General features: G+C 39.7%; 1 protein-coding gene and 1 non-coding gene across 13 annotated transcripts; both read left to right on the top strand.

The window, feature by feature from the left end:
- Positions 1 to 32,563: 32,563 nt before the first annotated feature.
- OSBPL6 (oxysterol binding protein like 6) lies at positions 32,564 to 239,635 on the top strand. Of its 12 annotated transcripts, none has more exons than XM_067741421.1 (26): positions 32,564 to 32,627; positions 150,039 to 150,296; positions 174,792 to 174,878; positions 181,286 to 181,408; positions 183,932 to 183,985; positions 185,039 to 185,152; positions 185,269 to 185,439; positions 188,000 to 188,132; positions 194,557 to 194,660; positions 195,224 to 195,316; positions 199,743 to 199,817; positions 205,236 to 205,401; positions 209,146 to 209,279; positions 210,086 to 210,109; positions 217,360 to 217,467; positions 219,144 to 219,281; positions 225,357 to 225,444; positions 226,253 to 226,506; positions 227,264 to 227,401; positions 227,745 to 227,808; positions 229,330 to 229,408; positions 231,129 to 231,273; positions 233,245 to 233,389; positions 235,444 to 235,570; positions 237,184 to 237,306; positions 238,682 to 239,635. In XM_067741421.1, the coding sequence occupies exons 2-26, from the start codon at positions 150,195 to 150,197 to the stop codon at positions 238,788 to 238,790; spliced, it is 2,898 nt and encodes a 965-aa protein (XP_067597522.1). In that variant the 5' UTR covers positions 32,564 to 32,627; positions 150,039 to 150,194; the 3' UTR covers positions 238,791 to 239,635. The 12 variants fall into 12 exon arrangements, with proteins under 12 accessions (XP_067597522.1, XP_067597525.1, XP_067597521.1 ...); XM_067741420.1 differs by lacking the exon at positions 32,564 to 32,627 and adding an exon at positions 120,533 to 120,675; XM_067741424.1 differs by lacking the exons at positions 32,564 to 32,627; positions 174,792 to 174,878 and adding an exon at positions 120,532 to 120,675.
- LOC137226868 (small nucleolar RNA SNORA79) lies at positions 205,673 to 205,816 on the top strand. The gene has a single exon (XR_010944565.1). It is a non-coding gene; the product is annotated as a small nucleolar RNA SNORA79 (small nucleolar RNA).
- Positions 239,636 to 240,214: the final 579 nt, after the last annotated feature.

The raw sequence follows: 240,214 nt of genomic DNA, 5'->3' as shown, positions 1-240,214 counted from the left end.
TTGGAGCAGCATGTTCCCACATGCCACTTTCCAATCAGTCTCACAAGAGGTGATCCTCTTTCTGATTGTTACCACAATAGATAGTTTTGCCTTTTCTGGAGCATCACGTTCATGGAATCATAATATATCTGCTTTTGTGTTTATCTGCTTCACTCAGCATAACATCTGTGAGATTCATCCATGCTTTTGTGTATATCAGTGATTCATTCCTTTTCATGGCCAAGTAGCTTTCCATTATAAGACTAGCCCTCAATTTATCCATTCTCCTGTCGATGGGTATTTGGGTTGTTTTCAGTTTGGAGAATAAATTTGTTGTAAACATTCACATATTTAGGAACATTTTCTTGTATACAGGACATTAAGAATAAGTCATTGTAGAGACTCTGAATTCTACTATCTTCTTCTGAAGAGTGTTTGTTTTTGTTATAACAGGCACTGAATTTGTCTAGGCTCAAATTTCCAGCTCTTTTGCAGTGGACAGCAGCTGATGTTTCTGTCACAGCTTTCAGCCTTCCAGCTGTTGTTTCCCACCAGGCACGTTATGGTCTCCCCTGCACAAGCATAGCCAAAGGAGTCAGCCAAAAATTTGGGTGAGGTTTATCACGGATTTTGAGACTCTCTGTTTTGTAGCTGTTTCCTTTCTTGGGTGTCTTCCCTCACTTCAAAGTTGCTTGGTCATCCTTAAACTCTGCCCATTGATGCTTCAAGCCAGTAGGACTGCCCTTTTCTGAGTACTAGCATCCCTGCACTCAGGAGGACATGAGAGTACCCTCAGGCAAAAAGCTTTATAAACAAATCTATGGGGCTTCCCTGGTGGCGCAGTGGTTGAGAGTCCGCCTGCCAATGCAGGGGACACGGGTTCGTGCCCCGGTCCAGGAAGATCCCACATGCTGCAGAGCGGCTGGGCCCGTGAGCCATGGCCACTGGGCCTGCGTGTCCAGAGCCTGTGCTTCGCAATGGGAGAGGCCACAACAGTGAGAGGCCCACGTACCGCAAAAAAACAAAACAAAACAAATCTATGGTTTCCTCCCTTCAAAATGTTTACTCCCCTCAGTTTCTGCCTGCTTTTGGTCATTCTCCAGTGCCTTCAAATAGTTGTTTTTTTAATATGTTGCCCAGAGTTTATAATTATTACAGGACACTTAGTCTGATAAGAGCTTCCCTACCATTTCTAGGAGAACTCTGCCTAGTCTATCTTTATCCCTCTATTTCAAAACTTCTGTGTCATTTTACTTTGGATGTGTCACTTATAAGCAACATGTAGCTAGATTTTTTTTTTTAGGGAATCTGATTCTGTTTGCTATGCAGTATGTCAGTTTAATCCAATTACATTTATTGTGATTAATGACATTTGGACTTAATTTTTACCATTTTGCATTCTGTTTACCACTATTTCCATAAGCATCTTTAGTTCTGGTCTTCTGCTAGATTGAGAAGATTTTCTCTATTTCCCTACCCCTTTATGTTTTCCTTATTTGGAAGTTATATTTCTCTACCTTAGTGGCCACCCTTAAGTTTTCTACATATACATCTATAAAATTTTAACCAAAGTTTAAAGTTATTCAGTATTTCTATCTTTTTTCCAAACAGGAAACATTAGTTCATTTTATTTACCCATTAGCAGATTTTTGTCTTCACTTTTATTGTTGTCTAAGAACTTAGCATCAACTTTCTTATCCTAAATTAAAAAAAAATATATTCAAATATGCCAAAGTATTTTGTGCTCACCATTTTTTTGTAACAATTTTATTGAGCTATAATTCACATACTATAAAGTCACCATTGTTTCGTGCCTCTAACTTCTTTCCCTTGGATTTACTTTTCTTGCAACCTTTAGTGGTTATTCCATGAGATGTGATAAGGGGTTTGGTTTTGTTTTTGTCTGCAAATGTCTTTATTTTTGCTTTTACTCTTTGGATAATAGCTTTTGGTTGAGTGTAGAATTATTTTTTTCCTCTTTACTAACTACTTTTAAGATTTTTCTCTATATTTTCCCAGTTTTATTGAGAAAAAATTGGCATACATCACCGTGTAAGTTTAATATGTCCTGCATGATGGTTTGATTTGCTTTATTTTTGATATCCTGAAATTTACCATGATGTGTCTAGGTAGGAATTTATATTTATCCTGCTTGGTACAGAGTGTACCTTTAATCTAAGGGGTTATTCTTCAATTTTGGAAATTGAATCTCTTCAAATATTGCTTCTTTGTAATTTCTCTATTTCCTTCTTTTGGAAGTTCCACTAGATAGTTAGAGTCTCTCAATCTGTGTCACTAATTTTCTCATTCTTTTTTTTTTTTTTTTTGCGGTACGCGGGCCTCTCACTGTTGTGGCCTCTCCCGTTGCGGAGCACAGGCTCCGGACGCGCAGGCTCAGCGGCCATGGCTCACGGGCCCAGCCGCTCCACGGAATGTGGGATCTTCCCGGACCGGGGCACGAACCCGTGTGCCCTGCATCGGCAGGCGGACTCTCAACCACTGCGCCACCAGGGAAGCCCTCAGCAGCAGCTTTTTAAAGATTCCTCTTGAGGGGGTCGGGGTAAGTGAGGGTCACCAGCCCAGCACCTAGATTTAGGCAGTGAACCTGTCGCTAATCTCCATTCTCATCTAGGGCACTTTTATTCTCTATTCCCCAATAGGATATGGACTCTCAACTGTTTCTACCTACTTCACCACCCAGGGGCCAGCAAGCCCATGACAATACCTCCTACTTTCTTTCTTTTCTTTTTTTTTTTTTTGGTGGTACGCGGGCCTCTCCCTGCCGTGGCCTCTCCCGCTGTGGAGCACTGGCTCCGGAAACGCAGGCCCAGCGGCCATGGCTCACGGGCCCAGCCGCTCCGCGGCATGTGGGATCTTCCCGGACCGGGGCACGAACCCGTGTTCCCTGCATCAGCAGGCGGACTCTCAACCACTGCGCCACCAGGGAAGCCCCCCTCCTACTTTCTTAATTGCATTTCTTTTCTTTTCTTGGTTCACAGAAATGTTTGTCTTACTGAACAAAGTTGTGTCTTTTTCTTTTCTAAGCTTGTGTTTGTTTGTTTGTTTTTCTTTCATATGTATCATAGCCATGGATTTAGAGCAGGGGGATATCTTGAACCTTGAACTTTAAACAGCATTGCTACCCAAAGCCCTAGATCATATATGAAGGTTCTCTTTTATTTTCTGTGGTGGTCTTTAAACGTAAAATCTGTTTTAACACCTCTTGGAACTTAAGTATGCCTAAATTTAGTACATTACAAAAAAATAACCAGTTTCTTGAAAGATAGACATAAATATTCAAATTCAGTACATTTAAAAAAATGATCAGGCAAATTATACAAAACAAAGATAGAAAATAGTCCTCTATTCTTGCCAATAACTCTGATTATTAAAACAAACTACTTTCAAATGTATATATTAAGTATTAATATATTTTATCACAACCTGGTAATCCCATTCTCCTCTTATCCAAACTTTCATCTCTTGTTTTTTGACTTTTTATTATGTAGAACATTATGGAAAATTTCAAATATATAATATATAAAGAATAGTATAATAATCTCTATGTACCCGTAACTGAGCTTCATAATTATTAATCATGGTAAATCTTGTTTCATTTATAGCAGGGGTTGGGAAACTATGACCTACATATTAAATCCAGCTTACCAGCTATTCTTATGAGTAAAGTTTTATTAGAACACAGCCATGCTCTTTTGTGTACATGTTGTCTATGCCTGCTTTCATGCTACAATAGCAGAGATGAGTAGTTACAGCAGAGGTTGTATGGCCTGCAAAGCCTAAAATATTTATTATCTAGCAATTTACAAAAAAAAAAAAAAAAAAGTTTGCTGACCCCTGAACTGTACTCTCATCCACTTCCCTCAGCAAAAATATCTTTCACATTTCATTTTAAAATATGTCAGGGCTTCCCTTGTGGCGCAGTGGTTGAGAGTCCACCTGCCGATGCAGGGGACACGGGTTCATGCCCCGGTCTGGGAAGATCCCACGTGCCGCGGAGCGGTTAGGCCCATGAGCCATGGCCGCTGAGCCTGCGCGTCCGGAGCCTGTGCTCCACAACGGGAGAGGTCACAACAGTGAGAGGACTGCAAAATATATATATATATATATATATATATATGTCAGTATGTGTTATAAAAGATAAGGACTCTAACAAACAATACCACTCTTACACTAAAAAATTAGTAATTCATTAGTTTTATCTCTTCCACAAAACTCTCACTGAATAACAAGTGGTAATTCTTTAATATTTCTTTTTCTTCCTAACTCATTATTCAGGTCCACCCACAGTTTAACAAGCCATTTTCTTACCTTTGAAAGAGCTACAGACTTTAAACGTCCTATGTAAAAATATGGCATATAAAGACGATCTCACATTTTTAAAAGGCTAAGAGTGTTAGTTTTTTTGCCACACTGGTTTTTCTTTTCTTGAGACCAAGGAGTTCACTTTTAAAAGGTTTAATAATAGGTAAGTGATTATTAGCATTTACATAGAAATCTATGTAACATTTTATATTAGAATAGCTTTTTACAATTTATATGGCAATTTTACAGGAGCTATCTCATTTAATATTTACAGCAACCTAGTGGGGTAGAGATTATTTTCATACTAAATGATTCCACTGAGACGCAAACCCATGTGGTCTGCTTAAAGTCTACCAACAATGCTGCTGAAGTGGCAGTCACAAATCTTACCATGGAGCAGTTTTAAATAGGTTTTATCACCTTTCACAGACCTGGGTTATATAAATGCACTATGCTATGCAAAGTATTATTAACTATATTACTTCATAGATATGCTAAAGATACATATCTGTACAGTGAAGATATTACAATAAACTCTTATGAAAACTTGTACGTTTGGAGCTTAGGATTTCAAGCACAGAGCATGTATATTTCAAATTCAAAGAGCAAGAAGTAATCCATTACATAGTTTCCATAAATTCCTCTTTAGCATTTCTTGCACATGCTTGTGATGGGTCCAGAGCACTAATGGAGAGGTGGTCTTAAGTAGAGGCTCAGAAAAATGGCTGATTACAGGGTTAGGACACAGGAAATACAAAGTAAACCCAGAACATCTTTTTGTGCTTGAAAATAGGAAATGCCCTTCAAAATGATGAAGGGGACCATGTCAAAAGGACACAGAAATCAGCTTGAAGTGAATGCCGCTAGATAAATCTGGAACAATTTGAGCATCAAAATAACTAATAATAGTAATAAGTTATAACTCATTGAGTGAAATATGAATCCACGAGTCCATACTGATATAAATAAATAAATGAAGAAGTTGTAAGTTCGATGAGAAGGAGATATTTACATAGCCTCAAAGCACCCACCTACAAAATACTTATGGATTAAAAGGGAAAATTGGGTTACTTTATAATAAAGGAGCCTGGAAGACATCATTTTAATCAAATGATCAAAGTCAATACACCAGTAATTGGACAAATTGAAAATGTGGAACATCCCTTCCCCCAGTAGAAGGTAATAACACTTTATCATTTCTATGAGATTCCTGAGAAAGGGGCATAACCTTCTAAGGTGACATTAGAGCTAAAATGGGAACACTCTAAAAATTAATTACCTATAATCTTCAAAAGTGTCAAAGTCATGAAAATCAAGGGAAGACTGAGGAACTGTTCCAGACTGAAGATTTCTAAAGGGACATGGAAGTTACCACAACACTTAATTCTCGACTAGATCCTTTCGGTATAAATGGCATTGGAACATTTGGCAAAACTTGAACAGGGTCTAAGGATTAGATGGTAGTAATGTATCAATGCTAGTTTCCTGATCTTGACTGGTTGTATTATGGTGAGATAGGAGAATGTCCTTATACATAGGAAATACACACAAAAGTATTTAGGGGTAATGGGAAGTTAGGTCACGAACTTACTCCCAAATTGTTCAAATAACAAAAGTTCTTACTACTCTCTTTGCAAGCATTCTGTATGTTTCACATTGATTCAAAATGAAAAGTTTTTTTACAAAAATGCACATTAAGTTACAGCACATACTCACAGATATCTGTCACATTCTTTATTACAAAGATTTCTTGCCAAGCTTTCTACATTAGGGGTCCCCAACCCCCGGGCCGTGGAGCTGTATCAGCCCGCAGCCTATTAGGAACCGGGCCGCACAGCAGGAGGTGAGCAGCGGGCAAGTGAGGGAAACTCCATCTGCCGCTTCCCGTCGCTCGCATTACCGCCTGAAACGTCACATCCCCACCCACCCCCCATCCGTGGAAAAACTGTCTTCCACGAAACCTGTCCCTGGTGCCAAAAAGAGGACCCCTGTTATGCATGACAAAAACTAGTATCTGAAGGCAATTTTTTGTCTGTAAAAGCTTTGATAACGTCACATTTGTTTTTCTGTTGGGAAGGGGTGAGCAACTGAAAGACAAAACAAGAATATTCATCTATTCAACAAATGTTTGTTGAGTGACTACACATATCAAGCTCCGTGATAGGTACTAATTTCCTCTTTGGTGGACACTGTGATACACTACCAAAATCCCCCTTCAGGACTGAAGGCCTTATTCCCCCACCTGCTAGGAGTGGTGTGGACAAGACAGCCCTCAGCTGTTAGCCCCCGTGCAGGGATTGCTCTAACTGAAGAGAGTTTCCTTACCTAAGGTCACATGCCCTTCCCAGGGTGCTTTGCATCCAATCACTGGCCAATGGAGTGGTATAAAGGCCTGGCCCTCTCACCCCAATTCAAGCATCTCCAAAGGGTCATCTCATCTAAGGAGGGTCCCAAAGGGCTAAGGTTTTCATTGAGAACCCATCACAGCCCAGCTTCCCCCTCTGCCAGTCCTTTTCCCTTCCCTTGCCTTCCCTTACATAGGTGACGATCCCTAGAATGCTCTTCATGAACCTCCTGCCTGCTAATCTCCTGCTCAGAGTCTGCTTCTCAGGGAAGCTAACCTGTGACATCCTCTCTCAATGATTTCTCTCTGGAGCCAAGAAGAATCATTACTTTTCAATTTTTTAACTATTAAACAAGGCTATATTTTTTAACATTAAAATCTTATGACTTGCCCTCTTGCCTTATCCACTCTCTGTTTCTTGATCAGCTGGCATAAAATGAGATACAGGGACTAAGGATGTGAACAGAAAGAACATACACAGAAGCCACAATCTGTCTTGGGAAGGCAAGATTGAGATGTAGGACAAGTTTGTTTTTGCCTCTACCTCCCTTTTCTTTGCTGTTTCTTTCCCTTTCAACCCTGGCCTCCCAGGGATCTGTGTCCAGTATATTCCTATCACATGGCTCCTCCTTTCTCAAAACACTAACTCATTCTCACTGACGTGTTAGGACTTAATGTGTCATGCTCCTTAAAGAGTTTGAAAGAACCTATTGTTTCTTGAGGCTTACTATGGCTCAGAGCACTTCCCACAGAATGGCAGCAGGAAGGTAACTGATCTGTTGGCATTAGTAAGATGGATGTTTTTGGTACCGTACTGAATCATTCACAGAGGCAATCCTCTTCTCCATTTACACATCAACTGAAGTCCTCATATAACAAGTCCTTGGGGAAATATCTTGGGAAAAATAGTATTTGGAGCCACTCCTATTTGAAAAATTGCTATAAATTCTTTACCACAAGCATTAGCAGATTAAACCATTTTTTGCAGAAACAGAATGAGGTTTAATTCTTAGAGACATAAATTAGCTCTATTTCATTTGTTAACATCTATTTTTAGTAGACCATGAGAAATACAAGTCAATGTTTAGGTTAAGAAAACAATCGATGTTTAGAGCTGTGAGATTTAACATTCTGCCAAATTAGGTAGTTTGAGATATCTCTAAATATTTTTTAAACCATTCAAGTTAAATAAATGTGGCATGCTATCTGTTTTACCAAATACCCTTGTTTCCATTTTTTCTTTACTAAGATAAAATATTATTTGAATGTCGCTACTTAATTCTTCAAGGTACTGTCTAAACAGAGACATTAAACTTGTTGATTTGTGATTGTCCAATTATGTCTTTTCTAATTTTTAAATTGGCCCTTTATTGGTCATTTTTCAGTTTTTCCATTAGTGCCCTTATTTATTTATTTATTTTTTTAATTTTTTTTTTTGCGGTACGCGGGCCTCTCACTGCTGTGGCCTCTCCCGTTGCTGAGCACAGGCTCCGGACGCGCAGGCACAGCGGCCATGGCTCACGGGCCTAGCCGCTCCGCGGCATGTGGGATCTTCCCGGACCGGAGCACGAACCCGTGTCCCCTGCATCGGCAGGCGGACTCTCAACCACTGCGCCACCAGGGAAGCCCTCTTGTTTGTTTTTTATGGTAGCAATCCTGATGGGTGTGAGGTGATAAATTTTTTTTCTCTGTCTCCCTCTTCCTCTCTTCCTCACTCCACATCTTGAATCTGCTTCTCTTTGATCATTAGCTTTATGATTTGGGGCCTGCTATCCACATAAGACTAGAAACATGATCTCTGATGGATCCAAGCTCAGCCTCATAGCTTAACCAAACAGAAATAGTGCTTCCTTTTAACCTCAACTTGGAAAATCTCAGGGAAGGACACTGACTGGCATAGACTAAATCATACACTCATCCCTTGGACCAATCACAATGGCCAAAGGGGTGTAGTATGATTAACTCTTCTTGAGCCATATGCATAACATTTTGGGAGGTGCGGGTTACTCTGTAACTAGATGGCACCTCCCATTCAGAGCATAGAGAGGATGAACAACTTCCCCAGATGAGGGATGGCATGACTGGGGCAATTATGGCCATTTCGAGAATCATTGTGAGCTGGGTAGCCAACCCAATATGTGTCTATTACACAAAGAAGCCTTGACTACTAGAGTTTGAATTCTTCATTCCCTGCTATCTTATGTTTCTCCTCTTTAGCAAAAGAGATATGAAAGAGAAGCAGACTACTCTGATGAATGATTTCCTTCATTCCAAGCTACCTATCTTCTTTCAGTTTCATTGTCTAAAGACAAAGCCTAGTATTTGATGAGAGGTGTATTCTATATTGAGAGTTTTTAACTAGGAATTATATATTCACCTGCAGCATTTCAAAACTCATGTTTATACTCTTGTTCATGTACTTTTCAATTCTATCATCTCTGAGAAGTTCAGCTATTACATACCATCTGTTTCTGTGAACAAAAAGTGTGTTTTCTGATGAACAGAGCTTTTTTGTAACTAAGAAAATGAAACTATGTTTTTTAAGTATCATGATATTAAACCACTATGGTAAGAAACCAAGTTATATAATTTACTGTTAAATGAAATGGAGGTTCATCTATTGCTATTGCTCTATAAAAGTTATATCTAAGTTTAACGCATTAATATATTTTACTTCCTTAAGAAATGAAACCAAATTTAATTTTATGTCAAGGAAATTTCTATTATCTTGTTAACCACTATCGTAATTTATTTATTTATTTTTTTGCGGTACGCGGGCCTCTCACTGTTGTGGCCTCTCCGGTTGCAGAGCACAGGCTCCGGACGCACAGGCTCAGCGGCCATGGCTCACGGGCCTAGCCGCTCCGCGGCATGTGGGATCTTCCCAGACTGGGGCACGAACTCGTGTCCCCTGCATCGGCAGGCGGACTCTCAACCACTGTGCCACCAGGGGAGCCCCCACTATCGTAATTTAAAAAATAATTTGATGTTAATACTTTTCTATATATCAGAAATAAACTTTTTAAAATTCTTTTTTTGAAATACATAAAATTATTTAACTCCTGATTCTGAGGCCCTAGACCTTCAAAGCCATGAAACAGTGATAATGATTCATCCAAATTAACTTGTGGGAAAAGAGGTACCGGAAAAAAATCTACTCCAGTGTCTCACAGAGTACCAATAATGGAACAGGAGAATAAAGTCAGATTTTCTTGATGTCTCCATTCTGCTCTGGATCAGTTTGGTTATAGTATTGTTAGAAATTGTACTTCCTCTAAATATTAAGCAAAATTAACATGAGATTTTAAATGAGCAATATATTAAACTATAGGACAGCATAATAATATAACAATGCTTTCCCAGATAAAGGAAAGATAACTAATTTAGGATGATAAACAATCAGTATAGTAATCAACATTTATTATTTAATTATAAATACATTACGAATGATCATTGAAATAATAAATTTCGTAACTGTCATATGCTTTGCTTAAGATACTGTATTAATAACAAACCAGACCTCTGGTGAAATTGGGTTGAAATGTCTAAAATAATATGTAATAAAATAATTGATTAGTGGTAGGGCCAGCTTTGAGCATTTGTGGTTGTTGTTATTGCAACTATGTTAATTGTGTTTATGATTTATACTTCTATATTTCAAAAACAAATTTAGACTACTAAAATAAAATATTTCAGCAGCTATAACAAAGCACGTAATGAAAGTGAAAGGAGTTGAGAAATGATCAATTTACACTTTGTTTTGGAAACTCTCAGTTCCTCAAAGAACTGTGACTTTTGTATCTTATTCATCTCAGTATGGTCAGGACTTGGCTTATGAAGGCCCTCAGTAAATGTGTGTTGAATGAAGGGAAGAATGAAAATAACAATAAGAAAAAGAAAAAAGGAGTGAAAAAGATGGGAAGAGAGGACAGAAAGACAAGTGGGGAGGGAAAGGTTGGAGGGGAGAAGATTTTAAACTTTTTGTTTTCACTTTCATTGTGGGTCTAATGTCATTGATTAAAGATGAGCATCAGAGTCCCTTAAGGCAGAGGCAGGGGAAAGGGGAGCTCTAGAGCACTGGACACCAGAAAGCACCGTGATTCTGCTACTGGGACCTCCTAGTCTCTGCATCTCCACTGAAGACAACAGTGTAAGTAACTACTGACAGGACAGTCTGAGGAGTCTAAATCTGTCCACAACTTGGTCTTTCTTTGAAATGACTCCTTCATATATTGGATTCTCACAGATCTTCAAAGCCAGAAACATGAGAGAATGGAGGGCACCGTTCTCAATTCCTACCCCCATCACCTCCAGATCTGATCATTCACTATTGAATTTACTTTCCAAATGCCTATCAAACCTCTTTCAATTTTTCTTTCTTCTTTTTTTTTTTTTTTTGGTACGCGGGCCTCTCACTGCCGTGGCCTGTCCCGTTGCGGAGCACAGGCTCCGGACGCGCAGGCTCAGCGGCCATGGCTCACGGGCCCAGCTGCTCCGCGGCATGTGGGATCTTCCCGGACCGGGGCACGAACTCGTGTCCCCTGCATCGGCAGGCGGACTCTCAACCACTGCGCCACCAGGGAAGCCCACCTCTTTCAATTTTAATCTTGAATCTTTGATGTTAAAACAGGACATAATATTCTGAGAACTTTACTGAATCTCCAAATTTATAAGTACTCCTCGAGTAGGTAAATTCCCCTGTAACGTATAACTGAAATTTTTAAGTGCCCCATCAGAGTCTTAATAATAAATGCAGGATTAAGGTTCATTTCTAACCTCAGCATTAATTCTAGTACTCAGATAAATTGTATTCTACGTTCCATTCTATCATTATTGTGATAACACTACCATGTCCATCCTGAATCTGTGTACGTGATGGGGAATGCTGTTCTCACTAACATGCATGCAATACCTTCTCATTAGTTATCTGACTCATATCGCATCCATCCAAATAGCAAAAATCAAAAAGTTTCCTAACACATTGTGTTGTAAAGTGTTGGGGAAACAAACACTTTCATCCTTTGTAAATACAAATTGGTACAAATACTTTGGAAGACAATTTGGTAATATTTATCAAAATTTTAAAAGCATGCACCCATAGGGACTTCCCTGGTGGTCCAGTGGTAAAGAATCCGCCTTCCAATGTGGGGGATGCGGGTTTGATCCCTGGTCAGAGAACAAAGATCCCACACGCCGAGGGGCAACTAAGCCCGCGCACCACAACTACTGAGTTCGCGTGCCTCAACTAGAGAGAGAAAACCCCCACGCCACAACTAGAGAGAAGCCCGTGCGCCACAACGAAAAATCCCACGTGCCTCAATGAAGACCCCTCATGCTGCAACTAAGACCTGACCCAGCCAAATAAATAAATAAATGAAATAAATTTAAAAACTATATCATGCACCCATAGACAGCAATTCCACTATGGGAATTTATTTTATAGATATACTTGCATGTCTATGAAATGATTTATATATTAGGACACATATTATATTAGCCAAGAATTATAAACAAACTAAATAGCCATCATTAAGGAACTGGGATAGTTCATTTTATATGTCAGTTTGCCTGGACCATAGTGCCCAGGTATTTGGTTAAACATTATTCTGGATGTTTCTTTGATCGTGTCTTTGGATAAGATTAACATTAAATCAGTGGACTTAGAAAAAGCAGATTGTCCTCCCTAATGTGGGTGAACCTCATCCAATCACTCAAGACCTGAATGGAACAAAAGACTGCTCTCCCTCATATAAGAAGGAATTTTACCAGTAGATGGCTTTTGGACTTGAAATGCAGCTTAGCAGCCCTAGTCTTCAGCCTGATGGCCTTTGGACTAAAACTACAGCATTAGCTCTTACCTGGGTCTCCAGCTATTTAATCTGAGTTTGAGTCATATCAGTATGTGTTATGGTATGCAAGATTTCTTATATTCTGCATTTGAAATAGTATTATAATAATTTTAATTATTAAATTGGTATGTGCATTAGCTACATTATAAATATATGATACAAATGCATTTTTCTATGAAACTTACATATTTGTAGTTTACAGTTTGAGTCATTAAAATGCAAGCAACAGTTATATGCTTTCACAAATTCTTAATGTGTTTATTTCATTTCCCTAATTATTATAAATGCAAGATTTCTTTTAGCCCTTTTATCTTTAAAAAATGCTTAATAGAACATCTAAATAGTAACCGTAGTCAACAATACTGTATCATATAGTTGAAAACTACCAAGAGAGTAGATCTTAAAAGTGAGCATACACACACAAATTGTAACTGTGTGAGGTGATAGATGTGTTAACTAACCTTATTGTGGTAATCATTTACATATATATACGAAATTGTAACATCAGACACCTTAAACTTACACAATATTATATGTCCAGTATATCTCAATAAAGCTAAATTAGGGGGTGGGCAGGGGAGAACTTTAAGATTCTCATCCCAACTCTAGTAATACTTGCTAAAGACAAATGTCACAATAAAATCCATCAAAACATGCTGCCATGCTCTTCCCACACACAAACGATACCTGTCATCTTTCCACTGCTGTATTACTGTAATTCAGTCAAGTTGGTTGTGGATCATGAATGTTCTATTTTTTATCTAACTTAAACAGTTATTGAAATTTAGTCTAGTGAAGAATAATCCATTCTGAAAAAGAAATCCCCAATCATCTCTTAGATACCCAAAGTAACTTTTTTTTTAAGTCTTCTCCAAAGTATACTTCTAAAGGCAATAGTGACATTTTTATATTTAAAAGTCATGAATATATACCCAATTCAATATAATTATCGTTATTGTGCAAGCCATCTGGGATGAAAAGACAAGAGGTAGCTTAGGCATAAAAAAATTCTTTTAAACTATCCAAGGAAAATGAGAGTAATTGAAATATATGAGTATTCCGTTAATGAGTAAGGCATTTGGGACCCAATAATCTACAATAAACCAAGTGATGTATATTTAAAAACTTGTTGAACTCATACATAGATTACAGTATACAGATATCCAGCATTCTTTATATAACAGCATGTGCCAGAAGCCCTTAATACACATATGACCAGATGAATTAATGTCCCCTTCTTAGACAACTCATCTGGATAATTTTATGTGCCAAAAAAGAAAATAAAGAACAGGAGAGGGAAAGCAAGAAGATGTAAGTGGTAACACAGCATTTTATGATTTATCAAGATTTGAGACACCACTACCTCATTTTAAATATTGCTGGAGAAAATAAAATACCCAGTACTATTACCATTTTTGCTAGGTTCTCATTAAACATCTTTGTTTAGTAACCACGATATTATTTGTTATTGTCCCATCTTATGAGAGGAGATTATCAGCAGCTACTAATGTTAAGAACTAAAATATCTAATCCTTCTTTGGTTGGGTAAACATTTGTTTATTGGTTACCCAACATCCATTCCTCCTTCTCCGTTCAAACAGCATTTAGATTTTCTTTGGGGGAAAACTACTCCTTGCTGTTTGAATGTGATTTATCTCACCCCTAACCCCAGGTCTTTGGACCTGATTGGCCCATGACAATCAGTGTAACTCCATCCCTTTGCCACTCTGATTGGTGTAGGGAGAGTGATTTATATATTCATTGCTGTATACTAATTTTGTAACTAACAACTTTATTGTATTCTCTTACTGTTTTTGTAAGATTTTCTTGGAGCTTCCAAATATACAATCACATCATCTTTTCCAGTTTCCTTCGATTTTTCAAATATACAATCATCTGCAAATTATAATAATTGTACCCCGTTTTATCTCCTTTTTTTCAATGTATTAGCTAGGACCTCAAAAATAGTGTTAAATATTATGTTTAGTTTTAACTTCTAGAACATCCTTGACTTGTTCCTGACTTTAACAAGGATGTTTCTAGTATTTATCTATTCAGCATAAGGCTAGATTTTAGGGTTTAGGTAACAACATCTTATCACGTCAAGGAGGTTTCCTCCTATTCCTGTTTTGTTGGGGGTTTATTTTCTTAAACCAATAATAGATATTGAACATTATCAAATAACTTAATGGCATATATACAAATTATTTTATTATTTTCTCATTAGATCTACTGATACAATCAATTATTCTATATTAGAATTCCTAATACTGAATTATTCTTGTATTTTTAAAATAAACTTTACTTGGTCTGGTATACTGTAATCTTAGTGTGCTACTGAATTCTACTTACAATTTTTTTTAAGGAATTTTACACCCATAGTCATAAGTGAATTTGGTTTGCACATTTTTTTTAATGCTGTCATTGGGTTTCATTAAAATAATTTAAGGGGTTTTCTTCTTTTAATATGCTCTGAAGCACTTTAAATAGCATTAGAATTATCTGTTCCCCTATGGATTTTCTGTGAAACCTCTGGGCCTGATGTTTTTTATCAAGAGAAGGGAAAAGGGATTAGGTTTTTCATGGCATTGTTTCTTCTGTGGCAGTAGATCTATTCAGATTTTCTGTCTCTTCTGCAGTCAATTTTGGGCAAATTATATTTACCTCCTTATAGTACACCTAAATGGTATCATAAATAAGGTATTGTTAAAACAAGGACTATAGCTATTTTCAAGTGTCCATTCATCTCTGCATCCCTGTTTCCAACTTCATTTTCATAGATATAATTATCTATGAGAGAGTTAAGCAGAGTCTCATGATTCCTTTGATTTCTTTGGCATAAGTGATTATTTCTCCCTTTTTGTTTCTTATTCTGTGCATTTGTGCTTTATCTCTTTGCTGTTGTGATCACTTAAGTTTATATTATATTATTACTGTGTTTTTCTTAAAAAGTAGTTTTTACATATATTTATTAGTTTCACTATTTTTAAATTTTCTAAATTATTTATTTCTGATTTATCTCTATTAACTCTTTCCTTCTCTTTCCTTAAGAGTAATTTGTGATTTATTTTATAACTTATTAACTCACATATTTTTATTCTTTTTATTAGTAGAAGTGCTACAAGTTACCTCTGTGCAGTACTTTACCTGTATCTCATTAGTTCTGATATAGTTTTTCATTGTTCTTATTTCCTATTATAGTCTCCAATTTTAGTTGAATCTCATGCATCACCCAAGAGTTAAGAGAGTGCCTACTTTTCAAATTTCTAGGTAATAATGGTAGAAGCTTGGTGTAATCTGGTTTTGCTACTAATTTCTACTCTTACTGCATTGTGATCGGAGAATATTGCCTACCTTTTTCCTTTCTTCAATTTGCTGATATTTTCTTTATGGCTTAATCCATGGTCAATTTTTTTTTAACATCTTTATTGGGGTATAATTGCTTTACAATGGTGTGTTAGTTTCTGCTTTATAACAAAGTGAATCAGTTATACATATACATATGTTCCCATATCTCTTCCCTCTTGCGTCTCCCTCTCCATGGTCAATTTTTATAAATTTCCTTTGGACACTTGAAGATACATTCTCTGTTTTAACAATAAGGACTATCTTATTCACTATATTATTTATTATAATTTTACTTATTTTTTGTCATCATGATCTATTGTGGGCTGAAGTGATTAATCTCCCACCATTGATGTCTTTCTATTTCTTATTGCACCACCTTGTATTTTTGCTTTATGAATGTTAATGCTATTTTATTTAATAATAGATATAAATTATTCATATTTTCTAGTGAATTGTACTCTTGAATGCTATAAAGGGCCCTACTCTTTTCATTTAATAGTTTTTGGCTTGGAAATAGAATCCAACCTTGCCTGGTATAAGATTACAATCTCTGCTTTTTCTTTGCATTTGCCCAACTTACTTTGGCTCATCTTTTTATTTTTACCCCTACTGAATTACTTTGTTTTAGGTATATCTCTCGAATTCAGCACTGAATTCACTTTGTGATACAAGCAAAATATACTTTTTAAAAAATAGGAGAGTTTAGCCCCCTTCTATTCATTGATTGGACAGACATATTTGGTTTCAATTTTTTCATGTTATTTTATACTTGTTTTATATTTTATAAATGATATCACTAGTAGTTTCCTTTGATTTGCTTCCTTGTGTATTCCTTATGCTAAATAGGAAGTCTTATATTATTCTAGTTGGTCTCTTTGCAATTACAACTTTATAGAATGCCCCAATCCTCTATTTTTCAGACATTTCTATTTTCCTACCATAAGCATTGATTAAATTAATATTTTGTCTTTTACCTCCTACCTCTTTTCTACCACATACTTTTAAAATTATATTTATTCATTGACTTTTAGCTATTAAAAATAAGGAAATTAACATATTTATGTACAATTTACTGTCTTGCCCCTTGCCCCTGGTAACCCTTGTTAGTTTTTCATTTTTGCATTGCCAAGCATATGAGATTTACATTTTGTTCTGTCACCCTGATTCCTGTAACTGTTTTATTATTCCATAAATGTATTCATTGTTCCCTGCCAGTCTTCTGTAGCAGTTTCTCAGGTCATCTCTTGTTTAGCCTGTTTGTCATCTGAATGAATCATTAAGTAGGCTCAAGGGAATGATATGCATGCTCAAAACATTGTTTTATGCATTTACACTTGAGCAATAATTAGATAGCATCTTTGGTTTACATCTTTTTTTTTCTTAAAGATTTTCTAGTGTTGAATATTGCTATGGAGAAGTCTGTAGCTAGCTCTGTTTTTTCCTTATCTTTGAAATTCAGCAACTTTAGTAGGCTACATCTGGGTGACTTTCTCCTTGGACATATTGGGCCCTTTCAAGATGTAGGTTCAAGTATTCTTCCATTTGAGGAAAAAATTCTGTAATGATATTGTTAAGTATTATTTCATTATTTTTGTTTGTTTTCCTCACACTTCAATGATGCATTTGGCTCTCCTTTGCTTGCCTTTTATATCTATCATTACTTTCTAATCCTTTAAAATTTTTCTTCATTTCCATTTCATGTTGCTCACTTCCTCATTTCCATCCAATATGTCTCTTTTTGCATTTTCAGCAGGACCTATTGGCCCACATATTCTTCCCATTTTGCTTTCCCAGTGGTTACTTCTTTCTTCCACTCTTCCATGTGCTCTATCAGTTCACATCTTGTTTCTTCCTGTTGTGTTAACATCTGTTACATGAGCTCTTCTATCTCTGCTTTATGGTTTTTCCTCATAAAGGAGATTCATTCATTCTGTTCTTAAGATTCATGGTAAAATGTTTGATCATAATTTTCAGCAGCTCTATGGAAACATTTTTCTGGTAAGTGTGCTTTATTAATCCTTTGGGTTTTTTTTCTTTTCTTTGTGTAGCACCTATGTATGGATACTGTGCATATTCCTTTTCGATTACTTATCTCTGAAGTAGCTGAGTTTTTCCTATACCACTATTTGCAAGAGGTTCGTGTAGTAGAAAGAGTAGGGCCAGTCATAGGCTAGCTTAAATGTTTTTATAACCTCGATTTTGTGTAATTGGTTTAGCTTTTACTTCTCCTCAGCCAGTGGTCTCAGGCAGTGGATTTTCACAATGCATTTTCCTGCTGTGCCATAGAGACAGACTGCTTCCTGTAGATGTAGCTTGTCGCTATATTTCCTCGTTCAGATCCTCTTTCCCTACTACTCAGAACCAAACAGGTCCTGGTTACTCCCGTGGCCAGCATGTGTACCTTGTCCCTACTGTTATAAACAAGGGATTTCAATTTGGGAAATATAGGTGTACTTGTCTCCTTTAAGAGATTTTCTTTTTTTTTCAAATTGACATACAGGTTTAATGCATTTCCAATCAAAATTTTTGAAGATGCAAACAAGATTTTTCTAAAATGAATATGGAAAGGCAAAAGAAATAGAAGAGCTGATATATCTGAACAATACTGAAGTGGTTGGAATCACTCCACATGATAACAAGATTTATAATACAGTGACAGTAATCAAGACTGTATGGGATTAGTCGAGTGACAGACACACAGACCAACAGAACAGAATGAGGAAACCAGAAACAGCCCTAAAGGAATACAGTTAACCCTTGAACAACACGGGTTTAAGCTGTGTGGATTCACTTATATGTGCATGTTTTCCAAAAAACACTACCACAGTACTACGAGGTCAGAAATTGGTTGAATCCAAGCATGTAGATCCATGGATATGGAAGGCCAACATTAAGTTATATGTGGATTTTTGACTACTCAGGAGTCAACATCCCTAACTCCCTGTACTGTTCAAGGGTCACTGTACATCCAACAGATTTTTGATTAAGGTACCAAGGCAATTCAATGAACGAAGGATTTTCAAAAACTGGTAGTAATTAATAACATGTTCACAATGGGGGAAAAAATTCCATTTAAACTTCATACCTGTACAAATATTAGCTCAAAGTTAATCACAAGTGTAAAGGTAAAATTATAAAACTGAACAATAAGGCATTTAGTAAAAACGCTGCGGAATAAAATGTTGATACCCTGTGGTAAGAGGCGTTCTTTGCTGCCTCTAAGATTTACATCCATGAACCCTCTCTCTGTTTTCTATAAGTGCACCCCTGCATGATCTCCCATGCTTTGGGGGAACTATTCCACTTTTCTTGTGGTTTGGGATTTCAGCTGTTTCCTTAGTATAATGGAAAATATGGCTTGTGAGTTTTTTCTGGCCTTCCGTTTTTCTTCTTCTTCCTTTTCCCTTCTTTCCCCTCTCTCTCTCCCTTCTTTCTTTCTTCCTTTTTTCTTTCTTTCTTTCTTTTTCTTTCTCTTCCTTCCTTCCTCCCTCCCTCCCTTTCTTCCTTCCTTTCTTTCTTTCTTTCTTTTTTCTATCTTTCTTTTTCTTCCTTCCTTCCTTTCTTTCTTTCTTTCTTCCTTTCCTTTTCTTTCTTCTTGTTGCTTTTGTATGATTTCCAGTGAGAGAAGAGAGAAATGGCATCTTCACACTGACATCTTACATGTATTTCAAAGCTAAAACAAACAGGACTTGATGATTGATTAGATATGAGAAGTGAGGTTTCTGACTTGAGCAATTAAGTGAAATGTGGTATCATTCACCAAGATGGGAAACCCTAGAGGTTTGGTAGGACCAAAATCATTGACTTCAATCTTATACATGTTAAGCTTGAAATGCCTGTGAACCATTAAATGGAAATGTTTAGTAGCAAGCTGGAAAACAATGTCCATAACTCAGAGCATAGGTTTGGACTGGAGGAATTACCTAGAGAAGAGAAGCATTTGAGGCCCGGATGACAGCTCCAAAAACCCCAGCATTTAGAAGTTGGTAGAAGGGGATCCATGAAGAAACTGATAGAGATGCAGCTAAAAGGTCCAGTAAAATGTGGATAGAAAGGTGTGCATTGGATTTCACCACATGGAGGTCACTAAGAACAACCTATGGTACTTAATAAGAGCAGTTTTAGTGGACTGTAGGGCTGAAGCCAGATTGAAGAGTCCTGTGGAGGGAAGAGGAAGTGAGGAGTTGGAGAAATTTTGCTAGAAAAGGGAACAGAGAAATATACAGTAGCTGGAGAGATGACGATAAGATCAAGGGAGGCGTTTTAGAATGGACAACACTAGGGCATGTTTTTATATTGTTGGAAATGATTCCAGGGAGAAGGAGTGGAGGGACTAACTCAGGAGAGGGAGGGGATAACTCAAGGAGCAAAGTCCTTGAGGTCACTAGAGCAGCTGGGATCCAGAGCACATGTTGGGGCATTGGCTCTGATAGGAGGGGGAATCAACATTTGTAGATGGGTAATAATGGAAAGCACAGGTTCCTGTTTGATGGTGTCTATTTTCTCAGCAAAGACTCTTGCAAGATTTTCAGCTGAGAGTTTCGAAGTGGCATAAGGTAGCAGATTTGAGGATGGAGAAGAAAGCATGAAATAGTATTTTCGAGAGCTGAAAAAAGAAAGCTATTGGGAAAGTAGTGTGATGGCTGTGTTGTTGAAAGGGCACTTTTGAGGATTAAGATTCCAAAGGTAGAGTTTAAGCCAATGTGTCATATTCTCCATCAATGTTCAGCTGCTCAGATGTAGGACAAGGGAAGGTGGGGTAACTGGGTTTCTACAGGTTTGGAATTTAGCCGATCAGAGAAAGCAGTGCAGAAATGAAAGTTATTTTATTGGAGAATTATAGTGGTGGACCCTGGAATCAAAACTGGACAAAAAGGGTTATGAAGAACAGTAGAGCACTAATGGATAGTGAGAAAGTTGTGGGATGGATGGAACTGGTAGCTTGTGTTGGCTTTGTTGGCGAGGATCCTTCGCCAGCAGTTGGGCACACATTTATTTTTTTTCTTCTCTTAAACTCTGCTTATCTCCCTTTGGCAGCTAGGCCACTGTAAACTGAACTTTGTAATTTCACTTCACCATAGGCCTAAAATGATTTTGCTGAATTCTACTTATAATTGAGGGTGGAGGAGTGGAAGTCACATGAACATTCGAAATATGTTATAAAACTTGCTAAGTCGGGCTTCCCTGGTGGCGCAGTGGTTGAGAGTCCGCCTGCCGATGCAGGGGACACGGGTTTGTGCCCCGGTCCGGGAAGATCCCACATGCCACGGAGCGGCTAGGCCCGTGAGCGCGTCCAGAGCCGCGTCCCGAGCCTGTGCTCTGCAACGGGAGAGGCCACAACAGTGAGAGGGCCGCGTACCGCAAAAACAAAAAAAAAACTTGCTAAGTCATGGGGTGGGAGTAGGTGAGTCTTCAAAATTAATTGTGTTTGTGTATGTCTCTGTATAATTCGTGATTTCATTATTTAAGAAAAGAAAATATATACTCTCCTGCTTCTTACACTGAATCAAATTCTGGGTGCTTCATCAAGAGCAGTCTAGTTCTGGAGCATACTTGTACCTGTTCATCATCCTGCAGCAACAGGCTTATCAAATACACAGGAGGTAAATGGTTAACAGCAACCAAAATATGACTAGTGATAGCCAGTCCTCAAAAGAATCAATTTCCCAGACAGAAACCTTTAGAAAGATGACTGAATTAACCAAATCCTATATATCTGAACAATACAACATAGGGAATATATATTTAAAGGTAATGTAAATTAAAATAGAGGCAGGTAGCGTCAAATATAGGTCTATCTGCTTTCTAATATGTCTTTATATTTTCTATTTGCTTTTTCATACCTTTAGTTTTCATAAAGAAAAATTCTTCATCTGTTTTTTTACCATCCTAGAATGCTCTCTGATATCACATGTCATTTTTTTTACTATATTCAATCTTACTGAGTAATTAAGCTAAATCACATGTAGCCAAAAAGACATGTACTGGAGTTCTGATATTAATTTAGAATTCTTTCTCGCTAATGAACTGGCCAGATCTCTTAGTCAGATATGGCTACTGAGACAATAATATCTTTTTTGGTCTAGTCTCAGTCTCTTTTTCCTGGTTCTGCCAGTTCTCTCTTCTCTGTTCCACATAAATTGGTCTGCTTTGGGACTCCACTTCAGACTCAGGATATTTATTCTTACTCCTTGTCTATGCACCTTAAAATTCACTTTCAGCATAGATATTTTTCCTATCCATCGATTGTGGTGCCTCCTTCCAAAATGTTCCAAAATGTCCTAAAACTTGGCACGTAGGAAACAAAAAAATCTTCCTTTTCTATCTGTGAGGCCTGTAGTTTAATCTTACTCCTGAGTGTTTCATGTTCTGCCCAAGACTGTGGTCACAGGAAAAACATTTTAAATTCTATTCCTTTTTAGTGGTAGGAACACCTTGTGAATCACCATTGTCCTATAGAACTTGCTGTGATGGTGGAAATGTTCCATTCTGTGCTGGCCAATAGAGTAACCACAAGCCACATGTGGCTATTGAACCTTTGAAATGTGGCTGGTGCAACTGTTGAATTCAATTTTAAAATTTTATTTAATTTTAATTAATATCGATAAAAATTTAAATAGCTGCGTGTGACTCATGGCTACTATATTGATTAGTGCAGTTCTAAATTGTATTCCATTTTAAAAGGTGATCCTGATTGGTCAAAAAAGAGAGGGTTATTACATTTTCTTCATAATATTATTGAATGGCTACAGCGATTGAGAGAATTTCCTTTTCTACTATTTTAAGCCAACGCTCATTTGGGCTACATTATGGTTACGCTGATGCTTGTACATGGTTCTGTGGTCAATATATCCCCATGGGGGCTGATAATGGATGAGTTCATCGCCCTGTTATTGCGGAAGGGAGAAAGGTCTCTTCTGAGTTCTTCAGCTGTGGAGAGAGCTGAACACTGAAGTTTATTTATAAATCAACAGAATCCTCAGTTTTTCAAGAAACTTTTCTTTCCAACTGAAAACAGGGCCTCTGGGAGGGGATAAAAAGGAATCTGTGAATATGCATCTGGGTATGTGTTGCTCATCCGCAGGACAGAGCCAAATGGATGATTAAATTATTCCTGGTGAGCTGGGAAGATGAGATGGTAGGCAGAACCTCCACCCACAACCCCACCCCCGCCGCTAGCCAAGAGAGAGGCAGGAAGCCCTTGGGGAAAGCTACCTGGAAAATTAGAACCCATGGTGTTAAAATGTAGTTAATTAATTCAGAACCAGATACCTCATCTTAGAAATAAAGCCATAAAGTTACTTGTATTTTTGTCTAGTTATTTACTTTGCCTTTACTCTTTAGTGAACATATTTTGGAAATGTCAGTGGATATCAGCTCTGCTAAATGGAACCAAAGAAAAGAACTTTGTGTTTGGGCCAGAATTCCTGGGAGTCAGGTGTGGATAGGTTAGGAGAATCCAAATGAGGACACCTAAAGAAGTGTCTCAGTGAGACAGATCCAGTGCCCTCCCCTATCTTGACACTTAATTCTGGACCTACCCTTTAATAAAAGCTCGGAGGGTAGGATATATTTTTTCATTCATCTATATACATTTAGCCTTCCTCTGTCAAGGCTCACATCCCTTTAGGGACATTGGTCTCCATCTTTTTAGTTTGTGAATTAGGTTTTGAAAAAAGAAAAAAGAAATCTAGATCTTATGAATTACTTTTGGCAATTTCCTCTCTGTATATTATGTTGATGAATTTGACTACCACTGTTTATTAACATCTCCAAAGTAATTTAAAACAACAGCTTTTGTTTGTTTGTTTTGGAAGTTGAGACATATACAGTGACTTGAATATTTCTACAGTTCTGTGATTATGGAATGGAGCTTAATAATAAAGACGATTGCGAGGTTTCATATCTATGAGGCAACTGGTTTGACAGATTGTTTTCACCAGGAAATGCTGATGTTAAAAAGGTAAATATATGTAAAGATCAGAACTGTCCTTGTGTTAGATGAGGGAGCCATAGCTCTGGACCTTGTGCTTCAGAGGTCCTTTGTGGTCCTCCTCCAGCCATGCACTCTTCTTCAGGCATAGATGTGCAGGACCCAGCTGGCCTGCCCACCAGAGCCTTTGCTCCTCTTCTACACCAAGGACCCTGGTGCCAAGGGGCAGCTGTTTGAGAAAAGTATGGATGGAGCTTAGATGTGGGGGCTGGATTGTCCTCCTGTGTGAGCACGAAGACCCTCCTGGGATGGGTGAGAGCTGGAAGCGGGGAGAGAAGAGATGTAGGACACAGGCATGAGCCTGGGCGTATCTTCCTGCACTGCCAAGTCATCCGGTTAGACTATAAGGAATTTGAATATTCTGAATACATTCCAGGTCATTACAAAGAAACAATTGTCAAGGTAGACTAGAAAATATTTCATTAAACTGTTTGTTTGATTTACAACTTTTGATTATTTATACATATGATGTGTGGGCCTCCATCTGTATACCTGCCCTGGTCTCCAGGGCAATGTACCTTGTCCAGGGAATGGGAAGGTGCTTGAGGCCGAGAACAGAGTTCTAGAGCTTCCATGAATCTATGTGACGGTGGGCAAGTCACAATCAGTGCCTCAGTTTCCTCTTATGTCAAATGAAAATCTTACCTGTGTATTTCACAAAGTGGCCACGTGATAAAATGAGAAAATGAACTTGAAATGTTATATCTAAATAATGTCATGTAATTTGTGTAGCAATACATACTGCTGCTGCTTTTGGTATTGCCCATACACCTAACACTAGTACCTAGCTCTTCTTTTCTATATTGTATATCACATTAAGACATACTTACATCTCATGAGCTAGTTTGATATTATGGTACAATCTTAAGAATCTTACCAACCTAAACCTATCCTGACACCAGCTTTGAGAGCATAAGCCAAGAGCAATAGAATGCTTTTTTATTTATTTATTTATTTATTTATAATGCTTTTGAGGACCATTTCATCTAGTGTTTCCTAGCCACTTTCAGTGTAAAGACTCATAATATTAAAAGCAAACAAACAAATAAATAGTGGGCTAACTCATAAGAGAATTCCCTGAGAAGAAAATCATAACTAAAACCTACTATGATCTTAGTCATACTTTTAAATGAATTGTACTTTATTAATCACAAGAGCATCCATGTACATTTGCAAAAGCGTAGGTCGTATTACGTGTGAGGTGGTGATTCTGTTTAGGGCGGTACCTTCAGTGTGTACAGATTCTCAGACCATGTGTTGATGAGTCCAAGGCCTCCTAGTGGTTGTCAGCAGATTGAAGCTTATAATCAAACAGGGAACAAGGCAAGTCCAACAGGATCTAGGAAAAATACAGGAAGCAGTCTGTGGGAGTTACAGTCATATTCAAATCTGGAACAGATCAGCAAAAGTTTCATGAAAATCATGACATTCGTGTTTCATCTCCAAGGAAGATTTTTGGAAAGCAGAGGTAACCCAAGTAATATTTGTCTCGAGGCGTCTACATAGGAGACTCTTGTAACATGTTACTGTAATAATCCTTACAACAACCTTACTAGGTTTGGGAAATTAAAAAAAAAAAAAAAAAAAGAGCCTGGGGCTCAGACAGAGGTTCAGAAACACATTCAAAGTCAAACAGCTAGGAAAGGTTGAGCTTATAAGCTGTCTTTCTGACTTTTCTCTTTCCAATTTACTGGTTTTTTCTCAATTTTCAGTTGTTTTCTTACTACTTTTCTGACTTTTGGGAGGGGGATATCTATGTACCATCTACAGTATTTTTTACCTTGTATGTTTTTAAATAGACCCTCTTTTTTAAAAAATATTCTTAAATGAATGCATTTTATAAACAAATTTATACCACAAGCTAGAAACAAAAGAAAACTAAGTGTAGTGAAAACCAACAAACATAGAATGTCGTTAAATTCTGGAACCATCCTACTAGGATCAAAGGCTCTGAGCCTGGGGTCTGCTTGCTCTTTGTTAAAATGAGACATTTTCAAGTGTTAAAGGGAGATATTAAAAACATATAAGCACCAAATTGAGCCTTGCTTCTTGAGGTAAATCAAAACCAAAAAAAAAAAAAAAAAAAGGAAAAGAAAGAAAGAAAAATCTGAAAAGACTAACTCTGTAATTCAATGGCTTTAAAATACATGTCTGGGCACCACCTAAATCATCTCACCACACTTTTGTTACATGCCCTATTCTTTGTAGTAGAAGAAAGTCTAGAGATAAACAGAGAGAAATGACCCTTTCAGAGAATTGGAAGAAAGATATCAAGTGCCCCAGTTCAGCAGCATCCATCATTATGCTAATTATCCTTGAAGAGCTTTCAACTCCCTTAGCATCTTTGTCCATCAGGAAAGTTGAGTTTGTTCCCTCCGCCCCTCTGGAGGGAGGCCTGTACACGGAGGACTCAAGTAATAACAAGGGCACTTTAAGGATCTAGTCCTCCCAAAGGGCCTGTGGGCTGAGAAGGTATGTTCTGGGTCTGAGTTCACTTACAGGAAAGTTGTTTTTCAAATTAGGCCCTAGGCTATGAAGCACAGAGTGCATTCCGTTTTGCTGATTTTATTCAACAATTTTGGGGGGAGACTTCATTTTCAATTTTTGTGGAACTAAGGGGCTGGTCGTGTTTGTGCCCAAAGAGTCTGTTTTTCCATGTGGGCTAATCCTGTGTTTGAGTGTGTGTGTTTGTGTGTGTTTTATAAAAACCCAGAGAATGGAGCACGGTTGAGTTGCTGGTCAGCAAATGGTATGAGCATGGTGACGGTCACCCTCAGGCCTTAGGATCCGAAACCCTAATGCCTGGATGTCCGGAGGCAGCAAGGCCCATGTCCCCTCCCACAACCTTAGCAGCAAGTGAGTGTACAATGGAAATAAGTCTCAATCATAACTCAAGCAAACACTTATTGCTGAGTACATCAAAAATCCAGTTGGCTCTACCTTTCAAACACAGATTAAATTCAACAGCTGCTTACCTTCTGGCCTGTTCCAACTTTATCACACACCTGAACGATGGCCCAGCCTCTTACCTGCTTCCACCCTTGACCCTCTATAGCCTATTCTTGACACAGCAGCCAGAGTAGCTCTTTTAAAACAGGTCAGATCATTTCACTCCACTGCATAGACCTGTGATTGATGCCCATCTCACTCAGAATAAAACCAAAGTCCTCACAATGGCCTACAGGCCGTACATGATTTGGGCCCCATTCCCTCTCTCTCCTCATACTCCCTTCCAAGCTCATTCTGTTCCAGGCACTCTGGCCTCCTTTGCCCTTCCTGGAATACACCAGTCATGCTCACTCCCAAGGTTTTGCAGTGACTGGTCTCTCTGACTGGGATGGGAATCTCCCATCCCCATACATCTGCTTGACTAACTTCCTCATCCCCTTCAAGTCTTTCCTCAAATGTCATCTGCTCAATGAGGCCCAGCTTGACCGCTTTATTTAATACAGTAAGTCCCCTACACACAAACAAGTTTCATTCTGAGAGCGTGTTCGTAAGCCCAATTTGTTCATAAGTCCAACAAAGTTAGCCTAGGTACCCAAATAATACAGTTGGCTATATAGTACTGTACTGTAATAGGTTTGTAATACATTTCACACAAATAATACATAAAAAACAAACACAAAAAATAAAGAGAACATTTTTAATCTTACAGTACAGTACCTTGAAAAGTGCAGTAGTACAGTACAACAGCTGGCATACAGGGGCTGGCATCGAGTGAACAGGCAAGAAGACCTACTGACTGGAGGAGGGAGAGGAGGTGGGAGATGGTAGAGCTGAAGGATCGTTAGCAACAGGAGACGGAGGGCAAGCTGCAATTTCACTCACACCTGACACTGATGGAAAGCACCTTTGCATCTTGGAAAGTTCGCACTTGAAGGTTCGTATGTAGAGGACTAACTGTATTGCAGCTTGGCTACCCACTTCCATTTATCTTAATGTGCTCAACTTAATGTGCTCATATCACTTACGACTTTCTAATACACCGTGTAATATACTTACCTGTTAGGTTTATTGTGGATTGTCTGTCTCCCCCTGCTGGAATGTAAGCTTTACGAGGGCAGACTCTATGTTTTGCTCACTCCTATTTCAATCACCCAGAATAATGCCTAACACAATAATGCCTAAGGCTCAATAAATATTTATTGAATCAAATGAACGAAGCAGGTACCCAAACCACCTCAACTTCCACAATTTATAACCTCAACAAAATCCTAATTCTCAATCCTTGTAGGCACTCTGATAAGCATTCTGAATGAAAGGTTCACTCTGAAATGGAGATAATATTCTGTGGGCTGGATCAGCAAGTCATCTGAGCAGATCATGACAATGTGGGGAATAAGCGTATGGGACTAAATGGAGTTTGGGACATGGAGGTTAGGCTTCTGAATTTGTCAGGTGTTTACACATTTTTTTTTTTAATTGAAGTACAGCTGATGTACAATAATACATAAGTTACAGATGTACAATAGAGTGATTCACAATTTTTAAATGTTATTGTCCATTTGTAGTTATTATAAAATATTGACTATTTTCCACACAGGAGTTCTTTTTTATTTTTTTCCCACACAGGAGTTCTTGATGGCAATATTCTTGGTAAGAAAAGATTCAAAAATATGTGTGATTTTTATGAAACATTGTAGGAATTATGGGGGGGATGTATGCACACATTCAAAAACAGCACCAAGTCTGACAGACAAACAAGCTGCAGATAAGGATAGATCAAGACCCCTCACCCTAGAAGCACTAGGTAATATTGTACCCTTCCTGCAAGGACTCATTGTTTCAAAGAGTTTGCCTTTTGATTTTCTCCCTGTGTTCCTTTGGTATTGTGAAAATGGTAAATTTGTAAAAAACAAAAACAAAGAAACAAACAAACAAAAACCCCTTACTCTACAAAAAGTAAATTACAAAGGGAATGCTCATCTTTATACTCAACTTTACAACAAAATGAGAAACGCGGATAGGATGTTTCCGTAGCTAGGGAAAGATACTAGTTATAATTTTCCAGCTGAGATTTGATTTATTGTTTTCCACGCAAGGAGCCAAAATGATGTTTCAACAAAGGTAAAATGAGCCATTGTTCATTTTGATAATATGGGAGTGATTCACTAAAGTAGATTAATTTAGTAATAAAGTAGTGAATAATTAAGTAATAATAAAAATATTTTCAAGCCTGAAGACTCTTAATGAAAAAATACTAAGCAAATTATGAATATTTTTCTTGCTTGTATAGGACACAGCTACAGTACCTCCTCCGCTTCTCTTGGCCTCACGTTTCTCTTGGTCTCTGAGCTGCTTACCCTGCCTCAATTGCTCTACAGGTGACTGACCCAGTGCAGGCCTCCTGGAGCAGATCAGCCGCAAGCTTATGCCCCTGGCCAGTGAGGTTCAGTCAGGGAAGGAGAAGCATTCTGAGTATGTTAAACAAGGAACTTATTAAAGGAATTAGACTTCCACATTTGCTGGAGGAGCTGGGGAATTGAGTCTAAAAAGTGGTTGTTGAAAGATCAGAGGCCAGTCCTGACATAAGCGAAGGAGTCCAAGTTTGCAGGGAAATCTGGAAGCTAGGCGCATCCAGCTGCTGTTGTGGCACCACAAGGAGGGCTGGTGGAGATGCCTATGGAAGGTGGTGGGCTCTTTGTGACTACTACCTCTGAGACTCTGTGAAGAGTCTGTTAGCCTGACTGTGGTCACAGTTATTCAACCGGGGGAACGCAGGGCAGAGAAGAGTGAGAACAAGAACTCTCTTACATCCAGACATTTGTCTCTTGCCACATCTAACCAATGATGACCTTCAGAGTTTAATGGCTGCTGCTTCATTTTTGTTGAAATGAAACTCAAATCTCAGGTAACCTCAGTTTTATCCACCGAGACAAATACAGACCTTTAAGCATATAAGAAAGGGGATTCTGGAAAACATAGTTTCCAACATAACCAAGTTGCCTATAGAACAATACCATGTCTGCAGGGTATGGGGTTTGTTTCTCTTTGCCAGAGGGATCAGATGACTGAACCTGGAAGTTGGGGGAGTTAACCACCAGTGCGGTAAATTTTGACCAGTGGGAGATACGAGATGGGAGTGAGCTTGCAGGTAAATTTCTTCTTTGGTCCTCGCTTTAATAGACTGTTGCTGGGCATGTTTTCTATAGAGCCTGTCCATAGACACGGCACATGGCCAAGCAATTGGCTGCGTCTCCTCAGGGTCATGAAGCAAAGACCAGGTTGGTAATATATTGCCATGCATTTGCTTCCCATTCTTCCCTGTTGCACGTCTTTTTTCCTCACTCTTGATGCCCTGAGACTGCATCATTCAACGAAGCATTAGCATTTCAGCCTTCCTAAGAAATCCCAGCTAAAATTGTACCCATAGAAAAATTGCAATGAAAATGAAGTGTGAGAGTTATATGAAAAGAATTGATGGTGAGAGCTATGATTCCTGTGAGGCTCAGTTTATTTCCATATGATAAAATTATAGCATTAGTAGTAGTATTTAAGAATATCATTATCTTCCTTCACTGAAAAGGCCTATGAACAAGTATTTCTGAGACAAACTGAAGGACTGAATCAGGAAGCAGAGATCCTTTTAGCCAACATATGACTTGTGACCTAAACTCTCAGCAAGAATACGCTTAATGAAAACATTGCTTTCTGGCAACCTCTGAGCAATAACCCTGCCATAGCTCAAAAAGCAGTGAAAAGCCTGTTATTCATTTTACATATGTACGCCAGTCTGTTTTCAAAATATTGTGATATACAGAGTAGAAAAACTGCCTTGATGTTCCATGTCAGCTCACTTTATTCCACCCATTTCCTCAAATGGATGGGTGTAGTGCCATCACATCTTCTATGATCATTAATCAATGAGACATGTAGGAGACTTCCCCCTGATCTTTAGAACCTATTTTTAAAATAATAAAACAGGGAATTCCCTGGTAGTCTTGTGATTAGGACTCGGCGCTTTCACTGCTGAGGGCCCAGGTTCAATCCCTGGTCGGGGAACTAAGATCCCGCAAGCCATGCAGCGTGCCACACCCCGCCCCCCCAAATTAGTTAATTAATTACAAAAATAAAATAATAAAACAGACAGAGATACTATGGAATAGAGGGAAAGCATACAAGCATTCTTAAGGTAAAGCATGAGATTTAGGTTGTGATAGTTCCTTTCCTCTCTCTACTAATTTATGGTTCTCTGCTATTAGAGGTTTAGTGAAAAATTTTGAGAAACAATTCTTTAGGTTAAAGACTCTGTGTGTGCTCTCTCATCTCCTTTCACACTCGTATTTTCTTGTATATGGGATTTGGATTTTTTTCCTTTCTTTTTGGACAGAGAGAGCAGTTTCAGTAGAGTTTCTCTCAGTGGAACCCAGATGGAAGGGGTGAAAAGATGGTGATAGTCAAGTGAAGGTCAGAGCCCCAGTCGTTCCCTTGAGGAGACTTTCTCCACAGGGAAGGAGTTAAGGTGAAACTGTGACATGTCACAGGGTTCAGCATCTATTATTTTATGACAGGACGATATGAGAACGTTGTTAGTGAGGGTGGAAGTAGCTAATCCAAAAAGTGAGACTGGAGATTCAAGAGAAATTGTGTGTGGGAATGACTATGTTTCATAGCGAAGCAGGGTTTTTATCAGTACAGAGAACAGTGAAATGCCATCACAGTTGCCTCTGTGGGTACCAATATCTTCAAATTTTGAGGGCACCTACCCCCCGACTCATCCAACCTGGACCCCTAGAGAGCCCACAAAGCACTCCAGCGCTGTTTCTCTAGTAGTTCCTGTTACTATCCGTGCTCTCTGGATTTTTTTCTCCTGAAGGTGGTGATGACAGAAATGTCTTGAGATACTTCCGACATTTCCCCAATCATCCCTTTACAGAAGAAACGTCTGTGCAAAATTACCCCGTCTTTCCCAGCAAATTTGCCTTTAGATTAATCTGCCCTTGGGTATAGGCTGGGAACGGTTTAAGGGTAGAAGAGTTTAAGAGGCTGGGAAGGGTCGTAGTGAGGTGTGTCTCTGGGCCGGGGAAGTTTTTGCTGGGGAGCGTCAGGGCCGGCGGGGAGCAGGCACACACAGTCCCGTTTGTTTATTGATCAGCCTGAGCGACGGCCTGAGACAGGGGCCGGGCGGCGCCTCCAGGGAGGTGGCCGGGCTGCTGTTCCCTTCTGAATCTGCTCTCCAACGGTGCTGGGAGCGGCTGCGCTCCAGGGCCCGACCGCTGAGACCATCTGGGGCCACCCCGTGCGAACCAGGGCTGGCCCACCTCCGACGGCTGGAGCTAGGGCGAACTGGGTCGTTTCTACGACGCTCAGGCCCAGGGATGTCCGGTCAGGGGCTCCACAGCTGTGATCTCTGGGCACCAGGGGTGTTCCCACGGGGGCCGGGCCGGGAGTGAGCCCAGGCAGTGAGACCCCGCGCCTCGGAGGCTCGGCGCGCCCAGTCCGTGGCTCTCCGGGCAGCGCGGCGAGGGTGTCCAGCAGGTCCCGCACGCAGCTGGAGCTCCGACCGCCGCCGTTCTACTCTAGCCCAGCCAGCCAGCCAGCCAGCGGCAGCCGGGGGCGGGGAGTCCGGAGCACCGCCCCTCCAGCGCGCCCCGCCCGTGGGAGAGGAGGGGCTGCGGCGCCGCGGACCACTGGAGGCGCAGCACCGCCGTCACCGCAGCTGTGGGCGCCGGAGACCGCGGATCCACGCAGGCGGCGCCCACGCCTCAGCTCCCCGGCCGGCCCTCGCGCCCTCCCGACCGCCGGGGCCGTCTGCAGCCTCCCGGCGCTGCCGCCGCTCGTCTTCCAGGTAGGTGTCCTAGCTGCGGAGGGGACCTCTGGAGCGGCGCGACGGTGCCCGCACCCCGGCCCGCGGGCATTGTGCGCGGCCGGAGGGCCGAGGACCCTGAGGGACGCACGGCCGGGCAGCCCGGCTTGGGCCTCTGAGGCATCGAGCCCTCCGGGGGTTCCCCTGGCCAGAGAGCCCGGGGCGGCGGTGCCAGTCCCTCCCCGCGGCCGAGGTGGGAGGGGGCGTCTGGGTCCCGGTCCGCGCTCGCCGCCCTCCCCTCCCCCTCGTAGTGGGGAATTCCGGCCGCCCGGCTCTAGTTCCTGCATCCCCCCCGCCCAGCCCCGCGCCCCGGCTGCTGGGATGGAAGCTGGGGCAGGGACAGGGACAGGGACTGATATAATTGTCTGCGGAGAACCCGACCGGCGCACCCGCGCCCTCTCCAGCTAACGCCTACGCCTCACCTTTCAGGGAAGCTGGGGAGCGGAGAGGAGCGGCTGGGGAAGTTGTGCATTGGGTTTTATTGTGCGCGTGCACTGCGGACTGCCCTCTCGGGGCACCCCTGCCCACAAGCTGCTGGCGCCCCTGCAGCCTTTCCTGCAGCCTTCGTCCACACCCCCGGCCAGGGCCGAGCCTGCCTTCTCCGGTTCAGACCGGGACAGGGTTTTCATTGCAGTCAAGACGTGCTTCCCCTGCATCCAGCGGGAGCTGCCTGCAAAATGTGGGGCCGGGGATGCTGGGCGAGGAGGGGATGGGAGACCTAGGGAGGAAGCCGGGAAGAAGTAATGACACCAGCACATTTTTTAAAAAAGCCTCTGCTGTATACAGACACATGTGCATGACATCTTTAAAGCTGTTTTTGAAAGTTATGACCAGATACTGATTTTGTGGCAATCTGTTATATACCTGAAGGTAGCTTAAACAGAGACCTAAAGCTGGGGAAAGCATTACATAATGGACGTGAAGCAATTGACACGAAACTAAGTGAACCCATTGGGTTGCCAGATTATTTCTTCCTCCTGGATGCAAAGTCCTATAGGCTTTTTCTCTATAAGAATTTCCATTTTTAAATCGCTGGATTAGTTTTAGCAAACTGTGCTTTTTTTCCCCAAATAACAAAATAATTTTTCTTGACTATCTTTTCTTAAATTTAAAAATTGCATGCTAATGGATAGTTGTATATCATAGAGCTGATTAGTATATGTGGTCTTTCTCCAGAGGTAAAAATTTTTAATATTCCTGCTCAATATCATTAACTTTGTTTTCCTCTTGGTTGTATTTTTTCTCCCTCCCTCCTCCCCTTTTTGTTTTTTGGAAGCATTTCTACAGTTTTAGGTACTGCGAGCTCACAAAGTTGATATTCCTATCCAATGCTACAGCATTGCAGATACAAAGACTAATAATAAATGAAACAGAAGACCTCACAGTAACTCAGAGTGATCAGGGTTCCCAAGGTCGAAGGGAAGCTGCAGTGTAACCGGGCTATAATCACCTACAGAGAATATACCCCTGGATTTCGTGTGTTTCCCCCTAAAACTAATTTTTTTTCTCCAAGTAGAAACACAATATTTTGAAATTAAAATCTTTGCTTTTAGAAAGCCTAAAAATCCAGGGTTTGCTCATATTTTCAGTTTTCATGTTGATAAAGCCATTTTACATTCAGCGGATGGATTCCTTTTGGGATATCTCAGTTTCAAATTGTGATGGTTTATCAGATGTCTCTTGGTTATAATATAATGTGATTCTGTTAGACTTTTACAGGATCACTTAATATATTTAAGTTTTCTTGTCCTTAGCTGGCTTTAACTTTACATTAGTTAACTTTATTCCAAGAAAAAAGGTAAAGTCCTTTCAAGAAGAAATATTTATTTTTGGAGATCTGTAGCATCACTGCAGAAGTAGAATTAGGTTAATGCCTAAGTAGATAAAATTGTTTTTAAAAATTATTTTTGGCTGCGTTGGGTCTTCGTTGCTGCGCGCGGGCTTTCTCTGGTTGCAGCGAGCGGGGGCTACTCTTCATTGCGATGTGCGGGCTTCTCATCGCGGTGGCTTCTCTCGATGCAGAGCACGGGCTCTAGGCACGCGGGCTTCAGTAGTTGTGGCACGTGGGCTCAGTAGTTGTGGCTCGCGGGCTCTAGAGCGCAGGCTCAGTAGTTGTGGTGCATGGGCTTAGTTGCTCCGCGGCATGTGGGATCCTCCCGGACCAGGGATCCAACCCGTGTCCCCTGCATTGGCAGGCAGATGGATTCTTAACCACCATGCCACCAGGGAAGTCCTAGATAAAAGTTTTATGTGACTTTACTCATAAAACTGTTGGACTAGGGAGAAGGTATAATTTTTATTAAAATGTCTTGGTTAAGTAACATGCAGTAATCATTCAGTGGATACTTAACTTATTGAGCACCTGTCTGTTTAGGACATTGGTCTAGGCATGTGGGAGATACAAATAAGAGTGAAAAGATGCCCCTCTGTCCTCAAGAGTTTGTTGTCTTGTTTGGAAGGATAAGACATGAATTCTCAAAATAGGGACTTTTTTTTCTTTTTTTACTTCAAAGGTTAAGTAATAATTCTAATACTTTTTAAAGTTTGTTTTTAATTTTGAAAAAAAGGTCTCATACTATCTGTTGATGTCTGAGACTTTTTTTTTCCCACTCAACGTTATGTCACTCGTCCGTATTGTATGCAGCTGTAGTTCACTGACTTACACTGCTGTACAATATTCCATCATTTGTCTGTAACACAATATGTTTCCCTGCTCTCTTACCAATGGCCTTTTTTTTTTTTCCTCATTTTTAAGAAGATTGCAAAGAGTGATGCTTTGATCATTCATGTTTCCTGGGGCACATGGGCAAGTGTTTCTCTTGGGTAAATACCAAGGTATAGAATTGTTGATTGTGTAGGATGTGTGAATATGCAACTGATAGATATTGCCAAATTATTTTCTAAAATTGTACTAATTTACACAAGCCAGGGAAACAAGCAAACATGAATAATCAAATACAAACAAGCATAAGTGTGTGCGTGTGTGCGTGTGTGTCGGATTGCCTTCCCTTGGCGTAGTGATTTGGAGAACACATTGCTGGTAATTCCAAAAGCAGTTGAATGACAATGTGGCAGCATCTTTAATACAAAAAAAAAAAAAAGACCTCCCCAGGAAAAAAGCTTGTTGCTTACCAATAAAGTCAGAATTTATCAAAAAAGCTCATAAGAAAGTAAAGGACTCTCTTTTTTATTATTATTATTAATAATAAAGCCTCTGTTATTCAAGGATGATTATCTACATCCCTTGCTTCAGCTATACATTCCTTACATCCCCTGCAGAGATGTGTGTTTATATGATTTGAAATCCAGAGTGAACTTAGTAGTTTTGATCAAGAAAATGAACTAAAATTAATTTTAGGGGTAACTGACATGATGTCCATCTCAGTTACTGAACTTAGTAGTCTGCCTTTCTAGTGGTCCTGAGTTTCCATGAACTTTGGAGGCAGTTCTACGTCCATCCATTCGATCACCAACCCCTTGTCCGGTCACTTCTGTGGGTCTCATGTGGCAGTGACATGGGCACATTGAGTGTCATTCTTCTTCATTCAGCCGGCGTTTATTGAACACCTGGTATGTGTCAAACACCATATTAGGTGCTGGGTCATAAACATGTCTGCCCTCAAGGATCTACCCAAAACAGACTCTACCAAAAACAAATCACTGTTGAATATGTATACGTGTGTGTGGGGTGGATCTGGCTTTGGTTTTAGAATTTGCATGAAGTATCTATTTTTTCTTTTGTTCCCTAAACTTTTTCCAGATTTATGTTTAGACCTCCTTGAGTTGGGAGTGCTTAAATATAGTTTTATTTTATTGGATTTTTAAAAGCAGAAGCTTTAGAAGGACTTACTCATGGTAAGTCCTTTTGTCATGTTATCAAATAGGAGAAAGACAGAGGTCAGGGAAGAGATATCTGGATAGGTGAATTCAGATTTGCTGGGAATGGACCATGACTTAGTATCGAATTGATTTTTAAAGGGAAAAATAGAAAATAGACAAAGATGAATGGTTATTAAGAGATCCAACTTGGGTATTACAGGGAACTGAGTATATTGAGTCACGATGGTCTCAAGACGAATTTCCTGGTGGGTTATATGAACCCATTTTCTTGAAAGTTTGTATTCACTTACTTTGTGTATGTATGAATGTAGTTTTTATATTAAAATACATCATAATGCAAATGTTAAATATTTGTAAAAGGATTATGTTAATAGAGTGGTGAATTATGGGAAGCAGAAACGTCCAAGGACTCTTTCTTACAGTGGTTTGGCAGGTTACTTGAAAGTAAAAACTACCCCGTGTGAGGGAATTCCATCTGCTGGGGCCAGTGTCTCAGAAAATCTATATAGTAAGCTGACAAAAGGCAGAGCTTGAAAGGAGGTCACTCCAAGTAGTCTGATAGCCAGGACTATCTAAGGGATAACTGGGTTAGAGGGAGCATTAAGTATGTAACTTCACTCTGAAAATAAGCTTAAGTAAGTAAATAAATAAATAAGCTTAAGTACATAACAATAAGTTTAAATAGGTAAAAAACATTTAAGTAAAATATTGCCAGAGTATCATTTAATATGTTTCACCAGTGTTATGAGACTGAGTACAAAGAATTCATGATTAATACACAAAAGTTACCTTCTCCTTAGAGATGATGGATTATATATTTTTCTGTTCAAGAAAGGCTAGATGTCAGTTTGTAAAATATATGAAGAAAGGACCCAGACACTGGAGATACTTATATTTGCTTGATGTGCTGATGCTTGAATGACCTTTATATTAGATTCATGAGGTGTTAGAGGTGAAAGGACTTTAAAAAATCTTTTATTCCAATTCCAACCTCTCCCATTTCCCAGGTGGAAAAACTGAGGCCCAGAGACTTGCCCAGTGAGGTGCTAGCACCATTAGCAGATAATGTGTCAAATAATTTACTTCTTCTGGTGGTAACAGGAAATAAAGCTCTTTCCTAAATTATGAGTATATGAATAAGAAGATGAACCAATAGCAACCTCTGCAGTGGATTTTAAGCTTCCTTTCTGTCATTCTCTTTGAGTGGTTGGTGTAGGAAGTGAAGTCAAGCATATCTTTTAAAATTTTCTTAGATTTTTAGAGAGAAGGCTTTGTTTTTGAGGGTATGATGAGAGGAATAAATGCTACAAATATGATTATTTAAAATTTTTTCATGTTTGCTATTTTGATACCCATAGCTTTGTCTTTTAACTCAATGGACGGGAAAGGATAGAGAAAATTAAATTATCCTGTGCTTCTTTTCCTTTGTCATTCTCTTTCCATAAGCTAATATGAGACAAAATCAAAGTGTAGAGGGAATTGAGTCAGGAATAGAACATCAACTTTTATTTTTTTATCTTGCATCTTATTGAGGCAATTCTCACTGTAGCTCTTGAGACAGACCTATCCACCTTTTGAAAAGAGTGTGGAAGTAGAAGGGAGAACACAGCAGTATATTTTCAGAATCTTTTTTTCAAAAGTCAAATCTAAAATAAACCTGGCCTCAATTTCCAGCAACAGCTTTATTTCACAGCTCCTAAACCAGTGCTTAAGTTTTACCATAAATTTGAAGAAGTTACCTTAATGTTTTTTATACATAATACAATGTTGCTACAAGTAACATACTGTGATCAACTACTAAAGTTTAAAAAATAAAGTATCTAAAAGAACCTTACAATTAAAAAATTTTTTTGTTACATGTCATTTCTATAGATAAAGTGGAAAGTCTGATTCTATTTTAAATTAAGATAACATTTTTGCTTTCTGTTTGACTGTAGCAGCTAGACAAGCTTTTGCATATTCGCACCCCATCAGGCAACAATCTGAACAGTTTTTGTTGTATAATTTCCCTAGAATAGAAAAAGTAGCACAATTTGAATGGCATGTTGATTATGAAAAGACATCAATGAAATTCTTTTTGATCTCAGTAAACCTCCAGTTGAAGCAAGAACTATAAAAAGAGTGTGATCTCCAAGGTAGGCCAAGCGAATGTAGGATCCATGTGAAACTTCAGGAAGATAGCAAGGGAAAGGAAGAGATCAAAATCCACAGGAACTCAGAATGATGGAACAGGAAGGTCAGGGAAGGAAGTAGATGGATATATCCCAGCTTGTTTTCCAGTTTTATTTCAAAAAGGGCCAACAGAGGAAATAAAAGTGTGAATCTAAAGGCTTTTGGAGATCAGATATTATAGAAGATGTCTATTTCTACACTTAAAAAAACCTTTTAAACATCTTAAAGAATACAGAAGGCATAAGATAAAAGATTGATAAATTAAACTTCATTTAAGAAAAGATAGTATGTGTAACAGACAGGAGATAAACATCACACCAGGAAGAAACTGTTTATAACACGTTGTAGACTACTGGTAACTTCTTAATATCCAAAGTACTCCTATGTATCAATGAGAAAAAATGACTGTTAATCTAACAGAAAAAGGGGCAGAGGAAATGAACAAACAGTTCACAGAAAAGGAATTACTAGTGGCACTTACAAATATGAAATTATGCTCAACTTATAAGAGAAATGCAGTTTTAAACTATTTTAACCTGTTAAATTGGCAAAGATCTTAACGTTTGTTAATTCCTTGGGGTGGCAAGGCTTTGGGGAAACTGACAGGCTCATGCATTGTTGGTGGAGCACAGCATCTATGGATAGCAATTTGGCAATATGGCCAAAATGAAAAATCCACCTGCCTTTTCATGCCAGGAAATCTAAGAAATTTTGCCACAGATATATATTTGTACATCGCAAAATGAGTTTGCATCAAGACATCCACCATGGCATTGTCTGTAATGACAAAGATTTAGAGCGAGCTAAAGATCCATCAATATGGGACTGGTTAAATAAGGAGCAGAAACGAAACTAGGCAGCTGTTAAAAAGAATGAGATCATTCTATATTTGCTGTTGTGGCATGATCTTTCAGATGTAAGAAGGGAACAGATCAAGGTGCAGAGAAGTAGGTGGCCATTGATGTTAAATATGAGTTTATAAATATGTTTATGCTTGTGACTGTGGAGACTGTCTCTTGAAGGTGACCAAATAAACTGGTAACAGTGACTGGCTCTGGGGAAGAGAGCTGGGTTTGGGATGAGAATGGGAAGGACACTTATTTAGCACACTAATCTAGTGCACCTTTTACTACTATTTGAATTCTTAAATACCTGAACATATTATGTATTCAAACCAATATAATTTTAAAATTTCTTGAGGATCACTTGTATTGATCAAGAATGTTGAGTAGTTGTAACCAGTAGCATTCCTTTGCAACTTTCGGTCCCATTCTGTGTTGATAAAAGAATGTGGTAGTTGCCATAAAGACTCACCCTCACTACTACCCTGACAGGCTAAAGTTCAAAGAGGAGGGAAGCTGGAAGCGGTTGCCCTTTGGGACAGTGTTGGCGCACATTGCTTCTCTGCAGTTGCCCTGCCTTTGCCAGTGTGCCCCCAGCTAACTGGTTTTACTGGAAAGGAGACTCAAGGGAGTTGATTAGGACCAGGGTACAGATGACAGTTCAGGGAGAACAGACATCGAAGAAGGTGGTGGCAGAAGCCTGAGGCTGGGAGAGCACAGAGAGCGAGATGGTAGTAATTGCTACCCCGACTCCAACAGAGGCAGCTTACAGTGCTAAAATAGAGAGAAATGTTATTTTATGGGCCACGGTCTTGAGGTCCTCTGCTGCCCCTGAGGTTTGGTATGGTGTCTAGGAATCTGCCCGTTCTGGGAATCACACTATCTCTTTCACCCTCCTTGTTTTGTAGCTAAGATGATCCCCTTCATCCCTTGAAATATCCATTCCATGGAGTATTTTTCTAATTAGTTCTGAAACCATTTATATATTCTGCTCTTAAATGCATACACTCATAGAGTGATAGTTTCATCATGCCTTTGCCCTCCTAGAGCCCACAAAAGGATATCTAATACTAAGCTACAGAATAGTAAGAAGGAGAAAGCTGAGGAAACAACTGAATGGTTAGTGGGTCATAGCTTTGGGAAGTATGTGCTGATATGAATTTTAAAAGCAATAATATGAATAGTTATGAGTTATACTGAAGAAAAGGAAAAACTTGGTAACAATGAAAGGTATTGTACTGCAAAATAATTTTCCTAAAAAGAAATAAAAATAGTTTAATTATCATCATTAATATATATTTATGCAAAGTTAATAGACATGGCCTTCATTTGGAATTGGTCACTTTAAATCAGGAAGGACACTCACCAGTTACACAGTGGGGAAATGTTACATCAGTCTCTTTCTTTTAACCTCTAGACATGAAGTTAGGATTAAGTATGTATCCTAATAAATGAATCAAGTAAATAATATATTCCTTTTCTCTGTGGAAGCTCTGATATTATAGTAGGTATGTTCTTTTTTTTCTTGATGAAATTTTTAATTTTAATTTAAAATGATACAGAAAGTGAAATATATTATGTGGGTGCCTGATAGCCCTGTTAATTACCAGTAAAGCCATTTCTTCAAAGTGTCCTGACAAGGCATTTGCCCGATTTTCCACTGATGATTTCTCAGCATCCCAGCTTCAGGCAAGTCCGATGGGCAGTCAGTAGGTGAAAGGCACAGACCGACAAGGTGACCTGGATTTTGATTTCCGAAGATCTCCATTCTCTAAACTTAAGCATTGTCAGGATACCCACACTACCTGTAATACTAAAATGTGCCCATTTTACATATTTAGCTTTTATAAAGACGCAAACTATTCATCATAAGCCAAAATGAGTAAACTTCTCGGAAACAAAGTGCTTACATAAACATGATAAAAGTAAATAATTCTTCCATTACTTTAGGATTTTTAGGTCCCATTTGGTCAATTACCTCTTCAGGGACATCAAGCTATATGTGGTGCCCTGACAGAGTGCCTCAGCCTCACTCACAGAAGCAAGGGGTCTGAGAATTGTCTTGTTCTGACTCATACTTGAGAGAGAATATAGGAGGAGTGAAACACTAGAGCAGTATTTGGCTGCCCAGGGATGGCCTGCAACCCAGTCCCTGGGGTGCTTGTGGATAAACCACAGGAGTAGCTATGTTCTTTTTAAGTTTGTTTAGAAACTAGGAGGAATAAGCAGCAGCCTCATAGTGGCATACCATGGGAAGCTTTGGGTGTGAAAGTGGGATGATTTGAAGAGCAAAGAATGATAGAGGTGGATGGGGAGAGGTCAGAGAAGCTCTTTATCACAGAAGAGGAAGCACTGGCAGGCCCTGTGGGTCATGTGTGCCAGTATCTAGGAGACCCTTTCCATAACTTACCAGGGCTGTTGAAATTTCAGGATGCATTTGATCCTTAATCGGTGTATCTAATGTGTCTTAATTCCTAATGGAATTTTAGGGGTAGGTTTAATCTGACATGAATGAACATGTATATTTCTTTAAGAGATTCGGTAGCATATGTTAAATACATGTGAACATGGTATTGTGCTAAACTGCTTCTTCTTGCCAGGCATTAGCTTCTTTTTTTTCACTATATCCCTCTTTGAAAATAGCCTGCTATCTTGTGGTGCTTTTTATCACAATACGCACTTTGGAGAAGCAGTATGTTTTTGACAGGAAGAGCTCTGGAGCAGGTATCACGGCTACCCAGGTTCTGTTCCCAGCTTCTCCTCTCGTTACGCACCTGACCCTGGGCCAGTAACCTCCGGGAGCCTCATCTGAGGGTAAATCTGTGGTTGTTGGAGTGACCACATTTCCAATTAGCATGTGAAAACACTTAGAGAACTATTAAGTCCTATGAAAGTGCAGTTATTAATCAGTACCTTAAATTCCCATTTACCTAGAATCCAGATAACCAGAAAACCAAAATAACTACATTTTTTCTGTAGACTTGTCCAGTGACAACTGATTTAATGCTAAACTGCCCAGTGGCACTATAAACTCAGAAGTTACTTGGAAATCAAATACCAATTACAATTACATTCAGTAGTTTTGTTTGTTTTTTAAGTGGTCAGCAGTCTGGTTCTTTGAAAATTAGTTGATTATATGTGGGAAATCAAAGTAGAAAATCCCAATTTCTGACCAATTTTGGGGAAAGCAGGCATCAGTCACAAAGGTCAGTCCACCTCTGGCTCCTTCCAAGGGTGCTGCCCTTCCCCCACTCCACCAGCAGCTTTTTGTCCCCTCGCAGCCTCAGTTCCCTTTCCACGCCCGGGGCTCTCTTTCCCCTTACGTCATGCCAGCCACCCCTTAACTCATTTTTCCTGAAACCCCTGGGCAGTCACTATTCCCTGCAGCCCTGCGACTTCTCCATTCCCCCTGTTCCACTGTGCGACTTCCTTTGGTTGCCTCCTTGTATGTTTTGCTTTCCCAAGCAGAAGGAGGCTCCTTTTTTTTAGGACCAGGTCTCGTTACCATTCCTTTCTGTCTTTCAAGCTCCTTAGATGTCCACTCTCTGGGACATTTGGTTGCTTCCCTCTGAGCACGCTTCCCTGCTCTGCGACTCTTCATTTTTCTGACATCATCAGTAAAAGAAGTGTTTCCCAAAAATGACACCTCCATTAAACATGAACATCCCCCTCCCCTTAATTTTAAACCTTTAAAAAAAAATAGAAGTCTCTCTAGAATGTTTTATATGCTTCAGATAAAAAAAATTGCACATAGAGAATGCAACAACAGAGCCCGTTAAAGTGACGCTAGTAACTCTAGACTAAGAGTGTCCATTTTTGTTCACGCCTGTAATACAGAGGGCTTTGGTTGTGGGGCAGCACGAATTGCTCCTTTACCAAATAACCCTAGAATTCTTTGACTTTCAACTGACTTTTTTTTTCCCCCGGAAGATTTTTTTGCTTTCTCCTTCCATTAGCAGTCAGCCTTCTGACACCTGTGCATGCTGCCCTTCCACAAGATGACATACAGGAAGTACTGAAGTAATTCTTCTTCAGCCACATCTTTGAAGTAGTAAGTAAGGAATACTTCTTACCCCTCATTTTTCTGAAGCTGTTTTTCTTTAGCTCAGAGGTTCATTTTCCAGATAGTACATGATAGTTAAGATGGTATGAAGTCTCTCTCAGTGCTAGATAGATCTGGTATTAGACTTTGTTATTAGATTATGGGAGGGTTTATAGTTTCTCTGAATATTGGCAATGAATTATCATTCTGACATTCTCTAATCCTATCATGTTTCTAACAGGATCATTAATTTATTTGACAAAATATTTGTGCTTAGAAGTCAGAAAAGGCCCCTGCTCTCCTGGAACTGACATGATAATGAAGGGAGACAGTCAGTAAAAGTACATTGCTCTTTTAAATTCTATTGAGAACTATAAGGACAATAAAAGTGACTGATGGGGCAACAGCAGTTGGTGGTGGTGGTGGGAGTATTACTTTCCTAGGGCTGCCATAACACAGTACCACGAACTGGGTGGCTTAAAACAATAGAGACACATTCTCAGAGCGCTGGAGGCTAGAAGTCCAAAATCAAGATGGATCCTTCCTTGTCTCCCTTCTGGCAGCCCCAGGAATTTCTTCGCTTGTGTTTATACTTAAAGCTTTTAAGCCTCCTTCTTCACATGGCCTTCTTCCCTGTGTCTCTGTCTCTGTCTCTCCTTTATATAAGGACACCAGTCATAATGGATTAAGGGCCACCCCTACACCAGTATGACCTCATCTTAACTAACTACATTGCAACAACCCTATTTCCATCTAAGGTCACAGTCTTAGGTATTGGGGGGTTAGGATTTCAACATATCTTTTTTGGGAACATGATTCAGCCCATTGCAGTGGGCTTCTTTGGGTGGACTGACCAGGCAAGGCCTTGCTAGGTAAAGACATTTGAGCTGAGCCTGAATGATGGGAAGGGGCAGGTTGTGAAAAAAGTCTGGGAGCAGATCCTTTCCCGGCAGAGGGAACAGCAAGTTCAAGGACCTGGAGAGTGAGCCTGTTGGAGTGGAACGTATGCACCTTAGGTTTTACACTCTTAAAAGGGGCAAAAATATGTCTGGTTCAGGCAGGTTACTTTTAAGACAAAGGAATTTTACTTTTGAGCGCTCTTGAACACTTTTTGCTTTTGGTCAGGCAAAGACCGAAAAAATTTTTCTTTAAAACATTAAATGCTGAGAAATCAGGCCTTCCAGCGGTAGCTAATCACATATTAAGAATTTTGTTGATTAGAAGTTCAGTTTGCATTTTAATAGTAGAATTCTCCATCACTGTATTTGGGTTTATTTACCTAAAAGCTTTAAATATAACAACAACCGAGAATTAAGCAGACTTTGTAATAGTGAAGGTTATTTTCTAGTGGTAGGAAATTAATTAAGGCTAAGTATACTCTTTAAAAACCTGACGTCATATATTAAAGTGTCATTTTTCAACAAGATTGTAACTTTATTGTTGTTGTCCTATGTGACACCTATGCAAAGTAGCATTAGTGTGATTTGTGTTACATATTTATGAAAAAATCTTAGTTTTTTTTAATTTAAAAATAGATACAGAATCTAGAAAAATCTATATGGAAATAAAAATTTCCTAAGATAGTCAAGAAGATGCCACATTAGACTGGCAATACCGTTAAGCATTCAGAAGTAGGATAAAGTAACTTAAAACATTGTAATATTTAATGCAAAGTTGACATTATGAAATATGCAGTAGTACGTTGTATACGTGTACATTTAGCCAGAAGCTTGGTGTCATTAATACAGATATATTTGTTTATATTACAGAGAAAATATATTACTTATGAATAACAAGTTTCTATAAAAAGTTGTGAGTTAAAAAATGCTTATGTAAAACTAGATTTTTATGGTGAATGACTATTTAGGTAGGGTTTAGGATTACAAGACCAGACTGGAGCCAAGGCTGTCTGGGTTCAAATCCTGACTTTGCTTCCTGCAGATGTGTGACCTTGAATAAGTCATTCTGCCCTAGTTAACTCGTTTGTAAAAAGGGAAATATACAATTAATACCTAACTCAAAGCATTGTTGGGAGGATACAGTGAGTTGATGCGTATATATTTCCTGGAAAGGGCAGATAGTAAGTGCTAGCTGTTATTATTTTTAGCATGTTAATTGAAAATTAGACATATTAATATTCATTAGTTGGAAAACTTATTATGTAAAATGTAAATATAGTCAATGTCTCTTATGCCTTCTTACAAATCAAAAGCTAATTTGAGATAAGAAACGTGTCAACAGAATTTGCAAGGCTCTGTTTTAATGTTAATAATCTGTTAAAAGTATTTTATACGCTTACTCATTTACTTATAGCAATGACTATGTTCAAGAGACTTTGTTAGGTCGTAAGGGAGAAGGAAAGATGATTAAGCTGTTGATCGTGCTTTTAAGAACCTGCCTACCCAATAGGGCAGATAAGACATAATTTAGTATAACACGAAGTGTAATGAGGTAAGTGTCATGCCAAGAAATGTGATTTCGTGGTGCAAGTATCTCTGGAGGTTGGGAAGCATCTGAGAAGGTTTTGTGGGTAAGAGGGGCATGGGTAAAAATGTAGGAACTGATGACATTTTTGAGGAATAGGAAGAATAGGAGAGATCTGAGGTAGAGAAGGAACAGTTAGATAAATAGGCAAAAGACTGAGCGTCTTGTCCCCAAGTCAAGAGAGGAAGGAATTTCTAGGAAGAGAAATGGGCTATCACAAAGACTGTAGAAAATGTAAGGGAAGTAAGGATCGAAAAAAGACCATGAAAAACATTCCCTCCTCATCTTCTTTTGGGCCAGAGAGACTTTGTTGGGGATTCATTGGCTTTTCTTGACAAAATAGCATGTAGTAGCAGAATTTCTGGGACATGACATATAACTGAAAAAGCATCAGGTCAGTTAAGGTAGAGTCTGTTTATACTGATGTGATTCAAACACAGTGAAATTTCTAGGATGTTTCTGTTTGGTTTTGTTTTTAAATTCCTCACAGAGCACTTTTAAGACTACCTACCATTCGTTTAGCATTTTTTTGTTTTTGTCTGCCATACATTGTCCTAAACATTTGCGATGATCATCCTCTCACGTAAAGCCTTGCAGCTGCTTTTGCAGTAGATATTGTTACTTCCATTTTACAGATATGGAGGCCATGGTCCAGAGGGGAGGTGACCAGCTCTCAATCCTTGCATCTATAATAAGTGAACAAGCTGGAATCGAACCCAGCCTGTCTGTTAGATAATAATTGTTTAGTAACCTCAGGCATTTTAGAGGGAGAGCTGTTAAGACCAACATTTACTGATGACCAGCCACACTGGCCTCCTTGCTGTTCTTTAAATAAACCTGGATTATTCCCACTTCAGGGCCTTGGCACTTGTTCTTTTCTTTCTTTAGGACTCTTTCCCCCCAGCTTTGCCTGATGGGCTCCTCCTCAGCTTTCATGTGTCAGCTTGAATGGCAGAGGGGCTTCCCCAGCACCCCACTGAAGTCCGTCCATCACAACTGGTACATCCCAACCTGAGAACAGCTCCCTCCTTAGGTGTTTTTTTTTTTTAAACATCTTTATTGGAGTATAATTGCTTTACATTGTTGTGTTAGTTTCTGCCATATAACAAAGTGGATCAGCTATACTTATACATATATCCCCGTATCCCCTCCCTCTTGCATCTTCCTCCCCCACTCCCTACCCCACCCCTCTAGGTGGTCACAAAGCACCGAGCTGATCTCCCTGTGCTATGCTGCTGCTTCCCACTAGCTATCTATTTCACATTTGGTAGTGTATATATGTCCATGCCACTCTCTCACTTCTCCCCAGCTTACCCTTCCCCCTCCCAGTGTCCTCAGGTCCATTCTCTACATCTGCATCTTTATTCCTGTCCTGCCCCTAGGTTCTTCAGAACCTTTTTTTTTTTTTAGATTCCATATATATGTGTTAGCATATGGTATTTGTTTTTCTCTTTCTGACTTACTTCACTCTGTGTGGCAGACTCTAGGTTCATCCACCTCATTACAAATAACTCAATTTAGTTTCTTTGTAGGGCTGAGTAATATTCCATTGTATATATATGTGCCACATCTTCTTTATCCGTTCGTGTGTCGATGGACATTTAGGTTGCTTCCATGTCCTGGCTATTGTAAATAGTGCTGCAATGAACATTGTGGTACATGACTCTTTTTGAATTATGGTTTTCTCAGGGTACATGCCCAGTAGTGGGGTTGCTGGGTCATATGGTAGTTCTATTTTTAGTTTTGTAAGCAGTCTCCATACTGTTCTCCATAGTGGCTGTATCAATTTACATTCCTACCAACAGTGCAAGAGGGTTCCCTTTTCATCACACCCTCACCTCCTTAGGTGTTTATTTGTTGTTGTTTGCCTCCCAATATTCAATGTCTAGCTTAGGTGCTGCTTTATTCCCAGGACCTAGTTCGTATTTCAGTAAATATTTGTGGAATGAATGCATAATATCTCAGAGCTATTGGATTTTAAGAACTTGGTGAGATTTTTTGGTTGAAGGAAATGTTAGAAGTATCAGTTCATCTCTGATTATTTCTTTCTTATTTAACCGTACATGCCTTTTTTCAATAACTTTGAATTGAAAACTGCATGATATTTTAAAGGAAAGTCCTAAAAATTCCTTATGTATTGAAAGTGATACAAGTTCATTGTAGTAAAATTTGCAAACTGAGAGAAGTATATTTTATTTATTTATTTTTAAAATTTATTTATTTATATATGGCTGCATTGGGTCTTTGTTGCTGTGCCTGGGCTTTTCTCCAGTTGCAGTGAGCAGGGCCTACTCTTTGTTGTGGTGCGCGGGCTTCTCATTGTGGTGGCTTTTCTTGTTGCGGAGCATGGGTTCTAGGTGCGTGGGCTTCAGTGGTTGTGGCACACGGGCACAGTAGTTGTGGCGCACGGGCTTAGTTGCTCTGCGGCACGTGGGATCTTCCCGGACCAGGGCTCGAACCCGTGTCCCCTGTATTGGCAGGTGGATTCTTAACCTCTGCGCCACCAGGGAAATCCAGAAAAGTATATTTTAAAATCAGCTATAATATTGTTTCTAGAAGCTGAATTGTAATATTTGGGTATGTTCCTTTAATTCTTTACAAATTGCTTTCTGTTACTCAACAATGTATCATGAGTATTTCTTGTGTCATTCATTATTCTCCTAAACTTCATTTTTAAAATAGAATTTCTTTTTTAGAGCAATTTTAGCTTCACAGCAAAACTGAGCAGAAAGTACAGAGATTTCCCAAATGCCCACTTCCCCCAAACAAGCCCAGCCTCCCCTATCAATACCCCACTCCAGAGCGGTACATTTGTCACAATCGGCAAACCTACATTGCCACATCATTATTACCCAAAGTCCATAATTTACATTATGGTTTGCCCATGGTGTACATTCCATGGGTTTTGACAAATATATAATGACATGTATCCACCATTATAGTATCATACAAAGTAGTTTCACTGCCTTAAAAATCATCTGTGCTCTGCCTGTTCATCCCTCCCTCCCCACAGCCCCTGGCAACCACTCATCTTTTTACTATCTCCATAGCTAAATTTAATTTTTAATACATGCAGAATATTGCATTTTATGCACATACCATACTTAATTCTAGTTAGGCAGTTAGGTAGCTTTTTGGCATTATAAGTAACCTGATAAATGGCCTTGTGTAAAGATCTTTGTGTACAACTCTGGTTATTCCTTAGAATGGCTAGATTAAGGATTAAGGGATGTGAACATTTTAAGGCCTTCGTTACATATCCTCTAGCAGTCTAGGCCTCCAGATTTTTTAAAAAAAACATTTTTTGCTAAGAATGTATGAGAGGGCTTAGTAAAAAAAATTGTTCAAGCATGGTGAAAACGTAGACACACTAATAATAGCTGATATATATGCAGTTTACTATGTGTCAGACATTGTTTTAAGCACTTTATTTGAATTAACTCATTTAATAGTCACAGTAATGCTATTGATTACTGCTGTTATCAGCTCCATTTTAGAGATGAGAAAACTGAGGCACAAAAGGTTAAGTAATTTGGCCAAGTAATTTCCTTAACTGTAATCATGGGATTACTATTGGGACCTAAGTCTTGAGTCGTTATGTTGTGTTGAGTGTTCTGTGCTCTTCTGGCCCATTATCACCAGTAAAAACTAACCAGTTATCACCAGTAGTGTTAGGGAATCATCACTGTTATAGAAGTGGTAGCATCAAAGACATGACAACTAAAATGACCATAGAGAATTTATTAGCTCTTAGTTTTTCAGTTAATGAATAAATATTCAAACAGAAAGTTTCCCTCAAATTCAACTTTATCTAACTCACTCAACATTTAGTACGTCATTGGTGTTTAGTGACTATTATTTAATGAGAGCTTACGAATTTTTTTCTTTTCTGAGAGGAAATTGGCTGTATCATATATGTATTGGACACTTTGTATTCTTAACTCTGGTTTTGCTGACTTCAGTGTATAAATACTATCTGGCACATAGTAAAATAGGACTAAAATTATTAATCCCAATTGGTGATTAAAAGAAATATAAACTTAAAATCCAGTTTTCTAAATTCAAATGAGAGCTTCCACGTGTCAGTATGTAAAGGCAGCATTTCAGTTTTTGACTTTACTGTGGAAATTCTGCTTTAAGCAAATACAAATCAACATTCTTTTCCCTTCTCTCTGCTATTTCCCCCAAGCCCCAACCATTACCCCTTCCACACACTTAATATTTCTGTTAATTTGCTCCTGAGGATGCTTGCATATTTGCTGCTAAGTTTTCTGGGTCTTTTTAGAGGACGGACTGATTTTACTGCCTAGGTTTGGGGCTCCATCCTATGGTTCCCTGGGTTGCAGAGCTATCGAGTCTTCAACCTTTAGCTGCCTTTGAGTGACTGTTCAGATGTCATGGGAACCTCAGTGGGACTGATAACTGTCAAGGGTTGTTTTTTATTTTCACTTGTTAAATCCCCCAAACTAATGCTATTAAAGGGCTTTCAATAGAACTAGAAGGCGCTTTCTGTTTATCTTTTTAACTCCCACGTCATATAGCCTTATACGTAGTGGGCATTCAGTAAGTTGTTGAATATGTAATTTTTGTTAATTGATTCATATAAAATTACACTGTACATTGTTTGCTATTATAAATGCTAATTATAGGTTTGTTTAGTTTGTATTTACACTCTAATCTTCCGGAGAACTGAAGAAAAAACCTGTAGTTTTTCCTTTAAACTTTAAAAGGAAACACAACACGTATTTGGATAAAGCACTGCTGTACTTCTATTCTTAAATGTCCATTATAGGGTAGCTAACCGACAATTATTTGTTTCCCTGTAGAAGAAATATTTTTAAAAAATATCTTGAGAAGAATGCCTAATTATTCTTTATGAGCAGGTCACATAATGAAATAACGAGGTTTAGGGATTACATTTTTCAAAGCCAGGAATAAAGTAAACAAAGGCTAAAATGAATTTCTTTAAGTTGGAGATACTAGAGATTTTTAGTTGATTCTTTTTGGTTTAAAACAGACCATTTGACATTTCTCTGCAAAGCAATAACTTATGAATTAAACACAAGCAAGGTTCTGTTTCTTCAGACACTTTAACAGCTACCCACAAATCATAAGGTAACTTTCTTCATTTCTCCTCTGCTGGCATAGGTGTGATGACTGTACTTAAAACAGGAAATTAGTAATCTCTTTTTGAGGGTGATGGTAGAATGTTATCCCTGACAAATTATCTCATATATCTGCTCCTAGGTTTTAGTTTAAATGTGCAACTCAGATGATAATATTACATCTAAAATTGCTTTAGGTGACTTCCCTAGCAGTCCAGTGGTTAAGACTTCGCCTTCCAATGCAAGGGGTGTGGGTTTGATCCCCGGTCGGGGAGCTAGGATCCCACATGCCTTGCCCTCCAAAACCTAAGACATTAAAAACAGAAGCAAGGCACTTCCCTGGTGGCGCAGTGGTTAAGAATCCGCCTGCCAATGCAGGGGACAAGAGTTCGAGCCCTGGTCTGGGAAGATCCCACATGCCGTGGAGCAACTAAGCCTGTGCGCCACAACTACTGAGCCTGCACTCTAGAGCCCACGAGCCACAACTGCCAAGCCCACGCTCTGTAACTACTGAAGCCTGCACGCTCTAGGGCCTGCATGCTGCAACTAATTAAATAATAATTTAAAAAAATCTTATATGCCTAACCATGTATTTACCATTTATGTTCCTTTCATGCCTTTTTGTAGACCCATATTTTTATCTGGAATCAGTTGCCTTCAGCTCAAAGGACTTCCTTTAACATTTCTTGTGTCTGATGGTGATTAATTCTTTTAGCTTTTGTGTTTCTGAAAATATCTTTACTTTGCCTTCTGTTTTGAAAGTTATTTTCACTGAATATGAAAATCTGAGTAGGCAGTATTATTTTCTTTCAGTTCTTTAAAGATGTTGCTTCCCACTTGAAGAGTTTCTAATGGAAAATCTGTTGTTATCCATATTTTGGTACACATGGTATCTTTTTTTCCCCTTTGGCTGTTTTAGAGATTTTCTTTATCATTAGGGTTTTGAGCAATCTGATTATGATGTGCACTGATGTGGTTTTCTTCATGTATCTTGTGCTTGGGATTCATTGAGCTTCTTAGATCTGTGGGGTTTTCATTTTCAAGAAAGTTTGAAAATTTTCTGCCATTATTCAAAAGTTTTTTTCTATTCCTTCTTCACTTTCCCTTCTTTTGAGGTACTGTATTTGCCTGTATATTAGACCATTTGAAGTTGTCTTACTGATACTCTGTTCAATTAAAAAATTTCTCTTTTCTTGCTATCTTACTTTGGATAGTTACTACTGCTATGTCTTCACATTTAGTAATCTTTTCTTTGGCAGTGTCTAAAACATTAATCCCATCCAGTGTATTTTTCATCTCAGATTTTGTTGTTTTCATCTCTAGAAGTGGAGATGAAATGTCTTCCGTCTCTCTATTTAACTTTTTGAGCATACAGTTATTATAACTGTTTTAAAGTCCTTGTCTGCTAATTCTAATATTTGAATCAGCTCTGAGTTGAGGGGATTGATTGATTTCTCTCCTCGTTATGAGTCATATTTTCCTGCTTCTTTGTGTACCTGGTAATTTTTTATTGGATGCCAAATATTGTGAATTTTACCTTGTTGGGTACTGGATATTTTTGAATTTCTGTAAATATTCTTGAACTTTACTCTGTAATGCAGTTAATTTACTTGGAAATAGTTTGATTCTTTCAGGTCTTGCTTTAAGGTTTTTTAGATGGGACTAAAACAGTGCTTAATTTAGGGCTAAGTATTCCACAGGACTGGACAAGACACTTGTGTTTACTCTGTCCAGTGTCCTCTGAATCATGAGGTTTTCCAGTCTGGGAGATGGGACCAGATACTGTTTTTGATTCTGCATGACTTCAGGCACTACGCTGTAACCTCTGAGCCTTTCTGCTGGTTCTTTCTCCAGCTACCTTAGTTTCCTTACAGCTGTGAGAAGGAATCAACTGCATTCTTGAGGGGGACTCTCTGCACATCTCCAGAATTCTCACTCTGTGAAGCTCTGTCCTTTCCTTCGAACTATAGCTGCCTTGGTCTTCTCAGACTCTCAACTCAGTAAGTCTGCTGATCCCTTCCTGGATTCCCCTCCCTTTGCCACAGCTGGAAACTCTCAAGGCATAGGCTGGTACAACTTGGGGACTCACCTCACTTTCCCATCTTTCAGATCACTATTTTTGTTGTCTGATAATGTCTTGAAAACTGTTTCTTCCTGTGTTTGTCCACTTTATGGTTGTTTCAGATAGGAAGGTAAATCCTGTCCTTGTTATTTTATCTTGGCTAGGAGTGGAAGTTTTCCTGGGATCTGTTGAAAGTGAGGAGACTGACAAAGGAGTAAAATAGAGAACTTCAGGGGTTGTGGTAGAAGTTTACATGGTCAATGTGGTGAATAGGAAAGCCTAGCTGAGGTGGTAAGAGTTTCTTCAGCAGTGTTCGAAGCAACTGAGTGAGTTGGCTAGTGGTTTTATTGATTTATTATTTATTGTTCTTTTTTAGATACTGTTTGTTTGTTTGTTAAGTGCCTATTCTGTGCCAAGGTCTTGACATACATTATTTCTCACCCCTACAATAGGTCCAAAAGGTATTGTTATTGATAATCCTTCTCTACCCTAACCTCAGCCCCAGCCCTTCTCAATATTAGAAGGGGAAGTAGGATTGTCAAGTGAGTGCTGAAGTCCTGCAGCTTATAAATTGTATAATCCTATTTCAAACCCAGATCCTTGGACCTTCAGAACCAGTTGGTCCATAGTACTTTCTTCTTGCCAAGATTGAGATTTGTGCTGAGTGAGTGGGGAGTTGAGAGTGCTAGAAAGGGAGAGGTGGAAGGGACAGCTTATGATTAACTAGATCAGGAAAGGAGGGAGTCAAAGATGAAGGCTGATGTATGGGAAGAAAAAAAGTTGCAGAGGCCTTAAGGTCTCCATTGTGTTCACAATGGCTGTAATGGCCTTAAAGAAATAAGGGAGCATGTACTTAGTCCTGGATGATGACAGTGACAGTGAGGTGGGAGACGGAAGGTCCCCAGAATTTTACCTGATCTTCTAGTTAATCCTGGACCTCTAATAATAGTTCCAGATAGATTATAGACCTGAGAAAGGTAAAACAAAAATATTCTAGAAAAAGTAAGCAAAGATTTTTTAAACAAGATGTAAAGAATACTCACCATAAAGAAAACACTGTATTAAAGTTCTTTTCATCAAAAACACTGACAGAGAGCAAAAAAGCAAGCAATAGAGTAGAAGATATTTTCAGTTCATATATCCAAATCCTTTTTAGGTCAGTCACTTGGACAAATGAGAAGTTCCATGTACTCATTTATTGAAACACTAAAATGTTGTATTCTTTCTATCAGAAATTCATTAACAAACACCATGGCTTTGTATATTTCCAGAATTATTTGTCTAATCCTCTTAAGGGCATTATACCACTAAGCAGCACAGCTAAGTGTTTGACCAGTTTTAATTAGAATGATCATTTGTCACACTTGAGAAGCATTTGGCTCTTGACTATGGAAGTATCAAGGCTGGGCAGAGAAGTATTAATTCTGCCATCTTTTAAGGTTACATTTCAAACTGTTAAAACTAGTCACACCTGAGTCAGTATATAACCTTCAACTATTCAAGCCTGTTCGGTATGCTGGTTAATCAGATTATGCATCTAATTTTTCCATAATGTAATATATGAAGGCCATGTGATTAGGGTTTATCTTATTGGCTATTTTAAGAAAGTTAGCATCTATTTTTTGTCTTGTATGAAGAATTAAAGAGTTTTCCAATAGGTAGAATGAGACGAAATAGGATTCTTGGATTCTTGTTTGGGTTAAAAGGCTATTGCACATTATGTCAACACAAAGGAATGTGAGAACTCACAGATTATGTAATATTTTGTGGTCAGGGATTACCAAGTAAGACGTAGCAAGGAGGCTGAGTCCACAGCTGCATGTGAAAGTCAGTGTCACTGCTTAACAGTTTTACAGTAGACCAATGGGACACAAAGTCAGAACACAAAACCATGAGGCCACAGTAGTATAGCCTATATACTTAGTGATATTATTATTTCTCCTCTGGTTTTCAAGGTGAGGAGAGAGTTAGAAATTTTGATTCATGTTGAATCACTCTCAGAAGGATTTAATTCAGTTATCAAAGGCTTTAGTAAACTCTTTACCAACTCTCCTTTGTAAGAATTGGGTTTTTTAAATGAGAAAGTCTTCTAACTGGTGGGTCCCTGCTTAAAAAGGTGGTGCTGAGTGAGTGCCTCTGTGTGTGTGGGTGTAGTGAGGTGGTATATTAGTTTCCCATGGCTGCTATAACAAATTACCACAAACTTGGTGGCTGAAAACAACACAAATTTATTCTCTTATAGTTCTGAAGACCAGCAGTCTGGGCTGAAATCATGCGGTCAGTAGGGCAACTGCTCCTCCAGAGGCCCCAGGGGAGAATCCATTCCTTGTCTCTTCCAGCTTCCAGTCTGCCAGCATTCTTTGGTGTTCCTTGGCTTGTGGCCTCATCTCTCCAAATCTCTATTTCATCTCTACATTGCCCTCTCTTCTCTGTCTGTCTTTTCTGTTTGTTTCAAAACTCCCTCAGCCGCTCTCTTATAAGGATACACGTAATTGCATTTAGGGCCCACCTAGATAATCCAGGATAAGCACTTCTTCTTAATATCCTTAACTTAATCATCTATATTTATATATTTTTGCCATATAAGGCAATAGTTTTTCCTTGGCCATAATAAAGGTAATATTCACAAGTTCTGGGGATTAGGAAGTGAATATATCTTTGGGGGGTCATTTTTCAGCCTACCACAGTTGGTTTTTCCAGCTGTGAGTACACCTGCCATCAGGAGATGCCTGCAGAGGTACATTAGTGAACATCTGGATGCCATGAGCATGCAGGGAAAGTCACCTGTAAGAACCCCGGGTGTGTTGGGCTGGAGTTCCAGCTCCTGGGTGTGTGAGGAGGGGGAGAGATGGAGGTGGAGTGAGTATTGTGAAAGAATCTTGAGGAAAATATCAAACGTTCAGAGGCCTTTCTAAAGCTAAGTAGTAAATGGTTTGAGAAAGTCTAAGAGGTAGTGACTTTCAGCTAATATTGAGAAAATGTTTTTCCTTCTCAGCTATTTGATGATTAACAAATATTAACCAAATTGTGGAGATTGATTTTGGAGAACTTGTATACCAAAGTGATGATTAGTAAGGTTTTATTAGAAATGAAGCATTGTCCAATAGAATACTTTCACTATTATTGCTCACCATTTGGTCTTAAACCTTTTTGTTTTTACCACACTCTTTAAAAAATGTGCGGGCTTCGTTCTAAGCACTTTTTATATTATTAATTAACTTTACATGTATTGTACTTTCTTTTATTTATTTATTTACATTTAAAAATTCATAATAACTCTAGGAGATCAATAATGATCTCCTTACAGACTCATCTGTAAAGAAACTGAGGTACTGAGAAGTTAAGTAACTTGCTCGTGGTCACACAGTTAGTAGTGTATTACAGGATTTGAACTCAGTGTCTATACCCTTAATTGTATGTCAGGGTTTGGCAAGCTTCTTATATAAAGAGCTGGATGGTAATTACTTTAGGCTTTGCAGGCCATAATGTCTCTGTTGAAGCCACTCAACTCTGCTGTTATAGTAGTGAAGCAGCCATAGGTAACATGTAAATGAATGGATGTGGCAGTGTTCCAGAAAAACTCTGTTACAAAACAGTGGCAGTGGGTCAGGTTTGGCCTGTCTGGTAGTTAATATTATTTTCTCTTTTTAAATCCAAATTTTTCTAGGAACTTGGGCCAGTTCAGTCTGGAAAATTCAGGTCCTTAAGATCTGAAACATCTTTAGTTTTGTTGATGATTTTCTCCTCTTACTGTATTCTTTTTTCTGGAATCTTCTTATTTGAATATTAGACTTCCAGGATTCACTAGTTCTCTAATTTTCTTATCTCTTCTTGTATTTCTTCATTTTTAATCTTCTTCCCCTACTTTCTGAGAAATTTCCTTAAGCCTTATTTTCCAGCCCTTCTCTTGATTTTTTCATGTCTGAATTTCCTTTTTTTTTTAAACATTTCTTTCTTGTTTTATGGATACAGTGTCTTCTCCTACTCCTTTAAGGATATTAATGTTTTCTGTTTCCTGTATAACCTCTGTTTCCTCCATGTTGCTTCCCTTATGTTTGCTTGTTTTGGTCTGTCTTTCATGTTAGAGCTTTTCCTTAGATATCTGGTGATCCTTGATTGTTTACTTCTATTTAAGAGTGAGGCACCAGGGAGCTGATTGGGAAGCTCCCAGCACGCAAGGGGGCTTCTAAGCTGAGGACTTCACAGACAGAGCCAGTTCCATGAGGAGGTCCACCCTCATTGCCACAACAATATCTTTAGGTTTTTTTCCCATTGGTTAGGAAAGATTTCACAGAGAACAATCTCCCAAGCGTCTCCCTGAAGGCTACAGGCCTGGCTGCCATTTTTCTTACCTACTAAGTAACTTAAAAGGCTTTTTAAGAAAATGTCTTTTCCTCTTTTGTTCATATTATTGCTATATATTCTGAAAAAAATAAGACTATATTAAACATAAAAGCTGTAGCTACATTAAAATTGTTTTTAAGTCAACACTCTAAAATTCATCTTCCTCTGCAATTAGGATAGACCAGATACTTTACCATTAGATGATTCAACCTATTTGATGGCCATCCTTTGAATATTGTGCCTTGATGGCTTTTCAGGTTTGGATATCAATTTTGGAAGACTAATGTAGTCTTGTACACTGGACATATAAATGACCACTCTCTCCTGGGATGGAGCAGAGGCCCAGACAAGGACTGGGGTGAAGGTGGTCATCTGAAGCCAAGCTGCCAAGTCCAGATGGGGTGACTACATGGATAGCCCCCGAGATAAAGCCAGGGAGGTCCTGAGCCACCTGGAAAATCCTGGGAAGTTCAGGCAGAGAACCTGTCTGTGTACAAATAGGGGAGTAGCTGCATGGCTTTTGATGTGGTTCCAGAGACTTTGGATAATAGTATGTCCTGAAGGGCCAAGGGCTCGCAGTCTTCGACTGATATCTGACCTTGCCTCTCAGGTTGTTGCTGGCCTCAGAACCACCTTTTCCCTCAGGGATCCTGCCAGAACATGGTTGCTTCCAGCGCTTGCTGCTTACTTCTGACCACGGCCTCTCGTCATCTTTGGTAGGGAATCCCTAACCCTTCTCTATCCCTACAGCCCTGCTAGGGCTGAGTCTTTGCTCTACCCCCCTCTGATGTGTCCCCCACATCCTTATCTTGGGGTTTGGATCTGTCACGTGGTAGCCACTGGCCCCGACTCCCAACTGCCGCCCCATCATTACCCCTCTGCCCACATTCCCAGCCTGGAGCCAGGTGAGTCCTTTTCCTGCTGCTAGTGGGAGTGGCATCTTTGGCCACTCTGGGACTGCTGATGAGGAAAGATACACCTTTGGAATACTAAGTTGTGCCCAATGTATTTAATTCACAAAAGCCTTGTTATAAATGGTGGTCAGCAGCTCTAGTTAAACTCTTATGGTTTAGCATATGGCCTGGGCTCCACCATTTATAACACAACTTTTAAGGAAAAATGGGTTTTTAAGGAAAAATGGGTAGTAGACTCCGCACAAGTTCCCATTGGTAAGATGGGGGCTGCCTTGTAACAGCATGCAAAGGAGGAAAAATGTCATCATCAAATATTCATTAAGCTCCCGCTGTGCATCCTGCTGTTGTAACTGCTGGATCTGTGGGCCTCCCCGCTGGGCCTGTTTTTCTAAGCCACAATAAGGCACCTTACAGATTGCCCTCTGAACCTCAACACACTGTAGAGCTTTCTCTGACATATCTTGTATTGTACTAATGGGGAGGATTCCTAGTCTGAGAAAGTGCAATTTTAATTTAAATGCGTCCTTTCCTGGAGCCTAAGTTCTTTTAGTCACTGAGCCTGCACTAATTTGTGTGATTCTTTTGGGGGCTGGGGCACTCTTCTTAGAGCCTTATAAAATTAGTACTTCCTATTGGTTCAATGTTTTCTTTCACGTGAGACACTCTTAGAATTATGTGGCTCATAGTGATTTTCAAAAGATTAAAGCAATGTGTTCTAATGTGAGCCTTGCAATTAATTGCCTCAACTAAGTATACATAAAGGACCAAGTCATTAGTGTTAATAAGAAGTGACTTCGGAAAGTACAGTTTGACCCAAAGACTGAATAACTATTGCAAACAGTAATCAGTGAGGTGATATCCATTGTAGAAAACACCTTAGCTGGAAATTATTCATGTCCGTTCAAATTAGGTTTTCCCTAAGTTGTTACCATTTTTTAAAAAAATTTTATTTTATTATTATTATTTTAACATCTTTATTGGAGTATAATTGCTTTACAATGGTGTGTTAGTTTCTGCTTTATAACAAAGTGAGTCAGCTATACATATACATATATCCCCATATCTCCTCCCTTGGTTACTATTTCCTCTTCAGTGAAAAATGTACACCTTTTTTTTTTTGGCGGTACGCAGGCCTCTCACTGCTGTGGCTTCTCCCGTTGCGGAGCACAGGCTCCGGACGCACAGGCTCAGCGGCCATGGCTCACGGGCCCAGCCGCTCCGCGGCATGTGGGATCTTCCCGGACCGGGGCACGAACCTGTGTCCTCTGCATCGGCAGGCGGACTCTCAACCACTGCGCCACCAGGGAAGCCCAATGTACACCTTTTTGAATGTGGAGGCTGAACTAAAATGGCTCCTGGAAAAGTTTCTTGTGTAAGTGAATGTGCACTCTGTGAACGTGGGTCTTCTTGGCTGCTCCTCTTCAGGATTTTCTTCCACCCACTTAAAATGTCTGTGCTCCCAGGGCCCTGTCTTAGGTCTTCTTCCCTCCCTGTACTCCTTCCCTATTTGACTTCATCAGGTTCTGCGGACTCATCGGCAGGCGGACTCTCAGCCACTGCGCCACCAGGCAAGCCCTCAGGCCATTTGATCTTGTATGCTCTTATCCCTAATTCACGACAGCTCAGACTCACTGGCCATCTTTCAGGTGCTTGAAATCATCTAGGTCCTTCCCTGCACAAGGCCTTTGTACAGATAGTTCCCTGGGCAGATAGTTCCCTGGACCTGGGATGCACTTCCTCTTATGCTCTGCCTGGCTACTGCCTACCTACCCTTCTAGTCTTAGCTGCAGTGTCATTCCTCAGCAACATTTCCAAAAGCCCTCCCCAACTGATTAGATTCCGCTACTAAATATGCCAACAGTATCCTGTACTTCCTAGCACTCATCATAATTATAATTGAATGAGCATTTGTATAATTACTGTTTTGATGCCTGATTCTCCTACTAGCCTGTAAACTCCCTGAGAGCAGGGACCATGCCTGTCTGGCTCACCATTCACTCCCCAGTGCCTCTCATTACAAATATTTGTCAAATGAATGTATAATGAATACGGTTGGACAGAAGCCGTGGCATATGTTATGTGTATTTGCACTTAGGTTTGAATATGGGGTATCTGATGTTCTAGGACTTGAACACTTCCCACTCCATAATGAAGCAATACTGTGAAAGCCTTATTTAGATCTTGTTAACTGTTCAGCTGTTGCACTCTGTCGCCCTCTATTCTAGAAGTAGATTGTATCTGTCAGGATTCTACCAGAGAAACAGAACCAGTAGGAGAGAAGAGATTTATTGCAGGAATCCGCCTTCTCGTGATTGAAGGGGCCAGCTAGACAAGTGCGACATCCGTAAGGCAGGAGGTCAGGAAGGGCAGGCTGGAATTCTTGGGCATGGGGCACAGGAAGGCTGCTGTTCACAAGCAGAATTTCTTCTTCAGGGAAGCCCCAGCTCCACTCTTCAGGCCTTTCAAGTGATTGAAGCAGGACCACCCAGATCATTTAGGATATCTTCCATACTTAACGTCAACTGATTATGGACTTCAATTACATCTACAAAATACCTTCAGAGCAATGCACCTAGATTAAATTGAATAACTGGAAACTGTAGCCTGTAGCCAACTTGACACATAAAGTTGACCATCAAAGAAAACTTTGATGCAAAGCACCAGTTTAAAAACATAATTAACTTAAAAAACAAAAAACCCCACCAAACTTGACACTTCTGGGATGGAGAATGGTAATTAAATATTTATTCAGTGGGCTTCTTATTTGCTATGGAAATAATGCCTATTTTAAAGAGATTTTTACCTGTTCTGCTGAAGTATTCCAAATAACCTCATTACTCTACTATGCAAAACAAATTTGTTACTACCTCAAGTGTGAATCAATAATAAAATTCTAGGAAAATTGGCCCTTTTGTGTGTAGTGCTTCTAACAGGTGGACAACTGTGTCTTCTCAGGTGACTTTTTATTTATTAACACAGCCAACATTTACTGAGCACAGAGCTGGGCAGTGGAGATACAAGAAGAGGCAGAATACCGCCTTATATTTGGAAGCCTTGTAGTGGATTTAAGTAGACAAATAGGTAATCAGATAATGGCAGGCCTGGAGTTCAGTGGGGTTGCAGTATGGAATGCTATGTAGATGTGGTTTGGTGCCAGAGCGTGAAGTGCCCTGAGTGCCAAGCTTGGGGATCCATCTTTATTTGGCTGGATCCTCTCTGTTGAGGAGGGGCACGTTCATATTATTTAGGAAGAGGAATCTGGTGTGGAAGTGAGGGAAGGAGAGAATGTTAAGGGCAGGAGTCTAAGCTAGAAGCTAGATTCTAGCACTAGCAGTGTTTATCAACTGAGTGAGGGAGAGAGAAGATTTGAAGGTGACGTTGAGGTTTATTGCTCTAAAGATGGGGGCTATGACAAGATGAGTAATGGGGGTGGATGGTACCAGAGGAGGAATGGATATTTAGTGCTGAGGCAGGTAAAAAGATGAAAGGTAACACCTGCCACCGACTGAGCTTCTGTACTAGGTCTGGTGAGTTACACCCATTATCTCATGTCAGTTGAGATGCCAGTGTGACTTCTAGCCTGTATGAGATCACCTAAGGAGTGTCCTGAACAAAGGAAGATGTTTGAAGAAGATGCTTGGTGTCTAAGATTCTTTTTTAGGTTTTCTGTCTTTTTATAGAGGATAATATAGGTACTCCATTTTGAAAGTTACCTGACAGTGGATTCTAAGAGGTCTGCTTATAATTTTTTTTTTTTTTTTTTGCGGTACGTGGGCTTCTCACTGTTGTGGCCTCTCCGGTTGCGGAGCACAGGCTCCAGATGCACAGGCTCAGCGGCCATGGCTCACGGGCCCAGCCGCTCCGCGGCATGTGGGATCCTCCCAGACTGGGGCACGAAGCCGTGTCCCCTGCATTGGCAGGCGGACTCTCAACCACTGCGCCACCAGGGAAACCCTATAATTAAAGATGAATGTCAGCTAGTAGATATTGGAAAAGAAAAAAAAGCTAACAGTCATGAATGATTTCTGTGTTGTCTTACACCTCCCAAATCAAATTGAAAAAGCAGAGTTTTTTCTGGCACTGAACATACCTCTGGGTATGTGAAATTGTATTCACTAAATCTGCTTTCCAAAAAGGCAAGTGCAAGGGGCTGTCACGGATCAAATCTGGAAAAATTGGAGCATTAAAATAAATAATGTGGTAATATAAACCATGAACTGAAATAAGATTTAATGAATCTATATTGATCAGTAAATGAATGGGAATGGGGGAGGGTAAGCTCTTACTTACAGGAGAATGCCAACCAATATATGTAGATGGGTAGAAAACAGGAAAATCATCATTTGGCAAAAAACATCACAGTGATGATTGATGAAGGCAGGAATTGTCAATGGATGGGTGGAGGTTTGATGAAGAACAGATACTGGCATAGTCTCATAGTATTTTCCACAAAATACTCATTAATTACAAAGAAGGAAATGGTGAAGACTGGCAGACACATAGTTGTCCAGGTGGTCAAGGTTAACACCGTCAGTGTTGGGGTGATCCGACATCCTGTGCCTCCTGATGTGATGTACTGAAAAGAGCACAGCATCATTTCAGTGGTCTTCTTGCAAGGAATACATGGCCTGAATCCATAGTCACATTGAATCCTCACAGTGTTTTGGAGCAGGTGTTTTTAATCTCCATATTACAGAATAGGAAATTGAAGCACAGAAGTTGAACAATTTACCTAAAATCAAAAATGGTAAGTGGCAAAGCCAAGTTTCAAAATCCAAGGTGAATTTCTAAACTTGTGGTGTTTCAGTCCTACTATAAAGCCCGTGGGTGTTAGTTCCATTAACAATTAGATTCTACAGATAGTGCCTTAGGGTCCAAGGGTGACATTTAGATGAGTATCAGTAGGGAGCCACAGATAATGAGTCTTGTATTGCTTATTACACTAATAGTGGGGGGAGGGAAAGCTGAGTTTTATGTCAGCATCTGAATGGCTGGTTCTTAGTGAGTTGTTATCTATAATGAGCACATGTTGCTGCTGAAAGCCATCCCATCGGACCCCTTTCCGCAAGATTCTCCGTTTGGAGTGGAACAGGAACTAATTATGCACTATTAAATCCAAGACCCATTTCATATTCAGAGGTTCCAGTGGTAAACCTCACATGTCAGGAGCAATTAGTGACCTTGTGACATGTCATCTTCAATATGCCGAACTGTGAACAATAAATCCTAGCAGGATGGATGGATTTAAATAACTACCTCCACCAACACCCTAGTGCCATCTGAGCAATGCTATTTCAAGGCGCAAATGCAGGACATTCTCCTAACTAGTATTATGAAGATTTCAGAAATGTGGGAATATAGTTAATTCTGAAAGTTTTCAGATTTTGAGTGCCTAGGAAAGGGGACAGAGATATTGGCAAAGGATGAAGTCACGCGATAAGGTCTACGAGCTGATCATGGGGACACTGCTCCCACGCAGCTCCAATAGAATGACTGCCGTGTGCCGATGAAATCTGGGTGTACACATAACCGAAAGCTCGGATGAACAGGCTTGGCCAAGACTTGGCCAAGAAACGAAGTTCTGTTGTGCTAATTGACTATCTTGGATTAATGGGAAGTATTTAAGTTGAAAAATGAGCAAACTTCTAACTGGAATTTGATACCTTTGTTTATAAAATATATTTCATATTCTTGTTCTATTTTATAGAGAAAAATGAAGAAATTAAAACATATTTTTTTAGAAGTAAAATGTGATGCTGCAGAAGCATCATCAGTTGAGTTGTATACATAGCCTTACTGTCGCTTGTGGTTCTGCTTCTTTTGCTGACAGTAGGATTATCTCCTGAGGTGGGATTTTCCTGTTGATTTTGGATTTTTGCATGCTGCTGAGACACTCCATGGGACAATGCAGTTACAGGAAGTTGCTAGTGTGTGGCTGAGCAGTGAAAGCATCTGAAAAAAAAAATTGCTCTTGTGGGATAACTGGACTGTATCCATTAAGCCAGGTTCTGCCCCAGAATGCTGGCTCCCTTATGGGTTTAGATCAGCGGTAATTGACTCTTCAGCCCACGGAGGCAGGGCAAGGAATCCCTGTGGTAAAGAACCTTTTTGTCTCCCCTCCATTCTGGGGCTTGGCTATTTCAACTAGACTATTCACATTGACTGTAAATTCTAACCACCACAAAACAGGCCTCTGGAAGTCCCGATTATGCACAGCTGAGACATTGCCACTTAGCAAATGCCTAAGAAAACAAGAGAGAAAAGAAAAAGAAAAGAAGAAATATAAACCTGAATAAAAATAAAAATAAAGAATTTTAGGGGCATCGGTTCAATATGGGTGGGCATGGAGTATTGTCAGCTATCTTAGTGTGGGGTAGAAGCATCCCTAGGGAATACCTAATAAGCACACAGTACTATTTGAAGGAATGCATTGTAAACTGAATACATAGCCTGTTAATAAATGAGTCTGTCATTATTGAGTGAAACTGAAGGATGCACCCTGCATCTGCCCTGCAAGGGTAGATGAAGCTATGAATGTGCTTTCTTGGAAATGTAAATTCTAAGATGGTTTAGTCCTAAACCTGTTTGTTGGGGGGGTGTGTGTGTGTGTGTGTTATAAAATTTTCACTCTCCTTTTCCAAGTAATAAACTTCTAAATAGCCCCGTAATGACATTAGCTGATCTTCAGTTTAAGGATAAAAGTTAATACTGTCTATCAGTCAAGTACAGTGTATTCTTACAGAGACGTGGGTTGAGTTTGCAAAGGTGTGGCTTTGATTAGTGAGTGATACTCATAGGATGATTGATTCAGTCAGCCAGCCATGTTTTGGGGGGTGGAAGGGAGCTGGTCTCACAATTGATGATGCATGAAGTAGCAAACTTGAGATAATTTTACTTGGCAGAACAGGTGAAAATGAATGGTTTTGCTTTCCTGAGCCCAGATCTATACTGTCAAGTGACCCCTCATAGGCACAGCATTTAAACTGTCCCCACTAGAGTAAACCTCCACGGGGCCCTGGTTGAAAAATCCTCTGTTAGATCCCACTTGCAGATCCCACGTTCTCTGTTACAATGTTGGCTTTTTTCTGTTTTTCTGTGGTGTGCATTGGGATTGGAGGGGAAGGAAGGAAGACATTTGCTAAGAAAATCACCCTTATGGAGCCTGTAACCAGTGATGGTTTGTAGCATGTTCCCTTCTAACCCCACGAAGTTCTGATTCTGTGGTTATGTCAGGGAGCAACCCTAGGCTGCAGCTTTCCCAGGTACCATCTTGGCTTCTAGGAATTGATGCTGGTGATGTCATTTTAGTCTCTTGTCCATCCATCTACCTAAAATCCATAGATGGTTAAGGACCTTCTATATTCTAATTCGTAGAGACTCACATTTTACGAAGAGGTTTAATAATGCTGACCTAAAGCAAATTTGCTGAAAAAAATAAAACAGTCTTGGTATGCATGAAAGGTAGTTACAATTTCTTTTTAACACTTCAAACTAAATGTTATGGGAGGTAGTATTTTTCATGCCAGAAAAAAAAATTAAGATAGAACCTCCCCCAGGAAATAAAAATCACTCATAATCCCACTCTCCAGATTTGGTGTTAAATACCCAGATAACATTTGGTGTTAAATACCCATATTTTCTTCCCTAGGATTTATTTTCCTATATATCATTTACTTATTTTCTAAAAAAATGGACACATGCTACTTTATAAACCTCTCCCTTTCCTTACCCCTTGCTGCAACCAGAGAAAGTATTTGAACTACTGTTCCATATTGGTGACTATATTTACATCATCACTTAGAATGGCTGTGAAGCCTGCGCTGGTTGTGTCCTTATTTTTGCTATAATAAGCAATACTGCGATCAACATTTTTGTACACATGATTGGGCACTTGCCTGATTATACACTTAAGATAAACTCTTAAGTATAGAATTTATTAGATCAAAGCAGAGCCTATGTTGAAGGCTTAGGAGACTTGTTACTAGAGTGCTTTCCCAAAAGTTTATTCTGATTCCTTATTCATCTGTTACGTTAAAGGTGGTTTCTCATTGTTTTAAATTGCATCTTTGTTTTTCAGACTGAGCATTTCTCTGTATTGTATTGGCCATTTGAATTTTGTGGTCAATTGGCTAGTTCGCTTTTCCCATTTTTCTATAGGAATATTCCTGTCTTGGCTGCTGTTTTGTGAGAGCACTTCATGTGTGAGGGACATGGATTTCTTCTCTGCATTGTAGGTATTTTCCCTACTAAATTTGAATTTTGATTGAGACTTAGTCAAGTATAACATTAATTTGGTGGGTATGAGCATGTTTTTCAATGTTGAGTCTTGCTATTTGAGAATAATGTTTTAAACACTTCTGATCTAAGGGAATTATGAAAAGTAAAAGGACACAGAGTGACTTTTTCCAGGCCCTTCCATTTATTGCCTTGCCTCGGGGTAGAACTCTTCCTGAATCATTTGAGAAACTGAGTAAAGTGTTTTCACCAGCTGAGTGATTGGATTCCATCTGGTTGGTTTGTAAAGTGTTCTTTTTCATGATTTTAGCACACTCACCTATTGTGTTCCTTCTCTAAGCTAATATCTTTGGCTCTTCGAAATAGTCTGTTTGCGTGGGTCCTTGTGGCTTTGGGAGCCTGACAGTTTTACGATTATGCAAATGTTATGAGATTATCTTGATGGATGCTCCCTGAGCCCTTGGCTGACTGCACAGAGACTGAGCCTTTAACTGTCACAGGGTTGGCTAGTGTGACCTTCATATCGGGCTGCGTAAAACATGCTTGCCAGGCATCCTAGGACAATTTGGAGCGGTTGCCTGGGTAACCTCACTTGCTTCTAATTGAACGCCCCAAGTCCCAGTGGGAATGCCACATCTGAAGGGAGGAACTCTGTCCTTAGAGTAGCAACAGAAGTACATTTGTCTGTTTTAGGACACTCTACTAACATTGAGGGCAGGGGAGGTTTATGCTATGATCTGATGATGAACTCAGGGAAGGGAGAGAATGAAGGAAAGAAAAAAGGGAATCAAGAGAACAGGGAAGAAGAGAGGCCAGAAGGAGAAGGTTGCATTGAAGTCAGTGGTAGAAATCAAATAATAAATACGAGCAAATGGTTCATGCATAAGAAAACACTATAGCCCAGAGTGAGCAGAAAGGCATTGAGAATGAAGACTGAAAAGTTATGCTTAGGAAGACGATCCGTGGTCAATAAATGAATATCTGGGGAGACAAAAAGAATAGTGGAGGGACTTCCCTGGTGGCGCCGGTGGTTAAGAATCTGCCTGCCAATGCAGGGGGCAGGGATTCGAGCCCTGGTCCAGGAAGATCCCACATGCCGTGGAGCAACTAAGCCCGTGTGCCACAACTACTGAGCCTGCACTCTAGAGCCCACGAGCCACAACTACTGGGCCTGTGTGCCACAACTACTGAAGCCCGCGCACCTAGAGCCCGTGCTCCGCAACAAGAGAAGCCACCACAATGAGAAGCCCGCACGCAGCGACAAAGAGTAGCCCCCGCTTGCCGCAACTTGAGAAAGCCTGCGTGCAGCAACGAAGACCCAATGCAGCCAAAAAAAAAAATTTTTTTAATTAAAAAAAGAATAGTGGAGACTTCTGAGAAGTATACAATAAAAATATTTTTTTCACTGAAACAGACTTGTGTATATGATGTATTTGATCAACTCTGCTTTAAGGAACTAATGTTGTTTTCTTTCCAGTACTCTCCATTGTAGCCTGAATAAATCATGAATGATTTTTCTGGAATCAGAATGATGCCACTCAAAGTCATAGGACACACTTTTACTCGTTACTTTCATGAATCAAAACCATTATAGATTTGAAACTAGTGTAGTTAAAGTCCTTTTTTTTTTTTTTAAACAAAACATCTACAATATTCCAGGATGGTTATTATGACAGGAAGCAGTGTTTTAGCTGCTCAAATAAGCGGAACGCAGGCTCAGGTAGAAAGGCATTGCGTGATCCTGGGAAGAAAGCCTAGCTGGGGATACCAGTGAGCTGACCATTCTCTACTCTCAGAACCCTCAGTCAGGTGCTTAATTCGTCCTATTAAAAAAAAGTCTGTGACTCACTCCTGAAATACCCAGAACTGCTCTTAAGAGCCCCCCTTTTTCAGATCTCAAACCAGGTGCAAGAGAGATGCAAATTTTACTCCAGTTGAAACTGGCACATTTAACTCTTGATAAAATGTGCTGTCCAAGGTAGTCCTTCAGTCAGTGTTGGACAGTGACAGTGTTGTCCAGATTTCAGGCCCTTGGAAAACTTAAGCTTTGCTCAGATATTTTCTAGAGATTGGATTTTGCAGTTGCAGGTAATCATGGTTTCAGTCAGAGAACTGGCGGGTAAAGGATGGCATATTCTAAAGGTTTAACTGAGGAGCATTTAGTGAAGGAATGATTGAAAGAGGTAAAGACAGGATCCAGAGAACCCCCAAGTACCCTGGAGCTAGCAACTGTGGAAACTGTTGACTGTCTCTAGGTCAGAAGGAACAAGGAAGGAAGGAAGCATTGTTCCTGGGACCTAGTGAGTGAAAGCTCTGGCCATGGAGCTGTAAGTGTAGAAACAGCTATAGCCAGGACAGAAACAGGCAGGGAGATGGGGATGAGTGTAAATACCTTGACTCTCCTCTCCTCTCCTCTCTTCTCTGATCTCCTGCTGGTGTCTTCTGTTAGCCACATCCATCTGGAAGCTAGAGGTAAGGGATCTTGGGTGATGCAGTCTGTAGAGGTCAGCTTCCTGGAGCACAGGGAAGGGCAGGAGAAGGTTGGATAATGGTTCTGGAAGTGGGTGGCAAATGGAGAAGAACTAGTATGGTGTGCAACTTTCCTCTGTTCTCTAAGGATCTCTTTTACCCTTTGAGAGCGTAAGCATTTAGAAGAGAAGTTATTTATAAAAGAATGCCATTTGTAGGAACTGGCAGTAGAACAGGAACACCAATCAGTCTTATGATTTTCCCAGTTGACTACTCCCTTGTTTGTGCTACATCCAGTCTAGTGCATATTCTACAATTGCTGTCATTTCTTTAGGCGCGTCTCTCCCCCTCTAAACTTCAGGTCCTTTGGATTATGAACTTCCTTTCATTTGTCTTGGTCTCCCTAGCATCTAGCCAGGTGTCTGGCATGTAGTAGGGAATTATGTCTTGAGTAAATGATGGAATGACTGCTCCTAGCCTCTTTCAAGATAAATTTGACTTCTATAGTGTTTTTTTGTTGTTGTTTTTTTTGTTTTTTTTTGCAGTATGCAGGCCTCTCACTGTTGTGGCCTCTCCCGTTGCGGAGCACAGGCTCCGGGTGCGCAGGTTCAGCGGCCATGGCTCATGGGCCCCGCTGCTCCGTGGCATGTGGGATCTTCCCGGACTGGGGCACGAACCCGTGTCCCCTGCATCGGCAGGTGGACTCCCAACCACTGCGCCACCAGGGAAGCCCTTCTATAGTGTTTTTCATAGTTAAACAGTTAATCCTCTTTCTCCAGTGCTGGGTCTTCTGCACTATTCTTTTTCAGTGAAAAGTAGGAAGAATTCAGGAATCTCAGCTCCCTACCAGCTGAAGCTCTGGCATTGTTAGTGGCCGCAGTAGAAATACTTCTGCTCTCATTGTGAACCATAAAATAACAGTTTCATTGAGCATCTCCTGTGTGACCAACACGTTTACTGATCCTTATACTAGGTATGAGACCATTACCCATAGAACATGTATGGGGAACAATCTAAAACTCAATGAGGCTTGAGCGTGGTGGTGCCAGTCAAATGCAAAAGGTTTAAAGAGAAGAGGGATCAGTGATACTCTGTTGTAGACTAAGTTAATTCTGAGTTTGACCTTAAAAATATGTATAAGGTTAGAGGAAGGAGAATGAACTTGCCCTACCATATATCAAGACCTGTTACGAAGTTATAGAAATTTTTTTTTTTTTTTTTTTTTTGCGGTACGCGGGCCCCCCACTGCTGTGGCCCCTCCCGTCGCGGAGCACAGGCTCCAGATGCGCAGGCTTAGCGGCCATGGCCCACGGTCCCAGCCGCTCTGCGGCACGTGGGATCCTCCCGGACCGGGGCACGAACCCCCGTCCCCTGCATTGGCAGGCGGACTCTCAACCACTGCGCCACCAGGGAAGCCCTGAAGTTATAGAAATTTAATGTGGTACTGGCACTAGGACAGGTAATTGAACGGTGGAATAAAATAAAAAGCCCAGAAACATGCTGTATTAGTCTGTTAGGGCTGCCATACAGAACACCACAGACTGAGTGGCTTAAACATTAGAAATTTATTTTCTCGCAGATGTGGAGGCTGAAAGTTCAAGATTGAGGTAATGCCGGGGTTGGTTTCTGGCGAGGACTGTGTCCTTGGCTTGCAGATGACTGCCTTCATGCTGTGTCCTCACATGGCTTTTTCTCTGTGCATGTACTCTCCTGGTGTCTTTTCTTCTTCTTATAAGGACACCAGTCCTATTGGATTAGGGCCACACCCTTATGACCTCATTTAATTTTACCTCCTTAAAGGCTGTATGTCTAATTACAGTCACGTTGGGGGTTAGTGTGTCAACATATGAATTTTGAGAGAACACAGTTCAGACCATAACACATGCCTACACACAGGTTTAGAAATTTGGTATATTTCAGATCAGTAGGAAAAGGAAGGACTATTCAGTAAATAGAGCAGAGAATAAATGGTTATCCTTAGGAGAAAAGATGAAAACAGATCCTTACTTCATACCCTATACCAAAAAAAAAATAAATAAATAAACTCCAGAAGGATCAAAGTCTTAAATGCCAGAAAAAAACCCACAAAACATTAAGACTTTAAACTTGGTCATAGGAAAGGATTTCCTAAGGTTGTATTCTTTTTAGACTTCTAGTCTTCAAAGGAGATTTCTTCAGACACAAAAAACATTTACTATAAAAGAAAGATTGACAAATTGGACTATATTAAAATTAAGAGTTTTTAAAATCTAAACAAGCATTATTGAAATTATACGATGCCTGTTATTTGCTTCAATATAATTTGTTGGAATGGAGGGGAAATAGGGGTATAGATGAAACAAGACTGACCATGAATTGATCATTTTTGAAATTGGGTGATGGGTACATGGGGTTCAGTATACTAGACATACAAAAGATGAAAGGATTAGTAGAATATACAAAGAAGTCCAACCAATCAAGGAGAAAGACATGAATAGCCCACTAGAAAAATGGACAAAGGATATGAATGGGTATTTTATAGATACAGACAAGGAAGTACATATGGCCAAGAAATATTCCCAATATGTTCAATATCGTTTGTGATTTGGAGGGAAATACAACTCAGGGCCACAGTGAGGTACCATTTTATACCCATTCAATTGGAAAAATTGAAAGGTGTGTTAATATCAAGTGCTAGGGTGGATGGGGATCTGGAGCATCTCATACCCTGCTAATAAATTGGTACAGCTACCTTAGAAAATGGTTCTGGCATTATCTCATAAAGTTTACCACATTTCCAACATTTTGCTTCCCAGTATATATGTAAAAGAAATTCTTGCACATATGTACAGAAATATTTATGGTAGCACTGAACACAACATCAGAAACCTGGGAAACCCCCGATGTCTGTGGGCAAGAGAGTGGATGAGTAAACTGTTGTATATTCACCCAGTGGGAGATATGCCAGTCAAAATAAAGTATAATGAAAGAGTTGCAGCATAGATGTTTTAACAATATAAAATGAAAAAATTCTAAAAATATTACATATAGTGCTCTTTTCTCGAAATTTAAAAGCAACTAAAATCATAACCATAGTTTTTAGGAATACATGTAGATGAGATGATAATGTATAGGAAGGAAAGCAGTAGAATATTGAGTGCGGGATTCAGGATGGTTGTTACCTCAAGTAGTGGGAACCAGGAGGATGAGACTGGGAGGGCTATTTGGGTAGATAAGTTATTGTCACAGTTATTGTTCATGGTTGCATATTACAATATTAGATATGAAGAATGAGTGAATGAGGGCAGCATGTGTGGCCCAGGGATGTGAATGTGTTCATATCAAAGATGGTGATTAACCCAATTCTGTGCAATTGAGGTTGAATAAAACAAGAAAAAGGATTAGGATGAGTAGAAAGGGAACAGTAGCAGAGCACATTTACCACCAGAAATTTGGAAATTGTATATTTTTCATAGGAGGATAACAGGCTTCAGGCTAAGTAACTATTACAAAGAGACTGCAAACAAAACTAACTGTTCATACAAGATAGAAGGTCTCTCTCTCACTTTCTCTCCCTCATTCACATAATAATTTAGATCATCGCCATTCAATAAAAATATAATGTGAGCCACTTATGTTACAATATTAAATTTCCTGGTAGCCACATTAAAAAAGAAAAAAGTGAAATTAATTTTAATAATATATTTTACTTAGCTCAATATAATCAAATATTATTCCAGCACATAATCAATATAAAAATTATTAATGAAATATTTTATATTTTCATTTTAGTAAGTCCTCAAAGTCTTATATGTATTTTATACTTATAGCACATATCAACTCAGACACTAAATTTTCATCAGAAGTACTTGATCTGAGAGTTCATAAAATATACAGTTGAAAAAGTAGTTTCACATACCCAAGATGTTCTAAACACAGTTAAAAGTTTTCCATTAACTGAATCAAGCATTGGTATTTAAGATAATTAATATTAAATAATATTAAAGATTCAGTTCCTCAGTCTCACTAGCCATCTTTCAAGGGCTCGGTAACCACATGTGGCTAGTGGCCATCCTAATGAAAGAGCAGTTCTAGTTCATTAGTTAGCAAGATGTGCTCCCCCAGCATCTCCCACCAGATTGGGAGCCTTAATATCACCTTGGACTTGATAGAAATGCAAAGTGTAAGTCAGAAATTGGAGATGGGCCCAACACTCTGGGTTTAACAAGTCATGCAGGTGATTGTAGTATACACTGAAGTTTGAAAACCACAGATATAGAGGCCATTCAGAGACAACTGTCTATTACCTTGTTGCTCTCCAATCACTTGTAGTATTGACTTCATCTACAGAGTAGAAGCTAGCTGATTAGGACCACTTTTGCATCCTACCTGTAGGAAGATTGAGAGCTGGGGAGAGAGGAGTATAGTGGGCAAGCAATTTCCTTTTTTAAAGGCTGAATTGCACACATCCTTCTGCTCAGATCCCATTGAGTAGAGAGAGCTGAGTGGCCATACCTAGCTGCAAGGGAGGCTGGGCACTGTAGACTGGCTGGCTGATCCTGTGCCAAGCTAAAATTTGTGGAGGTGGGGTGGTGGAGGAAGTTCTGTTCCTGAAAGGAAGAAGGGGAGAATGGACACTGAGGACAATTTGCAATCTCACCACAAAAGATGGGTGCAGTTTGATTTAGTTTGCAACCTATGGCTTAGGCTTGGTTTTAGTATTTCATTGGCATATTGGGTTCCTTGGAAAAGTCGCATAGATGAAATATGGAATCATATAATGCCTAAGGAAGTATTAAAGATGTTATGAAATATGTCTAAACTTGAAAGGTGCCAGAGTGAATTCGAGTTACTAAGATCAGCCCTGACCATCCTCCTTTGAAGTGAAGAAGGCTTTGTGTGGCACATTTGTGGAAGGCAGGACTTAGCCTTAGGTAAGATTGTTCAAAGAATGAGTATATAACTGTCCCAATTCCATTCTACATAGATAATTGCCATTAACACTTTGATATGTCTACTACCTAGACTATAAATATTTTTTAATGAAATTATACTTTCTTGTTCTTTTGTAGTCTGCCTTTCCTGTCTAACTTACAGCACAAATACATTTCATGTCAGTAATATAGATCTGCATTGTTGAAGACTACATAGCATCCTGTAAGTTAATCAGTTCCTGTTGTGGGGATATTTCCATTGCTTCTACTTTGTTTTATAATTAGCACCACAGTGAATATCTATGTACATTTCCACCCACAACAATTCATGAGTGGTCCTTTGCCCACATCCTCACCATCTATAACATCCTCTTAAATCCCTGCAAATCGATTAAACATATTAATAAATTTAAACAAATAAGAGGTTAATCTTTGTTCAAATTTACGTCTTTGACATCCATTTTAAGGTTTCTTGAACTGTGCTCCCACCACCTACGACTGGACGCAGGTGTTCTGGGGTTCAGAGCCATAAACTGGGTAAAACAATAGTAACTTTTCTCACTTCACAGACAAAATAAATTACAGTATAGCTTTCCTCTATTTGAAGTTTTTCTTGTATGTTTTCCTTAAATGTTTACCATGTTTTGCTGTTTGCCTATTCTAAAATCTACCTAAGATAACTTGATATAACATAAAGATATCTATTACGTTTAAATTTACAAAATCAGTAATTTATGGTGCTTTCTCACGAGTGCCTTCACTTGAAAGAGGTAAGTTCGGACACCTCTAATCCAAGAGGCATAGGGCACTATGGCTAAGGGAGGGGAAGGCTCTGGATTCAAAGTGCTTGGATTTGAATTCTAGATTTGGCACTCCCAGCTGTATGATCTTGGAAGTTACTGAACCTATCAGAGCTTCCGTTTCCTCATATGTAAAATGGGATATAGTACCTATGTTATAAGGCGGTTGTCATGGTTAAGTATGAAGGTTAGTAGTACCCTTGCCTCAGCTCACTAACTAATTATTAGCCACTCTTATGATTTTCTTATAGAGGAGGAAACTGAGTTACCTAGCTCGTTACTCTCAGGGTTTGAATAGCATGTTACATCTGCCTTTTTTCTATTGTCTTAAAATCACATGAGGTATTGTTCTTTATTTCCAGAACACTGAGTTTCCATTCAGCCCAATACATTTTTCTGGATTAACAGCTCCAAACTGGTCTTGCAAAAATAGCCCCAGCAATACCCTTCCTTAGAACCTTTCCATTCAGTGTAGTGGTGGTAGGACCTCCTCCTGGGCCTCAGGTCTTCTTGTTTAACTGCTGTGAGAAACATTTCACAGTGACTCACCACATCTGATTTTTTTTTAACGATCAGATAATTTGAAATTGCTACTGACATTGGATAACAAATCATTATATAAAAAAGATTTCCTAATGGCTTGACTAGAAACTGTCCATGGTGTGCTGCCTGGAATGTATTCGTTTTCATAATATTGGGAACTGTAAATTAATATTTTTCACATCTTACAATTCTTCAAGCACTTTCAAAACAGCTGATTGAAGAAACATGTTTAATATTCTGAGTGTAAGAGTAGCAAGGTTTACTTCTTCAGTCTTTAAGTTTGGAATCAGGGCCTCGCCTTTCAGAAAAAAAAAAATTGAGAAAATACTCAACGGGAATCCTTGAATCGGCTTCAGAAACAAAATACGCAGTAAAAGTGAAATTAGAAATGAGATAACAGCCACTTCGTTGATGAATTTCTAATTCCTGTTAAATGGCCTTGCTCTCCTGAAGCTTGGCCTGTCGGGTTTGCTTGGCCTTATTTTATCATGGCTGCTTCCTCTGCATAGGTCGAGGCTTCTCAGTGGGCTGCAAGCAGGACACCTTCATGTCTGGCAATTCTGTTTTCACTGTTAATCCACTCACAGTAACTGGAATTACTGTTGACATTATTATTTACTCTAGTTGGTTGTTAAAATATTTGGTGTCAAATTAAAACCTTATCAGAAGCCAGAGCCCTTAATTTCTCTGACATTTTCAGAGCAGACCTGGGGGGGGATCCCTTATCCTCTGGGAATGTAGGGTGGTGATGACGTGGTGGGGGCAGTGACGGGGATTTCAGGTGGATGTTCAGTAGTTGTAGCATGAGTTCTAACATCATGGGAGATCTGGCCATGGACAAGCTATTTAATCTCTCTCTTTACCCATCTTTCATAACAGTACCTACCTCATGGGTTGTTGTGTGTATTAAGAAAGATGATCCACTTGTGATGAGATTAGTAGCACAGGATCTGGCACATAGTAATTCCCTTATGATTACTAGTAATTAGTTAGTATTATTATTTACAATAATAGAGACACTGAATTCTAGAGACACTGAAAATACTCTTGCTGACAGTTTTATATATTGAGACAGTAACAGTTCTCTAGTGCCAGATTATAGTATTATAGATTATAGATTATAATACTAATCATAAAGTCTTAAAATCATAAAGTCTTAAAAACTAATGTTCACTCAGTATTACATTAATAGGAGAAAATAAGAATATTTTCATAACAGTTCTTCATGTTAATTACCACGTACATCTGAAGTCATATAATTTACTCAGTTTCTATGGTACATGTTATAACACTACTTCAGAAAGTGAAATGTTAATAATAATGACAACAGCAATAATAACTTTTGCACTTATATCTGAATTAATAAGGAGAGAATGCCTGTGCCATTCAGGTTAACATTGTTGAAGATTTCACAGTTGTAAATTACAAGCTTTGCTGGACTACAGTTCTTTAAAATAAATAACATTTCCGGCTGTAATATAACCCACCAACTTGTTATCAGTGTGATAGCTAGACAGACAGGTAGTCATTTTTTAAAAAATTTTTTGTTTTGAGTTGATTGTGGACTTACAGGACATTGCCAAAAAATGTACGGGGAGGTCCCATGTACCCTTCACTCAGTTTTCCCCAAAGGGACCATCTTACATGACTATAGTATAAGGCAAAACCAGAAAATTGACATTGGTACAATCCACAGAGTTTATTCAGACATGCAGATACTTTTTTCAGTCTATAGCTTGTCTTTTCATCCTCTTCATGGGGTCTTTCATAGAGCAAACGTTTTTAATTTTGGTAAGGTCCAATGTATCAACCTTTCCTTTTTTTTTATTACTGGGTCATGTTTCTCAAAAGCTGGTCCACACAGCACCTGCTTTGGAATCATCTGAAGTGCTTGTTACAAAGCCCATTTGCTTGGGTCCCACCCCAAATATTCTGAATCAGATTCTCAGGGATGGAGTATGGTAGACTGTTTAATTTAAGAAGCTTCTTAAAACCTGAGAACCACTGATTCACAGTTTGGCTTTGGGTTTTTTCCTTCTTGCTCTTCTTTGTCTATGGGTTGTCCCATTCATTTCTGCCCCTTGTATTATCAAATATGTGTAGATAACTTCTATACAACCTCTGATGAGCTCTGGAATAGCTGTGTTGCTGGATACTTTCTGCTACTGTACGTAGAAGGTCTTAATAAATAGATTATTGGTTAGATGTTACTTTTCTGGACCCCTATATATAAGATGTAGTAGAATAAAAACCATCCTAATTATTATTTATAGATTGTCAGAAAGCCTAGACATTGGTCCTGATGCTTGAAATTACTTAATTACATAATATTTGGGGGGAGGGTGTTTAGTTATATAAAATATATGTAAATATACATTATATAGTCTTGGCGTTATTTGTATCTTTTTTGGTCTAATACTTGTACCTCTTCTTCCCTTTATTGGAGCAGATAATTTCATGGAATCTGTATTTGGAGAAGAATTTACAGCACTTGATGAATATCAGTTTTCCTGTGGCTTAACAATCTAATATTTAGATGTTTGATTGCTCTTTTAAAAAAGTTAAAGTATTTTTAAAATAAAGAATATAAAGACATGCATAAAGAATTCCTTGCATGTCTTTAATAGCCCTCTGAAAAATGACAGTTTCATATCTGGATGTTTTATTTGATTTTGGAACGTAATCAGAATATTATTAAAATGCCGATTTTAGAATGTCTTAATTTTATATCATTTGTTTGAACTAGTTAGACTACTTTTTAAAATTTATTTATTTTTACAAATTAAATTCTCATTTTTTGTTTTCTCCTGAGTCATTTGCTCTGTTCAATCCATGTTTCTAGCTGCTGCAGTCCCTTAAAAGTTAAATTGTGCCTTTAAGATGATAGAGCATGCTGGAACAGGCCTTGTGCTAAAAGATAGCAGCTAAAATTATGATGCAATAAAACTGTGTTTCTTATATCTTCACCTTGGAAGAAAATGATACATTTAGGGAATAGTGCTTAATGTTGTTTATGTCTTCAGACAGTACAATCGGTTAGAGTCCAAAAGGCAAGAAAGGAGAGCTAATTTTGTCTTGTTTGTAAAGTTGGATCCACTCATTACCACAGTAGAGAATAGCGATAGCTGTGGGTCATGATGTCCATCCTGTAATAAGGAATATTATGTGCTATTCTATCATGATACCATCTTTCTACATGTGCAACTCTCAGGAGAGTTTGATGTCAGAGAGGTTCGAGTTCCACGTGGGCTAGCTAGCCCTGGTGACACAATCTCGACTAACTTCAGATGGCCATGTCACTGATGTGTGCTGTGGGATATACAAGATCTAGTGATAGTGTGATTGGTGTACCTAAACAGAGGCATATTGGTAAGTAAGTGATCTCTAAAGACTGATGCTGGTAGGAATATATTAAGGATGGTGCAGTCTAGGATGGAGTCCCCCCCCCCACCCCCGCAATGAATGTTAGAATTAGTCTACAGCCATGGCTTTGTCTTGGACCTCATCATAATTTGAAACAATTTATCCTCTAACATTTGAGACCCCGAAGAGTTACTGTCTTTGACCTTGGCTTCCTATCACTTTTTCTCCCCTCATTCTTCCTCCTACCCAACATAGTATCTGTCCCTCCCATGGAACGCAGCCTCCTTTATGGCTTCTCAGTTCATCTGGTCTTGGCATCATTTCCATAGCTTGGACATCACGTAAGCTGACTCAGCAGGACTGCCTAGTTTTTCTTACCTCTTGTCCTTCACTGATCCACCTGGCCAATCCTGACCTTGAGAAAGCTCTGTCATTCTCTTATCTTTGGCTCCTAGGATAAATAACTTTTTTTGTTGTAGATATTCAGGGAACTGAGTTGATTTTTTTTTTTCCTCCTGCTGGGCCCTCATGGATACTTGGTAAACCTTTCATGTCCCTCTAATTGATTCCACTTCCACATGGGCTGTTCCAGGTGTTTTCTTCTCTCAAGACCCTAGTTCCATCCCCATATCTCTGCAGAATTCTTGCTGCTTACTTTTCTAAGGAGATCAACGTCATCAGATATGAGTTCCCCCAACTTTCATTTTGATCTCCAGTTCTCTGAATTTTTTGTCTTGCTTCTATTCCTCCTGTTTCAAACAACTTGAAAGGTCTTTTCCAGTTCTCAGCCACCTGCTTCTACCCTTAATCATATACCGTCCCATTCTTGTGGGACCCTATTTTGTCATTATCTCCTTCCTTTTTTGTAACTTAAATTTGTTAACTCCTCACCATATGAAAATGTTTGTATCTTTCTTGTTCTTTAGAATAGGATTTCTGAACTATCGACATATTGATACTTGGGCAGTATCAACCTTGCGTCGTAGGGTCTGTGCTGTGTATTGCAAGATGTTTAACAACAACGCTTTACTCACCAGATGCCGGTAGTACTCTGGAGTTGTGACAACCGACAATGATTCCAGAGGTTGCCAAATGCCCCTTGAGGGACAAAATTGCCCCCAGCTGAGAACCACTACCTTAGAAAGTCTTCCTCCAACCACACCATTCCATCCATTACCATTCTCCTTTTCTTTTAATTTCCATTATCACCAAGTTTCCCTTGTGGCTTACTCACACTCCTTATCTCCCTTTCCTCACCATTCAGTCAGTCGTGAATCAGGCTTCTGACACCACCCATTACGGCAAATATTCTGAGAGGACCAAAGTGCCCTTCTGGCAGCCAAATCCAGTGAGTGGCCTTTTCTCAGTTCCTTAATTTTTTGCAACTTTTGACACTGCAGCCTCATTTCTATGGTATCTATCTTATGTATTCTTTTGTGTCTACTCCTATCTCCCTGTTTCCTTTAGATCTCCTTTCTCCTATACTTTGTAAATATGGGCACTGTCCTCTGTGTAGCCCTCAGCTGTGTTCTTTTCCACAGTTCTCATGCCTTCCCATTTCTCTTCTGGTCATTGCTGTATAGATGACATCTAAATATAGATTCCATCTCAGCTGAACTCTAGGCTTATGTGTCCTTTTGCCTTTTGACTATCTCTACTTGATCTTCTATATGACACATGAAACACAATATGTTTTTACATATTTAAAAACAAACTCCTTCCCTTCCCTTCTTTCATTGATTCCTGTTAATGGGCTCACAGTCCTTTATTTCAATGGTTCTCAAACGTTTTTAGTTGTATACCACAACAGTAAAAAGTTTTGTGCATGTTATATCCAAAACATGATATTTATTAATAAATATTATGTATATGGTGGTATTGTTATAAAACATAGGAAGTAGAAATTTTACAAAGATAAAGGAAAATGAAATTAGTACTTAAAATTTTAACAGTAAAATTTTTGTTCTCTCTAAAATATTATCAATAATTTAATATGCTTCATTTTTTAAAATCTGGATTTAATACCCTGTATTGAGTACAGTTTATTTTGATTCTTGATTTTAGTGTTTTAGTTGAAAAAGGTACCCTACAAACACACGTGAATTCAAATAGAAGAAGTATATTTTTAGCTATGCTTGTGAAATTGTAATTCTTAAGTAGAATGGTTGTCAGGGGCTGGGGAGGAGGGAATGGGGGTTACTATTTAAGAGGTACAGAGTTTCAGTTTTGCAACATGAAAAGAGGCTAGAGGTAGATGGTTGCACAACAGTGTAAATGTCCTGAATGCCACTGTACACTTAAAAATAGTTTAGATGGTAAATTTTATGTTATGTGTATTTTACCACAATTAAAAACAATAATTTAAAAAGTGCTCAACTGAGAACCAGTCATATAATAATCACTTAATAAAAGTTAATGTTAATAATTGCTATTATTATTTCTGTACCACTGTCCTTGCTAATTGTTTCCACAGGCCCATTCATACTTCTCAGTGTCCTAATTTTGATTCAGTAATTGATCACCTTGCCCATTGGTTCAATAATTAATCACATAGTTCCTTATAATACATAGTAGGCACTTAAGAAACAATTATTGAATAAATGATGTGACAACAATGGATTACAATCACTTCTTCCTTTTTTTTTTTTTTTTAACTTGAGGGACTTAGTTCTATGACCATGGGCATGGCTTATGATTAAATGTTTATTTTGATCTGATACCTTAAATGTACTAATGGCATTCTGCACGGTTACATACTCATGGCAGAAGTTTATATTTAAGGCAGTTAAGCACATATAGCACAGATAGACTTTTTTACTCCAGAAATTATGTTGCTTCATATTGTGTATTGGTCATTTAAAAAGTTTTATTTTGTGACTTTAAAAAAGATGTCTTATAAAGTTATGCCAAATTAACATGATTGCCTTGGACAAGGGTGGCTTTAAGATGATTTTAACATATATCTTGTGAAAGAGTGAGAAGCTATGTTTTTAAGTAGGTTAGATATGGAAATTGTGCACTCAGAAGAAGAAAAGGGAACACTTCAGTCTTAATCTTTCACAGCTAAAACTCTGTGTTTTACTTGCCTGCTTAACCAGTATTTGAGTCTTCCTATCTCATTTGACAAAGTACCTGCCTTTTCTTTCTTTCCTCACTGGCTACCGGTAACCGTTTTGAGCAGTTGTCTACCTCAGCAGCCACATTCCAGTAAAACGTAGTCACAGTTCCCACATCTCTCTCGACTTCACTGTCTCCTCCTCCTATTTCCTCCCTCTCCGTGAATCAGCAGCTGTGGATGACATCATCTTTTCGTTTGGCAGTCGGGCCGGTGTTAATCATCGCCCTGCCAGAAGTCAAGTGTGGCAAGCGTGCTTCAGCAGTTTTTGCTCTTATTTAAATTGGTGGAAATTTTGAATGAACAGAGCATTTGAATCATGGAAATTTGGTTAAAAAACCAAAAAGCAACCCAGGGATCAGATATGGGTTAGGAGTTCCTGTAACCTGAAACCATGAATCAGTGATGGGTGCCAATCATTGATTTCATACCATCCTGTGGTGCTTTGCAAAATGCTACTAGCTGGCCAAAATGGGAGTAGGATAGTAATGCCTTAAGTTTTTATCAAAGAAATGTCCGATGAGCTCACTTAATCATCTAAGCCCTGTCTTAAACATTAAAAAACTATCATTTTGTTTTTTTTATAATACAGCTGCGAAACAATATATAAATATATGTACGCATAAAGCCTTCAAAAATGTCCTTGTATTTTCAGATATAAAATTTATTTATATAATATTATTTAAATTATATTTCATATATTTTATTAATATATTTATATAAGTATATAACTTATAAGCTATATAAAATTGTTAACCTATATAAAAATTTATAAAATCTGTAACCCCATGTAGCTGGTATATTACAAAGACTGCTTTCTCAGGATATAAATTGCTCTACTTGAGACTGAGCACTGTTCACAGTTCTTCGAGAGGACCTGTGTTCCCCTCTCATTGGCCTGCTCCTTGGCAGGGAATGAACTGTATCTGGAGGTGAGTGAGAGGGTGGGAGTGACTCCTTCAAAGAAGACTGGACAACCTTTACCTGGTTGAGCTACTAATCTAGATCATAAGAGTGAAGTGGCACATGCATTACATTTCTGTTTCATTTAATCCCAGCATTTACTTAACATTTCCACATGGAGATCTCACAGGTATCTTTAACTATTTAACATTTTGGTCAAAACCAACCTTTAGATCATCCCCTACTTACCAACTAAGCCTGTGCCTCCTGTCTTTGTGTGAGATATCTCCTCATTCAGTTAGTTGCTCCAGCCAGAAACCTGGGATCTCGTTTGATGCCTCTCTTCGCTCACTGCTCTCCCCCCATATTGAACAATCCTATCCAGTCATCTCCAAAATATATCCCAGACACATCCTCTTCTCTCATTTCCATTGCCATAGCTTCCTCATTTCTTGTCCTCCTCCATTCATTCTTTTAAAACTACAAGTCCCATTCTGTCTGTACCCTGTTTGAAGCCTTTCACCACCTCCCATTGCACTAGGAAACAAAAACAACAAAGCAAATTCAAATCCTTTATTTGGCGCTGAGTTATTTGGTTCTGACCTACAAGCATCACTTCATTTCACTCCTTCCTCCCCTTGCTCACTCTGCTTAAACTCCACGGGTCTCTTTTCAGGTCCATAGTATGCCCAGCTCTTCCTTGCCTCAGAACCTTTGCACATGCTGTTCCTTCTGGCTGGAGTTTCTCCTCCCACTTTGACCTTCAGTTTTTAGCTTAAATGCTGATTCCTCTGAGAAGCCTTCTCCTACTCTCAAGTTAAACTCGGTCCCTGTTATTATTTTTCCCCATAGTACCGTATCTTTCCTTCTAGCATTTAATATTTGTAATCATATGCTTAGCTGTTTAATTTTTTAATCTGTCTTTCCCATCAGACCATAAGTCCAGGAGAGCAAGGGCAGGTCTGTTTGGTGTAACACCATATCCCCAATTCCTAGCACTGTCTGCCACATAAAAGAGTCATAATATACTGCATGAGTGAACAAATGAATGTCTTTTATAAAAAGAGAATAATAATAATATCACATTCCTAACATTTCCCCCGTAGTGTTAAAGGTAGTAAGTAGATGGCTGTCTTGAACTGAAGGTATTCAATAGCTGGTGCTACTACTCTCTGTGCTTTTAGAGTTTCACGTGATCCTGAATATCCTGGTGTTTCTATTCAGAGGGAGACTACCGCTTATGCTTATTTCATGGTTCCTGACGCTTGGTTAACAATTTAATTTTAAATCACTACTGAGATTTGCCTCGAATGCAAAAAAAGAATTTTATCTAGGTTGTTTAAAATGTATGAGCCTTGGGCTGCCCTGGTGGCGCAGTGGTTGAGAATCTGCCTGCTAATGCAGGAGGCACGGGTTCGAGCCCTGGTCTGGGAGGATCCCACATGCCACGGAGCAACTAGGCCCGTGAGCCACAACTACTGAGTCTGCGCGTCTGGAGCCTGTGCTCCGCAACAAGAGAGGCCGCGATAGTGAGAGGCCCGCGCACCGCGATGAAGAGTGGCCCCCATTTGCCACAACTAGAGAAAACCCTCGCACAGAAACAAAGACGCAACACAGCAAAAATAAATAAATTAATTAAAATGTATGAGCCTTACTGTACTGTGTAGAACAGCAAAAGTAATTTGCTGCTTTGGTCGTGAAAAAAATGTATTTTCTCCACGTGTGTTATTTTTTCCCCCTACAAAGTGCCAAGTAACAGATCCGGTATTATCTCTGTAATAAGAAGATTTTGATTGACTAGTAGGTAAGGCTCTAGCAGCCATAATTAAAACGTACTTTTCCAGAGTATGCTTTGTTTCAGGGGTAACGGGGATGCAAATATGAAATGACATGATGGATTTGACTGCAGCAACTTCTTACTTGGTGATTCGGCAGTGTGTCTTCCGCTTCCAGTGGGTTTCTACCGCAGGAGGGCTGTGTGGGGAGTGCCTTTCTCCTTGCTCAGCTGGGATGTGGTGGTTGATTTTTCTCTAGATGCCTTTTCTAGATCCAGTGGCTGAGTATGCTTGGAGTATGATTGCTTACCGTTTTCTGCTTAATTTTAAAAAGTCACTGACTGTAATATATGGAAACCTTTTCATAATTGCACTTCTGCTAATTTGAAAATGCTGTTACAAAGCATTTTCTGTTGTTTGCTAGGAGTCTTACTAAAAACTCAGGTTGGGAACCAGGTTTAAGTATGGTGGTGTCCCTGTGTAGTGGTGTGGGACATAGAAAACAATGCAGCCTCACGCTTTCATGAAGAGGAGGCTGGTTCTTAGTCCAAGTCGGTGCGTGGTAAACACCTGGGTACAAAATACTGTTAGACCCTGTGTGGAATGCACACGGATTGAACTGATCCTCCTCTAGTGGGAAACAAGTGTACGTGGAATAACTAGAGCCAATGATTTATGCACAGGGGTGTTCTGTCTTCAAGGTGCATCCACATATACACTGTGTTTTGGGGCCTCAAAGCAACCCTATGAAGTAGGTGGGAGCGTGTGTGACTGTTACTGTTCTACCTAATTTACTGATGACAAAACTGAGCTTCGGATGACTTATGACGTGTTCATGGGTATATAAGTGGTAAGTGGCAGAACTGGCACACAGACCTGTGTCTTAGACTCTAAGCTCCCAGCCTAAAACTCCATAGTACATGCTATAGGAATTCAAAGAAGGGGAGGATGTTCATGTGCCGTTGGGGTGGTGGCTTGGGGCACCCTACACAGCCCCTGCACTCCTTGCTGTCATGGTTTTGGAAGAGACCCTGAAAGCTGACCTCTTAGCCTCCAACCAGATGCTGGCCCCTTCCTTTCTTGCTCCATCAGTTCTATCCTCTTTTTGGTGTTTCTGCACTTCTGACCTTACCACTGGTTCTCTCCTGTCTCTCTGCTCCCAGTTTTCCCCTTGATCCAACTTCCCTTTCATGTCACCATCCTCTGTCTCCCTTCTTCCCTTCGCCGCGAGAGCATTTCCTGAATCTCCTGTATGAATGCAATTCACCCCTCAACCTGAAACTTACTTATCAGTAAGATCCCCAGTGGTGTCTGAGTTCCCATCTTGGCCCTTCCTCTCCTTGGTCTCCATGCAACCTGCCTCTGTGGACCAGCCATCATTTCTTGAATGTCTCCGCTTGCGGGTTGGATTCTGGGCACCTTCTCTTTTGGCTTCATTCCTGCTGCTGCTCTGTCTTCCAGTGCTCTACCTCCACTCTACCCCTTAAGTATTGACACCTCTAGAGTTCCGTGGTCTTCTGAGGCATGAGAACTGAATTATCCATGGCCATCTCTTCATGTCCAGTGGCTACCTTGTCACCAAAAGATGGCCACCAGTTCCTGTGCTCTCCCGAGGTTCTGATCTCTACATATGATATCACACTGTGCCCAAAATGGAACAGAAGTTCTTTCCATCTATTATGGAATCATTCTCCAGTTTCCCAAAATAGAAGCCTTGGTGTCATCTTCATATGGGGTCATCAGGAAACCTTGATGCTTTTCTCTTAGAATTATTTATGTTGGCCACCTAATTAGCCTCCCTTTCAGTCTCACCCCACTCCAGAAAGTCTTCCATTCCACTTCTACAGTTACCTTACTCTGAGTTTAGTCTCATTATATCACTCTCCTGATTAAAGGTCCCTGACTCCCATTTGTCTTCCCTAGAGGGCAAGAGCCAATTCCATTCACAGTGACTAGCAACTGGGCCCTGAATGCAGTAAACACTCAAAAATATTTGTTGAGTGAATAAATCTGGTTCCAATCTCGCGTGTCAACTTTACCTCCCTGTGACCTGCCCCCATGCTGTTGTGTACCCGACTTCTCACCATTTCCCAAACATCTCCAGTTCTTAACTGTTTCCTGCTTTTGTTGGTTTTATACTTCTGTGTCTCTTATTAAATTTCAACTCAAACCTGTTTTCTCTTGGGCACCTTATAAATTATTTTTCAGTTCTGAAGAAAGCATCCTTTGGTCTTTTTCTTCATTTCTTTGTTGAATTCAGTCAGCTTTCATTGCATCTCTTCCTTTTTTGTTCTTGTCTATTTCTGTTGTTAATTTTTGTATTTCTGATTCTAGGTGATTTTTAAAAAAATTCTCCAAGTGCTTGTGTGAGGATATTTAATTCAGTTTGGAATGTGGTGTTAACGGTTTTCTTCTGCTTCATGGTTTTTGGTGGGGAGAATTTTCAGCAGCTGTTTGATCTTAGGCTGAAAGTTTTCTATCGCTAGGCGTTTCGTGGGTGTGTTTCCTGGTTCAGGAACTCTCATTTCTGTCAGAGGGGCAGTTTCTTTAAGGGATGATGATGGTGGTGGTGATGGACCGTGAGGGTCTGAGGTGTTGCAGTATCCTTAATTGCTCCTTCTAAGGTCCCTCACTGTGATGGCACTACTCCTTCCTTTCTTTATTTCTCATCCAGAAGCAGTCCTTCTCTGAGGCCTGGGTCTCTCTCTCACATCCAAGCCCTTTCTCGACATGTAGCTGGTACTGAGAACTACCAGCTCTCAGGCCTGTGTGTGGTGTGTGAGCTCTTGGTGCCGGAGCTTCTTCCCCCTTTGCGGGTGATTCTGTTTGTACTTCATCTCCGTGGCCCTGTTCTCCTTTTCACAGAGCTTCCCCACTCTTTGCGCTCACTGGTTTCCAGCAGCATCAAAGCAGTAGCAGGAGCTGCACTGGAAATTGGTGTTTATTTCTCCACGCACAGGTAATTTGAAGTCTGTGGTATTCTCTGTCCCTAATAATGCTGAATGGCTTGGGTCTCTTGATCGTATTTGCCCTCTTGTTGATTTTGTGGTCTTTGGGGGAGGATGTGTAGAGTGATTTGGGTCCGTGCAGCTGTCATTGTCCTCCAAACCTGAAAGTTCCTGCAAGGAAAGTTATATTCTCCCCACTTTTAGATGAGAAAACGTAAGAAACGCTAAATGACTTGGCCAAGATTGCACAGATACTATGTACTGGGAGAAAAGGGGACCTTCTTCTTTCCCTTACATCAGAAAACGTTTAATCTCCTGTTGTGAAGCTTATTTATGGTTTGGCAGAGGGTCATTGTAAACTTTCTTGATAAATTTTAAGAGTGCTATGGGGAAGTGAAGGTCCTCTGAAAGTGTTTAGTGTTTCTCTAAAAGAAATTTCAGGTTTGGTTGGGGGTGTGAGGGTATGTAAATGTGTACAAACTGAAAGTTTGTGTGACTTTCTCTTTTTGCAACGAAATGAAATTGTTTCTGTCATTTTCTCTCAGTGCATATTGTTGAAGATCAACAAAGAATGAGGTCCAGTTTGGGACCCTGATGTCAGTTGTGTTAGGGTTAGAAAAGGACAGCCACTGGTGGAAAACATGGTTCTATTTCGTTAAGGAAGGATCAGGAAATACTGCTGTCTGTGCCTGCAACAGCGTCTGGTTCCTTTCTCTGCAAGGAGGAGGATGGAGACGTTTGTGTCGTGTCTTCAGTCTCAGTGTTTCTCCTGCGCTTTGGTTTGGGGATTTGAGGACTAAGAGTGTCGGGTATTTTCGAGGAAGAGATGAGAATTCTCTGGCTTGTTCATTTTCTCTCTATATGACTAACATTTACTTATGCTGATATTTGAAAAATAAAGGAGTACTAAAAAAATCACCTAAAATCTTATTATCCGGAATTCACTTTTGTTAATTTTCTGGTATTGTTTGCCCTGCTGGTAGTTTTTTTGTTTTGTTTTGTTTTATTGTGTATTTTTTTAAAAAATAAAATACTATATTGTGCGTGCTAGTTTGTAGCCTACTTTTTTGATGTACCAATAAAATGTGAACATTTTTCCAATAAATCATCTATGACATGATGTTTAATAGCTATACATTTAGTCCCTTACATAGATGTGCCATACTTTACCTAATCAGTCTGCTATTGTTGATTTAGGTTGCTTTAGGTCATTTTTGCTGTTATAGCATTATAGTGAGTGTTCTTGCAAATGTATCTTTGCAAACACTTCTGATATGTAAGGAGTTACTGATTCTCCTGCTAAGATTGATTGTCCGTTTTTGGTTTGGAGAAATAGAATGAAATGTACAGAACCTTTTTACGTCTGTTTCCTTTGCTTCAACTTTTCAGTCTTTGTTTTGTGTTTGAGTTTAAGGAACCCCCTGCAGGCTCATTCCTTGATCCTCAGTTTTTCTTCCTCCGGGCTCACTCTACATGAAATTATTCTATTTTCTACAACTTCGGGTGCCATCTCTATGCTGTTGACACCCAGACGCTGACCTTGTAGCCAATTTATAAGTAAATCTTCAATTGCTATTATAAAAGCTCTAACTAGATGTTTGATTCATAATCTGACAGCAGCATACTCTAACCCTGAACATGCATGATACTCCCCACTATCTCCCAGCAGGAGAGTTCTGGGCTACAGAGCCGAGTTTTCTAACTGCCTGTTGGACATTTCACTAAGGTCACCGATAAGACATTTCAAACTTCAAGTGCAAAATAATAACTATAGCTGCTAATATTTTATTGAGATTATTGTGTGCCATGCTAAGTGTTTCACTTTACGTGCATTAGTTTATTTTATCCCAACAGCCATATAGGTGGTACCATAATTCCCATTTTACAGATGATGAAAACGGAGGCACAGAAGCTTACATAGAAGCTAGTAAATCTCACTGTGCTCTTACAGATAATGCTGTGTGGTTTACAAAATGGAGTTCTTGATGAACTTCACCCTATAGTGTCTTCCCAAAGTATTTGTTATCTTGGGAAATGGTGCGCTACTTAGGAGCTCAGACTAGCAAATTGGGAGACATCCTTGGTACCTATTTCTCCCTCCTTTGTCAGTATCCCCTGTTGATCCTACCTTCCAAATATATCTTGAATAATGCCACTGTTCTGCACACCTGCTGCAACCCTCCCAAAGCAGGCCACTGTCATCTCCTGCCTCAACAACTGCTAGCCCATGCCTCTGCTCTTACCCCCTCAGGGCTCGTCCTCACACACCGGATGGTCTTTTACAAATGCAGATCTAATCCTTCACTGCCCTGTTCATAGCCTCCCATTGTATTTAGAATGAATAAAAATCACCGCTCTGTTTTAGAAGGTGCTGCTTCTCTTCCCGGCCTCACTCACATCTCCCTTGACCAGGCCACACCTTCTCTTCCTTAGGGCTTCTGTACTTGGCTATTCCTTCTGTCTGAAATACCCCTCAGCTCCTTTCTTCACCCGAACAACTCCCGTTCCTTTTTCTGATTTCATTTTATTTATTATTTATTATTATTATTATTATTTTGCGGTACGCGGGCCTCTCACTGTTGTGGCCTCTCCCGTTGCGGAGCACAGGCTCCAGACATGCAGGCTCAGCGGCCATGGCTCACAGGCCCAGCCGCTCCGCGGCATGTGGGATCTTCCCAGACCGGGGCATGAACCCGTGTGCCCTGCATCGGCAGGCGGACTCTCAACCACTGCACCACCAGGGAAGCCCCTCTGAATTCATTTTAAATGTACTTCCACTGAGCAGAAGCCTTCTCAGGCCCCTGATATAAATGAGGATTCTCCCTTATGTTCTCAGACTTCTCCTCCTCACCCTCACGTACCGAATACGATTTATAGACTCATAATCTTAGACTTAGACTCATTTATAATATAATCTTGGACTCTGAGGAATTATTTATCTGATACCTTCCTCCCTGTGCCGCCCCACCTGTCAGTGCTCTGAGAAGGCTGGGGCTGTGTCTATTTTGTTCACCTTTGAACCTCAACCCTAAGTACAATCTCTGGCAGATAGGAGACATTCAACAAATATTTGAGTGAAAAAAGAAAGTATAAATATATTGAGCTCCTTCCAGGCCGTGCCTGGAAGCGAGATGAGCTGAGATGTCTCTTTCTCCGTACAGGGGTGAGGATGTGTATTTGATTCTCTGTTTGTCCAGGCGGAGCCCAAGGACTGAAGGCCTGGGACTCACGTTTAGGCAAACAAGGGAGTGGTGGGCTCAGGGAGTGAAAGATGGTCCATAGTGGGGGAGTAAGAATCAAAGGAGGGTAGAAAGAGCCACAGCTCTGCTTCTGTCCCAGTGGGAGAGCCCATTGTGATCCCTCATAGGGGTTGAAGGATTGAATTAGAACCGGTTCTTAAAGTTTTTATTTGGTAAGCCCTCTACTCTGTCAATATTGTAAAGCTGAACTTAGCAACAGTTACTATGGGTTTCTTTTCTTCTTCTTCTTCCTGCTCCTCTCAACTATTGGAATATCTGTGTTTAATTTTCTGTGGCATAAAATTTCATTAACTGTGGGTGTGCCGTGTCTGCTTACAAGGGCTTGCCGTGGGAGCAGAAAGGAGGTTACAAGGGGCCTTCAGGGTTGATTACTGCGGAGGAGGGGGCGTTCAGAAACCATAGTATGTCCTTCTGGCAATCCAGTCTGTCCTACAAGGCACCTGTGTGGGGACCTTTTAAGGCTCGCAGTAGTTTCGGTTTTGAAGGCAGTTTTTTCTGATCACGCGCTCTTCCTGCCTAAAGCGGTGAAGCCACAGAAGAACTGTGTTGATTTAAATTCTAAATTTAATGACAGTCCCCTCATAGGCACTGGCGCCACATGGAGACGATTTCTGTATTCCTGTTCTACCGCATTTCCCTCATCAGACTACAAATAATGGTGGCAGCAGCCATCCTACACATGTGGTTGTCATTGTGTAATCTCACCCTTTGAAATGCTGGACTCTGAGCAGAAAGAAATGTGCTTTCTCATATTTCCGCGCCTGCATGTTTATCCTTTGGATTCTTAAGAATATCTGAGACCAAAGAGCAGTGTTCTGTTGAAACTGCACTTAACCATATGAGCTACTAACACCAAAAATGTTCGCTGGACACTTGAGAGATTGCAAAGACTGAGTTCTTGATTGCGTTGGAAATAACTCGTGCACTGGAAAGCTACCATGCATTTTTAGAAACCTGTTGCCCAAAAGGTGTAGAGCCTTGAATGTTATCACTTCATTTCTCCTTTTTAAATATGGGGTTAACGTTAGTCATCTGCAACAGGGATTGGCAAAATTTACAGCAGGGCCAGATAGTAAATATTAGGAGTTTCATGAGCCATACAGTCTGTTGCCAACCACTCAACTCTGCCTTTGTAGTGTGAAAGCAGCCATAGACACTACACAAGTAAATGGGCATGGCTGTAGACCAATAAAACTTTTATTACAAAATAAGCAGAGGGCAAGATTTGACCCATGGACCATAGTGTGTTGACATAATTAGCATGATTGCCCAAACGATAACAGTTAAAGCAGGGGAGATGATTTGAGTGAAACAAAAAATAGGAGACTTGCTCTCATATGGTCAGTGCCTAAACTCAGATTTTAGAGAGGAGCTCGGAAGTCTTTGTTAACTATGACCAAGTTAGATGCCATCTGCGTCACAGATAAACATTGGTTACTTGAGGCCATTTGAATAGAACTAAATTTAGATATGCAGAGAGGCATAGTTCCTACCCCATTCCTTATGATTAGTGCTAATACTGTAGACTGTGTTTAGTCAGCATGAATTAGATGTCTACTATTCATTCCTTCCTGACCTGATGAATTCATGGCACAACTCTATCTTAGAATAATTTTTGATCTTTGCTAAAATAATATGAGCTTTTGGTAAACAGTACATCAGGGATTACCATGTGTAATCATGGCCCCTGGTGAGATCAGTATGAGGGAGCACTAGTTTCTCTGTAAGTCCTGAGCATTTCTGATATAGGGACTGTAGACAGAATCTGTAGAAGGTAGCACATATTAGAGAACATTCAAAACACCGAAAAAGAGAAGTTGTCACCACTGATGAGTTGTGCAAAAATAGGTTTCAGGAATTGCTTTTGATGGAGAAGTAGAAATGGATGACAAATTGAGTTGGTTGGTTATTTGCTTTTGTAAAGAAACTTCTTCCAGGATTCATGAGAATTTCAGACATTGATGACAAAATTTGATATGGGTAAAGGTTTGTTAATAATTCAGTGGTTTAAAGGAATTTTAGATCTGGTCCAACTCTTTCACAGTTGGGGAAATTGAGGCTATTTGATTAATATCACCATACTCATTTTCTTATTTTTCTGTATTATCTACATGCTATATATTCTGAAGGGATAAATTCAGAGCTAGCAAATCAGAAGTGGATATAACAGTTAGTGTTATTTTTTTTATGTGCATGTTTATTTATTTATTTATTTATTTTGCTGTACGCGGGCCTCTCACTGTTGTGGCCTCTCCCGTTGCGGAGCACAGGCTCCGGACGCGCAGGCTCAGCAGCCATGGCTCATGGGCCCAGCCGCTCCGCATCATGTGGGATCTTCCCGGACCGGGGCACGAACCCGTGTCCTCTGCATCGGCAGGTGGACTCTCAACCACTGCGCCACCAGGGAAGCCCATGTGCATGTTTATTTTATCCATCATTGTAGTGGAGGTGGGGCTACCAGTTGCCATATTTAGCAAATAAAAATATAGGATACCAAGTTAAATTTGAACTTCAGACAAACAAGGGATCATTTTTTAGTATAAAATTGTAGTATTAAATGCAGTATTTGAGACATACTTATACTATACAATTCCATGTTTGACATTCAGATTTAACTAGATGTCCTGTATTTTATTTGGCAACTCTACTGAGAGAACACAAGATGAAAATTGAGAAAGACTAGCCATGATGGCTACCAGAATGGGCTAGCTTGCAAATCCTAGCACCCACCTGGAGAGCTTATTAAAAATTCTAATTTCCAGGCCCATACCAGAGAGTCTGAATCAGTAGGACTGGGGTTCGGGGGGTGGGGTTCAGGTATTAGTATTTCCAAACAGTGTCCCCAGGTGATTGTGCAAAGCTTTGGGGCCTACTGTTTTGTAATGTGCACTCGCTGGTGTTCTCTGAAACAGAAGTTTTCAAGGAGGTAACTCTGGTCTGGACACCATTACTTTCCACTGGCTGAGACTCTGTAATACAGAGTTTTGTTCCATCGATTGGGTAGTTAGCACTACGGAGGTTGTCTTGAGGCTTACTTACCAAATTACTCAGCCCCTCACCTTCATTTCCTTCATTCACAGTGTGATATCTGGGCCTGGGTTTAGGGGAAAAGTGGGGACAGATTCGATAAAGTGAACTAATTTGGAGGAGGGGGATGACGGAGGAATGGTTCAGTCTAAAGTCCTGTAGAGCTTCCTTTTCAAACACCCTGTTCTCACTAAATTCCTCTGTCCTCCCACTTGTCAGTGTTTCCTCCTATATGATAGGACTTAATTGTTAAAAATGACCTTTGAAGAAGTCATCTGGTCCAAAATCCTTGGGATGAATCTATTCAAGCCTTGGTGTTCACATCATCCTGAGGTTTGACCTTGATGTCTGGTTTCTCTGCTACAAGAGGTGGCAATCAGGAATTGGGTAAGCAGTTGAGAAGCGAAGCTCCTTGATTTGGTGGACCACACGGGCAGTTACATGGTTTTATGGACATTGGGAGGCTTTTCTCTTTGGCAGAAAAGCTTTACAGCCCTGTGATGTTTTAGAGAAAAAAAAAAGAAAAGAGCTGGTGTTTAGAGAAAGCAGCATAGCCTCTTAGAGAAAAGATCCTTTCTATGGATAGGGGATGTTAAACTGTAAGGGGAAATATAAACTTAGAACCTAACTTTAACTAGAATGTGAAGGTTTTGCTAACAGGATGATAGCTGGAGGGGGCGGGGGTTTAGCTTCAAGCCTTGGTTTTTCTTGAATGGACCAGCCCTTTAACGGAGGTGTTGTGCAATGTTCTTTACCATAACAAAGGAATAAAAAGTGGACAGTTTCAATCATGATTTTGTTAAGTAATTTCATATTCAGCAGCAGTTCAGAGGGTCTTCCTAGGGCCATCCTGAAATCCAGCGGTTGGCAGGGTTAACAGGCACTTTTTTTTTTTAAGATGTTTTTTTGATGTGGACCGATTTTGAGAGTCTTTACTGAATTTGTTACAATATTGCTTCTGTTTTATGTTTTGGTTTTTGGCGACGAGGCACATGGGATCTTAGCTCCCCAACCAGGGATTGAACCTGCATCCCCTGCATTGGAAGGTAAAGTCTTAATTAACCACTGGACCACCAGGGAAGTCCCTAGCCATCACTTTTTAGGGAAGTCATGGAAAAAAATGGCTGTGGTGTTTGAGGCCACCTGAGGAGCTCACCAGGTCACTTCATGCAGAACTAAAGGCCATGATGGAGAGCTGAACTGAAAGGAACATGTTCCCCTAAACCAGATCTTAGAAGACAGTGGCACACTGCAAATAGGCACTTGGTACATACATCTATTATTTGAAGATAAGATTAATGCAAAAGAATTTATCTAAGTGATTTTCTTTTAAATATATTTTGAACAAGAATGTGCTTATTTAAAACATCGCTTTGACATGTTATTTACTTTGAAACTTGGTCCTACAACAGCACACCAGGCCAGCCTGTTTGTCTTCTCAGGGTACATCTTGGCTCTTGGAGATTAGCCTGGGATGTTAGAATAGAATCACACCGGGAAAACAAACACACTCCCTCTCTCCCCTGCCCCCTCTCTTTGAGTTCTATTTTGTACTAGTTGTAAGGTTAGCCTAATAGACAGGTTTAAAAAAATAAATAAATGAAGCCGAGATGTCCACTGGGCTTCCTTGAGTTGAATATATATGTGCCTTAACATTGGAGAGCCAGAAGTTTAACATCTAGCTTTCTAAGTGTAATCAATTTGCATTAAGAATTTAATGTTTCTTATTCCTAATGCTGTGATTTTTTATATGAACTAGTGAGCATTGTTTTGGATGGGCAGGCTTCAGTGGATTTCATAAGGGTTCATTCTCAATTTTGAATTTGTGAATTATCGACATCATTTAAAATCCGAAACCATCTTCCTTCTGCAGTGTGGTTTTAGGCATCTTCTCTCTGCCATCAAGTTAATATGTGCGCAAGACACTCAAACTTTTCCTAAAGGCCTAAATTTTTGCATTATGATGCAAAATAAATCATACAGTATATTTTGTAACCAAATATAAATAGGATTTGTGCTATCCATATTTTTGACTTATCAGTTCTATTACTGTTTTTTTTAGACAGGAATTATTGAAAAACGAGTGTCTACATCTCATGTTTCTGTTGAAAGAAATATGTTAATGTTCTCTTCAAACATTCGGGATGGAATGTGGTCTGTTAGTAATTACAAACCTTCATTATTATTAATTTTCTATATTTATTTATTACCTTACAGTTTAGAAGTTACTTTTATATCCATTGCTTGCTTGATACTTATAGCAACAACCCAGGGCTGTTTTGAGTGAGGTGTGCAGGGCTTGTTATCTCCAGCTTATAGATGTGTAAAATGAGGTTCAGAAAAGGTCCAGAGACCCAATAGCTACTAAGTAGTGGAGAGGGGATTTAAGTTCGAATTTTTTTTTAAAGACCTGTAGTCTTTAAAAAAAACATTGGAACGTTTCAAACGTGTACAAAGTAAGCAGAATAATAGTATGGTGAATCCCCATGTACCCATCACCCAACCTCAACAATTAGCTGTATAGTTTTGACAAATGGATATACCTGTGTAATTTACAGCCCTATTATGATAATTCCATCTCCCAGAAGGTTCCTTCATGCCCCTTCTCAGTCAACTCCCCATCCATCTTAGGTAACCACTGTTCTGATTTTTTTTTTCACCTGATATTAGTTTGCTTGTTCTTGAACTCTTCATAGGAGTAGAATCTCTCAGTCTGGCTTCTTTTGTTCAGCATCATGGCCGTGAAGCTCTAATCTCATGACCTAGAGTTCAGTGCTGTTGGTTCAGATGGGAGCTATATCTTCATCTCATAGTTACAGAAAGATGATTCCCTGAATGATACCCTGAGAAAACCCAGGCTCTGGCCTCATCTCATTATTGTTTGAGCTCACGTAGAGACATGAACAATTTTTCTTTATATATGGAGGATCCATCATTCTCTTCAATGACAGCTGATTCTGTTCTGAGGGTTGGTGTTGGAGGAGGTGCTTACCATGAAATAGTTTGCTAACTTAGTCATTTGCTTCTAAGGCATGCATCCTCACCCCTCAGGTCCTCAACTAATTTCTCCTAATGTATCTGCCTATATGTTCTTGGCGCCCTCTTGATCAAACTCCCTTTGAGGCTGTGCTGAGTTTTTACAGTCAAGTACTGATAATTGTAAGATCCAGAAAGTCATTTACCTGTCTCGTCATTTATAATTAGATTACTTAATGGTTCAGTTTTGCAAATTAAGTAGAAGAGAAATGATCAAAATAGTGTTTCAATTACTCTATCCAGATCTTGCTTTTCATTTCATTTTATTTATAAGAAATCAGTGAGGACTCAGTAGTAGAATTAGATCCAAATGTGTTTTTCTTCTGTAGGGAATTTTCTTTGAATTCTTTAACTCAGTTATCTCTGTTTTAGGTTAGAAAATTTTAAAAAGGCAGAATGACTCTTAGCTTTTAGGGAAGAAATGTTTAAGAATTTATATAGGGAAGGCTCATAAGTAGAGCAGTGAACTCAAGGAAGGACTAATTTACAAATGCCTCTGGCTCCTTTGACAGGCAGCAGTTTCTTTCCCAAAGAAAGTTTACACACTAATGTTGCTGAATGATTCGTAGTTTCTTTAATTGATTGGAAAGAAGAGAGCCTGAAAGCTCAGAATAACTTTGACTTTATTCCCTTCGCTGTGTGTTTTAAGTTTGAGTCAATACTCGATGACTCGTTTCCCCATATTAAACTTTTGAAGGATGTAACTGCCTTCTGGTAATCATAGCAGCCATTGATGATCATTGCTGAGGTCCCATTCATTCACTAGGAGATAGAGAATGGCATTCTTCTAATTCTAACATTTTTCTTCAATTATTAGCTGGAATAAATTATTAGCTTCTATAAAGAGAAACTGTTTTGTATCGAGGCCTCAATATCCTGAGGTATGGCTTGTAATAGAAAAGCAGGGTAAATGCTGATTCTTTCCCTTTATTTACCAGTTTCAAAATGAGTTGGTTAGCTGGCCTCCTCTAAAGGTGACCAATAATTTTTTTTTTTTTTAAGATATGGTCACCTTATCTTTGATAAAGGAGGCAGGAATGTACAGTGGAGAAAGGACAGCCTCTTCAATAAGTGGTGCTGGGAAAACTGGAAAGGTACATGTAAAAGTATGAGATTAGATCACTCCCTAACACCATACACAAAAATAAGCTCAAAATGGATTAAAGACCTAAATGTAAGGCCAGACACTATCAAACTCTTAGAGGAAAACATAGGCAAAACACTATGACATAAATCACAGCAAGATCTTTTTTGACCCACCTCCTAGAGAAATGGAAATAAAATAAAAATAAACAAATGGGACCTAATGAAACTTCAAAGCTTTTGCACAGCAAAGGAAACCATAAACAAGACCAAAAGACATCCCTCAGAATGGGAGAAAATATTTGCAAATGAAGCAACTGACAAAGGATTAATCTCCAAAATTTAGAAGCAGCTCATGCAGCTCAATATCAAAAAAACAAACAACCCAGTCCAAAAATGGGCAGAAGACCTAAATAGACATTTCTCCAAAGAAGATATACAGACTGCCAACAAACACATGAAAGAATGCTCAACATCATTCATCATTAGAGAAATGCAAATCAAAACTACAATGAGATATCATCTCACACCAGTCAGAATGGCCATCATCAAAAAATCTAGAAACAATAAATGCTGGAGACGGTGTGGCGAAAAGGGAACACTCTTGCACTGCTGGTGGGAATGTGAATTGGTACAGCCACTATGGAGAACAGTATGGAGGTTCCTTAAAAAACTACAAATACAACTACCATATGACCCAGCAATCCTACTACTGGGCATATACACTGAGAAAACCATAATTCAAAAAGAGTCATGTACCAAAATGTTCATTGCAGCTCTATTTACAATAGCCCAGAGATGGAAACAACCTAAGTGTCCATCATTGGATGAATGGATAAAGAAGATGTGGCACATATATACAATGGAATATTACTCAGCCATAAAAAGAAACGAAATTGAGCTATTTGTAATGAGGTGGATAGACCTAGAGTCTGTCATACAGAGTGAAGTAAGTCAGAAAGAGAAAGACAAATACCGTATGCTAACACATATATATGGAATTAAAATAAAAATGTCATGAAGAACCTAGGGGTGAGACAGGAATAAAGACACAGACCTACTAGAGAATGGATTTGAGGATATGGGGAGGGGGAAGGGTAAGCTGTAACAAAGCGAGAGAGAGGCATGGACATATATACACTACCAAACGTAAGGTAGATAGCTAGTGGGAAGCAGCCGCATAGCACAGGGAGATCAGCTCGGTGCTTTGTGACCGCCTGGAGGGGTGGGATAGGGAGGGTGGGAGGGAGGGAGACGCAAGAGGGAAGAGATTTGGGAACATATGTATATGTATAACTGATTCACTTTGTTATAAAGCAGAAACTAACACACCATTGTAAAGCAATTATACTCCAATAAAGATGTAAAAAAAAAAAGATCATAATGAACTTTGGGATTTAAACACATTTGATATGTTTCAATCCATTTGCAGTAATTATTTTGATGATCAAATTGTCCAGTTTTGGCCAGGGGAGCCTCTTCCAGTTGGCTTCTGAGCTGCATATATGGTATGTATGTATGTACCTATGCATGTATGCATCAATCAATCATCCATTTATCTATATTTCTATTTATTTATAATATGGTCCTGCTGGTCTTTGATAACAAGATGTTCCTAGCTCATTGTACCTTTTGTTTCCAGACCTGAAATCAGCTGCTTCTCCAAGGAATTCTGGTTCCTTTTAACGGAAATTGTATTTCAAGACACAGTATTAACACTAGCGGTAGAGATCACTACTTGGTTTGTCATTATTTATAGGCCTTTTCAGAGGATAAAGTTAGGAAATTTTACCTTTACGTAAACTGCTTCGTGAGTTCATACTGATAATTCTAATTCAGATTGAAGATTATGAAAAAACGATGATTAGGTGGAAAAGAATGGGGTGAATAAGCAAGGGCTTGTAAGACAATGTAAAAGGCGCTAACGAAATAATTAATGAAATTATGGAAAATAGAACTGCAGAGGGATCTTAAAATAGAAATGAAGCTTTGAAGTTTCATTGGTCTGTTTTTCTACCTATTCTTTGCCCTTTCATAAAAGCTAAGTTTGAACCTGTCTGAGTAGAGAAGAGGTTCAGGAAGGTGAATCTCAAATATTAGTTAACTGGCCTCAGCAGTACAGAAATGTCTGGAGGCCTCGATGTGAAGTGATTTGTGTGAAGTGAAGAGATCAGAAAACAGATTACAGCAGTTCAAACGGAGAATTTTGTATAGAGCAAGTTTCAACTTTAGTTGACCCTCCTGCAACTGTTTTCTCACTTTGAACTTTTTCTTGGAAAAAGGCTTTTATCTCTAGCAGTGAGAAATTTGGTATGTGAAAACAGGGCAAAGTTAACTGCCGACAAGCCCCTTACACGCATGGTGGTTCTGGTTTTCCTTTTTGGTCAAAAGAGCTGTTGGTCATCATTTTTGTCAGATTTCTCCTACTGATCTTAACTTTAATGTTGCTGTTATTTTTATTTAATGAGAGGCAATATGTAGGACATTTTGACTAGTATTTTGTATTATACAGGGTGGAGGCAAGAAGCCCAGGCTTTAGCATCCCCAGTTTAGTCTGGAAGGCGTATGTGTTCATGTATACAGTCAATATCTAAGGCAAAACATTGCATGTATGCATGTTATCATAATTAGAGAAACTTGAATTACTTTACTTACTCCATAGGGAGATTCAGAATTAAATGCAGAGGTAAATTTCTTTTTTTGCTTTGCTAGAAAAACTCTGCCCATACATGTTTAAAACGCCATTCTTGGGCTTCCCTGGTGTCGCAGTGGTTGAAAGTCCACCTGCCGATGCAGGGGACACGGGTTCGTGCCCCGGTCCGGCAGGATCCCATGTGCCGCGGAGCGGCTGGGCCCGTGAGCCATGGCCCCTGAGCCTGCGTGTCCGGAGCCTGTGCTCCGCAACGGGAGAGGCCACAACAGTGAGAGGCCCGCGTACCGCAAAACAAAACAAAACAAAACAAAAGAAAACCGCCATTCTTGAAAGTATGTCTGTTTTCAAATTGAATATCTACAGTAAATGAAATAAATATGTTAAATATCCCCAGTTCTTTGAGCATTAAATTTTCCTTAATGCATGTTGCAAAAGAGAATTGTTTTGGATGGGAAAAAAATGCAAATGTTATCGGCTTTTAAGGTTAGTATCAAAATGTTAGCAAAACTCCATTTCATTATTATTATTTAGAATCTGTCTCCAAGGGGAGCATTTCATGAATCAGGATACATAAATGAAGTGTTATTGTGTTTCTTTAAACTTAGTATTCATTTTTAAAGAAGAAATGTTAATATTTTGAAGTAGACATCAGTGGAATGCAACGTTATAAGGACGGGTTTCCTTTCAATATTTTCAACAAAAAATAACGTAATAGCCTCCCTCTCTAGGGCTATGGGATCCAATGGACTAAAGATGGAAGAGACAGGCCTTCCTTAAAATTAAAACCTTCTACTCTGTGGAAGACAATGCCCAGAGAATGAGAAGACAAACCACAGATAGGGAGAAAATATTTGTAAGAAACGCTTATGACAAAGTATTGTTATCCAAAATATACAAAGAATTCTTTACAAACTCAGCAATAAGAAAACAAACAACCTGATTAACAAGTGGGCCAAAGACTATAACAGCTCACCAAAGAAGATATACAGATGGCAAATAAGATACAAAAAGATGCTCCATTGGGCTTCCCTGGTGGCGCAGTGGTTGAGAGTCCGCCTGCCGATGCAGGGGACACGGGTTCGTGCCCCGGTCCGGGAAGATCCCACATGCCGTGGAGCGGCTGGGCCCGTGAGCCATGGCCGCTGAGCCTGCACGTCCAGAGCCTGTGCTCCACGACGGGAGAGGCCACAACAGTGAGAGGCCCGCGTACCACAAAAAAAAAAAAAAAAAAAAGATGCTTCACATCATATGTCCTCAGGGGAGTGCAAATTAAGGCAACAATGAGATTCCTCTACACACCAATTAGAAGGGCCAAAATCCAAAACACTGATAACACCAAATGCTGGTGAGGATGTAGAACAACAGGAACTCTAATTCATTGCTGGTGGGAATACAGAAATGGTATCTGCCACTTTGGAAGACAGATTGGCAGTTTCTTACAAAACTAAACATACTCTTACCATACAACCCAGCAATCACACTCCTTAGTATTTACCCAAAGGACTTGAAAACGTATGTTCACAGAAAAGCCTGCACAGGGATGTTTATAGCAGCTTTGTTCATAATTGCGAACGCCTGGAAGCAACCAGGATGTCCTTCAGTAGGTGAATGGATAAATAAACTGGTATATCCAGACCATGGCATATCACTCAGCACTAAAAAAGAATGGGCTATCAAGTCATGAAAAGACATGGAGGAACCTTAAATGCATATTATTAAGTGAAAGAAGCCAATTTGAAAAGGTTACATACTGTATGAGTCCAATCATATGACATTCTGGAGAAAGCAAAATTATGATGACAGTAAAAAGAACAGTAGTTGCCAGGGGTTGGGAGGTGAAGAGGAATGAATGGGTGGACACAGAGGATTTTTAGGGCAGTGAAAATACTCTGTAAGATACTATAATGGTGGATACGTGTCATACATTTGCCCAAACCCATAGTATGGACAGCAAGAGTGAACCATAATGTAAACTATGGACTTCGGGTGATTATGAAGTGTCAGCGTAGGTTCATGAGTTGTAACAAAGGTACCAGTCTGGGGCGGGGGGGCGGATGTTGATAATGGGGAAGCTCTGCCTGTGTAGCTGCAGGGGGTATATAGGAAATCTCTGTATTTTTCCCTCAGTTTTGTTGCGAACCTAAAACTGCTCTAAAAAATAAAGTCTTAATTTTTAAAAGTTCGTGGAAAAAGTGGTACAAAGAAATTAGAACTTTTGAGTTTCTGTATCTCTCACTGTTTCTTGGGATTAATGAATTGGGAAAATATAAAATAGAGGTGGTGAATCAAATCCAGCTGAAATTCGGAGTTGGAGAAAGTATGTCTGCGTCCCATACAACACCCAATATACCCAGCACCTGGTACTTGATTATCCCTTGTTTTATCAGAAGTTCAAGATTCAGTATTTTGTAGATATAGTTCCAAACTTATAATGGAAATGGATTTAAAAAATTAGATTTATTTTTTAACCTTTTTTTTTAAAGCTGTTATGAAATGAGAACTAGTTCTATAATGGGTTTCTCCAAAAGCAAAGTGTTAGTGTGATCCTGGACAAAAGTACACATAGAATAGTCTGTCAGAGCTGGAAGGAGCTTTGCCATCATCTGGTTGCCTCACATCCTCAGTTTATAAATAAAGAGACCAAGCCTCAGCAATGCTTCTCAGTGACTTGCACAGAGTGACACACTGTGAAGCAGCAGAGCTGTGACTAGGCACCCAGACATTCAATCCCTGGTCAATGTGTTTTCAGCTGTATTGGGATGCTTGGTGATTGCGTCTTTCTCTCTGTCTTCCACATCTTGGTTGGAAAGCTTAAGGGCTTGCAGAGATACTGAAATATATATGTGTATGCATTATTCAGAAGAGGCACCGAAAATTCTCAGTATCTTCTAAAATGATGATGATAAATTTAAACTTGGCTTCAGGATATCAGGAAGCCTCTGACAGTGTAGCCTTTTGGCAAGCGCTTTTACCTCTTTTGCTGGCCAGAGTCACACTAAACCCATATTTAGAATAAAAAGGGGGACTGTGACATGGTAACATGATGCCCAGGGAGCTCTCCGGTACAGGTGCAGGGCCTCCTTTCCTTATGACCAACAGTTGTGTTGGGACACAATTCACACACTCTTCTTCTTTTTTTTTTTTTTTTTTGGCCACACCGCATGGCTTGTGGGATCTTAGTTTTCCGACCACGGATTCAACCAGGCCATGGCAGTGAAAGTGCCGAGCCCTAACCACTGGACCTCCAGGGGACTACTTTTGTACTCTTCTAACTCATGAATGCCAGTTGCTTTGTTCCATAAGATCTTCCAGTTATTCTTGAGTTTTGGAAATTATCTAACCAGGGGAAAGTAAAATCCCTAAACATGAAAAAAAGTAAATTAAGTCCTTGAAATTACTTGATCATTCTGTCATGTAAATGTCCAAACTGACCATCACATCAACTGTGTGGATTTATAGGACATCATCTTTTTTTTTTTTTTTTTTTTTTTTGCGGTACGCGGGCCTCTCACTGTTGTGGCCTCTCCCATTGCGGGGCACAGGCTCCGGACGCACAGGCTCAGCAGCCATGGCTCACGGGCCCAGCCGCTCCGCGGCATGTGGGATCTTCCCGGACCGGGGCACGAACCTGTGCCCCCTGCATCGGCAGGCGGACTCTCAACCACTGCGCCACCAGGGAAGCCCCATCATCTCCTTTTAAGACCTTATAGCAATTCACAAATGTTGATTAGTGAGTACTGACCATATACCTCCTTGCATGCCTTGTGAATTCTGTAAGGAGATTGGAAACAGTTTTGGCTCAGAGTAATAAGGGCACATTTCACAGGTGTACTTTTTCCATCAGTGCCATGGGGAACAGGACCGATTATATGTAATTTCTGAACTGTGTGACTTTGAACTATGTGGATGTTGAGGACTCTTTAAACACACAGAATTTCATGGCTTTCAACATGGTAATAATTGGGTTTAATGTATTCAGTCTACAGGCAATACTTGCTCGTAGGTGCATTTGTGAGGCCCTCCCCGCCCCGAAATAACCTCATAATCTCCAAGGGGTCCCTGGGCCTTCGGTTGGGAATCATTGGTGTAGACCTCCAGGGAGTGTGAAGACCGTTATCAGTGGGGCACAGTGTTTTGTTTTTGTTTTATATTTTACTTTTTAGAGTTTTATACTGATTATTTGTTTCCTTTGAAAAAGTGTGTGTGTATATGTAAAATAACTAAATACAGCCCCAAAAGTTTGTACAGGACACTTTAATGTAGTTCATGCCGTTTTTCAAGTTCCAGGATTGAATAATTGTCCCACAGCTGTATTAGTGGTCATGGACTCTTTTCTGGTGGCTTTGACTTAGAAAATTTAGGCCAGCTTTTGTAAGCATAGCAACATTTTAGTGGCTAGCGTGACCTAGGTCAGCATTCTTTCCCCTACCATTGACCTAAATCTGACAAGACTGAAGCACGTATGCAGTAGACTGCATGTGTCCCCCCCGAAATCCGTGTTGAAATCCTAACCTCCAAGGTGATTGGAAGGTGGGGCCTCTGGGAAATGCTTAGAGCCCTCATGAAAGGGATTAAGTTTCCTTATAAAAGGAACCCCAGAGAGCCCCTCACCCTTCGACCTTGTGAGGACACAGGGAGAAGATGGTGGTCCATGAATCAGGATGGGGGGGTTTCACCAGACACTGAATCTGCCCGCACCTTGATCGTGGCCTTTGCAGCCTTCAGAAGAACCACGAGGAATAAATGTTTTTTGTCCAAGACCCGCAGTCCGGTATTTTGTTACAGCAGCCCGACAGACGTGGACGATGCTCTGTATTCTCAAACCTTTCTCTTCCCTTTTCTTTGTCTCTTGCTCTTCTTCCCTCCTTTATTCTTTTCCTCCTCTGTCTCCCTTCTTTTTTCCCTTCCTTCCCCACTTTGTTCTACAGATCCTTGAGCACCGTGTAGTCTTGGGAAGCTTACAGATTAGTGGTTAAAACATGTGCTTCAAAAGAAATCACAGAAATCTCTAATTGCAAACTGTGATAAAATGCTGAAGCAAAAATGTGGGTGCTGTGAGACTGTGACAGAGAGAGGCAGCCCTGCCTGCAGGATCAGAGAACACTTCCCTGGGGAGCTGACAGTTGGGCTGATTTGGGATTAACTAGATGATAAAGAAAGGGAAAGATGTGTTTTCCAGGCAGAGAAAACAGAATGTGCTTAAACAATTAAATGGAAGAGCGATAGACATGCTGTGGGACGAGGCAAGGGCAAGTCACACCAAGGTTTGTAGGGCCTGCCTGTTCAGAATTCTGGTTTCAATCCTAAGAGTGGGTCTTACGTGAAATGCTTTTGTATGCCCAAGCGATTCAAGGACCACATTGAGCCCAATGAACCACTGTATACATGTTCTCTGATTTTCACGGGACGGTGCTAACCCCACAGCTCTTTACTGCTTCTATTAGTCTCCCAGGGCTGCCATAACAGAATACCACAGACTGGATGGCTTAAACAACAGAAATTTATGTTCTCACAGTTCTGGAGGCTACAAGTTCAAGATCAAGGTGCCATCGGGGCTGCTTTCTTGTGAGGACGCTTTCCAGCTTGTAGACAGCTACCTTCTCACTGTATCCTTACATGGCTTCTGTGTGTGCTGGGGTGGGGGTGATTGATCTCTGGTATCTCTTCTCCTTATAAGGACACTAGTCCTATCAAATTACAGCCCACTCTTTGACCTCATTTAACCTTATTTACCATCCTAAAGGCCCTATCTCCAAATACAGTTACACTGGGGGTTAGAGCTTCAATGTATGAACTGGGGGAGAGGGGAGCAGGGGAGACACAATTCAGCACATAACACCGACCTATCACAATCTGGAGTGTGACTTGTGATGACTGTTCCCAGGACCATACCTCATGATTTACAGTGGGCAGGTGTCTTAGAAGAGGACAGACCTTAAAGCTCTGCAGCATTTGAGCTTCTCCCTTTGAATACCAGTGAAAGAACCAAACAGAAACAGATTCTGTCAAGTCACCATGCTCCATCACAGAAGCCCCATGGAAGCCACGAAGCTGGGGGTTGATCACCTTGCTGCGTCTCTAAAGTGGGCATAGCTCTTGTTGGGGGACAGATGGTGCTCAGTCGCTGCGATGCTGCAGGTCGGCAGGAAAGTCAACATGAAACCTTAACAAACAGAGAGAGGCTGAGACTTCTAGATGCAACCCTCAGTCTTGTGACTTCAGGTGATAACAGTTAGCTTCAAGAATCATGTGAGACCTGCTATATTTAACAAGACCACAGAGGAGAAAACTATGAAACTAAAGTAATCCACTGTTCTTGCCCTTTTTGTGAGAACAATGATAACTATTGTTAACTACATTCAGTTGTGGGGCTCATGCTTTTTCCTGGCTCTTTTAAATTAGTGATCCTTTGAAAAGTCACCTTTAGAAAAAGATCCTAGGGAAATGAATCAGCATGTCATTCTCAAGGGTATTTTCTGGGTACGTTGGTAGATATGGCATCGGCAGGGCCGTGAACACTCTAGAAAGGGGAAGCTAGAGAGAGGCATGGCTATTTTTGTTTTTGCCAGTGCATCGCAAGCTATCAGGGCAAGGCTTATCATTTTCTCCCCAATGACATGAGTTTATTGATTATGTCTGTACTTTTCCCACTTTACCTCTTACATATTCTTATTATAAGATCCTATAATAGGATGAAATTATATAGGATGAATTTCAATCTATTATAGGTTGAAAGGGTCAATGAAAGAAAACTTAGAATAAAAGAAGCCCTATCCTCCACTCTACTGGTAGATATAGTATATGTAAGTATAAACAATACTCTCTTAAGTGTTTTACAGCTCTTCAGGCTTCATAGGTGGTGGAAAAAGTGAAAACCTGGAGAAAAGAACATTTGGCAGGAAACCTGAGTCAGAGAGAGGTTCTATGATGTGATAGGCTAATAAATTATCAAACACTTGCTCTGTATAAGACTGTGCTTGGCATTCAAGAGCATAGCAAGATTAAAAAACAACCAAGGAATTTACATACTAAGTTAGATTAGCTGTAAACCTAAGCAAAATATAAAATGTCAAGTAACTGAAGAAAAGTACAGATGAGATGTCAGAAGCTGGTATATGATTTATTGCCAAATGATTAGTACTACCAGTGAAGAGACTTTCTGCAGTAGCATCCAAACTCTGTAACAATGAGAACCATGCTTGCAGTGCTTGGCATCGTGGTAGGCGTTCATTGGAATGAACAAATGAGTGGTGTTTTTGCTTATTTGTTAAAAAGGTTCTAACTTATGTATAGCAAAGTACACAGATTCTGAAAGTAGACTCAATTAATTTTCTATATCTATGTCTATGCGCAAAACTATCTCCAGATGAAGATATAGAACATTTTTGGCACACTGGAAGGTTCTTTCATGCCTCTCCCAGTCTGTACCACCCAACAGTAAGCACCGTACTGACTGCTGTCACTGTGCATTAATTCAGCCTGTCCTTGAACTTCATAGAGATGGAATCGTACAGTGGTTCTCTTTGGGCTGAGATTCAACTACTAAAGCTATTGCTTTAGTAGTTGCAATAGCTTTCATCTGTAGTTGATTTTTTTTCATTTCTGTGTATTGTTCTTAATGGACACTTGGGTTTCAAGTTTGGGGCTATTATGAATAAAGCTGCTGTGAACATTCTCAGATTTGCCTTTTGATAGACATAAGCACTCACTTCTCTTGAACATATATCCATGAGTGGAATTTCTGTGTCACAGAGTATTATTACCTTTAGCAGACATTTTTTCTGAAGTGGTCATATCAATTTACATTCCCACCGGCAATGTAAGAGAATTTAAATACAGATTCTGAACTGTTTTATAGGTTTCAGTAAAGTGTATTCAAAACGTATAAAGACTCTGGTCATTCTAACTTGAGGGAGGGAATGAGTTTTTCCCAATGTTAGTATTGCTTATATTTCCAGATTATGAACCCTCATGGCCACACAATGTAGGCATTCAGTTAGTATCTGAGTGGGTCCTGAGATACGTCCATAGCTCAGGAAAGAAGACAAATATAACAGCAGAGCATTGTGGCAACCAATTATTTAATTCTGACTTTTATAGTTATCAAGCCTCCCAGCTTTATCCCTGGTCAGTTTCATGATGCCATTCATTCCACAATCCTAATTGAGAGTCTGCTCTATGCCAAGAACTCTTGTCCTTCTGTTGCGGCTGAATAAAATTAAGAGTGTCGGGCAAGGCCCGTAATAACACAGGGGCTGGTGCCGGTATGGATTCATGACCAGAGCTTCCCTCCACTCCTTCCTTAGGACAGGTTGTGGACTGCACCATGAGAGGAATCTCTGATAGGGCCCTGCAGCAAGGTCGGGGGTGGGCTCAGGTCAGGTCTGCACCAAGTAAGACAGGAATTAAGCATGAATGCTTTCCAATAAATTCCTCAGTTTGTCTCTCTTATCAAGGAAGATCCCTTGTTTTCTTTTTGTGGGGAAGGGGATGAACAAGGAAAACCACAAAGCATGACCATGAGTTAAATTTGAGTCTGGATATATATGTAGTGTGACTGTTGGACAGACCTGCTTTAATAATAAAAACTGACATCGGGCAGCTCCTACATACCAGCTATTCTTGTTCAGTCCTCAACCCTATGAAATGCGTACTCTTAGTCACTCCATTTCACAGATAAGGAAACCAAAAAACAGAGAAAAGACATAACTCTCCCAAGGTCACACAGCTAGAGAGGGGCAGAGAGGAATTTGAACCTAGATGGTTCCAGAAACTGGGCTCTTAGCCACTTACTGCCTGACAGTTACCTACTAGTTGTGGTTCTTTGAACTCTTAAATTCATAGTCTTTATTTCTAAGAGCCTCATAGAAGTTGGATATTTGACATGAACATTTCAATGATTTTTGCATGTAATTTCTCACTGGGATGGCAAATTTGTAGTCTGAAGAAAGTACAGTCAGCCCTCATATCCGCAGGTTCTGCATCTGCAGATTTGACCAACCACAGATCGAAAATGTTCAAGGAAAAAATTTTTCAGAAGGTTTCAAAAGCAAAACTTGAATTTGTGGCGTGCCAGCAACTACAGGCATACCTTGGAGGTATTGAGGATTTGGTTCCAGAGCACTGCAATAAAGTGAGTCACACAAATTTTTTTGGCTTCCCAGTGCATATAGAGATTATGTTTACACTACTGTAGTCTATTAAGTGTGTAACAGCATTATGTTTTAAAAAACGATGTACATACCTTAATTTAAAAGTACTTTATTGCTAAAGACTCATAACCATCACCTGAGCCTTCAGTGAGTCAATCTTTTTCGCAATAGTAACATCAAAGATTGCTAATCACAGATCACCATAACAAATATTATAATAATAATGAAAATGTTTGAAATATTGTGAGAATTACCAAAATGTGACACAGAGACACGAGGTGAGCAAATGTTGTTGGAAAAATGGCACCCATAGACTTGCTTGACACAGGGTTGCCACAAACCTTCAATTTGCAAAAAATGCAGCATCTTCGAAGTGCAATAAAGTGAAGAGCAGTAAAACGAGGGAAGTCTGCTTGTATTTATGTAGCATTTACATTGTGTTAGATATTATAAGTAATCTAGAGATGATTTAAACTGTATAGGAGAGTGTGCATAAATTATATGCAAATACTACACCATTTTATATAAGGGACTTGAGCATTTTAGGATTTTGGTATTCGCAGGGAGTGGAACCAGCGCCCCACAGATATGGACGGATGACTGTATGACCTATAGAGGTATTAGAATAATCCATAGATCTCAGTTGTTTTTTTTTTTTTTTTTGCGGTACGCGGGCCTCTCACTGTTCTCGCCTCTCCCTTAGCGGAGCACAGGCTCCGGACGCGCAGGCTCAGTGGCCATGGCTTATGGGCCCAGCCGCTCCACGGCATGTGGGATCTTCCCAGACCGGGGCACAAACCCGTGTCCCCTGCATCGGCAGGCGGACTCTCAACCACTGCGCCACCAGGGAAGCCCCATAGATCTCAATTTTTAAAAAGAAAAAATTTTAATCTAATATCAGTAGATCTGAATCAGAAGGTATGTAAACTGGCAGCCAAATATACTACTCAATAATGTCTGTGTATTTTTATGTAAATTATGTGTGTATGTCACGAGAACTAAAGAATATCTGAAGTCTGAAAATTTATGAGTTAAAAAATCTCTACATAATTAACATTTGGACATCTCTCATAGGATATGTGCAGTACTAGATCCTGAATATATATCATCTGTAATCCCCAAAGCAACTCGAACTAGGTTTTGTTTGAGCCCAAATCCCCATTTCTCAGATGAGGAAATTGAAGATCAGATAGGCTGAGTAACCTGCCCAGTTTCATAGCTAAAAAACATCATAGTTAGAACTGGCATTTAAAGTAAGCCTGTTTAACTCCAAGCCCCGTGCTCTTTCCACGATGCCACAGATTTCCACTTGAGCCCAAAGGAAGCACTCAATTTCAAAGAAAATTGCTGTTTATGTGATATCATAGTCTACCCTGCTTTCTCCATCCATTTTTTTTAATCCATCTATGACATCAAATCAAATTCCCAGAACAATTTTGAATTGTAATGGATGGCATTGTTCACTGTCTCAGCATTTTAAAATTTATTCTGCTTTTACTGCCAGTATCATCTATCTAAATACAGGAAGCTTTAGTCATAAGAATGTTAATAGGCCTGATTTAGTTGTCAAAGTTTTTTGTGGTCTGATGAGCAAACAAGTAAGTCGCTGTGGAAACCAAACAGAAATCTAGATGAATTGATACAGCAAGAGGCCTAAGAAATGGGCAGCTTGAAGTAATTCCATCAAAGTAGCATAGGAGGTAAAAGAGACTGGCTCAAAGAGAAATTAGGCCAAGGTGATTCAGTTAAGCCGTGTATGGAAAAAAATACAGATTACATATACAAAACTTACACTTGTTTAGGGTCTATTTTATCATTTCGAACCACTGTATAATTTATGGTGATGCCACTGACAATGTATACCTAATTTGTTAACAGATTTTAATATTATTTTGACCTCAGTGTGTATGTGGTGGACATATTTGTACTGTAAAAGAACATATAGTGATTTTATAGTTATTGTAAAAGTGCTTAAGTTAAAAAAGAGTCTCCTGCTACCTGCCCGAAGGATTCAATTGCCATTCCAGTAATCTGAGAGACACCAGCAACGTGATCTTGGAGACTGAATGTTCCAAACATCATTGATATGAAAACCATCTCAGGGAGCACACTCAACAGAAAACTTCCTATTAGCATGACTCTGAATCCAGACGTCCCTATAAAAATGTTCGTCATCTGGGTTTAGGACTTAAGTCATCTGTTCTTTCAGGATTTGGGGTTTTGGAAAATTACTTATATTTAGGAGTGCATATTAAAACTCATGTATGTAACAGTTTGTGAACTGAGTCGGCAGAGAAGTGTCGTCTGTGAATATAGGACAGTGGGCAGCTGTTCAGTGGTCTGGCAAGAACATACCAAGCAGCACAGCCCTGGAGCATCACCCCAGAGTGAAGTCAGCCTCTCTTTTGTGATCCAAATAAGTGTTTCAGTTAGCACCATTCAAGTGACCTATTAGGACTAGTGAACTTCTGCCCAAGCTATATCAGACTGCCAGGGTTTAGGGGTTCTTTTGTTAATCTTTCCCTCTCTTGGCACTTGTGGGTTCTGTTATTTATCAGATTCTCTGATTTTGGTCCTTGAATATTTAGAGTTTAAGGCGCATTAGATGTGATGATTGAAATTATCACTATGTACACAGGTCTCTAGGGCTCTTTTCCAAAGCCCAGAGGCAAGTAGTGTTTTGAGTCTATAGTAGGGGAAATACAGGACCAGCTATCTTATGCTTTCTCTAACTTTGGAAGTGTATTATCACTTATATAAATGGGAGGGAAGCTTTTTAAGCACCACTGTTAGTAGTTGTTGACAAATCACCAGTTGGTAAATGTTAATGGTGGTTTCTTTGCCCTGGGAGCAACATTAAAATTCTCATCTCCCGGGGCTACCCTGGCGGTCCAGTGGTTAAGACTTCGCCTTCCAGTGCAGGGGGTGCGGGTTCGATCCCTAGTTGGGGAGTCACATCCTAAGATCCCACATGGCCAAAAAACCAAAACATAAAACAGAAGCAGTATTGTAACAAAACTCAATAAAGACTGAAAAAAAAAAATTCTCATCTCAACTTGCTTCACAAGAAAACAAATCTTATTGCATATCTTTTTAACTGAAGCCTTTCTTCAGCAAAATTTGTGTGAATGCATGTTCTGTCCATCTGGTTTCAATGATCAGTCACAGCGAGCTTTAGCACACTTCAGCATACTTCTGGTATACATTAGCGAAAAGTATGGGCACACTGCCATATGCAGGTGTGCCAGGTGCAGTTGTGCTTACAGAGATGGAGCAGGTGTGGGTGTTGCCTGCAGAGGCCATCCATTCTGGGGAATGAAAGACATGTGTGTCAAAAACTCTGATCAAGATGGACTGAGGAAAGTCCAGGAGGTGCTGAGCAAGGATTATGAAAGTTAAGAACCTGGAGAATTGCTTCTAGCTGAGCCATAGGAAGTGGCTTCATGTCATCCACACAGGGTTTAAAGGAAGGATGGGCTTTAGACTTTGGAAATGTAAGGAAAACTATTTTCTTTAGAGGAAACACATAGAATAGGCAAAGAGTGGGTATGTTTGGGGGAACTGCAAGGATTTGTGTTTAGTAGAAGATTTCAAGGAGCCTATCATGGAAGATGAAGTTGGAAAGTTGGTTGGAGTTAGATCATGGAGGACCTTTAATACTAGGATAAGGAAATTGGGCTTTATTCTCTCCTTCCTTAGTTTCAGATATTAACTCAAGTGTTTTACCTTAGGTCTGATTATCAAGTATGATTATTCATAAAGAGTACAATGATCCTTTTGGCAGTTTGCTGGAGAACAAAAAATACTGTTACGCAACTGCAGTATGTGTCTGGGTCAAATGGCTTTTTTTTACCGAAAATTTTCCACAGAGGCTGTGCCAAATATGTCACATAATCCTATCACTCAGATGAAAGTCAGCTCCATCGCTACAGCATGCACTGATTTTGATTCCTCCCTGGGTTCAATGATGTTAGGATTTACATTTCACACCTTTTTTTTTTTTTTTTTTTTTGACCAGGTGGGTGGTGCTAAAATGCCTAATACTCCATATGTCTGGCAAGTAAGCTGGTTTGTTTGAAAGCTGAGTCATTAAGCTCCTTTATCTTTCTTCTCAATTTCCTACTTAGCATTTTCCCTTCATATTGGGCACTTCATAAGCAATGAGGTGGCTCATTAGTTTGCTGCCCAGGAAACAGCAACCCTGTTTTTCTCTTTTCCTATTCAAAGGAATTATTTTAGTCTACTTGTGGTGTGCCTTGGAAATATTCTGAGCTGATAATTTTAGCTAGTGGAGGCAAAAGGAGAAACATCTGAATTTTATCGGGTAGACTTGGAACACTTCAGTTCATAAAAACATTAGTGAAAAGGGCCATTATTGTTAGTATTCTCTGGCTAATTAACTCAGTTGACTAAAGCTTGAGGCTTATGTGGCAAGGTCCATTAGTTTTGCTCTCTGATTATCTCTTAGAGCCACTGGTCCTGGCCGTTGATTTAGAAAATAATTATAATAACAACAAACACTTACATAGTACTATACACATGGACTCATTTAATCTTCAGAATAATCCTGAAGGGTAGGTACTGTTATTCTCTCCATCATTACAGATCATGAAACTGAGGCATTGAGAAGCTATGTCACTTGCCTGGGGCCCCATTACTGGTAATTGAGCCAGGATTTTGAACCTAGGCACTTGGGTTCCAACGTCTTTACTCTTGACCTCATTAAAATCCAAGGATGTCCCTAGACTTAAGGAAACATAATGTGTGTCTAAATATTTAAGGCTATTTATTTTGTATAGTATGAAGCTTTGAATTTAAGAAATTTCAGACCAGTGTATGATATACAGACACCAGAAATCTATTTAGCATCTCGTTTGTTGTCCATGCAGTGTTGTGCACATGAGCAAGGCTTCACAGAGGTGACATTTGAGACCTGAGCCAGGACTTAAAGGATGCTCAAGTGCTCAACAGGCAGAGAAGAGCATCACAGGTAGAGGGAATAGCACGTGCAAAAGGCTTGAGGAGGTGAAATGGCATTTGATGTGCATGTTTGAAGGAAAGTATGATGTTCACTGTATCTAAAACAGGGTGGAACATGAAGAGAGTGACTAAGATGCAATTTAAGGTTACAGATTGTACCCTGATGAACAGTTAAAAATTGTCCTATCAGGCAGTGACCTTTTTTTAAATCAAGGGCTCACAAATTTTTGTATCCAATTTCAAAAGGTTCTCAGGTGCTCTGAAAGTCACCTGTAGGTCTGTAGAGTCCTTCCCCCCAAGCAGTAGAGAATAATACGATCCAGTATATGTTTTAAGAAAGATGACTCTGGTGCCAATGAAAGATGGCCTGGGAGGAGAGAATGATTGGAAGCAGAGAGATCGCAGGGACAGATATAAAAAATCTAGCTGAGATGACAAAAAGAGAGCGATGTCTCTGAAAGATACTTAGGAGATGGAAGTGAGAGGATCTGGGCTGAGTTAAATGGGAAAGTTGCACATAAAATAGTTAAAAGTAACTGTTGTTTCTAGCTTGGTTTAGGATAGATAGTCATGTCATTAACAAAAACTAAAGGAAAGGAAAGGGGCAAGAGCAGAAAGATTATGGGCTTGATTTTTAGACCCACTGAGTTTCAGGTGCCCATGATGTATTCCAATGGAAATGTCTGGTAGACAGTTGGAAATGCAGTCTGGAAAAGAAGTTAGCATTGGATAGAGAGAGATTCAGCTGTCTCTAGCAAATGGTAGGTTGAAGCCCTCTGGGTGGGTTAGGGCCACCCAGGAGAGCCCAGACTGAGAAGACAAGGGCAGAGGAGGAATATCCGGTAAAGCTGGCTGCGGAGACAAGACTTGGGAGCAGCAGCAGCATTATAGCGTTTGAGAGCTTCCTGTTCTGAACACCGCATACATTAACTGGCCTGATCCTCAGATACCTCTGTGAAAGGGCTACATTTTACACATGAGGACCCCGAGGCACAGAGAAGTAAAGTAATTTGCACAAGGGCACAGAGCTAGTAAGTCGCTTTCAATGGTAAATTAGTGGTAGCCTCATTAAGTTGATGTGATTGAATTAAGACAGTTTTTGTCACAACTGTTTTACAGATTTAAATATAGATTGGTAAGCTTTGATGATAGTATTTCCTTAATTTTCCCCCTGCTCTATCAAGTAAATATAGTATGATCATCAGAATTCATGAAGAAAGTATGATCTGAGACTTTCATAAATTTCCAAATTCCTTGGCTTTTTCTCACAAGAGTATTCTGTCAAGATACATGCATTTCTTAAACATATTTTTATTTAATAGGTTAAGTTTTCCCTGAAGTTTTCTCCCAATTAATAAGAATTTTTGGCATTAATTGGAGCACTTCCTGAAATGGTTTCATGAGTCATATTTTCATATTTCTACTTAGAATATACGTTGGACTCTCTTAGCAGTGATCTGAGACATTATCAAACTCTACATTCTTATTTTAATTTACCCAAAACTTCTCTTGTCTCCTTGAATTCATCCCTTCCTTAGAATATCTTCATTATATTTTCCCTTTTATCAGTACACCAGCAGTGGAGATTTTTCTTGGAGCCCATTTGCTCAGTGATTTTTTTATTACTTCATCAGAGTTATGCACACCAAGGAGGAAAGAACGATGAAGCCACACCAGGTTGACACAGCTGGACTATCTGCTAGACTGGAGTCAGCAGACTACAGTCCACGGGCCAAATGTGACCCCTCACATTTTTGTAAATAAAGTTTTATTGGAACACAGCCATGCTCAATCATTTACATATTATCTGTGGCTGCTTTCCTGCTACAAGGGCAGAGTTGAGTAGTTGCATTAAGTGGTGCAGTGCATGACCCACATAACCTAAAATGTTTACTGATTTGGACCTTCACAGAGAAAAGTGCTGACTCTTTCTCTGTAGCATACTACTTTTAGAAGATTAGGAATTGTCCAAAGCATATTTATAGTGCTTTAGAGTTAAGACATATTTATAGTGCTTTAGAGTTAAGAGTTCTCTTTTAAATAAAACTTTAAAGAAAATTTTACTCAGCTGAATAACAGAACTATTGAGTGGTTTCTGTAATATTTGTTCTTTGGGTCTAAAACAGATACAGTCAAGGGAATAATGAAACTGAATACTCCTTTAAGTAATCTAGAATCAGAATTCTTAACTGTATAATCAGTCATCTGAGTTTTTGTCAGTTTTAACAGAACTGTTTAATTTGGAAGAATTTCTTTTTCTTTGAATGCTCAGTAGATGCCAGGTCTTTCCTTGTGCTCAGCTTTTGGGATTTGCAGAAATATTACATCTCCCTACCCTCAGAGAAATATGTCTCAATTGGAACCAAGTTAAATACAAACCAAAAAAAATCTGGAAAAATTGACCTAGATCATAGATATGTAACAGAATGATAAAAATATGTTTTGTGCTGAGTACATTATTTTAGTTTATTAGCATGTTGACCATATCTTATGTTATACTTCAATCACATTTCTGAGAAAATGAATGTGCTTTCTTTTCTTTTTTTAAATTGAGGTATAGTCGACATACAGTATTATGTAAGTTTCAGGTGTACAGCATAGCGCTTCACAATTTTTAAAGGTTATATTTCATTTATAGTTATAAAATATTGGCTATGTTTCCAGATGTGCTTTATTTGCCATTCTTTTTGTTAAGCCAAGAAGTGTGTGAGGGCAAATGGGATCACATTCTGCTCTGTCAGATACAAGTTCTTCACTTGTCCCTCGTGAATGGCCACTCTCCTCAGTAGTTCTCCCCTCCCTTTTTGGCTGCTGTGGCTTCTGAGGTCCTCTCTTGCACCTGGGTTCTCTTTCCTGCAATTTGTTCTCCAGGATCTGCCTCCCTGGAGCATGATCACATGACTCTCCTGCTCTAAACTCCGCTCCTGTTCTCTGTAGCCCACCCAGCAAAATCTGGTCTTTCACCAGCATTGGAGACCTTCCACGCTGTTTCAAACCTACTCTCTGCCTTGTCTTCCCCCACTGTCCTTTTTTGTACCCTGAACTCTGAGGACTGTGACTACAGTCTGCACTTTCCCATCTCTTGATTTTCATACACATTTCCTCACTGTTTGAAATGTCCTTTAACCTCTGTGATATATGATAGGACTAATGAGATTAGATAGATTTCCAGGTTAAAAGTCTGCTCTTCAGGGCTTCCCTGCTGGCGCAGTGGTTGGGAGTCCGCCTGCCGATGCAGGGGACACGGGTTCGTGCCCCGGTCCGGGAAGGTCCCACGTGCCGTGGAGCGGCTGGGCCCGTGAGCCATGGCCGCTGAGCCTGCGCGTCTGGAGCCTGTGCTCCGCAACGGGAGAGGCCACAACAGTGAGAGGCCCGCGTACCGCACAAAAAAAAAAAAAAAAAAAAAAAAGAATTAATCTTCAATGTGTATTGTCACAAGGAATAATCAGACTTGAACTTTATAAGCTTAGCACCTTTGGACTTCTGCCCCGTATGCAGTTTATGTGCAAGGTAAAACAAGGTCTTTTACAGTTTCTAATTAAAATAAAGTTTAGTTGCCACTTGGTTAACTTCCTGGTTTTTGAATAAAACTTAATATATTAGTCACCTGGAAATTTGGAATTTGAATGCGACAATAGAAATCTTTCTGTCCTAGTCAAGTTTTTGAAGCTGTACTGAAATGAATATTCCTCATATTTCTGGCTTCAGTAACTATCAGAGATGATTGATTACATGTGAACCATGTATTGATAGATAGGTAATTTTTAATGCAGAGCGGTCAGCCCCCCTGAAGGTTATAGAAGGCACCAGACTTTATAATCATGGTTGTTGTCCTTCTGAAAATTTCGCAGAATGTCCATATAAACATCAATTATAGTCTTAGAACCAGCCAAAACCCTTTACAAAGTACATATAAATAGAAACCTTGTAAAATTCACTTTTTAACTCTCACACTTACGCTGTGCAAGGAACTAAGGTCTGGTCCCTGTTTCCAGAGTCAACACAGTCTGTTAGGGGAGATAAGAGGTGTAAGCAGCAAGAAAGACCAGGACAATCTCACATTAGTTAGAATTGACCCAAGTACCAGATGTGATGAGAAGCTCCTTCTTTCTAGCTGGGAAAATGGATGAAAGAGTTGGAAGTTGTGGTTTTGAGCTGGGCTTTGAAGGATGTATTAGGCAAAGACTGTGGGGAAAGAGATGAGTGAAGGGGAAAATGATCCCCAGGCCAAGGTCTGATTTACACAGGCTGGAGACAGGACACGCACACAGCGTGTGTCCTGTGGGAGGGGAAGGGGTCCTTAGGTGTGATTAGCAAGATTCACCCTCCCTCCTCCCTCCCCTCTGCTGCTGGATTGGAGGAAACCATTACCCCGTGGTCCTCTATTCTCCCTCACCTTCCCATTTGCTATTACAGGATGGTAAGAAGTTATGAAGAATAAGACTAGGGAAGAGGAATGGGGGTGGGAGTGTGCACAAACAACTGCAGTAGAGCACAGGGGGCTCTTTACCGTATTCTTTTTTTCCCCTCCTCTTTCAGTGTTCTTCCTTTTCCTAAGCTTGGCAGAATTCATCATAGGGAAGAGCAAAGAGAAGGTGGATAGGGCAGTTTCTGTAGCTGGCTATTCATATTCAGTCTGCCTATAATTCTATGAGATTAAAGAGCATGCATTGAGTAGTGTTTGCAGAAAATAAACATATAATGCTGAGCATACGGAAATAATCTTGGTGGACCCTAAGCCTAGTTTTCTATGTCATCATCGTAATCATCAGTTTTATTTAGGAATTGTAAGATGCACAGAATTTTCTTACAACACAGTAGAGATCTTAAAAGCTTTTTTTGTAGAGGTAGAGGGGCATTTAGAACAAACTTTTTTTTTTTTTTGCAGAAAAATGGCACTTAAAGAGCAATCACAGCATAAAATACCCAGTAGACATAAATCTTTTGCACTTTTATTAAGTCATAATTTTTCAGAATGTGTGTGTGCTTTTTCTTCTCTGTAAGTAGAAAGAGAAAAAACGAAAACAGAATGAAGCAGTAGGCTTGAAAAATAATCAAACCTGGGGAGTAAGTTTTAAAGCTGCCTTGTGAATAAACAAGGCTGCTAAAGAAAGGTCTATGGCTTGAAGGAAAAAACTGCTGCCACATTGCAGGGTCAGATTTTTTTTTCCTTTCTCTCTTTGTTTTTTTTTAACTTAAAGTGAACATGTTTTATCTTCCTGTAAAATATTGTTTCTTTGCCTTCTGAGAAATTACGTCAGGTTGAACACTATGCTTTGCCAGTATAGTCAGCTCTTTGTGCTAGAGGATCGTTCTAGGTGTTTGGCAGTAATTCTGCTCTGTTAAGACAAATTAGAGACTAGTAATGGGTCTTTATCTGGGTATTGGTATTGTACATTGATATGCATGTGTGATGGAACCACTTCATAGTGACTGTTTTAAAAAACTTTTTGAAGTTTACATTTAATTAGAGGTTTAAACATGTTTCTGAAAAATATACTTCGTCTCCTTTTAGAAAATATTTGCTTTATAAATGGAGAGTTTTCTTACTCGCAGCTCTGGGTAAGATGTAAATGATACATGCTACTGATTGCTGAGGAGCTCAGTGGTTGTCTTTGAGATTACGTAGATTGAGCAAAGGAGGTAGAAAGCAGGGGGGCCATCTCTTACGAACTTTCTCCTCAGAAGATAAAGTGGAAGGAATTTTCTGTTAGCCACAGATGCTCGTGAAAGGTCTATGGAGATGTATCTATACAACTGTAATCTCTCTTTTTCAGCCTCTGTGCCTTCCTGCAAAAGATCAAGAGAAGGAAATCAAGGAGCCACTCTTATAACTTACCAGATAACCCCAGCAGGCTCAGTAGACAGACCAAGTTCCCAGGAAAAAAGCTACAGGCACTTGAGGATAAACTGCTTCCAACAGCTTTTAGCTTAAAGCTGACCTGGAAGGCTTTGACTCCCAATTACAAGGTGAGTTAGGAGAATGCAAGTTTAAAATCAAAAGCAGGGTTAGATTAGGCAATGCTTAATGATAGCAAAAGATTACTGAGATATTACCAAATCACAGGAACACGTTTCTATTTTTTATGTATATATCAGATGGAAAAATAAGACTTGGTGATTCTGGTTATGTTTAGCCATCTTAATAAAAAGTTCTGCAATATTTTTTTTAAGGATAGGAAGTAAAAAAAAAAAAAAAGCCGAAATATTGAACGTTTTTCTGTCTACAGTTTGGCATCATGTGAAAATAAAGTGCTCCCCTTCCCTTCTGGAATAATAAACCTGCGCCTGAAAATGGCTGAAAGGTTATCCTCGCTTTCATTATATATGCATGACACACACACTCTTAAAATGCATACAGTTTTTATAGTCTTTCATAGTAAACAGGTAGACGATTGATTGTGATATTTTTGCACATGAGGCTGAAATAAATATGATAACAGCAGTGCTCACTTTGGGGTCCTTGTCATCTTTGATATTTGCAGTTATTATTTTCAGAACCACTTCAGATATGCTGTTTGACATCTTAGGCCCAGTGGGTTTGGTCTTCACCGTTTGGACACATCCCTCCCAGTTATACGAAGCTTTCTACCTTCTGAGGTCAGTGACCCCCAGAGTGGGAGGATGTGCCATCAGAGCTCTTGGGGATCTTTTGCAACGTGTGTCCTCTACTCAACTCTACTTATTTTCTCTGGAGCACAAGGGCAGCAGTGGTGGTGGTGGTGGTGATAGTTCAGACATCTGTAATTTGGAAAATACTCACAGGTGTTCTGATACCACTTCGACCTTTTCCTTGCATGGACTGCTCCCTCTTGGTAGGACAGAAACCATGGCTTACTAATTTAGTGTAATCACTGTTATGTCAGAAGATTTCTGCTTATTACTGCATCATTTAAAGTTAAATTTTATTTATTTATTTAGTTTATTTTTTTGGCTGCGTCGGGTCTTAACTGTGGCATGCGGGATCCTCGTTGCGGCATGTGGGATCTTTCGTTGCAGCTCCTGGGCTTCTCTCTAGTTGTGGCGTGTGGGTTTTCTCTTCTCTAGTTGGGCGCATGGGCTCCAGGGTGTGTGGGCTCTGTAGTTCGTGGCACGCAGGCTCTCTCGTTGAGGCGCGTGAGCTCAGTAGTTGTGGCGCGCAGGCTTAGTTGCCCCGCAGCATGTGGGATCTTAGTTCCCCGACCAGGGATCGAACCTGCGTCCCCTGCATTAGAAGGCAAATTTCTTTACCACTGGACCACCAGGGAAGTCCCTTAAAGTTAAATTTTAAAGCACAGCTTGCAGACTGGTGGCCTACAGGCCAGATTTTAGACTATAATTTTTTTAATATGTGAAAGTTTTCTTTTTTAATATTGAGTTAATTGCCAACATCTCAAAAAGGAAACTTCACATAAAAAAAAAAAAAAAAAAAAAACCAGCAAAACAGATACCTGGCTTCTCTTGGAAGGTTAAAAATCTGGTCTTGTTACTATTTCAAGACCTGAAGTTTGCTAGTCGTTACCATTCCCTAAGTCTTTAACCCAACCAGCTATACGGATTTGTGTTACCTACCTGGCATCTGTAGGCTTTTGAGGCCAAGATTCATGCTTTAAGCATCAATTTTGTCTCTCCTTACATGAAGTCAGTCCCCTGTAGTTTACACATAACACTCTCTTAGTCTTTATTCTCTTTTGGCATTTTATTATTTTATATAAAATGTGTGCACTGTGAGAATGGTGGCTTTCTGAGGTTAAACTAACACCTGCCAGGCTTGCCTATGAAGAAGGAAAACTTTTCCAAAGCCAGGTGGCCCATGGTTCTTAGTTTGGAAATCTGATTGGCGGAGTGATATGGTCTGAATCATTTTTTCCAGACCTGAGGTCGTCATCTCAGAGTTTAATATGTCACAACCTAAGGGTTCCATTGCCTGATCTGACTGTTTTGGTCCCAGGGAGGTAAAGTGATTCATTGGGTTGGCTTCTTTTTGAATGACACCTATAGGCATTTAGAGTCCATCTTTTATCCCCTTATTCATTCTGGACACCAGAGTGATTCAGTGAGCTGTGTGCTACATGCGCAGAACTTTTGACACTGAGAAATCTCACCATCAGAATCAGATATACCTTCAAGCACAGTGGGTTGTAGTTAATCACAAAACTTCTCTTTCCGGCTTCCCTGGTGGCACAGTGGTTGGGGGTCCGCCTGCCGATGCAGGGGATGTGGGTTCGTGCCCCGGTCCGGGAAGATCCCACATGCCCCAGAGCGGCTGGGCCCGTGAGCCATGGCCGCTGAGCCTGTGCGTCCGGAGCCTGTGCTCCGCAACGGGAGAGGGGAGAGGCCACAACAGTGAGAGGCCCGCGTACAGCAAAAAAAAAAAAACAAAAAAAAAACTTCTCTTGCCCCATCTTTGATCACTATATATTGTTGGGGACTGAACTACTTGCAGTAATGTTCCTTTTAATTTGATATTGAACCACACTTTTATATAATAATAAAGAGCCTTAACCATGAAAGCATTTTAAATCATAGGGCCCTATGGGCATAGCACTTCTCTGTCTACATCAGCTAAACTCAGCCATTAATTATTTGATCATAGTTTACAAATAGGGAGAAGCTGACTTGATCCCAAAACAGTGGTTCTTATCCCAACAACCCATTTTTCAAACGGATAGTGCCTGTTACTCAAGCAGATTTTAGGCCTCAGGATATTCATTTTTAATGTTGAAGCAAACAAGAAAGAAGCCCAACAGGATTGGATGTTGACTTCTGGTAGTTTACTGTCCTCTGGCTGCATTACTTTTGCTCTGTCTCATGGGATCTCTTAGGTCAGTATTGCCTAGGATCTCTTGATACTTAACCACAGGTAAAGGTGAAATGTACAGGGCTTCCCCTGGTGGTGCAGTGGTTGAGAGTACGCCTTCCGATGCAGGGGACGCGGGGGTTCGTGCCCCGGTCTGGGAAGATCCCACATGCCGCGGAGCAGCTGGGCCTGTGAGCCATGGCCGCTGAGCCTGCGCGTCTGGAGCCTGTGCTCCGCAACAGGAGAGGCCACAACAGTGAGAGGCCCGCGAACCAAAAAAAAAAAAAGAAAGAAACGTACTTGAGTCCCTTTGACTATCAGGTTTACGTTCATGGAAATGAAGTAACTAGAAATTTGTCTCCACACATTCGAGGAGTTGTGACTTGACTGTATGAGAAAGAAATTAAACTCTTCTGAAAAGGAAAAAGCAGGTGATTGGCACCTCATTTCCTTAAGGAAATGTGTTTATTTTCATTCCTGTTTTGTCATAGGAATTAGTGTGTATGCATGTATACTCAGAAATGCTTCCAGGAAGCCCTTTATCTCTTTTTTCCTTGGCATTCCTGTTATTGGCTCCACATTCCACTTCCCTTAACTTCCTGAGGAAAGGACACCTAGGACTGAAAAAATGAAACCAATGAGGGCCATTATTGACATATAAAACGGGTTGAAATGTGGTGAAAAAGGTAAACCCAGTAAATCAGCTAGCCAGTCAGCAAATATGACATTGGCAAAAACTGGAAGAAGAGAAAGAGTATTCACCCCTGGCATGGCATGAAAGCTGACGTTTGCTTCCTTTTACCTCTTATGAAGATCATGAGACTTCTCCCTCAGTAGTAGAAACGGAGAGAATATCCAATGAGAATTGGCAGTGCTGAGACCATTTTACTTAACCTCTTTCTTCAAAAGGTGATCAAATATATTTCTTTGTTCTTTTAGGGGGACAGTTCCTTTATTTCTTGAGGATCATTGTAAATTCATGGATTTTAAAGATCTTTATGATTTGATTAGTTGCAGTGACTTTTTTTTCTGGATGCTCAAATAAAACCTTCTTTGTTCCTTGGGAGCCCCTTGAGATTGGTTCCTGTATATACATACAGAAAAGAGAACCTATCAGAAGTGAATCACAATGAATTTTCACAAACTGAACATTCCCATATAATCAGCACCCAGATCAAGATACAGAACATCCCAGAAGCATCCATGTCCCATTAGTTTTTTTGACACTGCTTTTTAGTTCAACAGGATACTTTAAGCTCCTCTTGTTCATTTCACAGTCCAGTCTAAGAATCATTTATTACAAGGAGCTCCGGTTCCTTTTAGTAGAAAATGGAATTTAGAAGCCACAGTCTGGGCATTAAGGGTGCTCATTCTTTTTTTTTTTTTTTTTTTTTTTTTTTTTGCGATACGCGGGCTTCTCACTGCTGTGGCCCCTCCCGCCGCGGAGCACAAGCTCCAGACGCGCAGGCTCAGCGGCCATGGCTCACGGGCCCAGCCGCTCCGCAGCACGCGGAATCCTCCCGGAGGGCGGCACGAACCCGCGTCCCCTGCATCGGCAGGCGGACTCCCAACCACTGCGCCACCAGGGAAGCCCATGGGTGCTCATTCTTATCGGTCATCAGTGTTTCCAGACTTTTTCAGGGAACAAAGTTGGAAATAATTATATATTTAAAGTAAAAAATTATGAGTTCACATTGAATTTTCAAAGTTAACTTTATGGAGTTTTACTATTATTTGATTTTATATTTGTATCTCATTTCTCTTCAAATGAATAATCTCAGCATTACTACTACTAATTGTTCTATTTTTATATAGAGAAAAAATGTAGAGTTTTATTTACCTTTTATTACTATCATTATTTTTGGTCTTTCAAATTTTATGTATGTGGTCAAAAATGAATTTCCCTCACCTCCATTTTTAGTATTTAGTGTTGATATATTTCTATTAAATCTTTAGTTCACCAAATAATTTGAGTTATTTGCAATTCATTACATCATAAGCAGGAGATGTTCCAGAAGTAACAGTGGGATTATTGTACTGTTTGGATGGTGGATCAGTTTGTGCTGCACTGAATGCATTTATTAGTGTCCACCCTTCATCACAGTGCAGGTCCAGAAATAGAAGAAAGATAAATGTTCTAAATGAAACACAGAGCCTGAAAGTGCCCCAACGGTTTTGTCCTTCTTGCTTCTTTTTATCTGATAAATGGATATTTTATGGATGCTTACCTTGGAATGATTTCTTTTCCCTTGGTGAGTCAAGGGATCAAGTGCTTTGATTTTTGGATATATTTTGTAATATTTGACCTTGGGAAAAATGTAAGTGTTATAGAGAATATAGGAATAGGTACTTTTCCCTCCGTCCGTCTGTCCCTTCCTCCCTCCCTCCCTCCCTCCCTCCCTCCATTCCTTCCTTCCTTCCTTCTATCCTTCCTTTCTTTTTCCTACAACCAGGTGATTCCTTGAACTTGAAGCTGAGGGGTAGGCAGTGGGAGGGAAGAAGGAGAGCTGCATCTCCCCCGCTTTAGTCTTTTAAGCTTTTCACCTGTCTTCTCAAAATGTCTCATTTCCAAGCCTCCATAAGGTTGGAATCCAGTATTTTTGTCTTTTCCAAATATATTTTTAAGTACAGAAAGATGATTAATTAGACTTTAATTAGTCTAACTTTAAGGGTGATTTAAATGTTTCTTTGGACTTCTCTGGTAATGCAGTGGTTAAGAATCTGCCTGCCAATGCAGGGGACACGGGTTCGAGCCCTGGTCTGGGAAGATCCCACATGCCACAGAGCAACTAAGCCCGTGCGCCACAACTACTGATCCTGTGCTCTAAAGCCTGTGAGTCACAACTACTGAGCCCACTTGCCACAACTACTGAAGCCCATGCACCTAGAGCCTGTGCTCCACAACAAGAGAAGGTACCGCAAAGAGAAGCCCACACACCGCAACGAAGGGTAGTCCCCTGTTGCCACAACTAGAGAAAGCCCGTGTGCAGCAACGAAGACCCAGTGCAGCCAAAAATAAATAAAAATTTTATTTAAAAAAAAATGTTTCTTTGTTGACTTTTCACATCAAATGAATAATGCCAGGAAATACTGAGTGCAATAAATGAACAATACAGATCTACTTTGAAAGATTTGGCTTTCAGAGTGCAAGGGTTTATTAGGAGTAACAATTCTAGACTTTGTCTCAGTAAGAAGTGATTACAAAGATGGTAGACTAACACATAGGTTCCCCCAAACTTCGACTGTGTATGGCTGGTGTTAAATGTTTGAAATTTCAGAAACAATGACAGTTTAAATAGATGTCTTTTATCATGTGCCTTATATCACCCCTGTCATATCTAAGGTGTTTGCTCATTGATTCATCCAGCAAAGTGTATTGAATGTCTCTACTCAGTGTGTACCAGGCACTATTCTGGGTGCAGAGATTATAACAAGGAGAGCAGGAAACAGATGATGTCTCTAGGGATAGACAATAAGCCAATAAACAAATAATGTAACTATTGAGTGAAGTAAGTGCTGTGAAGGAAATGAAAAGAATATTGTGCAGAAAAGTGGCAGGGCATGTGCCTATTTTGAGGCGACAGAAGCTGAGAACTGAAGGGTGGTTTGCTGACTGAATTTTCGTGTGTAGAAAACTAAATTTGAAAGTACTGTACAGTTTATTTAAACAATTGGGCTTCCCTGGTGGCGCAGTGGTTGAGAGTCCACCTGCCGATGCAGGGTACACGGGCTCGTGCCCCGGTCTGGGAAGATCCCACATGCTGTGGAGTGGCTAGGACCGTGAGCCATGGCCGCTGAGCCTGCGCGTCCGGAGCCTGTGCTCTGCAACGGGAGAGGACACAACAGTGAAAGGCCTGCGTACCGCAAAAAAAACCCCAAAAAACATAAACAATAAATACATGTTTGGCATTTGAATTTATTTTCAAATATCTAATTTTTTTTTCAACTGGCATTATAAATTGTTGAACTTTAAGTTTAAAATCTCTTGTTTTGTCAGCTTCTGGAAACTGAAGGAAGTTCTGGGTGAGGGGTATACGGGAACTCTCTGTAGTAGATTTGTAACTTCTCTAAAAATCTAAAATTATTCTAGAATAAAACATTTAAAAGGAAAAACTGGCGAAGAAATACCAAAATTTATACTAAATCAAATACAGTGTGGCAAAGATGAGGAATCCAGACTACGTAGGAGGGGTCTGCAGGGAGAATGGTGGGTGTTGAGAATTCGTTACTTGGATGCTCTTATATAGACTTTTGTCTCATCACTCATTTTTGGACTAAATAAATTTTGCCCCCTTTCGTGCTTCTTTTCATCTTCTTAAATTTTATAAACTTAAAAAACCTTACAATAGAGTTAGTTTACATTTTTCCTTTTGTTAAAAAAGTTTATTCATTTTCTTAAAATATTCTTGGACTACTTAGGATGTTATCCTTCAAGTGGAAATTAGCAAATCTTTTTCACATGTGGCTTTTAATAAAACTGGCATCATAAATAAAAGTTTTCTCTGATCAGAACAATCTTCTCTACCCTTTGTTTTATTAGTATTTTTCAATTCATGTATTTCTAAGCATAAAGTACCTTCTTTCACACATTAGAAGAAACAGAGAAACCTGAAGTTGGCAAGGAGCCAGTAAATTCAGAATCTCCTTTGTAAATGCTTTGCCAACTGTAGCACAGATTAACAGACCTGCCATGGGAAGCTCTTTGGTAATCTATAATCTTTGAAAGTACTCTCCAGTATCTGGTTCCAAGAATGCTTCCTAATCTTTCATTATCTAGTTTAGGAGTCAGCAAATGATAGACTACAAGCTTGCAGTCTTGCTTTGTAAATAAAGTTTTATTGGAACATAGCTATGCTTATTCATGTGCGTATTGTCTATGGCTCCTTTTCCACTACAGTAGTTCCCCTTTATCCGTGGGGGATACGTTCCAAGACTCTCAGTGGATGCCTGAAACTGCAGATAGGACCGAACCCACTATATGCTGTGTTTTTCCTATACATACATACCTATGATAAAGTTTAACTTATAAACTAGGCACAGTAAGAGATTAACAATAACTAATAATAAAATAGAACAGTTATAACAATATACTGTAATAAAAGTTCTGTGAATGGGGTCTTTCTCTCAAAATATCTTATTCAGACAAATTTAATGCCTTTTCCATCTTAAGTAAGCACTTATTATGCACTGTGGCCCTAACTTGCAGTTTGAGGAGTGATAGCAAAATTTCTTTTTCCTTCTTTACAATTGCACAGGTAGATTCATTCTTATTGTAGATCTTACCAACCTCAGGATATGATTTTTTCTTTCCTTATTGAGTTGAGAACTTTCACCTTTTCACTTAAAGGAAAGACTTTATGGCTTCTCTTTCACAGATCTGAATTGCCAGCATCACTACTCTTGTGTTTTGGGGCCATTATTAAGTAAAGTAAGGGTTACTTGAACACAAGCACTGTGATATTGCAGCAGATGATCTGGTAACCCAGACTACTATTACGTGACTAACGGGTGAGATGTGCTGGACAAAGACATGATTCACGACCTGGGCAGGACACAGCAGGATGGCAGAAAATTTCGTCACGGTACTCAGAATGGCATGCAATTTAAGATGTATGAATTGTTTATTTCTGGAATTTTCCATTTAATATTTTTCAGACCACGGTTGATGTGGGTAACTGAAACCTTGGAAATCAAAACCACGGATAAGGGGAAACTACTATAGAACGGTAGTGTTGAGTAGCTGCAGTGAGATGGTATGGCTCACAAAGCCTAGAAGGGTTTCTGCCAGGCCCCTTATGTAAAAAGTTTGCTGACTTCTGGTCTAGACAAAAGCAGTGACTGGGTTATCTCCTTCTGTTTCTGAATCTGGGATCCAAGAAATTTTGCAATCCCAAGGATTAGTAGACAACAAAGTCCTGTTGGTTCATGGTAGAGCTTTCTGCTTTATTTTTTTAAATTCCTAAATGGAGGTACTGTTTTTTTAGTAAAAGTTTTCCATGAGCTTTCTGAAGTTTTTAGAAATAATTTTGTAATATAAAGTTCATTTCTGTAAATGTTAAAAGATAAATGCTTTAGTTATCACTTGAAATTCTTCTTACTATTTTTTTAATTTCTCAGGAAAAGTCTTAAAAATCCTTTTATTTTTGAGGCTTTAGGCCTATTACTTGGGAGTGAATCTGTGTCTAATACTATATATTGTAATTATTCCCTGTGAAGAGCAGGGCCCCTTTGGCAATCATCGACACCTGCTACATAGTTAACAGGCTTGTTAAAACACAGAGTGTTGGGCCTCAGAGTGTTTGATTTGCTGGTATGGATGAGCTCAAAAATTTGCATTTGGAAATTCTACTCTTAGGTATATATCTGGAAAAAAAAAACCCACTAATTCAAAGCATGCACCCCAGTGTTCATAGCAGCACTGTTTATAATAGCCAAGACATAGAAGCAACCCAGATGCCCATCAACGGAAAACTGGATTAAGAAGGTGTGGTGTGTGTATTTTTTTATATATATATATATATATATATATATAAAATACACACACACACACACACACACACACACTGGAGTAGTACTCAGCCATAAAAAAAGTGAAATGTTGCCATTTGCAGCAACATGGATAGACCTAGAGAATATTATGCTTAGTGAAATGTCATACGGAAAGACAAATACTGTATGATATCACTTCTATGTGACATCTAAAAAATAATACAAATGAATGTATATACAAAACAAAAGCAGACTCACAGATATGGAAAGTAAACATGGGTTACCAGAGGGGAGAGGGAAGAGGGAGAGGAACAAATTAGAGGTATGGGATTAACTGATACAAACTACTATATATAAAACAGATAAGCAACAAGGATTTACTGCATAGAACAGAGAATTATATCCATTATATTGTAATAACCTATAATGGAATACAATCTGCAAAACTACTGAATCACTATGCCATACACCTGAAAGTAACACAATATTGTAAATCAGCTGTACTTCAATTAAAAAAAAAATGACTTTGCATTTGGAATAAGTTTCCAGGTGACACGTTGTTCCTAATACCACCTTTCAAAACCTCTGTAGTAGACAGTGCTGGCATTTCCCAAGCTTGGAATTTGGGGAACAGTAGCTTTTTTCATCACAATTCAATATCAAGTGACATTTTAGACCTTCCTTTATATTTCTTAAACTTCCACTCACTGTCTTTTTGACTAGATTCACTAATGACCCAGATACCATTTTTCCACTTTTATCTGTTTTCCAGTCCCCAAATTCTGTTGCTACTGTCCCCTGTCCTCACCACTCTTGTGGGGTTTTACTTAAAGAAAAAATAAAGTCACTGTTGTTTTCAGTGACATTTTGGAGTGAAATAGATCCTGTATTCAATCTGCCAGCTTTACTCCAAGATGTGTGCGTGTATTTTAAAGTAATTCTTTTTTGATTCTCATAAAATCCCATGAGGTAGGTTGGGCACAAAAGTATCTTCTCTGTGCAGAGGAAGAAAAGACCCTGAGATAAGAGATCGCATGATCTGATAAAAAAGGAACGCTTTTGTCATCCATTTCTTTGTTAATTATAATGTAGCATGAGTTTGACATTATCTGGACCTCAAACCATCAGGAATCCTATTCCTTCACTTTACATCAGTATCTCAAGTATTTTTTTTAATTTTAAAATTTTATTTTTTTATACAGCAGGTTCTTATTAGTCATCAATTTTATACACATCAGTATATACATGTCAATCCCAATCCTCCAATTCATCACACCCCCACTTCCACCCTGCCGCCACTTTCCCCCCTTAGTGTCCAACGTTTGTTCTCTACATCTGTGCCTGTTTCTGCCCTGCAAACCAGTTCATCTGTACCATTTTTCTAGGTTCCACATATATGCATTAATATACGATATTTGTTTTTCTCTTTCTGACTTACTTCACTCTGTATGACAGACTCTAGATCCATCCACGTCTCTACAAATGACCCAGTTTTGTTGCTTTTTATGGCTGAGTGTTATTCCATTGTGTATATGTACCACATCTTCTTTATCCATTCATTCGTCTGTCGATGTGCATTTAGGTTGCTTCCATGACCTGGCTATTGTAAATAGCACTGCAATGAATATTGGGGTGCATGTGTCTTTTTGAATTATGGTTTTTCTGGGTGTATTCCCAGTAATGGGATTGCTGGGTCGTATGGTAATTCTATTTTTAGGTTTTTAAGGAACCTCCATACTGTTCTCCATAGTGACTGTATCAATTTACATTCCCACCAACAGTGCAAGAGGGTTCCCTTTTCTCCACACCCTCTCCAGCATTTGTTGTTTGTAGATTTTCTGATGATGCCCATTCTAACTGGTGTGAGGTGATACCTCATTGTAGTTTTGATTTGCATTTCTCTAATAATTAGTGATGTTGAGCAGCTTTTCATGTGCTTCTTGACCATCTGTATGTCTTCTTTGGAGAAATGTCTATTTAGGTCTTCTGCCCATTTTTGGATTGGGTTGTTTGTTTCTTTAATATTGAGCTGCATGAACCGTTTATATATTTTGGAGATTAATCCTTTGTCCGATGATTCATTTGCAAATTTTCTCCCATTCTGAGGGTTATCTTTTTGTCTTGTGTGTAGTTTCCTTTGCTTTGCAAAAGCTTTTAAGTTTCATTAGGTCCCATTTGTTTGTTTTTGTTTTTATTTCCATTACTCTAGGAGGTGGATCTAAAAAGATCTTTCTGTGATTTATGTCAAAGAGTGTTCTTCCTATGTTTTCCTCTAAGAGTTTTATCGTGTCCAGTCTTACATTTAGGTCTCTAATCCATTTTGAGTTTATTTTTGTGTGTGGTGTTAAGGGAGTGTTCTAATTTCATTCTTTAACATATAGCTGTCCAGTTTTTGCAGCACCACTTATTGAAGTGGTGCTTTTCTCTATTGTATATCCTTGCCTCCTTTGTCATAGGTTAGTTGACCATAGGTGTGTGGGTTTATCGCTGGGCTTTCTCTCCTGTTCCATTGATCTATATTTCTGTTTTTGTCCCAGCACCATATTGTCTTGAGTACTGTAGCTTGGTAGTATAGTCTGAAGTCAGGGAGTCTGATTCCTCCAGCTCTCTTTTTTTTTTTTTTTTTTTGCGGCACGCAGACCTCTCACTGTTGTAGCCTCTCCCTTAGCGGAGCACAGGCTCTGGACGCGCAGGCTCGGCGGCCACGGCTCACGGGCCTAGCCGCTCCATGGCATGTGGGATCTTCCCGGACTGGGGCATGAACCCATGTCCCCTGCATTGGCAGGCAGACTCTCAACCACTGCGCCACCAGGGAAGCCCTCCAGCTCTGTTTTTTTCCTTCTGGGCTGCTTTGGCTATTTGGGGTCTTTTGTGTCTCCATATAAATTTTAAGATTCTTTGTTCTAGTTCTGTAAAAAATGCTATTGGTAATTTGATAGGGATTGCATTGAATCTGTAGATTGCTTGGGTAGTATAGTCATTTTCACAATATTGATTCTTCCAATCCAAGAACATGATATATCTCTCCATCTGTTTGTATCATCTTTAATTTCTTTCATCAGTGTCTTATAGTTTTCTGCATACAGGTCTTTTGTCTCCCTAGGTAGGTTTATTCCTAGGTACTTTATTCTTTTTGTTGCAATGGTAAATGGAAATTAAGTGTTTCCTTAAGTTCTCTTTCAGATTTTTCATCATTAGTATATAGGAATGCAAGAGATTTCTGTGCATTAATTTTGTATCCTGCTACTTTACCAAATTCATTGATTAGCTCTAGTAGTTTTCTGGTGGCATCTTTAGGATTCTCTATGTGTAGTATCATGTCATCTGCAAACAGTGACAGCTTTACTTCTTTTCCAATTTGTATTCCTTTTTTTTTCTTTTTCTTCTCTGATTGCCGCCACCAGGACTTCCAAAACTCTGTTGAATAATAGTGGCGAGAGTGGACATCCTTGTCTTGTTCCTGATCTTAGAGGAAATGCTTTCAGTTTTTCACGATTGAGAATTATGTTTGCTGTGGGTTTGTCGTATATGGCCTTTATTATGTTGAGGTAGGTTCCCTCTTTGCCCACTTTTTGAAGAGTTTTTAGCATAAATTGGTGTTGAATTTTGTCAAACGCTTTTTCTGCATCTATTGAAATGATCATATGGTTTTTATTCTTCAATTTGTTAATATGGTATATCACATTGATTGATTTGCGTATATTGAAGAATCCTTGCATCCCTGGGATAAATCCCACTTGATCATGGTGTATGATCCTCTTAATGTGTTGTTGGATTCTGTTTGCTAGTATTTTGTTGAGGATTTTTGCATCTATATTCATCAGTGATATTGGTCTGTAATTTTCTTTTTTTGTACTATCTTTGTCTTGTTTTGCTATCAGGGTGATGGTGGCCTCATAGAATGAGTTTGGGAGTGTTCCTTCCTCTGCAATTTTTTGGAAGAGTTTGAGAAGGATGGATGTTAGCTCTTCTCTAAATGTTAGATAGAATTCACCTGTGAAGCCATCTGGTCCTGGACTTTTGTTTGTTGGGAGATTTTTAATCACAGTTTCAATTTCATTACTTGTGATTGGTCTGTTCATATTTTCTATTTCTTCCTGGTTCATTCTTGGAAGGTTATACCTTTCTAAGAATTTGTCCATTTCTTCCAGGTTGTCCATTTTATTGGCATAGAGTTGCTTTTAGTAATCTCTTAGGATGCTTTGTATTTCTGCGGTGTCTGTTGTAACTTCTCCTTTTCATTTCTAATTCTGTTGATTTGAGTCTTCTCCCTTTTTTTCTTGATGAGTCTGGCTAATGGTTTATCAATTTTGTTTATCTTCTCAAAGAACCAGCTTTTAGTTTTATTGATCTTTGCTATTGTTTTCTTTGTTTCTATTTCATTTATTTCTGCTCTGATCTTTATGATTTCTTTCCTTCTGCTAACTCTGGGTTTTTTTTTTTTTGTTCTTCTTTCTCTCATTGATTTAGGTATAAGGTTAGGTTGTTTATTTGAGATTTTTCTTGTTTCTTGGGGTAGGATTATATTGCTATAAACTTCCCTCTTAGAACTGCTTTTGTTGTATCCCATAGGTTTTGAGCCATCTTGTTTTCATTGTAATTTCTTTCTAGGTATTTTTTTATTTCCTTTTGGATTTCTTCAGTGATCTATTGATTATTTAGTGGCGTATTGTTTAGCCTCCATGCGTTTGTATTTTTTACAGTGTTTTTTGTGTAATTCATATCTAGTCTCATAGTGTTGTGGTCAGAAAAGATACTTGATACGATTTCAGTTTTCTTAAATTTACCAAGGCTTGATTTGTGACCCAAGATATGATCTATCCTGGAGAATGTTCTATGAGCACTTGAGAAGAAAGTGTATTCTGTTGTTTTTGGATGGAATGTCTTATAAATATCAATTAAGTCTATCAGCAGTGTTTTGAAAGAATTACACTGCTGGCTCTATTCCTATTCCTAATGTACAACTCAGCACCTGGGAGAATAGGACCTAATAATAATGCTCCAGGCCTCTAGAGCACCATTAGCAGCCTGATGGGTCCTTTTTTAGGACAACCAGGAGGTTTTCTCTTGGGAATGTTGAACTTTGTACAGTCTTTCTCTCTAGCTGACTACTGAACAGATAGGGAACTCCAATCTGCACAACACTTGGGTTATATTGGATTATCTTTGTGCAAATATAATAAAATCAAATAACTGACATGATGATGGTTATCTACAGGCAGACTGTGTACACAGTCAACTGTACTTAATGTATAGAATGGAGGCCTTAAGTCTTAACTGTAAAATGATAAGCCCAGTAAACAATCTGAGTGGTTTTTGTGGCCCATGACATTAGACTGTAATGTTGAATGTGACATAGTCCCCACCCTCAAAGATCATACAAGATCACTACAGATAAAGTCAGTGCAGTGTATGTTCAATATGTATGCATAAGTATAGACGTAATACAGGTTGAAACGGCAATTTTCTCTAATAGGTTAGGAAAAAATTTATAAAGAAGATGAAACCTGAGCACAGAATAATATAATTAATGCCTGCATATTATGAAAGACATTATAATTGATGACACAAGAAGATCTTTTATTGTAAAATATACATAATATTTACCATTTTAACCCTTTTTAAGTGTGCATTTCAGTGGCATTAAATGCATTCGCATTGTTCTGTAGCCGTCACCACCGCTATAGTCTGGATGTTTGTGTCCTCCCTAAAATTCATGTTGAAATCCTAACCCCTAAGGTGATGGTATTAGGAGATGGGGCCTTTGAGAGTGATTAAGTCATGAAGGGAATTAGTGCCCTTATAAAAGAGACCCCACAGAGATCCCTTTCCTCCTTCTGCCATCTGAGGACACAGTGAGAAGACAGCCATCCATGAACTAGGAAGTGGGTCCTTACCAGACAGCAAATCTTCCAGTGCCATGATCCTGGACTTCCCAGCCTTCAGATCTGTGAGAAATAAATGCTTTTGTTCTTAAGCCACCCAGTATTTTGCTATAGTAGCCCAAAAGGATTTAGACAACCTTTTCCTATCTCGAGAACTTTTTCATCTTCCAAACTGAAACTCTGTACCTATTAAATACTAACTCCATTTCCCCCTTCTCATAGACCCTGGCGACCACTCTTCTACTTTCTGTCTCTCTATAAACTTGACTACCCTAACTACTTCATATAGTACTCTACCAAGTAGAATCATACAATGTTTGTCCTTTTGTGTCTGGTTTATATCACCTAGCATAATGCTTCAGGTTTCATCCATGTTGTAGCATGTGTCAGAATTTCCATCCTTTTGAAGGCTGAATAATATTTTATTCTACAGGCACGCCTCATTTTATTGCACTTGGCTTTTTATTGTGCTTCACAGATACTGCGTTTTTTACAAATGGAAGGTTTGTGGCAGTCCTGCATGGAGCAAGGCTATTGGTGCCGTTTTTCCAACAGCATGTGCTCACTTCATGTCTCTGTGTCACATTTTGGTAATTCCCACAAGATTTCAAACTTTTTCATTATTATTAGATTTGTTATGGTGATCTGTGATCAATGATCTTTAATGTTACTATTCTAATTGTTTTTTGTTTTTAAATTAAGGTATGCACTTTTTTTTTTTTTTTTTGCTGTACATGGGCCTCTCACTGTTTTGGCCTCTCCTGTTGCGGAGCACAGGCTCTGGACGCGCAGGCTTAGCGGCCATGGCTCACGGGCCCAGCCGCGCCGTGGCATGTGGGATCTTCCCGGACCGGGGCACGAGCCTGTGTCCCCTGCATCGGCAGGTGGACTCTCAACCACTGCGCCACCAGGGAAGCCCCTGCACTTTTTTTTAGACATAGTGCTATTGCACACTTAATAGACTACAGTATAATGTAAACATAACTTTTATGTGCACTGGGAAACCAAAAATTCATGTGACTTGCTATATCGCAATATTTGCTTTATTGCGGTGGTCTAGAACTGAACCTGCAATATCTCTGAGTTATGCCTGTATGAATATACCATATTTTGTTTATCCATTTATTGATGGATACTTGAATTGCTTTTACCTTCTAGCTATTATGAATAATTATGCTACGAATATGTGTATACATATATCTGTTCAAGTTACTGCGTTCAATTCTTTTGGTATACACCCAGAATTGGAATTGCTGAATTTCTATTTTTAATTTTCTGGGGAACCACCATACCATTTTCAAAAGCAGTTACACCGTGTTTCATTCCCAGTAGCAATGCACCAGCATTAATTCATGAACATTTTTAACCTAAGCCCTTTCATCTGCCTTAGCCAACTGTTCAGCATACCTCAACTCAGTACAGAAACGGTTGTTTTGACAGGAAATTCCGCTGGAGAATGGGACATTGTTGTTACCTCACTTGGTGCCTCAGTAAGAGTTTACACACACTCAGCATGGATTTATGAATCATTATTCAAGGTCACAAAGCAGAGGCAAAAATCTTTGATGTTTCCTGTTATTGCCAAAAAGTCCTCACTCTGCTGGCAATCAGTACCTATTAGCAGTCATGGGAACCTTATTTCCTAATGCTGTTTTTTCTGTTAAAATATAAATTATGACATTACCAAGCGTCCTTTCAAAACAGGTTAGCAAGGGCCAGAAACCAAATGATGAAGGAAAGAGTGGCTGACAATTCTTAGAAAATTGGCACTGGTAAAATTGTCAAATGATGGTATCGAAATGGCCTTGTCAGGAATGTCCATGGCATGTGCTACCATCAAAATCAAATGTCCTGCGATCTCATTATATTAAATGTGTTGTACAGCTTTTGTGCCCATGGGTTTTTTTTTTAAACCTGTGCTAGTATCAATCCTTTTAGAAATATGAACTCCCAAGGATGTACGTTTTAGCCATTTGATAATCTACTGAAAGCTATTGAATATCTCCCTAGGAATATAAAATGTATGTATAGCCAACACTTTTCATATTGTTTCTGGGGTTTAAAGAATACGCTAAACCTGTCATGAACCCAAGCTAAGAACCTCTATAAATGCGTATTGTATGCCATCAATAATACCGTAAAAAACTTGAGGACTTCCCTGGTGGCGCAGTGGTTGAGAGTCCGCCTGCCGATGCAGGGGACACGAGTTCGTGCCCCGGTCCAGGAAGATCCCACATGCCGCAGAGCAGCTAGGCCCATGAGCCGTGGCCGCTGAGCCTGCACGTCCGGAGCCTGTGCTCTGCAACAGGAGAGGCCACAACAGTGAGAGACCCGTGTACCAAAAAAAAAACTTGATTTGTTGCTTAGGTTATTCATTTTGATTTATTAGTAAGTTAAGCGTAAACAGCGATGAAAGAATTTGTTGCATGGGCTTTGATCTCACATAGATTTGTAAACCAGCATGAGGACTCTGTTTAATAAACTTCCTAAGCCCTACTTTCCTCATCTGCGCACTATGAATAACAAGAGAGTTCCTGAGAATGCATGGAAAGTGCTTGGTATCCAGGCCTATCACGTGGTAAGAGCCTGCTATTTTTATTGGTATCTTTTCCCCCGACATTATGATAGAGAAAGCTAGGAAGGAGGTAGGTGATCTTTTTACAGGGCTCCAACCTCAAATAATATTTTTGATGTGCTGTTGTTTACTCATTGATAATTTTTTGAAAGGCTGTTAATGTTTTATTAATTATAAAATTAGCAGATGTCCAACGAAAAGGATTGCTTGGGGAAAGATATAAGAGGTAGTTTAGGGCTTCCCTGGTGGCGCAGTGGTTGCGAGTCCGCCTGCTGATGCAGGGGACGCGGGTTCGTGCCCCGGTCCGGGAAGATCCCACATGCTGCGGAGCGGCTGGGCCCGTGGGCCATGGCTGCTGAGCCTGTGCGTCCGGAGCCTGTGCTCTGCAACGGGAGAGGCCACAGCAGTGAGAGGCCCACGTACCGCAAAAAAAAAAAAAAAAAAAAAAAAAAAAAGAGGTAGTTTAGTTCTTCAGGAGAAGGAAGTATTCCCTAATCTCTTTATGATTAGCAATTTTTGGAAGTTCTGAGAATAAGTCAATGCATAATGCCCCAAACCAACAAAACCTAAAATAGGAAAAAAGAGCTTTCCATGTTCTTAGAATATAAATTTCATACCAAGTACAAAATTAAAGCTAGATTTGGAAGAATATATAATTATTAAATCTAGGGGCATATGTCCCAATTAGAGAATACATCAACTCAAATTACATTTCTCAGATAAATACATTATTACATTATAATTTAACAGAGATTAGTGTTATATTAGAAAATGGCTAATTTAAGCTGACTTTCAGGGAAACTTCCATATGAATAGTAACAAATAAGTGGAACAATAATTCTTAAATCACTGAGGAAAATTTAGACTGGTTCAAAAAGCTAGAGGCTTTTTGTATACCTTTGGTATACAAGACTTTTACTTAGACCGGAAATATAAATGTTTAAAGTATACTGAGGAACTATTTCTCCCTCTGGAGTCAGATCATGCCTTTGGAGTCATTTTATGTAATTTGTCCAGTAAGAAGTGATTTCCCCTAGTGGGAAGCAGCCACATAGCACAGGGAGATCAGCTCAGTGCTTTGTGACCACCTACAGGGGCAGGATAGGGAGGGTGGGAGGGAGAAGCAAGAGGGAGGGGATATGGGGAAACATGTATACATATAGCTGATTCACTTTGTTATACAGCAGAAACTAACACAGCATTGTAAAGCAATTATACTCCAATAAAGATGTTAAAAATAATAATAATATAATCAATAATGTAAAAAAAAAGTGATTTCCCCACATATCATTTGAATTGTAGAAATACTTTAATTGCATTGCCTTTTTAATGTAATTTTAAAGGCCACAAGACTTGGACGTTACTTGATGGTTTAGAAAACCCATATCTTTCTTCCTTATGCTCTCATTTAAAAAATGTATGTATGAGAACGTGGATAGTGTTTCAGATTTCTCGTGTTGGTCCAGTGACTTTGTGTTCCGTTAGGTGTGTGCGTGTAATAGAGAATGTGTGTGTCTACCTTTCTTTCTCCTCTCACAATCCTCTTCTTTGATTCTCTGCTTTAAATAGACATAAAATAGAATATTTTAGCATGTTTTATTCATATTTATCCATAAAGTTTATATGCCTTTAAAAGCAGATTTAAAAGTTGAATCATATGCTTTATCTCAAAAGAAAAAAAATATTTTCAAAATGGAAATTGCTTTATTATGTCTCCTTTAATTAATATATACCCAGTATAAAAAAAAGAATGAATATTTAGAATTTGGGGAGAAAAATCATCTCAGGTTTCATCACCTAAATTGTTGATATTTGTACCATAATTTATTTCACCAATTTTAGGGACCTTGAATTGTTTTTGTGTTTTGTTTTGGGTTTTTTTTGTCTTCTGGCTGCACTGAGGGCTTGTGGGATCTCAGTTGCCTGACCAGGGATTGAACCCTGGGCCACGGGAGTGAAAGCCTGGAATCCTAACCACTAGGCCACCAGGGAATTCCCCCATTGGATTGTTTTTATTTTATCACAAAGATACATACATCTTTACACACCTGATTATTTCCTTAGGACACATTCTTAGAAGTAGAATTGCCTAATCAAATTAAACTCTTCCAGAAAGGTTAAACCAACCTAAACTACCATCACCAATGTATTGTTCATTATGTTTCTTCCTTTGTGAATTGCCAATGCATGTTCTCTATCCATTTTTCTGATAGTTTTAATTTATCTCATTGATTTGCAATAACTCTTCATATATTAAAAATATTAACACTTTGTCATAGATTTTTTTCCTAGTTTTTTTTCTTCATGGATACTGATTTTGTTGCCATGATTAGTACATTATTCTGCATCCCAAGTTAATTAAATATTTACCTAAAATATTTTCTACTGCTTTTTATGGTTTTCATTTTACATTTAAAATTTAAGCCATTTGGAATATATTGTGATCTGAAGTATGATGTAAGAGATTCAACGTTTTTATTTTTATTTTTCGAAGTTGTTAAATAATCCTTTTGTTAAATAATCTTCTTACTGATATAAACATATTTAGGGTTTTTTAAGTTAAAAATTTTATTTTTTTATTTGAAATTTATAAAATATATTTTAAAATTTGAAACCACTCTTTACTTTTTTTTTTTTTTTTTGGCGGTGCGCGGGCCTCTCACTGTTGTGGCCTCTCCCGTTGCGGAGCACAGGCTCTGGATGCACAGGCTCAGCGGCCATGGCTCATGGGCCCAGCTGCTCCGCGGCATGTGGGATCTTCCCAGATCGGGGCACGAACTCGTGTCCCCTGCATCGGCAGGCGGACTCTCAACCACTGCGCCACCAGGGAAGCCCCACTCTTTTAAGAGCAGTTAGGTTCACAGCAAAATTGTGGAGAAAGCACAGAGAGTTCCCCCATCCCCCCTCCTCCCACCACACACACATAGCCTCCCCCATTATCAACATCCCACACCAGAGTAGTATAACTGATGGATCCACACTGACAAGTCCATAGTTTACTTTAGAAGTCACTCTTGGTGTTGTACATTCTATGCGTTTTGACAAACGTGTGACTTATGTTCACCATTATAGCGTCATACGGAATAGTGTCACTGCCCTAAAAATCCTCCATGCTCCACCTAGTGCACCCAGTCTAGCCAATCTTTTTTCTGTCTCCATAGTTTTGCCTTTTCCAAAATGTCATATAGCTGGAATTATGTAGTATGTAGCCTTTACAGATTGGCTTCTTTATCTTAAAAATGAAGATATATATATATATACACGTACATACATATACATATATACTGTAACCAGGTACTGTAATGAAATCTTTTTTTTTCCCTGTTTGATTTTCATTTGAGTCTCACGTGCATTTCAGTTGGACAATGTTATTGTTCATTAGTTAGCACTCTGTGAACATAGTGTCAATAGGACGATAACCAGTGTTATTATTTTGTTGCTGGCATCAATAGAAATGGTAATAATCTTTCACCATTAAGCTTGATGCTGGATTGATGGGTGTGTGTGTGTGTGTGTGTGTGTGTGTGTGTATGTACAGAATAGCACAAACATGTAAAGACAGGTGTTCCAATATTTGTTAGGAGTTCATAAATATTTGGGAATGGATATTAAATGGATGGCGTACTTTTTAAGTCAGGATGATTGTAGAATATTCTGACTTCTTATTAGCTTTAGTTGTTTATTATGGATTGCAACAATTATCTCGTAATTTAGTATCTTCTCTTCCTTGGCTATATACTTTTTTTTTTTTTTTTTTTTTGCGGTACACGGGCCTCTCATTGTTGTGGCCTCTCCCGTTGCGGAGCACCGGCTCCGGATGCCCAGGCTCAGCGGCCATGGCTCATGGGCCCAGCTGCTCTGCGGCATGTGGTATCTTCCCAGATCGGGGCACGAACTTGTGTCCCCTGCATCGGCAGGCGGACTCTCAACCACTGCGCCACCAGGGAAGCCCGGCTATATACTTTTTGTAACCTTATTTCTATATTTATGATTCCTGTTTTCTTACATATTTAAAAATGAAAATATAAGTAAATACATAAAGTAAAACAGTTAAGTTTGTAAATCCAAGAGTAATTATAGTTACTTTCCCTATATTTATCTTTACTAATTTTATAAGTTTATAAATGTTAATGCATTTGTTTTTATTCTTTCATATTTAGTAATAGAAATGATTAAGACCATGAATTTTCCTTTTATTATAGCTTTAGCTATGTTCTACATTTCTAAATGTGTAATATTTTCATTACAATATTTTGAATGTTCTTCAATTGCCTTTATCTTTAGTTTTTCACCCTTGAGTTAATTGGAGAATCCACTCTACCGCTCAGAGAGAAAGAGAGGGGAGAGAGGGAGAGGGACAGGATCGAGTGCTTTTGGCTTCTACTTTTGTCTATTTTCAAATATTCTACGATATCAGTTTTATTTTTCTTCAACCCAAGACATATTTAGGAAAGTGTATTTTTCAAAAATTTTCTAGAATTAACCCCTACTCGCTTCTTCTTTTTCATTAATATTTAATTTATTGAATTGCTTCAGAGAATGTGATCTAAATTCAGCAATTTCAGTAGGATCTATCTTATTTTGATTTGCTTTTTACTAATTTTACCTGATGAAGCCTTTTTTAAATTTGCCAGATAAAGATATTTATTTTTATTGATAAAGATTTCATTTTCCAAGTTGAAGTCTTCCTTATGTTCAGGAATATTTTTTAATGTTATTTCTTTTCTTTTTGCTTATTGTTTTCAGGGTCATTAGTATCTGTAGATCCAGGCTGCATTATCCGTTAACTTTTCCCTGCCCTTCTTTCTGTTTGCAAGCTGATTTCCTCAGCTTTATCTTTCTAATGTATTTTTTGTAATTTGTTTTTTTTGGCCACACTGCAAGGCACTTGGGATCTTAGTTCCCTGATCAGGGATCGAACCCAGGCCCCCACAGTGAAAGCGCTGAGTCCTAACCACTGGACCACCAGGGAATTTCCTCTCATTTATTTATTGACTGGCTTTTTTTTCTGCAGAATCTTTCTGTCCTTCATTAATATTTTAATTACTGCATTTAAATTATGGTGTCATTATGTGTTTCCTTAATTTCCTACCTTTGCCAGTTCCCATTGCATCTGAGCCTGTCTTATCTCTTATTCAGAGACTCCATTTTTCTAAAAAGATGTTGTGAAAGTGTAAAGCAGTTGTGCTCTAAAGCTACCTCTCTTTTTTTGCTAGAATTAACATTCCAAATAAACCCTCTATCTATCTCTTGCACAAAATAATTTTCTCTATCCGGGGAATAACTTTTCATAGTGCTTTATACACATACTTTTTTTTTTATACTTTGTATAAAAGCTGCTCTTTGTCAAAAGGTTATTTGTGCCAAGTATCCTTGGCTCCCTTCATGTTTACTTGGTTAGCATTCAAATCCTCTTAAAATTCACCTTGAAGGGCTGGGTGATATAGAACACAGGTTTGTCTTTAGTCATTTACTTAGTGTAAAGAGCCTTAGGAGTTGTGGGGAGGGATTAGAGTCTTGGTTGGTCACAATCAGAGAACTTGTGCCTGTATACATTTTCCTCCTTAGTTTTGCAAATGACTCCACCAGAGGCCAGCTTGGGGATTGGAGGCTGTATTTTGAGGGTGCATTGGGACATGTCCATGATGCTTGTCCAAAGGCAAGATTGAGGAAAGCAGCAAAGGGCAATCAAGGTACCTGTGGACTTGCCATGCCAGGAGAGGTGTGCCTCCATGGCCTCTGAAAGCTATTAATCTGTGGCCACCCTTTTCCCTGTGCCTCTTGCCACCTGTCTTTCCAGTTTTGAGGAAACTGGTGGAGCTTCCCAGACTTTCTTCCTATACCACTTCACTGTCTTGAGAAGGGGAGTCATATGTTGGTTTCATACATCTTGGTTTGGTCCTGAATGAAGTGATTCCTTAGACTTTATGGCATGTGGTGGCCACTGTTCCCTAGAGTAAGTACTAATGGTCTTTTTTTTTTTTTTTAATCCTTTTAGTCACTGCTGTTTAGTCATTTTCTAGGAATATCCTTATCAGATCTTACCCTGCCATCTTTCCTGGCAGTCTCCAGCTTACCTTCTTGAAATCAGTCCTTAATTTTCTTTTTCTCATCTGTGGCTTAATGACTTTAGAAATAAAAAAGATTTCCTACCCTTTCTATTTAAGGAAAAAAACTTTATTATATAATGACATTGTAATGACTATAATATATAATGACAGTAGGCATTTGTTGTTCTGGTGATGATCTTGATAGAAAACCAGTTTATTCCACCTAGCAGTACAAAGACATTTGCGTTGATAAGGTCAGTTGATGGGAATGTCCTGCTCCAGGTGACTGGTGTCTAGGATTATCTAATGTGGCTCCTCCTAATTCTCTGTAAATAAGTGATGCAAATACTGGAAAAGGCAGACTATCTCTAACCCGAACACTGACGTAAAACAGAATCTAATTTCAAAACTGTGGAGGACTAGACCCCAATTCTATGATATCTCAAATTGAGGAGAGTCTAGCCAGGTCCTGATTATGACAAACCTCAGCTGCACTTGAGGAGAAGGTGACTGCTTGAAAAGGGCAAAAAAAGGCTTTGCTTTTCTTAGTCTGTCCTCGTACTTAGAGGTCTCAGTTGGCCCCAAACAGAAAAAGTCATATCAGCTCCTCGCTATTGCTCTAGAATCCTAAGCGTGATTCTGCAAAACTCCAGATTAAATCACCAAGTTGAGATGAAGGCTGAGGAGAAATTTTTGATTTTTTGGGGGGGCCGGGGGAAGGGAGGCTTATATTGCAAGTGAAGACTCGAAAGATACCATTTTACTCTTGACTTTGTCACTTACAGACTCCAGGTTCCAGCATGATTTAGAGAGACTTAAAGGAGAACATTAATAGAACTTTAAAGGGGGAATTGTGTCTTCCAAATTAATGGGAAATATAAAAGTCAATTAAAACCATGTAAAAAACAGTATTACAGGGAAAGGCAGATTATATAGGAAAAGCCATCACCCATTAAAGGAAACGAAGAAGAACCAAAAAATAGAAAGTGTAAAATGGTATGACAGGAGTAAGGCCAACTGTTAGTGAAACAGTAAATGGAAATGGGGAAAACTTTACTAAAATTAGATTTTTTTAAAACAACCCAACATGATCATTACTAGAGGAACACATAATACAAAAGAATAGAAATAGAAAGTTTAAATGTAAAAGCATGGACAAATTTCATTAATTACAACAGAAAGAAAGCAGATGATATCAAATAAAGCAAAACAGTAAAATAAAGCAGGTCATTTTATAGTAATCAAAAGTGAATAATCATAATGAACTCTTCTGTAATAAATCTCATTGTTTCAGAATAAACTGAATACAATCTAAATGTCCCACTAGAAGAATAGTCAAATGTATTGTGTTACATCTGTGTGGTGGCCTTATATATAGTGATTAAGAATGGTGATACTAAAGTTCTTTTGTTCACAAGGAAGGCTGTTACCAATGTATTGTTGATTGAAGAAAGCATATTGCAGAGAGTATGGACATTTTTCTTCTACTTTGGTTAAAGTATAACCAAAATGGTAACTAGGATTATTTCTAGGTGACGAAACTAGAGTCAATTTAAATATTTTCATCTGTACTTTTAATCTTTTCTTGTGGTAAATGTAGTACATCATATTATTGTGCCCAAGTAATCACTACCTCTTCTTCTGGGAGGATTATACTTTCATGCCTCATGGACTTCAATTTGCCCATGTGACTTGCTTTGGCCAATAAAACGTGAGTGTAAGTGGCATGTGCCGCCTACAAGCAAAAGCTCTAAGAACTGTCGAGTGGTCCTGCCATGGCTCTTTTCCTCCTTCACATGGGGGTTTCTCCTTTGGCCTGGAAGGAAGAGGATATAGAGCAGGGCAGCAGCCGACCTCCTAAGGACATGTAAATGGGTAAGAAATAAACCTTTCTTTTAAGCCCTTGAGATTCTGGAGTTGTGTGTTACCACATCACAACTTAGCCCAGGCTAAGTAGACCCCAGTTTCAGATGTTTTTCTGAACACACACAATGTATGATGCCTGTAAACAACAAGTTGTAGAAGTCTTTCCTGCCACTTTTTGCTTTAGTTAGGTCCCTAGGTCATAAATCTGAATTTTATGTCACTCAGTGTAAATGCAAATGTTACAGTACTTAGAAACAATTGTAGTGATCCCACTGATGTGAAGGAGGAATGAAACAACGAAATTAGATGTTAGGCTCTCATATTGCTGTTTTCAGCCACAATACTTTTCTCATTGAGTAGAGGAATTATGTTGGTGTTGACATTAAAATGTATGGTCCAGGGCTTCCCTGGTGGCGCAGTGGTTGAGAGTCCGCCTGCTGATGCAGGGGACGCGGGTTCGTGTCCCGGTCTGGGAAGATCCCACATGCTGCGGAGCGGCTGGGCCCATGAGCCATGGCCGCTGAGCCTGCGCGTCCGGAGCCTGTACTCAGCAAAGGGAGAGGCCACAATGGTGGGAGGCCCACGTACTGCAAAAAAAGAAAAAAAAAATCTATGGTCTAAAATAGGTTTAGAATTTTGTTTCAGTGATTTCTGAAAATGTGCTTTGACAGAGATGAAATAAGTCTTTTTTAAAATGTCACAGCAATTCTTACATTCTAGGAATAATGAATAAATAGTTGCAACCTACTAACACAGTTTAGACTTACTTTTGTAATGCATTTTGAAATAGAGCAGTGATCAGACACTTGATTTATAATCAAATTGGAATGATCTTTAAAGGTCATTTCATTCAACCTTATATTAGGTACCTGAAACTCTTCTTGTTAAAAGAGATTTTTAAAAATAATAGAAACAAAAACAGTAACCTCAAAAACAATTCTTGCAATGAATTAAATTCTCTCACTCACCTTTTCCACATTCCTGACATTATTCAAGATATTCATAATTATAATTCAACCAAAATGCTGCCCTTTCTTCAAAGACAGATTACCCTGAAAATATCATTTTAAATTAAAACCAAGGTGTTGACATTGATGTTAATGAGGAAAGTGCAGTTGGTTGCTGTTAGGGAAAAGAAAAAGTACATCAGAAGAAATGTTGGCCCTTGATGTAGCTTGGATTAAATTTACTTCCAAATGGATGAGAGTTTGATGAGTTTGGTTGTCTCGGCCTCATCCCTTGGGGCACTTGAGCACATCACAGAACTTTTAGCTTCCGTACTTTTAGCTCAAGTATCAGCATATACTTGTAAAGCATCTTGGACCAGAAAGCAAAGTACTTCACATCAAGAATTTGAGCAGTGTTCTTGCTTTCTGTTTGCTGGCACCAGAGTTTGGCTTGAGAAACTTTACTTACGCTTATTAGGCTACCTTCATAAAACAGAAGGATTAGCTGACCACCTAGCAATTGTCAGCTTATTACTGTCTCTTGCCAGTACTAAACAAAACCTGATCTCAAGCCAAAGAAAGAGCTCCACAGCTCTTTACATTTCTATTAGCCCAAACACTAGTTTTGTTTCAAGAGAAAGTCTTCGAATTTGGCAGTAAGTAGCTTTTATTTTCCCTGTGGTGACAGGTGATGTCAAAATCTTGTGAAAGGAGCTGCACAACTTCTATTCACTAGAAAGTCCCAGGTTTTTCCGATTTATAGTCATTTGCCTTTTAATTATTGGGATTGTTCTTTTGAATATTTTCTATAACCTATTAACCATTAAAATCCTGATTATATTCAGGGTCACATACTCCGTTAACATAATGTTGCAGATTTAAAAAATATAACTATAGGCCTGTATAAAATTTAATTTGCTTGCACTTGCAGAGTTTACATGATCTATACATAAGTCATTCGATACATTTGTACTGTTAACATAGTCTATTAAACATTTGTCTCCAGCCTAAATCCCTCAGAGCTCCAGACCTACCTTTCCATGTGTTTGTCCCCACTTGAATGCCTCCTTTGTACCTTAAAGTTAACACGTCTGAAACCATACTCATGACCTGCTGTCAGTTGTGGATTTCCTTTGGCCAGCCCTCGCTAGGAATACCAGAAACCTGGGAACCATCCTCAACACTGCTTTTCCTCCTCCATATCTACTCACAACTGACAGGACTAGGTGCTGAGTTTCCTGCCACCTCTCTAGTTCACTATCTCTTGTTTCCTGATCATCAGGCCTCCCTCATCTTCTTTACTTCCCCAGTTTGGTTCTCCTCATGGCTGCCAAAGTGATCTTTTAAACACACAAATCTGGTTATACCTCACCTCTGTATGGCCTCCTATGCTCATGATAAAAATCAAAATGCTGACCATGGACTACAAGGCCCTGCAGGAATTGATCTGTGCCTTTCTTTGACCATCATGGCACTGTCTCTGTGTGCTCTGATCATATTGACCAGCGTCAATTCATTGATCACACCCAGCTGGACAACCAGACACCTGGTTAACTCTTTCGTATCCTTCAGATCTCAGCTCAAGCCCACTTGCACAGGGATACCTCTGACCTCCAGACCTAGTGAGTTGCCCTCGCCATGTGTCCTCCTAATACTCCATGCATCTTCATCCTTTTTGATTTTTTTCATTGACTGTCTCTCCCTCTGGACTGAAAAGTTTAGGTCTCACTTTTCTTTGGCCTAAAGATTGATTTCTCTTCATCACCAGCAGCTTTCTTTTCTAATTTGTGCTAAAGTACTTACCCAAGGGTTCTATGCTTCCTTCAAGGTATTATGATCAAGATTGGGCCTGGAACTTAGCCTTCCACCTTCTTAGAAGAGGACAAGTTCACTTTAGTTGTCAGTGTTTTGGGACACAGATTGTTTGTTGTGTAAGCTTTTCATCTTACACTGTCATGCTTACCTTTAAAAAAATTTTTTTTCTAGCAACCTGTGTTGCCAATTGAACAATGCTTCTCTTGGGGACAAGTTTTTAGCTCTATTAGTTACAATGCAGACTTTCCTTATATAAATCCAAATGAAAAATGAAATGGTTCTTGGCTGTGGATAAGTGAAGCAACTCCATCATTACCCCAGTCCCGGGACATGCCTGTCAGTCTGTAGATACTTGTGAGCCTGCTGGTTGCTGCGAGTCATATGTAGGTATGCTGTGGTCTTGAAGTGCAGATAGCAGTACATATGTGTATTCCTTGATCCTTCCCAAATGCCGGATCATACGATGCATAAAGTACATCAACACTTTTGCCGTTTGTCACTGACTGCTTTTTGTCAGATTTAACCATCACATGCATGACATGACTGAACTAAACTGATGACAAACATGGATGGAGCTCTTATTATAATCCACTGAGCAGGGCAAATTAAATTTCAAGGGAAGAAACTGATATACTTTGGCATGAGGGTCCAGAACATAGCATTGTAATCTGCTTTAAAACAACAATACAAGGGAAGAATATCACTTTAACGTGTGGTTTCTTCCTGTTTTCCATGTTGACAAACTTTTGTTACATACTAATGCTTTTATCCTCTACCTTAAAATCTAGAAGAAGAAATAGTATTTTGTAATGTGTCAGAGTTCTCCCTCTCACCTTTTAGTACTGTTGCCTAGAAAAAATGATTTTTAATTTAAGGATTTTTAAATCATTCACATGAGGTTTTATTGTTTGTTCATTTTGCTTTTAGGTGTTTTGGACACCCTCAGTATTTGCCTCAGCTTTTCTAGTCAAACCTGATTCATGAAATGGACTAAAGCTGAAAAATCATCTGCTTCTTTGTCTGTGAATTGGAGACACGATTGGGATGGTCTTCAGTGCATACAACTAGATTCAAACTGCAGCTATGAGTTCAGATGAGAAGGGCATATCCCCTGCTCATAGAACATCCACCCCCACCCATAGAAGTGCCTCCTCTTCGGCATCCTCTCAAAGGGACAGTAGGCAGGTAAGATAACAGTGTAAAGTGCATTTTGTTATTTTATGCAACTATAGTACCATTAGGATATGATGGGATTGCTAATTAAGTCTGAAATTTTTGCTGCGAAGATTTTTATTCCACAGGAAAACTCTCTGTTTTCTGTAGGTCTACCTGATGATGTCGTGAAGATCCTGCTCTAGCTTTTCTGTGATTTAGAATCTTTTTTCAGAGTACAAACTACAGGAAGGGTAGCTAAGTGAAGCCCTGCAGTGTTCTCCTCACATCTGTACCTGGAGGCAAGAGACAGCTTCTGGAACATGAATGTTCTGTTCTTCCTTCCTCATTCATGGAGGTGGAAAGGGATCTGAACAGTCTTCCTCCAAGTCTCTCACTGGTCTGCCAAGCCCTAACTTCTGTTTGGAGTTTCATGGAATCTGGTAACAGTCAGATTCAGGAATCAGGTTACAAATAAAATTGTAGAATCAGGGAATTAAGAGAATTAAAATCAATAGAGGAAATAAATTATTGGTGCTTAATTATCCAATTGAGCCCATTCTGTAAATTATTTTTGTTTACACAGTTACTTTATTACTACTTCAGTGCCTATTCTACAGGCAAGGTTGTATGGGGATTAGGCATGTGAATTCTCTTCATTGTCAAAACAGGTGATTGTTTTGCCCAGCACTTGTCTGAATATTATCATTTGCTATTGTAATATTGAGTAGAATTTCTTGTGTAACTGGAAATGCACAATAAGCAGAGGTTAACTTTATGAAAACTTTCCTTTTGGGGGACATTTAATTAGTGAACATTCTTGAAGAGTTTCCCCCCCCATTTTATTTTATTTTATTATTTATTTTTAACATCTTTATTGGAGTATAATTGCTTTACAATGGTGTGTTAGTTTCTGCTGTACAACAAAGTGAGTCAGTTATATATATACATATATCCCCACATCCCCTCCCTCTTGCATCTCCCTCCCACCCTCCCTATCCCACCCCTCTAGGTGGTCACAAAGCACCGAGCTAATCTCCCTGTGCTATGCAGTTGCTTCCCACTAGCTATCTATTTTACATTTGGTAGTGTATATATGTCCATGCTACTCTCTCACTTCATCCCAGCTTACCTTACCCTTCCCCCTCCCCATTTCCTCAACTCCATTCTCTACATGTGCATCTTTATTCCTGTCCTGCCCCTAGGTTCGTGAGAACCTTTTTTTTTTTTTTTTTTTGATTCCGTATATGTGTTAGCATCCGGTATTTGTTTCTCTCTTTCTGACTTACTTCACTCTGTATGATAGACTCTAGGTCCATCCACCTCACTACAAATAACTCAATTTTGTTTCTTTTTATAGCTGAGTAATATTCCATTGTATATATGTGCCACATCTTCTTTATCCATTCATCTGTCGATGGACACTTATGTTGCTTCCACGTCCTGGCTATTGTAAATAGTGCTGCAGTGAACATTGTGGTACATGTCTCTTTTTGAATTATTGTTATCTCGGGGTATATGCCCAGTAGTGGGATTGCTGGGTCATATGGTAGTTCTATTTTAGTTTTTTATGTTCTCCATAGTGGCTGTATCAATTTACATTCCCACCAACAGTGCAAGAGGTTACCCTTTTCTCCACACCCTCTCCAGCATTTATTGTTTGTAGATTTTTTGATGATGGCCATTCGGACGTGTGTGAGGTGAAACCTCATTGCAGTTTTGATTTGCATTTCTCTAATGATTATTGATGTTGAGCATCCTTTCATGTGTTTGCTGGCAATCTGTATATCTTCTTTGGAGAAATGTCTGTTTAGGTCTTCTGCCCATTTTTGGATTGGTTTGTTTGTTTTTTTGATATTGAGCTGCATGAGCTGCTTTTATATTTTACAGGTTAATCCTTTGTCAGTTGCTTCATTTGCAAATATTTTCTCCCATTCTAAGGGTTTTCTTTTTGTCTTGTTTATGGTTTCCTGTGCTAAACTTTTAAGTTTCATTAGGTCCCATTTGTTTATTTTTGGGCTTATTTCCATTTCTCTAGGAGGTGGGTCAAAAAGGATCTTGCTGTGATTTATGTAATAGACTGTTCTGCCTATGTTTTCCTCTAAGAGTTTTATAGTGCCTGGCCTTACATTTAGGTCTTTAATCCATTTTGAGTTTATTTGTGTGGATGGTGTTAGGGAGTGTTCTAATTTCATTCTTTTCGATGTAGCTGTCCAGTTTTCACAGCACCACTTATTGAAGAGGCTGTCTTTTCTCCATTGTATATTCTTGCCTCCTTTATCAAACATTGAGTGACCATATGTGCGTGGGTTTATCTCTGGGCTTTCTCTCCTGTTCCATTGATCTATATTTCTGTTTTTGTGCCCATACCATACTGTCTTGATTACAGTAGCTTTGTAGTATAGTTGGAAGTCAGGAAGCCTGATTCCGCCACCTCTGTTTTTCTTTCTCAAGATGCTTTGGCTTTTCGGGGTCTTCTGTGTTTCCATACAAATTGTGAAATTTTTTGTTCTAATTCTGTGAAAAATGCCATTGGTAGTCACACAGGGATTGCATTGAATCTGTAGATTGCTTTGGATAGTATAGTCATTTTCACAATGTTGATTCTTCCAATCCAAGAACATGGTATATCTCTCCATCAGTTTGTATCATCTTTAATTTCTTTCATCAGTGTCTTATAGTTTTCTGCATACAGGTCTTTTGTCTCCTTAGGCAGGTTTATTCCTAGGTATTTTATTCTTTTTGTTGCAGTGGTAAATGGGAGTGTTTCCTTAATTTCTCTTTCAGATTTTTTACCATTAGTATATAGGAATGTAAGAGATTTCTGTGCATTAAAGTTGTATCCTGCTACTTTACCAGATTCATTGATTAGCTCTAGTAGTTTTCTGCTGGTATCTTTAGGATTCTCTGTGTATAGTATCATGTCATCTGCAAACAATGACAGTTTTACTTCTTTTCTGATTTGTATTCCTTTTATTTCTTTTTCTTTTCTGATTGCTGTGGCTGAAACTTTCAAAACTATGTTGAATGATAGCGGTGAGAGTGGGCAACCTTGTCTTGTTCCTGATCTTAGAGGAAATGGTTTCAGATTTTCACCATTGAAAACGATGTTGGCTGTGCGTTTGTCATATAGGGCCTTTATTATGTTGACTTAGGTTCCCTCTATGCCTACTTTCTGGAGAGTTTTTATCATAAATGGGTGTTGAATTTTGTCAAAAGCTTTTTCTGGGTCTGTTGAGATTATCCTATGGTTTTTATCCTTCAGTTTGTTAATATGGTGTATCACATTGATTGATTTGCGTATCCTTGCATTCCTGGGATAAACTGCACTTGATCATGGTGTATGGTCCTTTTAATGTGCTGTTGGATTCTGTTTGCTGGTATTTTGTTGAGGATTTTTGCGTCTATGTTCATCTGTGATAGTGACCTTTAGTTTTCTTTTTTTGTGACATCTTTGTCTGGTTTTGGTATCAGCGTGATGGTGGCCTCGTAGAATGAGTTTGGGAGTGTTCCTCCCTCTGCTAGATTTTAGAAGAGTTTGAGAAGGGTAGGTGTCAGCTCTTCTCTAAATGTATGATAGAATTCGCCGCTGAAGCTATCTGGTCCTGGGCTTTTGTTTGTTGGAAGATTTTTTTTTTTTTTTTTTTTTTTTTTTTACGGTGTGCGGGCCTCCCACTGTTGTGGCCTCTCCCGTTGCGGAGCACAGGCTCCAGACACGCAGGCCCAGCGTCCATGGCGCACGGGCCAAGCCGCTCCGCGGCATGTGGGATCCTCCCGGACCGGGGCACGAACCCACGTCCCCTGCATCGGCAGGCGGACTCCCAACCACTGCGCCACCAGGGAAGCCCCCTGTTGGAAGATTTTTAATCACAGTTTCAATTTCAGTGCTTGTGATTGGTCTGTTTATATTTTCTATTTCTTCCTGGTTCAGTGTTGAAAGGTTGTGATTTTCTAAGAATTTGTCCATTTCTTCCAGGTTGTCCATTTTATTGGCATATAGGTGCTTGTACTAATCTCTCATGATACTTTGTTTTTCTGCAGTGTCAGTTGTAACTTCTCCTTTTTCATTTCAAATTTTATTGATTTGAGTCCTCTCCCTTGTTTTCTTGATGAGTCTGGCTAATGGTTTATCAATTTTGTTTATCTTCTCAAAGAACCAGCTTTTACTTTTATTGATCTTTGCTATTGTTTCCTTTCTTTTTCATTTATTTCTGATCTGATCTTTATGATTTCTTTCCTTCTGCTAACTCTTGGGTTTTTTTCTTCTTCTTTCTCTAATTGCTTTAGGTGTAAGGTTAGGTTGTTTATTTGAGATGTTTCTTGTTTCTTGAGGTAGGATTTTATTGCTATAAACTTTCCTCTTAGAACTGCTTTTGCTGCAGCCCATAGGTTTTGGGCCATTGTGTTTTCATTGTCATTTGTGTGTAGGTATTTTTTGATTTCCTCTTGGATTTCTTCAGTGAACTCTTGGTTATTTAGTAGTTATTTAGACTCCATGTGTTTGTATTTTTTACAGTTTTTTTTTCCTGTAATTGATATCTAGTTTCATAGCGTGTGATCAGAAAAGATGCTTGATACGATTTCAATTTTCTTAAATTTACCAAGGCTTGATTTGTGACCCAAGATATGATCTATCCTGGAGAATGTTCCATAAGCACTTGAGAAGAAAGTGTTTTCTGTTGTTTTTGGATGGAATGTCCTATAAATATCAATTAAGTCCATCTTGTTTAATGTGTCATTTAAAGCTTGTGTTTCCTTCTTTTCATTTTGGATGATCTGTCCATTGGTGAAAGTGGGGTGTTAAAGTCCCCTACTATTATTGTGTTACTGTCGATTTCCCCTTTTATGGCTGTAGCATTTGCCTTATGTATTGAGGTGCTCCCATGTTGGGTGCATAAGTATTTATAATTGTTATATCTTCTTCTTGGATTGGTCCTTTGATCATTATGTAGTGTCCTTTGTCTCTTCTAATACTCTTTATTTTAAAGTCTATTTTGTCTGATATGAGAATTGCTACTCCAGTTTTCGTTTGATTTCCATTTGCATGGAATATCTTTTTCCATACCCTCACTTTCAATCTGTATATGTCCCTAGGTCTGAATTGGGTCTCTTGTAGACAGCTTATGTCCGGGTATTGTTTTTGTATCCATTCAACCAGCCTGTGTCTTTCAGTTGTAGCATTTAATCCATCTACATTTAAGGTGATTATCAATATGTATGTTCCTGTTACCATTTTCTTAATTGTTTTGGGGTTTTTTTTGTAGGTCTTTTCCTTCTCTTGAGTTTCCTGCCTAGAGAAGTTCCTTTAGCATTTGTTGTAAAGCTGGTTTGGTGGTGCTGAATTCTCTTAGTTTTTGAATGTCTGTAAAGGTTTTAATTTCTCTGTTGAATCTGAATGAGATCCTTGCTGGGTAGAGTAATCTTGGTTGTAGGTTTTTCCCTTTCATCACTTTCAATACGTCCTGCCAGTCCCTTCTGGCTTGCAGAGTTTCTGCTGAAAGATCAGCTGTTAACCTTATGGGGATTCCCTTGTATGTTATTTGTTGCTTTTCCTTTGCTGCTTTTAATATTTTGTCTTTGTATTTAACTTTTGATAGTTTGATTAGTATGTGTCTTGGCATGTTTCTCCTTGGATTTATCCTGTATGGGACTCTCTGCGCTTCCTGGATTTGATTGACTATTTCCTTTCCCATATTAGGGAAGTTTTCAACTATAATCTCTTCAAATATTTTCTCGGTCCCTTTCTTTTTCTCCTCTTCTTCTGGGACCCCTATAATTCTAATGTTGGTACATTTAATGTTGTCCCAGAGTTCTCTGAGACTGTCCCAATTCTTTTCATTCATTTTTCTTTATTCTGCTGTGTGGTAGTTATTTCCACTCTTTCATCTTCCAGGTCACTTATCCGTTCTTCTGCCTCAGGTATTCTGCTATTGATTCCTTCTAGAGAATTACTAATTTCATTTATTGTGTTGTTCTTCATAGTTTGTTTGCTCTTTAGTTCTTCTAGGTCCCTGTTAAACGTTTCTCGTATTTTCTCCATTCTATTTCCAAGGTTTTGGATCATCTTTACTGTCATTACTGTGAATTCTTTGTCAGGTAGACTGCCTATTTCCTCTTCATTTGTTTGGTCTGGTGGGTTTTTACCTTGCTTCTTCATCTGCTGCATATTTCTCATTTTGTTTAGCTTACTGTGTTTGGGGTCTCCTTTTCGCAGGCTGCAGGTTCGTAGTTCCTGTTGTTTTTGGTGTCCACCCCCAGTGGGTGAGGTTGGTTCAGTGGCTTGTGTAGGCTTCCTAGTGGAGGGGACTGGTGCCTGTGTTCTGGTGGGTGGGGCTGGATCTTGTCTTTACGGTGTGCAGGGCCACGTCCGGTGGTGTGTTTTAGGGTGTCTGTGAACTTAGTATGATTTTAGGCAGCCTCTCTGCTAATGGGTGGTGTTGTATTCCTGTCTTGCTAGTTGTTTGGCATGGGGCGTCCATTACTGGAGCTTGCTGGCCGTTGGGTGGAGCTGGGTCTTAGCGCTGAGATGGAGATCTGTGGGAGAGCTCTTGCCGATTGACATTATGTGGGGCCGGGAGGTCTCTGTTGGTCCAATATTCTGAACTCGGCTTTCCCACCTCAGAGGCTCAGGCTTGACGCCAGACCGGAGCATCAAGACCCTGTCAGCCACACAGCTCAGAAGAAAAGGGAGAAAAAAAAGAAAAATAAATAAAAATTAAAAAATTAAATTATTAAAATAAAAAAATTGAAAAATAATTAAAAAAAAGAAGAGAGCAACCAAACCAATAAACAAATCCACTAATGATAACAAGTGTAAAAACTATACTAAGATAAACGTAAACGTCAGAAAAAAATCAGTCACAGATAGCAAACCCCAAGTCTACAGTTGCTCCCAAAGTCCACCACCTCAATTTTGGGATGATTTGTTCTCTGTCAGATATTCCACAAATGTAGGTACATCAAGTTGACTGTGGAGATTTAATCTGCTGCTCCTGAGGCTGCTGGGAGAGATTTCCCTTTCTCTGCTTTGTTCGCACAGCTCCTGGCGTTCAGCTTTGGATTTGGCCCCGCCTCTGCGTGTAGGTTGCCTGAGGGCGTCTGTTCCTGCTCAGACAGGACGGGGTTAAAGGAGCAGTTGATTAGGGGCTCTGGCTCACTCAGGCCGGTGGAAAGGAGGGGTACGGAATGCGGGGCAAGCCTGCAGCGGCAGAGGCCAGCATAATGTTGCAACAGCCTGAGGTGCGCCACGTGTTTTACTGGGGAAGTTGTCCCTGGATCACAGGACCCTGGCAGTGGCGGGCTACACAGGCTCCCGGGAGGGGAGGTGTGGATAGTGTCCTGTGCTTGCACACAGGCTTCTTGGTGGTTGTAGCAGCAGCGTTAGTGTTTCATGCCCGTCTCTGGTGTCCGAGCTGATAGCCGTAGCTTGCGCCCATCTCTGGAGCTCGTTTAGGTGGCACTCTGCCTTCTGTGGGCAAACAGGGAAGAAATCCCCTCTCCTCGTGCACCCTGAAACAATGGCCTTTTGTCTCTTAGGCAGGTCCAGACTTTTTCCCGGACTCCCTCCTGGCTAGCTGTGGTGCACTAGCCCCCTTCAGGCTGTATTCACACAGCCAACCCCAGTCCTCTCCCTGGGATCCAACCTCCGGAGCCTGAGCCTCAGCTCCCAGCCCCCACCTGCCCCGGCGGGTGAGCAGACAAGCCTCTTAGGCTGGTGAGTGCTGGTTGGCACCGATCCTCTGTGCGGGAATCTCTCCACTTTGCCCTCTGCACCCCTGCTGTGCTCTCCTCCGTGGCTCCGAAGCTTCCCCCCACTTACCCCGGTCTCCGCCAGTGAGGGGGCTTCCTAGCGTGCAGAAACTTCCTCCTTCTCAGCTCCCTCCCACTGGTGCAGGTCCCGTCCCTATTCTTTTGTCTCTGTTTTTTCTTTTGCCCTACCCAGGTACGTGGGGAGTTTCTTGCCTTTTGGGAAGTCTGAGGTCTTCTGCCAGTGTTCAGTAGGTGTTCTGTAGGAGTTGTTCCACATGTAGATGTATTTTTGATGTACTTGGGGGGAGGAAGGTGATCTCCACATCTTACTCCTCCACCATCTTAAAGGTCCCCCTCTCTTTCCCCCCATTTTATATGTTGAAAGTATATTGCCTAGTTTCTAGAAGTACACACATCAGTTATCTGATATTCCATAGTACAGACTTGGGTCTTGAGACAGCCAGTTCCACGTGAGAATTCATTCTTTTAGATGGTGGGAATGCATTTCTGGGGATGTTCCTTAAGGAACCCTCAGTCTACAAACCCTTTCAGAACTCCCTCTCCTATTTCTAGCAAGAGATTGCAGGGGAATCTGTAAGAATCAGGGTTTCCTTGTGTGTATATCTTTCACAGATTCTAAAGCAGATATTTCTATCCTTGGGAATTTTTGACATTGGTGTTTTTGTTATAGAAATCAAAGAGGATATCTACATTCTGTTCATTAGAAGCAGTTACACCGTTAACTAAATCTGTGATTACACACAGCTATAATGTTTATTGCATTACATTTTTAGAGTTTAAAAAAATTAAGAGTACCATGAATGAAAACACATTTATGTTAAATTCCTACTGCATGCTGAGATGCTTTCTAAGTTTGCAGTTTTAATCTACCCTTTACTTGGCTCTCTGTCCTTTCTCATTATGGCTTCTTCATTTTTCCCTTGCCCTGGGCATTTAAATTGAGAGACATTTTAAGCAGCATGGCCTTTCTGGCTGCTGAGGGAAGGAAGGGATGGACCCCATTCACCCTGGAGAATTATAGCAAATGGAAAAGACTGCTGACTGCTGCAGAAACATCTGTCACGCACTGTTGAGCTGCTGTTGCATCTGAGCTCTGGGGTTAGCGTGCTAAACAACAGGGAGGAACTGAGATCCTGGTCTGCCAGAGGACATGTAAAGGTGGAATGGGTGACTCCTGGCTGGCTTGTGGATGGAAAGTTTTATTATGGGAATAAAGGAGCACGTCTGCAAATTGATAATGAATTCTGGAAAAGTAAGAGACACTGTTCAAATGGTTATTATTCTTTAAGGAAAGAGTTTACTTTCATTCTTGTTTATCTCAGCCGGTGGAAACTGTCCCAAATACTTTCTCCTCTGGTTCCTTCCTGCCTCCTCTTTTGTGTCTGTTAATCCCCCTCAAGGGAGAGAAGAATAAAGAACAATTACAGTTCTTTTCTCTCCCTGTCTCATCACTTCTTAAAATCCAGTATTAACTTACGGAAATCAGAAACTCTGAGTGATCTTGGGATATAATATGATGTAGTGTATTTTAATGCATCTATTTTTGTGTGATGGCTGTTTTCGTAGTGAAGGGACATAGAGAAAGTGATGAAGTAGTCTTCATTGAATGTTACAGTTCTGATTTGACTGATATCTGTGTAGATGGTGTCAAATTGCAAAGTCCATCCCTATTTCTCTCCTAAGTTGATCATATTGGTAAAGGGTCTAGCACACAGCATATACCGTACAGTGGTACCTTACTGCACCTTTCTTGCCTGTCCTTCCCACGTTCTAGTCCTAGATCACTGATTACTTGATTGGGCATCTCTCCTTAGTTGTATCATTTTCACCTTAAATCGGTATGCTTAAACCAGTTTGCTATGAGGGTCATCATTCTCTCATGGACCCAGGGTCAAAGCCATTCCTTTCTTCTTTGCCTCTCCCACACTCAATAGGTTAACAAGTCCTATTGATTATTTCCTCCTTCATAATATCGTAATTTCTTTCTAGTCCCACTGTCGGCTCCCCAGACCAGACTTTCATCACCTCAACCTGGGATCCTGCAGGGTGCTCTTGCCTCACTGGCTCCTTATGGCCTCCTGAGATCGAATTTCCTGAATCTGGCAGATTCACGCTCAAAATCCTTCAAAGAGGGCTTCCCTGGTGGCGCAGTGGTTGAGTGTCCGCCTGCCGATGCAGGGGCCATGGGTTCGTGCCCTGGTCCGGGAGGATCCTACATGCCGCGGAGCGGCTGGGCCCGTGAGCCATGGCTGCTGAGCCTGTGCGTCCGGAGCCTGTGCTCCGCAACGGGAGAGGCCACAACAGTGAGAGGCCCGCGTACCGCAAAGAAAAAAAAAAATCCTTGAAAGGGGGCTTCCCTGGTGGCGCAGTGGTTGAGAGTCCGCCTGCCGATGCAGGGGACACGGGTTCGTGCCCCGGTCTGGGAAGATCCCACATGCCGCGGAGTGGCTGGGCCCGTGAGCCATGGCCGCTGGGCCTGCGCGTCCGGAGCCTGTGCTCCGCAACGGGAGAGGCCACAACAGTGAGAGGCCCACGTAATGCAAAAAAAAAAAAAAAAAATCCTTGAAAGACTTTCAGTTACCTACATGATTAAGGCCAGATTTCTTTACCTAGTATCCAGAGACCACCAGGATCGGATCCAGCCTCAGTGTCCCATTTTCCTCCCAACCTGTACAGTCTTCTCTGCTTAATGGTTCCCAAAACTGCCTTATCTCCATCTCTGCCCTTGTCTTTCCTGCACTGAATTCCCACCACCCTCCTCTCAACCTGATACCTCCCTATGCTTCAAAGACCAGCTTATGTGACACTCTCAACTGGCCACTCAAGCGGCCAGGGAAAGTTGAACTTTCCCTTCTCTAAACTTTATAGAACTTCTTGACAATATTTAACATTCATTGTCTTGTTATGTACTGATCTCCTCAACTGTATTGTGAGCTCTTTTAAACAGACTACGCACTCTTAATTCTTCAGAGACAAGCCTTGCCCCTTCAATATTTTAATGTATCCTAGAGGTTATTTTTAAAGACCTGCAACAATATTAGTTTTGTCTTTTTATTACAGATTTTACATTCCAGGTTTATTTGTCCTCTCCCTTCTTCCTTCCTCATAGATAAGTAAAACAAAGAGCATCTGTCAAGTGCATAGTAGTAATTGGCAGCCCTTCCGGTCACTAAATTATGTAGCCCGACACGTGAAGGAGGGAGGGGAGATGGGAAATGAAGTGATTCGGTGCCCCTGTGATTTCACTGTTTTTTCACCAAGGAGAGGTCAAGGTCCCACTTAGTATTTAACAAGTTGGAAGACTTTAGTAATTGCTCCATTCACACTTTATTCAAGTCTGGTATTAGATGTTAGAATATCTAACAAAATTGGCTGTGTGTGGTGTGTGTGTGTGTGTGTGATCAACTATGACTCTTAAACTGCAAGGTATATACTCCCTACAATTTTCAAAGAGGAAATAGGTTGATTAGACATCTAGGACTTTTGCATGAACCAGCATTTCCCAAAGTATGTGCCAAGGAACGCTTGTCCCTTGAGATGCTGCCTGAAAAGAGGGTCTGCTGTCAAGTAGGTTGGAGAAATGCTGAACACAATCTTTTTTTGCAATTTTTTAAATTAATAACTTAAGGACACCGATAAATCCTGCAGTCAGAACTTGATTTAACTGAGCACTTCTTGAATTTGATAGATCATGGAACTTTTTTATTTCCCTAAGGTTTGGTTCTTGAAAATCCAGATTCTTCTTTCTATTTCAAAATGGGAAGGTAAAGGAACACGGGGCCCAGATTCCAAATGGCAACTAGACTGGGCTCAGGAGCAGCTTCCCCTTTAGATGGGGCATTTACTTTCTCATCAGCCACAGTCTCTACTTCTCCTTATTGTATTTCAATACTTCATGCTTCCTGCCTGGCCCTTGAAAGCATTTGAATTGACAAACCCTGATCCGGGGTGTCAGGAAGTCAGCCACTTAAGTGACTTAAGTGACTCTTAAACTGCAAGGTATATACTCCCTACAATTTTCAAAGAGGAAATAGGTTGATTAGACATCTAGGACTTTTGCATAAACTAGGGGTGACTAGGGGTGATCTCCCCTTGAATGTTAAAAAGGCATCTCAAGCTTAACATATCCAGACTTCCCTGTGGTGCAGTGGTTAAGAATCCACCTGCCAGTGCAGGGGACATGGGTTCAATCCCTGGTCCAGGAAGATCCCACATGCCGCGGAGCAACTAAGCCCGTGCGCCACAACTACTGAAGCCCGCGCACTCTAGGGCCTGCGTGCCGCAACTACCGAGCTTGCGTGCTGCAACTAGAGCACATGCGCCTAGAGCCCATGCTCCACAACAAGAGACGCCACCGCAACGAGAAGCCCGCGCACCGCGACGAAGAGTAGCCCCCCGCTCACTGCAACTAGAGAAAGTCCGTGCGCAGCAATGAAGACCCAGCATGGCCAAAAATAAAAACAAACAAACAGCAACAACAACAACAAAACTTTAACTGTCCAAAACGGAACTCTTAATCTCACTCTCAAATCTACTCCTTCCCAGTCCCCCTTACCTCAGTAAACAGCAACTCTGTCCTTTCATTTGGTAAAGGCCAAAACCCTTACCAGGAGCCATCCTCGACTCCTCTCTTTTCCTCACACCCCACTTCCAGACCCTCAGCAAATCCTGTTGGTTCTGCCTTCAGGATGTGCTTGGAATCTGACCTCTGCTTCCCTCCTCCTCGCCCTCCACCCTGGTCTGAGCCACCTTATTTCTCACCCAAACTATGGCCATAGTCTTCTAACTGCTCTCTGTGCTTCTACCTTTGACCAACGTACAGGTCATTTTTTACAAAGTAGTTAGAGTGATCCCTTAAAAACCTAAGTCAGGTCAAGCCTCTCACCTGCTCCAAGGTCTCCAGTGGTTTCCCATCTCTCCTGAAATATTTGAATTGCTGACCTTTGTCTACAATGTTACTCATAATCTGGATCTGCATATAGCTCTCTGGTCCCATCTCCTACCACGTTCCACTTCAGTTAGTTCTCCCCAGCATTTTCCTTCGATGTGCCAAGCAGGGTGCCACCTCAGGGCCTTTGCATTTTTGGCCCCCCTCAGACCAGCTCGCTTTTCTTCCAAGTATCCCCATGTGTGCTCACACATTTGAATCATTCTCCAAATGTACCCTTTTTGGGTAGCCTTCTCCTGCTCTCCCCTGTGTATCCACATCACTCACTGTACACTTACCTGCTTTTATTTGTCTTCAGAGCATTAACCACCACCTGACACGTTACATATTTATCTGTTTTTATTTGTATCCTCTTCCTCTATTCCATATCACTGCCGTGTAAACTCCCTGGAAACAAGGGTTTTCTTTTGTTAATAATGTATCCCTAGCACCTCCTACAGTTCCTGGCATATGATGTGGCTCAGAATATATTTGAATGAACAAATGAATGAGGACTTGGCATGGAGAGGAAGATTGTGGACCAGGTTCCAGAGGCCTTGGTAGCTGTGAAGGAATAATCATGCAGTTGGGAGATGATTAGTAGGACAGAAAGTAGTATAGTTGGGAATTCTGAGTCTCTCAAGAATGGTGGATTTTGAGAGTAGAAGAGGGGATGGTCCAGAGGTGGCAGAAGGTACCAGGAGAGCACAGACCCTCCTGCTTGCTGCTGACAGTGATTGTGTGGTAGAATAAATGGCTTGAGGCTTATGAAGGCAGTGATATCAAACAGAAGCAAAGCATTGGGAGCATTCTGCACAGATGTTAAAAATATTGGTGGGGTGGGAGATAACTCTATTTTAAAACAAGAGTTGTTTCCAGTCTCTCATAGTACTTATTTTACAGTAATGTTATGTAATTGGCTAAGTTTATGGCTGGCTGACTGGATTTTGTTTGTTTGTTTGTTTTGATAATTACCCTTATGATTACATATTTTAGAGAATTTTTACAATATACAAGACTGGGACCACCCTGTAGAGACAGTTTCAGTAGTTTGGGATCAGCCAAGGATCTACATTTTTTAAAGTAAGGCCCCTGCTTAGAACCAGTGATTATTTTTATTTGTGTCACTATCAAGTCATTTCAGAAAATCAGATACTATTCCTCTAAGAACTTGGGATTTGGAACACATAATTACCAGGTGATAGTATCCATTACTAGAGTGAATTGTTATAGCTCTACCGGGTTAGACATTGTAAATGCTCAAGTGACTCAATCTTTTTGTTTAATGAAAAATCAAAGAAAAAAAATACCAGCTATTCCTTATAATGATTTAAAGTTTACAGGAGCTCAGAGATCATAAAATAAAGAACTTTTTAAGGGAAAAAATATTATTAATCAGTCATAAGAAGCTGGTAGTTAATCTTCTTGCCAGTTGTTAATAAAATATATATTCAGTATTATGGTCAATCATTCCAACCTAATAGAAGATATCAATTACATGGGTATCTAAAAATGTTTCCTATACATAATCAACAGTAATTAACAAAACCAACCTTGGCTCATTCAGTTAATGTCCTGACTGGTAACATGTGAAGGCTGGTAACATGTGAAGGCTGTCCCAAGCGGTGATTCAGTGAGACTCATGTAACCATGGGCTGGTTTACCACCATATAACCACCCAGTTCTGATATCAGCAGCATCTGCTATTTTTGCAGTGTTCATTATTAGTGAAGAAGGTATCTAGAAAACCAGAAAGTAAAAATGTTCCTCATCAGTGACTATACTTTATGTACAGGGTTTTCATAACAAGTTTTCTTCTTGGGCAAACAGACAAACAGATATAAAAATATCCCCAGCATATGTGTGAACTGACTTGGAATATTTTTCTTCCAGTTGAACCTCTGAAGCATCTTCTTCAAATAGCTTTGCTAAATGAAATAACCAAATTAACTGCTTTGAAATACAGTATCTTTATTTTCTGAATATGAAACCTATTTCCATCTTTGGGTTGTGAAAAATATAATGATCCTCAAACAAAAATTCTCTCATTTCCGGAGAGAAGAATTCAAGCATTCTTGATTTATACCTAACCTCCAAATTAAATCATCTTCAGTCTTATCAGTGAAGAGGAATATGATTTGAAATCTGCCAGTATCTAAATAGAAAAATCGTAGAATTCAGTGGATCCAGGGATTTGCCGGGTGACCCTGGGACCTAGCTCTAAGTTCAGGGAGAAATACTAACCTAACATGAAAATGTGCAGTGTCCTCACCATAGTGATGCTGGTAAATAAAGCCCGTGGTGCTAGGTATGTTTAAATTCCTGACTTGCTTCCAATTTAGGCTTTTGGGGATTCCACTCATCCCAAGGAACCTAACTTTTAGGACTGATGACCAGTGTCGATAGGAAAATAATATCCGCTTGCAGAAACTCACACTATGACCAACTTTTGTGACTTAGGTACATTTTGTAAATTGGGTGTTCTGAAAAGCCTAAATATTAGGAAAAGTTCATGAATAATAGAGCAACACCAGCAACAGCTGACATCTCATGAGTTCTCACTGTGGAAGGTTGAGCTACCATCACCTTTTTCAGAAAACTAAACTGGCATAAAGTGGTGAAATATCTTGGCCACAGCTAATGAACAGCTAAGACAGGGTTTGCTCCCTGGAAGCCTGATTCTGGACCCCTTTTCTTGACCACTTCACTCTTTGCTCTGTGGTAGGGCTTGACAAGCTGGAATGTCTAGGGGAAAGGCCTTCTGTACTTGTCTAAGTGAACTTCGTAAGGCAGCATTTGTCAGTTATTTTTGAGTTACGCATTTCCTCCTCATTTTTTTTTTCACTCAGCAATAACAGTGATTTTTCACATCCTCATTGGCCTGGGAAGCAATAGACCAGAAGGTACATAGACGAAAATGTTAATAATTATTGTGAAGTACTGGTATCAAAGGTGAATTTTATGTTCTTTGTGCATTCCTGAATTTTACATTTTCTGTACTTTCACTACATGTATTGCTTTTGGAATGAGAAATTCTGATCATTTATTTGTTTACTGAAAACTGCAATTAACCTTTTCCATGAAACAAAATGAGCAGCCCCACAGATTTCTTGCTCTCCCCACCATTTGGATATTGCTGCCCCTTCTGCTTGGTGTTTACAGTATGTGTTCAGTCCATGTCAAATGTGCTGCAATTGAGACCACTGGAAGGAAATTTGCCACCTGGCACTCACGCTCATTACCCACAAGTGATTTAGAACTCAACATTATCTGAGAAAGAATCTGTTCACTGCTTGCCCTGGTATGTTTGCCAGAACACTTTGGCTCTCTTGGCCTGCCTTAGTTTCTCACTTAAGAAGTTATCTTGGGCTTCCCTGGTGGCACAGTGGTTGAGAGTCCGCCTGCCGATGCAGGGGACACGGGTTCGTGCCCCGGTCCGGGAAGATCCCACATGCCGCGGAGCGGCTGGGCCCGTGAGCCATGGCCGCTGAGCCTGCGCGTCCGGAGCCTGTGCTCCGCAATGGGAGAGGCCACAGCAGTGAGAGGCCCGCGTACCGCAAAAAAAAAAAAAAAAAAAAAAAAAAGAAGTTATCTTATTACCTTGAGCTGGCTGGTTTGGGTCAGCATGTTTATAGCAGCAAGGTTGTGAACCCCAGAGGGTCTCATTCGTAGGTTGTTGACGAGGTCTGGGAATCTGTTGTTTATAGAAGCTTCCGCAGGAGACTGTTATTCACCCAGGTTTGGACATCATTGCTCTTACAGAGTACATTTTCAGGTGTTTCATTAGGACTATAAAAACATCATCCCAAAGGACCATAAGTTTACAAAACTGCTTGCTTGCTTTATTTATTTATTTATTTATTTATTTATTTATTTATTTATTTATTTATTTGCAGTACGCGGGCCTCTCACTGTTGTGGCCTCTCCCGTTGCGGAGCACAGGCTCCAGACGCGCAGGCTCAGCGGCCATGGCTCACGGGCCCAGCCGCTCCGCGGCACGTGGGATCTTCCTGGACCAGGGCACGAACCCATGTCCCCTGCATCGGCAGGCGGACTCCCAACCACTGTGCCACCAGGGAAGCCCGAGAGTTATTATTAATGCAATTCTGCCGTCTTTCAGTGAGAGTAAGATAACTGTTACTATAGAGAAAGTAGTAGAATTACTACTTCTTCAGTCATGGCCTTCTGGCTTCGGTGATTTTAATATTTTATGCTATTCCAAAAATAATAAAAGTAATTCCTTGAAGGACATTATTAAGAAGGCAGCAGGCAAGTCCGTGCACCACTTTTGCTGTAGACATTCAGAGGGATGCAGAATGTGCATTGCCATCCGCTGCTGTTGCTTTCCCACTGGCAGGTATGTAGGGCATCTGTCTCTACTCACTTTGTCAGCTTTCTCTGTAAATTCCGATGCTCTGGTCATGACGTGGTGCTAACTATGGTTGCTAGATTGACCAAGTAACATAATGGCCATGTCAGGTACGGATTCTTTGCTTTCAAAAGGGTACTCAGGTGTGGTACACCTGCAGGGTGTTTGAACACATCTTTCTGTGGAAATAAGAATGCACAGTATTCCTGAACATTTATTCTTACAGCATTTATAACTGAGCTGTTAGCTACCATTTATGGAATGCCTGCTGTGTGCCAGCATGTAGGCAGCACTGTCCATACACTGGGTGCCAACTCAGTGACTTGCAATGTTTTCCAAGCTAGACATTAACATCCCCATTTTACAGATGGAAAACATGGAGGCTGAGAAAGGTTCATGATCTGCCCAAGGCACATGGTAAATAGCAGCATGGGGGTTGGTATGCTTGTCTGTGTGACTGCAAAACTCATGTTGTTTTCTCTGCGTCAGACACTGCATTCCTGAAGTAAAAGCTAGCTGGCTTGCTCTTAGTTTTTGAAACTTGGAAACAAACCTCAAGGTTGTACCATATTTAAGAGTGCTGTAGCCTTTTTTGTTTGTTTGTTTTACTCATTTCTGCCCCTCTGTTTCCATGAAAGGTTGTGGTAGATGTGTTCAGTTAGTCTTGAGGTTAAACACTACTTGAAATTGCTGTGATTTTTTGTCGTCTAACATTAGCTTTAACTTTAGTAGAGGGCAGTATTTAAAAGCTTGGAGTCCAGAGGAGAATCTTGATTTCCATTCCAACTCCAATACTTATTGACTCTGTGTCATTAACCTTACTGTGCCTCTCTCTGTTCAGTCAGCCATAAAATAAATTTAATAGTAATTAGTTAAAGGCTTTTTATGAAGACAGAATGAAATAATCCATGGAAAGCATAGAGACAGGGATATAGGAAGCACTAAATATTAACTCTCACCACTGTCATCATCATCAACACTATAAAGGTTACTAGTATCACTGAAATAGTGTTGCTATGTCAGAATTAGGTAGAACTAGAAGAGAGACAAGCCTAACAGCCAGAAGCTTGAATAAGAAAATACTTTAGAAGTTTATAAATCATTTTGGATATTTTTCTTTGAAAACATTTTATGTAATTCATGAATAGAAAAATAGCTTAGATAAAATAATGAGACGAACAATTTCAATGGAGTTAACATTCAGAGAGTAATGGTCCAGTTCTCCTTATTACGTCTTAAATTTGTACGAAAAGTGAGACTGTACAGAGGTTGGTAGCCACAACCTAAAATATTTCCAGCAGTTCTCTTACATCTTTAAAATGAAATTAAAGTAAACGACAGGCTGGACAAACCAAGAGACTCATTCAGCAGTTCTGTGGACTTTCATTTTGAGAGTCACGTTTCTCTCTGCGGGAGTCGCAACTAAACCGTTCAGCTATTGTTAAATGCCTCATTGTCTGTTTACCCACATCTTTGACACCAGGTAAACCAGACTTTAGTCATGTTGGCAGATTTCCGCTTGCTGCCGAGGAGGTATTGAGATCAGTGGATGCTACCTGGGGAACAAACTTTTACCAAATTAAAGAGCTGCAGTGAAGTATGTGTGCTAGACTCCTGGTTTTAAGCTAAGTGTGCATCAGTTCTCTCTGAGCAGGGGGAACAAAGGATGGGTGAGTACTTCCACCTTCTCTATGTGTTCTTAGGTCCTTAAAAAACTGATCTGGAATGAACCTAAGTTCATCAGTTGTCACAAATGGTACCACTCTGGTCGGAGGTGTTGATAATGGCGGAGAGCTATGCATGCGTGGGGGCAAAGGGTATATGGAACATCTCTGTACCTTCTCTTAGTTTTGTTGTGGAGTTAAAACTGCTCAAGGGAAAAAAAAAAGTCTTAAAGAAAAAACACTGACCTGGAAATTAAGTTGTAACTTTAGTATTTGAAAGAAAACTTGATTTTAAAAGAATAATTAACAGGTTTATGTAACCCTTTAGTTAACCTGCTTATATAATATGTATAACACCTTGAAGGTACGTGACATGTGTTTCCAAGTCACCATGAAAGAATATGAAAATAGCCAGCTTGTGAACAAAAGTCCAAAGAAGTACAGCACAAATTTTGATATTAAAGGAAATGTTATGAAGATTTAATTTGTAACTGAAGATGTTGCCACATTATATTTTTTTGTGTTCTCCATTGACCAGTCACAGCTTCAAATCTAATAAACAAGAGCTCTGTGATTAATTCACCAGATGTTCCTATTTTAAAAGTCCTTATTTTAAAATGTTTTCAAAAGTTCTATTCTATTGGAGCTGTGATTTTGATATTTCCAAGATGAAGCTAGAAGGCAGTTTTATACCTGATCTTGTGTTAATGATTGCTGAGGGACTGTTCTCTACAAATTAATCAGAGAGCACTGAAAAATTCTAGAAATTGACTGGCTATGGTATGCAGGGCCTTGTGCTAGGGGTAAAGGGAGTGGGATACCAAGGTGAAGATGGGCTGGTTCTTACTTTCATGGAGCATCCAGTTGAACTAGAATCCAAGACTGAGTATGACAGATTTGGAAACTGTCTTCTTCATAGCTGCAATTTTAAAAAGTAGCATTCAAGTACTTGTATATTTCATTAAAAATAATGAGTGGTTGTGTATGTAATTACAAAACTTCAGGGATATACTTTTGGCTGTTATTTAAAAACCATGAGTTTGAAGCCAATTCTTAAGGTAGTGGATTAATTTTTTATTATTGGCTAGATGATACGTTCGAATAATATACAAATATACAATATACTGCACAAGTTTGTGTAAGAGCTTTTGGCTTCTTATCATTATGAAAATTAAATGAAATAGCTTATTTTTTGAAGCTAGTTACATTTATAATAATAGGTATCAGCTGGTAGTTTTATAAATCATGCTTTACTTTTTCAGTTATATATATATATATATATTTGTGGTAATAAAAATATTCATGTACTTACTGTATCTTAGGAAACATTTTTATAATTCTCTGTTCCTTGGAAAATCAACAAAATTTGGGGTTTGGATTGTTCATTCAGTTTACGTGTGTACTATATTATAAATGTTTGAAATGAATGAACCTCTTACTTTTCTTTCCTAATATGAACTTTTGTAAAATCGGGTGGAGAAAAGACTAATGTTGTGTTTCTTGTGACAGGTACTGCAGTAGGTATTTTACAGATGCTGTCCTGGTTTGTTTGGTCACTAACCCTTCTGACCCACAAAATCCCAGCAACATTTTAAGTATCCCCAGGTCTCTATATAGAGACAAAACTCATTTTTTATCACACTTTAAATACCCTAAATTGATTTCTGTTTCTGTGGCTTGATTTGTAAATTAGGCGATTTACTTTCTTTCACCTGGCTAAGTTCCTGAGTTAATCCTTTATTTCTTGCCTGCATAGTTGCTAAGGTCAAGTTTCTTTCCAAGTTTTGCATTTCTTACCATGTTTATTTGTTGGGGGGAGGGGGAAGCCGGAGGCAATGTTATGTGTACTTTATTGCCTAGCCATCTGCAAGTGTGAAGATAGAGAAGGATCCTTATGTTATGTACCCTCTGAAAAACTCCACTATACATTAGTGAGAGAATGAGAGTAAAAAAGGCAGATAACGTCTTGGTATTGTTATAAAAACAATTTTCACCTTGCACATGCCCTGAAAGGGCCCTGGGGACCTCCAGGGTTCATGGACAACCTTTTGAGAAGCACTGCTGCAGAAGCTAGAGGGGTGGGGAGAGTAACAGTGGGGTGGGAACTTTGACTTCTTTTATATATTTCTATGCTGTTCTTGAATTTTTTATAATGAGCATATATTACTTTTGTCATTTTTAAACACAAAAAAGAAAGTGAAGGGGTGTGAGGGGAGATGATTACATCCTAGAAAGTAATACAATTTTTGCTTCAACAACAATTCTCATTTTAGTTCCTAATTATATGATCTCAGAATAAATCTAAATTTCATATTCAGCTGCTATGTTTTAAATAGGATCCCATACAGAATATTAACATGAACAAGTAAATAATGCAAGTCCCAGGTCATTTGTTCCCATTGTCTTTTTTTTTTTTATTGGAGTATAATTGCTTTACAATGTTGTGTTAGGTTCTACTGTACAGCAAAGTGAATCAGCTATACGTATACATATATCCCGTCTTTTTTGGATTCCCTTCCCATTTAGGTCACCACAGAGCACTGAGTAGATTTCCCTGTGCTATACAGTAGATTCTTATTAGTTATCTATTTTATACATAGTATCGATAGTGTATATATGTCAATCCCAATCTCCCAATTCATCCCACCCCCTCCTTTCCCCCTTGGTATCCATACGTTTGTTCTCTATGTCTGTGTCTCTGTTTCTGCTTTGTAAATAAGATCATCTATACCAATTTTTTTAGATTCCACATAGATGTGTTAATATATGATATTTGTTTTTCTCTTTCTGACTTACTTCACTCTGTATGACAGTCTCGAGGTCCATCCCTATTTCTACAAATGACCCAATTTTGTTCCTTTTTATGGCTGAGTAATATTCCATTGTATATATGTACCACATCATTCAGAGTAATAATAGTAAAGATGATCCAAAATCTCAGAATGGAGAAAATACAAGAAACATTTAACAAGAACCTAGAAGAACTAAAGAACAAACAGTGATGAACAACACAATAACTGAAATTAAAAATACACTAGAAGGAATCAGTAGCAGAATAACTGAGGCAGAAGAACGGATAAGTGAGCTGGAAGATAGAATGGTGGAAATAACTGCCGCAGAGCAGAATAAAGAAAAAAGAATGAAAAGAGTTGAGGACAGGGGACTTCCCTGGTGGTCCAGTGGTTAAGAATCCACCTTCCAGTGCAGGGGACTAGGGTTCAGTCCCTGGTCAGGGAACTAAGATCCCACATGCCACGGGGCAGCTAAGCCTGTGCACCACAACTGCTGAGCCCAGAGCCACAATGAAGGATCCCACATGCCGCAACAAAGTTCCCGTGTGCCTCAACTAGGACCCAACAGAGCTAAATAAATACATAAAATAAATATTTTTAAAAAGAAAAGAATTGAGGACAGTCTCAGAGACCTCTTGAGACAACATTAAATGCACCAACATTCAAATGATAGGGGTCCCGTTGTCTGTTAAAGATCTGAACACACACTCCCTGTTTTTCTCTCTGTAGTATGCCTTTGCTTCTGACTCTCCCACAAAAGGCGCTGGCGCTGAGTATGTCGATGCTCAGTCCCTTGTATCATTTTTCCCTGTTAATTCAAGTGAACCTGGGAATGGAAAGAGCAGAGTCCCATTTAATGCTTAAATCGTCCTTGGACACTTCAGCTGTCAGATTAGGAATTCTCGCTTTCCCTGCCCAACTTTGTATTTGGCCCCAAAATATCTGTTCTTATTTCTTCTGCTTCCTCACAAGTTGGAGAAATAGGAGCAATTCCTAAATCTTTCACTTCAGTTATCCTCTTTCTAATAAATGACTTAAAAAAGCATTCAGGTAGGATTTTAAAAATTTATGATCAGACTTCTTGTTTTCAAGGTAACAGAAATAACCAAAAGCTTGAAAACCTAAAGAAATAAGAATAATTTGGCTCAGGTCAAAGTGTAATTTTCTTTATGAAAAAAGCAAACATTAATCTGATAGTTTTCCAGTGAGATACTAAAAAGAGACCTTAATAAGTAATAAAATCCAACTTTGTCTATTGAAACAATGAAATGTTATAACTAGAGGAAAAATGTTACATTTTCAGCCTATATCTAAATATTAACTCCATTGAATTATTCCTTTAACGTCTTTCAGATTTATCCCTTCATATAAAGTGCTTAATTTTTTCCAAATATAAAGTAATGTATATTTTTTACACTAAAAAATTAGAAAAAAAATTAAGAAAAAATTAAAAATCATCTATAATCCCACCACCTCTATACAGCTACTGTTAACATTTTGAAATATATTTTGATTATATGTTTAACATCATCATATTCTACATACTCCTTATAGCCTGATTTTTTAGTTGACAGAACATCATGGCTATTTTTTCCATACCAATAAACAGAAATTCATGTTGTCACTTTGATTCACTGCATGTTATATCCTTATAAGTCTGTACTATTCTCATATGTATTAGATTTTTTTAAAATTTTTATTTATTTATTTTTGGCTGCGTTGGGTCTTCGTTGCTGCATGCGGGCTTTCTCTAGTTGCGGCGAGCGGGGGCTACTCTTCGTTGCGGTGCGTGGGCTTCTCACTGCGGTGACTTCTTTTGTTGCAGAGCATGGGCTCTAGGCGCACGGGCTTCAGTAGTTGTGGCACGCAGGCTCACTAGTTGTGGCTCACGGGCTCTAGAGTGCAGGCTCAGTAGTTGTGGCGCACGGGCTTAGTTGCTCCGTGGCCTGTGGGATCTTCTGGACCAGGGCTGGAACCCTTGTCCCCTGCCTTGGCAGGCAGATTCTTAACCACTGCGCCACCAGGGAAGCCCTAGATTTTTTTTTTACTATAATAAAATAATGCTTTAGTAAGCACGTCTGTTCCTATATCTTTCCATACCAGTCTGATCATTTCCTTAGGGTAAAGACTTAGCTGTGGGATTGCTGGGTCATTGCGGCAGGTACTTTTTTTCCCAAAGACTTTTTAATACAATTGCAAAATTCCTCTTTAGAAAGACTGTACCCAGTTTATAGTCCCTTTCCCCCAACGCTGATCTATTCTTGAATGTAATGGGTTTTTAAAAAATCATTATTATTTTGGTTTTCACTTCTTTGAAAATCTTTGTGGTTGAAGTTGAACATCTTTTCAAATGTTCTGCACAAGTTGCCTGTTCATGTGCTTTGCCTCTTTTCCTGTTGGAATGTCATCTCACTGATCTGTGAATGCTCTTTATAGTCTTTGAAAGACATCTACTGCTTATTATATGTGATGTATTGTTTTCTTCTCTGTGCATTTAAGAATTGTCATATTATTATAATTATAATAATTATAATATATAATTATCCTATAAGGATTATAAGAAACTCTAGAGACTGAATGGTATTAAGGCTCTGGGCTTTTTGATGTCGACCTTTCTCTTTGTCTCCTGCCATTGGAGAGATGAGCAAATATTTCTATGTAAGGCTAATTGTCGAAGTAGTAGGTGTGCCACCATTCTCTTAGTTATAAAAATGTTGAGACATAATCCATGTTGTTTTTTTTTTAATGTATGTGTTCTCTGACTCTTTCTCTAAGACTGAAACCAGCGTTGCAGCAGAAATTCACCAGCAAGTCCATAAGGGGAGAAAACAAAATCCTTATCCTCGCATTTTTCTTACAGTTGTTGCTACCTTTGGTCCCCTCAGGAACTTGCGGTTTTTAATATAGCTCACTGTTCTTACTGTGATCTGTGTGATCTCATCCCCATGTCCATCAACATGAGAAATGGGTCCTCTAACCCTAGGCTGTATTTCCATGTATTTTCAGAGTATCCACATACTGGAGAGGACTTCTTCCTCTAGCACTGAACCTTCTGTAAGTCGGCAACTGCTGGAACCGGTCCCCCTCTCCAAGGTCAGTGACAGAATGTGTTGCTTTCTCACATGGTAGGATGCCTGGCCTGTGGCCAGTTGAACAATACCTCTTACACCTGACTCCCCTAAGGTAGCTGTGACACCCATTGTAGAGCTGCTCTTTCACTTCTTTCCATCTCCAGTATGTAGGGTTTCTTTGCCCTGCGTAAGGAGGAAAGAGATGAAAGTGTATTTGCTGGGATGTGCAGGGTTACATAGAAACGTCCAGAATTCTCTTTATTTTAAGGGAAAAGGGCAAGAGAAACTCTTTGTCATTCCCTGTTGGTAAGATGAGCTAATATTTCTATATCGAGGTTATAGAAAAAAATCACTGGGTCCAGCAGTAACAACACAACAACAGGTACAATTGTTGCCCATGCACTGCACACCAGGTGCTATACTAAGTGCTTAGATACATGATCCCATTTACTGTAATCCTTATGAGCAGTTCCATGCAGTGTAGGTTTTTATTACATTTTACAAGTATGGAAACCGAGAGTTAGTAACTTGCCCAAAGTCAAAAAAGCTGCTAAGTAGCAGAGCAGGAATTCAAACTCAGACTTGTTTAAGCTCTACCCCACCTGCAGAGTAAAACAGTCCCTAGCCAGAGGGGCTGTTGTACATTCAGAGTTCCAGTCCCCTTCTCACATCTGGCCTTCCTAGCAGTGAGCTCTGAGGAGAACCCTGCGGACTACTAATGAAGACCTTTTCTGTTTCATGGAAGCCAGTGTCCCCTCCCCTTCAACTTTCTCTTCCTCGGACTAGGAGAATATCTAAACTCATTTCTGTCTAAAATGCAAACATCACAAAGAAAAGTCAAGGAGACACCATCCTACTCACCCCCACCCCTTGCTCGATTCCCTGAGATTTTCGGTGGGTTGGCTCTCCTACTGAGAAACTCAGAAAATAGAACGCATGGGGATTTTGAATCCAAATATAAAAACAGCACTTTAATCTCCCGGAAAGATTAACTTCTAAGTATGTATAAGTGATCCATCCACATTGCTTTTCCTATATTAAACAGAATCCTTTAGGAAAAGAATGCTCTACCACACTACTATATTGTAGAATACAGACATTTGTACCTCTTTACACTTTGAAGGCATTACAAACTATAAAGTTTATTCCATCAGACAGGAGTAGACTGCTAAACTAAAAAAGGGGGAGTTATTAAACTATTTTTAAAAAACTTAGAAATGAAAAATGATCTTATTTCTATTTGAATGGCAAACAGAGAATGTCTACTTGGTAAATGTGACGACTAATCTCTTTGAAACCTCAGTCCTCTCTTATACACAGCTAAAGGACAGAGAGAATAAATATTGATTTAGGGGTGATGGAGAAGGCAGCTAACATTGACTGAGCACCCACTTTGAGCCAGGCACTGGATTAGTACATACATCCTCTCAGTCAGTCCCCAACTCGATGAAGTGAGTACCGATACCATTCTCATTTTGTTGATAAGGAAACTGAGACCTGGGGTATGTATAAGTAAGTTGTCCAGAGCCAGATAGCTGTGAAGTATGTGACATTTAGAGCAGTGGAAACAGAGAAAGGAAGACTTGTAGAATGAGACACAGAAATGGAAAGGAGAGGTGCTGGTATTAAAACAACAAGTAGGGAGCGACACATACACATGACTTGCTCTGGCCACTCCTGGCCCACCAGCTACATCTCCAGCTTCTTGGGCATTTCACTTCATACTCCAGCTGCAGCCACCTGCATGCAGTTCCCTCCGGCCATGCCTCTCTCTCTTCCACTGTTGGGCATCTGTTTCTTCCACCAGGCCTGCAGGAATGCTGTCCTGCTCCCTTCCCCTTTCTTCACTGAAATAAACTCCAACTTCTTTTAAATTAGGCCCACAGAAACCCTTTCTCAAGTGCTGGTCATTGACTCCCTCAGCCCCAGGCTGTCTTATGTAGCCCGTCTCTGTACCTACCACACTCATTACTTTATTTCACATTCTTCCTTTATGTCAGATTCCCTAGGACAACCTGAGACTGAGCTTAAGGTGCCTGTGATTTATGGAGGAAGAACCCTTAGGAGGAAATGGGTGAGCGAAGAGGTTAGGACAGGTGTCGATGCTAAGCAATAGGGGGTTCCAGCTGGAGTCCACCCTCAGCCTGATCCCATGGTGAGCTCTGGAGCATAAGTTTACCTCACAGAGTTGGACTCACCCTGAGGCAAGAAGGACTTTTCATTCCCTCAGATGTTTGTACCCTTGTGTCCTTCAGTCCTTGAGAGCCGTGGGGGAGGGTCATGCTACAGCATAATTTCCCAGGTGAAGGCCCCAGCTTGGCCAAACAGCAATTCCTGGTAGAAGAAGGAAGCTGTTAGCCTTAGCAGTTCACAGTGCTCACAGCAGCTGGGACATGGGTCCACTGGCCTGATAACAGGGATCTGGGTAGGGCACCAACAGTATCCACTTCCCATTACTCCTCCGTGCAGCTGCCCGCTTGGACCTTGCTGTACAACTAATACTCTTGTGTTTTTCTGTTAATAGATAACACATCTCTTGGGACCTGATGAAATCAGAGAATCCCATCCAATCCAGACACCATAGCATCTCACCATCTCTCAGCCCCTTTGAGAGAAGATGGGCTTCCTGGGCACTGGTTGGTGGTGGAAGAACATTGTTTGAAGTACACATACTCCTGTCTCAGGATTTTTCCAGTTTCTTTGTTTGGTGCTTTCACCTCCTAAAGCATTCCATATATCCCCTGCCCACTCACACATGCACAGAGAATATACCCTTGAGAAAGGAAGTGTCTCTGGCTTTTTCAAATGAGCAGACTGGGGCTATAATTAGGTTACTTTCTGTTTTTAGGTATTGTTATTACATCAAAGGTCTTTTTAAAGCCTCTGTAAGAACAAAAATGTTTGTATAATCTGATTCAAGTACTGATGTGATCACATTAGGGCTTTTGACTCTGTTTCTAAGTAAACCTATGAAAGTTGGTGGCTTTTAAGCAGAAAATTAATATCAATTGAAATTATGAAAAAATTATTCAATATTCAGAAAGTAATTTTAGCTTTCTCAAGATAGACCTGGTCTACTAAGTATAGAGATGGATTGTACTAAGTCCTGGGATGGGATATTTCATTTCTTACACACCTTATCTGTAACATTATCATCAGTATTTATTTATTTATTTATTATTTTTGGCTGCATTGGGTCTTTGTTGCTGTGCGCGGGCTTCCTCTAGTTGCAGCGAGCAGGGGCTCCTCCTCATTGCGGTGCACAGGCTTATTGCAGTGGCTTCTATTGTTGCAGAGCACAGGCTCTAGGTGCGGGCTTCAGTAGTTGTGGCACGCGGGCTCAGTAGTTGTGGCGCATGGGCTTAGTTGCTCTGCAGCATGTGGGATCTTCCTGGACCAGGGCTCGAACCCATGTCTCCTGCACTGGAAGGTGGATTCTTAAGCATTGTGCCACCAGGGAAGTCCCCAGTATTTATAATTGAAGTAGAGAGAGTTGTTTGTTCTGGCTTTATCTTTTGCCTTTTTGTCTGTTTGACAGTTTGCTTAACTCTAAGAACTATGTTAGGATTCTTCCTAATTTCTTTTGCTGGGTTTAGTAATTCTGCATCAGAGCTGCTGCATTTATGTTTAAAAAACACATTTTAACTTCTTGCTTTTCCTATCTTACTTATCTATACCCCCCCCCATTTTTTTTCCCTCTGTGGTTAAATTCCCAAAGAAGAAAAAAACTGCTGTGATAGAGATCAGTAGTCATAGCTCCACAGGGACAAGCTACTACTACCTTCTGATTTTAATTAGAAAAAAATTCAAAAAGCATTTGTACTTATTATTAAATGTTTCCATTTTCATTAGTACACACACACAATAAATACACATACACACACACAATAAATCAAAGATGAACACTAGCCTTCAGATAAGATAAGATCTAGCCAAAAATAAAAATGCTATTCTTCTGGAGATGGTATCTATGGATGGGGCTACTAAAAATAGAAATATCATTAAATACAGCTGATATCTCTCGAAGAACAGAGAGAGCACTAATGAATATATGTACACATGTATAGAGAGTTATTCTTTTAATTTCTTGATTATACCAAGGCTTTCTAAAAGAAATCTATAGAAATCCATCACTTTTATGAATAAAAATCCATCATTTTTATCTACTTTGCTGATGAGAGTAGAAAGCCAAAGATACTGGACTTTTTATGAGAACCTACTATTTTCTTCTATTATTCTAACATTATTTATAAGCAATGCTCACCTGAATTCAATTGCAATTCATTATTAAAAACTGAAAATTCCAAAACGCTCTGCTTTGTACTCCTGATGATAATCCCTTTTATTGTCCAAAAAACATGGTTTAGAGCCTTAAACTGTCTCATCAGAAATATATATATATATATATATATTTTTTTTTTTAGGTAAGAAGTGGATTTATTTAGAGAGATACACATTCCTTAGAGAAATGTACATTTTAAAATTACTGTATCTAATTAACAGTTCACACCAATCACAGTTTCTGACAGTATTCAAGTAGAAAATCAGTTTGGGGGTTGTTTTCTTATGTTAAGGGGAAATTTACAGCTCCTTCAAAGGGTTCTTAATGTTGCCAAATGAACACTGGTAGGTGCGTTTCTGTAAGGGCTGTAGTTCCTTCACTAGGCACCCCTCAGGGATGACCAAGCAGATGGAGAAATAGCACTGATCTCACATAAGTTCTCAGGGCAGTGGTGGTTGTAGGGTTGGGCTTAGATGGGGTAGAAGCACGACGCTGGCTTTAGAGGGCTCTTCAGAAGCCAGGAGTATCTCCTAGGCTTCATGATGTTTTGCATGAAGCAATGTTCAGCCACATCTCCTGGAAACAATTTTTGGTGAAAATCCCCCTCTATTTACACATATTTGGGCTTAGATTTGACTCGGCCATAGGGCAAGCAGCTTCTGAGATGAAAGGAGAAGACAGGGGAAAGAGGCGTGGATGGCAAATACACAGCCCTCTCCCCCCCTGCTCCTGTGGCCGACATCGGTAACCGATTACGGCCCCTTCGCCCCTGGGTCCTGTCAGAGCGTCACAGTCCTGCAGCAGGTTCTGGGCAGCCACCACCCAGACATTGGGCCAGCAAGTCCAGCGGCCCTGAAATGGAACCCACTGCCATTCCCGTTGAAGTCTTTGTGCTGTGGTCTAAAGATGATTTCTGATAGAACATGTCAGAAGGCAGCTTCCTGAGTCAGTTTGGGTTGGGGCGTTCTGCAGAGGGGCCTGCCCTGATCCGTAGAGCTGCATCCGTCTTTCCAGAGCTGAGGCAGCCGAGCAGGTTATGCTGAGGGAGTTTGCTTCCTTGCACTGTGGGCAGGATTGCAGCGGTCGTGCATGGGATGTGACCTCGTTGTTTCTGCCTCTGCTTTGCTGGATTGTGCCCCAAGCCTGAGATCTAGAATAGGAGTGTTTGCCAGATCAGCGGTTACGTTAGAGCTGCGTGAGCCCTTAGAAATCACCTGGTCCAGGGATTTTAAAACCCAGGATGTCGCTAAGGGGCTGGTATCTAACATGGAAGCAGACCCAAGGGGGACTGTGGTAAACTGAAGACGGGCAGCCGTCCTTCAGGGCAGGCCCAGCGTTGCCAGATCTTAGGCTTTCACAAAACACTAGAAATTTGGATTTTTAAAGCCTGCAATCCTCTGATGTTTAAAATGTTGACAATTCATTTTTAAAACTTTTTTTAACACCATAGACGAACAAAACACGTCTCATGGAAGAGGAAACCATGATTTAGTCTGTTTTTAACAGAGGAGGGTGATATGGACTCTAGAATCCCAGATTTCTGGCTCTTTCATGGGCTCCTAAGGGTATGTGTATCTCACGATGTATGTCTTCCAAGCACGGACTTCTTGGTGGGTGTTTAGCAAGCGGGGCATTTTATGCTCACTCTGAAATGCACGCAGCCTCAGTGAGAGGAAACAGATGCCCACAGCGCTGCTCTTCAGCATGAGAAGTCATGAGCCACTTAAGCTGCTGCAGCCTTTTCATTTCTACAGAAAACCAGGCCCACACACGCATTGAACATGTTTCACCAAAATGATCTTATTTTAAAACTTTAAAGTGCCTCTGTGCCCAGAGATGAACTGTCTGGAAAAATGCATTTTAAACCTTGTGAATGCAGGCAATCAGAAGTCCATTCTACCCCAGACTCCGCCTCCATCCAGCTCATCTCTGATGGACCCTCATACCTCCAGGGGTACCCGGAAACTCGTTCTCACTTCAATTATAAGTGCATAGCTGGGTCTGAGGCTAGAATTTGCTCCAGAATGTTGTTCAGACTTCTGGTGGGTTGAGTATCGCTTTAAAAGCAATTTCTACTTAAGAATCTGCTTTAAGTGTGTCATCAAACACTGAGAAACATGTGATTTGTTTTTCTTCTTTTCTCTCAGGAAGCTGACAGCTGGGAGATTATAGAAGGGCTGAAAATAGGCCAAACCAATGTCCAGAGACCAGACAAACATGAAGGCTTTATGCTAAAGAAGAGAAAATGGCCTTTAAAGGGCTGGCACAAGGTAACATTTTCATCATATTATCTTCAGATCATCTTCGTAAATAGAGGCTCTTATTTGGTGTCATTAGGTGGGAAACCAAGAGTACAGTTGTATGTGTAAAGCTAGTCTTCAAGGCCTTGTTTTAACTTTACAGGCTGCAACCTATCATACCTATTTAAGTCTGAGATCTGTAATGTCTGTATGCAGGGAAAAAATATTTTACACGATATTTAAAATCCAGTTTGGACATATTTTTGTTTACTCTGCTTTTTTTTTAACTTAAATTAGTATAAATATGTTCTTATTAAATACTCTTCTAAATATGAGATTTTATAAAATGCAGGCATGGCTTCCATTGGATGGATTTATACTAATTCCATTATTGAACCAGTTCCCTATTGCTGAATATGTAGCATATGTCTAATTTTTTATTGTATGAAGTTGTGATGAACATTCTTATACATGAATTTCCATTTAAGTCCTCGGGGTAGATTCCTAGAATTATTGTTACCAGTGCAAACTAAAGATGGAATGTCACTGATCTTGGAAGTTTGTTTACTGCCCTTTAACGTACATGGTTTATTCCTCTCTACCCAACTCCACATTCTTTTTCCATCTTCCAGTTTTAATTATGGAGAAAATATTTTACACTGTATTGTTGCAGTTACGTGAGTAGCAGGAATTCTGGATGCTTAGGAGAAGAAAGTTGTCCTCTATTTTCAATATAAGCCTTTTGGTAGACCACCAGTATCTTGTCTGAAATCACTGAAAAAACAGGTTCATTACCTGCCACATCTGCTGATGGATTTCATCTCAAGGCAGATAGATTTGTGGGCACAAATGGCAGGCTGGTGGCTGCCCACTGACCCAAAAGGGGAAGGTATGGATTATAACATCCTTGAGGAAATATATTTTTTGCAATTTAAGAGAAGGATTTAAAAATTAACAGTTGGGAAATGTTGCCCCAATCCCCTATCTCTGAGGGTGGAATAAAAACCGGTCAAAGAGTCTTCTTCCCTCTCACTTGTCAGAAACCTTGGCAGTCGCCCCTGCACCCATAATGTTATACCAGTGCCAGGAATCTCTCCCCACCCTTGTTCTTTCTTGGATTTTGGCCAACTGGCCACACTCCTTCCTGGAATCACCTTTGCCTTTCATCCTGACCTTACCACTTTGCAATTCCTCAAATCAGTGGCCTTGCTAATCTCTTTCCCTGTGACCATCCTATAGGTTATCCCTGCTAGAATTCTTTGATAGATAGGAATGGACAAACAGAAGAAAGGGGTCAAAGAAACACATTTTATATAAATGGCTAACTTTAATTAAACACTCTCAGTCCATGTTTCAGCAAAACTGGCTGTGGTTCAACAGCAACTCTTTCTGGACCTTCCCTTAGACATTTTCCTACATAAGCAATAGGAGGTTCTCCCTTGCATTGCCTTTTCTCTTGGTCTCTAATACCATCAGATATTTATTCAAGCATCAGCCCATTTGATTGCCCAAGTCATAGGCAGTCAAGTGTTTTTCAGCTATAGAGATTCCTTCTTCCAGTGCTTACTTCTCCCCCCGCCCCCCGCAACCCCAGAACCTATAACAAAGGGGTTACAGTGACCTTCTGTGAGTTCTGTGTAGGGTGTCTCCAGGCCTGACTGCCTGTCACCTCAGCAGCTAAGAGTTCCTGAGTCACATAAAAACTTCCCGGCAGAGTAATTTACCAGCCACAGAAAGACTCCCTGCATCTGTAGAGACTAGAGGAGGACACTGGACCCATTGTTTGATTGGGTCCTTGAATGCAGTTTTTTCTCTAGTCAATTGTCCATGGAAAGGAAGTCAACAGCAGAGAGTTCCTGAGGTTTGTGGAGCAAAAATGGCTAGATTCATTTGGACTGGACCATGAGTGTCTTGAAAGAGACAAAAACTGCCCCAAATATATATATTTTCCCCTTAATATAGTTCAGAAATAATTTTTAATCTCTTTTACTAAGAGTGAACTGCAAGTATTTTGCTAAGTGGAGATGCAAGCATATTGATAAGGCTACTTTTTAAACTTTGCAGATAATTCATTATTCATAGCTCCAGTCCACTGGATTCCTCCCTTCCCCCCCAACCCCTGACACCCCCATTAAGAAAAACCGTGGTGATGGGGGAGTTCCCTGGTGGTCTAGTGGTTAGGATTCAGGGCTTTCACTGCCGTGGCCTGGGTTCAATCCCTGGTCAGGAAACAGATTCCACAAGCTGTGCGGTACAGCCAAGAAAGAAAAGAAAGAAAGAAAAACAGAAAAGAAAAGAAAAACTGTGGTGAGAGATTTCATCCCCATTGGATTATGTATAAAAGGACCCTACTAGGTAAATAGTATGGAACTCGAGCTAAGATTTCCTTACCATTTCATGTGACTGACCGTGGCCAGGTGCGCTGAATTCAAATACATGAAAATGATCAAACATACTGATTACAAAATACCAAGCAATGTTAGACCCACACTTGTGAATGTTTTATATAATTCAAAATACTGACAATAACTGGGGATTGTTTGGTTCTTGCAGCGTTTTTTTGTCCTGGATAATGGAATGTTAAAGTATTCAAAGGCACCACTTGATGTAAGTAGACACAAAGATTGGTTTAGAATTCTGCTTGAAGTGAGTAACCACCACAGTGTACAAGTGTTGTGCCATAGTTACCAGCTCTGTGCATTGCTGTGCCTGTAAGATTTAACAAATGTTGCGTGGAAGGTGTGTTTTACGCTTATGCTCAAGCTAGCATAAAATCTCAAACTGGTGCATGAAGATTTGACTTAACTATTGTGATGTGTGTTGTTAAAAACAGAAGCTTAAACCTAAAAGTCACCAACTAATAAAAATCACCCTTTCTGTCTTAGAGAGAAAACCCAAGTAGGCTTTTTTCCTGCATCTCTCAATAAACTATGCTATATGTGCTTTTTTTGAGGTTTAAAGCAACATTTGTTCTTACTGAAGTCTTTTTAAGACCTATCTTATGAACTTCATTTCTGTTTCATACATTCTTTTATCTTGGCCATCCCAACTCTAAAATTATTTGAAATTATTTTTCTTTAATATAAAAAGTCATTGTTTGCATGCAAAACTGGGAAATTCTCTCCTTCTTATCATTGTATATAGGGTAAGTAACAGAGGGCTCAGATTTCAGTTCTGTCCCCAGCTCCTTCATTGAATCAGCTGTGTGTCCTTGACCAGATGAGGGCAGCCAGAAGGAAGAGCTGGCTGCTCCGTGCACTCTGTACTAGCTGCCCAGTTTTGCCCCAGCAGCAGTCTTCTAGCTGATTACTTGGGGGTCTTCTGGGTTGTAGGTCAGAGATTGACCATAGTTATTTTAGGAACCAGTAAAGGTATCTTTTTTAGGATATAAACTGTGCAATCTAGAATTATGAAGTTATGCCAAAAACAGGAATGAGATGAATAGTCTTACTTATTGAAATTGGTATGAAGTCACTGCAACTTCAGCTGTCCTCAGATTCAGGACCTTAACTTCAGAACCTTAGCCATTTCCTCTTTGTAGAGGTGGTGTGATGTTCCATCTCCTATAGATAAGTTAAAGATTACATTAAGCTCACTTCCGTACAAAAGCATGTCAAATCACATGTCCTTCCAGCCTTTTTACCAGTCTTTTGATTTCAGATTCAAAAAGGGAAGGTCCACGGAAGCATCGATGTCGGACTCTCTGTCATGTCAATTAAAAAGAAAGCTCGGAGAATAGACCTTGACACAGAAGAACACATCTATCATTTGAAGGTAAAATTGCCTTTCAACAGTTTCTCTGCCAATATCTGGGGAAATCACTTGCCTATATCAGTGGTAAACAGGAGATTGGTTTCACCATTACCTACTCCTCTTGTTTATTGTTTTAGGTGAAATCCCAGGACTGGTTTGATGCATGGGTCTCCAAACTGCGCCATCATCGATTGTATCGGCAGAATGAAATTGTGAGATCACCACGAGATGCTAGTTTTCACATATTTCCTTCAACCTCCACAGCTGAATCCTCACCAGCTGCTAATGTTTCTGTTGGGGATGGAAAGGTATGACATTGTTATATGAAAGTCAGCCCAGAAATTGCTTGGAAAATTATGCAGACATGTTAACTGTGTCTCATTTTACAAACCAGAAAGAGAAGGTGTGCTTTGTAAACTAACCCTCAGAAGACAATAGTGATATTTACCATCAAAGTTAATTACAAGTATAGATTAGGTGGAAATGTGGACCAAGAGAATTAAGTTTTCCTTTCTATGAATGGAGTACATCTAAATTATATGTGGCTTTGTGGGAATATTAAGAAGTAGAGTGAACATTTGGTTAATCAGCACCTAGAAATTGATGTCTTCCTGGGTGGTAATAGGAAGACCACAAAGCTTTTAAAGCGAAGCTTGTTTTTTTGCCTTGAGCTGTAATATATACATGACCGTGAGAGAGACCAGTGAATTTCCCCATGAGGTTAATGCAAGTGGGCTAGAGATTGTGACAGTAATATAATATATTTGAATATAATATATTTGAATGACTAGGCACTGTGTTTAAGCATTGGACGTTCATTCATCTCTAGTCTTAAATATACCCAAAGCTCAGAGACAGTAAAGAATTTTTCCAGAAGTTAAATAGACATTAAACAGCTAAGCCAAGGTCAGAATCTTCATCTTTGTTTCCAAAATCAGTGCCTTTTTCATTATACCAGGTACCAGATTAAGGGAGGCTGAAGCTATTCTTTCGGCCGTATTAAGAGTTCTTTTTCTGTGTTGCTGAAAAGCTAGAGGTGTTGCCTGTTAAAAACCAAGGTTAAGACAATAGACAGGGAGACAGCTATTTCTGCCTTTGCCTCAATAATTAAGTTTTCTGAACCATAGCCACATTGCACCGCCCAGGGGTCTTCCGGTTTCTCACTTGGCACCTGAGATTGAGAATAGAGACATCTGTGAATAACTAGCTGCCACAAGGAGTGGAGTTCAAATGTGTTTCAGCGAAGATTCTGCTTTTCTCTGTTTTCCTACATAGGGATATATGGAATAACATATCCAAGTTTCCTCTGCAAAGCATTGAAAAACCTCATGGAGCAACTGCAAGACTCATCAAATCAGATTAAATGAAACACAGCTGTATTTAGTTTTTGCTATTTTGATGGAAATTACTTACCTAATTTTTGTTAAATCCCGTAAATTGTATTTCACAAGGCTCTCAAACCTTATTTCATTATGGAATATCTCTCTCCTAGGAACAGGGTATTGGGTTAACCCTAGTACTAACTGCTTCTGAAATCAAAGGAAATGAACCAGCAGGTCGGGGTTATTAGGAAGTAGGGCACTTAGTGAATGACCCAACACAAGATGTGCAAGATAGTCCCCAAGTTTCTCTGGGCCTCCTGTGTTCTCATCACAGAATAGAAGGAATCCCAGAGTTAGTCCAAATTAAACAAGAAATGTATCCCCGATGGATATTTAAAAAATATAAATGTTTGATCCTTTGGTTCTTCCAGCTTCTGCCTGTGTCTTCGGCACAGAGTGTTGATAAAAGACATATTATTTTCATCCCTTGTGTTATTTGTTAAATAACTTGGGTGACATCCGAGAATGGAGAACTGAAACCAGATCCTCCCCCCTGTTTGCCTTGGAATAAGAAAGCTCTTCAACTCTGGTTTTCATAGATCTGTTGCTCTAGCTACAAATGACATACCTCTGAGATCTAACTCAGTGAAAGATTTCTGTTACATTTATCAAAATGCAGTAAAGAGTGAAAAGAGCTTTTTATCACTTTGCTTGAATTCTAAGCATCAAATTATGAGACTCTCAAATGTTAATTGGTTTGTGGCCCTGTGAGGGTAGTAAATAAGTCTGGGTTTGCTAAGTATGTGCATCCTTCTCTTCATAATGATTTAGAAGAGACACAGTCAGTTGTAACTGAATATTAAAGTCAAATATGGAGTTTTAAAGTTGTTTCAGCTTTGGGGGAAGTAAGTTTCTGCTTTTTTCACAGCGTTTACTGTACTCACTTTAGTATCTACATACTTCATACAACTTTTATTTCACATAAAATCCCTTTAATGGAAAGTCTATCAGCTATAGATACTAATAACTTGGCAAGACTGCCATTTTAGATGTTACAGTTTTCAATATGCATTCACAGCATGACAAGGTTGCTTGCTGGTGGGTAATGTATTTAAGAATCACAGGTAGCTGATGAGACCATGAGTTGATCATAAGGGTACAGAGAGCTTTTGGAAAGGAAAGGCCTTCGCTCATGAGTTGAGTACTGCAACAAGGACACTGTATCAGCTGTAACTTACTGAGTAATGCAAAACTATTGAAAATTTGAGTTGGCGTGTCCTTGCGAGTATGAGATATAACATACTTGAACGTTGTCCCCTTTGTTTTTTGGTGGAGATGGCAGCTTAACAAGTGTCGTGTCGTTATTGCTTAGAAATTTTGGCTGTACTGAGCTCATACCACATTTAGCCAAGAGGCTTCTTCCGTATTTTGAGCGTGCCTTTTGTTCCTCTTTTTTCTAATGTCGCTTTGAGTATACTTGTGTTCTTTTTAGTAACCTAAATGTACTATTTCTGCCTAACCATACGCGTTTTTTTATTCATCGTAGGCGCAGCCAAACAGCTTTCCATGGCAGTCCCCTTTACCCTGCGGTAGCAGCCTCCCTGCAACCTGCACGACCGGGCAGAGCAAAGTGGCAGCCTGGCTACAAGACTCGGAAGAAATGGACAGGTGTGCAGAAGGTTAGTTCTTGCCCATTGTGGGCTCTCAGGATGAGCCAAAGAAACAGACGCAAAAGGGGCAAATTGTGGGTGCTGTACCTTTCACCCCCCAACCCCCCTTAATGCCTCCAGCTTTTTTTTTTTTTCTTATTTTTATATCCCAGATCTCCTCTTTGCCATGTCTCGGGCTTCTTACCTGTCCGTTCTCCTGCGCCCTCACAGCTCCTGAATCTGGTTTTTCCCTTACCCGTACTCCCACCCACTTCAACCCTCTCACTTCATTGCGTTAGCAGTTCCCTCTGGCTTCATTAGCCTCCCACACCCCGGACCCTGGGGGCGATCACCCAGCTGAGTGCTGCCTTGGGAGCACCCTCCAGCCTCGCTGCTGACAGTCTACTAGGTCACTTACACAGCTGCCTTCTCTGCTGCTCCATCTGGCCCACGGAACAGTGTATGTTTCCCAACAACCAACAATAAACAGCAAAATTATACTGATCTTAGATCCACAGTTACCTGGTAGTGGTGTTCCACTATGGATCAGTTATTAAATACTCCGAGCTAATACATGATTCTTCACTGTACCATCTCTCAGCCTCTTAATCTGCAGAAACTTTCTCCTTCCTTGAAATGAGCCTTAGCACGTTGGTCCAAACTGGATCCACAGACCATTTCCAGTCTGTGAGACAGCTTTCATTTGACCTTCAAAAATGAACAAAACAAAACAACACAAAAACAACATAACAAGTATTTAATATATCTAAATTGATTTAATTATCTTGAGATGATGTTGGGCCTAAGTTTTTTGATATTAAATTTTTTTCTTTTATGAAGTTATGGTGAAAGGAGATGTTACGTTATTTTATGTCCTCACTTAGAAAAATTGAGATTGGCAACCTGTGTTCATGCCCCAACCAATTCTTTTTTTTTTTTTTTTTTTTTTGCTTTACACATGTGTGAACTCAAAGTCTGCAGCATTTTTATTAGCCCTCTCCACATTCCAAACTTAATCTTTATGTGAAAATATGGCTTTAAGGGGGATGTTATATTCATAAAGTGTGTCCAGCTAACATTCCATTAAAAGGGTTTTACTTGAGTATATTCACAAAACACACAGACATTACTTTGCCTTTATGAACTTCAGGTTGGGGAAGAAGCTGACCTCACTGTCCTAGACACTGCAGGCTTGCCTCTGCGGCGGTTCTAGACAGTCAGCCTCTCCTCTAATTTCTGCCACTTTGCACACGCTTTTGGAGTTTAACCTGGCCACCGACATTGCTGAAAAGATTGAGACTGTCTACTGGGACAAAGTCCATTCATGTGACCAAAATAAATTGACATTGACCTTGATGCCAAGAAGCCCCTGGCTGGTGGGGGGATGTCTTTGTCTCCCTGTATGCTTCAGATACTCTGTGGCCCATCCCTGTGCCCTCTCTCCAGTCTCGGGGGTGACCCTGCTTCCCCCCATCCTGATCTCTCTACCTGTGTCCTCATCCTGCCATTCTGTTCTCTTTCAGGATTTAGTGTAGTAATGATCTCCTGTCTTGAGAACAACCTCAGCCTTTCCCACTTCAGTCATTCCTACCCATAGACTTCAGCTTCTCTCCCATAATTTGACTTTGCCCTTTTTGCTCTATAGAAGAAGCATTCTTGGCAGCAGGACACCATCTGCTTTCTGCTTTGTTCTCAAGCCTCATCCTCTGGCCCGCCCTGCAAGACCTTCTTTAATGAGCCTCCTCTTTTAGGCCCCGTGAAGTTTTCCTTTTTTTCCAGCTGCTGCTTCTCTGTTTCATTGGGATTCTCCTCTGGCCAACCTTGGTTGCAGGGATGATCAAGATAAAGTATTCTGCTTTTAGCTTCAATAATAGTAACTATAGCTTGTTGAGTGCTCCTATGGGCCAGGCACTGAACTAAGCACTTTACATATGTGGTATTTTATAGATTTTCACAATAGTACCAAGCAGGAATTTTGAACCATATTTTTATAGGTAGAGAAACTACAGCTCAGAGAGATGAAGTAACTTGTCCAAGTTACACAGCAAGTACTTGACAGAGCTGAAGGGCTAACCCAGGCCAACTTGATCCTAACGACTGTGCTCTGTGCTTTGGAGATGACAGGCATGCTTCTAGTTTCAACTGCAGTCTCTGGGCTTTTTTTGTTTTTGTTTTTTTGGGGTTTTTTTTGCTGTACGCGGGCCTCTCACTGTTGTGGCCTCTCCTGTTGCAGAGCACGGGCTCCGGACGCGCAGGCTCAGTGGCCATGGCTCACGGGCCCAGCCACTCCGCAGCACGTGGGATCTTCCCGGACTGGGGCACGAACCCGCGTCCCCTGCATTGGCAGGTGGGCTCCCAACCACTGCACCACCAGGGGAGCCTTGCAGTCTCTGTTTTGATGATGGTAGTAGTAGTGGCGGCAGCTGATAGGTATGGGGTGCCACAGGCACTGTTCTAGGTGTTTTAAGTGCGTCAGCTCATTTAATCCTCTCAACTCCACTTTACTCCACTAGATGAGAAAACTTAGGTACAGAGAAGTTAACTCACTTGGACCCAGTTCACACAGCTAGTAATGGTGGAGCTGGGATTCAAACTCAGGCAGTCTGACTCCAGAGCGTGTGCTCTTAATCACTGCACCATATTTCTCTCAAAAGGGCTGAAAACTCTCTTTAAATTTCAGACCTCTGTATCCAGCCCGTGCTACATTCCCACCCCCTCCCTTGCTGTGGACTCTCTCTGCCTGTACACTCGGTCACGCCTTCTCCTCAGCCTGTCTAAAACCAAATTCTCTGTCTCCTCTGTGGAAATGGTCCCAGTTCCTGGGCTCCCCTGTTTTTGTCAGTGCTGCTCTCATAACCACTCCTGAAACCTCTGTCATCTCTGACTCACCCACCCTGTTCATCCAGCTGAAACTGAGTTCTGTTATTTCTTTGCAAACTTCCCCCATCTCCCCTCCCCCTCATCTACCCTTCCTCTGGAATTCCATTTCTGCTGTCCTAACTCAGGCTCACCCTTTGCCCAGTCTCGGACTGGTACCCGCACCCTCAGTCTCTTGCTCTGTGGCTCCGTCGCTCTCAGAGGCTCCTGGGAAATTACTGTGTTTGGACATGTTTGCATCCAGTGCCGGCACTTAGCAGCCGTTATCCCGTTGCCCTCAGCTATGAGACGTAGGTATTGCTACTGTCCCCGCTTCACAGATGAGGAAAGTGAAATGCACGGAGGTTAAGGAGCCTGCCCAAGATTACACAGCTGCCCCGATAGAGAGGCTGGGACTCCAGCCAACCCACATTTGACTAATCCCAAAGCCATTCTTTGTTCACTACATATAATAGTCCCTCAAGACCACTATTTCATAAAATAACTTTTTGCAAAAATCTCTTCAGGTTGTTCTCCGTGAGCTCTTGGGCTTTAGTCCAAACTACTTAGCCCAGGGTTTAACATCCAGCTTTCAGCTTTCTGGCCCTGCCTACCCTTTCAACCTTGCCTTCCATAGGCCTAATTAAACTTATTTGCTATTTCCTAAACGTGCTTGCATGTTCCTGCCTCCATGCCTTTGCACAGGCTGTCTTCCCAACCTGCAGTGCCCTCTCTGCCCTCCTCCACCTTCCTGTTTTGCTGAAGCCTTTTTATCAATCCTCCAGACCCACAAAAGGTTTTACTGGCTCTTATAAGTCTACTCTGACGACCTCAAACCACAGTAACTGTCCCTTTCCTGAACTACCACAGCACTTTTTTTTGGGGGGGTGGTCTATTTTGATCATTTCATAGCATCGCAATATTGAGGTTGGTTGCATTTCAGAAGTTCATCAAGTAACATCTTCTTGAACCCATAACATAGCACATTTATAGTTCCAGTACTTAAAGAGGTTAGCTATTCATAGGTCTGGACTTCCGTCAGTCCAGATCTCAAGTATGTAAGAGAATTTCTTGGTGCTTGGAGAGCATTTTTTCCCATAGAAACAAAATATTAAATTAGTTTTTCTGTTTTTTTTTTTTTTTTTGGCGGTACGCGGGCTTGTCACCGCTGTGGCCTCTCCCGCTGCAGAGCACAGGCTCCGGTCGCGCAGGCTCAGGGGCCATGGCTCACAGGCCCAGCCACTCCGCGGCATGTGGGATCCTCCCAAACCGGGGCACGAACCCGGGTCCCCTGCATCGGCAGGCAGATTCTCAACCACTGCACCACCAGGGAAGCCCCATAAATTAGTATTTTATATGCCATCCTTATGTACCAGTATATGCCATCACTAAAATGGTATGTAATGGTTCAACGTACAGATTATTTATTGTGTACATTTTCTTTAAACCAGAATGTAAATTCCATGAATCTTATTTTATTGCTATATTCCCTGTGCTTAGAACTGTGCTGGGTGCATAGTGTCTTCCAAGTCAGTGATTCCTAAATGAAATAGTAAATGGATAACTTTGGATATACCTTAATTTATTTAACTATTCTGCAATTGGATGTTTCTTTTTATTTTATTTAATTTTAAATTTTATTTTGGAATATAGTTGATTTACAATGCTGTGTCAGTTTCAGGCGTACAGTAAAATGATTCAGTTATACATATACATATATCTATTCTTTTTTCAGATTCTTTTCTCATGTAGGTTATTACAGAATATTGAGTAGAGTTCTTTTTAGAACAAGGTAGGGAAGATGAGAAAGTAAGTAAACTGCTAGATATTTAAGTTTTAAATTTTTTACTGTTATAAACTGTCTCAACAGTCCTTTCTTGGCATAATATTTCCTTTTTCCCAGATTCTAAAATTAGATCTAATTTAATGTAATTCTAGAGATTTCTTTTTAAAGGTATTTTTATTGTCTTGGGCAAGTCCTTATAATCCTTACATACAACCAGACACTTAAGCAAGGAGCAAAATTCTGCCAGGGGTTTCATTTCTTCCATAATAGAAGTGTCAAGGAATGGTGTGCTTGTTCCAAGTTAAGGCCCTAGAAGAATGATTAAACATAGTGCAGTTAATGCTCCATAAAGACCATTTCTGGTTTTCATAGAATTTTCTCACCTCCCATCTCAGTTGCTACTTTCGTTAGGAAGGTAAGAGAGTAAATAGTACCGTCACCACTTGACAGGTAAGAAAACTGCAGCTGAGAAGTGTAAAGTAAATCAGTGTCTCCCGACCCTTAGTTTTGGATCCTTTTGCCTTGAATCGAATTCATTCACCAAGTTCTCTTTCCATTCTGTTAGAAAGGATTTTAAGCCTCATTTCTATATCTCTACGCTACTTACGTACACCATTTGTGTAGAATAATCACAGTTATTTAGGAGAATTAATGTAATATTTACTGGATAGAAGCTTTAATGGATAGGTAGTGTTAGATAATGTCCGTACCAGCATGGTGCTTGTGATGTCGTTTTGTTCTTTAAAAGGCAAGTTAAAATGTAGGTCTCTTGGGCTTCCCTGGTGGCACAGTGGTTGAGAGTCCGCTTGCTGATGCAGGGGACACAGGTTCGTGCCCTGTTCCGGGAAGATCCCACATGCCGCGGTGTGGCTGGGCCCGTGAGCTATGGCCGCTGAGCCTGCGTGTCCAGAGCCTGTGCTCCGCAATGGGAGAGGCCACAACAGTTAGAGGCCTGTGTACCAAAAAAAAAAAAAAAAAAAAATAGATCTCTTCTAGCCAACTCCTTTCTCCTCTTCCTTCTAACCCCTGCCTTCTTTCTTTGTACTAATTTTCTCCCTCATTCCTTCCCGTTTATCTTCGGTATTTCCTACCCTTCCAAGTCACTCACTTTATTTTCTTCGTGGGGCGCGTGGGAGGAGTACAATGGTGCTGCCTCCCCTGAAATGGGGAGGGGGTGGTGGAAGGGTCCTAGCCCCCTCAGTACTCTCTTCCGTCACCTGCGTTTGGTGATTTCCTTTCTTGAGGAATTTAAAGGCCACTGATGGCCAAGAGTTCCCTGGAAGAACCACAACAGCACTTGAACAGCTCACCTAGGGCTCCACCCTAGGGCAGATGCTGCTGAGAGATGGGACCTGGGTGGGACCTGGCCCCCGATGTATTGCTGCTGCCCTGCTCTCTGTAGAGTGTGCAGAGATTCTGAGTCCTATATGAAGACCTTCAGAGCAGGTAGACACATTCCTAACAACAGAACTGTACAACTGCTGAAGTTCCCTTGAGTGTGCTTCTGATGTGACGAAGCCCACCTCAGCAAGAAAATGAGCACACCCAATTTCACTGGGATTTTAATGGCTTTCTACACTAATAACTGTTCATTTGTAAGAGTGGGTTTTGAGGTCATCCAGTAAATAATCAGCGGTTGTATGGTTCTAAACCAGAGACCAGTTCTGTTTTCTTTCATTTGCCAGTATCATCATTCTATAAACATAGATCTGCCTCATCATATTTGCCATAATTTGGATAGAGTGCCTTTTATTATCATCACCACCACTCCCTGCCCAGTTGTAACATATTTTAATTTCTGATTTGTATTAGACCTTGCACACTGCCAGTCAAACCTTGTGGAACTTAGCAAACTCCTGCAGAATTTGGAAATACTTCAGAGAACTCAGTCAGCGCCTAACTTTACTGACATGCAGGTAAACATTTTACTTCTGTTGGTCAAAGGACCTTAAGATATTCACTCAGAATTTTTACTGGATTGTTCTATGGATATACAAGGTAACATTTAAAGGGAAATAACTACAATAAGGATTGGTTTATATTCTGGATTTATTCTTAATACTTTTGAATCTTGGTGTCATTGTGTTAAGATATATGTTTTGAAATGTTTTACATTTAAATACAAACTAACTGGAAGAAGTAAATATCTGAATCATTCTTTCATTTTTGTGTTGCATTAGAAATGATAGTTATGAAGACATAACTTAGATACTCTCAGAATTATTACTGTCTTTTCATGTAGCAAAAACGCTAATCCTGTTTTCATTTGGTGTAGCAGAAAAATATGTTTTATGGTTAAGTTTTTATCTCTGCTTTTAATGCCCACTGTGCATCAGATATACCTTTATCTCCTGGCTGGTTTGCTTTAGGTGTCTAACAATGATTCTGTACTAACTTGCTGTGCTCTCTTTGTCTATACCTGTATCATCTGTGTTAACTTAATAATGCTTTGTTGCTTTTAACTATTTGTGTAATGTAGGCTAACTGTGTAGATATTTCAAAGAAAGACAAGCGGGTCACAAGACGATGGAGAACAAAAAGTGTCAGCAAAGATACAAAAATACAACTGCAGGTACAGACTTTACTTTTCCTTCATTTATACTTATATATATATTTTAAAATATTAGTCTGTATATATCAATTCATAGAAGTTGAAAAGTTTAAAGCAGCTTTTAACTGCCTTAAAGCTAGTGCTTTTCAGACTGAGTTATATTATCTAAAGTAGTGAGAAATCTATTCTTATTCTGGCATAAGTAAAAAGAATTTAAGGCTAAAATTATGTAATATGGCTGTAAAGTGGAATTTTCATCCTCAATTATGGCCTTGGAACCATTAAAACATATTTTAACAAAAAGTCACCTTAAAAATCTAGACTGAAAATCAAATGGGTTGTAATGAAAATTCACTTATATATACTAGATCTTAAAAGAGGCTTTTATGTGTTAACCCTGTCCAAACTTGTATCTATCAATAAATGAGATGAGGACTGCAATAGGTTAGAAAGTAACAAACCTGGGTTCTAATCTAATCACTGTGATTTCCTGGCAGTATAATCTCATGCATTTCTGTTAAAGTTTCGGGGCTTCCATTAACTCCTGGGTAAAGTGATCGAGTTTACTTGATGATCTCTGAATTCCTTTTCAACTCTAAAATGCTATGATTCTACAAAAATATTATTGGCCATCAACATTTTCACTTTTAAAATTTGAACTAAAGTCTTCATGGCGTGTGATAAATTTACTTGAAATTCATTGTAAATAAGTTATTTAGTTGAAATGAATAGTTTAAAATTTTTAAAGTAAGATCCTTTTATGTCATTGCATGGCAGTGATACAAAATATGGCAAATGCCTAAAATCTCTTACATCAAAATTCATGTTACTTTCAGAGCTTTAAGCTTGAATTTCTGCTACTCCAATTCTAGCTATATATTATAAAGGACTCTTGCCCTGCACAATCAAAATTAGACTTATGATTTTGTTTTTCTTTTTATTGCACTAAAATCAATCTATATTCTAACACAGAGGTAAAAGGGACTGCCTTTTAGAATTCTTCAGTCTTTTAAATAAGTACAATAATTCTTCCTTAATTCTAGTTTTATTGATAACATTCTTTGTGTTTTAATTCTGAATGTATGAATAACAAACTCTTTGTTGCTTTGCTTGCTAATCTGATATATTTGAAAATAAATTTTCACAAGCACTAATGATCGGTGTGTTTTTTTGTTAGAATGTCCATATTCTATGAACACAATTTTCTGTGGTCTTTTGTTCAGTATGTTTCTGTGCGTTTTCCCTTCTTTTCAGAAAATTAATACTATAGAGACAAATGTGCCAAATGACTTCACAAGAAAATTGCCTAAAATTGCTTTTGAGCATATGATTGTCTAGTTTTGTGGTGGTCGTTTTTTGTTGTTGTTGTTGTTTTTTAAACATGGTATCTATGGTTATCATAGCCAGGAAAAAAGAACCTTAATTATAAATAAAATAATTGAAGAAGGCCAGCATCATAAGAACATATACATTTGTGGATAGATAGCATTTCAATCTTGTTTTTATGAGGTATCCCACTGAACAAATTCCCATTCACAGTTGTGGTCTGCAATAGGTTGGTTCTCAACGTGTATGAGTGCAATGCCACTGGCTGTCCTACTGTGGTTACGAGGCCCACCATGGTCCCCATATCACTCAGTGTTTTCTGGAGGAAACAGAGTGTAATTCTGTATAGCCCTCCTATTCACAGGCTGTGCTTTTCAATGTGTGGAGAGCTTATGGAGATTTTTTTCTGAGTCATCAAAAGAAGTTGTTCAAAAAGCAGGAGAATATTCTCCATTTCATATTCCTGTCACATTTTGGGGTGGTTTGTTCTTAAATTTTCATTTATGCTCTTTTGCCTTGTTTCTGTTTTGCCAAAGAGTAACAAAATGGCCCTTGTGATTCTAGTTTAATTATTTTGGGGGGAAATTGAAACCATCTCATCCCATACTCAAAGAAAACGTTAAACTTTCGAAAGTAGATTTAGCTCCAACTCCAGTGGAAATAAATAGACTGAGAGGTGGTGGTAAGCTATCAATCCTTCCAAGAGAAACCTCACTTCCACTTGATCTGGTAAAACAAAGGATCGTAGGGTGAATGCTGCAGAATTTGGTACCATCCCTAGACATTTTCTGCTCACCCAAACCAACGGGCCTTCCAGGATCCCTCAGGATGCTCATTCTCTATCACTGAGAAGTTACTTGGAAGTTTCTTCACCATGCACACCTGACTGGGGAATCTTAAAATCAGCCAGGGATGACTATGACTAATATGACTGTCATTACTCATCAGTATTTTACCTACAGAAAGTCATAGCATTTATTTTTACTGTAGTGGATTAAACATACCCACCACTTTCTCCCACCCTAATACACAGGTTTTTCCCTCCTGTTTTAAATGTTTCTTGACCATCAGAATCCCATCTCATGATACCAGGTAGTTGTTTTGAGCCCTTAATCATCTCACTACTTGAACCACTTTCTTCATTGTTGTGGCCAACTTGAGAGATTTTTTGTAGTGAGTGGCTCATTTTTCATCCCCTCTATCATCAACTTCTAGTCCACCAGACATTTATGCAGGAACCTAGACTGCCTGGTGGTGGTGGTGGTTATTGTTCCTGCTATTGTTGTCATGGATCTTGTTTTACTGAAGTTTGTATGCAGCGTTCTGTAGTAGTTGTAATTTTTGAAATAATTATAAAATAGGTCATTTAAAAAATTGACCTTAGGAAAGTAAAAATGAAGAACATGTTATACTGGATGTTTGATTGCTTATTCTTAGGTAAGTTAGATTGTACTGTCGATGCGAATGTGAATGTTAAAATTTGGACCATATTTCTCCTTGAAGCCACTGGGAAGCTAGCTCAAGAATCCATTGTGTAATTCATTGGAGGCAATAGTTGTCCTAGACGTCTCTGTGGAATTACCTTTTAGAAAAAATACTTCCTGTGTCCCAAAGCTCAAATTTCTCATTCTCATAAAAATCTCAGTATCATCATCATGCAGTAAAACAGTTTGGTTGTGTTTTAAATGAGGTGGAGGAGGGCAAGAAGAGAATGATTTTATAAGGGTTGCTGTAGAAGAGATTGCTGCTACATTTCCTGTGTTGCTAATAGCATGCATTAAATACTAGATCCGTAGATATTGCAGAGAATCAGGAATAGTAGGAGGTATGAGGTAGCAGATAATTGATCTTATGTCATTCATGTGCAGCTATCCTAGATCTCACAGATGCTCAAATTACACTGAAGAGTAAAAATATATTCTTTCTCCTTTTTTTTTTATTACAGTAGGCATAAAGGAATTTTGTATAGGAAATGTTTTGTCTAGAGCAGATTATGTGTGTGTGTTTGTGTTTAATAAACATACATATACGTACACAGAAAATTTATGACGATTGAGAGAAATGTGAATATAATTTGCAAAATTAAAGAGAATTGGAGATATAAGAATTTAAAATATTTTTCTGTTATTCCAAAAAGACTAACACAGCCATGCTGGTTTTTTTCTCAGTCTGACTGTTAGGTGACTCTGAGAACATTTCAGCTAATTAGAACTGAATTTATTGCTCACAACCTTGAAGAGTCAGGGTCTGTCAAATGCAGCAAAGCTGAGTTGATTAGAAGGCAGTGTTATTACCCTTTATCGTGTCCACCAAAAAGAGAAGAAAGAAAAGAAAGAAGGAAAGAAAGCAAGCTCTAAGATTCTTCTACTGGTTTATGCATAGTTGCACATCACTAAATGAAGCCTATACTTTCAGATTTTCATAGCCGATTTTTATAGGTGTTATCCCAGCACACTGAGGACATTGAGATTACTTTCCTATATTATGGGGACTGGCTTCCTCCTTGGAAAATTTTTCAACCCAAAAATCAATATAATTCTTAATATTGAATCCCAGAGACCTTTATAGTAGGAGAAAACATAGGGAGTTGAGGATTCCTGGTATCCTTCCCCTTACTTTTTCCTCCCAGCAAGAAACAAAAAATTCTTCCTGACCAACAGGAGGCTCTCATTACAACCTGTTTGCTTTAGCCTTTGCACATTATTTATTTAGTCACTTTTCCCTGAACTCATTTTTTTTTTTTTTTTTTTGCTTCAATCTACTGAATGCCTTTTGGCTTCGTAGAACATGACATTGCATGAATAAAACGACGTACATTTATTTTACCTTGAAATCGTAAGCTCTTCATCACTTCATAACTTTCCATCTCCTTTTGGGGTAGGGGTTATATTCAGCAAATAGATTTAAGTGTTTGGGTGTTCTACCATGAGAACAATAAACTTTTCTCACAGTATGAATGCCCCTACAAGCTATTTTCAATGCTAAGATTTAGCAAAAGTCAACTTTCAGTTAAAAATTCTCCCTCTCCCTTGTCTGATTATCTTTCATCCTCCCATATCCTGTCTTCTCCCTCCCCCATCCCATGTTTTCTCCTCCCTCCTCTTCTCTCATTCACTGTCAGGAAGGGCCATCTTCGAAGGGCCAGTTCAGCACAACTCGGCGCCGGCAGAGGCTAGCAGCAGCAGTGGCTACAACAGTGAGTGGATTTCAATCTCAAGTGGATGTTTAATGAGAATGAGAAACTGTGTACTAGTGTCACCCTGCCCTGCGTTCTAATGGTGCCACTCGTGTGGGATGGCATCAAGCACAGCCCTCTCCTGTGTTGGCGGGGTCCTCGCATGTTCTCTGGCTGTCTTTGCACTGCCGGCCTCGCACACAGGTGTTTGGGTTTGCAATGGAAAACTATCATGGGATCCAGATCTCTACTTCTACTCTCGGTGTGAGAAACAGTTTAAATTCAAGGATGCAAAACGGAGTGTGTGGGCGATTTCCTGAAACGGTGTGGGTTTGGGGGTTTTTCTTTTTGGTTTTTTATTTGTTTTTTTTGCCATACTGATATTGGAACCGTTGCTAACTGATTTCTGTTTTTCTAAGAAAAGCCATGTTACTACAGATGTAAATTGTGCTTTTTTGGTAGCAATGTGACTGTTTGAAAAGGATGTGAGAATAATGAAATGAGAGGGTGAGAAAAGGTGAATTTTGATATCATCTCTCAGCAGCTACCCAAACTTACACTTAGCAAAGGAAAGTTGTTTTCTGGAAAGAATATTCAACTGGAAATCAGAAAATATAGTGTGGAAAGGAGAGAACCACAGAGTTAAATGGTGTTTAATTCACATCTAGATGTTGGTTTGGCTTTTTTTTTTTAAAGAGAAGATAGGGTGGATGTTAGGAGGATAGAGGGAATATTGAGATATATAAGGCAAATAACTTAAAATTGAAAAGAAGGTGCTTAGAATAGTGAACTGCCACGTGGAATATAAAATAGAATATGTAAACCAAGAACCTTATGCTGGATAAAAATAAATCATAATATTTGTTTAATCATGACATCCTATCAACTTTTTATATACAGAATACTGAGTTCATGGCAAACATTAATTTTTTGGCTATTACGTAAGATTTCCTGAATTATCATAGTGTTGCTCTTGCTGCTGGTGGAATGTATTTTAAGACTAGAATTGCTGAAAAATATGAAAAGATTTTGGTTGCATTGTAGGAGAATGGATACTGGTGTATGGATTGTTGGTTTTCTACTTTATAACTCATGACTGACTCTTGATTTATATCTGGGTACTCAGCTGGTTTGTTTGAGAGACAGAAATAATTTTGATTATGAAATGAACAAGTGACATGGAATTTATTACGGACTGACTCTTTTTTTTTTGCGGTACGCAGACCTCTCACTGTTGTGGCCTCTCCCGTTGCGGAGCACAGGCTCCGGACACGCAGGCTCAGCGGCCATGGCTCACGGGCCCAGCTGCTCCGTGGCATGTGGGATCTTCCCGGACTTGGGCATGAACCCGCGTCCCCTGCATTGGCAGGCGGACTCTTAACCACTGCGCCACCAGGGAAGCCCCAGGGACTGACTCTTAAACTCACAGTTTTGTGAACACTTGAACAAACGAATTTTTGAAATTGATTTCATGGTTAATGTCTATCTTATGCATGTATTCAAATACAGATGAAAAAAGTGTCTCATACTGACATGGTAACAGATTCTGACAATAAATTCATGTAAAGTCAATTTTTAAATTCTTAAATGTAACCTTTCATTTACAAAATTCAGAAATCCAAATGATTATTAGAGAGAGAACAATATCTCAGTCTGGAAAGGGAGGGTCAGTCATTTTATGAAAATACAAATGTTTCCTTAAATAATGTACTTCTAGGATGGCATGCAGGGAAGTGATTGTGTTTCTACTGTGTTCATTTTTTTGATTGCAGATAAATATAGTGAATATAATAAAACTGAGATTAGAACCTATTTGAATAGGTTGATTTTTTTTTTTTTTTAGTTGGGAGTACAAGAGAAAAAGCTTTTGAAAGATGGAGGTATTAATGCTCACCTCCTCCAGGGTAGCTGTGACCACAGAGGTTAAGAATAACTTAGAGCATCTAATGAATGAAGCTGGCAGCATTTAGTCATGTATTCGGGAATAACTAGAGGGAGTGGTTACCCTAAACCCTCTAGGATCTATAGCTTTTAACTCCATACCAGAGCAGGACAACATCTAGCAGGACCTTCCGCTGGCTCCCTCAGCCCCCTTGCCCACATCGCAGTGACCTGTTGCTGGTGACTCAGCCCTCCTGTTTCTTTTAGTGCAGTGGTTCCCCTTAATTCCCTGCCTTTCCTCTTGCCAACAGTAAAGTTAGCCCACACATTTGGAGTCTGTCCTGTCCTGCTAGTTGCCTTTTGTCTGGAATTCTTCCAAATGACTCCAGCTACTTGTTCTCCTTGCCCACTTAGGTGTGTAGGGCAGCTGAGATTGCTCCCAAACACAAGTACACCCAGGATGTTCCAGAGATTTAGTCTTGTTGATTCTTAGCACTAGCATCCATAATGGTCCGCTTGCACCATCAGGCAGGCCCAACAGAATAGGGGGTTGGAAAGGAGAAACGCTGGCCCCTCCCCATGGAAAGACCCCAAGAGTCCCAGTGCAATCAGTACCCCACACTAGCATCCCTGTACGTGTGATGCAGAGTACCAGTAGCAGGTGACTTTTCATATTGGCTCCGTGAGTTGTGTATGCTCAATATCTTCCTTAGACTTGCTGTTGTGTGTTCTCTTTTTTGTTCATGTTTACCGCTGCTAAATTTCAGTGCCAGTCCACTGTTCTGTTTCTCTTTTGGCTTCTTTATAGACAGGTGATAAAAGCGTCTCCTAACAGCCCCCTTCCAAACTGCAGTTACTGGTACCAGAATATTCCAGGATCAGGCTTCCTCCCTGTCACAGGATTTCAAGGAAGCCTTGGATTTCTTTCCTAAGGAGGATGTGAAGTTGCATTTCCAGCATTGAGGTTTCTCACATACAAACATTGAGAGCTGTAGACAGCCCCACTCCAGTCATCACTGACAGAGAACCTAGTTACCGTTTAAATTTTCAAATCCCATAATACTCACATTGATGAATAAAAAACTGAGTAAATAAGCCCCCAGGCTGAAGAGATATTCAGTTAGAGTTAGATTAATACATCTCAATTTGTATTTTCAATTTCATTTCATGAATTTTTCAATTAAAATGATCCATTCCACATACTTATTTTAACCAAAAAAAAAAAAAAACCAATGTAAACATTTTCAGTCAGAAGTATATAAATATTAGTTTTCAGTGTCCCAGGGAACTGTTTGGCTGCAGTTTGAATAGAGCATTCCAAGTCCCTTTCCCTGTGGGTTATATGCAAAATCATTTTTACCATTTTAATTGCCAATTTAAACTTCCATTATGTTCAAAATATAAATTTGTAACATGTTTTTCTTCTCAGTGTCTGATTCCAACTTTTAATAAAGAGCCCATTATCTCAGGAACAAGTCTGGGTCCTCACTGGACTCTCTGGGCCTCCACTACACCCTGGCCTCCCATCACTACTGCTCCCACAGCCTCCCTATCCACTCAAGGGAGGAGACCCCTCTCCTACGCCATGCCCCTCCTCGGAGCGTTGAGGGCACCTGAGTGCAGATAAAACCCTTTTGTTGATCCTCAACACATTTCATTCCCCACCACCGAACATGCACATTCCTTTTTCTCAAATGCTCTTCTAGTTCATTGCATCCTGAAACCATATCCTTAAATCTGCAAACTCCTTGGTCTATCCATTTCCTCAAGTCACAGTCTCTGCCCATGACCTTCTCATGACCAACCTTTCCATGGATTCTCTCTGTCCCTCCTAGAGGGCCTTGGGCTGACTGCCCTTTCTAGATTTAGCATCACCACAGGCAAGGACAGAAATTTTCTTTATCTATCTTTAAATATTCTTTCACATAAACCCCATTCCCTTATGGATATCCTAAAAAACCTCAGTCATTACTGTCACAAAGTTGCCTGGATAGGATTCCAGCAAACTACTGAACCCAAGGACTCCATTTTCTCAAATGGCTTATCTGCCACTTTTGTGTCTCTTCTCTGGAATAGCCAGGAATTCCGATCCTGATGAGATAAACAAGCTGTTGACACCTCCCAGCCCAGTGTAGCCAAGGTCCCCATGGGGGATGAGGAAGAGTTACTTTGATGACTCCAGATACCAGATTCTTCACAGATCATATATTAACATGCTTAGCTTAGCAAAACTGGGGAGAAAGCTTCATGCCCACTTTCTTTCCCAGTAAGCCTTGGATATCTTTTGAGATAAATAACTCCTTGCCAAGACAAAGCTACATCCTAAGGACCCTCTCCAGTCTCAACTGCCCTCACCCAGACCCACCAACTGCAGCTCAGGCTAGATTTTTGGGGTCTCTCCATCTCCTCCATCCCTGTATCCTCCGTGCACAGGCACATGCTTGCAGGGTCCCTCCCTCCCCTCTTTTTCTATCATGAGGTTTAAAGCTAAATAAAACAATGAAAAAAGGAAGTGGTTCTGACATACATGTACATCAGACAAGATATTGGTTCCTTCCTCCTACAGCATATTTTCTCTTAGGTAGAGGGTGTGAATTATCTTTTAATTCATACAAAATTCAGCTTGTGGAGGAGTCTGAGAGTCTGATTCTTGAAGATAATTGAATGCATATCTGTGTGGTAAGAATTAGGGGAGGTTACTGGTAATCTGATTTATAAGAGGAATTGGTATTCTCATTTTCCAAGAGTGTTTGGCTGACAGCATTTGTAATGGTCAGGTAGAACCTTCTAGAAGGAGAGGGAAAGGTGCTTTGCCTCCACCCATCAGAAGCCTAGCCCAGATCCAGCCTGGGCAAGGAAGTACCTCTAGCCATTTGGGAAAATCTATAGGAATATGACTTTTTTTACTTAATGCTTTTCAATATTGGCCAGTTCATAAGCCATGTTTATGTAACATACAAAGGTAAACTACAGTAACTTACATTTCATTTACAAATACATCTTGATAAATCAATTTCAAATTTAATTGTGAGTCCCTTTAAGCCATTATTATATTTAGTATTAAACTTACTTATGTTTTATCTAATGGCAATGGAGCAAGTGAATCTTTCTGTATACGCACCTCTTGAATTTTCACCTGTTCAGTAAATTCCTGCTCCAGGCTCAGAAAGAAGTAGGCTTAAAAAGTGCTCTGATTTGAGTACCCAGACTTTGTGAGAGAAGGTCAGCTACGTCACAGTTCAGACTGCTTTCTGCCAGCACTGTTTCTGTGGGTTCAGAGCTGAAGCTTATCTGGGATTGTGCCTGTTCTCCCTGTCATTGTGTAATCATCTCTCCCTGTGACAGTGAAAAGCCAGTGAGTCAGTGGCAGTACTAAATCAACTATGGGAAATGAGACTCCTTCCTACCCAGCCACCTGCAAAATAAATGAGTACTGTCTCCGAGTGTGTCCTCAGAGAGGAATCTATTATTCTGGAGACTGGAAGAGATCTTTTCTATGTAAGAGAGGGTGGAACAATGTGCTGTTGCTCTCTAATAATTTGTGTCCTCCCCTTTCAGGTTCCTTTCAGTGCTACCATGTCCCCGGTTCGCTTGCATTCCTCCAACCCCAACCTTTGTGCAGATATTGAATTTCAGACTCCCCCTAGCCACCTCACAGACCCTCTGGAAAGTTCAATGGATTATACAAAGCTTCAAGAAGAATTTTGTCTAATTGCACAGAAAGGTAACAATAAATATAATGTGCCCTTGAGAGAAGCTCTCTTTCTTGATGGGAAGTTGCCATTTATTCTCTTATCCTTGTTTAGGTGGTCATGGTAGAAAGGTCAAATGGTTTATGTATTTATTGCAGTTCTATAAACAAAATGCAGTGGGATATGATGCCCGCCTCCTGGGAGAACACACATCATAGGGTTACAGTTTTGACTGAGTAAAGAAAGTAGCATTGAGGGTGAGAAAAGGCAGAAAGGCAGAAAGACAAAAAGGGTGTTAACCTTTGATGACTGTTCTTCCTATTGCCTTCAGGCCTGGCACTAGGATTGTAGGTCATCATAAATTAAAATTTGATTTTCTTCACTCAGAGAATATTAGGATAATGGGATTATCTATTTATTCTCTGAAATTTGCGGAATCAAACACTTAGGGGGAAAACAAGGCATTATCCTAGGCAGGTCAGCAGACACTACTACTCAACATCTGTTTTTCATCACTTAATACATACTTGTGAGTTAGCCTTAGTAAGGGAAAAAAAGAAAAGAAACATTCTGTTTGAAACTCTTTTTTTATTAAATGACATAATAAGTTTTACTTTACAGTTTGTGGGTAAGGAATTCAGGAAGGCTCAGCTAAGCAGTTCTTCTGTGCCACGTGGCATTGGTTGGGCTCCCTCAACAGTATTCAGCTGGAAGCTGGGCTAAATTGTTCAAGGTGTCTTCACTAGCACTTTGGTTGGACCGCTGGGAGGCTGCACACAACTCTGTCCCTCTCCTTCTCCCTCTCCATGGCAGCTCAGGGCTCCAAAAGAATGGAGTGGATTGGAATGGAAGCAGCCAGCTCTGGACCTGAAGCACTGTCCCTTCACTGCACTCTACTGGTCAGAGCTTCCCAGGCCAGTCCAGATTTGAGGGGAGCAGAAGTCCACCCCACCTTGGAGTCTCCTTTTTGATGTTAAGTTTTCAATAGGCATGTTGCAGAAGTTCAATTGCTGTCATCAGGCACAGAGAGTAAGAGTATAATAAATAAGAAGCAGGAGAGTGGAGTGTAGGTGGATTGGGCAGTCTTGTCTGTGTTTACCAAGAAGAGCCTCAGCTCCCAAATTAACTCCCTCCCCTTATTGCTGTAGTATTTAAATTTCAGCCACTGAAAGTTTGTGTGTGTGTGTGTGTGTGTGTGTGTGTGTGTGTGCGCGCGTGCGTGCGTGTGCCTTATGATAGTACCTTCCCAGTCTCTTGGAGAAAGATACACATTATGTTGTTTTCAGTCACTAACATCTTATTATGAATCAATCACATTTATTTCCTCTGGGCCCGCTGGTAATAGGTTATAAAATGTTCTTGAAAATGTGTGTTAAATGGAACATCTCAAGTAACCCCCGTAATACTCAAGAGCCTAGTGACTCAGGAAAGAAGGGGCACACACTGAGGACATCTCTGGGAATGCTGAAGTCAGCAAAAATGTATAGTCTCCTTTTTTTTTTTTTTGGGGGGGGGGTACCTCTCACTGTTGTGGCCTCTCCCGTTGCAGAGCACAGGCTCTGGACGTGCAGGCTCAGCGGCCATGGCTCACGGGCCCAGCCGCTCCGCGGCATGCAGGATCTTCCCGGACCAGGGCACGAACCCGTGTCCCCTGCATTGGCAGGCGGACTCCCAACCACTGTGCCACCAGGGAAGCCCTATAGTCTTAAACCATCAGCAAAGATATGCTAGCAGAGATTTCTTTAATTCCACAATCCTGAAGCAATTAAACTATCTCATCTCCCCCACCTTTTTTTTCTATAGATTTTTCAGTTGAGATTCTGTAAGGCCACCTCTCTTTCACCTCCTGTTTTACTCCTTTCACATTTTTATTGCATGTCTTAGCTGGATGCTAATCATGTCATTAGACTAGAGCAATGTTATTTTGTTTATGTAACAGCATAGATTTATGGCCAGGAAACCAGTAGCTTTTACTTCTAATGTGAGGTTATAGCAGCAGGTAAAATGAGACAGCAAATGTGTGAATTAACTATAGCACAGCTTCTAAAGGAAGATGGGTAAATTTGAAGGTAGCCCTGGGAAAGCTTTGTGTATTTGGTTGCAATCCAGAGGCTTTCAGGAAATCCAAGTTTCAACAGAATTTTAAAGCCTTTGTTGAAACAACATGTTTTCTTTTCAGTTGTGCTAGAAAAAAAAGGGGGGTGCTTTTCTATGACTATTGAATGAACTCTTTAGGAAGAATTATGGATTTTGAAATGAGTGAGAGTCCACTTTTAGAGCTGCCAGTTGGGTTAACATATTTCAGCTATCAAGTTATTACCTTAAAATTGATAACTAGAATGTAGCACATAAATCAATAGATTGTGAATCCCTTATGATCTCACCATTTATCCCCTTTAATTCAGGCCACTGTTTTATGCTAAATTTTTCCACTTCTTTAAAAAAATCCTTTCTCTTATAAGGAAATCCCTATTTTAGAAGACTTTGCATTTTATAGAAACTGTTATTGTAAAGATAGGAGTTGGAAATTCAACCTTTTTGTGTTTCAGAATTAAAGACTGCCTTGAATTTTTACCAATGTATGTTGTTAGGTATGCAGAAATGGTGGTGGAGGTTGTTTTTATTGTTGCTTTTATTTTGTTTTATTTTATTTCCAGCTCTATTGAGATATAATTGACTTGTAATATTGTATAAGTTCAAGGTATACATGTTGATTTGATACACTTATATACTGAAAATAATTGTGATAGCTAACACCATACCATTTCTTTTTTTTAAAAATATTTCTTTGGTTGTGCTGGGTCTTTGTTGCAGCAGGCGGGTTCCTTAGTTGCAGCCCGCAGGCTCCTTAGTTGTGACTCACTGGCTGCTTAGTTGCAGCACGTGGGCTCCTTAGTTATGGCTTGCTGGCTCCTTAGTTGCAGCAGGTGGGCTCCTAAGTTGCGGCATGCATGTGGGATCTAGTTCCCTGACTAGGGATTGAACTCGGGCCCCCTGCATTGGGAGTGCAGAGTCTTCACCACTGCGCCACCAGGGAAGTCCCACCATTTCTTTTTTGTGGTGAGAACATTTAAGATCTACTCTCTTAGCAACTGTCATGTAAATAATACAGTACTATTAACTATAACACAATACATTAGATCCCGAGAACTTATTCATCTTATAACTGGAAATTTGTACTCTTTAAAAACACTTCTGATATCATGATGTTCTTGGCTGAGAAAGTAATGCAAGTGCTGTTCTTAAGACCAAATCATTTCCTACCCGAAAGAGAACTAGTTAGAACTTCTAAAACAGCTGTCTTATTTATATTGGCAGGACTCATAAAATGCTCTTGTTTGGGTGCACACTTTGGGGAAATAATTTTTGATAGTTCTAAATGATTTGCATGAGGCTTCATTGTACACAGAACTGCTCAAATATTGCCTTCAAATATAGCAGAGTAAAACTTGTTCCCTTTTCTTTCTAGGAATTATAGTTTAGTTTCTAAATATTGAAATTTAAAAATTGATAATTTTTTATGCTGCTTCCAGGTCTTTGTTGGTTTATCTGGTTTGAAATGCTAAAACTTTCATCCTGATTAATTACCATTCCTATATTTGTTTTGTGTATAGATATTCTGGTAGATTCCATTTTATGGCTGACTTTCAATTAGACTGTAACATAAACTTTCCAGAAAATATCTGTGCATGAGTTAAAGTACTGAGAAGTTTATAATTTTGTATATTCTTTCTGGATCCATTTGATCTTTGTTTCTTACTTTTCTCCCCACGCAGTGCATTCTCTTTTGAAGTCAGCGTTTAATAGCATAGCTATAGAGAAGGAGAAGCTTAAGCAGATGGTTTCTGAGCAGGATCACAATACAGGCCACAGCACGCAGATGGCACGGCTCCGACAGTCACTGTCTCAGGTAAATGAGAGTGTTTGTTTCACTCTCATAATACATTCCTAACCCTATAAGCCAAAGATGGGGGTGGAGGCAATCCATCATGGGGATGGCACATCATCTGAAATTCTCCCAAGACATTGCAGTGTCAATATTATGTTTTATTACTTTTCTTCCAAACAGTATCAAGGTAAGAGTGAAAATCAACCAAACTTGCTTGCAAACATAATTGCTATTTTGGTTGATTGAATACTTTTAATGCCTCTCTGTAGTCATTATAAGGCAGTTCCTGCTTTAAAAAAAAAAAAATCGTGCATTTATACATGATTTACATACACATTTAAACAGTTATGTTCCAGAATATGTTTGATCCAATGTCAAATAGACAAAATCTACCAGATCTTCCACACTTACTATTTTTTCCCACTTACATTTTAATCTGTTGAAAATTACTGATAACTATTACCTATTTTTTCTATTCTGATTTGCACTCTTAGGATTTTCTTCCTAAGTTATGCTCCCTGAGGCTAGACTCTTATATATATTTCAGTATATATTTTACACTATAATAAATATTACTCAATATATATTATATTGATCTTATTAATACTAATCAAGTCCCTGTGTATTTCAAGGTTGAAATCTCTGTTAAAAATCCTTTAAAACTGCCCTTATGCTTTCTTACACTGAGCACTTCCTCTGAAATATTTTCATTTAGTCTATAAATTAACCTTTAAAACTTCCTTTGAGACTTCAATGTTGTTATTGATTTTGTGTGAGAACTCAGTGTTTATATAAAATATTGTTCACTTCCTGGTGCCTTGGATCAGAGCGAAGGAGCAAGCAAATCCTGGGTAAGTGGTTTTCCATGTGGATCAGCTCCTGCTTGAAGAGTTTGCCTCAGTTCCTGAAAATTAGACTTAAACTGGTCTCACCATGTTTTATGTACCTGACCTGTCAGCTTCTTTTCAGCGTTAAGTTTCACGTTATTGAATGCTGTTTTCTGGGCCACACGTTCTGCTGTTTGCCATCAAACACTGTCAGTTGAGGTGCATATTCTGCTTCCAGTGCAAAACTAGGGAACTCGAGAGCCTGAGCATTCAAAGCGGCAACTGTGTTCCAGTCTTCAGAGGGCTTCCTTCACATGCACACTTGAACGGTTTCCCTGTACTGATCTCATGTCATGTATCTGTCGAACACCTAGTCCATGTTAATCGATCTTCTGAATCGTGATCCTGAAAGGATCATGAATCAGAAAGATCAGAAAAAAGATCAGTAAACATCTTGTATGTCATCTTGTAAATGTGTCAGATACACTGTTGTCCCCCTACATGTTGCAGTGTTTTTCTTCAGATGTATTAAGGATTGAAGTCTTAGTGGTATGAGATAAGCTTGTACTAAGAAAAATAAGAAAATATGCTTGTTTCCCGCCTGCTTGCTTTTATTTGCTTGTTGGTAAGACAGAGAATAGTAAACACATCTAAGTTTGGGAGGTCAGGTGAGATTAGAAATGGTGATGAAGAGAAATTTTAAAGCAGTCATTCATTTGTTCATTCATTCATTGTGTTTCATTCAACTACTGTACCTCAGGTACAGTGCAAGGTATAGGACACCAAGTTAAAAGTAGCCCTGGCCATGTGCCCAGGAAGTTCATGATCTGACTACTGAGATGAGCAGTATTTACTCAGGAAACAGTTAAATGGACCATGCTGTAGTCCATTCCCAGTGGCACATGAGCAGTGCAGATTTCCAGGCCTCTGCGTGTTCAGAGAAATGAGAGATGCCTGAGCTGTGAGCAGACCCAGAGATCAGGTTCGTGGAAGAATTGGTCCTTGATGGACCTCAGGAGACAGCAGCAGCTGTTACCAACCTAATAAAAGTAAAATAAAATGAAATTACATCGACTGCGTGCTTTGGGTTAAATGTTTCCTTCTCTTGTCTAAACATTTATTTGCATCTAGACTTAGAACCTCAATAGATTTTTGTTGGATTATTTGCAAGGGGCAGGGCGTGTTATATTTACTTCATTTTCTTGAACTCAAAAAATTTGAAAATAATTTGGGACTATAAAGATAGTTATACCCTGTCCACTAGCGAATTCAGTGCTTCCAGTTCTGTGTTATCACAGCATCTTGGCTGTGTTCACATCCTTGTGTTCTGTACATACCTTCCCATTGGGTGGGTCGTTTCCTCCTGAGCTCTAGGGCTCAGGAGAGAGGCCCTGGCAGGAAGATGTGGATACCCCCGTATATCGGTGAATTTATAGATGTTGATAAATTGTGTTTTCAGTCAGAATAAAAGAGGCCAATGGAGCTGCCATAGAGAACATTAGAATTTAAAGGACAAGCTGAAAAAACGAGGATCCTTTGATGGAAACCCAGGGTAAACAGCTGACAAATTTAGATAGCTATGATCATTGAGATCAAGGGTAAACAGTTTTGATAATTTCAAGAACGAAAAGGTTAACAGGGTCTGACTTAGCAGCAAATGATATATGGACTGAAAGTCAACCTTGAATTTGGCAGTCATCTAAGTTTGTTTGTGTCATGAAGGGAAGGAACTAGCAGATAAGGAGACATTGAAGATGGGAAACAATTAACTGAAGTAGCCATCCTGATTGGCCAATTCTATTGTTTTCATTGTGCCTCTTTAAATATAGCCCTAAGGATTGAACAAGATATGAAATAGCTTGAGTACATTGAGACAGCTGTTCTACGTATGTTTCTATGTTAATATAACTTCACATTATAGTGTGATTTTAGGTAGCCTAAAGACATCTTTGATCCTTATTCAGGTATCATCAGTTAAAACCCAGATATTTTTTTAATGAACAGTTACCAATCCAAGTCTCCCCCCAGAAAGGGAAGGAGAGAGAGAGACTGTTTAAATAACTTCTTAGATTAGTCTTACGTTTTTAAAGCTTATTTTTTATTTGACATAAGTCTGATTTGATATAGGTCTGATGATTAAAATGCAGCTTTTCAATAAAGCTTCTAAATATATCAACTTGGCAAATTCCATCATCCTTTTAGAAGGTACATAGCATAAGAAGATAAGTAAAATTAGCATTCTTCACTACATGCTCAGCATAAATTTTTACCTGCCTTGGGCATGTAATAATTTGCAAGGCTGAACAGTATAATGAATTTCTCTTCTAAAGTAGTATTTCATCCCTGATCTATACATATACAAAAATGTACATAATTCTGTTATTTTACCCCATGAAACTTTAAAAGTAAACTTTTACACCTGAAAGGCAGCATAGATGTTGGATTTACACCTGTAGGACAAGGTATTTTGTGTGGCATGTATCCCTTTGTAAATGACCTTATTTCACAGCAGCTATAATTTTAAGTACTGAACACCAAAATCAAATAGTATATAGTAAGCCTATGGTAAACTCAGCACCCTAGATTACTATAAGGAAAGATTCAACTTGCCTTGAGTCTGTCCTCAATACATTACACTCCGTCACTATTACCAGTTTGATTTCTGGCCCCGGAGTTTGTACACAGCTTTTGCTAAATGCATTGGGTATTGGGTCCATACAAATGTGAGCAGCAGAATATGACCCAGTACTCAGTCTAGAGTAACTGAATTTCATTAAATCAGTACGGCGTCCACCGTTAGATGTGCTATCATTCTGTGCATTACTAAGAAGGAAAAAACTGTCAGTTAAACTGACCAGTGCTTCAGAGGTGTTAATGTTTGAGGAATTGTGCGTATTAGAATCGGTGAAACGTGGTATGTTTGGGAATGTAAGCAAAAACATTGGCTTAAGGCACATAGCAGCATAATTAAGATCCCAGTCATAGCGTTTACCATCCTTCCTGTCTACAACATTTTATACATCCAAAATAAGTATTCTGTGTTGGGATAAATGTTTTAAGTGGATTTGTTCCTGAATTTCAGAGTTCCCTGAGACTTGGCCAAATTTGTTGTATATGAAGATATTCTTCATAGAATCCTTTACATCTTTTTTTTAGCTATCCAGTAACTGTAAATTGATGTCATTTTGGACATAATTTGGCAATATTTATTAAAAGCCTTAAAAATATTTTACCCTTTGACCCTTTGGTCCATGGCTGATGTGTATAACCTAAGGGGTTAATGCTGAATGTAGAAAGCCTATATGCACATAAACGTTCATGGCAGCATTATTTATCCTAATAACAATCAGTAACAACGTAAGTGCCCAAGAGTAGAAAATAATCACTTGTTCTGCAGTTATTAAAACCACATTTGTGAAGAGTTTGAAACATAAAATAAATATCTGTGTACAAAGAATAAGTGGCAGACACAGGATGTAGAGTATGTTCCCATTAAATAATGTGGAAAATGCATAAGAAAAAAAGCTAGAAAGAACTATACCAAGCTACCAGGCTTCCCTGGTGGCGCAGTGGTTAAGAATCCGCCTGCCAATGCAGGGGACACTGGTTCAAGCCCTGGTCCGGGAAGATCCCACATGCCGCGGAGCAACTAAGCCCGTGTGCCACAACTACTGAGCCTGTGCTCTAGAGCCCACGAGCCACAACTACTGAACCCACATGCCACAACTACTGAAGTCTGCACGCCTAGAGCTCGTGCTTCCCAACAAGAGAAGCCACCACAATGAGAAGTGCACACACCGCAACGAAGAGTAGCCTCCGCTCACTGCAACTAGAGAGAAAGCCCACGTGCAGCAACGAAGTCCCAATGCAGCCAAAAATAAATTAATTAAATAAATAAATTTAAAAAAAGAAAGAAAGAAAGAAATATACCAAGCTACCAGAAATTGGTTGATTGGGTAGTAAGGTATGAATTTTTAAAAATATTTTTCTACTTTTTTGTGTTTTCCAAATACACTATAATAGTATTTTTTTTTAATAAAAAACAAGGTGATTTTTAAGAGATACCCAGGTTCTTGATAGCTCTAGCTTTGACAGTTTCCATACTCATATTCTCACTCCTTTTCAACCAGTTTTGCTTTTATCTGAGGGGTGTAAGTCTTCTGGTGATCCCATATTGCCCTGTTTCATATCCTTCTCCAGCCTTCAGGCTTCTATGTGTCCTTCCCAGAACCCACAGTTCCATTCAGTAAAATGCATATGCTATGCCAGAGTCTCACCCAGTCTAGGGTAAATTCTCACCCATTGTCTGCCTAGGAGGGTGAATGGTAGTTAATAGCCAAGGAGGTGAGGATTTGGGCAATTAACTCTGGCTCAGAACTTCAAGATGGTAACTTCTTTTATAGGTGGGTCGGGAATTATGTGTTTCTTGGATATATTACGCTTGAGTGTGTATGAGGGACATGAGGTGTGGGAAAATGAGTATACTTTGCCGAGAGTTTGTAGTGCGGTCTGAACTCACTTATGGAAGCAAGTAGTGAGACTTCCTAAAGAATCTAGGCACAGTTCCTGAGCCCGAGGCTGCTTCCTACCTGCTAGGCCTTGGCCCCGCCTGCCACTCCTGGAGCAATGTTATTACTCACAAGTTCCCATGGCTTTTCTTGCTCATGAGCTGGTGCAAGTGGCTGGCGACGTGCCTCCTTTTCCCTCGCTTCACCACGGTACAGACTCCTCGGGTGCATTCTGTATATTGTTTCTGCCATCAACTGGGCTCTTCTATGTTAATTATCACTAATAGTGTCATTTCACTGAAAATATCTGTATACCTCGATGTTCCCAAGGATGTTTCCATAATATCATTGTAGAGAAAATAGGTGAGCTTCAGGGAGGGAGGTAACAAATGTGGTCCTGAGCACTCCCTAAGAGCGCTCATGGCGCTTGGTTGTAGCCAACTTCAAAACAGTCTGTGTGATTGAGGCAAAAGGAGGAGCCGTCCTGGCAAGACACACAGAAATGGGCTGTTGCATGCTCCGCATCTGCTTACACCCTCTGCCCTTGGGGTTGCCAGAGTTGGAATAGTTATTTATTTCCACGCTTTTTTGTGCCACGTAACGTTTTTCTACCACTGCATATATATTATTAATACAATATTCCTTTAATTTTCATCTCATTTCCTATTGATATTATCAGCTAGAGGCCACCTTGTGTGCCTTCACACACACCTGTAGGCAAGATTACATTTAATGAATACTGGATGAGATGAGCGCTTAAATGGGAATTTAACTTTCTTAGACATCCAGAGCAAACAATTCTCCAAGTTTCCTTATAAATGGGAAACTTGTGTGTAAAACTCCCACCCTCTGAAAAAAACATTACTTATCCTTGCCCTTGAGTTTTTGTGGGGTTTGTTTTGTTAACTCTGTTCCAGGGGCAACAGAAGGTGCAGTTACTCTGGAGGAACCCTTAGTTGAGGTTTGTGTGAAACCCTGAAGCCATGAATGTGATTCTGCAATTAAAACCATCAAACAACCTACAACAAGGCCTCCTACTTCCAAGACAACAAAATATATCTGGTTCTAATTATTTCAATAACTAAGACAGCTTTCAGTACACTTGTGGACAGAAAAATAATGAAAGAACAAATAAGCATATGTAGTCACAAAGAATATGAATGATACAGTATTTTTTTTTCAAATTTCAAGTGTTCGAGATTTTGCTCCAAGAAAAATGATCCTGAGCACTTTTGCAGAATATAAAGGTATTAGGAAGCACATGGTTTATTTACTAAAAAAGTAATCACCTTTTTTCTCACTAACACATCCCTGTTTTCTCAGAGAACTGGACACATATTTCCTCCTGTCTGCAATATGACTGTAGGATCTGTGTCCACCTTTAATCCATCAATACTTGACAGCCCACAAGACCAAGTGTGTTCTATTTTACACATATTTTATGAACTGGTTCTAAAGACTTTAAACAAAACCCAAAAGCTGTGAGTGAACAGTTTTCTTCTTAAAAAGCAAAAGCTGGGATGAAGGGAGAGGAGCTGTTCTGTGCTCCATGCCCAAGGATTCTGCACCACTCAATGCAAGTGTGAAGTTTAGCCACTGTGTAATTTATCCTGGGTGATTTAATAGGTACAGAGTTATAGTTATGCTGTTATATTTGTCTATGTATTGGTTTCCCGTAGTCATCGACTCTTTACAAAGAAAAGCAGAATCCTCACTCCCTGGGGCAGATGTGCTCTTCAGTAAGTCCTGACATTTATCTTTCACTCTGAAACATTCACTTCCATCTTCTAATTGCTGGTTTTAATGGAAAGGAAAGGAGCTGTCCAGCTTTTCACTGGGCTTTGTCCTCACAAAGGTCTTTTACTTGAGCCTTGGTGTAATCCAGTCAGCTACATGTGTCTTCTGTATATGGAACAGGTTCCCATGCACTAATGTGCTCCATGTGCCTCTGTCCACAGGGCCCCTGTTAGGGAGCCCATGCTTATGTAAAGCTGCTCTCTTTCTGCCCCACCCTCTAAACTGGGTTGTAGCAGATGGTGTTTTACTGATGCTGACTTAGGATGTGTTAAAAGTCATGAGATGCAGGTAGCTTGGAGTTAGTTTCCTTTTTGTGATATGTTCTTTATTATACTTGTCGATGTTTACACTGTTCAAGGAAGACATCTTTGGTCTACGCTTGAGTTAGTTCTGTGGTACTGTCATAGGTATTAATTATGTGCTCCTAGAAAGTGGAAAGACAACTATTTTCTTTCACCAGACTAAAATATAGCTCTAAAATATAGCTCTAGATATAAAATAAAGCCAGTTCATTGTTCACTACATTTCCAAATAATTTTTAAGATATCTGGTTTTGAAACAACTCCCAAATTTTAGAAACTAAAACCAAAAAAAAAAAAAAAATGGAAAGAATCAATAATTTTTATCCTAGGGTGTAAAATGTGATATATATGTGGTGGTAGACTGGGCTTGGGTGTAATGGACCTGACTGTAAGGGAGAGAAAATCCCATGAATCATTTTTATGAAATCCATGAACTCTTTCAACCCACTAACCTACTAAGTAGTGGTCTTATATTGCAAAAAAATGAGTGCCTCAATTCTGAGCCATTTATTTCCTTCTTACCAGGGGGATCTGGCCTATGGTGGCTCCAAAAGTTTCAGCTAAGAACATCATAAGACTTTGTTGTCTGAAGTGTACCTGTGTGCTTGTTCTGCTTTATGCTTGCGTCACAACTTGAAATTACATATGCGGTTTTTGTTATTTTAAGGCACTCAACCAGAACGCTGAACTAAGGAGTCGGTTGAACAGAATACATTCAGAATCTATTATTTGTGATCAGGTTGTCAGTGTAAATATTATTCCTAGCCCTGATGAGGTAAGACTCATTTTTAATAGATGTAGAATACTTATTTTATAGCACCTAAATCTACTGCCTATTTTTATTTATTTTTTATACAGTTCTTTCACTGCTGATATGATTCCCTGCATAAATATTGTGTTGCTGACAGTTCAGTGTTCTTTGGAGTGAAGGATGTACATGAGCTTGACATCATTGATTATTGGTGATCCGTTGTCTGTTTTTATTTATTCCTGTGTTCATCTCATGCTACTGAATATTTAGTTTGTATATACTCCAGCTTGTGAATTTTCTCTCACTCTTCATTTGAAATATTTCTTATCATCAGTGGCCCATGAAATGTTGAAAACAAACTCTTTCAGCTGAGAAGGTGCTAAATAAAAGTTTGCTTAAGGTTTGTTTTAAAAGTCCTATCTAAGAAGAGAAGTCACCTGACCTTGCTAAGATACTACTATTAGTGCTGCTACAGTTCCTACTGATGATGATGCTAATAATTAATGGTTAACGCGTGTCAAGTGAATGCTTACTATGTGCTTGGCATTGTGCTAACCCAGTTTATACATGTTATCTCATTTCACACCCCCAACAACTCTCTGAGGTAGGTGCTATTACTCCATTTTTCAGAAGAATTTTTGAAGAAATGGTTAGAGGATAGGAGAACATTCAGTATTTGGGCTAAACTTGAGTGTATAATTCTGTTTATAACCCTTTATAAAATTATTATTTTTAGCCATGAGAATTTATACTTTTCAACAGTAATACATGTAACAAGGTGAGAGTTTTAACTAATACTGAGGCCATATTTGCACCAAAAATGTACATTTTTCTAGAAATCTGTGGGTGCAAGTGTTCTGCCATCTAACTGCTTAGGAAATACCATCCCCAGACAGCTTCTCTTTGATGTAAGTTACCCACCCCGCGTCCATCCACCTCCATGGGTCCTGTGATCTCTGATGACACTTATGCCTACTCAACTGCCCAGAATCTAGAGGTATTTCTAAAATTTTGTCATTCAAAAATTAGTCAACCATCTCAGTTTGAATCTTCTTTGCAACTTGAAATGTGTACTAGAATATATATATTTTAGTTCTCTTACATATTTTTCTGATTGAAACTTAAATTGTATCCTTGAAAACAATATTTATTACTTACTGAATAAAAATGCAATTTGAAATAAGGTTCAATACTCTAATCATATGTTTCATTGGATAAAATTCATGATCAAACTGGAAAATGACTTTTATATATTCCGTCTCAAAAATTAGTCTTCTAGACTGTTTTCTTAGCATATCTCTAGTGGTTTCTACAGACACTGCTTGAGGTGTAGTATACTGGTTAGAATATGGCTAGTTAATGACAAGCCTAAGCATGTGACAAGGAACTTGTCTCCACAGTCAATTCAGAGTATTGATAGGGGCTCAACCTGTTACATTCCACTTAATATTAATTGAGCATAGATTTAAAATCAACTCACCTTTCAGCTGCACCTTTTGGATTCTTTAGGCATATTGGAAGGAAACTTATGCAGTGGTCATTACTCAGTTGCAAGTGAAAATTAGCTGTGGTCACCACTTTTTTAACATATAGTATGAATTTTTCTAGAAATCTGGCTAGTACGTCATGGTCTCATTTGAACAAATAGCCATTCTTACAGGGAAGAAAAGGATTACACCATCTGCTTTTCTCTTCTGTAGGCTGGTGAGCAAATCCATGTCAGTCTCCCCCTGTCACAGCAAGTAGCCAATGAGAGCCGCCTCTCCATGTCGGAGTCTGTCTCTGAGTTCTTCGATGCCCAAGAAGTGCTCCTCTCTGCAAGCTCATCAGAGAATGAGGTAAGGTTCCTTGATGCATCAACCCTAACTGCTTCTGGCCATGAGTTTCGGTTAAAGAAAGTAAGACTGTGGAACTTTTTTTTAAAAAAATATTATAGTAAGATGTCTAAATAGTAGCAAAGCCAAAAGCATGTAAACTATATGGTTTCCATTTACTGAGCCCTTAACACTGGGCACCAACTCAATAGTCACAAATTTGATGAATGAAAAGAAAGAATCAAGATTTATTCTGACTTATCTGTACAGTTCATATTTCAGGGTAAACAAATAGTTGATAACAGACTCCTTTATAGAAGGAGACTAGCTAATAAATACATTAAGCGTGAGAAAATAAGAAAATTACCATTCATGTTTGTACAGACACACACACACATCCATACACATCTTTACCAGAGACAAGAATTTGAACTTAGAAGGATAATGTCTAGCAGATATCTAGTTGGCTAATTATCATTTTTGGAGGTTACCACTGGCTACCATAAAAGCGTTATTGGATTGCTTGTCATGCCCGTGAATCTTGACAAGGTCTTGGAAACAAGAAATCTCTTCCTTGGTCAGGTTGCAGAAATTCTTTTACTGAAATTTAGTCAAGTACACTTAGAATTTTTTTTTTTCTTTTTTGGCATGGGAGAAGCAGCCAAAGCTCTTTCCCACACAGTTGTTTAAGAATTTTGCTATTTGAGATTGCAAATCTGTACTGCATTTTTACAAAAAGGAGATGAAATAGTTGCTCAGTGTTATTTCCATATGCATGGAAAATAGATTGAAAGGAAAAATCCTGACAATTAGTAGTAGTTCTTTTTGGATGTTTGGAAGTATGAGTGATTTTAGAAACAAAAATAAGTGGAAAATAGAAAGAAAGAGTGAACACATCACTTTTCTAATGGAGAAAAGCTAAAACAGAATTCTTGTATCAGGTACTGAATTTGTTACCACATCAAGCTAGGCACTTGCCTCTCAGATTCCAAGTCATACATTAAAAGATTCACAGAAACTCCCATTCACAAGACAGAGAACTAGTTTAATGCTAGTTCTACATGCTACCAGCATTTTTTTCTCTGACTCTCCCTTTTCTGGGCTTCCATTGCTGACCCAGTTCTTTGTCCTTATTCAAGCAGACAAACTTAACTATACATTATCTGGGCTTTGACCCATCATCTGATAAGTTCATAGCATAGCCCTATGAGAGCAACCTAATTTCCCTATTTCTAGTTCTTGGGGTCACATTCAACTGGGCACCCAGTTGCCACTTGCACCAGCCACTGGCAATGCTGAAATGAAGAGGATGTGAAGCAGGTTACATGCATGAGTCCAAGCAAGAGGGTGGTGCTACCCCCGTGAAAGAGTGGACCAAGTGGCCGATAGAGGGGCAAGGTAGTAGATGACAGAGGCGTGTGGAGTTGATATACTCACTTTAAGGCATTGTGAGTTTATCAGACCTCCCAGTGGAGTTATCTGGCAACCTGTTGGATGTTCAGGTCTACAGCTCAGGGAGAAAGCAGGTCTAAAGAGAGAGCAAGAGTCAGCTCAGGATCCACCCAACCACCTGCCTGTGAGACATTGCCACCTGGGTGCTCCACAGACTGTCTAATTCAGCATGTCCAAGTGAATTAATCAGCAGCCCCCTTACACACATGCACACACACACCCCCCAAGGGGAAAAACTCAAACTTAACCCATACTTCTCATATTGCTTTTCTAAGTGCTTTTCTCCCCAGTTGTTCACATCAAATACCTGAGTTGCCTCAGTATTTCCCTTCACTACCACCCATCACCCATGTTGATTTACTCATCGGGTTCTGTAACTTCTGTCACCTAAATACTCTCAGATACATATAATTTCCTAAAGCTTCACTGCTGCTACTGCAATTCAATCCTTCATCAGCTCCCCACCTAAATTACCCTGTCAGTCTCCGTAACTAGTTTTCCTGCCTCCTTTATTGCCTCCTCGAATCCATTTTCCACTGGGCAGCCTGGCTAATCTTTCCAAAATGCAAATCTGATGATGTCCCTATTCCCCAGTGTCCAATATAAACTCCTTAGCTATCGTACAGAGACTCATAATCTGGTCTCTGCTCTCAGCTGCAGCTTCTTGCAGCCTCTCTTCTGGTGCCTTCCAGAGGCCAATGGAGTGCTTCCTGTAGTTGTCAATTTGCTCCAGACACCCCTTGTCTGTTGCTGAAACAAGAAAAGTGACTCTCTCCTACAACCCACACTGGAAAGAACTAAGCTATACATCTATTCTTTGTGACTGGATCTTACAGGTTTTCATAAAATGTCTGTGTTTTACTTAAATCTTTCCCCTTTATCACAACACTCAGTCTTAAGTATTTGAAGAAGCTAGACCAGGAGATAAACCCAAGTGACGGGCACCTCCATGTTCTCAAGGTTGCTCTTCCCCTTAGGCTAAGACTTTGTTCCTGAGGCAACCTCATCTGCCCAAGTTTCCAAGTTCCCTTGTGATGAGATGCCCCCAGAAGGCTCCTTGAGTCTCTGGACAACAGACTTGGCAAGCCCACCTGGTTGGTTTACTGTACATGTGAGAATCCTAGTAGCCGCTGCAGGATGGGCTCAACTGCATATTCTGCATGACAGCTGCCAAAGGCTCTTGGGCCTCTGCATTGCCGCCCACCCTGGCTGAACACTTCCAGCGCCACGCGGTCAAATCGCTCACTCACTTCAGTCTACTCAAAAGTCACCTTCTGAGAAGCCTACCCTGGATGCCCTACCTACAATGTAGAGCTACCATTTCCTCCTCACCCCTGACCTTTCACTTGCCTCTTCCCTTCTGATTTTTTTTCCATAATGCTCATCACTATCCAACAAAATATATATTTCGTATGTTTATTGTGTGTCTCCCCCCACTAGAGCGAGGGCAGAGATTTCACCACTCTGTCCCCAGCACTAGAACATTCTGGTGAACCAGGAACTCAGTAAATATTTGCTAACTGAATGAAGGAAAGAATGCTTATAGCTCATTACATACGATTAATCGGAGAACCATCTGGGCCTTAGCTGTCTTACATTAACATTTTCCATAACTGAGAGAAAAATCTTTATGTGCTTCACTTAATGAATGCGCAACCTCTTTAAAAAAAATGTTCTTCTCACTTCCAGAATGATCTACTTCCTTGCCTTTTAAACTTGCCTTTTAAACTTGTTTCTGCAATGCTGCATGCCTGGTCGCAGTTAGAAAAAAATATTTCCTGAACTCTCTTGAATCCCAAACCTCTTAAAGAGAAATATTTGGCTCCAAGACTTCTTGAGCATGGGAGAGAAAACTAATATATATTAACTGTTTCATTATAATATGGCAGAGCCTTAACTGTATATACAGGACAACGTGAGTGGACCATAGCCAGACTGCCCGGCCTTAGCTACTGCTCACACATACGATAATATAGATCTTATTCAGGGCCCACTGTCATTGTAGAGCTCTTTTATATTCTACACGGAACTTTCTACATGGGCATGGATATTGGACTATTTCTATCATATATTAGTTTGGGTGAAATTAGAAATTGAAGAGGACTAGACTGTTTATAGCTTCTAAATGTTCATGTAATAAACATGCATGCAACATGAATTAGGTTCAGGCAGGCCTTTGTCTTCTCTTAACATAATTGGATGTGATTAGCTTTTTTCAGAGAAATCACATGGAAGAGTTTGATTTACCTTTTATTTCTATCAAGGTTTAGAATGTGGCTTTCATGGGCCTAAAGGCTTAGCCTTCCATTTAGTTGCAGTCAATGAGAACTGGAAGCCAGCTGCAGTGGGAAAATACAAATGAGAAAAAGACTTTATTCTCAATTTGCTATCTTTATAGCATTGCTCAGGGCGCAAAAGCAAAACTATCATTATTCATTTACGCAAAATCATTCTGAGTATAACTCTATCTCCCTAAATATATTAATTCTCCCCAACTCTATTAAAAACATCAGCAATAAATCCAGAAACCTTAAAGGCAAAGGCTGATGGTTTTTATTACATACAAATTTAAAACTTTTACATGGCCAAAAAGAGTGGCATAAACAAATTAAAAAATAAATTGCAAACTAGAAAAAAATGCAGTGTATATGACAAGCTGAAAAATGTGTGAAAGATAAGACAGCAGTTTCACTAAAGATGAAATTCAAACTAGAGATCTTTTATGTGTGTTAGGTAGATACATACTAATATAGATTGATAATGTATAGTGTTTAAGTGGGTGTGAGAGATGGATGCTCTCATATACTGATGATGAGAACGATGTAATACAGTACAGTCTTCTAGGAGAGCAATTTGGCAACATACAGCTAAAGCCTAAAAGAGACTCATTTGACCCAGCAGTTTCGCTTCTGGGAATAAATCTTAATGAAATTGCCAGACAGATTCACAGAAATATGTTTACAAGGATGTTCATCCAAGTATTGTCTGTAAGTAATAAAAAATTGGAAGCCACGTGAATGCTGGTTAAGTTCCTTGTGTTATATAACTGTCTAATGAAATACGTTGCCATTCCAAGTAAGGATGAAGAGCTATATTTATAAGAATGGAAGTATATTCAGAACACTATAAAATAGTATGTAAAACAATCCCCTTTTTCAGTATCTAAAGATAAACGTATCAGTGTGTTTACATAGGCATTTTGAAATTGGGGGTAGTACCTATGAAATGTTGAAAGTGATTTCTTTTAGGTCATAGAATGGATGATTTTCATATCATCTGTTTAGCTTCATGTAATTTCTAACTTTTTACGATAAGAATGTTTTGTTTTTATGTTCAGAAAAATTAACAGCATATTTCCATTTTGAAGATAGTAAATAAGTATCAACAGCTTTCTTGCCTATAGTAGAAACATTGGTTTTCCCATTCCTCTGAATGGCTCTACAGTACTTCTCTGTTTTCTTATCTGCTCTGTCTCTAAATCCCCTTAGTACATATGTTGCCCCTTAATTTTATTCTTTTTTTTTTTTTTTTTTTGCCTGTGCTGGGCCTTCGTTGTGGTGTGCGGGCTTCTCTAGTTGCAGCACGCGGTCTCTAGAGCACATGGGCTCGGTAGTTGCAGTGCGCGTGCTTAGTTACAGTATGTGGGATCTTAGTTCCCTGACCAGAGATCAGACCCAGGCCGCCTGCACTGGGAGCACGGAGTCTTAACCACTGGACCACCAAGGAAGTCCCTGCCCCTTAATTTTATTCTTATGTGAATTTTGGTTTCATTTTAGTTCCATGTTTCTCTCACGTAGAGAATGGCTTAATTCTCGATTTCTCCCTGTCCCTAAATCTTTCTCCCCTGCCCCCAGATAATCTGCCAGATTTTGTCCGTATACTTCAGATGTGGTTCCCAAATGCAGTTTTACTACTTGATCCTTACTGTGGCCATCTTAGTGTTACTGGTCAGTATTTCTTACCCAGATCTATGTAGGATCCTATTGTCTGGCCTCCCTAGGGAAAGCTGCTGAGTATCTTCCTGAGAATTAAATATGACTCTGTCATTTCCTTGCATTTAATAACTCATATGATTATATTGTGAACCCTTTATGTTGACATGAAAAACCCTTCACAGTCGGACCTCATCTCGTTCACCCTGTCCTCTGTTACAGCCACTCGACTTCTTAGCACTCCTAGAATAAATGTTTCTCTCATGGTCCTTGCTGTTGCACACTATCCCTTCTTCTTGTGCTTCTCCCCCTTCTAACAACTGGGCAACTCCTGCATCCTCCAACACCCAGTTCAAATACTACTTCCTCCGGGCAGCCTGTCCTGACTCCTCTAGGGGGATCCATAGGGCCTCCTTTTTTTGCATATTCTTACTGTGTTGAATTGAAACATTTCTGGTTATGCGCTGGCCTCCCCCAGCGTCTCAGCCCAACTAAGACAGAAAGCTACTTAAAGACAGGGCTGCTTTCTGGCAATCCTACATTCTGGCTCACGGGGGACCCTCAGGTGTTCATTGCACATATGCCACATACAGTTCCCACTGTGACCTCTGCTTCTCATTTGGGCAATATCCTGTTGTTTTTCATTGTTTGATTTTTCTGAACTTTCAAGACTGAATGAGAGTTCTGATCCTTTCTACTTTCTTCCCTTCCTTAGGCTTCAGATGATGAGTCTTACATCAGTGATGTGAGTGATAATATATCTGAAGACAACACCAGTGTTGCAGACAACATTTCTCGGCAAAGTATGCATCCTTTGAGCTTCCAGGTGGTTCTATCTACATGCCAAGTTACAATGCTGATGATTCAATGAACAATCATTTTGACCCCATAGCTAATTTTTCCTTTTGCAGCTGATCAATAAATTGTTACTCATATAATCTGGTGAGGTAAATGGTTGAAAATTTTGTTAGGTAGATGGTTAAAAGAAAAAGTTTAAATATCGTATATTAACGCATATATATGGAACCTAGAAAAATGGTACAGATGAACCGGTTTGCAGGGCAGAAGTTGAGACACAGATGTAGAGAACAAACTTATGGACACCAAGGGGGGAAAGCGGCGGGGGGGTCGGGGTGGGGGTGTGATGAATTGGGATGTTGGGATTGACATGTATACACTGATGTGTATAAAATGGATGACTAATAAGAACCTGCTATATAAAAATATAAATAAAATAAAATTCAAAAATTAAATAATAATAATAATAAAAGACATACAGAAAAAAAGAAAAAGTTTAGTTCTTGGGCAAACCAAAATTTTATGTCCTTCGTATTAAATATATTTAATTTTTAGAAGTTTGACTTGTCTTTTATTGTGTAATACTTAAGTATATTTAACACTTTGTTTAAAAAACTGTACGTTGATGTTTTGTGCATTTATCAGCAACCTTGTATTGAAATAATTCTCTTCCCTCTTGAGAGAGTATAATGAAGGCTTAAGAAATGTATCACAATCAGAATTATTTGAAAGGGTTCCTACCCTCCCAGGTTCTGGGAAATAAGAAAAGCAAGATCTCTTGCACTGTGATTCTCCTCTTTCTCCCTCTTCCAGTCTTGAACGGGGAGCTTACAGGAGGAGCCTTCCGAAACGGACGTCGAGCACGCCTGCCAGCTCCCTGTCCCGACACCAGTAACATTAACCTATGGAATATCTTGAGGAACAACATTGGTAAAGACCTGTCTAAAGTCTCCATGCCTGTGGAGCTAAACGAGCCACTCAACACTCTGCAGCATCTCTGCGAGGAAATGGAGTATAGTGAGCTTCTGGACAAGGCTTCGGAAACGGACAGTCCCTATGAGCGCATGGTAATAAATAACAGAGCAGCGCCCTTTGGAGATTTGCCAACCCTAGACCTGGGCTAAGGCAGAATTCATTATGATAGCATATTTGGTTGTTGCCTAATACTCTCACCACATAGGTAAGAGGAATCCATTGCATAAACCAGGCAGGGCCAAAAAGATCCAGATACCTCTACTGAAAGATACACACCTTGTGACTTATTCTTGGTTCTGGGTGGTTCTAAAGTTAGAATGTAAAGGTATCACCCTCCTCACAGGTTTAAGACATGCCTAGCCTTGCTTTATCAGCTTTTCCTGAATGCCAGGGGAGCCCATTTGTTCAGGAACTTAGGTCTGAGAAAGTAACCTCCTGTTTGTTCTTTGCCCTGGCCTCTACTCCATGTGATTGTGGAAAACTTGACCTGCCCTCTGAAAAGCACCACCAGCCACAACCCTCCTGCTAAGATTGTGCAAATGGCATAACCTATACACTGGCTTTCAGAACCTTTGAACTCTGTGATACTCAGGAAGTTGGACAGACAGATAAATGAAGAATATTTGGCTTCAGTTGTCTGCTGGTTCCCATGAAGAGAGTTTAACCTCATTTTCAATTATCTTTTTTTCCCTATGAGTATATGAAGAGTGTGTGCAAAAAATAGAAAATGCAGATGCCGTCAAATGAGCACCCACTGATGGGGATGTATAAAATCTAGAGGAATAAGAGACAAGCAGACCTGGAAGTAGTCTCTCCTATATTATTTTCCTTTCTTAAATGTTTTAACAGGTTCTTATTGCTGCATTTGCAGTTTCAGGATATTGCTCCACCTATTTCAGAGCAGGAAGTAAGCCATTCAACCCTGTCCTTGGGGAGACTTATGAATGCATTAGAGAGGACAAAGGATTCCGTTTTTTCTCAGAACAGGTAAGTCCCACTGGACTCAGTGAGTTTCTGTATAGAAACTGTAGGAGTGCTGTTTGATGATGAAAATAGCTTTTTGATAAACATCTGATTGAGATGGGTTATAATACTAATTAACAGAAAATTCACTTAGCCTATCTATATAACTACAACTTCTAAGTGTGTTTAAGCATGAAGTTGTAAAAGTTAAAGATTCAGTAATTTACTTATACATTTTGAGAATAATTCACTAATAGAGATGGATGAGTTGAGTAGTTTTTATTTGGGGGTAGCCAATATACGTTGTAAAAAATTATCATTTATGGAAGTTTTAACACTGATGTCATTTTTTGTTTTTAATTCCCAGGTTAGCCATCATCCACCCATTTCTGCCTGTCACTGTGAATCCAAGAATTTTGTGTTTTGGCAAGGTTTGTATTTCAATTATCACTTCAAAATCCAATTGATGAGCCTATGAGAAAGTTTCTAGTTTCCAAAGTACTCAGTTTAGATTTCTGCTTTTAGAACTCAGAGAATATTGGTAGTTGGTGTGGAGTTCAGTTTGAGAAATTAGATTTCTTGATGTAAAGATGGAACCATGTCATCTAGGAGATGGGATTATTTATTTAGGAAGCAAAGCCCTATGGGACAGCAGAGCTCTATGCTGACTATGCCAGCTCAGGGCTATTTCCTTACCTCATTCAACTCATTGTCTGCATCTTTAGCACGGAGGTTGTATCTGCTGGCTTCTTGCTTCTTGAGGGTGTGCAAAGAGATCTTAATCCTCAAAGAAGGCTCTAGAACACGTTGTATGTGGTCACAGTCTATTTAGGTATATATACATTGCAGTGATTTCTGGTCTTTTAACTCACTGAGGCTTGGGGGTTTGGAATGAAGTCTCTACTAAATCAATACCCATTGTTCGATTAGAATGTTGCAAACTCGCCTAGAATAAAAAGTTTCAAAACCCCTCTAGAAAGAAAAATATATATATATAAATTTACCACTAAGTGTGAATAGTTCCCTCACATTCAGGGGAGGTCCAAAGGTTACTTCACTGATCGCAGTATGACTCTTCTTACATGTACTTCCTCAACCTAAAAAGGATATAAAATGATAGAGCAGCACTGTGACTGTACTTTATTTCAGATTAAGAAAGTAAATCATTTCTTGTTCATCAGAACAAGAGAGTCAGAAATTTTGTGGAGATAGCACTAAGCTCCCTTATTTCATCAGAATGAGACCGGGCAGTTATTACAAATACACAGATACACCTGAGTGACCACAGGTAAAACATAAAGCCATCATGTGAGATGAAGTGCTGGGCCCTGGGTAGTATCTTAACAGCCAGCACAGGAACATGTTCATTAAGTTAATCCCACTTTCTCATAAATCTTACCTATTTGTGTTTAGAGGCATTATTTTTTTACTGTTCTCCCAAGTCATGTACTCTTTAAATATGTATATAAATCAGTCGTACTGCAATACCACAATCTGCAATTACTTTTTCTATACATCATACACACACACATATACACATACACATATATATACATATATATATAATATTTCCACCATTTAGTTAAAACTTGAAACAACATTTGTGGAGACATTAACGCAGAGTAGAGTCTATGTATGTGTGTATGTGAATATGCACACACACACACACACAGGTTATTCCAAGACTTTACCAGTTTTATTTGTTGAAAACACATATAGAGCATATATTATGGAAAAATATACATAGATATTTGCGGGGGGGGGTTCACAATTAATCTTCTCACCTTGGGCCATCCTCAGGCACTTGTCTTATTAAAGCAACACTATAGAATCAGTTGGGATTACAAAAGTTTCCTTTGTAAAATATAAAGTGTAATACAAAAGTTCATTTTTCTAGAGCAAATGATTAGATATGGAGTGTATATTCTTGTCCTCTGCCTTATGTCGTTTAGATATCAGATGGAAAAACAAGTTCTGGGGGAAGTCGATGGAAATCCTGCCTGTGGGAACCCTGAACGCCATGCTTCCAAAGTAGGTTGCGCTCATCTTCCTTTTGGTCTCTTATCTGCTTTTTTAAATCATAAATGGGTATTTGAAACTCTAGAAGGTACCAAGGGGCCATTTTCCTGTATGGCCAATGTTTCTGTTAACTTCACCGAAGTTTTGAGACTGGGCCCCGACAAAAGCAAATGAGAACTTTAGCAAATGTGTCGAAGCTTCCTTTTTATCTCTTCACATCCTGCATTCATCAGTCAGAGCCTACCTGTCCCAGTCACCACATTAGTTTGCATTTTATATGAAAATAAAATGCAAACTAAAATGGCTCTTTTTAGCCATTTCTTTTTTATATAATCTATACTTTCACTTTCGAGTTCATCTTAGATCCAGGCACTATTTTTTTTTTTTAACATCTTTATTGGGGTATAATTGCTTTACAATGGTGTGTTAGTTTCTGCTTTATAACAAAGTGAATCAGTTATACATATACATATGTTCCCGTATCTCTTCCCTCTTGCGTCTCCCTCCCTCCCACCCTCCCTACCGTAGCACTATTTTTAATGTATAGTTAATTAAGGAAGTGATAGAATCCTTTTATGGTTGTTTTCTAGAGGATATAGCCTATACATCTTAAAATTAATTGAAGTTTTCATTGAGGCCAAAGGCTTGATTGTTTTTCTTTCTTTCTTCATTTGGTTGATTTTTGTTCTGTTTTGTTATTGTCTATTTGAATGACAGAATTTGCTGGTAGATTCAATATAGAGGACGGTGGGGAGAGGGAGGAATTCCCACGGCCACAAAATAAACTTTCAATATTTACAAACTCATGAGGAAGAGAGTTTTCCATAGTGCCTACATCATACCAATTCATAAATTTTTTAGAAACCCAGAAGCATTTCTTTTTGAAACAGTGTTTTATTTGAACATATATGTAATGCGCAAATTTAAAGGTGAGTAGGAACTGTCATCGCCTTCCTTGGCAGAAACTCGGTAACCTTACTCTCCAGAATTTGTATTAGATTCATGCCATCTATGCTCATCAGTCTTTTCCCAAAGAATTATTCACATATTTGGCCTTAACTCACAGCATGAAACAATGTCCTCAGAGTAGCCTTTCTTGAATGTACACCCTACTCTCTCCTCCCTGGGACCCTACTGTGATGGCCCATTGCCTATAGGGTAAGTCCAGACTCATTGGTGGGTCATTGAGGGCTTTGTCTGCTCTGCCCTGTCCCACCTTTCCAGCCTTACCTCCCGTCACACCCACTCACCTGAAGCATGCCACACACAGGTCCCCGGATGCATTGTGCCCTTCTGGCCTCTGTGGCTTTGTCTCTGCCTTTCCCAGCCTGTAGTACCTTCCTCTCCACCCTCCAATCTTAGACCAGACGCAGCCTCTTCTAGAAAATCTTCCTTGCCACTCGCCCCACGTTCCGGGCAGATCTAAGGACACTCCTCTGTGCTCTTATAAGCGTCCATCTATCCCTACCGTACTATTGGCTCCAGGAGAGCAGGAAACAGACCCTATTCAACTTGGTAGCTTTAGCACCTGGCCCATAGAAAGCACTGAAATGTTCCTTAAATGAATGAATCATGTCATAAATGGCCTTGACCACATAGAAACTTCCAAGAAAGAAATAAGAGAAAGATGAGGGGAAAGGAAGCTATGGCTAAAAAATATTCTCATTGGTAGGAACAGTAATATTTATTTGTTACCTTCACTGTTTTTAATCAGTGCTGTATTCTTCACTAGGTATGGAGATTGCTATGTGTGGAATAAGGTCACCACGTGCATACACAACATCCTGAGTGGGAGGAGATGGATAGAGCATTATGGAGAAGTAACCATTAGAAATACCAAAAGCAGTGTTTGCATTTGCAAACTCACATTTGTCAAGGTAAATAATCTTACAATAGCAAAGGACATAAAATGCTTCCTAGGGAAGAAATAAAACAATTACCTTAAGCCGCAGCAAGTGAGTTAGTTCTGTATCATTGATCCTTATGGACATTTTAGATAAAAAAGCAGGACCAGCTGGTGGAGTTGCTCCGGGCATGCAGACGTGTGACGGTGTAGAGGTCAACAAAGGCACCATCTTGAAAGAGAAAAAAAAAATTCTTGTTAAAGAATTTTCTTTTTAAGCAGCCAGTTCATTAAGTAAAATTCCAGAGAGTACTTCTTGCCTATAACAAGTCTCCTGGTTTATATTCCATTTATATTCCTGCTTGATTACAACATATTCAAGTGATCTTATTTTAGGGAACTAAATATATCGCACTTGTCATTTTCTGAAGATGCATAGAGATGATAGCTTCCAGTCCCTATAAGCTTATCCAACTCTGCCATTATTATATATAATCTTAAATAAGTTCAACAAAAAGCAGTACCTTTATTAACAAGAGAAGATGTTAGATATTTTTCTTTTTTCCTTTTTTTCTTAATAGACTGATTAAGTGGTTCAGAACTGAGGAGCCAGGATCACCATTTGCGCTGACTGGGTCGTGCGTGACAGTAACTGTGCGCACTTAGTTTTTTAGGCTAGGGGAAACTTAGATTTAGGCCTGCCCCTAATATTTGCAGAGCTCAGGGCAAGAGTACAAATGGCAGTCCCCATACCGTATGTGTAAATATTTAAAGTATGTAAATCAAGCCCACAAGCTGTCAAATAAAATATGTTCTATCCTTTCACGCTGACAAAAGTACCTTTTTTGACAAAACCTGCAAGTCCAGGTTGGACACTTGGGAACACCGAGCTGGAAACCTGGCAGCGCAGGAGAACCAGTCTGGCCCACGGCCTTCCCCACTTGCTTCCCACCCCCAGCTCTGCCCTGCGCTGCAAGGGGCCGCAAACACGTGTGTAGGCAGTCCAGTCCACACCCCCACAAACAGCCACCCTTGGCCACCCCTCAGGCCTAACGATAAATCCAAGGAAAGGCCTGTGCAGGCTGTGGAATAAGCTTAGAACCATTTGTGGGTTTTTTGGTTTTGGCTGTGTTCGGTCTTCGTTGCTGCATGCGGGCTTCCTCTAGTTGTGGCAAGAGGGGGCTACTCTTCGTTGCGGTGCATGGGCTACTCATTGCGGTGGCTTCTCTTGTTGCAGATCACAGGCTCTAGGCGCGTGGGCTTCAATAGTTGTGGCACGTGGGCTCAGTAGTTGTGGCTCACGGGCTCTAGAACGCTGGCTCAGTAGTTATGGCACACAGACTTAGTTGCTCCATGGCATGTGGGATCTTCCCGGACCAGGGCTCAAACCCATGTCCCCTGCATTGGCAGGTGGATTCTTAACCACTGCGCCACCAGGGAAGTCCCGCTTAGAGCCATTTGGACAAGGAATTCTAGGGTCTTGCGTACTTGGGGCCTGATCTAGAATAGGGGCCAAGGGATCCAGATGGGTAAATTCCTGCCGACTTCTGACCCCTTGGGGAGGAGCATGGCTGGAAGAGAGCTAGAACAAGGTGTTCCTGATTAAATTTAGTCATTTACAGCTACTATGAAAATGATTTTACAAACTATTTCTCCTGTTGCCAATTGAAAATCATTAAAATCCATGAGCCAAGGGTAGTTCAAGACAGGACAATGGGAGGAAGAAGTTGCTTAACCTGTAAATTAATATTCAGTTAAGATAGAAACTGAGCCTTCTCTGGGCTGTGTTCTCATGCTCTAACATGGAATGGGGTCATCCCTTTCTTAAAAGTTAAGTCAGCTAACACTTAGATAGCCACCCTTCCATGCAAAACATTTTGAGATAGATGCCTGGAAATGGTTTGCGTGAGAAACTTCAAGGTTAAGAAAATTTTCCATGTGGAAGTTACAGGGATTGGTGTTATTAAAGAGATTGAGTGTTTTAACTGGAGTTTGGTTTCTCCAGGTGAATTATTGGAATTCTAATGTGAATGAAGTCCAGGGGGTTGTGATGGATCAGGAAGGGAAGGTGGTGCACCGGCTGTTTGGGAAGTGGCATGAAGGGCTGTACTGCGGTGTGGCCCCTTCCGCCAAGTGCATCTGGAGACCAGGTGAGACCGGCATGAGTGTCCTGCCTCAGGGGGGCGCCATGAGTGGCAGAAGGCAGGGAAGGTCAGATCATCCCATGCGGTACACCTTATGTTTTCTTTTTCTTTTTATTTTTTTTGCGGTATGCGGGCCTCTCACTGTTGTGGCCTCTCCTGTTGCAGAGCACAGGCTCTGGACGTGCAGGCTCAGCGGCCATGGCTCACGGGCCCAGCCGCTCCGCGGCATGTGGGATCTTCCTGGACCGGGGCACGAATCCGTGTCCCCTGCATCATCAGGCAGACTCTCAACCACTGTGCCACCAGGGAAGCCCCTTATGTTTTCTTTTAATAGATTAAAAACATAGATGCTTAAGACAATAATATTTACATCTATACTCAATCCACAAGTTAAATAAATTCCAATATTTGATAGTAAGGAGTTGTAGAATTGAGACCAAATCTGACGTGTGGTCAGAGATTGGGCTTCATGTAAAATCTCTCTAAATGTAATAACTGCATTTCAAAAACTAGGTATACTTATTAAACCATTTGAATAATTGAAATATACAAACTCAAATCCCTACTCGTGTTATTTATTCTCTGTTTTAGTAAAACAAAGGAAAGCCTGCAAACATCCATAATCCACAAATTCAATAATTTAACCAGAATAAGTGATCTTTTTACTTGAGCATCAAAGAGCTGCAATATGCTGACATTTAATAAAAGACATCAAGAGAGTTCTGGTAATACACTAGCATATAATTGACTATCAAGTACAAATGGAACAAGGCTCCACATGACATTTATTTTCATTGGAATTTTGTCAGTTAATCCCTAACTTTAATATTAGTTGTTGGTTTCCTCAATGAGTATTTAAATTCCCTGCTAGTAGAGTGGTTTGTTCATTCACTTGGCAATTATGTATTGAGTACTGACTGAGCATCAGGCTTTGTTCTAGGAGCTTGGAGCACATTAATGAGCAGAGCCTACAAAGATCCTGCTGTCGAATTTAGTTTGAAAGTGCCAGTAAACGTTAATTTAGATCTGAATCTTTTTCTTTTCTAAATGGAAGTAAATTGTAAGTGTTTTTTGGTGAAATCTTAATGCTTATAGTTAGTCACCCAAGCATTTAGTTACCCAGTTGGGTATTTGAGAGAAAAATTAACCAGTGAAGACTACTGTATGTACAAAGTTTTATTTTAAAAGCTGGATTTTATTAAATATATGAATCTATCAGTTCTGATAATCAACATAAAGTTTACCATTTAGCAAAATAAAACCAATTTAGTTCACTTAAAAAATTTGTAGGGACTTCCCTGGAGGTCCAGTGGTTAAGACTCTACACTTTCAGTGCAGGGGGAGCAGGTTCGATCCCTGGTTGGGGAACTAAGATCCTGCATGGCACGCAGCATGGCCAAAAACAAACAAACAAACAAACAAACAACTTGATCCCAGGCCTTAAGAATTCCCACAGATGAAGATCCAAGAAACAAGAGCTCACAGTCAAAAATCACAAAACACAAAAAGAACCCAGGCAGAGTAAGACTTACCACACTCTGAAAATAAGAGCACTTGATATTTCAAGAAATAAGAGGCCTCTTTCAAAACTATGATTAAATATCAACATTTATAGAGAAAGAAAACAATATTTACCACGAACAGATCCTCACTAAATGAATTTCCAAAAGATGCACCTTTATCATCCCACATAAAAGGTCAGAGATACAAGAAGGAACAGTGAGCAACCATACTGTGTGTATGTGGGTATATCTAAACAAACAATGACTGCAAAATTAACAGTAATATCTAACTCGTCAGGGAATAAGAATAGCACTTACATTAGAAAGTGGTGATCTTCAAGTTATTTGAGAGGAGGGTGAAGATACTGATTACCTACCCAGTGTCTTAAATTAAGTGTGCAAATAATCATTAATCCTTTAAAAAAAATTGCAATCTAATGTTTATGACTATAAATTTGATGTTAATGTGAGTATTAATTAAGCACCCGAGTTAAGTCAGCTCCTGCATGTTCTGTAAGCCTCTTTGCCTCTCACAGTGGTTCCTTGGCCTCATTCCAGGTTCCATGCCGACCAACTATGAGCTCTACTATGGCTTCACAAGGTTCGCTATTGAGCTTAATGAGTTAGATCCTGTACTAAAAGATCTCCTTCCACCAACAGATGCCCGATTCCGGCCAGATCAGAGGTGAGCAGGGCAGTGGTATTTAAAATGAACACTAGGTCATGGCATGGTGCTTACAGAAGTCATCAAGACTTTCGCCACCATCATTTATTTATTCATTGAATCATTCATTCCCTTATTCACTCAGTAATAGCTGAGTCTTCTACCTAGGTAAAGAGCATTCAGAGGATGATCATAATAGAAATTAGCTCAACAAAAGTTCCCCGCAGAAGGTAACACAGACGTTTTTTAACAAAAAGTGCCCCCCCCACCAATTTACCAAAGGTCTGCAAATTATTGAACTCTTCACACAATCACTCCTCACCTCAGTGTTTGTATTTCTATAGTTCTATTACTCTATAACGTGGACTATCTTTTTTTAAAAATTTTTTATTGAAGTAACATTGGTGTTACATTATATAATTGTAACATTACATATATAGTAACATTATATAATTTTCATGTATGCAACATTATTTCTACTTCTGTATACCTGTGTATGCCAAAAATTTTGTTTCTCTCCATCACCATACAGTTGATCCCCTTTAACCATTTCAGTGAAGAATAAGAGGATAAGATACAGGGGTACCTAGAAATACTTTGAGTCAAAGTGTGGAGTTTTCCCAACATGTTTTTGATCCCCTGGGGTGTGAGATATACTCAAAATACAGTACCTTTAATACCTTCTGATTCTTTTTTTTTAAAATTATTCTTACATTGTTCTGTACTCATGTCCATTCCTACAGAATTAGTTTTACTTCTTACGAGAATTCTACATGTCATACAAATTGTATCCAAGGTCATTTTCTGTTCCCAGTGTCTTTGTGGCTTTATCTGTCTTCCACCAAAATGTTCCCAGTATTGAATGTTCTACTATTTAGTTCCCTCATATTCCCCCCTCTTTCTCTAGAACATGCAGTCTCACTATTTGACATTCAAACTTATCAGTAAGCTTCCTGTACAGTGTGTATCATACTGTATACCTGTTCTTTGCTCTCATTTTAGAATTTAAATATTTGCAAATCACCATTGGGTCTGCTTTTTTCTTCTCAATTCTATTTCGGTATTCCCTTTCTGAATTTCATTTACTGTTCATTTCCTTTCTGTAGCCTTTTGTAATTTCCCCCAACTGTTACTTTATCCTTTTTCATCAGTTTTACTCTCTCCAATAAAACAGGAAAACTCCTTCCCTCTCAATCTGTTCTAAAAGTAGCTGAAGAACACTCAGGTACCATCCTCCATGCTGTGGCCTTTAACAAGTGCTTTGTGATAACGTGGAAAAGGAGCACAGCCGGGGACTTCATGATGTCCTAACCCCAGACTCTCTAGTCAACCTGAAAATCTCAAGTTGTGGAACCCTAGACAGCACAGAAAAGTCTTCAAAGCCAACCACTTACTTTTCACTCCTCCCATTTTATTGCTGAATTCAATAATTCAGTTCACATACACAGAAAGTATGTTAGCTGGTGGCAGACAGAGAGAGTGTGGCCTGGGGAAGGGGCGAAGGGACATAATCAGAGCATTACTGTTCACTGTGTTATGTTCACAGCAACCAGAATTTAAGTTTATGCAAATGAGATTATTTTGTTCTCAGAGAAGAAGGTAACGTATTAAAAGATAAACTGCTTTCTCCTTAGATTTTTGGAAGAAGGAAATTTAGAAGCTGCAGCAGCAGAGAAGCAAAGAGTAGAGGAACTCCAGAGATCTCGAAGACGATACATGGAAGAAAACAACCTTGAACATATACCAAAATTTTTTAAGTAAGTCAGTTTTCATGTTTTGCAAATGGTTGCCACAAGCAATGAAAAACTCTAGGTAAAAAGAAAATGAGGGATAGTTTTATGTCCAGGAAACTTCGAGGTGGAAAATTAAACTGATTTTCATCACTGGTTTTGCCAGTGAAAATACTGAATCAGATTTTGGTCTTGTGAAAAGTTTGTAGGGCTTCCCTGGTGACGCAGTGGTTGAGAGTCCGCCTGCAGATGCAGGGGACATGGGTTTGTGCCCTGGTCCAGGAAGATCCCACATGCCGCGGAGCAGCTAGGCCCGTGAGCCTGTGCGTCCGGAGCCTGTGCTTAGCAATGGGAGAGGCCACAACAGTGAGAGGCCTGCGTACTGCAGAAAAAAAAAAAAAAGTTTGTAACCATAAAAATAAATTTTCCTCGACATCTCTTTTCCTTTCATGGACAGCAATAGAGAGTGAGGGTCTTGCCCAGAGGTTCTTTGTCCTCCAACTACCCCCTTTCGAATGGTAGAAACTTGTTCCCACTCCCTCACCCAGAGATAAGGTGGGACCCCACTGCCCACAAGGTCATCCTGGCTTCCTTAGTATTTAATTTTATTTCTATCACATGGAGCTTATATCCGTTCAGATTTGATCCTTCTGTGGTGTGATCGTGGGTGATTATTACAGGATTATTTGCAGGATACATCACACAGACTAAGCTGTAGTTTCCAGATCCATCTGTTGCCCTTCAGAGCCAGGACAGATCAGCTCAGAATAACCTCATACCCTTTCTAGTTGCCATCTCCTGGCTGCGCTGGAGCAGAAATGCAGTCTTGCCCTTTAGATGTTGAAAGTGCCCTCGCGTGGACCCTGAGGAGGCTCTTACAGCTAATGAGGTTGCATACTTTCCCCACAAGTGAAGCAGAGAAAATTCTTGTGGGTCTGGGGTCTGAAGTTCTAGTTACAAGGTTTGTACATGCTTTGTCTGGGCCACTTCACTTTTTTTTTTTTTTTTTTTTTTTGGCCATGCTGCACAGCATGTAGGATCTTTGTTTCCCCAACCAGAGATTGAACCTGCACCCTCTGCATTGGAAACATGGAGTCTTAATCACTGGACCACCAGGGAAGTCCCTGTTTGGGCCACTTCACTTTCTAGTCCTGCCTTGAGGTGATTTATTCCCGCTCTTAGCCCCTCTCCTCATGACCCTACCCACTTCCATTTCAAACATTTCACAACAAAAGTGGGTTTATTTCTAGTCAAAATAGTCAGATCATCAATCAACAGATAGGATGCTCACTGGCTTACCAAGTACTGCTTATATGTACACGTCTTATCTACAGGAGAGGGTCCAATTATCAGGTCACCTGAATGAGATTTGTGTCTAATGTTGATTTTTATACTTTCACAGAAAAGTGATTGATGCCAATCAAAGAGAAGCCTGGGTTTCTAACGACACCTACTGGGAGCTGCGAAAGGACCCTGGGTTTAGCAAAGTAGACAGCCCTGTTCTTTGGTAAACTGGGAATATAGAGCTAGCCAACATAACACGCTCTGAATGAATGAATAACTATGCACAATTATGTTTCTTAGAGCTCCGCGTGGTTTCTGGGTCGACTGAAAACTGACCATTTGCTTTTCTATTCATCTTTATAATAGACTTTCAGAAGTGCATTAGACAAGGCCCCTAACCACTTTCAGATCCTTTCTGTTTTGCTGCAACCATATTCCTTAAAAAACATCCACACCCTCCTCGAAAAGCATAAAAGGAGCAGAATATAAAACCCGAGGTCTGAAGAGTCTATAAAGAAAAACAAACTGTAACTGGTGCTTAAAGCTGATCCAGAGAGTTTAAAGCAACATGACATATGAACCACGCATTCGGTCCTTTTCTGGAAGCGCCATCCCCTCATTGCAGGAGCTCCTGGGCCACAGCAGTCAGCTCAGATGTCGAGTGTGTCTGTTTGATGTGGTGTACTTGTGCTGGCCTTGTCAAAAAAGACGATGCTTTTTTGACATCGTGATGCTTCTCAGAACCTGTTCCATCTGTACGCCATTGTTCATGCCTTAAGAAATGCAAAGATGTACAATAAGTCATTTTTTAAATGTGTGCCCCTAGGTTTATGTGAAGGACAGATGTTTTGAATCATGGCATGATTCACTTTCTGGGATCAGAAGAATTATGAGACTAACTCAAATGGATTGAAAAAAGTAAAAAACATGTGCTTTACTTTGATATATTGGTTACTGTATCATATGTCTGAAGGGCAAGAAGGAAAAGGTGTGCTAAGTAGATCTCTGTATTCAGTTGCTCGTCAGTTTCCTGTCCTGCGTACAGTTAGTAAACCATCCCTCTTCCACCTAACCTCCCAGTGTGCCCTATTATTTGGCAATATCCGTATTTGATTTGAACACTCGGCATCAGTGTTAAAACTTTGGAAGGAAATAACAAAAAGCATATGGAATTTGTCTGTGGGCTTAGGAGTACTGTAAACATAACTAATTTTGAGTGAAACACAGTGTAACCCACATGTGTCCTGTGCCCAACCCATCGGCACTGTTGGAATTCCACTGGGAACAGACGTGAGACCACTAGAAGCTTATTTGCAATGTTTAAATGAGTTCTATGCAAATTCATATTTCATATTCTCATCAAGTGTTTCTGTATGATACATGACCACATATTAAACATTTACCTTGCTATTGGCAGAGATATAAAACTTAAGCTAAGGAATTTATCCATCCCAACAAAAATGGGGGGAGGTGAGGGACAGAAATGTGTTTTGAGTACTTCAGGATTTGTTTTTTCCTCCACTAATATATAGAGGCTTTTGTAGTAACTTGCATTAGTATTCCTGAGTTTCTGCACATAGATAACTATTTAAATGCCTATATATTTTTTTAAAAATCTCTTTAGAGATTTTCCTAGAGAATTATAAAATCA

This window comes from Pseudorca crassidens, chromosome 6, assembly GCF_039906515.1.
Source record: "Pseudorca crassidens isolate mPseCra1 chromosome 6, mPseCra1.hap1, whole genome shotgun sequence".
Classification (NCBI taxonomy): domain Eukaryota; kingdom Metazoa; phylum Chordata; class Mammalia; order Artiodactyla; family Delphinidae; genus Pseudorca; species Pseudorca crassidens.
Note: the sequence above shows the minus strand (reverse complement) of the source record. Positions and strands in the feature narration are given on the sequence as shown.

Coding starts and splice junctions, on each gene's coding strand:
- OSBPL6 (XM_067741421.1), top strand. CDS start 150,195: ATGAGTTCAGATGAGAAGGGCATATCCCCTGCTCATAGAACATCCACC. Junction 183,986..185,038: donor ATTCAAAGGCACCACTTGAT/GTAAGTAGACAC, acceptor TTTTGATTTCAG/ATTCAAAAAGGGAAGGTCCA. Junction 231,274..233,244: donor GCAAACTCACATTTGTCAAG/GTAAATAATCTT, acceptor TGGTTTCTCCAG/GTGAATTATTGGAATTCTAA.